At 38.3% G+C, this 288,358-nt stretch overlaps 6 protein-coding genes across 12 annotated transcripts; 5 read left to right on the forward strand and 1 right to left on the reverse strand.

Moving 5' to 3' along the window:
• Positions 1-10,429: 10,429 nt before the first annotated feature.
• isca1 (iron-sulfur cluster assembly 1) lies at positions 10,430-22,819 on the forward strand. Its single transcript, XM_034014274.3, has 4 exons — positions 10,430-10,601; positions 19,539-19,592; positions 20,575-20,680; positions 20,937-22,819. The coding sequence occupies exons 1-4, from the start codon at positions 10,521-10,523 to the stop codon at positions 21,083-21,085; spliced, it is 390 nt and encodes a 129-aa protein (XP_033870165.1). The 5' UTR covers positions 10,430-10,520; the 3' UTR covers positions 21,086-22,819.
• A 31,784-nt stretch (positions 22,820-54,603) lies between these two features.
• LOC117409153 (G-protein coupled receptor 54-like) lies at positions 54,604-63,218 on the forward strand. Its single transcript, XM_058995961.1, has 5 exons — positions 54,604-54,914; positions 55,445-55,569; positions 56,446-56,581; positions 59,524-59,762; positions 61,189-63,218. The coding sequence occupies exons 1-5, from the start codon at positions 54,611-54,613 to the stop codon at positions 61,537-61,539; spliced, it is 1,155 nt and encodes a 384-aa protein (XP_058851944.1). The 5' UTR covers positions 54,604-54,610; the 3' UTR covers positions 61,540-63,218.
• A 15,004-nt stretch (positions 63,219-78,222) lies between these two features.
• LOC117408623 (Golgi membrane protein 1-like) lies at positions 78,223-92,659 on the forward strand. Of its 2 annotated transcripts, none has more exons than XM_034013786.3 (10): positions 78,223-78,472; positions 79,936-80,081; positions 80,335-80,514; positions 83,537-83,591; positions 84,092-84,194; positions 84,919-85,039; positions 86,501-86,696; positions 88,692-89,039; positions 91,415-91,546; positions 92,151-92,659. In XM_034013786.3, exons 2-10 carry the CDS (start codon positions 79,953-79,955, stop codon positions 92,237-92,239), a joined length of 1,353 nt encoding a protein of 450 aa, XP_033869677.3. In that variant the 5' UTR covers positions 78,223-78,472; positions 79,936-79,952; the 3' UTR covers positions 92,240-92,659. The 2 variants fall into 2 exon arrangements, with proteins under 2 accessions (XP_033869677.3, XP_033869678.3); XM_034013787.3 differs by having other exon boundaries at positions 92,154-92,659.
• Positions 92,660-96,012: 3,353 nt separating this feature from the next.
• On the reverse strand, positions 96,013-123,489 carry LOC117408669 (N-alpha-acetyltransferase 35, NatC auxiliary subunit). Its single transcript, XM_034013866.3, has 23 exons — positions 123,332-123,489; positions 120,812-120,937; positions 120,368-120,401; positions 119,759-119,873; positions 118,820-118,894; positions 117,023-117,190; positions 115,867-115,933; positions 109,370-109,413; positions 108,707-108,757; positions 108,016-108,099; positions 107,364-107,478; positions 105,617-105,795; positions 101,501-101,560; positions 101,048-101,154; positions 100,897-100,963; positions 100,559-100,657; positions 99,884-100,062; positions 99,493-99,629; positions 99,299-99,366; positions 98,472-98,612; positions 97,592-97,714; positions 97,304-97,384; positions 96,013-96,637 (listed from the first exon to the last, which is right to left on the reverse strand). Exons 2-23 carry the CDS (start codon positions 120,930-120,932, stop codon positions 96,578-96,580), a joined length of 2,175 nt encoding a protein of 724 aa, XP_033869757.3. The 5' UTR covers positions 120,933-120,937; positions 123,332-123,489; the 3' UTR covers positions 96,013-96,577.
• A 45-nt stretch (positions 123,490-123,534) lies between these two features.
• On the forward strand, positions 123,535-231,929 carry LOC117409310 (cytosolic carboxypeptidase 1-like). 5 transcript variants are annotated; one of them, XM_058995972.1, is made up of 28 exons: positions 123,535-123,663; positions 124,849-124,911; positions 129,923-130,053; positions 151,955-152,022; positions 153,143-153,206; positions 158,979-159,125; positions 159,527-159,658; positions 159,762-159,855; positions 160,314-160,351; positions 160,995-161,203; positions 162,582-162,759; positions 163,412-163,512; positions 167,678-167,794; positions 168,103-168,836; positions 169,522-169,605; positions 181,573-181,659; positions 181,817-181,965; positions 184,708-184,795; positions 186,594-186,738; positions 188,003-188,153; positions 191,768-191,948; positions 199,310-199,439; positions 200,903-201,034; positions 202,276-202,452; positions 202,841-202,915; positions 204,439-204,599; positions 210,424-210,467; positions 231,281-231,417. In XM_058995972.1, exons 2-27 carry the CDS (start codon positions 124,880-124,882, stop codon positions 210,458-210,460), a joined length of 3,642 nt encoding a protein of 1,213 aa, XP_058851955.1. In that variant the 5' UTR covers positions 123,535-123,663; positions 124,849-124,879; the 3' UTR covers positions 210,461-210,467; positions 231,281-231,417. The 5 variants fall into 5 exon arrangements, with proteins under 5 accessions (XP_058851955.1, XP_058851948.1, XP_058851951.1 ...); XM_058995965.1 differs by lacking the exon at positions 210,424-210,467 and having other exon boundaries at positions 231,281-231,929; XM_058995968.1 differs by lacking the exons at positions 210,424-210,467; positions 231,281-231,417 and adding an exon at positions 218,586-218,733.
• Positions 231,930-239,490: 7,561 nt separating this feature from the next.
• Positions 239,491-244,009, forward strand: LOC131699404 (uncharacterized). 2 transcript variants are annotated; one of them, XM_058995982.1, is made up of 2 exons: positions 239,491-242,621; positions 243,842-244,009. In XM_058995982.1, the coding sequence occupies exons 1-2, from the start codon at positions 239,529-239,531 to the stop codon at positions 243,872-243,874; spliced, it is 3,126 nt and encodes a 1,041-aa protein (XP_058851965.1). In that variant the 5' UTR covers positions 239,491-239,528; the 3' UTR covers positions 243,875-244,009. The 2 variants fall into 2 exon arrangements, with proteins under 2 accessions (XP_058851965.1, XP_058851971.1); XM_058995988.1 differs by having other exon boundaries at positions 239,491-240,497.
• Positions 244,010-288,358: the final 44,349 nt, after the last annotated feature.

The following is a 288,358-nucleotide window of genomic DNA, read 5'->3' on the forward strand; positions in this document are numbered from 1 at the left end:
CGTGAAAGTGATTTACGGTATAATCGTAAATCTCGAAAAACTACTCACGTCTAAATCTTTTGTAGTCATTTTTGTATTACATTAGTATAAATACATGTTAATTTGGATTCATATGTTGTTTTTTTCTGACTTTATGTGAACGAAAAGACACAAATTTGCCTGTTTTCTCATTGGAAATAGGTAAATTTCAAAATATCACTGTCCTGGTCACAAAAGCAAAGTTTGTGGGGAATAATAGCCATTTTCTATACTTTTGAGGCATAAGCAATTAGGAAATAACACTTACTACCCAGGAACAAAAATTGTGTTACATAGTGTTATTCACAATTCATAAAAAACCAACTTGCTGGCATGTGCTGTTATTGCTGTGGACAAAAGGTTCACTTAGGCTATGCCTCTACAATCACAAAAGGAAAACAGTGCCGTTCCTCTGGTAAAGAAGGTCATTTCGCCGTAGCATGCAGAACTAAAAACAAGTTTAAAGTAAATCAAGTCACAAGTGCACCTGTCACACCCACAACCGCAGCAGATACTGACCAGTTTATCAGATGATGGGGAGATGAAGATGTTCATAAATGAGGCGCCTGTAAACATGCTCATAGACTCAGGAGACATTTGTAACATTATAGGCACTGCAGTTTGGAACGGCCTGCAAGCAAAACGCAACATGCGGTTAATTCCAACGACAAAGAGGCTCTATGTAGACGGTTCAAAACAGCCACATGCAGTTGAGGGACTTCACAGCAGCTATAAAAGCACCTGGGATCTCTCGAAGAGTCACTGCAGACATTTTAATTGTCAAAAATGCCCAAACTCCAGTGCTGGGGAAGAAAACCGCCATGGCCCTCGACATTTTGCATATAGGGCCTAAAACACAAGTGAATGCAGTTCAGGCACACAGTGTGGTGCCATACAAGGACGCCCTGTAGGACAAGTACAAGTCCTGTTTTGAAGGTCTAGGGAAGCTTAAAGACTTTCAGTTGGAAATTCACATGGACAAGAGCATCACACCTGTGGCACAATCTATTCGCCATCTGCCCTTCAGCGCCATGAAAGCAGTGGAGAAGAAACTGCACCTGCTTGAAGACATAGATGTCATTGAACAGGTTGATGGGCCTACTCCATGGGTTTCTCCATTAGTTAGTGCATAAGAAAAATGGAGAAGTTTGTATCTGCGAAGATATGCGTAAAGTCAATGAAGCTGTTGTGCGCAAACAACATCCAACTCCAACCATTGATGAGATTTTGGAAGACATGACGGGGGCTGAAGTGTTGTCAGATCGAGTTTGAGCCGGAATCACGAAGGCTCACCATGTTTGTCACTCACAAGGGTGTGTACCGGTACAAGAGGTTTAAGTTTGGAATCTCTTCAGCACCAGAAACATACCAGCACATCCTCGGCCAAGTGTTGCAGGGCATACAGGGTGTTCTCAATATATCGGACGATATAATTGTGTTTGGCAAAAAACACAGAGGAGCATGACAGCCGACTGAACCAAGTGTTTTACAAACTACAGTCCAAGCAGCTGACGTTGAACAGTGAGAAGTGCATGTTTGGAATTTTGGAGATTTTATGGGTCACGTTTTTTCCAAGAATGGTATAGGGGTGGCGAAGTCTAAGGTGGAGGCTGTGAGGAACATGCGCAGACCAGAAACTGCAGCAGAGGTCTGGAGTTTCCTGGGTCTTGTGAACTACTGTGGCCGTTTCATTCCTAATTTAGCAACAATATCAGAACTGTTGAAACGGCTCACAAAAACTTCATGCACCTGGAACTGGGGTGAACAGCAGGAAACAGCATTTGAAGAACTGAAGAACAGACAGGCAAGTTCTAGTACTGTGGTGTACTTCAGGGAAGACGCAGAAACACATGATCGTAGATGCCAGCCCTGTGGGACTAGGTGCCGTTATGAGCCAGAAACAGACGGATGGTTCATTCAGGCCAGTGTATTATGACAGACGTTGAGCGTCGGTACTCTCAGACTGAGAGAGAGAGGCACTGGCCATAGTCTGGGCATGCGACAAGTTCTATGTGTTCCTGTACGGGAAGGCTTTTGTGGTGATAATGGATCACAAGCTGCTGGAGACCATTTACTCTCCTAAGTGCCATCAGGACCTTCAAGGTATTCTCTGCTGACCAGACAGTGCCAAGTAAACCGTCAGTCAAATGACATTACATTGCCTCACTCACTTGCGTACAGTGTGCTTGCTTATACTATGAAACATACTACCTCTAATTATTATTTGTTCATTTGTCTGACACCTTTATCCAAGATGACTTACAGGGTTTACTAGAGGTTTTTTAAGAGTCTAGGGGTTTCCTGAAGGGGATGTGATCAGCCGCATAAGTCTAAAACAACGACCAGGCGCTAGAAAAAAAAACAGTTGAGGGTATTCGCCATTTCAGTTGAAGGTCTTGAGTGAATTTAACCAATAGGCGAGTCGAAGAATGTCCTTTTTTTAGACAGGTGACCAATCAGGAGTGAGCAGATGTGGGCCATAAATCTCCCAGGGTATTCTCTGCCTCACTTGAAGGCCCTGCTTTAGCAACCAATGGAAGAGTCAAAGCTCTGACAGCTGACCAATCATTAGTGAGGAACCCCAAAACATGAATATTCCTTGGTTAGCACTGCAGTTAGGAGGATAGCTGGATTTCGCACGATATTGCTTATAAATATACATCGATAAATACAAATACCTTTACAACATCTAATTATTTAAAATTTTATTTTACACTAAAATAAAAAAAATGTGAGAAAACGGATACATCATAGCCGATTTGGTTACGAATCCTTTTTCAAGGAGAACTTTCTCTGAAAAATTGGAGATTGTTAAAAAAAGGAAATATACACCACAGATCCCCGAGCTGACACAGGAAGGGAAAGGATATACTCAGCACTTTTAGAATTCAAATTACGAAAGGTATCTGTGGCTTACAGGTAGCAGCCACTTAAAAAAAGGAGGGGGTGGGGGCGGGGGGTTGCAACTCTGCTACCCCGGTCCATTTTGTCACGGCATGCCACTGGTCCAGACTAACTCTTAACCCACCTGCACCCCACAGCTTGCTGAAGATCACATCTACTTCGTAGCAAAGCATGCTGTCCCTCGCACATTCACACCAAGAGAGGTGGAACAGATGTCGACTAATGACAACCTTGGCCGTCTTACGATAATGCATCAAGGACAGCAATTGGGACTTCTGTGAATCTGGCTATAAGCGTATCAAGACAAGTTATCTGTGGTTGAACGGATCATACTGTGTGGGGGCCGCATTGTAATGCTGGTGGCGGCACGACGTCAGATCCTGTTATTGGCCCATGAAGGACATCAGGGGATTGTGAAGACTAAACAGCGTCTGCGTGAGAAGGTGTGGTGGCCAGGCATCGACAGGGACGCCAAACAGCTTGTCAGAGCATGTCAGGGATGTCAGCTGGTGGGAGAACCGTCAAAACCTGAGCCAACAATCAGAACGGAACTGCCTGCTAAACCTTGGCAAGTACTCGCTACAGACCTATGCGGCCCATTCCCTTCGGGGGAGTATCATGGTCGACTATTATTCATGGTGGATGGATGTTGGAATCTTGACATGCATTACGGCGCCCAACATCATACATAGTCTTCAGCGAACATTTTCCACGCATGATCTCCCTAAAACCATTGTTTCTGATAACGGCGCTCAGTTCATATCAAGTGAGTTTCAGGATTTCTTGAAAGAGAATGGTATTCACCATCACCAGGTCACACCTTACTGGCTACAAGCCAACGGCGAGGTGGAGAGACAGAACAGAACTCTCTCCAAGGCTATTCGGACTGCACACGCTGAAGGTAAAGACTGGCACAAAGAACTCCTTAAGTTTCTCATGGTGTATAGGAGCACACTACATTCAGTGACAGGCTGAAACCCCGTTGAACTCCTATTCAATAGGCAACTGAGAACAAAACTGCCAGAGCTTCCTGTTTCACCTGGGTCATACGTGGAGGTGCGGCCAGATCATGATGAAGGGTGTGTAAGACTTGCTGATGCCAGTGACGTGCGGTCAGGGTAGGAAAAGTAGGCACAGCCTACCTATTGAGAATCCAGCAAAAAAATAAATATATATATATATTGTAAGACAGCAGGGAGGGGGTTAAAGCCTCCCTGAAAAAAAACATGTGCGGAATGCACATTTGTGTAATTTAATTGTTTTGCTTTATTGTTTGATTGAATTTGTTAATTGTTTTAGTATTAATTATTCCCTGCACCTGGTAGCCATTGTTAAATTAGTACCAGGTGCAGGGTATTTAAGAGAGGCAGCTAGTCTGCTCATGGCTGCTAAGGAGAAGGAGACAGAAGAGGTGCTCTGTCTCAGAGTAGCCAAAGTAAATAAAAAGTAAGTGTGGTATTTAACCGGTGTTTTGGTGTAAGGACGGGGAAACAGCTTAGCTGTCCCGTGGTAGTCAGGGTGTACCTGTTTGTTTAGTTAGTGCTCGTAAAGAGCTAGGTGTTTATTTTGTGTTTGTATTTTGTTTTGGTGTATTAAAAATAGCGCACTAGCGCTTAAAAAATCCATTCCAGTGTGTTGGGTCTATTTTTAAAGGGGCAACGAACCGTGTGAGTTGCAATTCTATTACTATATATATATATATATATATATATATATATATATATATATATATATATATATATATATATATATATAATTAAATTGTGTATGACTGTTCATTACCTTTCGTTGTCACAACGCATTTCTGCATGGTGGATTTTTTTTTGGTAATATACAACATTTGATGAAAAGACGAGAGACAGCGATCCGCTCTGCCTTTCCCTACCATTAAACTTGAACGTAAGCTGCTCTACTCAGTCGCGCAAGCGCGTTCCAACCTTATAGTCTCAGCAACGAGTGAGAAAAAAGCACAGCGTGTCGCTGCCTTAACTGTGTCACCTGACTACACTAATTTCATTGCACAGTTAATATTGACGCATGCGTTCTTGCAGAGAAAATGCTGTGGTTACTACCATTGGAAAGGCAAAGACCTTCTCTGCCTTTGGGGGCGTGTCCTTGAGTTACCGCTCTTTAGCAAACCAACCAAGCTATGCTAGCAAGTCTAACATCAACCGATCCGAAAATGAAAAATGTTATATGTCAACTGAAATGGATCAAAATCCACACTCAGAATCGGACCGATCAAGGGCGGCTCTCATCCCTGGCGCTTATATCCATTGAAAAGGAGAGACTTTTAAAACTTCAGGCCAACAGAGAGCAATTCTACAATAATGTCATGGACATCTTCGTCCAGAAGAAGAGAAGGATGGACTTCATATACAATTAGATTTGTAAGTGCAGGTATTTATTTTCATTTTAATTGTCGGGTATTGGTGAGCAAATGTTTAAAGAACAGTAACAGGTTAACTGTAGATTTGGGCATTTATATAAAAACACTAACAGTACAAATTCAATCAGTGTATATGCTTTACAGTACATTCTTTTGTGGACAATAATAACCATCAATTTGACATTGAGGTCAGATAATAATAAAGTAGGTATTGAAATTCAGTGCCATCCGTTGGTTGAATCGTGTAATTACATCGGGGTTTTAATTGAGCTACGTCAATAACAGTCTCGTTCCCAACCGTGCATAATTAGAATTCTGCTCTCTATAAGCCTGCCAATCGAATCTATGTAAATTGGGGTATGAGACTGGCCCGTGCCTACCCAACCACTGACCTCACCGCACGTTACTGGCTGATGCCACCAACAAGGAAAAAGGGAGTACGCCGATAAACACCATGGAGCAGTACACAGTGTCATCTAGCCAGTCGACCAAGTTCTGCTACAGCAACCTAAGCACAACAAGCTGTCTGCTACATTTGAACCCGAACCTTACATTGTCTTTGAAAGGAAAGGGAACTGTGTCGTTCTGGGAAGACATGGAAAGCGGATTCAGCGTAGCGTGTCTCATGTCAAGCTGTGGGTTGAAGTTCCGTTATGCCAAGAAACACATGAAAAAGATGATGTCGATTTTTGGGACAGACCAAATGAGCATGGTCAGGAGGGACAAACTGCTGAGATAGCCAGCCAGCAAGAGCCTTGACTCAGCCGGGTCAGATACCCTCCAGCCCATCTAAAAGATTATGTTTGTTAGGCATGAAACATAAGGAGCAGAATAATGTCCGGTTCTGTCTAGGTTTTTTTTTTTTTAAGAAAGAACTTTAGAATTTCAGAAGACATTATTAGTTAATTAAAACAAACAGTGTTAAGCTTAAAGTTACCACACTAATCTTGTTACCACAAAAAAATCTAAGAAGAGGGGTGTAGTGTGCCAGTGTCACCTAATGGACACTTATACAAAGGACATATGCTAGCGGGAAGTGGATATGAGGTTTTGGGGGTAGGAAGTAGATTAGATAGTGAGTGAGTTATAACTATGGAAGCACTGTAGCAGAGAGTGAAAAAAAAACATGTTAAAACATTTCCCTGAGTGATTATTTTATTTTTTAAACCAGACACCTTGGTATTTCGGACAACCTGTCTGTCTCCCAACAAGTCTGATTTAGTGAGGGACTACTGCAGACATGGAGAATGATTTCCATGGCAACATCCTATAGTGCTCTACATAATGGTCTGTGACTTGCATTTATTCAGGCTTTCAATTTGGAGTGCAGAATTGAAGATAATTAGACAATTTCAGATAAAGAAAATAATTGTTTTATTATAGAGATACATATATTCAACTTACAAAAGACATGATGACCACTTTCCTTATTTAGGCACACAAAGCAGAATTCAGAGCTGTTACATCACCCTCAAATGAGCACTCTGCTGCTTTTCTTTACTGCTTCTGTCGAGGAGATGTATACAGAACCGTAACTCTCTTAATTAAACTACTGTAATAGATTTTCTTTTTGGTGCTGCTTCCATTATGCTCCTTAAGAACATTTATTTTGTTAAATGAATCATACTGAGGGCATCATTTTTTTCCATCAATCATTAATCATCAACAATCCACTAGTGCTCATGCTTGAGTCCATGTCTACATTCCAGGTTTCCTTTTGCTCCATTTTTTCTCAGTAGGATTTAAAAGAAAAAAGGTAGCATTATCAGACATGAAAGTCTGGTACTAACTTTGCACAGGATAAAGAGGTTAAAAAGTGAGGCTATACCTGTAGTTTTATAATCTGACAATTAAGTGTGATTCTTCTGATATTAATTCATACCCTACTGACTAAACGCATCTAGCAGTGTGTGTTTCTTACAGAACATTTCTATCTTGTCCATACTTACTTTAAAAGCATACACGAAAAATGTATCTATCAAGTTTGAAAAAGCCATTCTAAAGTCCAAAAGTAATAAAATATAGAACCGAAATATTCCTGGGTAACAGCCCAAGCATTCTTATCTGCACTGTCACAGAGATAATCCCATTTTAGGTAACATAACTATTTGATTGTGAGTGAGTATTTCAAGATGACAATGCCTACCATAGCCCACACAGTCCCCAGATCTGTCAGATAAGCTGGTACCTTAAATTGGACACCCCTGGCAACATGCACGTAGAGACAAATACAATGGCATTTAACTAGATGTTTATGGAATATATATTAGTTGTGTTTAATCAAAATTAAAATGGTCAGTTGCATGAATTTATATATTTTTGAAAGTTTTTCCAGTTCATAGTTAATTGAAATGGTAAGGCCCTTCTCGTTATGTTAAATGTCCTCACATTCACATCAGGCATTTAACGGATCTAGATAGGCTTTACCGCATGGTAAAGGGTTCTTCTTGGGGTTCTATTGCTTAATTTTAATATGCTAATAGATTCCTCTGACGTCATTGTGGATGACATTTCTGAGCGGCCAGGATGAAGAAACAAGTCCTGAAATGGCATACAATGATAAAGTGTTGATTTCCCCCTCCCCACTTACTGATTGCTATTATAATACAGTTTAATAACCAGTTAAAGGGTGATTGTAAACTTAATCCAGGTTATTGGAAATTAAACTGTTCTCCGCTTGATAATGAAGAATTTTCTAAACAAATTATAGCTATGATTCTGGTTCTTAATTCAGATACTTCTCTCTCTCCCTCTAACAGATGGGAACAGTTCAAATTTAATACTAGACTTATAGCTATTAAATTACGTAAACATTTAACTAATCTTTCTAAACAAAGAGAACCTCTACTTTGTAAAGAAATACATAATTTAGCACAACTAATCTCCCCTTCTGAGAACGATAAAGTTAAGTTAGCTTCTCTGCAGTGTGAACTGGATGATTTGTATATGAAAAAAGTAAAGGGAGCCTTTATTCATTCAAGAGTAAAGTGGTTGGAATATGGTGAAAAAAATTCATCATATTCTTTTCAGTTTAAAGAAATGCCAAAAGAAATTAATAAGAGCCCTAAAGATTGGGGACAGAGTTGCAACAAATAAGGAGGACATTTCAAATTTTGTTTTTCAGTTTTATAAAAGCCTTTATGGCTCTCGATTTAATCCATCTGCTTTAGATTATTTTCATATTCCAAAAATTAATGGAGATTCCATTCCAAAACTATTTGTGATAGTCCCTTTTCATTAATTGAATTGGAAAAAGCAGTTAAATAGTTGGCGAAAGGGAAAGCACCAGGCCTGGATGGGCTCCAGGTTGAGTTTTTTTTATTAAATTCTGGGATCATATTAAGGGATGTTTTTGGAAGCTCTAGATTTAGGTATTCTTCACCCCCCCCCCCCCCTCCCCCCTCCCCCCTCCCCCTTCAATGAGACAAGGTCATTACATTAATTTCTAAATCTGGCAAGGACTCCATGTTGTTGGATAACTGGAGACCGATAACCCTCCTCAACGTAGACAATAAAATTATTGCATTGACATTCGCAAATAGACTCAAAGGTTGTTTGAATGAAGTAATCTCTGATTCTCAATCTGGTTTTATGAAGGGTCGTCATATATCCAATAATATTAGACTTGTGTTGGATCTTTTAGATTATAATTCCTTAGTTGACAAAGATAGTTTAATTCTGTTTCTAGACTTTTCTAAAGCTTTTGATTCTTTTGAACACCCCTTTTTATTTAGGGCTTTGTAACTTATTGGCTTTGAAGATTTTTTCATAAATTCCATAAAATGCTATATATATATATATATATATATATATATATATATATATATATATATATAAGGGTGCTAATAGTAGTATTTCTCTTCCTTTCGGTCTTTTTGGACTGATGTTTCATTGTTTATTTTAAGGAAAACCTCTCATTTTGTTTAATTTAACATAAAGAATAGTATCTTTGGTTATGAAAAAAATGTCAGTAAGCTATCCTGTTTTGTTAACTGTATTAACATTTCATATTCATACATCAAAATTTACAAACAATAACCCCTCTTTCAGGCTTTTCAAACAAGGCCTAGACAACATTTTTATTTTTGCAATAAAACATAAAAAAAAAAAAAAAAAAGTTCTGGAATGAAAATAGCTTCCGTTCTTAATTTTCTGTATTGAATGCATGATTGAACTTTAGATAAACCGTCATCTTATCAGTTCGTTGAACAGTCAGAAGGGAGACTCTTCACAGTAACTACTGTACGTGTAATCAGAATCCTGTAACAAATTCATACGGCAGCAAGCCAAGTCAGTGAATATGTTACATTCCCGTCCAATTCAACCTCTTCAAATGGGACAGAATGTACCTCTGGACCAATGCCAAACCAAAGTGATTGGAGGGTGACATTAACAATAAAATGTAACCAAATTAGATTATTTGTTCATATTACAGTAGGTGTATTACCTGAATAAACGTCCTCTGGTAGTTTAACCCCTCATTTGTGTTTTTTGTATGACTTACGTTTGTATATAAGTGTGTCACCAGTAAAAAGCAAGCGAATCATGGTAAATACGGCCAAATTTACGAACTCGCACGAGATTTTAACGTGTGGGAAAAAATAAATAAATAAATAAACAAAATAACTGTGCAGGTGCTTTGTGCTAAAGATTTAAATGTCGTGTGTCTACAGCTCCCCTTCTTTTTAAACTTGGTTGTTTTGTATATGGAACATGCCACAAAAACAGCTTCAAGAACCGCTAAAATGTTGGTCTGATTCGAGCAATATTAACTTGTAAAACATGCAAATGCTTCATTCTAAAATGATCAAGCATTAACGTGCCGCATTCACATCGAACCGCTTAGGCTGTTATGTATGTGACAAAGTGAGACCTCCAGGCAATAATCCACACTATTAGTGATGTGACACCATAATCAAAACCGTGCACTCTTGTTTTGTGACTTACAGTCCAGCAAATTACTTGCGTATTTTAAATCGTGCGCAAACCTCTTATTATGATTTCGCAACAAAGTCTACCAATCCCACCCCCTGTTGGGATCGCTGTAAGCGCAATGTTTATAGGCTCACTCAAGTGCCTGTCACAGAATTGTCCTATTGTAGTAGAGGTTATTGAATCAGTCGCTTGTTCTAGTTCAGACGCACGGTGCGTGACTGCTTGTGTACGCCAGTGTTTATGCTGGATAGGGCAGTAAAACACAGTTGAGAAGATGTCTGCTTCCATAGCAAGAGCCACAGTTAGAGCTGTTAGCAAGAGGAAACTGCTAGCTACAAGAGCAGCGTTAACTTTGGTAAGTATTGTTATTTTACTCCTTAAATAAGAGTATGTTATGTTGCTAGAAGTTACGCGTACTGTACCCTTTGGAGACTGGCGGGGGAGGGGGAAGTTTGTCCCCGAAATATGACATTGCATGTGTCAACAAAAACATTGTGCCCCCATTTATTATTTGATAAACTACAGATTCAAGTAGTAGACAAGTAAGACAATTTAGAGCAAATGATCGGTTGTTGTTTTTTCTAATACATTACTTAAATAAGAATTTAAAAAAACAACAACAAAAATACAATTGCAGTATATATGTATGCTTGATTAAATACAATAAGAACGCCAATAAATAAGGCACCTAACTAGGACAACAATGTGAATAAATTACTTAGAAAGAATGTGGGATGTATAACACTAAAAAAACAACAACAGGAAAAAAAAGAAATAGAGAATACATTTATCTTTAACCTACACTGTTGTTCTGAGTGCTGATGATAATGTTGGGACCAGTAGATAAGATATTGTTAGTTAGTACTGTTACTAGTGAAGGGGAGTTCTGAAAGTAAAATTTGTAAAAGGGTATTACAGGATGGCAATTTGAAATGTTCTGGAAAAAAACTGATAATACAAGAGCAGTTGGCTTGAGGATCTTACAAACATTAGCTTTGTTAATTTGAAATCTGTCCCAAGGTACTGTGTGGTTGGTATACATAGGACATAAACATAAGTGCACAGTGCATTTTTAAGGATTAGGGCGTTTACAGATTGCCCTGCAGGGTTAAAAATTAACATCTGCCCTGCACCCAGTCTGGGCTCTCAGAAGTGTATTGAAATGACCAGTGCCATGAATTTCAGCAATCAGGCCTGTGCTAAACCGGTAGGTTTAAGGTGTTCATGCAACTATAGCCCCTTTCAGACTGGCACTTCTACCCGGGTTGTACTCGGGTTAACCTGGGTCCAGCGACACACCTCAGGATGTGGGTTGACACACTTTGACCCGGGTTGAGCGAGATAAAATGCATGATGGCTGTTTGTAAGCCAACGAAATAACAAACAGCCACGCCTGCGTGAAGGTTTTACTTCCGCAAAGAAAGTTTTTGTTTATTCTGTTTAGCCATATTTTTGTTGCTAGACACACCATAAGCCAGATTGCAGCAGGGATGAAGAAAAATTTGCTCTAATCAAAATTTGGGCCGATGGTTCAATCCAGAGAAGCTTGGATGGAAGCGTTTGTAACAAGCTGCTTCTGGGGCATTCTGGGACATTGTTTACTTGCATCTGTCACCCAGGTCAACCCTGCTTTATCAAAAGCAGTGTGAAATCGTGTACCCGACCCGCATAACACCGGGTCCTGACCCAGTGTCAAGAGGACGGACACTTGGTAATGAATCATGTAACAGTGACAGAATTGTTAAGATCCATCCAAGTTACGTGAAACTAGGTTTTTAGACCTTTCTTTTTAATAATAATTTGTTTGGTATTTGTGAAAAATAAATTCAAAATGTGATATTTGTGTCTGTTACTATTTACATTCTGGTGAATGAAATGTAATTAAAGTTACAAGTATGTCTTTTTTAGCCTGAAACAAGTTGTTATACTTAGTGGCGTGTTTGATACCCAGTATCATCAATAATAATATACATTGCTGCTGAGCCACTCCACTAAGGTATTTTTGCTAGAGAGGCGGTAATATTATGTGCACTCCGAGCCTGCCTCATTGACTCTGACACTGACAGTCACAGACAAATAGGACAGTCAGAAGGTGTCGCCTTCTTTTTCTGTACCACGCCTAGTGCGATGGTTGATCAGATTATGGGGGCAGGTCCTCCTAACCAACCCCTAAATAAAACGATTGAGTATTTTTCTTTTCCAAATACGATATTAAATGCCAAACAATACAGTGTAATATGACAATCCAAGGCGACTTTAAAAGAAAAAAACATTACTTCTTTGGTGCATAAACTTTTTTCTACATTTATATTAAAATTACAGCATGATTGATCATTGCATGGTTTGATTTTGTGTGTTGGGATCTATAAACCCGTTTGCCCACCCTAGTGTTGCAAATCAGTATTCGATTTCAGCTTTTTAAAGTAGGATACCTGTTAATACCAATGTTTATTAAAATAATTAATTTTTTGGAGAAGCTCATAGATATACAAGCAGCCAAAGCATTCAGTAACTACAAACCAGTTTCATCCTGATTGAGGCTCACCAGCGCAGTGTAACCTTGTGTCTTCATTTCAACTGACAGCTCCAGTTATTGCTATGTACAGGGATAGTCGTAGACATTAGGTTTAGGGGTAGATTTAGGGGTTAGTAGGCTAGTAGGTACCTACTGGCCCATTAATATGGGATGATTTTGATTAATAACGTGCCATTTAATCGACTGATTTCAATCAGATCGACTGAAGCAACAGACAAGTCTTTGATATATAATAAATGACAGACAATAAGTCTTGAATACATACTAATAAGGATATAGCACCATACAGAGTTCCTACGTATAACGATTTGGTAGTAGATTTTAATACAACTTTTGTTTAAGTAATATGCATTATACAAATCAAAAGATAGAATTTTGCATGTGAATAGGAGGCTGTGTGGTCCAGTGGTTAAAGCAAAGGGCTTATACCAGGAGGTCCCCGGTTCAAATCCCACCTCAGCCACTGACTCATTGTGTGACCCTGAGCAAGTCACTTGACCTCCTTGTGCTCCATCTTTCAGGTGAGACGTAATTGTAAGTGACTCTGCAGCTGATGCATAGTTCACACACCCTAGTCTCTGTAAGTCACCTTGGATAAAGGCGTCTGCTAAATAAACAAATAATAATAATGACATTTAATGTGTGATTTATAGTATTCACACATTATCAAATGGTTTCTGTTAACAGAGAAAAAAAGAAAAACAGAAAAAAAAACAGTGCATGAATACTGCTGACGAACCTTTGAATGTTTAGAACTAACTTTGAATTCCTGGCTAGCGAACAAACCTTTGAACACAGCCCTAAACACTAGTTTAGGTTACTTATGTTCAATGTATAAACCTTTCTCTGTATAAAGAAATAGGCTTTATCCTTTGTGTGTAATACAGTATAATAATTTACGCTTTCTCTGCAGTGGTGTAGGGATGTTTTCGTGGTAAGTCCTTTTGCATATTTTACATTTTGTTTGTATTTTTTTTTTCAATCATACTTGGAAATACAGATATGATGATAAATTATGGTAAATGTCAAACTGCCTTTGGACCCACCTGTTATAAGTTTTTGTTTACATATATCAGACAATTCTTTAAGGAACAAGTAAAAATAGGCATTTCCAAGCAGCATAGATCCTCCTTTTATTTATTTGTTCACAATGAACTTCCAATAAATCTTGTTGATGACATATATATATATATATATATATATATATATATATATATATATATAGATATATATATATATATATTATATATATATATATATATATATATATATATATTACACACACTACCGGTCAAAAGTTTTAGAACACCTCAATTTTTCCAGTTTTTATTGAAATTTACGCAGTTTAATGTCTCAATGTACTCTGAAATTAAAGCATAGAACAAACCAGCTCGATGGGGTTTAAGTCTGAAGACTGTGCTGGCCATGCCATGATTTGAAGCCTACCGTCTTGTTCTTTTATTCTAAGGTAGTTCTGACATAGCCTGGAGGTATGTTTTGGGTCATTATCTTGCTGTAGGATGAACCCCTGACCAACTAGGCGTATACCAGAGGGTATTGCATGGTGCTGCAAAATGCTGTGGTAGCAGTTTTGGTTCAGGGTGCCACTCACTCTGTGCAAGTCGCCGACTCTGGATCCAGCAAAAGAGCCCCAGACCATCACGCTTCCTCCTCCATCTTTTACAGTTGGTGTCGCACACCGAGGAACCATCCTTTCGCCTACTCGACGGCGTACAAAAACCCTGCGTGATGAACCGAAGATTTCAAATTCTGATTAATCGGTCCATAAGACCTTCTTCCAGTCTTCAGTAGTCCACTAGCAGTGCTTCATGGCCCAGGCAAGCCTCTTTTTCTTATTTTGCCATCTTAGCAATGGCTTTCTTACTGCCACTCGACCTGTCAAACCTGCAGCTCGAAGTCTTCTCTTCACAGTTGAAATTGAGACTTGCTTACTTCGACCAGTGTAAAGCTGTGCTTGAAGCTGTTGTCCTGTGAGCCGCCTATCACGCAAGCTGTTGACTCTCAGAAACTTGTCTTCTGATTCTGTTGTGGCTTTGGGTCTGCCAGACCTCTTCCTGTCAGAGTTTCCTCCAGTTTCCAAGTGCCTTTTGATGGTGTAGGAAACTGTACTCACTGACACCTTGGCTTTCTTTGCAATTTCTCTAAAGGAAAGACCTACACTTTTAAGGGTTATAATGGTCTGTCTGTCTTCCTTTGTTAATTGCCTTTTTCTCGCCATTATGAGAGCAATATACTACTTCCTGCAGTACAATACTGTCCAAATAATGCTTAAGAGGGTGTAGTAACACAGTCTGTTCCAACACTGCTTTTATACAGACAGAGGGTTTGTAAGTAATCAACAAAAGTTGGGACACCTGTAGGAATTGTTAGCATCAACTTTCAAGGCTTAATTTACTTCCATTGCTGCAGAATAGCTGTAAGTTGTTAACCCATTACTTGTTCCCTGAAAAAGGCCTTTTTGTATAACTCTGAAATGTATATTATTTTTCAGTTATGGGCAACCTCAATTTTTTTTTTTTTAACCTCTAGCAATTTACCGCTTACCTTTGTACAATTTCAGGTTATTCACTGGACTTGAACTGCTTAAATTTCAATAAAAACTGGAAAAATGGGGGTGTTCTAAAACTTTTGACCGGTACTGTGTGTGTATATGTGTATATATATATATATATATATATATATATATATATATATATATATATATATATATATATATCACACACACACACACACAGTGCTGTGAAAAAGTATTTGCCCCCTGTCTGATTTTCTGCATTTTTGCATATTTTTGACACTGAATGTTATCAGCTCTTCAACCAACACCTAATATTAGATAAAAGGTACCTTGAGTGAACAAATAACACAAATATTTGTTACATATTTAATTTATTTATTAAAGAAAGTTATGCAACACCCAATGCCCCTGTGTGAAAAAGTAATCGTCCCCTTAGACTCAATAACTGGTTACGCCACCTTTAGCAGCAATAACTGCAACCAAACACTTCCTGTAGTTATTGATTAGTCTCTCACAGTGCTGTGGAGGAATTTTGGCCCACTCCTCCATGCAGAACTGCTTCAACTCAGTGACATTTGTGAGTTTTCGAGCATGAACTGCTTATTTCAGGTCCTGCCACAACATCTCAATGGGGTTTAGGTCTGGACTTTGAATAGGCCATTCCAAAACTTTAAATTTCTTGTTCTTCAACCATTCTGATGTAGACCTGCTTGTGTGTTTCGCATCATTGTCTTGCTGCATGACCCAGCTGCGCTTCAGCTTCAGCTCACGGACGAATGGCCTGACATTCTCCTGTAGAATGCTCTGATACAGAGCAGAATTCATGGTTTCTTCAATGATGGCAAGGCGTCCAGGTCCTGATGCAGCAAAGCATCCCCAAACCATGACACTACCACCACCATGCTTGACCGTTGGTATGAGGTTCTTACTGTGGAATGCAGTGTTTGGTTTTCGCCAGACATAATGGGTCCCATGTCGGCCAAAAAGTTCCACTTTTGACTCCTCTGTCCATAGAACATTGTTCCAGAACTCTTGAGGATCATCCAGGTGCTTTTTGGCAAACTTGAGACGAGCATTCGTGTTGTTCTTAGTGAGCAATGGTTTCCGCCTTGCTACTCTGCCATGAATCCCATTTTTGCCCAGTGTCTTTCTGATGGTGGGGTCATGAACACTGACCTTAGCCGAGGCGAGAGAGGCCTGCAGATCCCTGGATGATGTTCTAGGGTTCTTTGTGACTTCCTGGATGATTTTACGCCTTGCTCTTGGAGAGATTTTGGCAGGACGGCCACTCCTGGGAAGATTCACTGCCGTCCCAAACTTTCTCCATTTGGTCAATATTTTGGTGGAGCTCCGGAGCCTTAGAAATGGCTTTGTAACCCTTTCCAGACTGATAGGCATGAACAACTTTTTTTCCGGAGGTCTTCAGGAATTTCTTTTGTTCATGGCATGTTGTGCCTCTAGAACCTGTTGCTGACAACTTCACTCTGATGGTAAGGGCCAAAGTTAGTCAGATTTATATTGGGCAGGGCTGGCCCAGATCAGGCCTGGTTGTTAACCAAAGTACTCATGCAGCTGACCCTAATTATCCCTTTAATTGGGTTGAGTTAACTAGGGGGGGCAATACCCCTTTCACACAGACGAGCTATGACGGCTCAGAAATGGCACTGATGCGGCATTTTGGTCTATGAATTGCCTATACCGTCACAGAGCCGTCGTATTTTATGCCATCTCTGAACCACCGTCTCAACTCCTGTGTGAAAGGCTATGCCGGCACTGAAGCGCTATAGTGGGCGTGGATTGAAAGTGTATATCCCACGTGACTGTATACCGGTTGTGTTGGGCATTTTTTGTCATCGGTGTTACACGCTTTCATTTATTTCAAATAAAATGCTGATCAAGAATGAGGTAGTAATTGGAGACCGGAAGAAGTTAAGGAATTGTTAACTTTACAATTCTAGGAGTAACAGCTACTAAACAGATTCAACACTTTGAACTGTGCAGTAGAATTTGGGGGCATAGACCCTGCGCAAATCCACTTAATGTGACCAGGGGACTTCTCGACTATTTTAATAGTGCGTTCCCACTTAAATATTTTTATTTCAATTTTCCACATATATACATATGTATTATTAATAGAGAGGAGAAAGCGAGCACAGGGAAATTTACAGTACACTACAGTTATCCTGCACCATTCATTAAACGATAGAAATTGATATAATTTTTATTTTTATTTTTTTTTAAAGTAGCTTACCCACGTTATTCTGCTTATTCATTTATTTGTTTTGTTGCCGTTGCCATGAAAACGATCTGTTGACTGACAGATTTGAAAGCTGTACTTGCAGGATCCCCTTGGCTATGTGAAAGGGTTATGATGGTATTATTATACTGGCATAGATTGCGCAATTTCGTGCTGTGTGAATGGGTATTTAAAATAATTTTTTTAATGCCTCTGAGATGGCTCAGTAGCGACATTTGTGTGTGAAAGTGGTAGAAGTGTGTTATTTCTTTCTGTGGCCAATAATTAGCTTTAAATATGAATCCTAAGCAAAATTACAAAGCATTCTACACTTTGGCCTTGACTGAAGTTTAGTGGGCTTGGTGCCCTCTACAAATGTATTGAACTAAAAGCCATTTTGGCCTTGCCCTTTTTGTTGCAAATTTAGAGCCCTGGTAATAGCTTGTAGTGTTTTTCTTCATTTCTAGTAGTAGCTGGAAGTAATTCATCATAATAATAGTAATGATTATGGCCTTTTATGTCGAATATAACCTTGTCAAGGTTTTTTTTTTTTTTTTTGTGCTCTAAGACAGTGTCATCCAAATACTATTGGATGGAGAAATGTTCTTAATTGATTAATGAGAAAGTTACAGAATCCTGTTTTAAAAAATAGCAAAATATTACTAATTATTTTGATTTTAAGGAAATGTTTGAAGCATTTTTTTGACAATACATTTACACATGTGTTCCCTTATTAAACAAGCTACAAATATTAATTATTTTAATAGGCACTGTGCGTCTGCACAGGTAGACAACAAATATTTAAACCTATTGCTGTTCATTTTTTATTGTAACTTTAGTAATTTTCATAATATTCATTTTTGACATTGTCTTCATGATTAGGCTTAACAAATTATTTTAAATAAAATATCGGTAGCCTAAATTAAATATGTCTGTATAATCCTGCTGTTAGCTGTTCATGCTTATATTATTCAACAGTACGAGGTTACATGCTTTTATAAAGTATAATCCAGCAGCAACCAAGTCGTCCAAATCAAATCAACCAAACTTTAATTGATCCTGAATGTTCTGGCTGGAGTTTATAACTGACTTTATTATTTTGATCTGTACATTTTCATGTGACATAATCTTATGGAGAAGACCCCCACACACAGCACTAGTGTAGGATACAATAAGTCATGCACGTTTTAATGCAAATGAAAACAATAACAGACAGATATGAATCCAGTTGCTTCCCATTCATTATCACTCTTGCATAACTGCAGCATTAAGTTGCAAATATGCTCTGGTACGTCCTGCAATGATACTGTGCATTAGGAACATGGATGACATTAATAAGGATATTATTAGCCACGTATGTCACTTGACATTGTGATGTGACCTGGGCAGAAGCCACAAATAAAATAACATTCATTTAAATGTTGGCTGTGTTTAAAAAATAAATAATAATAAAAAAAATAAAAAAAAACGTTCCTGACTTCCTGTCTAATTTTATTTTATTATTTTCTGCTGGGGGCTGTCTTCCAAAAGTATTTTCATTTTAAAATATATCTGGTACTGGACGAGGTTGCTTGCCTTGCTGTCAACCCAATAGAGGAAGAGGTTGGTATATTACAGTGAAGAAGGCTTTAAATAGGGACTATTTCATTGTCCAGGTGAAATGACTAAGGAATGGCAAGACTACCTGAAAACAAGGCTAAATGGTTTCTTTAACCTAGTGAAGTACAAGATACTGTGTTTTAAGTTAAAATATGTGTTTGCTATAACACTTGCTTCTTTGAAAACTGTATATTTGAGACCTATAAAGTGAATGGTAGTCAAGATTTATAAAATGTGTTTGCTAAAGCTACTTTAAGTTTGCACTTCTGGCTTTCAACATTTACAAACATAAATTTAACACAGTCTATTTGAATGACACTCCAATTAAAAAGGACCATGCTGTTCTGTATTGAAAAAAATATCTTGTTTCCCTTTGTGTGTTTAGACTCCTGCAGCAGTTAACAAGATAAAGCATCTTCTTCAGAACAAACCTGACTATGTAAGTATTGTTAACATATGTTTTAGTAAAAGGTGCACAAAGCAGTTTGATAACAAAAAGGGTGTAGTACAGGGGTGTCTAACTCGTTTCGTATGGCGGGCCTGATCCGATACCCTGGGGCTTGGCGGGGCCAAGTGACAGTTATAAAAATACAAAGACGAACCCAAAACCCCCAAATTCTCGTATTTAACAACAGTTGTTATACATAGCATATTAACATTCCCCGAAGTATCACATATATTTTGATTATTTCACTCACCGTCACCTCTTAGAACACGTGTGGAAACATGCCTCTGAGCAAGTTCCAAATTATAATCGCGACCATGTGGGTGAGACGGCAGTGCGTCAGCTGGTTTGAGTTACAACACCAGTGATCCCAGTAAAAGGTTTTTAGTTCTGATTTGATAACTTCTCAAGTGTCCTCATGTCTTTATCAATTAACAGAAAGGTGGACCAAGAGTGCCGTGTGTTTCAAGAGAAATGGGGAAATTCCGCATTTCTTTGTGGACATGAATGAAAAGCCAACGTGCTTAATTTGTAAGCAACAAGTGGCTGTTGTAAAATAATACAACATTAAAAGACACTGAAGCAAACCATGGGAAGAAATATGATAAATGTACAGGAAAGTTACATGAAGATAAATGAATTGGCACAGTCATTGCCCACAAAATAGGTGTTTCTTAATAATAATAATAATAATAATGTGTTTACCTTATAAATATTGCTCTACTTAGATGGATAACAAAAGACTTGTTTACTTATTCAGAAACCGGGTCAAAAATAACAGGAGGTGCTGTGCTTTCATCTCTTCTGCTTGTGTCCAATCCGCCGTCAATACCTACAACAGCTACTTCACCGATAATATTTAGGACCATATTTTCCTCCTCGGTGAGGTCCTTTGGTTTTCCCCCACTGCCTGCTGTTTCGCTTTAGTATCTATTTACAATTGTTTATTTTTTTTTATTTTTTTATAATTGAACAGATTGGAATGAAGGTCGGCGTTCGAACCAGAGGTTGTAATGGTCTTTCCTATACTTTAGAGTACACCAAGGAGAAGGGAAAAGCAGATGAAGAGGTTATTCAGGATGGTAAGCCTATTTTATAAGCTGGTTCCATTTCTGAACATGTATAATAGCCAAAAAAAAAAACAGCCGCAAGACTTAATGCTGAATATCTTACCGACTGGAACTCAATCAATACATAATTGCAAACCACTGGGTATACTTTTTTTTATTTTAAATCCAAGTCAGACCATTTTAAATGGTATAGAATTTAAAAAGAGTTTATAATGGAACATGTTGGCATGATTTTTCAATTGAATTAATTTTCTCTTTTTTAAATCAGGGGTTAAGGTTTTTATTGAGAAGAAAGCTCAGCTGACACTCTTGGGGACAGAAATGGACTATGTTGAAGACAAATTATCTAATGAGTTTGTTTTCAATAACCCAAATATCAAAGGAACCTGTGGATGTGGAGAGAGCTTTAACATCTGAAGAGTCCTGTTTGTTCTGATACGGATGTACTCTACACAGCATTGTTTCATGGTGCTTTTTGGACACCAGTCCTCATTTTAAGATCACTAATGCATCTCTCAACAACCATTTTCCCTTCATGAAGCCTGTAAAGAAAATAACACATTTACTGTTGAACATATAGTACTATGGTTCATAAAAATATATCCTGCTGAGGCTTACAAGTTACAGAAAATGTAGTGTTTTTAAAAGTGCATTTTCATATACTCCAAAAATATTTTTGATTCTCATTGAGACAGTGTGTGGTTTTGTTCCCTTTTATTGTTTTTTTTATTTGTTTGTTTGCTCAGCCCTTGTTTTCTGTGTATGGTATCCTGCATTTTCAGTGAACGATTATTTGCTTAAAACAAGCCCATGCTGTAAGCCTGTATTCCACCTGCTTGAAAAAGCATGGATGTTTTAGCAGTTTAATAAAATTACACCATAGTCAAGATGTGCTGGTGATCTTCACCTCTTCTCTAATATGGCTGCCAAGTCACAGCCATGCTTTCTTTTATGTTTATAGGTGATGCAGACCAAACACTTTGAGAGACTGGCTTTACATTAGTTACACAGCTGTGGTCTACAACATTTTTGCTCACTTTTGACTATGGGTATGAAAAAAAAAAAAAGAAAAGCTGTTGAAGCCGAATATCTGGGGGGGGACGAGTCCAGAATAAAATACAACAGTTTTATTTTATTCTTATTGCAGTAATACAATACAAATTTCTGAGCAGAGCTGCGTTGTTTGAATGAGAGATCATTCAATATCAGCAAGAGACTAATAATCACAGTTAAGTTTAAATGTGTAAAAGCCACCCAGTTAAATATAGTTACCTGAAACTCAGGTAGAATGCAGTGCCAAAACTAATTTGCTACAGCAATATTAATTAATCATTAATCAACAGCATGAAGTTTGTATTTCTTATTTAGAAATATGAACGACAATTTGACTCGGAAGAAAACGTTTTCTTATAAAAAGTTTAGTTTTCGTTCTGTAGAAAATATTTTTTACACATTCAAACAATATTATTTCATGTCTAACATTAGCTGACATCAGATCTCAGACAATTAGACATTTGCCTCAGCATTTCATTAAAATAAATATAAACGATTCAGTCAGTCTAATTAAATAAAGTTATTTGACTGACAAACTATTATTGAGAACTGCAGTAGATACCCAGAGGATGAACACTGCTGTGTTACTTTCCATTAGCCTTACATTTGTTACAACAGGGCGCACTAAAGTCTTTCTTCACCATCAGCCCAGGTGGCTGTGGGCAGTTGATGAACTGCCCGGGCAGAGGCTGAAATTACATAAAATTCTAAGCTAATTCAGCATCTGACCGCTGCAGCTGGGCACTTCGCCAACTGCCCGATTTCGGCACCGGTCCATAACATATATACTACATACAATGAGTACAACGGTCCATGCTTGTATATTATATGCACTGCAATAATATATAAGAAAATATAAACGCCTTGCTTCAATGCTGTAAAATGGTATAAGATAACAAGAATGTAATACCTCTTCAAATCAGAATGTAATAAAACTTTTTTTTTTTTTTTTTAAAGTGTAATTGATTTTAATTGTGTCAGTAGTATAGGTGGTGTTTTATATTTAGCTTGGTGTTATACCTTCAGAATTGTAACTTGTGCAATATTTATATAGATATGAATTGTCATATTAAATCAATAAAGACAGTTGTGAGTGATCATGTGCCTTTTTTTTCTTCACTGACCACTGAGTGTATAACTGCATTAGATAGAATGAGGTGTTCGCAAGGACCTTTTTAGCTTTGAAAGGCTTACTGTACATGTATGACATGGGCAAAGTGTCCACAGTGGAAGAATTGGTCCTAAATGTTTTGTATATTTTATTTTATTGTAAAAATATCAGATTTTTAACAAGTAACACTAGCTGGCAGAAGATTGTTTTAATGATAGGTGTACATGATTTGAAATGCAATCCTATAACCGTATCTTTTTCTCATAGATTGAGTGATGAACAATCTTTAACTAAAGTCAAGCAATGTTATGCAAATCGAATTGTTGATGAAGGCAAGCTTTAATGCTGGGTGATAACTACTCTAGGGAGACCTTGACTAAATAAAACTAAAATCATGTTCATGTGAAAAACACAGCTGGGTTTCTATAGAATTGTACATATAGGTTCTATATAAAGTTTACAGGAAGCTTCTTTTCTACAGTGTATAAATAATTCGGAGCATATGGTCTAATTTTAAGTAGTGACTAGAGATATAGCTTGTAAGAAAAACTATTGCCAGAAGGTTGAAAAAGTGCTTTTTAATGTTAAAGCTAACTAGAAAAAAACAGCCTTGACTGTTGAATTTATGTTCAAGTGGTCTGCAGCAAGCAGCAGTTTAAGTGCAGGATTATTTAGCAAGCTTCCATGAGAAAGTATAATCCAAACTAAAAGCATTGCAGATGGTGGCTTCACCGCAAGCTCTGGCATAATCAACCTCTCATAGTGCTTTTCACTTCAGCAAGATGAAGAAAAACATCTCATACTATTACAATTAGTATCTTTTAGTTTTCTATAAACAGCTGGGTACTTTCTCTTTTCTAATTAGTAGGCTTTATATTGATATTGTCAAGTCACTCCGTAGAGAAATTTAACTGTTTGTAGGTTCACATTGTGGATTTTTCTTTTGACTGCCCCTGCAGTCAAAAAATTATTATGATTATTATTATTATTATTAATTAGTCATTTAGCAGACGCTTTTATCCAAAGCAACTTACAGAGACTAGAGGGTGAACTACGCATCAACAACTGCTGCTACACAGTCACTTACAATTGGACCTTGGTTTTTACTCATCCGCTCGGCCTAATTTAATGAACACTGCTGCTCTTAAATTGAAATATTCTTCTCTTAAGATAAGTACGGTATGGATTTATTTCATTAGCTTGCCTTCTGTTAAAACTAAAAAATCTCCTTTCGCTGCATTGTATTGTTGAGAGTCAACAGAAATGTAAGATTAAATATATTATCACAAGCAGAAATGGATGATTTCTAGTATTTCGTAAAAAGAGACACTAATGATCCTAAACTGTACAGCAAGTAGCAACAAATATCCTTGTGGCTAGGGGTATTAGCTCAGGCAGTCATTATGTGAGTGATGTCACTATGTTGCAATGGTGTCATTCCTCCCATAGCAACATGGTAAAACCATTGTTGTAGTGTGACAACATAAACTTCATCACAATAAGTTGCAGTGGCACCACCTAGCTGGAGATTATAAATGGGTGGTATTAATTGCATTGCTGATGACAGGCTAGACAGGATGTCGTTTTAATCCCACCTGTTCACATTTTGCTCTCTGCCTGTATTATCTCCATCAACAGTCCAAGCAGCATACTGCAGTGTTTACTACTGAAGCACAATCAGGTAGGAAGCTATGTTGTATGTGTTGTTGGGAGAGGGGTGAGGGCATTGGCATCCGCAGGTAGATGCAAGAGGGGCACAAGATACTCAAGAGTGTACCTTTCTCACAAAATCAGCTGGTGTCAAATCTTTTTTTTTTCGTTATGTTGTTACGGTTATGTGGGGATCGCTATACACTTTGAGGCAGTGGTGCACAACTCAGGTCATGGAGGGCCGGTGTCCCTCCTGGTTTTTGTTCTAACCATATCCTAAATTAGTTAACGCTATAGCAACTGTTAATAAATAAGGTCCAATAAAGTACTTTTGGGTGCAGTTGGAAGGCAAGTTAAGGCAAGCTGCTTCTTCACTTCTCACTGCTGCAATAAAATAGAGTTAAAACAAGACTTTATCAAATTTTAGCACCTCAGTCAAATTTGTAGAGAGAAGCAAGTGCCATGCCAGGACTCACTGGGGGCTGTACATACGTTTACACAAACTGAAAATGCGCGCGGGGGGGGGGGGGGTCGGATATAGTATAGTAAAACAAATATTTAACCAGTGGAGCAGAATTCAGATAAATATAGCCAAAATGAGACTTCCCCTTTGTCTCCAGTCAAATCACTTTTTTTAAATTTCAGGAGTCTAAAGTTCTATTCCAACCCGATTGGTTTAGATCAGGGGTCTCCAATCCTGGTCCTGGAGTGCCGGTGTCCCTCCTGGTTTTTGTTAACAAATGTACTCTAAATTAATTGGACAAATTAAGCTTCTAATAAGCACTTAATTGGTCCAATTAAATAATTTAGGGTACAGTTGGAACAAAAAACTTGGGGGACACCGGCCCTCCAGGACCAGTATTAGAGACCCCTGGTTTAGATGATCCTTGAAGTTATTTTTTAAATTTACAGTCAGCACTTGGATATACAGCACTCAGATACATGTCAGTTGCGTTTTACCGTCCTTGTATTAAGAATAAAATCCCCATTTTATATATATATATATATATATATATATATATATATATATATATATATATATATATATATATGTCAAATTAATGCACTTACCCATCACACACGATTTCTGACTCCGTCACCAGTTTTCTGATACAAAGCCCATCTCTTCAATGTTACAATCGACTTGTTGAAGTGTCACAGCCCACATTTTCTTTTTTTTTCTGGCATGGCAAATCAGTCTGTCTTTATTGTGCACTGCAGTTACACAGCGCTTCCTCCAAAAACAAAGTGAATGAGACAAGGTACGATGTAAAAGTTAATCATTAAACAGTTTTAGATTCTGTGATGCGTTTTTTTTTTTTTAAATCTGATCTTTAGTTGCTTTGTGTATTTTCATTTGCAAGTGAACTGTGAGATTAGGGCCATATCGAGCACTATATTCTGCAATTTTGAAGACTGACTTTGGATACTGTTTTAATTCTGGAAACTGGTATTATTATTTGCATTGCATTGCCTTTTACAGTTCACGTGTCCAGTCGTCTCTTCTGTCAAGTGATATTTTCAGAATCGTATAGTTTGGTTCTGAATTAAAATACTACTTCTGTTGCAAAATATAGTACTGTACCAACAAAACCAACTACATTACGTCTAAATGGGAGCCTTCTTATTTTAAAACACAGCCCTTTCAATTATGTATTTTTGACATTGTCTTTTTTTGTGTTCCCTGAAAAAACTGACATTTTTGTCTTTTACTGCTGTGTTATTCCCCCAACTCGTGCACTAATTTCAATGAAAGAATCAACGTCTCCCTGTGCAGTTCCTCAAACACAAGTCACATTTTTTCTTTCTGTACGAAACGTGTATGTTTGTGCAGGGCAGAGGGTTGTTTGGTGGGTAGGGGGCATGTTACAACGTGTTCACCTACATACACATCAAATCAGATGAAATAATCAGACATGCGTCACACTGGTTTAACCGTCATTGAAGTCAAAATTTTATAGGGTCGGATATGTGAGTGTGACTGTACTGCTGTTTGCACCGATTTATTTTAACTGCAATTTAAAAAAAGATCTGTTCCAAATTCCCATTCATAATAAATCTCATGGCCAATTTCTGTGGCTCCATATAAAATACAAAATGTGATAAATCCCTTTTGTAGTTTTTCTCGTGTGTCTGGACCAAAATAAATGTTCTGAAGAATTCTGACATTAAATCTTTAATGAATTCCCAAGAGGTAATCTGGAGATACCCAAAAGCAATCCATGTATGTTGTACTGTGCACTTTTCATCTAATAAGTTGTTTTAAAATAGCCTGTTAACTGCTGCTGCTAATAAAATAAATCAAAACACTTAAACATATACCCAAATCTTTAGTATCACAAAAAGTATAGTTAGTATTTGTATAAAAAAAAATAAAACAAAGGTACTGAAACCATATGAAACCATACAGACACAATATACCCACAGTAAAATATGTGACAGATCTGCAGTGTTTAGCTTTTTACTAAAGTTTGTTGTGTGGGAGGCAGCAGTCTTATTCACTGTTCCTTTGCACTGGAGCCTACTAAGTGTAATTATTCCATTACATGATTTCATTTATGCAACGCTTTGGATATTAAAGGTTCCTTGTCCACGCAGTTCTAGAAAGAACAGATGTTGTGAGCTCAGTGGCAGATGGTCTAGTGCAGCACAGAGGCACAGGGTATAGAACTTTGGTAACAAAACTGAGGTGTGGTGCGTAAAAACTGAACCATGGCACATACTTCATGTCGAATTCAATTGTGATGCAAGTTTCACCTGGGTCTGTAGCTGACTGATTGGCAGTATGTTTAGCAGTCTAACTGGTCGGCTTAGGGTATATTAACATGGTTTTAGTCGGATCTGTGCTGTTGCAGCGTAATAAATGAATTGCTATCTGTGTTCCGATTGGCTGACACAACCTTAAGCATTCTGTTCCCGGTTTATGGTATATTCTCTCTACAGTCTGTGCCTTTGAGATGCATGTTCTATAAATGATCTGCACATAGAATTACTGATGCTGAAAAAATACATTATGGATTTGATACAGAGATCAGGGTCATATGGGTTGCACCCCTCCCTCTCTTGTGCATTTCTTGACAATCTGGAGAATGAAGATTAATTAGAATGACGTGGCATGTTTCTTTGTGCTCACCCACTCTGCATTCAACTCACGTAATTAGGGTATCTGTGGTGCTCATTTGTTTTGAGATTCTGAACAAGTACAATTTAGAATACCTCCTGACACACAGACAGCCTTACATGTAATCTGATTCAACCCTAGCTAGGCAATGGCTCAGTCCTGTGTCCTGGACTAGCATGTGCTTCCCTGTGTTAAATTTGCTACCAGTATAAAATGTATACTTAACAAATTGTCACTTATATGCATGTGTAAAGTGTGTTTGTGGGAATGTAAGATTGGCAGGGATGGGGTTAAATCTAGCCCTGCCAGCAATCACAGGTGTAGCCATTCTCCAATTAGGTAGTTGATGCTAATTGAAAATTTGGGCTGTGAGATTGACACAAAGTCTAGTTCTCCTGTGTTATAAAATTCCACCCCATGGATAGAAAAAACTTCTCTATAACAGGATGGGGGCTGGATGCAAACCTGTAACCCTGCACACCATAAGTGAGTGTCTTAACCACTATGCAAAAGAGCCAGGCTCGTCTTTTGTGGTTTTAGAGCTTTTAACCTCATCTCATCTCACCGATGGGACAGGACAAAATCCGTGATGGCAGTGTATCACACAACACTGCCCGTTGCACATACACAAAGGCGTTCTGCACGCAGTCTTCCACACAGCAAGGTCTGTTTAGATAGCAGCATATCTAATACAGCCTCTATTTATATTAATCCCTCTGGTTATTTACTGACCCCCTAATTAACTACATTGAAAACAATTGAATATAATGAAAATAAGTCTGATAGAGCAGGTTTATGAGCTGTAGGAGGTTTTTTTTTCATTAATGTTATTGTAACTAACACAATGATTCCCTACATTTGATCTGTTTTGCACTTACATTAGCTAGTATGTAGGTCTCAAATGTTTCATTCTGAAAGAAACACATTATTTTTTAATGTCATCATCAGAATACAAGTACGGTAGGACGGGTGCATGGTCAGAATCCGTCATGATAAGCGATCAAGGCACAAGTCAAGGAAATATGAATGAAGATACAGAGTTGTCATCATACAGCTGCAAGGTAACCCTACTGTAGAACCAATCAAGGGCAGCTGTACTGCAGTTAAGAAAGGCTTATTGACAGTAAAACCAATTAGGATTGAGTAATACAAATTGGAAAATACTTTATCAGCTACATTTTCTATGTTTCACTCTCTGCCTTTTCATTGGGATTCCACATCCTGCCTATGCTTGGATAAAGCAGTACATTCTGGATAGACAAACATCATAAATAGTTCATTAACATAGCAAAAGAACTGTCCCTGAGTCGACTGATATGGTTAAAAAAACCTAAGACCCTAAAACAAGGAAAGACCAAACACTTATATATAATATCTATAACTAGAGGTCGCATCAGGTGTACTAGGAGAGTGATGTCTCAGATTTTATCCACTGAGAACACTTTTATCTCCTATTACATAAATACACCCTTTGTTTATCGCTTGAGTATATGGGATTCTGGCTGTGCTGGTATAGTCCAGTTTGTCCATTTTAAATGATGTGTCTTCTCTACAGCTGTCAGATTTATTATCAATAATTAGTTTGAGAAGTGGGCGTCAAGAATCCATTTGTGAACAAAGCATGCCCTTGGCTTTCAACTTTTCAAGAAATGCATTTGGAGAATTCATAGCCGAAGAGGAAACAGAAAGGGAAAATAATTACAGATACGTTGATGTGTTGCCCAAACATATCCATGTTTTGTCATCATCTCAAACCAGGAAAGGCTGTGTACGACAACAAATGCACAAGAAAAAAAAAGTTTCACAAAAGGATGCTATGGATCATGAGAGGGACCATGTGGCCTTGTCTAGACTGAAACTTGGCCTTAACTTTAATTTACAAAAAGAAGGCATTTTTCTACCATATGTTGCTTCTGGGAAAAATCTTATTCAGTCAACATCATTGTTTTCAATACAAGAGATGTTTAACAAGAAAGAAATATCAAGCAAGATGCTGTATCATGGAACAAGGCGATCGAAGCCAGAAATTGAAATAGCCTCATCAAAGAAAACTAAGCAGCCCCAAAGCTCAGTTCCAACAGGTAAATTATGTACATATACAAATATATTATTATTTATTTCTTAGCAGACACCCATATCCAGGGTGACTTACAATTGTTACAAGATATCACATAATTTTTTTACATACAATTACATTATTTTTTTACACATTATTTTTACATACAATTACCCATTTATACAGTTGGGTTTTTACTGGAGCAATCTAGGTAAAGTACCTTGCTCAAGGGTACAGCAGCAGTAGCCCCCACCTAGGATTGAACCCACGACCCGCCGGTCAAGAGTCCAAAGCCCTAACCACTACTCCACACTGCTGCTGTATATTACAATACAGACAACTTTGTAATATCTTACAGCAATGGTAATTGTTGGTAATTGTTGCCTTGCTGTTATTAGTATGAAATAGCACACTGCAAATTAACGCATGTATCCCAGGAGCTGCATTTACCCAAGGACTACATGCTAATTCATGACCTGAAGGTTGGTGTCATAGGGGTCCATTTTAATGATTTGTAGTAATTCTGCTGGTGTTTCCTGCAGGATGATTTATTTATCTATTTATTAACATTACTACTAAAAGAGAGATTTATACATTGTAGTGCATCTATTAACTTTGTATCTGTTCAGATCAATGAAATAGACCCCACGGTTATGATAGGCAATGTGTTTTCTATATATTAAATATGCTCTAGGTGCTGCATACTTTGAAGATTTGAAAGATCTACAGTGGAAACTTTGTAGAGATGCTCAGAAGAAAACAAAAGCTCCAGCAGTTAAAAAAGAAGAACCAACGTTAGTGAAAAGAAATCTAGGCAGAGAATGTATTGTTCCGTTAATTAGCAAAAATAATATCTATTTTACAAACTACAATCATAAATGACATCAAATATTTAAAAATGTGTATTTGTGTGTGTGCTTTTTATTAAACTAGCAACCAGAAGAAAAATTCAGATTTTGCAGTTAAGCACCAAAAGGGCTTTTTTAAAAAAATGTTATTTTATAAAGCCATTTTTATAGATCTGTGACACAATCACATATATGAGTATATCAAAGAAGGTTTTACTCTATTAAAATTGCAAACTATTTATTTCAAAATTTTACATAAAATAACATGTAACACATGTTCACAAGTCCAGAGCAAGTGCTGTAGTGCTTGTGGTGTAATACAATTCATCCGTGTACAATGGTGCAGAGTTGCCTGGATTTAGTGCTGGCCTGTAGCGACAGCTCCGGATCGTGTTAGCCGTCTAATAATAACAAACAAGCAGATTTTAGACACGACAAAACAAACAAAACACTCAAGGTAATTTTACACTCGTCCTTCAGCGGTTCTCTCTTAACCATTACAAAGGAACAGATCACCTAGCCACATCCTCTATTTATACCTTCAGTCACGCCCCCTTGGTTAGCGAGTGCAGTGCGGTTGCCACATCGCTTTCCCTCTGGATCGATGACTTAATGTACTGCAGCTGTGCCCCCTTTCACTCTGTTCCCTTTATACCGCGTCCTCACAGGTCGGGAGGGAGATTTATCACCAAGAATCATTCTGTCTCTATCACAGAAGCACATTTAGGATATTTTGAAAGCTATAGGAGGTTGTTAAAGCTTTGTTAAACACAATTAACTCTGATTCTAGTATAACTTTGGCCAGTTCATTCAAACTGATCAACATAGGTAAGACTTGACACATAGTTGTCTCGTAATTATGAAAATGTTTATTCATTGTGCAATGTTGTTTTCCTGCTCTAATGTTTAATGAAGTCTAATAAAATATTACATGTTTTACCCATTAAAAAGACTTAAACATACAAACCCTTTTTGTTGTTTTGAAATAGACAAGAGCCGAAGTTCAGGTTTACTGTATATCTTCTCGTGTGGGTTAAGTAAAGTTGAGCAGCCTATATGGCCAAACGTTTTGCATTACTTTATATATTTAACCAATTTTTCTAAATAAAGTGAATGAAACCTGCTGAATAATGTTATGTAAACATATTGAAAAATGTGACATTTTGAAATCTAACATGAAAAACTGTACTACTGTTATGAATTCCGGTAGACTTTTGAGATATAATTTTGTAGTTTGTTTGATTACATGATGTCCAATGATAATCAGAAAATACTTTTTTTTTTGTCTCAATCCTAAAATTATAGCCTGAACACGGCTTTGATATTTCCCTGCTATGGGTGTTTACATATTGATATATTTTTATGAAGATTCTTCACCAGCAAAACTATTTTATAATATTGAGTTCCCTGAATTAGTTCAAATACAAACCTACTGGTCTGTAAGTTTGAAGGAATATATATATATATATATATATATATATATATATATATATATATATATATATATATATATATATATATATAATTATGAAATACAAGTTAGGTCAAAGTTAGGTAAAAATGAAGCAAGGTGTCAGTGGCAGATTAGTGGCAGGGCTAAACTAGGACCCTTTTTATAGAAGCAGGTACTTCCTACATTTTTCCCAAAATTCTGCTCATTTAATAGAGTGAGATGGACAATATTAGCCAGTGGCCTGTGAATACTAATTGTAAGAAATTCACAAATCATATATTATTTTGTTCTTAAGTAATTATATTTTCTGTTTTTTTTTTCTTGAACATGTTTTAAAAATGGTTAGTTTTAAGGTTACCATTGAATTGTTTACAAACAATGCATGTGCTAGACATTGTATTAAATTGTTTTTTCAAGATGAGATTGATAGATATGTGCACAGAAAATAATTTATGTATTCTGGGAATCACCAGTTATAGAATGTTGCATTTGGATTGTGATACCACAGTTTATCACTGCAGTGATAAGCTAAAACAGTGGCTTGAGAATTATTATGGTGGCCAAGTTTTATTTCTGCAAGCCCACAACAGCAATAAGACACTAATTGTTAGCAGTGCCATCAAACTAAATCGTGCCATAGATCTAGCTGATAATTTGAAACAAAAGTTGAATGAGAGCCTGTGCATGGATTTTGCAGATGTGAAACCTTGTTGTACACTCTATCATGCAGCTCAGATTATAAAATCTGATCTGCAAAGAGTTAAAGGGCTTAAGACACCCCATATTCCTTCAAGTCAGATAACAAGCGATCAAGCTGCAGACATGTTACCTGACAGTCTGTATATGTTCTTGAAGTGGCTGTTTGAAAAAGACAGTGAAAAAGAAGCAATAGTCAGGCCGTGTTAATGCCACCAGTGAATCTACACATCGCGTCATCCTTTCTGTTGGCCAGGACATCATCTTCAATTCATCTAGGGCACAAACACCAAAGCACATAGAGCTAGTTGGAGCTGTACACTCTTCTTCCTTGCTTCATTGTCTTGCTCACACTGTTTCCTATACTACATGGAAGAGGGCAGAAACTGGAATTGCTGATGTCTGATGGAAAGCCACAACCAGAGAGAAATCATTACATCTAACATTAAGCCAGGTATTTCACTACCTGCAGCTGACAATGTTGACATAAATGAAGAGACATAGATGGCAAACATACAACTCATGCCACTAGCATAGTGCTGTACCAGCATAAGGGAGAAAGTGCATCCAATGTAAGTTCTATCGCCCACCTGGCTCCTGGAAATTTCGGTTCTATGCAATGGTGTTAAAATCTCTCAATGCAAACCCAGGTGTCTATGAAGTGGCAGATTTCTCTGCTCATGGAAAGCGCACACTGTGCCCACTAAAAGGCAAAATTCACAAGGAATGTGAAATGATCTTACTGCAGTGAACATGCTTTACTTGTCGATTTAACCTGGATGCTTGTGTATTTTTCCACCTGAGATTGCCACCACTAACCTTCGACCAGATATTGTCTTGTGGTCTGGATCAGCATGCCTTGTTCACCTGGTAGAGTTAACAGTGCCATGGGAGGATGAGAGGAAGAAACTGCGGTATATGCTCAACTAGCCACTGAAGCGGAACAGCGAGGATGGAGAGTCCGGGTTTACCCAGTGGAGGTGGGTTGTCGAGGATTTGTGGCACACTCTACAACCCAGTTTCTCAGAGACGTCGGATTCAGTGCCCAAGAGTTGCATCGCATAGTGAAGAACTTACCTGAAGCAGCAGAGAGGAGCAGCAACTGGCTGTGGTTGAGACGGAAAGATTCTGGCTGGGATCTCAAGCACAATAGAAAGAAAGAAACGCTGATGTACAGGTAAGTAAGCTGGGCTGAGTTGAGTGAGGGACGGAGCGGGGTGATGCTGGGACGCCAGAATCACCGTCGAGCCCTCTTGAGGTGTCTTGGGCTAGTCGACGAAACACCGAGGATGGAAGGTGCCCACTTGAAGACCCCAGAGATGTACCCTACTTAGCTCAATCCAGACGGTTGTCATGCTGATGCGCTGGGGAGACTGCACTGTGGTTGATCGCCGGAGCCAGGATCGCAGCTGTTGTGTGTGCTGATGCGCTAGGGAGGCAGTAAGCTGATCCCTGGAGCCAGCATTATACTTCAGCCATTCACACCAGACAGAAGGATATCTATTATTATTATTATTATTATTTATTTCTTAGCAGACGCCCTTATCCAGGGCGACTTACAATTGTTACAACATATCACATTATACATTATTTCACATATCACATTATTTTTACATACAATTACCCATTTATACAGTTGTTTTTTTTTTTACTGGAGCAATCTAGGTAAAGTACCTTGCTCAGGGGTACAACAGCAGTGTCCCCCACTGAGGATTGAACCCACAACCCTCCGGTCAAGAGTCCAGAGCCCTAACCACTACTCCACACTGCTGCCCTACATCATCATATGGAAGGAAACGCAAATGGATGGAGACACATATGGATCACATTAGTTTAATGTAAAGCTAGGTCTTAGTTGGTGCTATCTTGACGAGAGCCGAGTTCAAATCAGCATGAAGTTTTAACATCTACTCTCGTGTAATGGAAATCATCTTTGTCCAGTGACGTTATTTTAAGTAGACATTTTGCCAAACTTGACCACAACTACACAAGCCATTCCTAGATGGAACAGCTATGCCAAAATATAACCGAGATAGGTTTCTACCCTATGTTGTCTGCATCTCCACTGAATACAGTATACACTGTTATGACAAACGTTCAGAAGATAACAAAGCAATTGGGTCAAAAGAATGCAGTCATCACTTTTGTTGAGGCAATCTACTGTAAAGCAAAGGAAATTCAATGGCGTCGCCTTGAAGAGTTTGCAGACTAGGAGGAAGGCACACTGCCATGACACTGCCTGCTTGTTGTTCTAATCAGAAATACAATCAAATTTGTACTGACATGGCTCTGGAACAAACCCTGAACAGGGACAGTAAAATGAGAGGTGGAATAATTGGATTCAGCTTGAAGCCAGAAGCTATAAAGTGATGGATCCTCGCAGCCCATGAACGCTCAGCAATCACAACAGCCATGAAAGCAATGTGTGACTTAAATGAAGATCCTGCTACTCATAGATACAAAGAAGCAGGTCCAATGTGTCTGATGAAGTGGCTTTGTTAAATATTGTAACAGGTGCTGTTGCATCAGAAGAGGTTGCAACTGAAAGGATTTAGAAATATCACAAAAAGACTAATTTTGTCAAAGAATGGCTGGACACTTGCACAGGGGTTTATTTGAGACATTACCCCAAACTTAAACTAAAGACATTTTAATCTATGGCAAAAACTGTTAAAATACTTTGCGGTGTAGAGAAAACAAAAGTGTTAAACGCAGACCACGAGTTATTTAACAGACTTATGATTGTAGCACAATTCAGAGTGATTGACCTGAAGGAGGTATTTAAATATGAGCTCACTGGCTGGCACAGGAATATTATTATTATTATTATTATTATTATTATTATTTATTTCTTAGCAGACGCCCTTATCCAGGGCGACTTACAATCGCAAGCAAATACAAATACATTCAAGTGTTACAATACAAGTAATACAATAAGAGCAAGAAATACAATAATTTTTGTTCAAGTGTGACAAACCACAATTCAATAATACAGCAGATAATAGTGATAGTTACATCAGGATATGATTAAATAGTGATAGTTACATCAGGATATGATTAAATACAAAGTACTACAGGTTAAACACTTGGCAGATTACAGTATTCTGAAGTACAGGATTAAATGCAGTAAAATAGGGGGCAGATAAGAGCAAAATAAAGCACATTTGAATGAAGGGTGATAGTGTCCCAGGATACAAACAGAGGAGTTCTACAGGTGCTGTTTGAAGAGGTGAGTCTTAAGGAGGCGCTGGAAAATAAGCCTCTTTTCTTGGTTGGACCCTGGACTAATAAGAGATAGACATACCCTCAGATAAAATAAACTCACTTATGACATTTTACCCCAATTCTATTACATTCTATTTTAGAGGCTGAAATCATGATTGTTTATTCAATTCATTTTATAATCAGGGTCCTTGGAATTTTCCAAAAGACTTACATTTCTAAAAGACTTACATTTGTAATTTAGTACCACAGCAATGGATGTCAGTATTGACACACCCTTGGCTATGTGATTGGCAATAATTAAACTATCATCACAAATTACTGGCTAACAGAGATGACTGAATCACATGCAACATGCTTCCCATTCCCAGCCAGATACCAAAGGTGGCCTTTTTAATAGTTAAATAGATAGAAAATGTTCTAAAAGGTTTTAATACAGTTTATAGTAAAGTGCCTTTAAAATCAAACTGGATCTTTACATTCAAATTGTGTGGGCCGTCAAGTTTACTCCTAGAAAAAATGAAAATTGAAAAATCTTCTGGTTGTTTTTCTTACACTAGTTTTAAACTACACAGCACTGCCACAAATAGCAGGAATAGATCAGAAATGTAAAAAAGGTCAAAGATGAAAAATGTACTTTCAGGCCCTGGTGTTTGATGTTCAACTGTGAATCAATAACGTTCTCCAATGAAAGGAATTGTTTTCTGGAGTGACATATAATGACCTTCCTTTTATTCTGGCTAGAACTGACAGTTACTGTAATTTGGACCTTCTATGTATCAGACACTGGGCAGGTTGAAGAGCATTCTTATGAGGGCACCCTAAATGATCCATGTGGATAGTCAATAAACACCAGAAAACACTGTAAAAACTGTGGAAATGTTTAATCTATTCACGTTGACTTTACCATTTTCACATTTAAAAAAATAAAACCTACTACAAAAATAATAATAATAAGTACATTGCCCTGTTGGGCAATGTCCCGCCTTCCTGACTTGTATCTATCATTGATTAGTTCTGAATACTTTAAACCCGCCCCAACTACTGAGTGACAGCACATTCCTACATTTCTATGGGAGACTCCGCTTGCGAGATTTAAAACAAGATTACAATCAGAATGGAGGCTTGTTAGCGGGATTTAAAGCTGTATTACAGTTAAGACACGGAGGATTTAAAAACAGAATTGTGGCGAAATGTACAAAAATGCCTACACACAAAAACACCAGAAGAATGTACCCGTGACCATAGGGATTTAGTTGTGGAAGACAGCAAAGGGAAGAAGGTACAATTTAAGTGTGCAAGTACTGTGGAGTTACTATACATATTTTAACACACACACAGAAAAAAAAAAAAACGCTCAAGCCTTTTGGAAAGTAACTGAAAACACTAAGTTCATACAGTATATCAAAAACGAAAGCCCCGAAAAAAAACGATTTACATAAAACTCAAAAATAGCTAAAAATAAGCACCGAAAAATATAATTAATAAAACCCGAAAAACAGAAGCCCTACATATATCGCACAATATGAAATAAACAGTTGTAGAAGTTTACCCCTAGTGGTGTACTGAAGGTAATATCTCCCTCAATGCTTGATCAATGCAGGTGAAGGAGGCAGATGGACACCAGGATTCTTTTGGGAAATGACTGGTTGTATTGCACACACACAGTGTGAAAGTAAATTTAACCAAATATGGGAAAACTCCCAGTTCCAAATAATAAAACAAACCTTGCCGTCAATGGCACTAAGTAAACAAAAGACTCCCTAAATATCAGAGGAGCGCTACTCCCTTTACCTCTGTAAAATAACAACGTAAATGGATCACTCATTCAGTCCAAATAATACATACAAGTTTTTGACACTCAGTCCGTAGAATGCTTCATCATCCTTAAGAACATGTGGTTTGGGTAGCAGATAAAATAGCAAAAGCACACAGCACCTATTTCCCAGGGAACTCCTTACCCAGTCCCACAGTATAAATATATAATGTATGTGAAAGCATGGTTATTAATAGACAAGCTTAAAATGTCACATAAAAAGTATTTTAAAAAATGGTAAATAGAAAGCATTGGAAAAGCTACATCCCTAATTCAGGATCTCTTAGTCTACGAGTATTGTCATTGTCAATGTACCATTTATCTTAAAAAAAAAATATTTTGTTGCAAGGGGTGGTGTCTTGAATGATGGTTATGGGACAATTGGGCCTCCAAATGTCTATCACATGACAGAACACCTTGTAAATGAAGCTATTCCTATATCCTGCTGGCATGTGGAAGAATGTCTTGTACCACAATGAAACTTTTCAAATTGATTGCAAAGGCAGTTTCATGAGCGTGGCCATCATTCTGTGATTTCTGTCTATGTTGTGATTTCTAATTGACTGAAAGTACTGTTGAAATAGTAGGGTACCGCATGGATTTGGGAAAGATTTATTGACTGAGCCAATTTACAATCAGAAATAAAGAAAACAGGTTTGTTATTGTATTAAAGCTGTGTTATTGTTTAGTTTGTATTTATTTAAAATGTATGACGGCAAAGCACCGTATGTTTTGTTTATTTAAAATGTGTTCTGGCAAAGGCAAGAGTGGGTATTTCGTCTTCTGCCAGGAATAATTAAAAAACGTCGTGCAGAAGGTAGCCATCTCCCGAATTAATTAAGTGATTAATTTGTCGCTAAATCGGTAGATGGTCACCTGCATATAAACCTGCAACACTCTCAGTTCCAGGTGGGTGTTAGGAACGAGAACGAGAATGAGAAGGAGAGAGAGAGAGAGCAATTTATTTAAAAATATTCTAGGAACAATGAAGGTGATTTGCCTAGCCTGGCCTGGAACATTTATTGTTTTGTGTTCGTGATTATTTTGTTTAAATTTTTTATTTTGCTCTGTGAGCAGTGTTTTGCGTTAAGACCTTTTATTTTATTTTTGAAATTTAAATAAACGGCGCTTAGCGTCTCTTTTTTTGACTGCAGTACTGCCTCAGTGTGTTTGTTTCTGCTTCTGGCCTGACGTCAGCACTTGACCATCCTGTCACAAGGACGAATACAGGGATTAAGAATATTTTGCTCCAAAAATTCCAGAAAGTGTCCAGGTGGATTAGCATCAACTGAGAAATCTGTTTAACTCGTATTACGCGTGATGGGGTACACCCCACCCTTTAGCTTTAATTTAGTGGACTACACTAAGATCTTGGAATGCCATAAAACTAAGAATAAAACAAGTAAGTTTTTTATTCTAACCACTAATGGGAATTTATAATCTTGAAACCGAGCACTGACTGTAGATATCAGCAATTAAACAAAGCAATTTAAACACAACAGGGCACTGCCTGACACTCTGGGTTCTCTGAACACAGGGATACAGCTTTTACTTGGAGAGATTTATGGCCCCACAAAATATTTGCAATTTATACTCAATCCGACCTGACCATGTGCAGATTAAAAAATAAATAAAGTGAACACAATTACAACAATCTGTTTGTAACGATTTTGTTCACTTCTATTGAATGTCCCCTAATGTGCAAATGCAAAATTATGATAGCAATTTAATACATGTGTGTTCTTGTTCACGCCTTTATTACTCTGTTGGCGATGCTGTTTTCTTCAGTATTAGCAATACTGATATGGGTTACAAATATACTCAAGGGACAAACAACACTCCTTTAACCACAGCATTTAATACTGCCACCCTCAAACTTGTAGTTGCAGACATCTCTCTCTTTCCTTGCTGCTGGAATAAACATGGAACAGAAACATCTGTAAAGAAATTAAAATGAAATGCTGTTGTGAATCAAACAATCTTACCTTCGCCAGTACCAGTACAGAAACATCTGCACAATAGAAACACAACATTTAGTTCAGCACTGATTACACATGGTAAAAATAACTTGTTACTAGAGCAAGAGGCAGGGGCGTAGCTAGGATTAGATTTTTACTGAGGCTAAATAAATAAATAAATAAATAAATAAAAGTTCAACAAACCTCTTGCAGATCCTGTTCATGTTACAAAGGTAAAAGTTATCATCTTATAAAGCCTGGAGACTTTTTGCAAACTGCAAAGCAATATTAAGTCCCTTGGATGATGGTGTTAATGTTAAAATATGATGACCCATATTATTTCAAAGATTAAAACTAATTGTCTCCCAGCAAAACCACAGCAACCTAAAATGACCATATTCATACTGTCAGAAATATATGATTTTAAAGGGACAAGAATATAACATCAATGTAGAAGGGTTCATACCTTTATTGACTTGCATTTGGTTCACTGCTACTTAAGTTGTCTTACACTGCTGGGACTGGTAACTGCTGCTGACTGGTAAAACTGGTGCTGATACTGCTGTGACTTGTGCTGACACTGGGACTGGTGCTGACGCTGACACTGGGACTGGTACTGACACTGCTGGGACTGGTGCTGACACTGGAACTGGTGCTGACACAGCTGGGACTGGTGCTGACACTGGGACTGGTACTGACACTGGAACTGGTGCTGACACAGCTGGGACTGGTGCTGACACTGGGACTGGTGCTGACACGGACTGGTACTGTCACTGCTGTGACTGGTGCTGACACTGCTGGGACTGGTGCTGACACTGCTGTGACTGGTGCTGACACTGCTGGGACTGGTGCTGACACTGCTGGGACTGGTGCTGTTCGCATACAATATTTGTATGACTCTATAGTACTTTGACAAGGTATTCACCAAAAATAACAACAACAACAATAATAATAATGTGATGTTCCCATCTGTGAACGCTAGCTCTCCTTTGAACGTTTACACAGTTTCTCACTCAATTCTATATTCTTTTGTCAATATAAATCGACGATAGGAAGTAGTACAGTACTTCAGGCGGGGGAAACCGGTCGCAGAGGTCCTGGTGCTGCCTAGCGCACAGGCCGGGTCAATAGATGCAAATACACAGCCACTATGCTATATAAAACGTTATGCTACGGCAGGTAGGGTGATACTTGGACGAGCTGACTGTCCAGTTAAAGTGACGAGAAAAAAAAAACACCATACAGCCAGCTATCCCGGTTTAGCTACACATTTAATGTCATCATAAAAACAGGTACTTGGATTTTTGCTGTGCTGGCGTTAAAACATTCTACATGAAAAAAAAAAAAAAAAAAAAAGTATTTATCGAAACGTATTGCAGCTAAACTTCACATTGCACAGGGGAAAAACAACAAATATAAATGACTTAACATTGATTCTTACCAAGAGTTGGCTTCTTGCGAAAGAAATGTGTAATTGGTTGTTTTTTTCTCCGTTTCATGTTAGTGCTGCACTGCAGAGTACAGAGTAACTTGGGAAACTGACTAATGAGAAACGTCTTTGTGGTGCGAATTTTATACCGCAGTGTCTGTACAGCCCGAGATCACAGTAATGTGAAGAAATTAAAAATAATATTTTATATATCTCAATTTTACACTCATAAACAATAAAGGGGGTACTTTTTTTTGTTTGTTTGTTTTTTTCGTCTTCACAATTAAGAATTGAGCCGATTTCTACCGAGGCGGCCGCTACGCGCCTGAAAGGTCTGTTGACTTGCTAGTTCTTAAAAAGTTTTTCATCAGACACCATCTGTTACACCTACATATGTCTCTGATGTGCTCTTTGTGTAGCTGATCTGAATATCTGTCCTCTCACTTGACAGCTTCCATTCCATCTAGTTCTTGCTGTGTTGCTATGGTGAGGTGAGGGGTGATCTAACTGCTGTATCTGCTGTATTATTGAATTGTGGTTTGTCAAAAATTATTGTATTTCTTGCTCTTATTGTATTACTTGTATTGTAACACTTGAATGTATTTGCTTGCGATTGTAAGTCGCCCTGGATAAGGGCGTCTGCTAAGAAATAAATAAATAAATAATAATAATAATAATAATAATAATAATAATAATAATAATAATAATATAGCAACTCTCAGATAATTATGCCCCACCTGACGATAAAATGAAATCCGTTGCGAAGGGAATATAGTGGAGGAGGTTTATGTTTGTAGTAACGCACAATATCTGGAGAACTTATTCTACAGTATAATACGTACATACTGGTGATATATGTCACCATAAATGTTAGCCTCCAGTGAAGTCATTTTAAATGTTAGCTTTTTTGGCGATATTCGAGGAGTGTGAGCCGGTGTCATGGAAAATAAGTAGCCCCCTAGTTCTTGCTGTGTTGCTATGGTGAGGTGTATCGTACACTTCTTTTCTAAAGGTTCAACTGAAAAGGGACGTACACAAATAAAGAATGTTGTACATATTATTGCAAATTGAGGTGGTGGAATACAAAGTAATGACAATGTATAATTAAGGAGGGGTGACTAATGACTCTTGCCTTCTTGCGCATGCGCGAAATTCTAAATTTAAAGGGGAAGTTTGTGTCGTGGTCTGCATTTTCTGTCTGTGAACTTTAATTGTCAAACTATTTGAAGTGTGATCACCGTCTTTCTACATAGTACACTTTTTACACTTAAATGTTCTGACAGTATTTTTAAAAGCAATATTTTAGTGGAAAAAAAATGTATAGTTTTAATAATACCATTTTGCAATATGACATACCGTTAAGTTCATTATTATAATGGATAAGGGCGTCTGCTAAGAAATAAATAATAAGACTATTTTTTCATATAATCTATCGTTATTATTATTTAATCTGAGCATTAACTTTACTTTACCACATAGTTTACAAAAACGTGGTAAACTCTCACACCAGAGTTAAAAGACAATTTGTCATTTTACATTTTTAATCCAACCCTCGGATGAGACGTTCCGAGGCCCTACTGGCTCTGGAGAAGTTGTTGATTCATAGCTCACCCCCTAGTCTCTGTAAATCGCTTTGGATAAAATCGGCTGCTAAATGACCAATTAATAATAATAATAATAATAATAATAATAATAATAATAATAATAATAATAATAATAATAATAATAATAAACCCTGGGTACTGAATTGAAGTTGTTCATGTTACAAATATTAAAGTAAAATTCATACAAATACATAAACGCATTATTTTGTGTATGGGACTAATCAATAATTAGTAAGCATTTATTTTGCAATTTATTTTTACGTGCAATTATCAGGTGAATGATTCTATTGTGAGCATGAAAAACCACGACGAAATGTGAAATTTACTTTTTTTTTTTGGAGGGTATTGCGAAAAAAAAACTATATAAAGTAATAATTAAATATTAATTGCTATAAAAGAATGCTCACTTGTTATGAAAGTTTATTTCTGGTGGGTTTCATTCTTACTACAGCTACGCTCTGGTTAAACAGAAGTTAAACACTTCAAAACAAAACAAAACAAAAAAAACCCCTGCTTTTTAAACTGCAACTCTGGCTCCCTGGCCTGGACGTGGATCAACACCCCGCATTACAGCAAAGCAACACAAAAAAGATTTTCCTTCTGGTGAGTTTCATTCATTGGATGTTATTTTTTTGTGCTTGTGTGTAGTTGTTTTACTTTGACTTTTTACAGTAATATTGTGGCAATGTGCCCCACCCGTGTGCATTTGTGTGTTATATGTTGTATGTTACGTGTGTTAACGTTGGTGTATAGATGTGGCTGCACGGGATATAAATGGGTGTGTGCAGCACGAGTTATTTAAAATGTTAATTGTATTTAGACACGAGGATTGCACTTCACTTCACCTGTATTTAAAGTATTTAATATGTGAGTACGAGGTTGCACATAATTAATTCACGTGCTGGGATTCAAGTGAATATTTAATTAATTGAATCCCGGCTCAACAGTATATATAGATGCACGTTTCACTCACTCGGGGTTGTGTGTTCGGTGAGTGGAGAACGGGTGTGGAGAGGAGAAAGGAAAATAAACAAAGATAATAATAATAAGAAGAAGTATTTCACTCACCGTGTTTGTTTGTCTGTTCGTGTCTGTTTACTGCATTATCGTTATGTTCGTCTATTTATTTTGGCTTAAAGTGCCGTGTTCTATTTTGTTCAACCTTTTTATTTACAATAAACCCGCGCAATCAATCGCCTTCATCATTTCACTGTCCCTGTGTGTGTTTCCTTTCCTGGGTCTGACATCATCACTCAGCCAGCCTTGTCACATATGGTGTCAGAGTCGGATGACACCGGCCCCAAGCGTCAGACCAGGGAAAGTGCGTTATTTGTGCTGAAGTGTCTTTTTGGGAAATAAAAAAAAAACAAAAACGATTACTGTCACACGGCTGGCTGAGTGGTGCCGTCAGATGCAGGAAATGAATACACAGAGACAGGACAGATGAGGTGAAATGATGAAAGCGCTGTTGCGCGGTTTATTATAAATAAAAGGTTTAAACAAACAGAAGACAGGACACGGCACTTTACGCCAAAATAAATAGACAAACAAAACAGACTAACACTTAACAAACGGTGCACGGACAGACACACAAACAAACACAGTGAGTTTAAATAAACAAGTATCGTGCTGGTCCTACCAGCATGCAATAGCAATTGATATCTTTTTGTTTCTCCTTCTCTCTCTCCCGTTCTCCACTCACTGAACACACAACCCCGAGTGAGTAAAACATGCATCTATATATACTGTTGTGCTGGGATTCAATTACTAATTAATTACACTATGTAACACAATTTTTGTTCCTGGGTAATAGGTAAATTTCAAAATATCACTGTCCTGGTCACAAAAGCAAAGTTTGTGGGGAATAATAGCCATTTTCTATACTTTTGAGGCATAAGCAATTAGGAAATAACACTTACTACCCAGGAACAAAAAAAAAAAAAAATAATTGTTACACGGTGTTATTCACTTGAATCCCAGCACGTGAATTAATTATGTGCAACCTTGTGCTCACATATTATATTCTTTAAATGCACGTGAAGTGATGTGCAATCCCGTGCCTAAATACAATTATACATTTTAAATAACTCGTGCTGCACACACCCATTTATATCCCGTGCAGCCATCTCTATACACCAACATTAACACACCACACGCAACATACAATACAGAAATGCACACAGGGGCAGGGCACATATAGGGCAAATATTGTTTTTGGTGAAAAAAAAAAAAGGAAATGGAAGGCTGGAGAGACGGCTGCCGGGACCAGGAGGACCTCCTCGGGGGCCTTGAGGACCAAGGCTGGTGCCTTGCCTGTGGGGTCTATGGACACACGGTGGCAATCTGCCCCTTCCAAGGTGAGGAGGAGGAACCGGCCCAGGAGAGGAAGTTAGGGAGAAGGAGTATGAAGAGAAGGGGGAAAGGAAAGCTGCAACAGCAACCGCAGCAACAGCAGGAGGAGGTCGGGGATGATGACTCAGAGGTTTTTTTAAAGAACCTCGCGGTGGAGTTATGCCCTGGCTGTGAGGCTTATGGGCACACTTTAGCCATATGCCCCACGCAGTGTGAAGAGGAGAAACTAGCGCCCAGACGGGGGGACCGCGAGCATCCAGCGCCCAGACGGGGGGACCGCGAGCGTCAAGCGCCCAGACGGGGGGACCACGGAAATCCAAAGCCCGAGAGGCAGCTGTTCCCATCTCCACCAGCAGAGAGAAAATGCCTGCTGTCCCCTTCTCCACCAGCAGAGGGAAAATGCCTGCTGTCCCCATCTCCACCAGCAGAGGGAAAATGCCTGCTGTCCCCATCTCCACCAGCAGAGGGAAAATGCCTGCTGTCCCCATCTCCACCAGCAGAGGGAAAATGCCTGCTGTCCCCATCTCCACCAGCAGAGGGAAAATGCCTGCTGTCCCCATCTCCAACAGCAGAGGGAAAATGCCTGCTGTCTCCACTTCCACCAGCAGAGGGTGAATGCCTGCTGGGTCCACTTCCACCAGCAGAGGGTGAATGCCTGCTGGGTCCACTTCCCCCACCGTCACCATCACGAGGAGAGGAGCCGGAGCTGCCTCTGCCTCCACCATCACACCCAGCAGAGGAAGAATGCCTGCTGGTTTCCCCATCACAACCAGCAGAGGAAGAATGCCTGCTGTTTTCCCCTTCCGAGACAGAGGGAGAACCGCACCCGTCCCCTGCAAGTGAGGTAGAGCTGCACCAGTCCCCAGCAAGTGATGTAGAGCTGCACCAGTCCCCTGCAACAGGGGGAGACTACACGCTGCTCCCACCTTCGTCACCAGGAGACTACACGCTGCTCCCACCTTCATCGCCAGGAGCAGAGCAGCCGGAATTACCTCTGCCTCCATCACCACCAGGGGGAGAGGTGCAGAAGCTGCCTCTCCCTTCACCAGAAGTACCAGGACGTGATGCTGGCATTCCTCAGCAACCACTGCATAGTCTGCTGAGGGGAGCACAGTGGAAAACAGCCTGGCCGCAGCGGCTACGAAGAGGGCCAACACCGCCGCAGCCACTGCCTGGTGCTCCGCATCGCCTGGGGCTGCCTGGTGCTCCGCATCACAGCAGGAAGTACTGTGGCCGGAACCCCACCAAGGGGAGCTGCCGGCCACGAAGAACGGGGGGGAGGTCCGGAGACCACCAACCCCAGCAGCAGTTTCGCTGCTGGAGATCGTGGGGGAGGTCAGGAGACCTGCTCCCACTGCAGCATTTCACTGCTGGAAGTACTGTGGCCGGAGCCCCGGAAGAGGGAGCTGCCGGCTATGAATAAGGGGGGAGGTCAGGAGACCACCCCCCAAGCAGCCTTTCCGCTGCCAGGACTACCCCTGCTGGAGGAGCCAGACTGGGGACTATTAATATCTCTGCTGACAGCATTTTCCGCTGTCAGCTGTGAAACTGCCGGAATTGCCACCAGCAGCAGAAGAGTGGCAGGAGTGTGCCACCCCGCTGTCAGCATCGCTGCTGACAGCCTTACGACCTGTGGGCTCCTTGAAGCCTCCGGTTCTGGCCCAGGACTTTGTGCTGGACTTTTGGGCTATTAAGGGGGGAGGTGGCCGTTGAGGCCATGTGTGCTGCGCACAAGGGGGTGTATATGTGGCAATGTGCCCCACCCCTGTGTGCATTTGTGTGTTATATGTTGTATGTTACGTGTGTTAATGTTGGTGTATAGATGTGGCTGCACGGGATATAAATGGGTGTGTGCAGCACGAGTTATTTAAAATGTTAATTGTATTTAGACACGAGGATTGCACTTCACTTCACATGCATTTAAAGTATTTAATATGTGTGCACGGGGTTGCACATAATTAATTCACGTGCTGGGATTCAAGTGAATAATTAATTAGTAATTGAATCCCGGCTCAACAGTATATATAGATGCACGTTTCACTCACTCGGGGTTGTGTGTTCGGTGAGTGGAGAACGGATGTGGAGAGGAGAAAGGAAAATAAACAAAGATGATAATAATAATAATAATAATAAGTATTTCACTCACCGTGTTTGCTTGTCTGTTCGTGCACTCTGTTCGTCTGTTTACTGCTTTATCGTCGTTTTGGTCGTCTATTTATTTGGGCTTAAAGTGCCGTGTTCTGTTTTGTTCAACCTTTTTATTTATTATTTGTTTATTTAGCAGACACCTTTATCCAAGGCGACTTACAGGGACCAGGGTGTGTGAACTATGCATCAGCTGCAGAGTCACTTACAACTACGTCTCACCCGAAAGACGGAGCACAAGGAGGTTAAGTGACTTGCTCAGGGTCACACAATGAGTCAATGGCTGAGGTGGGATTCGAACCGGGGACCAATATAACTGTTTTGTTTTAAAAACATAAGAAAATGTAAGTGATGCACTTTAACAACATTTCCAGGCATATACTTTCTTTAAAGGTACTTACAGGTGAAAGAGTTAATTGTATATTTTATATGTCTTGACTATTCCCCCCAGCAGACTAAAAACATCCCCACCATTTATTAGTAAGCATACAAGTCTGTGTATTAAACCAATAACCCAAGACTGTGTAAATAATATTGGTGATTGATTATTCCAAGACATGTTATGTACAAAATATAGTAACTTAAAATACAGTATAATTTTTTTTAATGTATATCTTGTCTATATAATACTTTACAACTAAGGAGCAACCAGATTATCTGATTATGACTACATACTGTAAAGTTACCAAATGTTACGCATCAAATACACAACATTTTACACATCTGATATACTAAACATACACTGTGCTGGTTTCATGCAGGTACACTTTTCCTATTAAGTGTGCTGTGTTTTGTTTTAGTCTGTATTTTTAAAGTCTAATGCTCACACACTCTATCACAAAATGACACAAAGATAAAAAAAAAAATCAAAAGCAGAAATATATTTAATCTTATTCACACTCACATGTGCAAAAAGAGTGAATAAAGTGCTCAAAAGCAAACATTTCAGCAGACCCTGCTGCTATCATCAGTGCAATCAACCTACTGTAAATAACATCAAATATCATGTTGATTCTTCACAGCCACCTCTGTCTGGATTGTTGGGCAGTTTTGTGCACTGGGGGGAGCAACGTGCCAGGAGAACACTCGGGCTGGACCTACAGCTGCCAAGCACCTCTGTCCACAGGTTCGGTTGGAGGGGAATGAGATGGCACCTTTTTTTAAAAATGTTGTTTATGATTTAAATTTTCAATTCCCCTGTTTCTGAACCCGATATCCTGGTAATCCATGCTGGAGGCAATGATTTAGGAAAATTGAAAAGCGTGGAATTAATTCAAAGAATGAAAAACGATTTAAAAAATCTTGTGCATCACCCAGAGACATCTTTGGAAAGATGTAAAAGCATCTCCAAAAATAAACAAAGCACGTAAATGGGTGAACAATGTCATTTCTGATTTTGTAAGGGGTTTAGGGGGGATTCAGTATGGTATCCTGAAATTAAATATGATCAGGTTGGGCTTTTTAGGGGAGGGGTGGTGGTGTCCATATGAGTGACACAGGTAACGATATATTCCTAGAAAACCTCCAGCATGGAATTAAACCACACCTCCTGTAAATATGTTATCCTTTCCTTCCCATAACCACCCTTACACAGTTGTTTTTCTTTTATTGCATTATTTTATATGTTTAAATAAAAGTATTTTATTACTTGAGAAATGTAAATGGGCTTAAGTATTAATTTATGATATTTTGTGATATATGATATATGATGCATGATGTCTTTATATAGGATACATGTGATATCTTTCAAATGATAAAGCAAGGTCATGAATTAAGTTATGGTACAATAAGTATTCTTAAACTGAGCTGCACTGATGTACAACATAAAAATAATAAAAAATCGAAAAACTTTCGGTGAAGAATGAGTTCTCACGCAGCTTTACATAGTAATTTTCACATTTTTCCTGAAATACCACTAATGGAGACATTTATTGTTGAAGTGAAGTTCAGTGAAATTTACAGTGATATTAACATAACTTAGTTTAAAAGGAACCTACAAAAGCTTAAATACTTCCTTAGGGTATGACAAGAACGACATTTTTGAAAGTAAACGTTTGAGAAGACGTGATTTAAACTACACACAAATATAAATTATACAAACAAAAAGACATTTTTAAGACCTGTATTTGTGTCAGCGAGTATGAGTCTATTGAACAGTTTAACAGGGTGGTCTGATTGTGATATGGGGGTGTTTTAGCAGTGCAGGGACTAGAGATTTGATTGAAAAGTGAATGAATGCAGCCATGTATCAAAACATTCTACAAAGTAATGATGCCATGTTTGTAGGCTGATTGACAGAAACCTTATCTTCCAACAATGACCTAAAGCATACAGCGAAGTCAACTCTGGAATTCTTAAAGGAGATAAAAATATTTTAAAATGACTTATGTATATGGTAGTTGTTATACTACAACATGTGATATGCTGTTTTATTTTTCCTAATATACCACGGATAGAGACTTATTGTGAAAGTGAGGATTAAAGACTTTCATGGAGGGAGAGCTATCCAAACTGTAATACTATATACAGCGAGTACGTGTCTATCATGTAACGCGGCCACCATGTTAACTGGTACAGATGCCCATAATAAATCATGGAATTACTCTAAAGCACATTTAAGCCAGTCGTTCAGTGCGTTCTTCTATTATTCACTCTGTATAAATTAAACGTTTACAGTTTTAGCCCACCTTCCCACATGTAGACTTGATTAAAAACGACAAAAACAGTATTTTGTACATGAAGAAGTGTTCGTACTTCACTCCATTCAAATTACTGGAAAAGTTCAAAATCAGAGCAAATGTACAGTGGTATTATAACTTAGTTCAAGTGAGCCTACATAAACACCTACATAACTTAAATAGCACTTAAATACACCTTAACTGTATTGTGATATTCTGCAACCTCTGTAACTCGCCCTGGATAAGGGCATCCTCTAAGCAAATAAATAACAACAACAAATACTGTACTTTGCTTTTGTATGACAGGAACTAATTTTTTTGAAAAGAAGTAATCGTTTGTTGAGTGATTTTAAATACACACAAATATAAATTATACTATCAAAAATATGTTTTTAAAACATTGATTTTTGCTAAAAACACATTGCAAACACACCTAGGGCCGGTTTTTCAAAACTTTTAATTTGGATCAAAGTGATCCGGATTTTGTAATGCTATATTTTGTGCAAGATTACTTTTATCTGGATTATTTTGATCCAGTTTTTCAAAAAATGTCACTGCTGGATTACATTTATCCAGATAACAAATAAACATGATTGCGAAATCCAGTTTTTTGAAGTAGGCTAGTTCTTAAATTTTATTTTTTTTTCAGATGCCTTTTTTTATGATATAACCTAATTTAACAAATTAAATAAGATTGTGGTAATAATGATTAATACACAACTTTATTTATATTTGTTTTATATTTTAACAGAATCTAAATCACTTTTAATGTTAGTGCACATATAACCCATGCAAATAATGGTTATTTTATTTATGCCTACTTAGCAGAAATTAAATCACTAAATCTAAATTGAATAAAAATAAAACTTTTGAAAAAAGGATATGTGTTTTTAGACATCTTCATCGTCTTCCTCGTCGGTCGGGAGTCCAGCATCTCTCAGACGATCTTAGTTTAAGGAGGTGTATGTGAAGGTGTATACATATGCTTTTTTTAAATTAAAGCTATACCACTAAATATGTGTTTTCCTGTTTGCTTGCATGGATACAGAACTTAAATAAATATGTAAATAATATATTCTAACACTCTATTTGGACATATAGCGTGTGTTTGCTATGACAATTCAAACAAAATATCGATGTTCTATGATCATTTAAAAGCTAAATCCACCTCCGCAGTAGGATCACAATAATCCTGGTATTTTGGATCAAAGTAATCCTGATCTCCTCTTTAAATTCCGAAAAACCCTACTGCAACATTTAATCGTGATTAAAAATGCGATCGGATTACCAAAACGAAATCCGGATCACAGTAATCCCGATCGCATTTCAATGTTTTGAAAAACCCAACTGCACAATATAATCCAGATCAAACGCGGAAATCCGATTACCAAAGCTTTGAAAAAAAAGCCCCTGAAGATTAAATTCAATTACATTACATTAATACATTAAACGTAAATTTACTTTACACTATGATATTTAAAACGACAAATGTCACAGTTTTTTTTTTTTTTAAAAAATCACTTTTTGTAGTAAAAAAATAAAAACTGTTTGCAGTACCTCTCGCTTCTTAAAAAAAACAAAACAATGGCGTCCTGTAAACTTCAACTCAAACGATTCAGAATTTCACGCATGTGCAAAAAGGCAAGAGGCTACTTATTTTCCATGACACAGGGTGCTCTTAATTAATTGCTGTCTATCATTACCAATTTCCTATTTAAACCCTAATCACACACACCTTCCCTGTCAAGTGTTTTTTTAGTTTTTAAACATTCAGACTGTGTCCGAATAGTGACTTACCTATTCAAACGTGCTTCAGCCTAGCATTTTGCTTTAAACAGAACAATAGCTCACCTATTGAATTCGCTCCATCAGTGTCAAAATACAGTCGCTTTGCTTCCACGTCCGATTTAGACGATTTCGAGCAACACATTTTATTTATTTATTTATTTAAGTTTAGTCGTTGCCAATGATTTTACCCCAGTTTTCTCCCCAATTTGTATTCTCGCCAATTGTATTTTTATTAATCCCGGTTCACCGTTGCAACCCCCCGGCAACTCGGGGAACGGCAGCTGACACACGCGTCCTTCGAAACGTGTCCCTGCCTAGCCGTCTTTTTTCACACTGCAGATCCACAGTGAAGCCATCAGACCTACAGTGCCGGAGGACAACTCAGATCTGAATGGCTCCACAGCAGATCCGCAGGTGCCGTATCAGCCACAGGAGTCACTGGTGTGCGGTGAACTGTGGATTGCCCTGCCGACCTAAGCCCTCCCTATCCAGGCGGAGCTCGGCCAATTGTGCACCACCCCCTGGGAACTCCCGGTCACAGTTGGCAATGACATAGCCTGGATTCGAACCCGCGATCTCCTGGCTATAGGGCGCATGCGGAGTACCTTTACTGGATGCGCCAATCAGGAGTCTCAGAACAACTAATTTTCGATCATTCCTGCGGTGAAGTTAGTTCTCGGCCGTCCGTTTCCTTCAGCAACATCTTCACCAGCCAACCCGGCAACTGTGCCATGCCGTTCAAAGTGCCGGTCTAATACTCAATCCCAACTGCAACTGCACTACAAAGATTGGCCTATCTCCAAACTTCTAAAAGCTTGGTGTAATAAAGGCATCAACATTCCCACCAGCAGTGATCGCATGGCCCTTTTCAACTCTTACTGCAAAGCCATATCCGCAGAGCCCGTCTTTCCTCCCCGCCTGCAAGCAACATTAAGCGGACATACCCTTACCCACTTCGCACACCACTCCTGACTTCGCAGAGCCTTCTCAAATTCCATCCGGAGACCCAGCTCTCCACATCCATCAGAGTATCTTTGATGATTTAAAAGTCTTCATCCAGCCTATAACAACCATCAATGATCGGGATGACAACTTAGAAAACCGAGGCTCACTACAATCATCGGTGGCCATTACCTCCTTTCCTCCATCTTCAAATCCTGCAGTAGCTTCCACTTCCTGCTCCTCAGCCTTGGTCCCGCTATCGACTTTCCAGAGTACAACCTGGCATCAGCAACGGCTTCCGGTTCCCACTCAGCAGGTAGTATTAAGCGTCATTCTCTTTCAGCCAACATTGTGAAACATATAATCAAAGGTAAAAACATAAATCTGGTCTCCATACTTATTGCAAGTTTTTGGACCACCATGTAATCAATTGCGGTGATCTTTCAGTTACCCTCAAATCCCATGACCCACGCCTGCTGAAGAACTTGACCCTGGGGGAATTCGTCCTCGCCTTTTCCATTTACTGTGACGTTCTCTGCTCAGTCTACACACACCAGCGCAATGAGCTAGATCAGTATTTATTCTACGTCATGGAACTCTGTAAGAGTGGGGTACCATGTTCCACTGGGGTACCATGTTATTTGAGTACCACAAAGTCTTTTCAGCTAAAGCCGCTTCTATTCTAACTTCAGATAACCACATCATCGACTGGTCTTCACCAGACTTAGATCTCTTTAACCGCATATTCAGCTGGCTATTAGAGAGGTGAGTTAAAAAAAACCTGACCTGCCTTAAAGTGTCCTGAGATTCTGGAGCCTGTTGACAACCCTATCTGAGAGCTATGAGGAAAACATTACCGTGATGAGTGACATAAATCTCCCTGCAAAATAAAATACACATTGATTAAAATGCTCCATGTGTGTAACATATATCAAATAGGCTACGAAATAGTTTAAAAATTATTTTAATAAAATCATTGAAGGGGGCTCTGTGCGAGTAGTGACTGGATGCTACACTGAAAATATATTTGTCATCTCTTTAAATACATGCAGACATTTTTAATTAAAAATTAATTGACACAGTGACAAATATTTGGGGTACTATAGCCCCTTTGTTGAAGGGGCCTGATTGAAAAAAATGAAGCAATAAATGTGACACCCCGATAAATGCATCACCTTTACACAAAAGTAATTATCTAGTATATAATAACATTGATATATAGCCCTATTTTATTTAAAACAGACGAGAAAAGCAATGAAATTAAACCAATGAGAAAAACATTTAACATTTTTTTTCTGCCACACCCCCTTTAAGAAAATAGTCCTGTTTTAAATCCAGTCATAGAGAACATCCCTGATTCTCTTCAGAGTAAAAGTGTGTTGAAATACTGTGAAGATAAGAAAGAACAGGATTCTTGTTTCAGATGATCTCTGCAGTGGCATTAACGGAGACCAAATTCTAGGCGTTAAATAGCTTTCAATGCATCACACTAACAGCTTGTTGTTGACCTTTGATCGCTAAAAAGTGTTAGAGCTTCACTGTATGCAAGTAATTCACTGATCTTTCTGAGATTGCAGAGGGATAGGGATTCCATTGATGAACAGTGGAAAGCTCTCCTCTGAAGATTTGAGATGAATTGAGGCTGGTATCAGAAATACCAGGTTTGTTATTTAAATGGAATAAAAAAAGTAATCTGTGCTTGCTCCTCGTGGTATTCTTTGATAACTAAAAGACACAGCTATTAAATTAATTACTTTCACATGTTGCAAGTGTTGATTTTACTTTCAAGGGACTATCTTGAGATCTGTCTTTTTTTTTTTTCTTCAAAAAAATCAATGACGACTGTGGTTCTTAAGGAGTGTCCTTGATACTACTGGAATAAACAATTGTGAGCATCATGTTTTAATAACTGCTTGTGCTACGTAAAACCTGGTTGGTGCTGATTGGCTCTACTGAAGCATATTACAGAAGCTGTGCACAGACTGAAGCTGCAAGTCAGAGGTACCAGGAGTGACTTATCATGGATCCTCTGATGGGTATAGACCAAGCTGAAATTAAATTGATAAATGACACTGGGTTGCCTGTTTGTGGAACTGATTCAAGCCTTCCTTTGGAGGGACCAGGAGCTCAACCCTATCAGAGTTCAGATTGTAATGGGTCTGCTGTCAAACTGGTGGACCAAAGCCCACCTTTGCTGGTTGATGCATGGCTGGTTCCTCTCTTTTTTGCCCTCATCATGTTGGTGGGGCTGGTGGGAAACTCTTTGGTTATTTATGTGATTACCAAACACAGGCAGATGAGGACCGTCACTAACTTTTACATAGGTAAGATCTAACAAGATTTAATTCCAAAACTGGTACAGATCCAGATCTCTGGATTGTTTTGTTCACATAGCATTTATTATATTTCCACTTGGTGTAATGGATTAACAATGTCTATACTACAGCAAAAAAGAAAAAATACCACAAACAAGACAACAACACATTATTTAATAATTCATTTGAAGTTAAGAACTCACAGTGCAGTTTTCATTACTAACATATCATTGAAGCACTGACTGGGTCATATTCACAAAGCTTCAACTCCTGCATTACATAAACATGATGAAATGTGTTATTGTTTTCATTAAACTGTTCTAGATTGTTGTTGGTTTCTGCAAGAACAGTTAGTTTATATCAAACTTAATTGAGCTAAACAGATTTACCATGATAAACTTTTACAAGGGACCAAAAACAACCCAGTGTTTTCCACCAGTCTTACCCACACATTTAAAATGTGTAGTATATCACAAGTTAATGCAAAATAATTTTCTGCTTTGTAGTTTAATTTATATATGTTTGTATTATTTCAACAGCAAACTTAGCCACCACGGACATACTTTTCCTTGTCTGCTGTGTGCCTTTCACTGCCACGCTGTACCCTCTGCCTAGCTGGGTCTTTGGGGACTTCATGTGCAGAATCGTCAACTACCTGCAACAGGTTTGTGACTGCTGGCATTGGGTTAACACTTATAAATAACAAAGCAACCGATTAATGTAACATTATTGATGTAAGCAAGGTGAGGCAGAGAAAATGCAATTACACACAGTATAAAGCAATTTATTCACACATATTCACATATTATGTTAATATGATGTTAATATGACACTTGAAAGTCATGGTACAGTAAGCTGACCGTGGAGCTGGTGCCAGTAACTTAACTTTGTAATATTGTACTGTAGACTTTAGAGGCAGTTACATTCTCTTTTTTAGATTTAAGATATATATATATATATATATATATATATATATATATTTAATTTTTTTTTTAAAATAAAAAACAGAACACCGAAGTCCCGAAGCTTCCAATAAACAACCCCCAGAGATTATTTATGATACAGCACTTAGAAGTACAAATGGTTTATGCTGACCTTTATCCTTGCTATTTATTATTACTAATAATTGCTTTCTGTTATTCTTTCATATTATAATACAGGTAACATGCATTTTTTTTAAGAAGTGTGCAATTAAGATTACAGTACATGTATTTTAGGTATTGCCTTAGCTTTTATGTATTGCTTTGGTATTTTACATTTCAAGAAAGTATTGATTCCAAAGCTTCCAATAAATATCCCCAGAGGTTAATTTAAGAGCTACATGCACCCTAGATGTGTCTTGCTAGTTCTATAATATTTGCAGATTATTTTTCCTTTAAAAAAAAAACTTTAATAAACACTTTGTAAATATATAACCCTTATAATTTAAAATTGATCATTATAGACAGATTCTTTTTTTTTTATACAGGTGATTTAACTTGGTAATCATATGTATAAGCAGTAACCATTTTGTACTACATGTCCTCTTCTAACTCTGCAGGTGACAGCACAAGCAACCTGCATCACCCTAACAGCCATGAGCATGGACCGCTGCTACGCCACTGTCTACCCACTACAGTCGCTGCGGCATCGTACTTCCAGAGTGGCTATGGCAGTCAGCGTTGGCATCTGGATAGGTATCTGTCTATTGCTATATCTAAGATCAAAAAGATTTTTTGCTTCAAGTACCATGAGGAGCATAAAATAAAATTTTAAAAATACATATATTATTTATTATAATGTATCTGCATAATTTATTTAATTGTTGGGTCTCTGTAACAGGGCGAGGTGCCCTGTACATTGTTTTGTTTATTTATTTTTAGAACTGAGGTTTGATAGAGCAAAATAGGTCAAAACAATACTTAGAAAATGTATCTGGAAGCATAAACAATCGTTTATATTTAACCTGTATTCAATGAAAGGCAGAATTATGTTTTGAACACATCAAAAATAGAGCAGATACCAAAGCTATTTACTGATGCAGGTGTAACAGGGGGAGACGTTACCTGTGTGGGTCGTCACTGATAATAAGAGCCAAGACACAGAGCATTGGTGTTTAACATGCCGCACAGGCGCACATATTTAATAAACATACAAGTGCAGACACTAGGGTACCAACAATGGTAACCCTAGTGCCAGATTTAATCAACAAAACACAGCTATCAAATAAAAGCCCACAGATGGCGAGCGCTACTCCCACTAAAAGAGAGGTCTCGCTCCAGGAACCTACTACAGTCAGCACTTGGATATACTACACTGAGATACATGTCAGAACCTACTACAGTCAGATACTGTCCTTGTATTAAGAAACAAATCAATTTCCATATATATGTAACAAATTAATGCAATTACCCGTCACATGTGATTTCCGACTCCATCACCAGTTTTCTGACACAAAGCCCATGTCTTCAATATTACCATTTATTTGTTTATCCGTAACAACCCGCATTTTCTTTCTTGCGTGCCAAATCAGTTTGTCTTTATTGTGCAGTTACACAGCTCTTCCTCCAGTTTCACATGATGAAAATGCAGCAAAAAAATAAATATTAAACGAGACAAGCTACGGTAATGTAAAACAGTTAATCATTAAACAGTTTTAGATACTGTGATGCATTAAAAAAAAAAAATCTGTGATCTTTAGTTGCTTTTGCGCATTTTCATTTGCAAGTGAACTGTGACATTAGGGCCGTATCGAGCACTATATGCAATTTTGAATACTAACTTTGGATGCTGTTTTAATTCTGAAAACTGTTTTTTTTTTAAAATATCTTTTGCTAAATTGCATTGCCTTTCCCGTTTTACTCAGTTCTGTGCTTGGTAACATTTTTTATTTAATTCTGCTGTTGGGTCGTTAATGGGGAATTTTACATACTGCTACAATACGTACCGGATTTAAAAGTATGTACTGTATTACAGTCCACCTGTCATCTCTTTTGGCAAGTGATATTTTCAGAACCATATGGTTCTGAATTAAAATACTTCTGTTGAAAATATATACCAACAAAACCAACTACAGTGCATCTAAATTGAATTATACTTATTTTAAAACACAGTCCTTTCAGTTATGTAATTTTGACATTGTATCTTTTTGTGTGCCCTGAAAAAACGGACAAGGGTGGAACGGGCCAAAATGAAATAATCAGATATGCGTCACACTCGTTTAACCGTCACTGAAGTCACAATTGTATAGTCGGATATGTGAGTGCTGATTGTACACTATGAAATCCTCACTATAGTGGTATGGGATAAACATCCCTAAACTAAACTATCTCGACTGCACCCAGAGTCCCGGCATCTGCCCTGCGACTTCCGATGATCCCGGCTGGGCAGTGTCTTCACTGAATCTGTCTGGCAGATGAAGGGTTCTGTAGTCTTTTTCCCCTGGAGCAGACACTCTCATCTTCAGTGAAACACGAAAATGTCAGTGCAGCACACGTCTGTGGGTCAGTGGCCTAGCAGCAGCCAAGATCTGGGGCGCAACTGCTTTTTGAACTGGCCGTAGGTTCCCCGTGGTACGGCCTCTAGCCAATCAGGAACTCTCGATCAGCCAAGCCCCGAACCTCCCTGCTCAATTGGTTGCCTGGCAACGCATCTCCCATTGCGTGTCCCAGCTGCTTCCACAGCGCATATGCAGAGGAGCAAGCGACAGGTCAATATTTATTCCTCTGAGACAGCATTAAACAATGCTATTATTATTTGTTTATCCAAGGCGACTTGCAGAGACTAGGGTGTGTGAACTATGCATCAGCTGCAGAGTCACTTACAACTACGTCTCACCCGAAAGACGGAGCACAAGTGACTTGCTCAGGGTCACACAATGAGTCAGTGGCTGAGGTGGGATTTGAACCAGGGACCTCCTGGTTACAAGCCCTTTTCTTTAACCACTGGACCACAAAGCCTTATGTACCATACATAGATTGTGAATGGCACAGTGATCTATAATACCTCAGATTTTAATAACATAGACCGGATCTCCAGCCCTTGCTGACAAAATAGAAGAAAAATCAAGAATGAGGTGACTGTTTTAATTTGCTTAACTGTAACAATTTAAAGCACACAATGCTCCATCTAAGGTTTTAGTGATCTGAATAATTATGTAACTTTCATTTGCCTCAGTCTGCTGCAGAGGCTGTGTGCATAATACACCACACGTAATTCATCACATGATTACAGGTGCGTTCGGTTGATTAAACAGTACTGTTGATCAAAGATCGGATAATTGACTCTCTAGCAGCTTCTGCTGCTAAAATGGCTACGAGATTTAGCTGCCAAAAAAAGGACCAGCAGACTGAGGCAAATGAAAGTTACAGAATTATTCAGACCACTAAAACTTTGTTCTTGATTTTTCTTCTAATTTGTCATTAAAGGCTGGAGATCCTGTCTATGTTATTGAGCAGCTAAGATTGTTGACTAGGATTCATTCGCGCTCTGTCACAGGGTCTCTTTGATGCCTGAATAAAAAAACAAATAATGAACTATAAACGTAATAGTATATGTCAACCTAATTCCTCTTCCAGATAGTCACAAGGCCAAAAAAGCAGAAAACAGAGTCTTCCAAGTTTTAATGTCTGTATTTCAGGTTCCTTTGTTCTGTCCGTTCCTGTTGCTGCATATCAGACGCTAGACACAGGATACTGGTATGGACCTCAGACGTACTGCATCGAGGCGTTCCCCTCAGTCTACCATCAGAAGACGTTCATTCTCTACACCTTTTTGGCAGTGTATCTTCTGCCACTTGTTACAATTTGTGTTTGCTATGCATTCATGCTGAAAAGAATGAGCAGACCAGTGGTTGAACCATCAGATAACAACTACCAGGTAAGATTTGTGCATGATAAAAATAGAACAATACATTCTTGTAACATGTCATGTGCACTTAATTAGGGCCAACCATGTTTTTTTTAAATTTTTTTTTTAATCGTGCTTTACTATGCTTATATATAATTGGTTTGCCATTTTAGTGTGATTTTCTACCGTTACAATGGTAAACTGTAGTAGGCTGTTATAAGGGTTTCACTAATTCTGAACAAAGAAGTGACACATACAGTGAAACTGTGTTAGCCCAGATGAAATGTGTCATCGGGGGTGCAGTGAAACGTGTAAAGAAAATGTGAGCATGAGGGAGAGCTTTTGTATCAACTGTCAGCATGTGAAATTACTCACACGCTTACAGAACACTTTGATACAAAATGGCACCCAACTTAAAAATTTAGAGCAACCTTCCCTTCATTATTCTAGTCTTTAAATATAGTAAACATTTGAAAGCTGCTAAATACCCATGGAAGTGTGCTGGTTTAGTTTTAGCATTTGGTTATACTGGGGTCAGTTCTAGGGTCAGGTTGTCCATATTATCCAAGGGCGTCAGCAGGTTGTCTCTCCATATGCTGATGCAAACTACGAGAGCTGAGGGTCACTGTGTATGTCTACCCCAAAGTGTTCTGCTTAGAGTTTCTGAAGACAGAATCAGAGGATGCACTAATGTCCTGACAGGTCAAGAGTCAGTGAAAGTGGTTTAGATTCAGTATACTCTAATTAAGCCTGTTATTAAGAAAACAAGCTCAAGGTAGATTAGCACATGATGCTGTGCTTCTTGAGTGCCTTATTCATTTATTATCTTGAACTTAGGCACTAGAGTGTGTGCCCATCTTAGGAATCCTATTTTGTGAAGGAAATTATTGTATATTTATCATCTTTTTGTTTCCTGGGTCCTTCCTGAATATGAGCTGAGTGTTTCATCTTAATCAGGTGTTCCTTGTGTGTGTGTAAATTAAAAAAAAACAATCATGGTTAACTATAAAGAAGTCAGGCAACCATATGCTGATGGACATTTTTTGTCACAGTAAAGACCATGAATGTATTTATTTCATGCGTATCCATTCTGATATATATGTTTCCACCCCTCTTCGAATTCATCTCAGCAACATAGGAAAAACAATGTCACAGTGATATACAAGTATATTAATACAATAAGTGAAACCTTGATGTTTAAACACTATTGATATTTTCTAGGTTCCATGAAAACATGCTTTCTCTTTCAGTAATTGGTAAGCTAGTAAAACAATCACTGGCAGAGAATGCATCAAATAATAAAATGGTTCTCTGCTACATCTAGCCAACTGAGGACTGTGCTAACTTTATGAAAAATATTGTAATTTATATAATGTACATTTATCTATTCATTTCAGTTTATTTAAGAGATGCAAATGACAATATCTACAGCATGCCTATGTCTAATATCTTGCAGGTCCAGCTTTTAGCAGAAAGATCTGAGGCTATACGCACCAAGATTTCCAAGATGGTGGTGGTGATTGTCGTGCTCTTTACAATCTGCTGGGGTCCCATTCAATTCTTCATCCTCTTTCAGGCTTTCGACTCCAACTTTCAGAAGAATTATGAGACGTACAAGATCAAAATTTGGGCCCACTGCATGTCCTACTCCAACTCATCTGTCAACCCCATCGTGTATGCTTTCATGGGGGCCAACTTCAGAAAGTCTTTTAAAAAGGCATTTCCTTTTATCTTCAAACAGAGAGTTGGCACCACAGGGGGAGCTGTTGTGAACACTGAAATGCACTTTGTTTCATCTGGAACATAAACACAAGGCCTGATGGAGGTTTCATAAATTTAGAAAAAATAATTGTATCTTAAAATTTTATTTAAAAAAAATCTTTGCATCTAAAGATTACCTCCTCCACTCATCGTAAATGTATATTGAGATTGCATAAGAGCTACCACTAATCTCAAGGAGTAGAGCATTGATTTGATTCATTATGTTGTTACTCATTCTAGACATTAATGTAAAGTTAGTTTTTTTCTGATCGATTTATTCCCTTAGAAGTCCACTCCTTGGTTGGTAATATTTGTTCATATTGAAGGAAACAATGTGATGGATAAACATGAAAAGGTGCTTATTTATAGTACAACTCTGTGTTAAGTATAGTTTGATAAATACAAATGTTCAAAATGTTTAGAACCAAAATGTTTGTTCGTTAAAACTAATTTAATTTCTAAATCCTTAATATGATCAAACAACTGGAAGCTAATAACAATAGAACCAGTATTTATAGTAGTAAAATAAAACCGACTTGTAAATTAAATCATTAGAAAAGTTGACAAACACAGTTACATAATAACATAATCCTGCTTTATTAATGTGATCAGGATTTGACAAGTGCTGTTTGAAATGAATCACTATTAAACAGCAATATGGACACACAATTACAGCAATGAGGGTAATGCAATCCTCTCAGTTAATGAGCTATTTCTGAGACTTTCTTACAGTAAATCACAGTTCGACTAGCCAATTGGATCAATACACTAACTGAAGTCACCAACTAGAAGAGAGGGCTTGAACTTGAGGTCAGCTATAAGCGAGGGATATAAATCTTCATGTATATATTTCTTAGACTATACTTTAGTAAGAACAAAGTGTCTTCTTGTGCTTTTTTCTGTATTATTCGTGTTTTAAGCAAACAATACCAGGAATTGTGTTTTATCATGCAACAACAGTGACCTCTGTAGACGCAGTTTTTTAATGAATATATAATTACATATTTTAAAAGTTTCTTAGACCAACTTGTCACTAACCTTTTAAAAAGTTCCTAACTAGGAAACTAGAGGGTATATAGAGTGAACCGTCTCCCTCACTAGCATAAAACACCTCTACCTGAAACAATCGATGAAGTCACTGCCAGAGTGCTAGCAAAGTTGTATTCAAATAAAAGACTGGCAGGCACAAGCTGCCTTATGGAAATATGTATAGTTTCTCCTTACACAATTTCTTTCTATAGCTTGGACGTGTCTATACACTGTATATTAGGAGTAACTATAAATTGAGTTTTTATAAAAGGGTTTTAAATAATCTCAATAGGTTATGTTTTGATGTTTTCTTTAAGCACCTCCAGTGTTTAAAGGAATGGGCTTGTAACCAGGAGGTCCCCGGTTCAAATCCCACCTCTGCCACTGACTCATTGTGTGACCCTGAGCAGGTCACTTAACCTCCTTGTGCTCCGTCTTTCGGGTGAGACGTAGTTGTAAGTGACTCTGCAGCTGATGCATAGTTTACACACCCTAGTCTCGTATCTTGTAAAGCGCTTTGTGATCGTGGTCCACTATGAAAGGCGCTATATAAAAATAAAGATTATGATTATTATTATTATTATTATTATTATTATTATTATTATTATTATTATTATTAATAATAATCACCTGGCTGTATTACTGATTACAGGATATAAACTGCATATTTCGCTAATATTTCTATGAATAGATGTGGAAAACACACTTGTTGTGCTTTAAAAAATAATACTTTGTAAGATAATGATTATTGCTTTTGTGCTACTGAGATATTTTAATAAAACATTTGTGGCTGAGCATGTTTCTCGTTTTGCTTTATTTTCAAAGAAATACAATAATACTATTTTTTTTCTAGTGCAGATTTGGGATAAAGGTACACAAATATAATGGCCGATGTAACTGTTAATTTGTGTAATCAAAAACTGACCCAAGCCGGGATAAAGTAAACAAATATAAAATGTAATCTGTGGTGCAATTAAATCAGCAAATTACAACTGGTTCAGTGAAATGATTTCACCTTAGAGGCAGAAAAATAAATATCTTTACAATGCGTGTTCAAAGACAGCTTCCTCAGAACTCAAACAAATCTTTTTTTTTTTTTTTCAATGCTATTTTTTTTTTTAGTTCATTGTGTTCAATGCCATTGTCTGATTTGAGATAAGAATTTGAGTGTCATCCATTTCTTCAGGAGCAACACAAAATTACTGTCTTGTCTTTGCATTTGTGCATTTCCACCTGTGAACAGGCTGGCTTGTGTGGTGACGTCAGGCCAGGAAGGAGAAGCACACACAGAGACAGCACTGGGTTATGAAGGCGCTGCGGCACGTTTTATTAATAAATAAAACGTTTAAACTAAACAAAACAAAACAAAAAAGCACATTGGCCAAAACAGACAGACAAATAGACATGGAACACACAAGTATCGCACTGGTATAAACCCAGAACGAATAGCAGTTGTAATGATTTCTTTTAGTTTCTCTTTCACTCACGTCTCCTTCTGCCTCTGAACACCCTCCCCAATCAGCCAAAGCTGTGGGTTTCTATACATGTCTCCAAATTAGTAATAAATGAATCAATCAATCATCTGGCGACGGTCACTTCTGCACGGGTTTAGCATGGATGGGGAAGTTTAAACCCATCCATGCTGCAAAAACAACAATAACAAAACATTGTGTTTTATACAAATTAAACAATACATTTTAAATAATATACAACAAATACAAAATAATACACACACACACACACAGGGGCGGGGTGTAGCCTGTCACACCACCATACAACATTGGCAGTATAACAAGGGAGTTTACATGAAGACACTATTGCTTAATCGGAATTCAATATCCTGTGGTCAGGTATACTCATCTGTTTAAAAGGTCTTATTGCGGCTGTTTAAGAACAATTATAAATGTACAACTGTGACAGGTACTGCACTGTGGCCCTTATTTTAGGTGTAAAGTTTATTGTTGAAAGATAGAAGTGGAGCTACCTCTCCGGCTAATTTGATTAATCTTCAGGTTCTCTGCTGGAACTGGGGTGGACGATCAGCGTTAGAATGCTAGATTTCTTTTTATTTCTGAATTCTCACTTTTACACTGCTAAGAATAACAGTTTATTGAGTTGTCAAGGCAACCCAACGTATAGCGTAGCCACGTAGGTGGATGGCACATATTATGCCTGTGAAAGGTAAGGCTTTTTCACAGTATTTTGTTTTGTTCTTTTTTCATGTGAAAATATATATTCTTTATTGTATGAAAAGATACTGTGCTAGGAATTATGATTGTAAATAAACCTGGGCAAAGAAAACCCTTTGTCTCTCTCGACAACATTCTTAAAAGCAGATCTGAGTAAGTAACCTTTGACATTTGGTGGCAGCGCTAGGATCCACTACTCCACAGCAAGACCGCCCTCAATGAGACAGAGAGGACAGTGCTGGCCCGAGCAACTTCAACATGGACGCTGCCATTCAATGACCCTTTTAACCCAATATGTACAGTTGCAATTGCACATAAAATATCTGAAATGCTTGCTTGCCTAAGTGTTATAGCTCATTATAGCTATAAGCATGTTATACTGGACACCACTCTTTATACTAATATTCCACATGGTGGTGGTCTTCAAGCTCTGGAACATTTCCTTAACAAGCGAGATTTGGATATTTTATCTTCTAAATTGTGTATTCTAACATTGGCTGAATTAGTATTAACTAAAAATTATTTAGCTTTTCAATCAGATTTTTATCTTCAAACTAAAGGTACAGCTATGGGTGCTTTGTTAGCCCCTAATTATGCAAATCTATATGTTGGATATTTGGAAGAATTATTCATTTTGAACCCCCAGATTAACCATTTCTTAAAACATATAGTGACTTGGAAAAGATACACTGATACATTCTGAATTTTTATAATGAACATCTCAAATTTACTATGCAATTTGATCATAAGTGCATTCACTTTCTGGATTTGTGGATTGTAAACCTACTGATCGTAACACACTGTTAAGGGCAGACAGTTGTCATTCCTTACCTTTAAAGAATAGTTTACCATACAGTCAATTTAATCTGATCTTACAATATCAAAATCATTTTTGGACCCTCCCCGTCTAACTTTGACGAAGACGTAATTTAAGAGATACCCTAGCTAGGGCAGATTTACCCCTTGCATCAAAACAGACACCTCTGGCCCCCATATCAGATGGTAATTACAAATGTGGCTCTTGTGCTCAATGTAATCGCACATTTAAGTCACACTTATTTAAACATCCACTTACTGGTAAAGCCATTCCTATAAAAGGAGTAATATCATGTAAAACGACTGGTGTAATCTATATGATATCTTGTCCATGCGGTAAAGCATATATTGGCAAAACTACGCGTTCTCTTAAATCTAGAATTGCTGAACATCGTAGTACTATTTTTTATTTATTTATTTATTTTTTAATTTAGTCGTTGCCAATTAGTTTTTATTATTTTCCCCCCAATTTGAAATGCCCAATTATTTTAGGCTCAGCTCACCGCTACCACCCCTGCGCTGACTCGGGAGGGGTGAAGATGAACACACGCTGTCCTCCGAAGCGTGTGCCGTCAGCTGCCCGCTTCTTTACACTCTGCAGACTCGCCGTGCAGCCGCCTCAGAGCTACAGCGTCGGAGGACAACGCAGCTCTGGGCAACTTACAGGCAAGCCCGCAGGCGCCCGGCCAAACTACAGGGGTCGCTGGTGCGCGGTGAGCCGAGGACACCCTGGCCAACCTTACCCTCCCTCCCGCCGGACGACGCTCGGCCAATTGAGCGCCGCCCCCTGGGAGCTCCCGTCCACGGTTGGCTGTGGAATAACCTGGACTCAAACCGGCGATGTCCAGGCTATAGAGCGCATCCTCCACTCTAGCGAGTGCTTTTACTGGATGCGCCACTCGGGAGCCCCTACATCGTAGTACCATTAGATGTCAAAATACAGTTTATCCTGGACCTCAGTTTCCCGCAGACACTTCAAATCCAGGCCGGTAATTTGGGGGGGGGTGTCTCGCCTTGTCTTTACCTGTTTTTCTAAGAGTTTTCCTGACTGACAGGAATACATTATTGCTGGTTTTAAACTCGCTGTCAGCAGAGATGTTAAAACTGCTACTGTTAAAATATGTACTTCGTGCAGCTCAGCGTTATAAAACCGGAGACTGAATACTGGTTCCCAGTTGAACTTTTTGTACTGGCATAAAATTCCCTTAATGTTGTTAAAATTTTTTGTACTTATTTCCATAAAATGAGTGTCCATATTTTTTCTTTAAGTACATTAACCAGCCCATGCTGTAGTTATTATTTTCTTTGTTTGTGTTTTTTTCAATCTTTGTTTTCTTCTGTTTAATTTAGCTGTTCCTCGCACATATTTCATTTATTTATTTTTTTCAGGTGGACTGCTGTCTTCACTCAGAAAGTTGGTGTTGTACCAGTTATGTGGAGTTTCATCCCCAAATATATTAAAGGAAATAGGTGAAATGCCACTCATTTTTGGCAGTTGTTTTGTAACTAAAAAAGATAGAGCTTTTTGGCGAAAACTCAAAGTGCTATGTGTGGCGCAAACCTAACACTGCCCATGCCTCAAGACACACCATCCCTACAGTGAAGTATGGTGGTGGCAGCATCATGCTGTGGGGATGCTTCTCATCAGCAGGGACTGGGCATCTTGTTAAAATTGAAGGAGGAATGGATGGAGCAAATTACAGGGAAATACTGCAAGAGAACCTGCTTCAGTCTGCTAAAAAACTGAAGCTTGGGAGGAAATTCACCTTTCAGCAGGACAATGATCCCAAGCACAAGGCCAAAGCAACATTGGAGTGGCTCAAGAACAAAAAGGTGAATGTCCTATAGTGGCGCAGTCAAAGTCCTGATCTCAATCCCATTGAGAATCTGTGGCACTATTTGAAAATTGCGGTCCACAAGCGTTGTCCAACCAACCTGAACAACCTGGAGCAAATCTGCCAAGAAGAATGGGCCAAAATCACTCCGACACTGTGTGCAAAGCTGGTACATACTTACCCCAAAAGACTTAAAGCTGTTATTATTATTATTATTATTTATTTCTTAGCAGACGCCCTTATCCAGGGCGACTTACAATTGTTACAAGATATCACATTATACATTATTTCACATTATACAGATATCACATTATTTTTACATACAATTACCTATTTATACAGTTGGGTTTTTACTGGAGCAATCTAGGTAAAGTACCTTGCTCAAGGGTACAACAGCAGTGTCCCCCACTGGGGATTGAACCCACAACCCCCTGGTCAAGAGTCCAGAGCCCTAACCACTACTCCACACTGCAGCGAAAGGTGGCTCTATGTGGCAATGTGCCCGCCCCTGTGTGCATGTGTGTGTTATGTGTTGTATGTTGCGTGTGTTAATGTTGGTGTATAGAGATTGGTACACGGAATATAAACGGGTCTGTGTTTCACGTGTGATTTAAATTGTATATTTGTATTTAGGCACGGGATTGCACATCACTGCACGTGCATTTAAAGTATAGTATGTGAGCACGGGGTTGCGCAGAATTAATTCAGGTGCTGGGATTCAATTACTAATTAATTATTCACTTGAATCCCAGCACGTGAATTAATTCTGTGCAACCACGATCACTAGGGTGTGTGAACTATGCATCAGCTGCAGAGTCACTTACAACTACGTCTCACCCGAAAGACGGAGCACAAGGAGGTTAAGTGACCTGCTCAGGGTCACACAATGAGTCAGTGGCAGAGGTGGGATTTGAACCGGGGACCTCCTGGTTACAAGCCCATTCCTTTAAACACTGGAGGTGCTTAAAGAAAACATCAAAACATAACCTATTGAGATTATTTAAAACCCTTTTGTGTCTTATAAGTTAAATCATAACATGCACACAGGGGCGGGCACATTGCCACACTCTACCAAATATTAATGTGTGGGGGTTGAATACTTATGCAAGCAAGATATTTCAGTTTTTTTATTTTTCTTGAAAATATTTCCCAACATAAAACCAATGTCACCTTACAATAATTGATTTTGAGTTTCAGTGTTTTAAAATAAAATATCAAACAGAATGAAATTTCAATGTACCATTTTGTAATTCAGTAATATGAGAGAATTGGTCAGGGGTCTGAATACTTTTGCAAGGCACTGTATATATATATAAACCTTAGAAATCCAGTGGTGGAGGACCTGCCTCAAAGCAGAACTTTATCAGAGAAGGGTGTCCCAAGCAATTCAATAGAGGTTGTGGATGGTATTAGAGGCTATAACATCATTGGGAGCACTCTGGGCACATCTAAACCATCAGTGTCACCAACATCTGTTTTTACTGTCCAGTGTCTGATGTTAAACTTACCTGTGACATCAGCATCCTCTGTTGGCGCTCTTGGAGCTGCACACATCTTAGAGAGAATGTTTTGAGACACATGCATTTATTTTTTGATACAGATTCAATAATGAAAAAATATATATTTTTGAATATTTAGCAATGCGGTATCTATTTGTTTTCTTTTTTCTTTGAATTCTCGCACCACTCTGAACAGCTACAGGTTTTTTATGTTGTTAAAACATTGCATATTCCAGCACGATATTTTCACTTTCTTTTTTCTTGTTGCTGTTGTTCAGTCAGCTTTCGAAAATACACATTTTGAACTGCCATCTTGACCAATTATAAACAAAATCTTGACAAAATTCACACACTCAATCACACTTTAAATAGTATTTTGGCTTGTTTGCGAATCAGTTAAGTGAAGTCAAATACATGCAACAAATTTGTCTGCAACACTGGGATTTGTGGAAAACATTTTTTAAAATGTTGTACTTGAAGGTGTGTGAGTGGTAGGGGCAGCACCAGCAGCTGAATAAAACAATTTTCAAAACAATGTTTTTGGTGTCAATATTTACACACGTGTACAGGTATTTACAAGTTGGAAAAAAATGAATAAACAATATAAAACAGTGCAGGGAGATAGCCGTCTTCCAATAGGTAGGGGTCACGGGTCGAAAGGGAATGAGCTGGCACCGCCAATATTCACTATCCACCAGTCAGGATAACACTCCTTGGTCACAATGCTCCCTGAATCACCATTCCTGGTCACACAGACAGTGTCGAATAGTTGAGTTAACAAAACAAGAAGCTCTGGCTGTCCGACCCTTCTGTATCTCTCCCCCAGTAGCACTAACTCCTCTGGCTTAACACAGTTCCCCATATGCTCCAGGGGACTTTAGTGACAAAGAGATTTGCCAGTAACCCTTCGTCAGGTCTAGAGCTGTTAAAAAGCAAGCAGCCCCCAGTCGCTCCAAGAGGTCGGTCAGCCGGGGAATAGGGTATGCGTCAACCTTAGAAATGGAGCTGACTTTCGGAAAGTCAGCTCCATTTCTAAACCAGTCATATGATTGAATCCAGGTGTAATTTTTTTCCCACTCCGTTAAGTCTTTTTTGCTTTTTATTGACAGGATTGTCAACAACACCAGCCATCATAAGACTTTGCCAGTAAACCATGTGGCATGCAACAAAAACACATGACACAGTTTGCAGCCCGCATCATATGACTGCAGGTTAATGTGATTGGGTAGCTGCATAGATGCAAACAAGTCACAAAAAACAACACGCCCTAAACTAGTAGAGTATGCTGTTGCACCGCGAGACAGTATAGCAGCCACTTTTATGAAATTTCCTGATGAGAAAATAAAAATGTTATATTTTATGCCTGGGTTTTCGTTTACTCTAAAAATCGGGACAAATGGCATCCCGACAGTACCTCGATTGGGATGCGGGACAAAGCCCCTAATATCATGATGATTCTGATTTTATCGGGACGTCTAGTCACCCTAATTGGGGGTGGGCACAACTGCGAGCTGTCTGCGAAAACAGCACAAGAACTCTACGCATGGCTAATTTGCATACCAACCTCCTCCTTTCCCCTTCATTTGCATGACTTCAGGTGGAAAGAGGGTCTTCACGAGTAAAATAAACTGAGCCAATATAAACCTGAAATGTATAGGTTAATTTTTCATTTGGCTCAAGCACAATGTCTCGAGAAAAATTAGAACTTGGAAACTCCCCCATTGTTAAGTATCTCGACAAAAACTCATTTTTAAAATTTTTTTTTATTTTTTATTATTTATTATGTTTTTTTTTGTAGTTTCCTGAGCTATGTCACTCTACAATTGAGATGTAGTTATCATTTTCTCTACAGCTATCTTAAAGAACTTCCTTGCTTTTGTGACTTTTGTGCTGCAATGATTATTTGATTTTATGCTGGGCCTTTTGGAATCCAAAATATTATTGAGCTGGATTAAAACAATGATTTATTTGGGGGGGGGGGGGGGGGGGTTGAAGGTAGTGATGGAGCACAAGGAGATTAAATGACTTGCTCAGGGTCACACAGTGAGTCAGTCAGTGGCAGAGTTGGGTTTTGAACCAGTGATCTTCTGGTTACAAGCCCAGGACTTTAACCACTGGACCACACTGCCTCCTCAGCTCACTTACCTTCCTTTCCATCAACATTGCTTTCTTTCTATTGTACTTGAGATCCCCAACCAAAATCTTTTCATTTCAGCCAGAGTTTGTTGCTGCTCCTCTCTGCTGCTTCAGATAAGTTCTTACCATGCGTCGCAACTCTTGACCACTGAATCCGATGTTTCTGAGAAACCGGGTTGTGGAGTGTGCCACAAATCCTCGACATCCCACCTCCACTGGGTAAACCTGGACTCTCCATCCAGGCTGTTCTGCTTCATCAACTAGTTGAGCGTACCGAAGTTTCTTCCTTTCATACAATCATTATTGAATTCCAAGAGCATATAAAAGTGGTTTTCTCCTGGAGATACTGTATGCTTATGTCGTATTATTGTTCACTTATATAAGATATATTTCTGCTACTGTAATAACTGCTCCACAGGGTATGAATTTAAAACTCTGATGATTTTTTTAGGTGTGCCAAATATGTTCCCTGAAACAACTTTGATCTAACAAACGTGACAGTCCAAAATCTCGACACATGCACTATACCCGTATGTTCTTACCTGATTAGGGTGTGCAGTGCCATCTTGTGGTTAGTTTAGATATTTATTTTTTCTTGCCTCTTCAATAACAATTTGCAATGCCTGCCAGGGTGCAGGTGAAGCCACCATTGGCCACAAGGACAACACTGACAAATATTGCAGATGGAAGGCCAGAGGACCATCAAACATTCAAAACATTCAAAGAAGATCATGCTGAAGTGAGTGGATAAATGTGTGTGGCTGTACAGTAAAGAGGTGGTTACTTGAGGAACAGAAATACCAGGAACAAATTGATTACATATTTTAGTAATTCACAGGGTGCTCATGTGTAATAGAACACCCTGCAGTGTTTACAATAAACTCATGATGTGTCCTATGTTTATGTACTATTGCAATATATCTTCAACACAATCCAGACGTGATAATAATCCAAACAACACAGTATTTCTCCCAAAAATAACGTCCTTGTTTTATTAAACAATGACAAAAACAAGCCACCCCTATACCATTAATGGTATAGGGGAGTCTGTAAGCATGGCAGGTTTCAGTCCCAAACAAAAAGAACACTCCGATAGCTGCAATCCTCCATGCATGAAACTGTGCTCTGTGCTTCAGGGAAAATGATCAGGGTGTCCGTGTGCTGTTTGTGCTGTAAAGTGCTGGTGAGTCGTTCCAATGAGCTGGTTCTGTGGCTGCAGCTCCGCTTTCCGCGCTACTCCTTTGTGAACACACAAAAACAAAACAAATGCATGCTCCAGCTGAATGTGTAATCTTAGCGTGAGGGACAGTATTCACGTAGCAGCGTCCCCTTTGTACTACCCAACTCCTCCCTGCAATCAGCCTGGCGACATCCTTTGTCCATTCGCTGCCTGCCCCGTAGCCGATCGCAAAGGATTTATTTAGTGTATGTGCCGCTATGTGCTTCCACCTTACACGGCGCCCTTTCTGATCCGGAGAGAGATTTCCAGCTTAGGCTCTTTCTCTTTGTCACAGTATCATTTTCCATTCCTGATATTGGTTGAGAGAAAGAGAGCATATTGAGCAGCCTACGCCAGTGAAAGTAATTCAAGGTCATCTTTCAAATTAATTTCTGAAAATAAATATATGATTTCAAATTGTGTATTGTAGGAATTACTTCTGAATAGTATATACATTTTCTAATTCGTTTTTAATACAGATGTATAGCTTCACCTCCTGACACCAGCTGAGCATGTCCAGACATACCGTAGTATTTTTTTGCCAGTGACCTTCACTTTGTAACAGTCCTTAATACCATACTGGACATTACATTCCATTTCTTAATTATACCCATACATAAACAAGCTATATTGATGTATTCTAGGCTACTCATCCTTCAAACTAACCAATCAACAACATATTCAATGGCCAACAGAGTGAATAAACTGTTACTCATTTTTAATAATGTCCTTAAAGATAAAAAGGTTATTAACTCGTAAAATAACCCTATTCCTGTTTTTTATTGTCATTGTTCTTATTTATTTATTTTAGTTTACAAGAAAGGATCAAAAGTTACACATTTTCACTTGCTTTGTGTAAAAAGGAACTTGCTCATTAACAAAATAAGTGCTATAAAATCATTCAGTCCTACACAGGGCAGACTGGCTGGTCTCTTATCCTCTGTGGCCTACAGACACTACATAAAGTGTGGGCATCCAAAAGTTACTTCTGGAGGATGGAGGATTGCTGAAGTGGTTAACAGACAGCTTAAACTATGTTAGAAATAAGCCATTCTACGACCCAAAAGATAGCTATTGCCAAGCATTGGCACATTGTACAAATAACACATGTTTTTCTTTTTGTTATACCACTTTAAATTCCAAGCTCTATTTTAATTTGTGCAATTAATATTGGCTTTCTTTGTTGACCTCACATGTATATTTCCAGGGGAAAGCATCAATATATTTCTTTCAGGGAGCATCTTCTGGACTTCGACTTTTTAAGATTAGGGCCTCATTTACTAAGCGGTAGTAATTTGGCCAGAATTGCAGAAGGACAATTGAGATGACTGTGCATGGTATTTCCCAAAGTGTCACACCCTAACTGCGAACTAATTAGAAGCAAAAATACCAGTCGGAAAATTATAATTAGCAAACAAATTGTCATGGAAACAAGTCTGAATTTGCGCACGCTATTTATTCTGCTGACAGCAGGTGAAGGAGCTTACTTACTGGTGGCGGCAGGGATAAAAAAAAATATGAGAGAAAGAGAGAAAGAATGTAACCTCCCAACTTTGTTAAAGCCAGAAAGAACCTACAGAAAAATGTACATTGTAACTTAGCAACAATGTTTAATTACAACAGTGAAGGATCTTGTAACATTGTGTCAAACAGTTGAAATTTGCCTCTGTGACAGAAATACAATGAGTTCTGGTGATAAATCTTCCTCCCGACCTGTGAGGGCGCTAAAGAACGGGAGGAGAAGTATCTGGAAGGGCTGGCCTGACAGTTCGTTTCCGGGACCGGAAAGTGGGTCAGCCTGGAAGGAAGCGAGACTCTGTTGTAAGACCGTATTGATTTGACAGGTAAACGAGGGGCAGCTGCAAGTAATAAGGCAGCTGCAACCGTTTACCTAGATATCATGCGGGATTACATATAGGGGCCAGGGTAACGCTGTTCTTTTCCTTCGTTTGGGTTAAACAGGAGGAGAGAAGGACTGAGAGAGGAGCTCTCAGAAATATAAAGAGAATAAGTGTTACGTGTTGTGTGTTATTTCTGTCTGTCTATAATTGTCTGTCCTTTTTTCGCACTACTAGACAGTTAAAGCACACCTCCGGAGCTGTCGCCACAAAAGCACTATCCGGAGCACCACTGCACAGAGCACCTGCACGACTGAGTTCACCCAGGACTGGTGACCGTGCATTTGTTTTCTGTTCAGGACTGTGTGGGATTATTCACGCTCCCCGTGCTTTACACATTGTTGTGTACTGCCGGGGATTTATTATTTGACGGTCGCCAGACCTGGAAACAGCACAATAAACACTTGTTCACCAAATTATCGTTGTCTGTCTGTCACTCCTGCATCGCATCACCGCTACACCTGTTCCCCTTACCATCCACTTGATCAAGAAATATATTTAAAGGTCGGTTGGGTAGGTTTTTTCAGTAGTATTATGTTATACTTAGTTTTATTATGTGCATCATTTTCATCCCAAATGGAACTTCAGAACCGAGTGTTCCAGGCGGTTTTATGAATAAAGGTAGGTATTTATCATAAGGTATGTGAATTAAAGGTAGGTTCGGGCAGGTTTTTCATCAGAACTATGGTGCTCTTGCCGATTTATATTATAATAATCTTATATACCCCCATCTTATCCCATCTTACATCCTGTCAAAATGTGTCTTAATGTAGCTGGCGATGAGCACAAAGCACACCACGGATCCTCTCCTACCCATAGATTAAGGTTCTGTGGTGATGGGAGAACATCATATGTTGACCTGATGAAGAAACTGATTCTGCTCTGTTCCATTGTCCATAGATCTTGCCAACCGATTCTGCATTGTTCCACACTCTCTCATCTCATCCATTCTCCCTGCTTGGCCTGGGAAACAGCCTTTACGCACCTCATCCTCTCCTCCTGCTTTTGCACCTCATTGACTACCAGCTTCCTCCAATGAGGTGGGGCTGGTTTGTGCCATGTAGGAGGAGCTGAACTGAGACCAAGGCCTCCTCTTCCATGCTGTACTTGCCCCATGATATCACTGATACGAAGGACAGCCTTTGCATCTTCCACAGCTTCCTTTGCCGCCCACTTTCTTCCAGTTCAACACAGGTGCTCCCTCCCTCACACATTCATCATGTGACTCTACTAATTTCATTTCCAATTGAACCTTGGCACACTTAACAATCCTCAGTTAGAGCTGAGACTGGCAGCTGCAGTATCCCTTTACCATACAGTCCCACTCTGCTGAGGCAGTGTGGAACTCCTAACTATTTCCTGACGTATGAACTGATTAATGCTTTCAGCTTCTCTACAATGCCTTCCATGTTTAACAGGGAAATAGGGCGAAACTGACCAATACTCATAGAATTTTTTTCTTAGGGTATAAAGACCTCACCTGCTCAGCGCCATGCTCTTTGTACAACCTGTTTTTCCCATGCTACTTTCATCAATTTCCACAGGATTCGTAGAACAGCGGGGGCACTCTTGTACTCTCTGTACGGAACTCCATTAGGCCCAGCTACTTGCACTAATTCTTTCCACTTAGGTGCGCAGTCCTCCATTTGGTATGCTGGTGGATTGATAGGTGGGATGTCTGAAGGAATGGACATAGGCTCCTGCCTTTTTGAATCTGTGTGTGTTTCCTCGAGATACCTCTCCAGCTCAGACTTAGTTGCTTTTAGTGTGCCATTTTTCTCCCTGGTGAATAACTTTGCAAATCTGAATGGGTCTTTACAAAACTTAGCTCTCACTCGTCTAGACTTTACAGGAATAGTTTGTACTTTCTCCTTTCTTTTTTCAACTCCAAACCTCTCGCTTCCATATGCATAGATGGTATCCCCAAATTAATCCAGCTTTTTTTTTACTGTTCCACCTAACCTTTCCAGCGCAAAACAGAGATCTGTGTTTACTGTGTCCCACGCTGTTTTCTCAGAAGCTCTTCACCTTAACTCCAGGCTTGTGCCCGTTGAGGTTCTTTTCTCTCTTATGCTGGTTCATCTGACTGGTTTCACAAGGATCATTAGGTTTATCACTAGTTGTGTTTAGACCTCCTCTCATCTATGACAGAAGTATTGATATCCTGCAAACCGTGGTTTGATTCCTGTCACTGGATTTCATTCGACTGACTTGACTGACTTTGTAAAAAGTACTGATAAATGCCAGGCCCTGGTCCCGTCTCCCTCAAGCAATTCTTTCTCCCTTGATGAATCTTCAAACTGCTAACAGTTGTCACTTTGCTCCAGCCACAGACACAAACCTGGAGCTCCATGTCTTTGCTAACTTAAAGTACTATATAAGTATTTGTATATTTGTTTCAATCAATTTATGTTTGTTTAGTAAAATAATATATATATATATATATATATATATATATATATATATATATATATATATATATAATTTTACTAAACAAACATAAATTGATTGAAACAAATATACAAATTTTGTATATACTGTATATATATATATATATATATATATATATATATATATATATATATATATATTCTGGAAATTGAAGAAAACAACTACATTTGCAGATTTTTGTTTTTTCCCATTTTGTAGCCATGGTGTGCCAACATAATATTACTGTAGGTTTAAGGTTTAAGAATTATACAAGTACAGTGCATTCCAATGAATTGCATAGATGATAATTGTTAACTTTAAAAAACAAAACAAAATGAAGCACATTTCCTATGAAAATGAACATGAATTTTATGCATTTAACTAGAATAAGGAACATACATTTTCAAAAGAAGTGTACTTCAATTGTAGCAGTTATCAAGTAAACAGTTAAATGTATTACACTGCATATGTTACTGATAATTGAATATTCTGGTAGTTGCATAAAACAGTTGCAGTAGGCACATAGGTTATGCAATTAACAAGAATCTACTGTAATATGACTTAACTTGATGTTCTTCTGGAATTATTTAAAGTTGGATTTCAGTGTCTCCTACTAAATTCAGCATATATTGAACACTTTACCAGCCTAACTGTTTGTGTTTACAATTAGAAATACAAGAACGAGCCCCCATACAAAATGTTTTTCCGAGTGGTAATAGGGGCAATAGAAGTCGGTTGTTGAAGAAAGATCGGTAAGTGATAAATGTTTAAATAACAAACAAAATATATGTATATTTGACCATCGCTATTGTTTTGCTTTAAATTATACACGTATTTAGCTATCAAAACGTATTTTATTTCCAATGCTCTTTTGGCTACAGTAACCGATTTATAAATATAATACATTTACTGTTAATCTATGGGCGAATTGTACTTTGATTAAAATGGTAAACATCACTTTTATCTATTTAAATCCATCAATAGGAATAATCTTTAGTTTAATTAAGTTTTATGCACACCGGTAGTATTCAAATATATTCATTGTATGGTTAAAATGCTGATATATTATGCACAGTTTGTACAGATGCAATGTTTATATTTTCTATTGGAAAAATAAACTTTCCCCCATAACATTATAAGTATGAGTGTAACGATTTACTATTTTTATGTTGTACATATAATTTTAAAGAGCAAGAACTTGAGCAAGTGCAAGTGAGGGTCAGTAGATGAAGGAAGGAATAGTGACTTTTTTTTCTATTTTTTTTACTGTTTTTGTGGTGTGGTCTTGGCCCAAATAGGGGCTGTGTTATTATAATTAATAAACTGATTATTAATTGTACCTGGTAACGCACTCAGTTGCTGATTCATCATCAAAGGACACCCATGATTACATTATTTTTGCATTAAAAAGTGATTATTCAATTAATAAAATACATTAATACAACAGACATTTAGATATATAATTTTTGTATTGCTGTTAGTTACTGTTTGAAAAAAAATACAGTGCAGTTAATTTACTTCAGATTTGTAAAGGGCTAATTCCAAAAATTGCAAAGGCAGATTTGACTTTTATTTATTTATCGCAAACGTATGTTTAGTTTACCACGAGACAACATCAATCAGACAATTTCCAAAATTAAATAAAGTCGGTAACATCCAAAAGAGGTGGGATTAAATCCCCACATTTTGTACCGTGGCAGTCATCTGTAATGTCTTCATAGAAGTAACTTGGTTTACGTTTCTCAAACAGAAACTTCCGTATTTGTCACTGACTTCCTGGCTTTTTTTTTTCTTTTTTTTTACAGCTGGTCTTTGGGACATCCACGATTTTGCATTTTAATTTTTTTATCATAACACGTTAGTTGCAGCAAAAAACTCGACAAAAAAAGAAAAGATAATCTATCAATTGTTGGATGTCCAAACCTAAAGTAAGTGACGTGTATCCGTTCTGTAGTTTATTCTCGTTATCTTGATAGTTGTTTACATACACTATTATAAATGTCTTTGTTTGAGAGTGACCTAGTATTTTTTTTAAAATTGGTATAATTAAACAACTATGGTTTAATTTAGTTTGATAGCTTTAATTTCAATTTATGGATATGTTATCTATTTTGTACTCGAGTTTGAAAACTCGTGCCAGCAAACTATTTATCTCAAGCCTGGGGGGCTGTTAAAATAACGCCTAGTAATACATCGAAACGCATTTTGGAATTTATATATATATATATATATATATATATATATATATATATATATATATATATATATATATATATATATAGTGAGGGTGCAAGTTCTTGTTTTTCTAATTGCAAAAAAAATCAATTCAGTATCTACTGAATTTATTGAGACAATTCATGCAAGTAGAAATCCAGCTTTAATTCAGTAGTTCGGGACAAACACCAATCACAAAATGTTTTAGTACAAATATTTATTGTGGAGAATGCGGAGTATGCGATTTTACAGAGAAGTATGTTGTACATACACAGTCATTTGGCATCAAACCTAACTTGGTTTGAGGGTTCGCTGCCTGGCCGACTGGACGAGCCTGAGACCCCCATTGATAAAACATAGAAATTGTTATTAAGAAAGGTGGAGATGGGGAGGTGGTGGGTTACGATGAAATCAAAACGCAACTGAGAGATAAGTGAAGAGGGTATTTATAGTGCTAACAATTTAATTAGCTAATGTGTAAATTGAATGATTCAATTTGGTGATGCAGAGATTGGTGTCTGACCCTCCTCCCGAACTTTAATTATAAATTTCATTAATACTAAGCACATCCAGTTCTCATATTACAGTATATTCATGCTAATTACATAGCCCATGTGCCTAAAAGTTTTATGCAATTATTAGTAACATATACAGTGTATACCAGGTACATTTAATTGTATACCTGATAATTGCACACAATTGTTCATATAATGTTCCATATAATTGCATATTCTGATTAAATGCATACAACTGCTTGTGTATTTTCATAAGAAATGTGCTTCTCTTGTTTTAAGTTAACAGGAATATGCAATTATCCGGTATGCAATCAAGAAAAACACTGTGCTTTTTTTTTTTTTCAGAAATGGAAAACCTCTGGTCTGGGGTGCATTATGTCTGTATGCCCCAGCCCCCTAGACATGAAAGACAAATACAACAAAATTAATACTGTATAAAGTTTGTATAATATCCTGTACAGTAGACCCTTAAATTAATGTGATACAGCAATCTGAAATTTCTTTCTATCAGATGGTTTGTATCAGAGATGTTTATTATTATTATTATTATTATTATTATTATTATTATTATTATTTCCCTCGCATTGAAACCATTGGTCCCCTCTATCTTTTAACAGTTCCTTCAGATAAAGACAAGTAAACCACTTTTCTTTTTTTTCCAGGTTAATATTTATTTGGGATGGTTGGCCTTGGAAATAGTCGTCGAGGGGGGCGTTCTCCTCCAATCCTAATTGGTGCTTTAATCGCTAGTCTAGTTGTTCTGGGTTTTAACTACTGGATTTCTAACTCTCGAAACATTGAACTTCAGGTAACATTTACGTTTTATGACATTCCCTGTTTGTTACAATTCATTATCCGTTAATATTTGGGGGCGCTTGTGGGAAGATCTGCTCATTAAAATCTTTTGCCTTTTACAGTTAAAATGTATTGGTTATATTTAATGTTTTGTTTTTTGCCTTTCCCTTCTGTGTTTTAAATACAGTTTTAGGGTTCTCAGTAACTGTGTAACACAAAAGGCAATTTATTTAACAGTCATGTCTCTGCCATTTTTTTTTTTTCAGACTCGGGTATATGAACTGGAATCAAAGGTGCGTCGAGCAGCAGCAGAGAGAAGTGCTGTTGAACTGAAGAAGAATGAGTTCCACGGGCAGCTGGAGAAGCAGAAAGAGCAGATCAATAGAATAGAGTCTCTGCATGAAGAGCAGCTGGAGAAAGCTCACAAATCCTGGAAGGATGACAAGGTATGGCACAGGACCTAAAATTAACTTTTTGATGAACCAGCTACTTTGACTAGTGGATGGAAAAATTCACCAGCCACTCAGACTTTTTACCAGCCAAAATAATTTTTGACCATTCACTGAAAACACCTTTACATGCGTTGCGGCGTCTGTTTGACATATTCAATAATGGAACAAAAAAATGTTTAAAGCAAGCAACATTCATTAGAACAATATCAGTAATGTAACTGTGCAAATAACTTCTGAAAATCTAATTCAGAAATAAAAAAATGTCTTACAACTATTGGGTGCACCAACAACTTCAGCAAATCTAATTCAGGAAAAAAAAAAGTCTTCTGGCGGTACACCATGTACAGGGCTGTGTTTCTTTATTATTGTTTGTTTTTGTAATTTGTAGCTTTGAAGTTTAATTAGTAAATGATATTTACATTATAGTCATTCACAAGAAGTATAATAACTAAAATAAATATTAAGTAAAAGTAGAAACAATAATTCATAATCAACCAAAATACACCATGTTTCCACTGTAGGACTAATATCTAATATATAATGCCCCCTAAACTGTAATATTGCCATTTGCTACACTAAATCACTCAATCTCCTCTTCAGACTCATCTCCAAGACAGACAATCTCCTCTTGTTTGTTTTGTGTTTCCATGCTGATTTCATCACTACACTTTCTGCCATCCATACATTCTGGTCTCCTGCACCAAAGGCTAGCAACATGCCACAGCTCAATTGCTGGGTTTGGGTCAAACTCCTATCTTTATACAAGCTGAACCATGAGCAAGTCTGAGAGAGTATCACACTTCAGACTCAACCGCCAATCACTTTTCACTTGCTTCATTATATTGAAGCCTCGTTCGCATTCAGCTGTGGAGGCTGGCAGGCACAGGACGAGATCCACCAGGTCAAGGAGGGAGGAGCACTGGTGATCTCTGTGCATCCTGTGCACAGGCCAGGAGAGCTTCTCCAGAGCCTCTGGTGTTAATGTCGCTTGCTGGTAGATCCTGGACTTCAGAACAGTCTGTTGATCAGGGATCTCATCTACATTGACACCAGAGGAGGTCAATATTGGCCTGAAGTTCTTTTCTTCACAAATGGACAGATTTTGATTTATTTTTCAGGACTGAGAGTGTCTACTTGCATTTAATGACAACCTGGATTTTTTTTTAGCATGGTGTGATTGTACCACATCGCAGTGTGAGTTTTCAGTTTCCAAAAATGTGTGTGTGTTTTTTTTTTTTTTAATTATTATTTATCCAAGCCAACTTACAGAGACAAGGGTGTGTGAACTATGCATCAGCTGCAGAGTCACAACAACTTTTCACCTGAAAGACGGAGCACAAGTTAAGTGACTTGCTCAGGGTCACAAGGTGAATCAGCCGGAATTCCGGGGACCCGGGACCTACTGGTTACAAGTCATTTTCTTTAACCACTGGACCATTGTATTACTTGTATTGTAACACTTGAAATGTATTTGCTTACGATTGTAAGTCGCCCTGGATAAGGGCGTCTGCTAAGAAATAAATAATAATAATAATAATAAAAGAAGGGAAATATAATTAAAAAAAAATTTAAAGGTTGAGTGGTTTATTAAATGTTTAACCAGAGAGTCCCTGTTTTAATAGTATCCTGCATTGATTTTAAAGTTTACTTTATTTTAAACATACTGGAATTCATAAATGTACTAAGAATTAATCCATGCCAGACATAGTTTGAGAAGACATATGTTTTAATTGATTTGCTCTTTTTCTAAATTAAATCATTCAAACTGCAGTAGCAGTTGGAGTGGGAAATAAACACAAAACGTTGCCCTCTACTTTAAGTTTATTGTCGGCTCTCTTTAATTGTGTATGTTGCAATGCCAAACTGGCTGGAACATCTGACCATTTTGAGTGGGTAAATTACAGAACAGCTCAGTGAAAGAAAAATACTTGAATCTTTTATGATACATCAATTCTTAGAATAGGTAAACTGCACTCCCTTTTTGATTGTGGGTTACACAGCAGTTTAACACAAGGGATTTTGCTGTAAACCTTCTGTGAACCTTTGCTAGTTTTGTTAGATCAGATTTTTTAGTCGTCTTTTACTTCTTGTATGTATCAATAAGGGGGCTGTTTTTTCATTGGCTGACTATCCGAACAATCCTTTTTATAGTCATTATCAGCTAAAGTGTAGTAACAATGCGAGGCACATGGCTTGCCCATCAACAGTTCCTGGAATCAGGAAAAGATAATACAGTAGAACCCCAGAGTTACGAACACCAAAGTTATGAACTGACCGGTCTACCGAACACCCCACATTCAACCGGAAGTACGCAATCACTCACCCATGAGTGCAGTGCAACCACATAGGCGCTCCTATAAGTGGCATGCTAGGCATGGAGAAGGCAAAATTACTGAACCAACAAATGTATCCAGAAAGGTGAGGCTGATTTAAAGCAAGTACTGGACAGGCACTTTTACTAGGAACATTTTAGTTTTAAACAAAGCACAGCTTTTTTTTCAAGCCAAAGGAGGCAAGCTGCACGAATGCATTTTGCTTAAAACAAACACAACGTTAACCCAGGTTTTCATGAACGTTTAAATCTGTTTATGCTACAGTTACGATTTCAATGGTCATTTTAAATGTAGCCTTTTTTCTGTGTGTAGAACTGTTTTAAAGACTTTAGAATCATAACGATATGAGTATTGTATTACTGTGCTGTATCTTTCTATTATTCGCCAGATTTAGGGTGTGGGTAGCAGGTGTGCACATTTAATAAAACCATTGAAAATTCAGATTTCAGAGTTACGAACATTTTAGACTTCCGAACAACCTCCATTCCCAAGGGGTTCGTAACTGAGGTTCTACTGTAGTACCGCATTTAAATGAGAGATAAGTTACCTATCCAAAATGGTGACAGAACCAGGATCCTTGGCACTTAAGATTAAATGATATTGCTTATTAATCTCTTACAAAAAGGTTGGAATGAATGAAAAATGTCTTTTTTTTAATGTTCTGTGTAATCTTTTTAATTTAGGCATTACTGCAACTCAACATCTCTTTAAGTACAGCTTCTCTTCAAAAAATGAAAGGTAAGATCAGAAATGAAACTTAGTACAGTAAATTTGAAAAAATAAGTAGTGTTTGTTACATTACATATTGGAAAGCAGACAAATTAAACTGAATGACTAACCATAACCTAAGATGTATTATTATTATTATGTTATTTTTATTTTAGTTTAGTATATGCAGGGTAAAAACACTCAAGGGTTTGGGCTTGTGAATACTGCTGTAAAACACTAATTTAAATGAGCATTTAGGACCTGATTGGATAAAAACAAAGTGTTAAGAGGACTGGACAGCACTGACACATACAGGCAGCTGGTGTCTCCACACTGTATGGTCATCTGTCAAAGTGTGTCTGTCTGAAACACACATTTAGGGCACTTCCAGCAGTTGGCTGTAGTGTAAGGCATTTAATACAAATCTGTAACCTCATCTCCTAATGTTTTGTATACCTACCTATGGAAGACATGTCTATGGTGTAAGAGGAATGCAGGTATTTACTATAAACTGTTGCTCCTCTCAACAGATGAATATAATAAAATGCTGAAGGACAATGGGAAGTTACAGAAGGAGCTTCAGGAATGTCAAAGAAACCAGAGCAGCCTTCATAAAAAGTTGACATATGATATGTAAGTTTCTACAGCTGATGCAGTTATTATTGCTCAACAGCAACGTAGATCACAGGGATGTTTTCATAACCCACGCTGAAGGCGAATCACAGTAGTGTGTAGTTGCCTGTCTGATTATTTAGTAGTAAACTATTTAGCACTGGTTTTTGTGCACACTGTTAATGTGTCTGATGAAAACATTTTTCTGTGAACCCGCTGTAATTCATGTATATCATGTATATGCCAGCAGCACTATGGACTTCATTGTAAAACTGCACTCAGTGGGTTCATTCAGAGCTTGGATTACTGCACAGCAAAATTAAAACACCACTGTAGTTCACAGAGAAAGATATGACCTACAGTATTGCCTACTTTTGCAACACTGTGTATGTAACAATTAATAGGTGCATGTCTTGGATATATGTCTATTAAATTGTTCTTTCTTTCTTTGGCCTGGAAATCCATCTTCCATAACGTTATCTGGTCAGCATTCGTTTTTAGCACAAAGTAATTTAGTAAACTTTACATTGAATGCTGTATTCACTACACTTATTGTTTATTATGAGAGTAATATGTTTTAGCAATTATTTTTTATAGCTTGTCCTATGATTTTCTCTGATTTCCTGGTCACTAGGGAGACACATTGACATGTGGCTCAGACACAGTCGCTGAGTCACGTGTTAATAAAGTTTGTAATTCAGTGGGTTTTGCACACCTGCCTAAATATGTTACTGTTTGTTTTTAGGACCCAGTGCAATGCTCAGATTACAGAACTGAAGGAACAATATGAAGAAAGGTTTTTAGCACTCTCAGAAGGGATGCAGCAAAAGGCAGATACTGCAGACAGTAAAACAGAAACTACAATGGTAATAAAACCAGTCAATTAAGAAGGGGGGGGGGGGGGGGCAATTGCAGTGAAACTTTATCAAGGAAATAACAGCTACTGCATATCCTACAGAAATATGCAGACGTTTCAGTGGCATTAATGGTGTACAGACTGTTCTTGTAAGTGTGGTGCACTCTTTTGTAGTGAACTTTTTTTTTTTTAGTGACCCTTCATTACCAGTGTTTTTTTCGAAGCCCTACATTTTACCCTTTATAATTTATAAAGACTGAATGGGAGTTTATTCAGGTTCAGGAAACGACCATAATGCCTTTTTAATTCAGCTTAAGAATGTGATGATTAAATACTGCAATAGGGATGTGTGGCAGGAATGGCTGAGACGTGACGTCAGGCAGAAGCAGGAAGGTAAACAAACCAGTACTGCAGATTAAAGTAAGTGACGCGGCGCGCCGTTTTTATTAACAAAAATAAATAAAATATTCAAACAAAAACATTGTGCTCACCGAGCAAAATAAAAGGTGTAAACAAAACAAATCACGCACACAAAATAAACAATAAATGATCCAGGTCAGGCTGGGCAGTAGCCTTCACTGATCCTGGAATTATGTTACAGTCTTGTTTTCACTCTCTCGTTCCTCTCGCTCTCTCCGCTCCTAAAACACCCCACCACGAGCTGGAGAGCTGCAGGCTTTTTATATTCAAGTAACCATCTCCCGATTAGCAACAAAATTAATCACTTAATTAATTCTGGAGATGGCCACCTTCTGCACGAGTTTACTAAAATACTGTGTGGATGGGGCTTCCCATCCACGCTACTAAATAATAACAAACAAAACGGCTATGCCGTCCTAAATACATAAACAAAACAATAACTAAATACAGAAATAATAACAGAACACACGGCACCTCGCCGTCATGAAAATAATAAATCATAATAAACAAACACAAAACAATAATCTGCACAGGGGCGGAGGGGAACCCCGTTCTAAAATAAAATAAACAAATAAATACGTACAGGGCTCTCTACCGCCCTGCTACAGGATGCTATTGCAGTATTTAAGTCCTCGTTGTCTCCCATAATGTGGTTCTGTTCATGTAACCTTTATCTCTGCAACACACACTGTCGCCTGCACATATGCAGACATATGCAAAGCTGTATCATTTAATTTATTTGAAACCTTTTTAATAAGATCAGCAGAATATGTATACATATTAATGTCATCTATGATTTCAATTCAGGCAGCTTTTAATTTAATTGCTAAACAATTTGCAGTTAAAATTGCTCAATTAAGTCCTCTTGTAAAATGAATTTCTCAAGTATAATTTATAATTTAACTTATATTTTATTAAATGCTGTTGCTAAGGAAACCCCTTGAATCTTTAGTTTGCTTCTGTACTACCAGAGGAAAATTAAGTCGCTTAAGGTTGTATGTACTTGAGTTCATGTCAATGCCCTAACTTAATATTTTCATTTTTTGTCAAGGCAAAACTATTGGTTCCTACTACAGAAAAAGGAAAAGTGGAAGTAAATGAAAATAAAGACCCAGTAAAAAATGAACTGGTACTAGCAACCAGCAATCAAGGTCCCAGCCAGTCTGCTAATGACCAAAAAAAAGAAACAGCAACTCAAAAAGCAAAAAACACTGAACTGGAAACCAATGAGATTCCAAAAGACACGGGTAAGACGATTATTGTGACCACTACACTATGATTATTTTTTAACTTTATTTTACATTTGGTTTGTTTTCAAAACCTCTTTTCTTCTGTTAGAAACTAATATACGATTATCTATTTAAATGGCTTTTCAAATCTATTTAAAGGCTCATATTAAATGTATGCATTTTTAAACAAGGAATTGCAAGTTATTTTGTGGCCCGAATAATAAAAAGCATGAATAAGGCTACATTCACACTGAGTCCGTTTCAAACTGACTCTGTCTGGTTCGTTTAGTTTGCTTGCTGTTCACACTTATCTGTGAGCAAAGGGACCGAGTTTGTTTGGATGTGAACTAAAGTTAGTTTTTTTTGGTCCTTTTCCCTTTTTTTTTCAGGACCGAATATGTTTGTGTTCACAATGCAGTTTTCAAGTGAACTTGGTTTGTTTATATGGCTTGTGAACCGGATGTTTTACAATATCTGCAAGGTATATTGAAAGGTTGCAGATGAATTGCTCCGGTTTTAATATAGCTAATTAATGCATGTATGGAATGCCTACATTAGGAGAATAATGCAGTTTACGCAATTCTGCATGGTCCTCCTAATGTCGGCATTTTAAGAGAAGATTGAATATATTTGACTATTTTTGTGAGTTTATCCAGTTCAGCTTGAATTTTTCTGTCAGGGCTTCAGACTGTTTCTCCCACTATCTAGATTTCACAGTGAAAAACTGGGCCTTTTTTTTTTTCAATTCACAACTCTGAAGCCATTAAAATAACTATGTAATAACACAATAATAGTTTAAAAATTAAACATCGGGTGATTTTATTGCAGATCATAGCAACTTATTGTTTTCTTTTATATTGTCATATAGTCAACACATGTTAAATGTACAAAAAGCCAGATTTAAAAAATAGATCAGCTATTACCATTTAAATATATATTGTACACATAATCAGAATGATCTACACAAATAATGCATATAATTTTTTTTTTTTTTTTTTTGAATGGTGCTAACAAAATCTAATGCATTACTCTGCTATTAACTTGTAGAGAACACTGATGCAGTTTTGTACTTCATGAAAAAAATTAAAAAATACAATCGCAAAACCAGGACGATCAGCAATTTTACTGTTTCTGACTGGAATAACAAATTAAGGCTGAAACTGTGACAATCCCAGTTTTCATTATTTTTATTATTTATTTATTAGCAGACGCCCTTACCCAGGGCGACTTACAATTGTTACAAGATATCACATTAGTTTTATATACAATTGCCCATTTTTACAGTTGTGTTTTTACTGGAGCAATCTAGGTAAAGTACCTTGCTCAAGGGTATAGCAGTAGTGTTCCCCATCTGGGATTGAACCCACGACCCTCTGGTCAAGAGTCCAGAGCCCTAACCACTACTCCACACTGCTGCTCTGTCTTATAAATCTAATGTAGTTCCCAAAGACATTTTAGTTTTTTTGCTCTACTTTTTTTCCTCAGAATATGCTAAACTACGTGCAAAATGTTTACTTCAGAGTCAGGTTACCTTGTTTAGTTTGTTTCCTATGTTAAAGGACAGAGTCCAGCAATTGTTCACATTGATGTTTAGCAAGCGAACCTGTCTCGGGGGACTCGTTGTGGTTCGTTTCCTAAGCGGACTTTGTTGTTCACACTTCACGCCAAAGGTACCGAACCGTATGGAGTGTGGACAAATGGACCCAGTGTGAACGTACCCTAAGATACAATTGCCCCTAGAGGTGTTATCTGAATTGATTGAATAACAGTAATAGTTAATATTGTAATGGACGATAGAACAGTATGATGGTACTTCTACAAATAAGCAATGATACCCAACACAGCAGGCATTACCTGCTAGATAGTGGACTGCTTCCCAAGCAGTCAGACAGTAATTAGTATTTTTAGGACTGTCAGTATTTAACCCCCAACAAGTCATTCCCTTTCACCTTAAACGACTGTAGCAGAGAGTACACTATTAACTGCATAGATTTCCTGGTTTAACTGTTTAAGGTGAAGCTCAGCCACTGGTGATGCATGAAAAAGCTCAAATTGAGGAAGACCAGTCAAAGCTGAAAGGCTCTGAGACTCCAGCGGTGAAGGATGTGGTGCTGCGAGAGGCTGAAGAAGAAAAGAAGGGAGGCGAGCTGAAGGATGTAGTGCTGCAGGACGCTGAAGAAGAAAAGAATGGAGACAAGCTGGAGTCGGAGGTGCCGACAAAGAGCGTGATCAAGAATGAGGCCCAAGACCTTGAGAAAGGCGTTGATGTCAATGTCTCAGAAGAGAAGGAGGAAGAAGAACTTAATCACAATGGAATGGAGGTCTTTGATGACTCACCGAACCGAGACAACCATGATGAAGGTCAGTTAATGAAAGTCTTTTAGTCTTTTTGTCCTTTTGTGTGTGTGTTGGTTTACATGCATCAGTGTGTACAATGTGTGTTTTAGTTTCTTTAGAATACACTATTATAGGTAATAATAAGATTTCAAGGTTTATAAAAGTGAACTACATTTTTATTTTATTGTCAAATGTTGCTTTGAAGCTTTGTTCTATTTTGGTGTTTATTTGTATGTAACTTGACTGTAACAGGCTGCTGAAGTTGTTTTCTGGCTCCCCTGGCAAGGTGAAGATGTGGAACACTCATATATAGGGTTTGGGTAACATTCCATGAAGAAAATATTTACATGTAAAAGTATGATTTTGTCTGAAAACATAATTTGTTAATATGGGGTTAAAAAATCTGCACAGCATCAAGAAAAATATAAAGATAGGCTAAGGTATATATATTTATTTATTTGTAAAATTCACTCCACTTACAAAATGATTCCCATAAAATGTTGTCTATGAACGCTATTACACCATTCTGTAACATTTTGTGTTAGGATGTTTGGAAGGCAAGTAAGGTCAGATCCCCAGGTCACTTACAAAGATAGTGAGAAACCTCTGACCTCACACAATACGAGACTGTCCCTCTTTTATTGTGTTTTCAAGAAAGAAGGCGATTCAGTGATCTTCAATATTAGTGCTGGGACGAACATGGAATTCTCATGTTCGGATATCAGTTCAAAATTGAGACAAGTATTCCAATAATCGTTCTTTTGCAAATTTTAATCTCTGCCATTGTAAGCAACACTGTATTAAAGTTTGTTGTTTTTTGTGTTTTTTTTTTTTAAAATCCCAGAAGTAATAATAGCTTGTGGCCTTACTTTAACCTAGTGAATTAACTACAAAAACAAGATACCATGCAGTAGTTTACAGTTAAATAATGAAAAAAAATCTTGTATTTCAGGTAAAAACAGTATATAAAGTAGACAGTATAATGCCTGCCGTTGTTGTGTCTTTGCAATAAACAAAGTGGTCACACATTTTCATAAAGTAATAAACAACTACAAATAAGATAAAATGGAAAACGTGGCGTTGTACAAAGAAAGAAACAACAATATTTACTCAGTTTTACTTCTCTTTTATTACATTACACGTAACAAAAAATACATGACATAAAAGAAAAACAAACGCTTGGGGTACGTACCTGATCTGTATCATATGGCAGTGTAATTAATGTCTGGCGGACACAGACACTAATTCTTTGCCTTTTGAATAGATGTAAAAAATGTATAAAATATTCTGATATTTGATCCAGCAATACAAAATACACATTTTGGTCTAGTACGTTTGTTAGAGTAGCTGGTTGCCAAGGAGCTTCTGCATGATTAATTGAATAAGGAGAGTGGGGGAAGGCACAGACTCCGCTTCTCTGCCCACAATTGTAATTTCAAGGAGAATTGCTAATTTAGTCCTATTTGCAATGTTAATTTTGGTTGCAAGGAAATTTGGAGGACGGAGTGTCTCAATTGGTAAAACCAAACAATATGTATTTTTTTTTTTTTTTTAGGACTCATCTGTGACACTAGTAGGAAAAAACAATAGGAGCCTGTTAATTTTCAAGTCTTGAAGTCTAATGGAAGTCCTGCATTATAACACCTTTAGAACAAAACCCTCTTTTGTGATTTACTTTCTGTAACATAGACCAATACAGTAGTCCCCCGTTAATCTGTGCATATTGGGACCGATTTGAGCCAGATTTAGTGAAAAACATGGATTAGCCAAAATTGAATTTACTGTTTGGGAAATCCCTGAGCTATTAATTGAAAACTCGAAAAATACAATAATACAAATAAAATATAACGTCCCAACAACGGTCAAAATATACTGTACATAATCAGCATTGTTCAGAGGCAGAGAGAGCTGGTTAAAAAAAAAAAGAGTCACTGATCTTGCTCTGTCTTTAATTGTCATAACTGCTCTATATTCAGACTGCCAGGCTAATTGGTCATAAATCTGCTTTCTGCTCGTTTGTCACTGGTTTCAGTAACTATAATGCATTGGCTTGCACTATACTGTACTCAATTTAATGGAATTAAGTTCAATTTTGACCTTCAGTTTCCGCACAGATACGCCGATTTCCACACTAATAAAGCGTGTGAACACCTGCTTCCGCATAGATCAGATGATTTCGGCACTAATAGATTTTGATGATGTACTGTGTTAAACTGCACAGGTTATCGAAACACGGATTAACAGGAGTCTACTGTAGTTTACTACATAGTTTCTTCTCCAATGTAACAAGCTGGGAAATAGAAACATTACCCATTACCTGTAGGGCAATTTGCAGCTGGTTCCACATTCCCAAAATAAGCATTGCAAAAGCACTTTTGTCTTCTTTGAATCTGTTATAGGTAACAAAAACAACGAAGGTAACCTTAGACTTGAGCTGGAGAAGTACAGTGAAGGAGCTGATTACAATGGAGATGATGACAACGTGGGGGAATTTGAGGCAGACAAACAGGCAGAGCTTGCAGAGAACACAGGTAATTTAAAAGAAAAAAAAGCTTTGAGCTATTTTTTTTTGTATCCCTTACCCAGAATGCATTTACTATACTGCATCCTGTTTTAACTTTTAGATTGATTTTTATGAGTTCAGGAACTTGTTTAAGCACTACAAGACGCTATTATAAGAGATCAACCAAGACATGCCATTATTCACAATCATGCATACCCTGTTAGGGTTTTTTAATCCTTTCAGTGATCCTGTGTATTTTTCCCCACATCACTGGGGACTGCATTAAACAACAGAAAACAAGTAAGGGATCAGCTTATTTTAGCATCAATTTCAACACTTCTAAAATATTTATCTGTAATTGAAATGACACACATAAAAAATGACCTTCCAAAAAAAAAAAAAAGGATTATAACTTTGCAATTGCATGGCTTTTCAAACATGCAAGTTGAATTGCGTTGGCTACATTTGTCGTCTTTAATAATTAGATTGTCAGTGGAATTGTAGAATTATTCAACAGGAAGATGATATCACAAATGTCATAAAATATAGATTTAAAAGAATGTCGGAATATTTAAATAATAAAAATGGCCAACCACAATACTTTTCTAACCTATGTTGTGTTTTAATTTAAGCAGACACAGATCAGAAAAACATGGTGGATTTAGACCAAGGGCAGTATGAGGATGAAGAGATGGAGACTGAAGGCTATCAAATGCATTAAAAATGTTTGGTTGCAGTGTCCATGCAAATGGTTGTGGTAGGCTTTATACAAACATGGATTTGCGAGGGCTTTTTTATAATAACATTTAAAGAAAGTGTAAACAAAAAAGTTGCAAAGGTTAAAACTAAATGAATTTTCTGAAGAACAATGTAAATTGGACAGGGTTATGAAGTAAACTGGAGATTTTGTTTATTTGTTTTGCACTTTGTACACAGCAATATGTATATACATTTTGATATGTAAGCCACACTACAAAAGTACTATTGCCATGAATTGTTGGTCCCAAGGGAAGGCATACAGTGGTGAAATCGGATCAAATAATGTTTCCCAGTTGGTTTGTTACAAATGTCTAATTCAGTTTCATTGCAGAATGTATGTTCCACGTGCTTTAAAAAAAAAAAAAAAAAAAAACATTTTAAAGAGCTTTTCTGTATACGTTAAGGAATGTACAGAAACATTTTTTAAATTATGTACTTAGTTTGGAATGCTTCAATAATGCGAATACATTGATTAAGCCTTCTACTTGTGACTTCTGTGTAAGAATGTTTCATTTTTCTACGTATCTTATGCATTACTGTTTCATAGTTATAGGTGAATGCTTAAATGTGACCTTGGAATCAGTAAATAACGCTATTAATATGAAGACCGTAATAATTATGTTTTAATTCTTGCCTTTTCAGCGTATCAGACTCTTCCAATGTGTTAGATCTGCATATAGGTCCAGGAAAGATAACTCCACTCAAGACAGATCAGTAAATCATTTTCATACAGTCTTTAATTACTTACCTAAGGTTTATTTTATTTTTTTAATCTATAGTTAATCTGTGTTGAAAAGGTTGATTGTTTCATTTGTCTTTGCCATATTTCTTACAAATAAAATCTACCATTTAAAAAATATATAAATATTTTTTGTGATTTGTGTACATTATACAATGATGTACAAATTGGAATTGCATATAAGTGAGTTATATTTGGCTTAATATCATATACAACCAGTTAAAATGGTTAAATATAAAATGAAACTCTCCAAGTAATAACATTCCAAATTAGGTGGGTGTTTACAACATCAGAAAGGTACTGAACAGTACAAACAAAATGCCCGCGGCTAGGTGGCTCACTAGGTTAATTCACTACCCTCTCTTGCCTGCCACCATATGGACACTGACAGTCTTAGCTTGAGTGTTGCAGGACTGAATAGCAGGGGGTGTTCAGTCCAGGACTGGGTTGTGCTCAGAGCTTTGAGGTGAAGCTCTCATGACACCAGCTGGCACAGTGCAAGACAGTAGTCCTTCCATGACAACTAAAGTATGAGAATCTGAAAAAAACAAACATTCTTCCACATAAATCAATATCCTATGTACACATTATGGTTGTGGATTATGGTGATGTAGATTTGTTTTATTTTGGTATTAGTGAATTAAAGTTGCATGTGCAAATTAAACACTCCAAGGAAATCCAGCTTTTATTTTATAAAAAAAAAAAAAAAAAGTTATACTGCAGTTGTCCACACAGTACACAACACATGATTAAACATGCCTTTTGTATCTGAAGAAACACCAGTACCATTCACCCTTGAAACGGTGTACTGTTAATACTTTGCCCAGTGAAGTTGTGTTATTAAGGATATGCCTAAACCCACCAACAAACACCAAACAGTAAAATACAGAATTTTGACAAAAACAAAATACAGGTACACTCCACTTATAATGGATCCTGTTAGAACAGAGTTCCGTTTACAACGTATTGAGGAGGCATGTCCCTGCCAAACAACATGGGTTTTAATGGGGAATTACTCTGGTTAAAACAGACTAGTTTATAACGTATATACTGTTTTGTAACGGTCACCCTACACAGTTGATAGGCAACTGTACTGTCCTCCCTTAGGAGATACTACTGGCCAAATAATTAAAACTAAATAAGTCAGTAAGGGTGACTGACAGTAAAACAGGGTCGTCACAATGCGTCAATTTAACTACACAACACTGGTTTATTCCAAGGAACACAAAGCTTGACAAAAAGAATAAGACTAAACAATGACAGAAGAAAACAACTCAATTAGGGACAGAGTGACAAGGAAGAGAATAAAGTGCAAACAAACCCAGGAAAACAGATTATAAATGAAGATACACAGCAGAGCTTAAGAATATAACCACAACAATTTAACAATTACTGACACGGAGGATGATTAATATACGGAATGAATAAACAATGCAACACAAAATATAAATCAACAAAATAGTAATGAAGTCCCAAAAAGTAACAAAAGAAAAAAAACAAACACGATGACACAGTCAATGGAAAGAGCTCACCAAACCGGTATGGAAGTCCAGTTAATTAATTGGGATGAATGTGAACGATGATGTAGAGGTCTTCAGGAGATGAAAAACATTGAGAGCGATGAAATGGATGTTTGATGAAAACTGAGGTTGCAAACAGTCCAGAACAGATGCACAAAAACATACAACCACACACTCCAGCAAAAAACACAAAAGAAACTACCCCACCTAATTAAGCAAAAAACAGTAACTAGACAATAAACTAAAGCAGCAGACAAAAAGAAAAACAAAGGCTAAAGAATAATATCTAGCTAACAGTATAAAGATTAGGTTTTCAAAAGGTAGACAGACTCTCACACCAAGGTGCTAGCTACAGGAAAAAAACACACTCTCAACCCCCCACAATTAGAGAAATAAGAGACAGGTGAAGATTGACTGTGTGAGAGGATTGGTGGATGAAATTTTGAATGGACCAATGGGGTGAAAGAAAGAAAGAAATGGATACTGGGAAATGTAGTTTTTTTAGGTTGGCCTGACCAGGCTACTGCCTTTACTTAAAGAGACAGGTGAGTGAAAATTACACCCACATATGTAGCAACAGTGCTACATAATCCCCCCCCCAGTTACCACCGGCTTCCTCTGCAGTCAGAGCCCTCCACTCATCCGCCTCTTCGAAGTGACCAGGCTCCCCAGCCCCCTCATAGTTCTCAGTGTCACTGTGCTCTGGCACCTTGGAATAAACCAGTGTTGTGTAGTTAAATTGACGCATTGTGACGACCCTGTTTTACTGTCAGTCACCCTTACTGACTTATTTAGTTTTAATTATTTGGCCAGTAGTATCTCCTAAGGGAGGACAGTACAGTTGCCTATCAACTGTGTAGGGTGACCGTTACAGTTTAATCCGTACGGTTTTCCTGTTCCACAGGCAGATATTTTGCACAAGTAAGGTAAATCCTGGACAGTAAATACCGTCACAGCGGCATTTGTGATGTCAGGCAGGAAAACTATTTACTTTTATTCTTCTATGTTATTGTTGGCACAGCCATTGTACAGCTTGAAGGTATAACATATACAACTTTAATTACATTTAGCGAAAATATAAATCCATACATTGGTACTACTTATTACACTGAACGGCACGGGCATGTTTTGTAAAAAAAATAATAAACTCCCGTTCTTTGGCAGTTAAGCTTTTTTGTATTGTTGATATTTACCGGTATTTATGTATAAAATTTACATTTTTTTAACATTTATGTCTACAGAGAGTAAAATATTTAAGGTACTTATGTTCGCAGTTACATACAGCATTTTAAATTGCGTTTACTACGTACTTTGTTTATAAAGTACTGATTTCCATTGTCCCTTGGAGTCCTTTATAAGTGGAGTGCACCTGTATTTATTTTCAATTATTATTATTTATTTTTTGGAATTGCTGGTGACAGCATTCCATTCAATTGAAAGGTGCTCTGAATCTTATTAAAAAATGACAAAAGTCTGTTTTGGAATTTTTACATTTTATTGTAAAACAATGTATAGAACAATGCTTTCTAAACACTGATCAACCCACATGTTACATTTCATAAGTTAAAAAAAAATCACACATGGTGGGTGTTTTTCCTTTTATAATACAAAAGTTTAATTTAAATTACAATGTTAAATACAACAAATGCCAATATCCATCTGTTTCAATTCATTTCTGTCTTTAGACAAGCAAAGAGAACAGTCCAGAGAATGCAAATACTGTACACTGCTGCTTATAGACCACCACTGGTTGGACTTGTGACAGTAAGAATGATCGTAATAAAACCAAGTTGTATTTCCTTTTACAATCCAAAAGTCTACTTTAATTATGGTGTTAAAAATAGGTGAGAAATGGAGGTAAAATAAATCATATATCAAACATTTTAATTGCTTTTGAAATAACTAAACAACACATTAACTGCAAATCTGCATCTTTTATCTTATTTTTGTATTGTGAAGACACTGCAGCAAGATAAACATTGACAAAAGTCCCATCCCAGTTCTGCTGTCTGTTACTTAAAGGAAAATTTCATCAATCCTCTTAGATTATTTTGACCACTGGAAAGTATTTATGCGCTGAAAAATTGAACTCTGGCAGAACCTGAAAACATAAAGCATGACTGAATAAGATTATTTTTTTTCCTACAGAACTGAAAGCGAGACAAAGCTGAAGTTACAGTACAAGGGTTTGATTTCACTGCCCTTTTCATGACACTGCTAAGAGTAGTATGTGGGTTGATAAACAGAATCAATATATTTTAGTCCAATTTAATTAATCTTTTTATAAAACAAAACTCGTTGTAAGAAGATAAATGGCGGTTTCTTTGGAACAGCTTCAGTCTGGCATTGTGTGTTTAAATTATAACATTTTTAAAAAAACGATGTCTGAAGCCTCTCTCTAAATTGAGCTCTCATCTGGGCTGTGCACAGGCTTAAGGCATCATACAAGTGGTTACATCAGTTTACACAGATGAATAAAACAGGCTCAAAACTTAAAGCATTTCCACTCTAACCAAGTGGACGCACCCCACACACAAATAATCAAATTTATGAAATGCTTATACAATGGCTTGCACAAACTGAGCACTACTCAAAACAAATGCCATATTATCAAAAAAAGACAATTTTATGCACTAGCTTTATGAATGCATGTGAAAACAAAAAGTTCAGCTTACACTTTAATTTTGTATAAAATTAATAGGAACTGATACTTTGATCTGCACTATCAATACTCATGTAATCATACTAAATGTAGATTTACACTCACCCTCGTCTCCTTTTTGTGCCCTCCTGCAAGCAGCTTCATCACCACGATGTTGGGTTTTGCCACTTTCAGTATTCGATTCACCTACACAAACAAATCATTCGGTGTAAATGAGCAAAAAAAAAATAAATAAATAAAACTTTCCCTGGTTAACTGCTGCTTGAGATCCTGGATATCCCCACACATCACACACTTTTTTTCTCCCCCATTCAAAATAAAATAGGGTGGAACTGTGGGTCCACTGGGACCCTTTGAAAACCAGCCTGCTGAAGTTTAGTATCAAGATCTCACCTCTGGATCTGGATTTGGGACGTTTTCCAAGATCATCTTGGCCTGCTGGAAGTGTTTACTGGCTGCCATGTAGAGGTCCGAGGACTGAGGAGGAGGGCTATACTTATTGAGGTCAGACATTTCCTGGACAACAGAATTGTGTCTGATTAGTGGAGTATGCATTAATTAATGAAGATTTCATCAGTTTAAAAATAAAGCTAAAATTGAGAATGACAAATCTATTTTAAGATTAAATTCATAGAATGCTTGACCAACTTGCAAACAAAAAAGGTATATTCTTCATTTTGTGTAATAACCCTTTGCGGTCCTATGTAGGGCCAGGTCAGACATTACAATTTTCCCTTTCCGGTCCAATGTCGGACCTTGTCCGACAGGTCTCTAGTCGTTTTTTCTCCGGAAAAGGCCGAGAAAACCATTCAATGGCCGAGTGAGACCGATAGGAGCCGAGAGAAGCCGAAGGGAAAAAGAAAAAAAAAAAAAATGGGGCGGGCGTATCTGAGCAATACACATAGCCCCAGCACCACAGAGGTAACACGCTCAAAGAATATCACGGACATTTGCAGAGCTTTTTGAGATGTTATAGTAATAAAATAATGACTTGGATCGCATATTGAGGAGGTATGTGAAAAATACAGTGAACAAGGGGTGGGGCAGGGCTGGAGATGCAGTACTGAGTGTCCGGTTGATATGCAGTGCCTTTTAAACCTGTTTTACTGTGACAAAAAATACTTTTCAACAGTGCATTTAAAATAAACTGCGTGTGTGAAAATAAATTGGACCTGACGCGCCTGAGACGCGCTGAATAAATGGACCGCAAAGGGTTAAAGTAGATACAAAGACAAAGGTCTTTTGTGAACCCACTCTATTCCTTTCTACTTACCTTGAACTGTATGTAATGCACAGGTGGGGGTGTTACAACGCTGTTAAATGGGGCAAATCGGTGCTCGTATCGCACTTGCTCACTATCCAGCTCAAACTTTGGTTTTCTAACTTTTCCATCCATTTCAAAAGCAATCATGGTCTGGAAGAAAAGGATTTGCTCTTATTAGTGGTTTAAGAGTGCCTTCCATATGATTCCAGGCCAGCACCAGAATACACTTAAGAGGCAAACCGCCTATTTACTGAGTGGACAATCTCTTCAAACTCTCAATTGGTAAACCTCAGAAAGGAAGTTAAGCTTTTCCTTATAATGTCAATCCTGTATACTACCATTTATTTGTTATTTACATATGCAATGATAAAAGGGAGCATTAACCAAAGCTGCTTTTGGAAGAAGGATGTCTCTCTGTCTTACATTGGTTACTTTTGGTAAACATTTTATTGTGAACCATATTGCTGTCCCTAAAACTAGGCAAACAATACCCAAGACAGTTGTGAACTGAAGGCAGTAATCACATTTAGTGCTTTCTAGTATCTGAGAAAACAGAACAAAACATGAAATAACCTTATTCACTTTTGTCTAATTCTTGTATATGCTGCCACCTAGGAGGCACGATGTGGTACAGAATCTACCATTTATGTGGCTGATCTGTCCTGTGATTCTATCTAAATGCCTTTGAACTGCATTATTAGACCAGTAAATCGTGCAAGACATATTCAGTTTCTAAATCGCAAGTAGTCTATAGCGTACAGCTCTGTTCAAACACCTTCATTACACCACTATCCCCTGCTACTGTTAAAATTAGAAGAAAGCATCGTAACCTTCACCTTGTACATTCCAGCACACATATTCTGGTAGGCCTGACTCATTGTGATTTCTCTGCTCAGGGGCCTGGCTGTGGAGAAATGATATTTCCATTATTAAATCTTTCCCCATGGCAGGTTAAAAAACTGAAATGCACTCATGTTAAAGTGAACTAGGCTGCAAGATAGTTCAAACAACTATCAGATTTCCTCTTTACCCTTTTTCTTTTTCTTTGACTTCTTGTTGCTGCGGCCCTTCTGTTGCTCCTCTGTGATCCTCTCCTCAGCCATTTGGGAGCTGTCAGCTCGACTCAGTGTTGACATCAGCCATGCATAGAGAAATTCAGATAGGTACCTGAACACAAGGGGGAATTGAACAATTATTTAAAAATGGCTTTTGCACCATGGATGAATTATTTATTATAGAGATATCTGAATCAGTACAGCCATGTGACATGCATCACCTCATTAAATGGGGGACTAATACATGCATACGATAATCCTCTCGAGGTACAGCAGATAGTCGACAGCAACCTAAGCTACATTAATCATTTTAACCAATTTCAAATGTAACAAATCTATGTGTTTTTAAACAGGGTAAGAGCATACCAATAAATGTAGTAATATTCATGCATGCTGTAGAGTTCCAGTTCAAAACCACTCAGAAGGTACTGGATCATAACCCTTAGGCTATGGTAAAGGACCCAGGTTCCCAAACATGCTAGATGCTGCCTCTGGGGTTCCTGTTTCATGAGCATGCTGTGGAGAGCTGCATCCACTTTCTCTGCCTGTAGAGAAACACAGAAAGGCTCCAATGTGATGAAGATCAACATTTAATTTGCAAATAGTAAGCAAATATGGATATGGGAATTACTGTTTGGACAAGGCTGAAGAACCCTTGCTGTAAACAGTACTTTTATATCCTTTCACATCTTTTGTCTTGAGGTCTGTAAATCCCTTAGGCTTTTAGATTTTGTATACAGTTCATATTGGTAGACAAGTAATACTTTTACATTGGGGAGGCGGGGTCACACTTTTCATCTCAATAAAAGTAAAAGATTTAGTCAATTTATGCAGAAAAAACTTATATTTCATCAGGAAATACTGGTGTTATGAATGATATATAATTAGAATCTCCCTGCCGCATGGTACAGCATATTACTACGACTACTGATCTCTTTGTCTTAAGAAAACCAACATTATTTTAGACAGAATCCTGTATTTGACTTTTACTTTGCATTGCATGAGAACATTGGCAATACAAACCATTTCTAGAAACCTTACCTCATCCTGTAGGGTGGCAAACTCCTCCAGAATGTGCCCCAGCTTGTCTCTCTGTCGAGCCCGGTTGTGGCCATGGATCTGGATCAGACTGCAGAATGGCTTCAGAAGCAGAAGAGACCAATTACTATTACTGGATTAGCAAAATCTGGGACTATAAACCTGTTCTGTAGATCATTATCTGACACATGGAATATTACAATCAAGATTAGAAATTACAATTAATAACTGTGAGTGGGGCTGTCAAATCATGGATTCTATACTGTCTCTCTGCTGCTACACAGTGCCACAATGCCCAGTCAAAATAATACATTTTCATATAATTGTTGTCCATAGCTTACCCGTGCACAGTGTGTAACAAATGAGTCAATGTAATCCTTGGCCTGATGGTTGTTATATAAGCAGCACCTAAAAAAAAAAAAGTTCAGTTTTGGGTCATTTTATACCAAGAAAAAGTGTATGGAGATTTCACAACAAATATTTGTTACTTACTTTGCTGAAAGAACAGGAGGGCTCACAAAGTACCTTAAAGCCTCCTTTATCATGTCTTGCATTAGATGCGTCCCAAAGACTTTTCTGTTATCGATCAAGAAAGTTGTCTGTAAGAAAGAGCTTACAGTAAGTCAATGGCTTTGTTTTAATACAGAAACAACTACACAGCAAAGATCACTTGGGGCAGATTGAACTCGTGACTCACAGTGCCTAACAAATGTGTCCCCTACAGTATATGGATTTGAAAAAAAATGACAAAAAAACTAAACATAGTAAATGTGGGAGGTATTGCTTCATAGTACAGATGAAAAGTTAAAAAGAATACACACAATACTTTAAAATCCCTTAAAACCAGTTACTGTTATTAACGATTAATAATAACTGTTATTAACGGGTGCAACATTTTTAGGATTCTCCAGCAATAAGTACAAAATTTAATAAAAAAGCTCTTACTTGTAACAAAGACCTAGAGAGCACACAAGGGGACTGTTCACTGAACTCACAGAAAAATTCCTGAAAAAAATGAATTTCAAATCAAAGACCTAGAAAATTAAGCCAATAGACAGAAACAGCACAGCTCAATGCCATGAAATATGAAGACAGTTTGTAGAACCTTGGCAAAGAATATACTGTAGAACACTACAATATTTAAAATAGTCATTCAGCTTTGCATATCTTAAAGATATTGCTAAATAAATGTGTCAATTATTTTAAAACAGATTAAGGTTCTTTGGTTCTCTACAACTCAAAAAACGTAACTAACAAGTTACCAACAAGGTCTGCTTTCAGATTAAGTCAGGGGTGGCCAAACTTCCTGATCCTACGAGCCACATACCAAAATGTTCATATGGTCGAGAGCCGCAAGACACGCACTGTGAACATGAAATGTGTGCGAGCAAGACATTTTAAATACTAGCATTGTTGTGCAGTGCAGTAGTTCTCTTGATGGCAGCAAAATATACAAGAACAAGGGATAGATCATTGCCTACACAGTTAGTGTAATTTGTATTGTACTGTAGATCTACAGTGTAACTTTAAATGTAACACTGGTGTTTTTCCATTATTTTTGTTTATACTGTATGTATTACACACTTTATATAAAATATATTCAGTTATTATGAAGCAAAATACAATAACTGACCTGATTTCACCAAAAACAACACATAAAAACACACATTTCTGTAAGGATTCTTTTTGACAAGCTTTTCCCTTGAAGATCTGAATGCTGGGTTTAAAAAAAAAAAGACGCTTTTTTATTTTTTATGACTACTGCGTGTATTAAACTGTTGAACTTTGTGGATGACAAATGCACTGTATTTATTTTGAAAGGGATTACAGTGCTGATGATAAGACACAATATATAAATAGAATCATTTTAGACCTGCAATATAACATTTAAACATTCTTTTTTAAGTCTAGTGCCAACACTCCAATTGTACAAAAAGATTCATTCATCTGAATAAGGACGTTTGCCACGAGCGATATTCCATGCTTGCCATACAAAACTCGCTTGGGTCGTTAAATCAGCTTCTTTATTCCACGCCGAAAGCAGCATCTGCCTTAAGTCTGATACAGGAGGATATTCAGATGAAAATCTGTTTTGATTTGTTTCATAATGACGTTTGAGGTTGCTCGCCTTGTAGTACAGGCTATAGTGTGTAAGCGATTTGTTGAAGATGAGACACAGGTTTAACACTGTTTTCAGTGAAAGCAAACTCTTCCTCCCAGTCTGATTTAAAGCCTCATACTTTCGTTTATTCCTCGTGGAGGGTTTGCCCAATGCCATTGTCTCCACGAAACGAACGAGCACTTAATTCAAAATTATGAAATTTACTTACAACTGCACATCCGGCTTCAAAATACACATACGCCAGCGAGCTGTGTCAAAAGTCAACAAGTGACAAATCCTTGCAGTGAGAACGAGAGAGAATAATAATCAACACAAATGAATACAGAGAACACAAATTATAAATGTTGTGTTTATTTTTACTTTCTCTCTTTTTATTTTTGTTTATTATTCTTTCTTCAGTTCATTCGACCGCAAAGTGTGTGTCACCCAGAGTTTCACCGGGAGCCGGTAAAAAAAAATGCAAAAAAGAGCTGTGAAACACCTGCTAGTGTTTAAGGTAATTGCATTGGGGTAGTTGTGCTAATTGCAGCACCTGGGCTGGATTAAGGAACTGGATAAAAGAGGGCAGGGGAGCATGAGAAGAGAGGCTAGAGAGAAGATTACTAGAGAGAAAGGAAGGTTTTTTTTTTCAGAGCACCAATAAGGGGGACAGGACAAATACAAAGGAGACTGAACACTGAGTAAAGTATGGTTTGGAAATTGGAAGAGAGAAGATTCTGATAAACATTTGATTGAACTGGGAAGTATACTTTTTTTTTTGCTGGTTGGTTGCGCCTCTGGTGCTCCAGTACAGAGAGAGAACATTTTTTTGGTTGTTTTGTGAAGAGCTAAGGAGCAAAATAACCCTAGTGTGGTGTAACCCTCTGTGCTTGTGTCTTTGTTTTGATTTCAGCTCCGACTCAGTTGTGCCGTAGGGGGAGAGAAAGGACCTAGCCCTGGAAGCAAGTAGCGAACTGGGATCCAGAGTCAGCAGCTGCTTCATTCCTAAGGCCAGGCTAACTGCCCTGCAAAGACAAGTACCAGTTGCTGGCCGGAAGGCATTGGGTTATCTGGGGGGATTTGCCAACTAGGAGTTAAGCAGTAATAAAAGGAGATTGCTGCTGTGGGGTACGGAGTGGAATATTAAGGGCTGTGGGTTATTTTTCCTCTCCCGTAGGAGTGGCACAGCCGAGGAGGAGCGAAATCGGCGTGGAGGGATAGCCGGGCACCGGAGTGAAGCAACCTGACCGGAGGAACTGCAGCACCACACCAAACCAGAAGAGGAACCCAGCTTTTCCAAATGGCAACGCAGAGTAAAGGACTTTGTAACTGGGACAACCAGAGGAGACTGGCCTTTAAAGCTGGCCATGCAGGAATTAAAAACGGAATTCGGGACTGAGTTTGAGATTCGGCGGGCAGACCAATTCGTGCTGTACTAGTCAGGAAAGTAGTTGGTTCGGGGCTGAGTGGGACAGTGTTTTGTGTATGCAAGTTAGTGAGTTTAAATATCATTACTGTGTTATGGTGAGCACTGTGGGAGCATGTTTTGAGATTTTTTTTTTTAGGTAAATCACTGATTCTTGTAAACATGCGGGACACAATGAATAAAAGGGTTTTAGAATAAGTATTGTAATATTTATAGTTTTAATTAGAATAATTAATATTTAGCACCACCCTAAAATCATGGGGGTATGTAGCTCAGGGTTTGGGTTCCCGGTTCGTCGTTGTTATTTCTAGTTTCCTGGTGAGACCGCTACTACTGCAACTCCCTCCTGGCTGGCCTCCCTGCGTCCGCCACACGTCCGCTCCAGCCCATCCAGAACTCCACTGCTCGCCTGGTGTTCTCTCTGCCTCGCTTCTCCCACGCAACTCCACTGCTCCGCTCACTCCACTGGCTCCCGATCACCGCTCCCATCCAGTTCAAGACTCTTGTACTTGCCTACAGATGCCTTGACCAGACTGCACCCAGCTACCTCCAGACCCTCATCTCTCCCTACACCCCCACTCGACCTCTCCGCTCCTCCTGCACTAGAAGACTGGCTCTACCTCCTTTACGCTCCCCTGCTTCCAGAGCCCGCTCCTTCTCCACCCTCGCTCCGCAGTGGTGGAATGACCTTCCTATAGATGTCAGGACTGCCCAGTCCCTGACCATCTTCTGGCGCCTCCTCAAGACTCACCTCTTCAGACAGCACCTGTAGAAACTCCTCTTTTCCATCTGGACACTTATCACCCTTCTTTTAAATTCACTTTACTTGCGCTTATCTGCTCCCTATTTTACTGCATTTAATCCTGTACTATAATCTGTCAAGTGTCATTTAGTCTGTAGTATTTTGTATTTAATTATATCCTAACTATCACTGACACTTATCTGCTCCGTTATTGAATTGTATTTTGTCATACCTGTACTTGCTAGAACTGAAGTGATTGTATTTTATCTTGCTCTTAATTGTATTAATACTTATACTGTGATTCTTGAAATGTATTTTTGATTACGACTGTAAGTCGCCCTGGATAAGGGTGTCTGCTAAGAAATAAATAATAATAATAATACTAGGCCAAGGGCTGGGAGATTATAATAGGCTGGACTTAATATTTTGTACTGTCAATATTTGAATTGTGTATTTTTACCAAGTATTGCACTGTGTGTGTGTGGTTGTGTATGGTGGGTTGGTGCTGGGTTACATTGGGATCCTTGGAGCAGTGGTTGGGTGGGCATCCCGACGTTGTGGGCCACGGGGCCACTGTTCTAAAGGTAGGAGAATCTGGGTCAGGTTACAGCTGCATGCGACTCGGAAGCCACAGTTTGGCAACCTCTGGATTAAGTCAACAGAAGGCGAAATAACAAAATAATGTACAGCAGTAAACCAACACTTAGAAATTATACTTCTGTGGGACTCCTTAACTTATGTAATGTAACAAACACTTTATTAAGATTGTATAATCATATAAACACTTCTTACCAGTATGGAGTGCAGATTTGCAGTGTTGACAACCTCACAGACAGTTTTTATTCTCTCTATTAGTTTGGTGAAGTAGTTGACCATTTCTTCCCTTTTAATGATTTTGGCATAGCGAGGAAAGGTTGGAGGTAACAACCTCTGATTAACCAGAGGTTCAAATCCCATCATTATTGGATGATCTAAATAAGAGGCAAATGGATATGAAAACACAAATGTTAATGAAAATAAGTACTGATGGGCATCAATATTGATATTTTGATATGATCGTGATATTGTGGAATTAAAAAGAAAAAGAAAATAATGTACGTTTGCAGAAACATACTTTTTATTGCTAAAAATACAAATGCAGTATAATCAAGTTTATTTTATATTAAGATACAAGCCCTATACATACCAATCACTGTCAGTCTCGTAGGCAAACACCACACACTGAAGTATTATTTAACATTTTACTCCATTGATTGGCATTTAGGTACCAAACGCTATTTGCATGCTGCATTAAGCACCATTGGCCATCCGTTTTGTTTCATTTTGAGATATGCGCATGCGTCAGTGGTTCATTGCATTTTGTCCGTGTGATTACTTACGCTATTATTAATGTATTTTTAAAATGTGAACTTTCAGTACTATAAATGTGTTTATGACGTTTTAAAAGTACATCTCAAAATAACGCAAAATGCGACATTACACCGTACTTAATACTTTTAGAGGTGTCGTGAGGCAGCATTTACAAGCAGAGCAGCTGAAGATTTAATTACTTCCCGATTGTCTAGAAAGTCTGTGCGCAGTAAAGTATAGAAATATTTCGGTTTTGACGTGGCTGATGATGGAATAGTCAAACAATATAATAAACCTTGTTTTTCTCCATGGATATTGTGAAGCAAAGCACCACTAAATTCAAATAAGTTATTGCTTTTCATAAAATATCTGTTAACATCTCTATATGTTTGATATTGCAATTGTGTTATTATATATTTCTGTGTTTTGGAAGACTTCGATATCGAAATACGTCCAAGCTATTGATATACAATTTTCATATCGTTGCCCATCACTAAAAATACGTTTTTAAAAATGCAACACATATTTAAAAATAGATAAGCAAGGTAAATGGCATACTAAAAAAAGGAAAACAAAGAAACCTCTGGTGTCACTACAAAAATAAGTGAAATAAAATGTTCACTTAGAAAAAAAAACTGGTAATCTGAGTTTTTGCCGCAGTGGTAATTTAGAAAGACTTCTCAAGTGAGCAAACAAAACTTCTAGAAAGGAGTGAAACAAGTAAGTAGCTCCAAGACAGATGCAATCTTTAGCAACATGAAACAATAGTCTTTTGGTAAGAAAAACAAAACAAAAACAAGCAGCAGCTTTTGGGTCTATTTCACAAATACAAAATTAACCTTTCAGGAACCAGATGTATGCTTAATCACTTCCTAATCAAAAAAATATGCAACAACTGCATGAATGTAAACTGATTTTTTTTTTTTTTTTTAGATTCAGCCTCTTTAGTCTTAAATTAGTGGTCATATTATTAATTAGCTATGCATAGTTATTAGTTATCTACAAGATTGAATGGGTTGCAGATATAGGACGTAGACAATAAAATTATTTATTACTAAATAAAAGACCTACAAGCCTTTCCTTGGTTTCCCCATTTTATTTGATACACATACAGCTATTAGCTGAGCATTTCATAGCTATTTATCTACATTACTGGTAATTAAAAGCAATGTTAGAAATTGCTCTTTACCCCCTTTCGTAGTATCGTTTTGTGCCTGGACACCATGATGGATAGAAGTGTGGAGAGCTGAAAGTAGGTCTGCTGCTTGTATCATCAACTTCTGAGCTTCAGTAACCGAGCTAGTCTGGGAAAAGGAAATGAGCAGACACAATTATAGTTTTCCTCACAGCAAACTAAGAAATATAATTCAAGGTCTCGAATAAGCAAAAGTTATTTGTTTTACACTAAAATGGATTAAATAAATAAATAAAAAGTAGTTAATGCAGGTTATGTTTTTAAAATATTTCCCATGGTGTCATTCCAGCCCAAGGGGGGGTTGTTTGACCCCTTTCGAAAAGATTTAAACCTATGCATGTTATTTTGTCTTGGTCACCCCTACATTAGGTCAAAAGTAATAAAAGAAAAAAGTAACCAGACACATTTTCATGAGTTACACAGCTCTTCTTTTGAAGGCACATGCTTTTTCTCCCTCACATTTGGTTAATTTATCATCAACTACAAAAGGAGGAAACCATTTTTTCACTTGCACTGGAATGAGCCCACAGTCTTTCAATTGAAATATCATCAGACAGAACAACTACTTTTTTGTAACTGTTTTAAAACAAGCTTAGCTATGTAGCTATATTACACATTTATGTTAATGTGCAGAAAGGAGTCTCACCTCTTTTTTCGTGAATGCTAATAAAGCTGTCAGCAGTAAGCGTGTAAACTTAATTCTGCTAAAAAGCGCTGAGCACTGTTGATGCTATAAAAACATTAACAAAAAAACAAACACATTATTGGTTAGCTCCTCCACTTAAACTGTTGTAAAATTACAATACTCTCAAATCTGAATGAATCCGTTTCATGTTGCCCTCACCAGATTGCCAAATGAAATAAGAGGTCTAAACTTAACATTCAAAACAATAACTAGATACAATGTATAACTCATACTGCCAAAAAAAGAACTGTTGGGAAACTGGTGACCTCAGGTTTGAAAAAAAGCAATTCATCCCAATTCCAGTGGTGCACTGGACCTGATTAAAAACTGCCCTTATTCTGCAGTCTAGAGATGCACAAATCTCTAGAAATTTATATTTTAAAAATCCAGAGTTGCTTTTACATCTATCACTGTTGTATTACTGTAACTTGTAGAACGTCATGCTCCATTGGAGAGCACAATAGCATCAACTGACAAGAGTTCTGTAACTTGTTCCTTGTGGATACCTAGTTTTAGCAACAGCCTACTAACAAATTTAGCAAGCCTTCTATTTCAACACATTCCACAACATCTTCAAGGCTCAAGTTAGTAGTTTCCCATAGCTTTTAAAATAGAAATAGTCATTAGAAGGGCGAAAAGGGTCTATTTTTACTTCAAGTTCAACATCTGGGTTCCTTTCTTCTCCCTGGCGACTTCTTGTGCTCTGCCAGAAAAAAATAAAAATAATAATAATAAAACATAACATTTATTTTAGAATCCAACACACACGCAACAAACAAAAGCAAAAAGAAGATGACTTGTTTAATAAAAAGTTTAGGTGTAAAAAACAGGATTTGTCTCATGAGAGATAGGACCTTTCCTTTTATGTTAAAGTGGAGGAAGATGACAAAATGCTGAAGATAGATTGTTTAGTTTGCATATGGTCATAAGTTATTTTCTATACAAATTTCTGAACATGAAATCAACATGACGAGCAGACAAAGTTGTACCAGGCATTTACAAGCATTAAGTGTTACAGAACACCCACCGATATTTACAAGAAATACATTACTTTACGTTTGCTGTATCCTGTGTTCAGTTTTGCAATTATATATTTTTAAAACACAAAATATCAAAACAATCATGATTACTTAAATACATTGCTGCAATACTGACATCATGGGATAAAGGACAATGCTTTTCTTGTAGGCTGTTCTGTAACACGAAGATGGCTATGATTGTACAACGGACTGTGCAAAACTTTAATATAGCTATGGATCACAAACCACTGTTTCTCACCAAAAACAAAGTGAATACTGGTAGTGAAAAACAATACCTTTACTCTTCTTTGTAAGTCATCTTCAACATCTTTCAGCATGCCTTGACGTTGGAAGCAGAAAGACAGAACATTGAATTGTATTTTAAGGTTAATTTTTAATATTTTATGGTTTCAAAGACCCCAACTAGCACTAGGGTTAGAGGACACATACATTTTCAGTTCTAGATTATTGGCTAAATATCATGATTTAACTAACTTTATTTGTGACTTTCTATCTCATACATGCATCTTTTTTCCTGATTTTATTTATTTATTTATTTATTTTAAATAACACCATACCACTGTTCTCTCCCTTTAACACCCACCTCCCTCCCCCAGCAACTCTTTTTGAACAAATCAGTGGTCTACAGGATAACAAAAATATGGCTTCCTTTCAATTCGAAGATGACCACCAAGAATAGTTTTGGGATATGCCTGCCACAGGTCAGGTATTCACTGACCATTTTATATCACTGCTGCCGCTAGGCCCCTCCTATATGAGCAACCCCGCTGGTTTCTATAGAAGGCGAGGGGGCGCTGGGCTTGGCGGAATTCACACCAGTGGACTTGACCATCGCAGCCCTGGTGCAAGCCCCTCCAGTAGGGGGTTTACCTAAGGACCTGGCCTGCCCCAGCAGTCAAATCAGGATAACAGAGGCCAATTTAAAAAAGGCCTTGGTGGCGGAAGCGCAAGTCATGCGCCTGGCAAACACTGCAGGCCTCCTTAAGGCTTACCTGGATGGCATACTGCAGTCGGTGCAGGGTTTCCCCTGGGTTCTAAATTTTTGTAGTCACTAGTGACTAATCCTTTCTAAAAACATTAGTCACTCCAGATATTCAGTAGTCACTACTGGCGCACAGCTCAAGTCTTCAAAGGTGTTATGAATCCTGTTTTTATTTTATACCTTAAATCACTGTATTGATCAAAATAATTATTTAATTAAACCAGTTTAAATAAATTGGTCATTTACAGCTGTAAACTTTTAGAACTTTAAAACTGAAGAACCAGATTTATTTGCCCTGAAAAGCTACAGACACAGAAAGCATTATGAAGTACTTATACCAGGATTTATTTACTTTTTGCAATTATTTTGCAACATTTCATATGGCAATGGTACACAAATAAGTTTGTTGGTTATGAAATATTGACTTTTCTATATTCATTTCAGGTTTCCTAAATTAAAAGTACAGTATTTCAGAATTTTGTTAAAGCTTCAGCTAAAATCTACCAGTCTATGGTATACAATAACATTAAAAATGTAATTGTTTACTGAGCGTTTGTGCACTTATGTCTTTTACAATAAAAAGAAAACAAAAAAAACAAAAAAACATTGTTAGAATATTATATACAACCCATGGAAACAGAGTTTTCCAATAAGGCTGAAACTTTGCTGCTTGTTTTCTTTTTCTTTTATCTGACTTTTGTGAACTTTGTTTGTTCTTGTTTGTCTGGTGTTCCGAACCCAAGTCTTCATCTTCTACAACTTCTTGTTCTGTTTGTTCTGTTTCACTCTTGCTGTGGCTGCGCTGAAAAAACGAGTGGATTTTCTTCCGTGACATTTTACAGTATTGGCTAACAGTTCTGTTTTTTAATTCGCACGCACAAGCTTACCGCTTTCACTGCGGATGCAAAGGTTTGAGCAGAACTCTCTGTAGTCGTGAAAGCGCAGCAGCAGAAGCTGTCAGATTGCAAAGAATAAAGAAAGTTACAGCAGCACCTAGTACAGCCTCATAAAGCGGTCTGGGTTACCATGGTAACTGACACGCAACATGAAACCGAGGGGCTTTACACTGTTGGAAAGGCTGACTGCATTGACGTCGCCTACCACGCCATGAGAACGTTGCAGACTCATTGAATCGAGAGGCTGGGGAGCTGATCTGATCAGCAGCGACTATGGTTTAGCAATTCCAATTTTGAAGAAAGAGACGTTGTGTGTGAGTAACAAAAGGAATTTTTTTTTTATAGTACAAACAGAAATGATTGTCACTAGTGACGATTCCACATTTTTTTTGTCGTCACTTTCAAAAAACATTCGCAAATTATGAGAGTGATGAACGACAGCGAAACCCCTGAGTCGGTGCCCCTCCCTGAACCGATGGCTTCGGAGCTGCACCTAGTTCCAGACACGCTGCTCCTGGGCTAGAGCCTGGCAAGCCTTGTGGTAGCTCGCAGCCAGTTTGGGTCGGCCTTGATAGACGCACCGATCTCTCCTGACTATACCTTCAGGCCAGCCGTGGAGGAGACATTACAATGTTCCCAACGAGAACGTGAGGCGTTCCGGTGCAAGATAGAGCGAGACACTGGCGTCCACCCATGACACACACAGTGACTCAAACGGTCCTGATCCTCACTGCCCCACGTGGCGACCTGAGGCATCGCCTTCAGGCTTCCACGACAGCTAACAGCTGGGCCCTCCCGCAAGGATGGGAGAGCGCCGGACAAGGGGCCCCAATGCAACAACGCTCCCAGAAGCAGTTCCACCACCGGCCCAGGCAGCCCCCGCAGCAGGCTCCACCACAGCCTCAGTAGCCCAAGCTGGGCCCCTGAAGGCTTGCAGCTTCAGACCCACCCTTTCACACAACACAAGCTGCAATACTGGCGCAATTGCACCTCGGACACTTGGATGCTTGCCACCGTAAACACCGGTTACATGCTTCAGTTTCGCGTGGGTCCTCCTAAGCAAGAAGGAGCCGCATTACTTCTTAAACAAGCCATTCGCCTCGTTGAACCCACCTCCCAAGAGGATGGGTTCTACTCGAGGTATTTTCTGGTGCCGAAGAAGGATGGCGGCCTTCGCCCCATCCTGGACCTGAGACACCTCAAGGGGTTCTTGAGGGAGAGGAGATTCCAGATGGTCACACACCATCACATTCTACAGTCTGTGCATCCGGGCGACTGGTTTACCACTGTGGACTTAAAGGAAGCGTATTTCCATATTCCTATTCAGCCCGCGCACAGGAAGTACAGTACTGTGCAAAAGTTTTAGGCAGGTGTGAAAAAATGCTGTAAAGTAAGAATGCTTTCAAAAATAGACATGTTAATAGTTTATATTTATCAATTAACAAAATGCAAAGTGAGTGAACAGAAGAAAAATCTGCATCAAATCAATATTTGGTGTGACCACCCTTTGCCTTCAAAACAGCATCAATTCTTCTAGGTACACTTGCACACAGTTTTTGAAGGAACTCGGCAGGTAGGTTGGCCCAAACATCTTGGAGAACTAACCACAGTTCTTCTGTGGATTTAGGCAGCCTCAGTTGCTTCTCTCTCTTCATGTAATCCCAGACAGACTCGATGATGTTGAGATCAGGGCTCTGTGGGGGCCATACCATCACTTCCAGGACTCCTTGTTCTTCTTTACGCTGAAGATAGTTCTTAATGACTTTCGCTGTATGTTTGGGGTCGTTGTCATGCTGCAGAATAAATTTGGGGCCAATCAGATGCCTCCCTGATGGTATTGCATGATGGATAAGTATCTGCCTGTACTTCTCAGCACTGAGGAGACCATTAATTCTGACCAAATCCCCAACTCCATTTGCAGAAATGCAGCCCCAAACTTGCAAGGAACCTCCACCATGCTTCACTGTTGCCTGCAGACACTCATTTGTGTACTGCTCTCCAGCCCTTCGGCGAACAAACTGCCTTCTGCTACAGCCAAATATTTCAAATTTTGACTCATCAGTCCAGAGCATCTGCTGCCATTTTTCTGCACCCCAGTTCCTGTGTTTTCGTGCATAGTTGAGTCGCTTGGCCTTGTTTCCACGTCGGAGGTATGGCTTTTTGGCCGCAAGTCTTCCATGAAGGCCACTTCTGACCAGACTTCTCCGGACAGTAGATGGGTGTACCAGGGTCCCACTGTTTTCTGCCAATTCTGAGCTGATGGCACTGCTGGACATCTTCCGATTGCGAAGGGAAGTAAGCATGATGTGTCTTTCATCTGCTGCAGTAAGTTTCCTTGGCCGACCACTGAGTCTACGGTCCTCAACGTTGCCCGTTTCTTTGTGCTTCTTCAAAAGAGCTTGGACAGCACATCTGGAAACCCCTGTCTGCCTTGAAATTTCTGCCTGGGAGAGACCTTGCTGATGCAGTATAAATACCTTGTGTCTTGTTGCTGTGCTCAGTCTTGCCATGGTGTATGACTTTTGACAGTAAACTGTCTTCAGCAACTTCACCTTGTTAGCTGAGTTTGGCTGTTCCTCACCCAGTTTTATTCCTCCTACACAGCTGTTTCTGTTTCAGTTAATGATTGTGTTTCAACCTACATATTGAATTGATGATCATTAGCACCTGTTTGGTATAATTGTTTAATCATACACCTGACTATATGCCTACAAAATCCCTGACTTTGTGCAAGTGTACCTAGAAGAATTGATGCTGTTTTGAAGGCAAAGGGTGGTCACACCAAATATGGATTTTAGATTTTTCTTCTGTTCACTCACTTTGCATTTAGTTAATTGATAAATATAATCTATTAACATGTCTATTTTTGAAAGCATTCTTACTTTACAGCATTTTTTCACACCTGCCTAAAACTTTTGCACAGTACTGTATATCCACTTTGCCTTTTAGGGAAGCGTATTTGAGTTTTCTGTGCTGACATTCGGCCTCTCCTTAGCTCCCCGCATGTTCTCAAAGTGCGTGGATGCCATCCTGGCCCCCTTGCGGCTGCTGTGTTGAACTACCTGGATGACTGGTTGATCTGTTCCCAGTCAGAGGAAGGAGTAGTGGCCCACACGGCGATCGTGATGGAGCATCTGTTGAGGCTGGGTCTCGCCCTCAACGATGCCAAGAACCAATTAGGACCGGTGCAAAGTACGGTTTACCTGGGACTTCGGCTGGACTCCTTTGCAATGCGCGCCTACCTGTCAGACGACTGAGTGGCCGCCATAAAGAATTGTCTATCCCTGTTTCAACAGTGATCGATCGATGGTGTTGTGTCAGAAATTGCTGGGTCTGATGTCTGCAGCTTCATCAGCCCTCCAGCTGGGATTACTCCATATGCGCCAGCTTCAGGCGTGGCTCAATGCCTTCCAGCTACATCCCAAACGCAATACACACCGTCGGTTGACCGTGTCTCGGGTATGCTGGGAAGCCCTGTGCTGGTGGAGGCAAGCCTCTCACCTGCACAAAGGTGTAAGGATGAGGGTGATCCACAGCCGTCAGGTGGTGACGACAGACGCATCCAACTTACAGTAGGTTGGAGAGCAGTCTGGGACAGCAGAGGAGTCCGCGGGTCCTGGTCGGGCCTCTGGACATCCCTGCATATAAATACGCTGCAACTGCAAGCAGTTCACTTTGCTTTCCAGCATTTTCTCCCAGTGCTCCGGACAGACAACATGACGGTAGTGGAGTATGTCACCCGTCAGGGAGTACTTCAGTCCCCGGGGTTACATCGCATAACCTGACTATTGACGTGGGCAAAACAGAACCTGCTATCGCTCCAGCCTGTTCATCTTCCCAGAGTAGTGAATCGGGCGGCGGACCTCCTCTCGACGGAGGGTCCTCACCCGTCAGAATGGCAGCTCCACCCTCAGGTAGTGGAGTGCATTTGGGAGCATTTTGGGAAAGGCCAAGTCGATCGCCACGGCAGAAACAGCTTGCTTCGGCGGTTAACCAGGTGTCAACCCCCTAGCCTACAAGTGGCCAAGGACACTCTTGTACGCATTCCCGCCAATACTGTTGCTCCCGGCCTTCCTAGAGAAGGTCCGGAGAGAGAAAACCACAGTTCTCCTGGTGGCCCCCGATGGCCCAGGAGAATCTGGTTTCAACCCTCTCCGAGCTACTGAAATGCCAGCCCTGGGAGATCCCACTACGCCTGGATCTCCTCAGTCAGGCAAGAGGCACTCTCTGACATCTAGAAATGGGCAGACTCCAATTATGGGTCGTCTTCGAATTGAAAGGGAGCGTAATGGTTACGGATGTAACCCTGGCTCCCTGAAAGAGAAGACGACCACCAACCTGCAAGGTCGCATCGGTTGCCTTCGCGAGTTCGATTTAATAGAGGAAGTGAGCTCCGTGGAATGAGTATTTGTTCCCTCGGAAGGCGGGACTGAGGACGTCACTCCCCAGAGGGGCCTATCGGCAGCTCTGATATAAAATGCTCAGTGAATACCTGACCTGTGGCAGGCATATCCCAAAAGTATTGTTGGTGGTCGTCTTCTTCTATTTCAGGGAACCAGGGTTACATCCGTAACCGAACGTTATCATCAGCAATGATCATCGCTAATCACTTTTCAGTACAATAAAAAAAATATTCTGGATAATATCACAACCCAAATTAGTGCTAATCTTGGACTACCTTACCCAAGGTAATATTAGGTAGTCTAAGATTAGAGCTAGGTCTCTGAAACTAGCTGTTCAGGTTCTTATGCTTATTGCCTAAGATAAGAATATCATGTGACCGAAAGACATCTTATAAAACACTTGCATGCCCTATATGATTGGTAGTCCTGAGATCTAAATTTATTATAAAATATATATTTTGGGTATCCCACCTCCATTTTAAAAATCATACCTGTAACTCTCAAATCTGTCACATTGTTTGCCATTTTGAAACCATATGTCATTGCCTGGAAATCCTCCTAAAACAAAAATACATTTTGCTCAAAGTCAGAAAAACATACTTGTTCTCTAGCTTCAGACTCAACTATTTTAGTTGGCCCGTTCCATTAAATGGTACAATGAGAACTCATTGACATCATGCAAACATTTGTGTAGTGATGGAGCTAATGAAATGGCCCACTCGTCTTTTTAGTTAACTCAACATATTTCTTAATTCTCTAATCTCTATTGAAATTAGAATGTGTGATTTCAGATCAAGGTGACCCTGACAATGATACAATACCAATGACCTTTTATGGGATACATACTTTAACTAAATGACTGGTCACAGGTTGGTTGGCACAATTCAATTGGACTGCTTATTTTTGCATGGTTTTCATCCGATTAATCCATAGAGTATGCTAGTAAAACAACCCTTAGAATGCATGTTTGGAATTTTAAAACAGCAGTAGTTCAGGAACTATAAAGTAGCTGTGTGGAACAGTAACAGTTTTCAAGAAGAAAAAATGCTCACTGGGGTAACCAGATTGACAAAGGAGATGTTTAGCAAGTCAAAGCCTTAACAGTTGCGTGCCCTTGCTCTTGATGAGCAAGTTCTCTTCATTTAGTATTCAATTTCCAAAATGGAACTAGGAGGAAAAAAAAAGCTTCTACATCTGCGAGCAGAAATGAAACAGCATTTTTTGTACTCTTCTGATTAATATAACAGAGATATTCCTTTGTGAAATAAACTCCCCTGGGAAAAGCTGATGGCTACACTTTGTTTTTTTAAAGAGAATTTCTAAACTCTACTATTTTCCATTTACCTTGGAGGGGGAAAAAAGCCAGATAAATTCAGATTCACATCACATTAAATGACGTTTGAATGGAAAATGTGTGCATATTATTGATGGGGATGTTTTTTCTTACTCCGAGCTTTATGTTAAAAGTTTCCACTGAGTCTAAGCAGACTTGTTCTTGCACAAGCAAAAACAAACATCATCTTCTCATAAATGGTTGGCTCATGTTTAGCAAATGCCAGGGAAATTAAAACAAATGCATGGGTTAACCTTAGAAGGAAATCTAGAGAAAGAAACACAGCTTCAACCAAATCCCAAGTAAGGGCTTACCTCCTCAAAGACAGCAGCTTTATTGACTTTCTCTCTAGCAATATCACAGATTTTCAGAATGCCCAACGCAAAGGCCTTCATGGCAGGGTCCTCAATCAAGTCAGGGTTATGAACGTACAGGCAGGTGAAAACCGTCTGGGCTAAAGAATGGCCTTCAAGCCAGGTTATCTGTAAGAATATTTACATTTTACATTTAGAAAAAAGAAAAAAATGTTTATCAATTTGTTTCTTACTATAGCTAGGGGGCTCAGAATATTTTTTAATCTTTTCATCTTAAATACAATAACAAAAAGTACAGTGAGCTTCTTGAAGTTAAGGTTGCATTTAAAGTGAGTTTAAAGATTGTAAAGTTAGGGTATCTACCTTAGGATAATGACTGCTCTACATGGAACCTGATTGGTTGAGACAATCCATGAGTTTTACAATCACATTCTGTTTACTCATTAATATCAAACTTGATTTAAATAATCAAAACGCATGTTATTTAAAAGGACTGCTGGACTGTTCTTATGTATAAAATAACGTTTGATGGTAACAAAACAAACAAACAGTCCAGAACAGGGCTGTCCAAGCCACATACTATATTAAGCTTTACAATATGTCTCATTTGAAGAATCCTATTTAATAACTGCAGGGCCAACCTGTGGTATTACTGTAGGTAGATGTAAGTACAGTCAAAATACAGCAAATTTGTTTAAAAATGCATTTTCAATGAGCAAAACACTACAGTACTTAAGTCGTGTCTGAGAGAAGTTGCTGCTACAGTCACCTTAGTAGTTAACTAAGCTTCTTGTGATATTTCTTATTTGTATGGCTCTTTAAGAACTAACCAAAAAGGCTGGAGAGCTCTGGTCTATAACTGGTTCATGAATTGTATTTTGATGTACGTCAGGGGCCAGTTTAAAAAGCACAACTAGCATTAGTAGTGAAATCCACTTGTTCTTTTATTTTCTTCTATGAAATAACCAGGATTTAACAGACTGCTATGTTTTCTGAAACTGGCACTAGGTTATTTACTTTTTTGGCAGCATTTGCATCACATTAAGCATACAAAATTACAAAGCTTTACAAATCATTAAATTAATGCAATTCAGTAAAACTTTAACACCTACAGTTAAGGTAATGCAATACTGTAATTACATGTACCATATAGCCTACCAAACTTTGAAAACCATCAAAGAATACAATACAATGTAATGACATGCAATTGAAATGAATAAAATAAAAGCTGCTCAATAACATAGACAGGATCGCCAGCATTTACAAGAACGAGGTGAGTGTTTTAATTGACTGCAACAATTTAAAAGCACACAATGCTCCATCTAAGGTTTTGGTGGTGTGAATAATTCTGTAACTTTCATTTTCCTCAGGTCTACTGGTCCTTTTTTTGGCAGCTAAATCTCGTAGCCGTTTCAGCAGCAGAAGCTGTGTGCGTAATACACCACACGTAATGTTACGGTTACGTACATGAGAAAAGAACAACATATCAGCACTGCAGATTACATTAAGAAGTGCCTAAACTGTGAATTATATCTTATGAAATAAAAAAGGATTAACTCCATTTGAGCATTCAGTCTTTGTAATATCATAAGTGCACAACGCCTACGTTCAAGCAACTCTATACTGCAATAATTCCTGGACTAACTCCCCAAACTTCATAGAGATCCACTTTTTCGTGTAACTGAAAGCTTGAATTTAGAATTTATAGTCATGGCAGGGGATGAATGTCACCGGCATGTTTGTTGTTTGTCGATTCTGTATGCAGGTGGAACTAGGTTGGGTTATTGTAACGCTTACCAAGCAACAAAAGCAAGTGTCCATTATCCCAATCAGATCTGGCAAGGTCAAGTCCTTGACTTTGATGGCTCCACTCTTAACAGAGAGAACACAACAAAAACATTAAAACGGGGACAATTACAAACTTCGCAAGTGAAAATACTACAAATTGTTTTCTCACAGTGATAAGTGGTTTTATACAGTTTACATCTCATGAGCATTTATTAGTCTCAAGTTCAAGGACTTTTTAGCACTGAGCAAGTAAACTTTTCTTCTATGACACACTACAATATCAGTTACTGCTAAACATGTCATCAGCAAGACAATAAATGCAACTATCAGAATTCAATTGAGAATTGTTTTGATTGCATGTATAGTATATTTCACAATACATGCATGAAGGACAAACAGGACACTGGTTTACTCAATTTTCTCCTAAAAAAAATGGGGCTTTAAATGTGGTTCAGATGTTAATAAACATAAGCACTGGTATTTATAGGTAGTTGAATTGGACTTTTCTTACTGTGCTTCAGTGTAATCCAGCTGTACTAATAGAAACAGTACATTAAGGATGCCCAGTGGCTCACCTAGTAAAAGCACGACAGGAGACTTTCCTGCTTCTGTAACCTCTCAGGTGCCCAACAAGTCCAGGAGAAGACTAGCCAGGCTTGAACTTGTCTTCAGGGTTAAGCAGCTTGGCAACATTTGTTGCTTAGGTTCGGTGGGTAAAACGTGGTGATCGGCTTGGCAACAGGAACGGTGGTTGCCCGTTGATCAACAAAAACTTGGCTCACTGAATCCCAAAAGCTCAATTTGTTTACCCAGTCTATCTGTATATTTAGTACATTATTGAAAGGGTTTTTTTTTTATTGTATCAATAATGCCATTTTATAGTTACCTTCATATTAATAAATAAATCAATAAATAAATCCAATATTAAAAGATATTTAAAAGTGCAACCTTCACTGCCTGTTCAAAGTTGAGCACCTTCCTGTTGACCTGGTTTCCAATCATTCCAGCATCCATCTTTGGGTCCATCATTTCAATAGCAGACATGGCTTCAAACAGGCCAAAGCTGGAGATGAGAAATCCTTTTACTGGAGTTTTTTATGCATATGATTTTATATAATATTATGTGGTGTTTTAACAAAATCAGGATATATTGTACAATTTGTAAACTTTGGCATTCAGTACTATACATACAGGAGAGAGGGTGAGTTTAGCAAAAAGGCTCTGCTAACATTTTAAATCTACTTTTACCTGATGAAAGCCTGTACACGTGTACATAGAAAACACACTGTTATTAAGTCCAGTCTACCCAAGTGACCCGTCTCCTAGCTCTAAAGCTCAACAGTATCAGACTTAACCTGCTTCAGCCCAAGAGCTTAAAGCTGCTATTCAATCACAGTGTTAGCAAACAAGACTGTTGAATCGATTACAGGATAAAAGCTCTTTTTGGACTCTTCTGCCAGCTCTCCATTCATCCCTACACACAGCTTTTTGCCATGTTAAATCCAGCAAGCAGTTACAGTGCAGCAATTATTGGTATCTACCAGAGTTCATACTCACAGCTTGTCATGAAGCAGCTCCCCAAGCTTCAGTTCTGAAACAAACATAAAATGGAAATTACCACTTGACGCTCGAAACAGACCGTGCAACAGTAAAACACAATTGTTACATATTAATGTATCTTAATATTTAATTTTCCAATTAAAAGTCATATTAGTGTGTTCTGTATAATTCTCTATTGTTGGTCATTATTTATCTACTATTCTACACCTGAAATAGTACACAATGCATAAACAACAATAGGTAAATAAATATGCAAAACACACATGAAAGGATTTTAAATAGGTAATTAAAAAGTATTAGGAAAAAAAATGAACGTGGGGAATTTTCCAGGGACCACCTAATATTAAAGCATTCAGATTCCAGCTTGGGAATCTAGAATTTTAAGACCTACTCATAAGACAATGCTGTCAGTCGCCCATTCATACTGTTGTGTTCCTTTACCTCTACAGGCCCCCTTGAAGTCCTGTGTGATATCCACCCAGTTTGCATTATTCTTCATCTTGTCTGGGATTCCTAGTCCCCAGCCAGCATCATCCTCTTCCACTGATGCCTTCATCACCATGATAGCTGTTAAAAAAGGGCAAACACATTAGATGTCTTCACTGGTCCAAATTAATCAACCCAACCCGACAATTATTACGTGACCCGACCAGATGTAAATTTTTTGTTATTAGACTCGGATTGAAAAAACAATGGAACGCTTTTCCTTTCCCCAGCTTAATATATGCACTGACTATACTAAGCTGTGTTTTTTCCATTTAACCTGGAAATCTGGCTGAACACAGACAGTGTTTATTCCATCATGGACCTACACAGAGGACTAAAATTAAATATATAATATTTACAATATGTTTGTGTAAAAGATACAAAGATAAATACAATATCTGAAAAAAGATTATCTGTAAATGCATGAATTTATTACAAACTTAATACAAGAGCAAATGGAATTGAGATGTAAAATTTGTGTTTTGCAAAACCTTCTTTGTCCACAATAACAACAAATGATTCCCACACCGCAAATGTGCACTTTTCTGTGAGCTTTTGTTCATGGAATTTGTTTTTCTTAAGTTTTTCTTTCACGTCCTTCATAAACAAATCCATTACTCCGACTTAAGAGCTGTCCTTACAAAGGTACCACCAAATGTTCCTGTCAGGACACTGCACTCTGATTGGTTATTGTGTTATTGTTAATAAAACAATGAATAATCCTCTCCCAACACCGGAACCCTAAACCTAAGGTCAGTATCCTATACTGCAGTCATTACACATCTAAAGTAGTTCATGTTTGGCAGTGAATAAGCGTTTTTGTTACTTTAAAAAGTGACCGGAGGTGCTGACTTCCTCAGTTGTCCTGACAGGAACATTTCGTGGTACCTTTGTAGGCACTTCGACTTAAGAATGATCTAAGAAACACCTTCGATATGGGTCAAGTGTCTGCTGCTGCGCTCTGCAAGCCATGTCATGTGCTACTGGGGGAAGCCAATCCATGCAACAGGAATTATAAACAATGATTTTTATTATCAAAGAGAGACTCTTTAATAGTAATGGGCAGTTTGTGTATTACTGAGTAAACAAAATCGGACCCAACCTGAGTGTTGTGTGACAATTTTGCACCCGAAAACCCGTTCGGTACGGGTCGGGTCTCGGGTCTGGGTAGACCCGTGAAGATCTCTAAAAAACACATACAATTAAGAGGTACAGTAGATACAAAGAATACCAGAACCTGGCCCTGATCTCATTTTAGTAGCTGGAGATATAAACACCTGTATGTATATGCATATTATACACATATATTTTTTTCTGTTTAGTCAACTATGCCATGGTCATCTTTCAGCCTTTAAGTTTTCAAAAAAGATGCAGTGAAAGCAGAAATAAACATAACAAATCTTGAGAGCTAGCATGCTTCCTTTTTACATAATTAATTTAATGCTAGGATGAGGCAAGTTTGAAATGACAAGAAACATAATCTGAGTATATTAGCAATCATTTTAGTATAATATTGAAAGTAGTTTTGGACACTGCAGTTTAAGTCTACATGTATATATTGGTACATTACTGGCAGTGAATAATTCTAGAACATAAATTACATCTCTTGCAATTCATCCTAGATCTACTTTACTATCTACACTTTTTTTTCCATCATTCAGTACCTACAAACTAAATTACCAGTTATTACATAGGCAACTAGTTTCAGGATATTTTTGACAGTGCTATGTCCAATTCACCAAATTATAATACATATTTTGGTTGTTAAATGTGCCCTTTCATAATCAACCACCACAGATGCCACTTTCTCTACAATGAGCAATAGACAAAGCTACTGGATTTTTTTTTTTTTTTTTTTTTGTCAACAATGTATTCATATCTACCAGTTGCCCGGTGCGTCTTGTGCTGTTCGGAGCTTTATGGTATCTAACTAATGGCAAATTATGCTTCTTTAAGAGCAAAACTGTTGGTTAAGTAATGCAGAAAGATTTGGGGATGATTAATAATAATAATAATAATAATAATAATAATAATAATAATAATAATAATAATAATAATAATAAAACTCGTGGTGCTTCAGCCTAGTGCTTGTTCATACATCAAGCACTCAATATGTCACAATGCGAATAACTATACGATGTAATCAGAAAAACAAATAAATAATAATACTTAAACAAACGGTATGAGTTAAGTTAGTGAGACACTGTTGATTAGCACTGCATACAGTTATTATGTATTAAATAATGTTTTGTATATGCCATACATAACTGCTAAATGCAACCATATGTTGCAGACTTAACCAAATTCAATGTATTTGGGTTTAAACCCTGTTCATTCAAACATGCTAAGAGAGGCCTGGAACGATCAAGCTAATCGTGAGTGAAAAAGCTAGCAACACAATTCAGCTACACCTCTAAACTATGCACAGCATATAATAACACAAGTATAAAGCCATTCATTCGCGTCAGAACATACCTATTTAAATGTTGATTTAAAACGTCGCCGGTGTGGTTTTTAAATGAAAGGCCATATACACTTCTAGCACTGCCTGAAAAAAACGTGTTGAATCCTGGGAACTGTAGTGCCAGCGTCGCTCACTGAAGTTACTGACAGCGTAAACTACAACCAAAGCATATTTGAACTACAACTCCTATAATCCTAAACTTGGCTTGTCTGACTACTCGCGAGATACACCGTGTTGCCAAATTACTGACAGCTATGGTTCTGAATACCGAGGCGTCTCACTTGTGAGGGCTCGTCCAGAAACATTCACTTCCCACGCATGACGGATCGTCCGTCAGTTGCCGGTGTGTATACACTTTTATATTGACATTAAATATTTTAAATTGCATAGTAGTTTTTGAGCAGGTGAAACGGGATGCGTGCTACTAAGGAGAAAGCTGACAGTCATTGCAGGTGTCAAGGCCCGTGTGTAAGTCCTAACTAGATACAGTCATGCTATTGTAACTGGGTTTTGGTGGGGATGGGTCTGAATTGGTACCTTGGTTATCAGACTATGGCATTTACTGTATGTATTACCCTGCAGTACAAAATGACATAAACGAATTGGTTACAGTCCTGGTGATGTACCTTATAAAATATTTACCAGAAATGCAGTTTACTGTAATATGCACTGTAAATGCACAGATGATATCCAGCTCTTTTTAAAATGAGTCGTTGTATTGCGGCTGATTATGAAGTGCTGCAATTTTGCCTTCAATGTGTGGACTTTTTTTTTGTTTTTATTCACACATATTTAGTGTGATGTTTTGCAGTCAGAATGTGTTACCCATGTTGCCATGACACAAAGTAGGCTGGATATGAAGGGGAATTTACAGCATCAGCTACAGACTTATCAACAAGACAATTTAATTGATGTTTCTACAGACAACAGTGAAAAAGTGTTTGCAGTTACTGCTTACGATTAACATAAAGTCTCGTTTGACACAAAATGATAACCATCATTTCCATAATCATATTTTCTGGTATTTTTTAAGGCCAATACATTTGTAGCGTTACTGTAATAAGAAACCTCAAAAAAACGTTTCTGCTGGTTTTAGTCACTGCAATACGTACAGTACTGTAGTATGTAAACATGGATCAGTAAAAAGGGAGTTTAACCCGTGTTAAACTTAGAATGTTCTTGTTGTATTTTTTTGTTGTAAACATTTCTGGGAGAAATGTGTGTGTGTAATATATATATATATATATATATATATATATATATATATATATATATATATATAAAACGTAGTTATTGTAATACTGTTTTAGGTTTTCTTTGCGTTTTCTTACTGTCATTTTTTAAATGTGACTTGGTAAAAAAAAAAAAAAATTAAGCAAGCTTTTGGTTGTCTAAAGTGACACCACAAGTCTTCCCTGGTGTGCCATGAGTGGCCTGAAACTTAGTGTCCTAAAACCAAGTAACAAGCCACAAGATGGCTTCCTGTGCAAGGGCTTAAGAGTAACATTTTGTTTGTTTTTTATTTTAGATTCTTTGAAATGGTCAAGTGAATAATCAAAATGAACAAGGCAAAAATGACAACAGATAAAGGGTAAGTACTGTATAGGACTTTCCATATCCTTTGAGTTGTGGAATTTGTTCTTGAGGAAATGGTTGTTTGTGTACTGACAGAGCCCATGGTCTTTTATAAAAGTTCCAAAGATAATGTTCACTAGCTGGACATATGTTTTTATTCCAGTAATAAAATATTAAACAAGTTACATTGTGATTTATATTTTGTTATTGTTATTATTGTTAAATTACTTATTTAAATTATAATTTTGAAGTCCTAAGACACGGCAGTTTTGCCCAGAAGTAGTGTGGTGCTGGGTCTTTCAGGGGAGCAATATTCCGGCATCCATCCAGAACAGATTCACGTTTCTCCTAAAACTGTTCCTAATATTATTATAGGCCTATACTAGAACAAAGGACTGTTTGAGTCTGATGTAGTGACCATGCAGTTGAATTGAGAGAGCAGCAGGTTGTGCTCTCTGTTGATGCACCGACATAGCCAACGCTTGGGTGCTGTTTATTTTGAAGTATTTGTTTAAACCTTGTGTTTTATTTATTTGTGTTAAGTAAAAGCTCTCAAAAGCCACAGTTCAATCCACAGTTGCTGCCTCTACATTCTGTTACTATAACTTGGAGTTGACTAGAATTACAAAAGATTACTTATAGATTACTTTTTAAAAGTCAGAAGTGTAAAGCAGCCATGCAACCTCAACAGTGCTCTAAGAATCATGTATAAACTCTTAAGTACATACCCAAGTGTAGCATTCACCTTTTGCCCTGCAATGTTCTGCCCTTGGTGGATGTCAGAAATATCACATGTGCTTTGAGCACCATGTAAAAGAGCTGGGCTTTGTCATTATCTGCATCATTACCCAGTACTACCACAGGACTTAATTTTTACAAATGCTAACAATTTCTGTATCATGAATCATACAACGGTATAACTGATGTATTGCTGCAACCCTATTTCACACCCTTACCAAGTTGCTCTTTAATACACTTATACAGTGGAAACCTGTGGCAATGTAATAAATCACAATAAAACAATCTCGCTTCATAAGGAGCTGTCATGTTGGAAAGTAAAACAATAATATTAACCTTAAGTTCTCACACCACTTAGGAATGATCCCTGCTTTATTCGTAAGAGGCAATAAAAAGAAAAATGCCATACTGTTTATATCATGTGCAGTGCCCATTACTTGACAAAAGTTGTTTTTAAATGCCACAATGAAGTATCCACTTAATACAGTCTAGATTGTGTTTGAGTCTGAGATTGCCCTCTACTCCAGTTTCTATAGAATTTAAAGCTGTTAACTGTGACTGTTCAAGCTGGCAATCAGTTTACAGAATAATGCAGGTCAAAACCAAGAGCATGCAATCAAAAAAAAAATGATAGTGCAATAAAATGGGAAAAATGAATTAGATTTACTTTCAGTAGAGTTTGAATGGATGTGTTGGCACATCAATCGGGGTAAACCTGATCCCCAATGCTGTGCCACTGTGCAATACTGATTTAGTAGTACAGGAACTAGGCCTATGTCATTTCCACTGCCTGACACAACAGGCTTTGGCTGCCCATGGCTAGCCACCAAAATCAAAAGAGCATTTCAGTGCCTTTTTTGAAACCTGGCCAACCTCAGAAATTCTTGCTGTGCATCAAAGGTCACTGGGAGATTCTGGGATCTTATTGTGTTTTTTTTTTTTTTTTTTTTTTTAAAAGAAACCGACGGTAACAAATAAATTTAACCATTACAATAAAAATAAATCTGGTTAAGGAGAGCGCAGACAAACAGACAGATTTTGTCATTGTATTTATCATAAATAAGGCCTTGTGAAAATCGCAGAAATTTTCTTTAAAAATCACGGCAGTGTCAGTATCGTATCGTATTTTGTGGAATGTGCACAGAACTATTTTATAAATTGTGTACAGATTATTATATATTTTTTTTAAAACTTCAAATATAGAGAGAAATGCACTGACGCCACCAAAGTGAACATCAAAGTTATTCAAGCACTTTACAATAGCTTGTGAAACAGTGCTATAATTAACAGCATGTAGGTAAAGTGTATCTGCAAGGACAGCTTTCAGTTCTAGTATGTCAAATGCATGTTCACCATTTAGGTCTTTACAATGTGTAAACCATACTTATCTTGGGCATCAGTTGACTCGTCAGTGACCACAAGCCTTCTTGTACAGAGCCTGTCTGATACCAGACTAGTGTACTTTTTGTTGCATGCCAGGCTCAAGTCTTTGTGCTCCACTAGAAGTATGAGCAAAACAGTTACTTGTTTTTTTTTTATATCAGAAAATAGAAGAATAGGTCCAATTTGGCATGCAACAGATCATTTAACAATTCTGGAGTGAAAATACGCTTTGTAATTAAGAAGGTTATTTTATGTTTTAATTTAGAATCCTAGTCAACATAAAAATGAGCTGTTAAAACTTAAATGAGAGGAGAACATTCCCAGCCTTTTTACTCATTGCTACTCCATTTAGAAATGAAGATTGTGAGTTTGTGTGGGAGCTGCATGTAGGCAGAGTGGAATTCGATTGAGTGTCCTGGATAGAGGTTGGTATCCAGAGTAAAATCTTGTACACTACCCCAGATTTCAGAATACCTCTAACGAGGATTTGAATGTTAATCTGAAAGTTGTATTCTGGTTACCAATTGAGCACATTATTAGTATTATAAATGTTCATGTTCACCTGTTGCTTCATTGTAAGTGGTACACTATCTACATCTTATTTGTCAAATGAAAAGTGTAATGTTCCACTCAATGGATATTACTAAATATCTGCTGACTGGAACAGCAATAGACAGTATGTAATACCTAAAAATAAATAAATAAATTTAATAAATACAAAATAATAACAAGTAAAGCCATTCTGAGGTCTAAAATTTTCTCACAACAGGCCCTTGGGTAAGTCTGTTCTTGTACCTCAGTCCCACAGGTATATAAATCATGGGCAGGAAGATTAATTTCTAGAATACAAAAAGTGATTTATGACCAGGGGTATGTTACTAAAAATATCAAAACAATCACAATTATGCAGAAAGGTAGGGGAAGTAATGTGTTGGGTTTTAAACCCTGCAACCTGTTTAGTAACCCTTTAAAATCTGTGTATCAATGTAGCAAAGCTGTCCTGTGTATGACTGTGCTTTGCCAAATACTGAATATAAAGTAAAACAGGATTGTGTTGCCTAAATTGCATTCAGAGGGGAAGATTTGAGTGAGAAAGATTACTTATGTGTTTAGAAGCTGATCTTTTATTTCAAATGGTAATAGTGCCCTCTAGCGCCTAAGTATTCTTCATGCTGGGTTGCCCAAATACTGAAGCTTTAAGGAAATGTTGTTGTTCCAACCTTTTAAATCACTTAGATAGATACCCACTTGCCAAAAATAACCAACCAACCTTTTGTTTGCATGAGTTAATATTCTGTAAAAATCATGGTAATTATTTGAATATTCTTTTGTTTTTAATAAGCTTAGCTCTATATTGCAGTCAATAAATAACCCAGGAGTGAAATCATACTCTCTACCACACCAAAGTACGTTACCAAACAAAGGAGGAGTATGGTACAAGATGTTTATTGCTGTGACAGTGGGACTTTTTTTCACATAGGTTGAAGATTATTGTTGTTTATGATAGTAGCTTTTTGGTACACTTATTTTAATTTTTTTTTATACTTATGACTAAATTTCAAGGAGTTTCAGTTAGAGATTAATTGATTAATCACACAAAATGGGGTTAAAATAAAAAATACAAGTAGTTTACTCAGTACTCCAGTTCTATATTATATGGAATAGGATACTGTATGGCCTATGTGTTGTTTTAATACATTTCTGCTCTGCTCACTTTAAAAGAAAACATCAAGGTTAATTATGCAACTGCATGGTTGGAGGGAGCACTCTGATTGGCTCATGACATTCCAGAAGGGATGGCTTAATCTCTAGTGGACCACTGACTGCTGCCACATCACTCCGCACAAACATTCTATGAACATATTTTAAAACAAAAGTATGGAATTGTAAGTTTAAAATTTTGGCACTGCATACCATGGTTTTGTGATTTTCCGAAATATTTACAAATAAAATTAATATTGAAAATAACATTTGCTTTGGTAGGGGCCAATTTAACACCAGAGTGTTTGTCACCTGGAAGGATGTGTTGTGTGTGACTGTGAGTCAGATCACTACTCATGAAGGACCTTGGTCACATGTTCAAGGGCAATGTTAAAACTGACTGTCACCTCTGGCCTCAACAGATGGTTTGGAGGTGGGTTAGGGCTGCCGAACTGACCTATACATTGACTCAATATTTGCACAAGCAACTGGTGTGTGACTCTTATGTCTGGAATGGCTTGAAAGGAAGGAATTTGACATCCATTCATGATGGTGGCGAGGCTTGGATGAAAAGAACATGCATGCATTCACAACATATGTCCACTTTAATAACAATAATAATAATAAATGAATACTATTTTAACAGAAGTCATTTTGATCTGAAATATGCTTATTAACATTACTATTAACATTTTGTCAAAAACATTTACCATCTACACAAAATCCAGTAAACTGCCTAGCAGCGCTATTCCATCCTCCCTTTCCTTTACCCCAAGAATTATCAATCTGTGTGTCAGATTCTGCCTTTTTAAAATAAAATAATTGTGTAGATTATATTTTTAAAGTAGGAAAATGTAAATACATTTTTAACTGATGTGACTTGTCCAATGTGAATCCAGAGGCCGAAAAGTTTGTATCCTAGCAACGCACTACCTACCATACTAGCACCAATATAAGCACATAACTACATAATAAATGTTTTACTGCAAACTGGCAATGGGACACTTCAAACTAGGCTGTAATTTGATGCATTTATTTACCAATATGTAATCAAAGCTCTTGAAATTTTAGGACAGATGGTCAATAACCGATGTGTTGATTAATTGTTGCCTCTATTCTATTTTATGTTCCTCTTGCCATTATTCCCTCTTGTCATTGTTTTTTGCTTACAGTTGTGGTTTCATTGATAATTTTTCCCCCCCCAGAGTCCCCAGTAATTCTCGGGTCCTTACTCTCCTGTCCCAGCTTGAGAAGATTAATGCAGAGTCTGCAGTATTGGATGCAGACAATGCCAGACATATCACGTCAAAGATCCTTCATCTGATACAAACTCAAGGTACAGTGTCCTCATTTTTTATAGTAGTTTGCAAAACATAATTTTTTCTGTTGCAGAAAGTTGAGCATTATAATTTTTTTGATTTAGAGATGTTATTCAGGATTCAAATGTCAGTTTTTCAGAAATGTCCTGATTCAATTCTTAATTAAAAACATGTATGTTAGTGTTTCAAAGTGGTTTGCAGTGTACAGGTATAGAGGTGATGCAGTGCTCAGAAATAGCAGACATACCAGCTCTTTTATTTGGCTGGTTGCTTGAAAGCAAAATAATAAATAACTGGCCCTACACAAATATGTGTATGGCACAGTTAAAACCACGGGGTTCAGTCATGAAATAATAATACCACACATTATACACACTATCACGATATCCAACAGTGAGTGCTCCTAGTGCAAGTGGTGAATTATACAGCAATTAGTGAAACAGTAGTGCAGTGTAGTCTGGGGCTGGTGCTGGCTGATAGCAACAGCTCCCAGATTTTAGTTGTCTGTAAATTACAAATGTGACAATTAATAGACAGACAGAGATTACACAAATCACTCAGTCATTTTTCACTCGCACGTCCTTTTTCACAACCATAACAAAGGAACAGATTGCTTGGCCACATCCCCTGATATATCCTCAGTCACGCCCCCTTCGGTAGCGAGTGCAATTGCTTTTCCTCCAATCCGCGATTGCCACATCGCCTACTGCATTAAGGCCATGACACCTGGTATTGTGACTCTGCTCCCTTTCTGGATGGCCAACTTTCCCTGGAATGAACTGCCAACCGATCCAGTCTGGGGCACACTATTCCTGTTATACAGCGCTCTCACAGATCAGGAATGAGATTTATGACTTGGATTCACTCGCTCTCTGTCACAGTTAGTTACGGCTTTAAAAGGAAAAAGTATAAGATGGTGACGTGTTTACAGAATAGTTTGAAATGAGAAATGGCAAGGAATAATTTAATGAAAATTGAATAAATGGTATTTAACCCCACAGCCAAGCTTTTTATAACCGTTTTTACCACGCTGCCTTTCATGTGCTATAAAAAAGTTATTTGAGGCAGCAGAGTGAAAAGAAAAATGTACTGCAATGAAAATGTATTTTACCCTGTTAATGTTTTTTATGCGCGCTGCCTAGTCTTATTATAAAAGTAGCAGAGCTGCCCTCCAGATTCCTCAGCATCAGTTATGCACAGCACATATGGCCACCTCCCCCCTAAAACACCACCGCCCTCCCCTCATGTCCACCCTTCCCCACATGGACTCTCGTGGGTGGGTTGGTGCTCGGGGCTGTGTGGAGGTCTCCTCACCTCCTCCTTCTGCCGGGGTGTCCCCAACACTGACAGCGGTGCGGGGCACTCCGGCAGCGGAAATGCTGCTAGTGGCAACGCTGGCAGTGGCAATGCTGACAAGAAAAATACTGGCTCCTCTGGATGTCATGCAGCCAGCAGTGGCAACACTGGCAGCCACAATGCCAATAGCGATGTGAGGCACTCCTGCAGTGCCGGCGGTGCCGGCCAATCCAGCAGTGGTGTTGCTGGCAGCAGCAATGCTGATAGCAGCGCAGGGCACTTTGACAGTGGTGGTGGCGCTGGCCACTCCAGCAGTGGCGATGGTGGTGCTGGAGACAGCGGGGCACTCTGGCAGTGTTGCTGCTGGCAGCGACAGTGCTGACCTCAGTGCTCTGGCAGTGGCAGTGGCGCTGCGCACTTTGGCAGTGGTGGCGTTGGCAGGGGTGCTAGGTCTTCCGGTAGTGGCGACGGTGGCTCTTCCCTCTGTTCCTCCTCCTTTGACCATGACATGCCCCACTCCCCAACTGGAGGCCTCGAGAGCGATGAGGAATGAGGGGGAAGGAAACACTGGGAAGGTGGGGGAATCCGCATTCATTGGTTGGAGAGCCTTGAGGCAGAGCCGTACTTCACATGACCACCTGTTGGCCAAAGTAGGCCTCCTTGAAGATGGGGTCTGCCCATGAGCACTCCCCATAGACCTGACCAAAGTCCACACACTCCTCACACCGGAGCCCCTTTTGCCTCCAACCGGCGCTGCTGCTACTCCACGCTCTCGTCCTGCCCCCTTTTCTTTCTCTCCATCTTCCTCTTTGGGGCAGGTGGCTCCTCCTTTCCACCCTGAAAGGGGCAGCACCCGGTACATGGAAGTGCGTCCTCCTTCCAGCTCTTTTGGGCAGGTGGCTGGGGTTTGATTTTCCCAGAGGAGCCATTCCTCTGCCGTGTTCACCTCACCCCAATAGTAGACTTCACCCTGCCAGAGGGGGTCTTCGTATTCGCCCACGTCCTGCCAGTGCCCAAACTCCTTGCATGCTCCGCACCACAGAGCTCTTTCCGCCTTTAGCCGGTGCTGCTGCTCCCGTTGGCTGTCCTTCTGCTCCATTTTCTCTTCTCTTTTCTTTTAACCTGCAGTCCCTGGCCTGAGTCTCTAGGAGCGCAATCCCACTACTATCACCATATGTGGCACTGTAGCCTCCTAGCCCAGATGGTATTGCAGGGACAGAGACTCAGACACAGAATGCTGCAAGTTAAATTGTGCTAATGCACTTTTTAATAAACAAGTACACAGAAACAAAACTGACAAAACATTTAACAAAAACACAATTAACAAAATAAAAGCACAAGGTCCAGAATAAAACGTCTTTCAAAAACTAACGATAGTAAACAAACAGCACAGCTCGGAACACAGAACATCGAACACACCCCTCCACTTCTGTCACCAACATCAACTCTAACCCTTTCAAATTACCACCCATGAATACCTATTTTATACACCCGTGGCTAGAGCCTAATTAATCACTTAATAATTTATTAACTTGTCGGCTCCAGCCACATTCCCACGTGTTTTGACAGAGAGAAATTTAACCCTCTTCCTGCCAACCCAATATTCCCCACACAACACACACACATGCACCGGCAGGGCTTTCACCCTGCCACAGTGTTTTATTTATAAGTAAAGTGCTTTTTGATCTGAAGCTAGTGCTTCTACATATATTCGCATCTAGGTTTACCAGATTTCCAAAGTGAAAAACTGGGATGCTTTTTTTTTCTTCAATTCACTGACAGCATTAAAATAACAGTATATAATAACAGAATCCTAATTTTAAAAATAAACTTTGGGTGTATTTATTGTAGATCATAACATCTTGTTTTCATTCTGTTGTCAACTGATCAAGACAATTATTTTGCGTATCGGTCTATTTAGCGGCCACGCTTGCAGAGTTAGGAGTACAGAGAGCAGCAGTGGAGCATGAAAATGCAAAGCAAAAACAGTATGTCAGATGAAGGGCAGCAAGCCCTTCTGGTTCACGGAACAGCCAACATCAGTTATATGAGTATCCTTAGGAAATGATATGTATTGGCCAGCCTTTTTTCAGCATGACATCCAGAAATTTGCCTAGGACTCTGGAAAAGGTGGATTGAGTGATCTCTCTATATATTCTAACTGTGGTCTGAAAGGAACCAGAGGCTAAGGAATGCAGAGAACACAGCACTTTCACATGTGCAGGGATAGCTGTCCCTAGATTGACACGGAGGTCTAGCTCATCCCTCAATTCAGCTATTAGGTCTACTAGGATGACCTGCGGAGTGAGAAGATAACGCTTTAGCACTGCATCCTCCGACATCCCAAACAAAGTGACCCTGGGATTGAATATGCAGGGTCTTCCTAGGATCCCTGGTAATTAAGCACATAAAACACAAAAAAACTTACAATTGCAAATGGTGTAGTTTCTATTTGTTACAATGGGGAACAACTTACGCTCTTGATTGGGTGGGTTCTCAGGAAGAAAAAATAGTTGGCAACCCTGCTTGTAGCTCACGTGACAAATTAGTTTGGTACTGCTCTTCCCACCCGTTCCCCCAGCCTTCAGTTCAAACTCTTTATTCCTAGTCCCACCTGTTCCCGCCAGTTTGATGTCCGTTTCCATCCATTCCTGCAAACATAAAGAGAAGTGTATTCCCATACCGCGGGAGTCCAGTCCTAATGTCACTCTCTACTCTGAAGTTGCTGCTGCATGAGCAGACCCAATTGTTGCTGATGGTCTCTTACTAGACACAAATAAAATACATAACAATTCATAATCAATAACAGAGCACCATACGCTTTCATAGTAATGCTCAATCTATTAAAGGGGAATTCAGAACAGAAAATAGGAGGCACTTTTTTACACAGAGAATTGTGAGGGTCTGGAACCAACTCCCCAGTAATGTTGTTGAAGCTGACACCCTGGGATCCTTCAAGAAGCTGCTTGATGAGATTCTGGGATCAATAAGCTACTAACAACCAAACGAGCAAGATGGGCTGAATGGCCTCCTCTCATTTGTAAACTTTCTTATGTTCTTATGTTCTTAAAAGTAATATCCTTCTTAGATAGCCGATATCCTTACCCCTCTGTTTAATCTGATACTTTTGGTAACAGAACATAAAGAGAGTGACCATCAGTGTGAGAACTGACAGATATATTACATTGAATACCTAATGCCGATAGGTGTTGACTGCCTATCTTTATATCAGATCCATCCAGGTAGTTTTCAACTTCATGAATAATTATATATTTTTTTTATCTTGCCCGTAAATGACCTGGAAGTCAGTCCTAATGCCAACTATCTTAATTGGTTTCTTAAAATCCTCAATTTCAGGCAGATTTGCCAAAATCGTATTTAATCTTGTCATTAGTAACCTATTTATTTAACGGGTGCTGTGGCGGGGTACACCCCGCCCCTGTTGGTGTTTTATTTATTTAGTATTTGTGTGGTAGTATTATTATTTAAATGTACTGTTTTGTGTGTGTTTTGTTGTCATAGTTTGGTGTAGTTTGGCAGCGACAATGTTTGCTTTTTGTCTCTGTCAGACTACCTCTCGTGAGAATGTGTGGTCGGCAGCTGATGATTTATTGACAAATTGGCTGTCGGCCACGCATATGAGAACCCGTGCAGAATGTGGTCGAGGGATAAACTAGGTAATTGATGGCCAGTTAATCCCTCGACCACATTATAAAAACCAACAGCTGCTGACCAGGGTTGGGTGTTCAGGGAGTAAGAACGAGAAAGAGACGTGAGTGAAAATATAAATATAAACAATTGCTACTCGTGCTGGATTTGGACCAGCACGATACTTGTTTGTTTACTGTGTTTTGTGTCTGTCTTTATTTTGGCCACTGTGCCGTTTTGTTTTGTGTGAAGTGTTTTGTGTTTAAGCCTTTTATTTATAATAAACGCGCATCAGCGTTTCAACCCGCAGTATCAGTGTCTGTCTCTTCCTAGTCTGACATCGCCACCAAGCCATCCTGGTCACAGGTACTAAAATATTGAGTGCATGCTTAACCATCTATCTGTAACAAATTGGGTGGCAGCAGTTCCTATTCTCCTTATACAGTTACACAAACCTCAATTATATCTTGTGATATTCTCTTATGCAATACCCACAGATGTATTCCTTTTGTATAACACACTTCTGTTGCTAGCCCATTGTTAAAAGTCCTTCACTCCTTGACATTTCTTTTCTTATCTGGGAATGCATACTCTCAGGATGCAGTTTGTAACAGAAAAATAATACACCCAGACTTGAAAAATACTTCAAGTTTACCCCCCCCCCCCCCCACACACTTTGGTTGTGGACACAATATAAAATATATACTTCTGCAACCACTATGTGGTACACATAATTGTATTACAATTGTTTGCTAATAAATGTAACTCAATGAAACCTAGACAGGCTCTCCTGTCCTTGAAGATTCAGTACAATTATCAATTTAAAACATAAAAAAGGACTAAACTCCTTATCTTTTCTTTTTTGGCAAGACGCCCAGAGCACATACAAATGAAAGCCAAGAAAGTTTAAAAGAAAGATTATTAAATGTATGTGAACTTTATGCAGTTTATTTTAGACGCGCTGTTTAAAAGTATTTTTTTTCACAGTAAAACAGGTTTAAAAGGCACTGCATATCAACAGGACACTCAGTACTAAAAAAAGCTCTGCAAATGTCTGTGATATTCTTTGAGCGCTAGATGCAGAAGCAGCTATCTTGTTTGTTTATGTCCATGTTATCTCTGTGGTGTCGGGGCTATCTGTATTCATGAGAGATGCCCCTTTTTTTTGGCTTCTCTCGGCTCCTATCGGTCTCACTTGGCCATTGAATGGTTTTGGAGAAAAAACGACTAGAGACCTGTTTTTTACGTCTTTTTGATGATGTCGGACAGGGTCCGACATTGGACCAGAAAGGGAAAATTGCAGTGCTGGACCAGGTCCGACATAAGACCGCTAAGGGTTAATTAAAAAACAAAAACATTGCTGGCACTGTATATCTATTCTTCAGCTGCTATGGTCGAGCTTTTCTCCTATATCAGCACACCCTGCACTTAAAGCACAGATTACTCTTTCAAATAAACTTGACAATCAAATGTTTCAGCCATAACTACAATTTTCCTTCCCTGTTACAGTATGGTACCTGGTATCATTGCAAAGTAATAGGCAAGTGTTTTGTTCATGACAGCTGGTTTTGCTAATAAATCTATTGTCATATAGAAACTTAACCATTAAAATAACCACATTTGCAGTATAAAAATCCTTGCTTTTGTTACTGTTCCAATTAGATTACAAATTTGTAATTTAAAGCTTACTATCCAATTCCTGTAACAAAAAATAAAATAAAACCGCGTTTGGCTTCACTTACAATCATGGTAGAATTACCAGTACACTTCAATAACAGTTTTCCTTAAATTGTTTTTAACAGAATAACATTTATGTATAATTATACTCTAGTTTACATAGTGTAATGTGCACTCTCTTTCTCTGAAAGCAGTATTGCTTCTGTGCAGACAAGGTAAAGATTAACAGTAGCGAAAACATTGTGGCAGTCCCTTTTGTTGCTTTCCACAGTGTCCTTTTAGCTAAAATAATATACCCTCTATTTTTCATGTAATCTGTAATCCAAATATGTATTCATGATTCATAGGTGATTCTTAAACTTGAACACAAACAAACGCTTAACACTCATTCATGAAAATATTATTAAAATATTCCCAGGTATATATTTAAGTTTGTTACAGATTTCTATAGATTTGTAAGACGTTTTTTTTCTCTCTGTAAAAGTTTCTTATGAGTAGTACAGACACTCTAACAAACAGTGATCTTTTTCACTTCCTCTGTGCAGCAGCTGTGTGCTGGATCCACCCATCTCTGTCTGTAACAGTATATTCAGCTAAGCATTGTTCTTTTAACAGAAAATAGCTTTTTATCTGTATTTTTCCGTAGCCTGTAACATATTTTAAACCTTCTATCAGAAAGACACAATGTTCCCCCATACTTATCAATGTACTCCTGAACAAAACTCTCCATAACTATCACCCAACTTTTTTTTAATTCAACAAATGATATGTTTAATTCAGGGTATGCAGTCCCTTTCACAACAATTTCTATACTTTATACAAAAGCGACTAAGTCTCTCTTTTAGGATCACCACATAATATGAAAACTGACCGACTTCCCTTTTTAAGCCAGACTGTAATTACACATCAAAGACTAATGTAGTATCCGTTACTCACACTTTATTTTTTCCGAAGCTATTTATTCAGTCGGGAAGTGTCAGTCTCCTTTGTTCTCCACATTTAATTTTCACTACGCTGGTCTGTGTAGTTCGCAGGGGTCCGCACTGTTTCAAGTGGTGACAGACATTTAAAAAAACAAAAAAAAACAAAAAAAAAAACACATCTTGGCCACGTAAAAACAAAACGGAAGTTACCTATCAGTACAAACTGTAACCATTACCTAATGGGTATTTATCTCCTAAAGACCCTGAAACCTGAATAAATATATCAAAGCTGCTCGTCAGATCCTGTGACGCAGTCAAGCCCACCCCCGAGGGCATATATGAACACACAGATCTCATCATCATTTTCCTTTCATCTGAACCTGACGGTAGAGTCACGGACAGGTAAGTAAGACGTTACTTCTATCTGCTTATTTACTTTAAGTAATTACACTTAAATGCAGTATTATTATTAATGTGATATTTGTAATTGCTATTTACACGTAATTTGTGCACTCAGCCTGTCCCTGTGTTTTTTGTTTATTTTATAATTAATAAAAGTGCTCAAAAGTGCTAAGACTGCAGTTACTGCCTCTGTGTTTGCTATTCTTGTCATTGACCGTCCTTGACTGCCCACCATGTTACCACTATATATAATATAGTAACAACCTTCCCTGCTAAAAAAATTTAAACAAAAAGAAAGTTCAGAATCTTTGAAGAACCCGATTTTGAAGAACTTTGTTGCAACCCCCACTACTACTACACACACAAATACAATCACAAACACACTGATTTAGTATTATTTATGTCCATATCGGCGCAAAGCACACAATATCTCGGTCCCATGAACAGTTCAGCAATATGTTAAAGTAAGATTTTCGGTCACGGATCGATCTTACCCAGTCCCGAACATTAGATCCACAAACAGAGATGAAGAAAAACTGTATCCATTGTAGAAAGGCATCAGGTGAAAAGATAAAAAAACAAAACGTGACAATAAGCGGGTTTGTGAGTTGATATTAAGAGAGGTAATTTCTCAAAGAACCTATGGCAAGTGGTTTTAAAAAATCGTGATAATAAACGGGGTATGATATTAAGCGAGGTGATATAAAACGTGTTCACCTGTGTTTTGTATTAGTATGCTAATTCTTTGTTTTATTTCAAGTGGTTCAAACTTTGCACTGGAGTAAATGCTGTTTTGGTTTTGAATGGATTAGAATGAATGAATCTGCTTTGCTTAGTGTTTAAATACTGAAAAACCCCAAGCTTGTTGTTTACTGCTTCAGTGCAATGGGGTTGAAATACAAATCCTATCAGGTTTTTTTAATGGGTAGATTGCTGTATGTGCAATTATTATTATTATTTATTTCTTAGCAGACGCCCTTATCCAGGGCGACTTACAATTGTTAGAAGATATCACATTATTTTTACATACAATTACATTATTTTTTACACATTATTTGTACATACAATTGCCCATTTATACAGTTGGGTTTTTACTGGAGCAATCTAGGTAAAGTACCTTGCTCAAGGGTACAGCAGCAGTGTCCCTTACCTGGGATTGAACCCACAATCCTCCGATCAAGAGTCCAGAGCTCTAACCACTACTCCACACTGCTGCCCAAATACTCACGATAATTAATTACTTGTTTTTCCTTAACAGGTTCTTTCAGTAACCACATCAAAAGGAACAGATTATGGCGTAACGTCCCCTAAAATACCCTTAGTCACGCCCCCTCCGATAGCTAGTTCAATCACATCTCCTCCGATCCATGACTGACACATCGCTTACCGTACTAGAGCGATGACTTCTGGTACCATGACTCCGCCCCTTTCCTGGATGGCCATCTTCCGACTGACCCAGGAATGAACTGCCCAACTGTCCAGTACGAGGCACACTGTTCCTGTTACACAGCGCCCTCACAGGTCGGGAGGGAGAACAGGATTTATTTACATATTGTAGCGCTGAGCTGCAGGGTTTCCAGGATCTAATGAGACAGACAACAGTTGCGGTTCAAAGCAGTAGGAAACCGCTGTATTTTTTTTTTTTGCTTTTACGGGAAAGTGGTTCTCATTCCTCTCCTCTCACCTGCAAACTCAACCTCTCTTAACTCTCTCTCTCAATTCTCCTGCCCCCAGGTCCTGCTTCTCTCTTTCTCTGTATCAAGGGCGGAGCAAGAGCGGAACTTCATTGTAATATTGCCACAAGAGGGCTGTCATGAGGAATTCCCCATATGATCTTCATTATAGTAGCGGCGGGGCAAACACAACAAACTGTATACTGTACACGTAATGTTTCCTGTGTTGTCCGCTGATGTGAGTGGGTGTGTGATATGAGTCTGTTTCGCCGGCTAATCTCTCTCCCTAGCAGCCTGCCTGCATGCCCGTTTTGCGTGTGTGTTTGTATGAATGCGAGTGGATATTGATGGGCCAATGGTTGATGAGTGGGCGGAGTCAGCATTTATAAAAGGGCATGCTGCGTGCCAATTGAAGGAATTGAGTAGAGCAGGGAATAGAGAGAGAGAGAGCCCTTTGAATAAAACTGCGCAAAAACAATTTGGTGCTTGTATACCAGGTTTTGCATACAATGACATATTGTATTACATTTATGCCTCTCTATGGTATTGGAATCCTCATACACAGGAATGAAGAATAACATTATAACAAATTCAAAAGTAGCACATTTTTTTAATTTAAATGCTTCATTGCGTTACATTTATGCCTCGCTATGGTATTGGAATCCTCATACACAGGAACGAAGAATAACATTATAACAAATTCAAAAGTAGCACACATTTTTAATTTAAATGCTTCATTGCGTTACATTTATGCCTCGCTATGGTATTGGAATCCTCATACACAGGAATTCAGAATAACTTTTTTTTTTTTTTGTATATGCTTCATTGTGTTATAACAAATTCAATGAGAACAATTGCACTTTCCTTTTGCTTTAAAACATCAGGTGTGAGTGTGACAGACTTGACAGCGATAATAGGTAGTCTTCCAAAAATGTACGCGCTCCTCCATTGTTTTATTGAAATACCAAATCACACAATATGTCGCTCAAAACCACTTGACAAATGTGGGGGGCACCGGCTGAACAGCTGACATTTTGAGTTACGTTTCACTTTCAATATATCAGAATGTTAAAGTAAACTTATTTGTCTCTTAATAGGTGCAACACAGATGCTATATTATTTTTACTGATATGTATTTGGAGTTTACAAGGACACACGATCACAATTGTTACATTGTTCCTTTTCGATTTGTTTTCAAACGGCCGCAGCTTTTTCTTTTTATTGATGAGCTGGTTGCCGGTGAAACAATTTAGTCTGCCGTTTTTTTCCCATCATGGAACAGATATCGATACATTGGGTCGTATATGCAGGGTAAAGATTATTGATGCAGCATTGCCACCGGGAATGCTGTTAAAGCTCATGTAGTCCATGGTGCATGGCACATCTTAATGTATGCGCATCAAAAATACAGCAGCAGCCATACATAGGTCATTAAATGTGCTGTGTGCCCTGTGCTGTGTTTAAGTGGCCCGCTCTGCGGCTGCCTGCAGGTCATTTGGCCCACCATGAAATTGAATTGCCGACCCCTGGTCTACTGTGTGCACTACTGTTTGTACTGACACTGCTTACTGTTACTAGTTTGTGTACTACTACGTAGTACAGGGTACAGTCTTTCTGCCATGCCTGGGTTTCATGCATGTGTTTCTTGCAAGGCCAGTTTGCCTCCAGAGGAAGTGCATTGTCTTTCTGGGTCCTAAGCACACTCAGGAGGCTCTGATTGATTCGCACTTCGTGTGACTTTTGTGCCCTCTTCACCAAGTGTCGGTGGCTCGTTATTCCAGGGAACGCTCCCTCACGCCGGCTCAGCGCTCGGCATCGCCACGCTTGGTCAGTGAGACTGGACCCTCCTCCCGTGGCTCTGTGTCAAGGGAGGATAGAGGTCACAAAGGGGTAGGGATGGCGCCCTCAGACCGGTCCTCGATCCCAGACAGGTAAACCTGTATCTGAGTCGGAGACGGTGCAAGCTGCTGACATCGCAACGGCTGTTGCAGCTCATCAGGTCAGGCATCTGGTTTACCACGGTGGACCTAAGTCTATTTTCACATCCCCATAAAACCAGTGTACAGGAAGTACCTGAGGTTAACCTTTCAGGGAGCAATATAACAGTTCTGTGTTCTGCCGTTCACCCTCTCTCTAGCGTACTTGCAAAATGCATGGAGGCTGTACTGGCCCCGTTGAGACTCAGAGGCATCAGGGTCCTCAAACCTGGGCGATTGGCTAATTTGCGCCAAGTCTCAAACACAGGCACACGAACACACAGAGCTTGTTACCAACCACCCTACATTGGTTGGGCCTGAAGGTGAATTATGCAAAGAGCCAGTTAATACCCACCCAGATAATTACCTTTCTAGGGGTGCGCCTGGACTCAGGGCTCATGTTGGCCACCCTGTCCGACGACAGAGTGGAGAGAATAACCGCCTGCCTAGAGCTGTTTCAACTTGGCAGAGCACTGCCAGTAGTGGCTTTCCACAGGCTTATGGGCCTGATGGCTACAGCATCCAACACCCTTCCACTGGGTCTCCTGCATTTCCGCCCCCTGTAGGCTTGGTTCAACCACACGGCTTGTCAACCCACGTTGAATCGCAACCTCCTGTTGACAGTGTCTCGACACTGTCTACAGGCACTGTCTTGGTGGAGACAGCTGGCCCATCTACGCCTAGGCGTGGCACTGGGCAGTAGGGCTGTCAGTTAAGCCTCAAAATAGCAATTGATTAATTGGGCACATTTTGCTTCATTCCTCCCCCTGACATGATTATTTTAATATCATTGCAGTTAAGTAAAAGCTTATGCACAACAATTGAATGCGAGGGTTAAGTACACCTTGGTAGCGTCAGGAGAAAAAAAAAAAAACACAACATTCGCAACAAGCCTAAAGCATGTTTAACATACTACAGGGGTGTTACTAAAATATTTATTCCAAACAGATTACAGAATTTTGGAATGTAGACTAGACACGAGTTTATGAAAAATGTTTTTTTTTTTTTTTTTTTATTTAATGACAGCTGCAGCATCACGCATTGCATTTTGTTAATACTGAACACACAATGTGGAAATCCCTGCCTATAATAATAATAATAATAATAATAATAATAATAATAATAATAATAATAATAATAATAAAAAATTGATTTACTTACCACAACATGCAGACCCGCTATAGGTCAAGCTGATTGTTACTCCAAAATTATTTAACCGATTATTCAGTATTTATGTTGATGAGGAATGGAATTGATCAAAAAATGTATTTTCGATTTAATCGTAGAAGCCCTACTGGGCAGCGTCACCAATAGGGAGGTCGTCGCCACAGACACGTCCAACTCGGGCTGGGGTGGCGTTTGGAATGGATGAGCAGTGCAAGGGGTGTGGCAGCCACCATGGAAGGGTCACCACATAAATGTTTTAGAACTGCAGGCAGTGTACCTGTCATGCAGAAGTTTTTGGAGCAGGTTCGGGGGAGACATGTGCACCTTCATAGGGAAAACACATCTATGGTGTCTTACATCAACCACTAGGGTGGTTTGCGGTCACCCAGTTCACCTGCCTGGGGTGATCAATTGGACTGCGGACCTCCTCTCGAGGGGGGTCCCCAGCGGTGCAGAATAGAGACTCCATCATAAGATCGTGAGCCTCATTTGGGAGAGCAGAGGTAGATGAACCTGGGACATGAAAATCCGCCAGACCAAGACAATGATGAAACTTACTCTGATCACAATGAGGTTACTGATAGTGACAGTGAAAGTGATAAAGAAGTTGAAGAAATTTTGGGATGGTGATCAACAGAGCCACAGCTGTGGGAAGTGCACTGCACATGTACAGAAGCGTGTTTATTGCATAAACTAGACTTAACACGTTTTTTTTTTTTTTTTTTTTTTTTTTTTTTTTACATTTCACATTTTGAACAGTTATACGTTTCCATCTTTTGAACAGCTGTACTTTCCATCTTTTGAACATTTAAGAACATCAAAAGAACATAAGAAAGTTTACAAACTTTTGGTTGTTAGTAGCTTATTGATCCCAGAATCTCATCAAGCAGGTTCTTGAAGGATCCCAGGGTGTCAGCACAACATTACTGGGGTGTTGGTTCCAGACCCTCTCAATTCTCTGTGTAAAAAAGTGCCTCCTATTTTCTGTCCTAATCTCCATTTGTGACCCCTGATCCTTGTTTCTTTTTTCAGGTCCAAAAATTCCCCTGGGTCAACATTGTCAATACCTTTTAGGATTTTGAATGCTTGAATCAGATCACCGCGAATAATCCACATTTATATCAGTTTTACGTTTACATCTATTGAACAGTTGAACAGTGCTTGTTTTGAACAGTTTCATCCTTTGAGCTTTTGTTAATAAACCACTTTTTTAATTTAGTCCTGTTATTGAAAAACAAGTTAAGGAATAATAGTGTAGCAAACCAGCTATTGCAAGACTGGAGATGGAAATTACCGTTGAATAGCCAACAGAGTCGAACTCGGGCACAAAATAGAAAACACTTGTATAAAACAAAACAGTCAAACAAACAAATCTCCGGCACTGTAATTTTCTACTGCTTCACAGAGTGTCAGAAACTCCCGCTGCATCCCAAAAGTTGGCTCTCAGCTGCTAAAACCACCCCATTTTATAGCCCAGTATTTGTATAAACTCGCAACATTTTAAACAATGCAACCAATCATAACTCCCCTAACACCACCCCCAAGTCTCATGCTGTAACAGGTGTCCCTCACGTGTACCAAGCCAGCTGCAAAAACAGCATCAGAAACATAATCCTGAAGGAAAACAAACAATAACACAACAGAACAGTTTTGAAGCGTTTAAAAAGCATTACTTTTTCTTTCTCTTTTTAATGCTCATTATTAAAAGGTGGTAAACAACCTTTTATTTATTGATTATCAATATCGGCCAGAACTTTCATTTTCATTTACATTCATTAGTGTAAAATAATGTCTTGCCATTACTTGTAAACTACAAGAGATGTGATTGAATTTACAAGTTGTACATTTTGAAAAAGAAAGAAATACAATTACAAATGCACTGCATGTGTTTGATAGCTAGAATTACCTCTAATAAATGCAAAATAATAATGTTATTCTCTTTATTTTGGTATTTTAATAAATTACCTTGTTTAGGCAAAGACATTTAGAATTAAATTGTCCCTGATATCATGACCACTGGGAAGATTTTGATCCAACAGTTGTTCATCTTCATCACCACAATCATCATCGTTAGGTGCAGAATTTGTTTCAATAACATTACCTTCATCATTATAAACTGGCAAACTTCTAGCAATTGCAGTATTATGTAGCATACAGCACAGTACTATTAGCCGACATACTCCTTGTGGACTATATTGTAGTGTACCACCTGTAAGGTCGAGGCACCTAAATCGAACTTTTAAAATGCCAAAGGCCCTTTCAATAGTTGAGCGAGTAGAGCAGTGTATTTTGTTGTACTTTCTTTGTTGTGGTGTTGCAGGGTTTGCAATTGGGGTCATTAGCATTGGCTTCAATCCATAGCCACTGTCACCTAAAAATAGGAAAATAAATTAGACTTTTTTGCAAAAAAGTAAAGAAATAATTAAACAGTTATATTGTCTTTTTTTACAGAATATGTAAATGTACTCACCCAAGAGCCAACCTTTAAGAGTGTGAGCCGACTCAAAAAGGCTTAAAATAAATGAATCATGGCATGACCCTGGGAAATTCGCCAAATCATGTCTAATGTTCAAATCAGCATCACGTACAACTTATGCGTTAATGGAATGTGTTAGTAATTCTGTTCCGGAACACAGCTTCTGTTAGATGTGGTCGTAACTGAACATGTGTACAGTCAATTGCACCCAAGACATTGGGGAAACCAGCAATGTTATAAAATTGCCGCTTAATGTGCTGCAATTGGTCCTCAGTGGGAAACGTTATGTAGTGGTTAGCTTTATTAGCCAAAGCAGCAGTGACTTGAGCTGTAAGCCTCGACATCGATGATTAACTGATACCTGACATTTCTCCCATGGTGATCTGAGAAGTCCCAGATGCATAGAGCTTCAGTGCATAAGTAACTTTTGCCACCAAAGGCAATGCATGGCTTCTTGAGGTAGTACATTCTACATCCTCTCTTCTCAAATCACAGAGTTCTAGGAATGCTTGCCTATCCAGTCTGAATCTCTGTGTTAGAAATTGGTCAGAAAATCCCAAATAATCTTTACACGGATTAAAACCCCCCAAGAGGTGGGGTTCTTCTAGAATTTTTTTGTCTCCTTTCTCTGAGGTAGTGAACAAGAGCCATGTTTGAAAACCACAAAAGCAATTGCTAATGAGTATTTTATTGCCAATAATATGAATTAATGTGTTTGAAGCAAACCAACACCTTTCATCAACACCAATTAATTACTTTCCAATCATAACCATGGACAGGGTGGAATTCACAAATACAATTGTAGTTCAAATCAAACAAAAGATGAGTAAGAAAAGCAGTAAGATGAGTAGGAAAGCAGTAAGACTACCTTTTTTCATAATAAAAAGTGAGCTAATGGGTCATTCGTGTTAAAAATGTGTTTAGTGAATACTTTGTGCAATTAGAAGGGAACTCCCACATCTTTAAAAAATGGGCAAATGATTGCTCATATCATTTACAAATGTGCTAATAACATTAGTGAATAAAAGTCGGTAAAAGTTGTGCACTAATGACACAATTCTTATTAACACCTGGGCTAATGCTTAGTGAATTATGCCCAATGCGTTTTACATATATAAAATGTTAACGTGCCTTACAAATATAAAACACTGTAGTACAGTATCCACCACTTACACCATACAGGGTTATTTCGGGCAGCCATTTATTTTGGACAAATAGCATTTGCTGTTTTCCATTACCATTGATTTCAATAACAAAGGCATTGTTTATACCGTGTTAAGCACACTATATTTTTGGATCTCGTTATGTACTATTCACATAGATTTAAATAACAAACACACTGCTTATTACTGTAGTATTCGCTCTTACTAGTCCACCAATCAGCTGTTTTCACCTTGTTACCTTGCCATTCACATAGATTTCAATACAAAAGGCACCTCGTTACTGCATGATTACCCCTGTACTCTCCCTCTGCTGGTGGAGGCGGGAGCGACACCCAGTCCTCCCACGGTGGTGGAGATGGAACCAGCAGGAACTCTCCCTCTGCTGGCGGAGGTGGGAGCGACACACAGTCCTCCCAGGGCGGTGGAGGTGGCACCAGCAGGTATTCTCCCTCTGCTGGTGGAGGTGGGACCAGCAGGTACTCTCCCTCTGCTGGCGGAGGTGGGAGCGACACACAGTCCTCCCACGACGGTGGAGGCGGAACCAGCAGGAACTCTCCCTCTGCTGGTGGAGGTGGGAGCAACACACAGTCCTCTCACGGAGGTGGAGGTGGAACCAGCAGATACTCTCCTTCTGTGGTGGAGACGTGGGTTGTAGACGTTCGGCCTTCCCCCTCTTGGGTTGTGGACCACCGACTCCCCCCTCTTGGGCTGTGGACGCACCGACTCCCCCCTCTTGGGCTGTGGACGCACCGACTCCCCCCTCTTGGGCTGTGGACGCACCGACTCCCCCCTCTTGGGTTGTGGATGCACCGACTCCCCCCCCTCTTGGGCTGTGGACGCAACGACTCCCCCCTCTTGGGCTGTGGATGTTCAGGCTCCTCCCTTTCAGGCGCAGGACGTTCGGGCTCCTCCCACTTGTCTCCTCTCCTGCAGCTGTAATCCCAATCTTCAGGGAGGGGGCAATTAACTGGGAAATGCCCCCGCTCCCCACAGATGCAGCAACAGTACACCTGGCTTAAGATGTGGAGGAGGACTTCCCAGCTGATCTCCTCCTGTGCCTGCTGTTGCTGCAGTTGCAGCTGCTGCTGTCTGCAGCTCTTCCTCTTTCTTCCTCCCATCCTCCTCCCTCCTCACTCTCAAAGTAATAGAAAAAAAACAAAAAAAACAAAAAAAACTGCAGTACCCTACTCTGACCTGAGTCCAGGAGGCGCTGGTGATCCCACGCTGGACACCACGTGTGAAAGGGTGGCTGGGCGGTGACGTCGGGACAGAAGCAGGAACTAAACAAACTGACAACAATACTGCAGTCTAAAATAAAGAGACGCGGCGGCGCCGTTTTATTCAAATAATACAAAAATAAAAATATTTAAACACAAAAACACTGTGCTCACAGAGCAAAATAAAAGTTCAAACAAAACAAATCTCAAACACAAAATATTAAATAACACAGGTCAGGCTGGGCAACTGATGTCACTGTTCCTGTATTTAATTTTTAAATTTAGTTTTCTCTCTCCTCACTCTCTCCACTCTCGCTCCTCATACACCTCACCACAAGTGCAGTGAGCTGCAGGCTTTTATATCGTGGCCAAGGGGTTTAACTGGCTAGTAATTATTCTATTACCCCTCGGCCACAATCTGCACGAGTCTATTAATTAAACTGTTGTGGATGGGGCTTCCCATCCACGCGACTAAACAAACTAAAAACACACAGCTACACTGTCATAAATAAATCATAATACAAAGCAAACACAAAACAGTAATCTGCACAGGGGCGGAGGGGGAGACCCCGTTCTAAAAATAAATACATAAATACCTACAGGGCTCCTCGCCCTGTTACAGCCCGTTTCAAAGAAACGTAATGTGAGGAAATGGCAAAACACTTGAGCTATTTTGTGTTTTGACATTTTTATACTGTTTTGATGTCTAAAAAGTAAATTTAGTTTATAATACAGATAGTTTACATTTAAACCACAGCGATGAATAAACAAAACAAAAAAGACGATTAGTTGCAAACAACACAAGGAATATGGCAGAGAAAAGAGGCAGCTCACTTTTCTGTTTTCACAATTTGACTGTCTACAGTAAGTCTAGACCTTCAGAAAATAAGATGTACTGCAATGTTTGTGTCCAGTATGACAAAAGCCAGAATGGCACATTTGTGACTGAGTCATCTACCTTGAAGATAATCCATTTTAAAGCACATGAAAGTAAAGACTGACAAACAAGGCATATCAAAAGCGTAACAATTAAAACACACCATAATGTGATTTTAAAGCTATACGTGCTTTTTAGAACAGCTCACACCCTTGCACGACCGTATACTGATTCTGAATGGTTGTGACCAGGATGAGGCAAAAGGATTAAATGTGGGGAAAACCCACAGAAATTCTAAACAGGCATAGGAGTGTATACACGCTATTGCGAGGACCCAGCGTCCAGCCCAGTTAACCAGAATGGCAACTGCTAAGTATGTGTCGGTCATCCCAGAGGGTTCTTTAGATAGTTCCATTACTGAAGCAGTGATATGCTACGTGAAGTATGCTGTCAACAGTGTTTTCCACACAGACTTTATTGGTGTTCGGAATGTGGGGAAGGCAGATGCAGCAACCCAATCAATGTATCTGGGAATGAGCATTAATGTTTATTATATTTTTTTTTAGGAAAATAAAATGTAATATTTTAGGGACGCCAACAGCTGTTATTGATTCCGACTCAGAAACTTCACATAAGGACGAGCCAGGTTCAAAATGTACTCGTCCGTTCTGTTTACCAACAGAAGTATCAGCTTATACTCTAGACAGTCAAGGTTACTCATTTGCACAAAACTGCTGCAGTAATAAAGAGGTTTTTTTAATAGTCTGTGGAGTAGTTTCCCTGGTAGGCTGTGTGGTCCGGTGGTTAAATAAAAGGGCTTGTAACCAGGAGGTCCCCGGGGACCTCACTGACTCAGTGTGTGACCTTGAGCAAGTCATTTAACCTCCTTGTGCTCCGTCTTTTGGGTGAGACTTTGTTGTAAGTGACTCTGCAGCTGATGCATAGTTCACACAGCCTAGTCTCTGTAAGTAGCCTTGGATGAAGACATCTGCTAAATAAACAAAATAATAATATATGTTTTGGTCAGGTGTAGGAATGCAATTTTTGCTGGTTAGTGTTGAGATTGGATGTGGAAGCTTTCTGGCAGTGGAATTAGAATATGTTGCATACCTACTGCCATGTACAGTGATTCACACTTACTGCTAATTTATGACTGGTATCCTAGTAACCGCATCCATTGCTCCTGAATACAGTCATCTAGTTCCTACAAGCCGTTTCACAGCTCTGTTGTGCATTCCTATCAAATTATAGGTTCAGACTGATGAAGTGTTTGCTCATAGACGGATTGCTGATGTTGAGCCAATCCCTGGCCATGGTCTATGGTTACCTATTTTTAAAAAGCCCTAACTGCTGATAATAACTGAGAAGAGGTTACCTCTTTGTGTTTCGTCCCATTCTCATAACTCGTGGGTGATGCTTGAGACTTTCTGTTTTCTGTTTAAAATGACAAGTGCAGAGGGTTCAAAAACCATTATTACTGTACCAGGTCTGTTAAGAAGATTGGCTCAAACGTTACAGTAGACAAACCTAGGAATCCAGGTTAACAGGATTCAGCATTTATGTCTGGAGGCAGCTGGCCTAGTCTGTATGGCAACCAGAAAGATAAGGCGTGTAGCCTTTTGATCTTTGTGTTTTAAACGTATTTATATGGATTCTGCAAAATTATAATAAAAGATGTAAAGGGAGTAGTTTAGCTCGGTACACTGATAAGCAAGGCCCACTGGACAACCAAGTTTGACTCCCTAGAATTGCCAGGTGTTGCAGCTAATTCAGTATAATTATTGTGAGCAATGAGAGATAAGGTAAGTTTGAAAAACCTTCAAGGGCTACCAAGAGGCTGTCTTTGTTTTTAGTGTGAGTTTGTACAGTCAGTCAGGGAAAAGGGAGCTTGCTTTCAACAACTAGCAAACAACATGAATGAATAATTCAACATGAATGAATAAGAAAGAGCAGGCATTAACATGTGGCCTACAATGCTGCTAATAATATCCAGCAAATACCCATACATTTAATATGTCAGAGAAAATGGAAGATTTTAAACTGCAAGCTCTGAATAACAACTAGAAAACACTCTAATTAAATCTTAATGGACTGAATTGACTTACCAAGAATGGTCAATTTTACTAGTAGAATGAATGTTTTGTTAAACAAATCCTGAAAGGGGGCTCTACGTCACGGATTGTCAGCACTGCATCACCTCGGTGACACAAATAGTCTATTCCCAATTAAACTAAAATTATAGAAGTTACAGAAACCGTACTTGGGGAATTAAATAAATGTATATTTGGAGAAAGGTTGATAGTGGTGTGTGTTATATAAAGGGTGTGTGTTATATTTTGTTTTCTTACAAAAAGAAAGGCTAGTTCCATGAAAGTGAATTACTGTTAATAGCTAGAATAATTGCAAGGCGATCTGTGAACTTGAATAAGGGGTGCTGAATCTTATTTTGCTTAAAGAACAGATGAATGGGTGTTAAAATATTTTTGTGCCATGATGCTAATTAAAGGATATATTTTGAACAACATATTGATAAATAATGAATTACAATTTTGTAATATCCTATTAATAGAATTCACTGCATTTGTATTCATTTATTTACTGACTCATACCTACTCAAACAATGATCCTGTTTGCATAGTCATATTATTATATTTACTGACTTAAGAATATAATTTGTTCTTAAAGAATAGACAAATTATAGACCATGAATGTATTTCTTTCACATGTAATTGACATTTACACTGAACTGAGGTTTTGCATGACCATTATTGCTTACTGAGATTAATGTGCTGTTTAATATTATTTTGAAATTAACCTTCTTTCCTACTTTTGTACCATATTTTAATTACAAACTGTGATGAAATGTATAAAAGGTATAATGGCCTGCATGTTTTTTTTATGTGCAATTGTTTCCTCGCGATCTTGAGCTTGTTTGGGAGAAATGTGTAACAAAGAGTGCAACTGAATTACACCGAATTCCACACATTAATTATCTTAATTGGTTCAATTTTAAATATTTGTGTTTCTCATTAAGTTAAGGCTGCACATTACTTTAAAACAAATATTTGTTTTGCCTGTTAACCTTGTTTACAGAAAAGACTGTTCTAAGTATTCTCAGGGGCTAATTTGATCAACCTATCCTGCAGGGTTAAGTCACGGCTGAATTTTATTAGAGCACTGGAGAATCCTTCTCTGCTGCATCGACCACCTATTTATGGTTATCCCAGGGCTACCTCTAAAAGTAGGTGGTACAATCCAGGGGGATTCCCTGTTGCTATAAAACGACTTCTCCCTTTGGGCTATATGTTGATCCAATTAACACTAAAGCTATAACAATGTGTGTGTGTGCGTGCGTGCGTGCGTGTCAGGTTATCACTAAGCATTTAAATAGTTATTTTTTTCTTTTGCAACTTTACCTTCTAGAGAAAACAAAGAAAGAAATGACAGCCAAGGGCTCCACTGGCATGGAAGTCATCCTGTCCACGTTGGAGGTAAAGAGCTTTGTGCTTTCATGTTGTTTTCTTTGGCCTAGCCAGTGTTGTTTGACTGCAGAAATTAAAACCAGATTTCAGTACAGCAAAAATATATTGTTCAACTGTTTGTACCGTGTTATGGATAAAGAATTGTGGGATGAGTGCAATAAAGAAAACGGTCTCATCTGTCTGGATAAGAAAAAACAAAACAGGAAAAGACTATGATCCATTACGTACAATGAAAAGGAAACAGAAGAATACAGATACATAGCTGCAATTGCAAAATATAACACAACTGCAAATGCATATACTTATGTTTAGATCTGCAAAATGTAATGTCTTAGGTTTAGTTCCTAAATACCCAGTTTTACTATACTTGCATGGAAATGCATGGAAACACTTAGTAATAAATGAATGTCTCCATACTTATGTTGCTGCAAAAAATACTAATAAGAAGCCACTAGGTGGGGCTGCTGCATAATCTACTTTGTTTCAGAAAAGAGTAGAGGAAGGGAAGCAGTGGTTTATAAGGATACCTGTGAAAAACGTACACTACATTAAACTTGCAATCTAGCATCTTTGTGCAAGTATGATTAACCTACTTATGTCAGTTAAGCAGGCTGTAATTTAGTATTCATGACACATTATCAGTATGATCTGGCGTGTGAAACCTGGGCAGGCTCATGTAACAGACAACCTTTTAACTCCTGGGTTCTGCTTCACATGGTCCCATGAAAAATGTGTACTACAGCTTGCTAACTGTCCTACCCTACCTACTTTGGAATCTCTTTTTATAAGCAAAAGTATTACATTTTTGTGAATTTAGTGATTATTATTATTATTATTATTATTATTATTATTATTATTATTATTATTATTATTATTTAAACAAACTTTCGATGATTTCGATGATGTCAGTATTTTATATTCTGTATAAGGAATTGTGATTTCTCTGCATGGTTCCCCACAGCGGTACTCAAACGCCATGGTTTGGTTATATTCTGCATTGAACTATATATATTTTTAAGCAGCCATAGCAGCATGTTGCATAACCTTTACAAGTTATATACACCTGTATAATATACAAAAGATATGTATTACAAATCTAATACACAGACATGTTTTTTGTCTTTAATAGAGTACTCGAGACCTTCAGACTACTCTGAATACCCTATACATTCTAAACGAACTGGTCTCAGTTGGTAAGTATGGACATTTAGAACAGTTAGGGCAGAAGAAGAAACCTGAATTTAAACTGAATTAATCTAATCTTTGTCATGAAAACGGCTTATCAATATTAAAATACATACTGTTGTAAAATATGCACAGAAACATAATGTTGAACAAAAACTAGGTTATTGATCTACATTCCTTTTAATCCCTTATTGGCACACTAACTGAGACATTTATGAGACTCAAAGATTGTTTAAAGGACTTTAAAATACAAATAACTTCTTAGCAATTGAGCAATTTCCAAAGTGACGGATAAGCAGGACTAAACTGATGTAAGCTTATTTTCATTTGCTTGCACTTTTAAATAATGGGTTCTGAAGGGAATTACAGCGGAATTTTGGTACAAATGCCAGTGCAATCAAAATAAGAACATTCGTTTTGTGGCTTTATCAGATATTCATAAAATCTGTATTTTTTAAAAAAAATTGCTTAAGGTCCTGTACTATTCAATGGAAAGGTTCTTGTTTATTATTATAAGCAACATGTGTTTGATATAATAGGTTCACTTTCTTTTTATGGGATTTTAAATTAATTTCCATTTTGTGGTTTTTCAATTGTTGTTTTTATTTATTATTTTTGTACATGGCAACATCAATGTCAGTCTATTTATTAGGTGAAGCAGGTTCTGCTCAATATACAAAGAATATATTGCCAAGACTAGGCGAGAAGCAGGCTGTTCACTTCCTAGCCTTGCTGTTTACCTCTGTTTTAAATTTACAGATATCACCTACCATATAACTTCAAATACTTGCCAGGTCTCAAATAATCACCTGTCTGTAATACGCGCCGGGTCTGCTGGCAAGTATTGTAAATAAATGCCGGGTCTCTATTAAACGCGAGGTCTCTGTCATTGCCATTGAAGCTAAGGAAGATGAGGAGGAGCTTGAGGGTAATGAACTGCTAATAAGTGACAGCGATGAAAGTGACTCTCAGGATTAATAAATTATAATAATAGAAAACGTAATTTAAGGTAGGCCTACATGTAATGCATATTTGTTTAATGCAGTTATTACGTTTTTGAAAATTAAGCGTGCTGAAAGTAGGCCAGATACAAACCTCTTGGTGTATTTTAACATGTTTTTGTTGTATTAACGATGTAAAAGTTTGAGATTAAACAATAAATTATTTTTGATAATGATACTTATTGCTTTTATTGTTCATTTAAAAAAAAACATTTTAGAAGTTTGTAGTAGTATTATTATTATTATTATTATTATTATTATTATTATTATTATTATTATTAACAATGGTAGATCTAATTCCGTTTTTAAATACAAATCCGTACTTCTACTTGTTCATTTTCCAACTTTTTGCACACCGTATCCTTGTTAACCAGTCCATATAAAAAGACTGTATACTTTCGCTTTATACTTCAGGGTGTACAAGACCATGTCATTTTGTTATAAAACAAAACTGTTCCCACTGAAACACAACCTGGTAACACAGTTGCTGGAATGTTTAAATTGAGTTACGATGTTGCTACAAGGTTGTGTGTTAGCGGAGTCTCAATGACCACATGAAGCATGTGAAGCTAGTGATCTAATATGAACGTCGGTCTCAAATAATCACCGGTCTCCAATACGCTCCAGGTCTGCTGTCAAATATTGTAAATAAACGCTGGAGGCATTTAATTGAAGTTTTACGGTATATATTACGTTTTGTACCCATAGGCTTATTTTAATTTACACATTTTGTCGAGTACTATTTAATGTTTGGTCGTCAAGATCTTTAATTTGTTATTTGAGCATGGAATTGCGTGATTTTAAATCTTTGCAATTTTTCTTAATTGTTCAAGATGTTTTGACGAAGTCCCTAAACATTTACTGTAAATTAATTTCCGGCAATTTTTTTTAGTAGCTTGGTATGTAGAAATAATTCCTCCATTTTGCCTTAACTAGCGGTTTCTTTTAACTGAACCTCGGTACACCATTTAAAATATATAATAATAATGTAAATAGTTACATTACTTGAACTGTTCTAGCGGCAACCATGTATTAATATATTACCACATCGGATGAACACTATTTTATGATACTAAACATATACAGGACTCACACAGTCCTTCCCTAATTATGTATTTGTATTATTACCTCTGTTGGACAGTCTTGGGTTGCCAAAATGGTCGAGCAGTGATTTCCGAATAACTCATTACTGTCCCATCTGGGGTGCCATTATGTAAGGATTGTGGAAGCAACTATAATCATTTTATAATCATTAATCCATGTTATACTTGACAACAGTGAGTAAAATCAAACATATTTATTAAAGTGTACATTCTTCAAAGATTAGCATTCAAAGATTATTAGTAATACAGAAATACACAGTTATTGCAATTATACCTCTAACCTTTTGCAGTCCATTTATTAATTGCGCGTCAGGCACGTCAGGTCTAATTTATTTTCACACGCGCAGTTAATTTTAGACGCGCTGTTTAAAAGTATTTTTTTCCACAGTCAAACCAGGTTTAAATGGCCCTGCATATCAACAAAGCACTCACTAGGCATCTCCAGCCCCGCCCCACCCTTTCGTTTGCTATCGCTTTCACCTATGTAAGAAATAAATAATAATAAAAATAATAGTCGTACATACCGATCATCTCCTGATCACTCGTTTTATCATCAAACTCCTCAATAATGCGATCCAAGTCATTATTTTATTACTATAACATCTGAAAAAAGCTCTGCAAATGTCTGTGATAGTCTCTGTGCGCTGACGCACTCAGCCAGCTTCTTTACTATGACCGCCCCGTTATCTGATACCACGGCCATGTATGACTATTCATGAGATACGCCTTTTTTTATTGTTTTTTTTTCCCCGACTTGTCTCGGCTCCTGTCGCTCCCACTCGGCAATTGAATGGTTTTCTCGGCTTTTTCCGGAGAAAAAACGACTAGAAACCCGTTTTTTGCGTTGCTATAATGATGTCGGACCCAGTCCGACAAAGGACCTGAGAGGAATAATTGCAATGTCGGACCCAGTCCGACAATGGACCGCAAAGGGCTAGATGAGATATAATTAGGCTTGCTACTATTCGATTTTAATTTTTTTGCCAAATCGACGATTAATATCAACATTTATTTTTGAAAGAATTTACCGGTTGTTTTCAATCTTTGTTTTTCATTTCAAGCAGAGCGTGGGTGAAAATCGACCTTTATGCTTAAACCCCCCAGACTTTTTATGCCACTGAAAAACAAGGTGTAGGAGGGGAGAACACTGAACATAGTGATTACCCTGTGAGAATGAATTGGTAATCCACGGCCAATACCCCATGAACCTTAGGTTTAGAGTTAGGTTATTGTTATGAAATAAACTTTTAATACCCTTATCATGTGATCGGGCTGTAACATATAATGATGATGTCTGTTACGAGTTGCACACGCACCACTACCCTGTGTAAACTACCTGTGAGAGCTAACTAGTAACGGTCACTGTATATACCTATAATAGCAAAACCTACCTACACCTTAACCCGCTAATTTCAAAGTAGCCACTTTGAATGACAGGCGCTGTAGCTGGCAAATGAAAGTGCACAGTAGGTCTTGATGACTGACAGTCATTTAAACGAATGAGAGCATTCTAGCGCTGCTTCAGCCAACGAGATCTGTCAGAACAGGATGAAATGACTGGCGGTGAAACTACACTAGCCTATTAAGTGACCACTGAGTTGACTGACAGCGACCCCTAGCCATTCAGAGCGGAACGGAGACGGGACAGACAGCAAGTATAAAAACTGCACAAACTAGAGATGATTTCTAAATTATTATTTTTGGCAAGAAAATAAAAATAGCGAGTGGTTTTACCGACGTTTATCCTATGTAAATTTATTTCAGTCAAACTCATATTTTTTTGGGAATTCAACGTTTAACAAGCTTTACCGATTTAAAATCGAAAAGTAGCAAACCTAGACATAATGGTCATCTAGTTTAAATACAGTTACAGAAAATAGGTGCTCAAACTACCTGAACTGGAGGCCATTCTATCAGGAACACGAGTGAAGGATGTCATCGTGAGTCTCCCGAATAGCCCAATGACTATATCTCAATTGAGTGTATTTATATGCTACAGCTAACCGGTTGTGGCAGAGTGAAAGCCCTTAATGTATATAGTGTGTGTGGGGGAATGTGAACTTGGCAGGGAAGGGGTTAAATATCTCCCTGCCATGATACATGTGGCCACTCCCTAATTAGCACCAATTACTTAATTGGGGAATGGTGACACATGTGATTGCTGGCAGGGATAGATTTAACCCCATCCCCGCCAACCTTACATTCCCACACACGCACTATATAGATTAAAGGCTTTCGCCCTGCTACACAGGTATTATGCCAAGTCATCTGTATCACCCCATGCACTTCAAGGTTTGTTCTGTTCACTCTGCCATGTACACAATCTTTGTTTTGTTCACTCTGCCATATACACAATCTTGATAAGACCAGTTTTAGCCAGACCAGTGGCTTGTTATTGTGAACCTTCATAACCCAATTTGACCCTTCACCTTTGCCAGTGGTTGATATTGTACCTTCTCTGCTGCCATACAGCAATTCCTATTAATCATGATCCTACTGCTTGAGTAGACGGAAGTAAATTCTCATACTACATAAAGGAACTCTTTATACACACCTACTAAAAGTATATTTATATGCTGCTTATGAAGCCAATTATTATTATTATTATTATTATTATTATTATTATTATTATTATTATTATTTATTTATTAGCAGACACCCTTATCCAGGGCGACTTACAATTGTTACAAGATATCACTATTTTTTTTTTTTTTTTTTTACATTCTATTACATTATTTTTTACACTTTTTTTTTTTACATGCAATTACCCATTTATACAGTTGGGTTTTTACTGGAGCAATCTAGGTAAAGTACCTTGCTCAAGGGTACAGCAGCAGTGTCCCCCACCTGGGATCGAACCCACGACCCTCCGGTCAAGAGTCCAGAGCCCTAACCACTACTCCACACTGCTCCCCAATTATGTGTGTGGTAGCTGTGTAGGACAAGGATTAATGGCAGCCACTATTCCAAATTACTAGCAAGCCTAGCTACATTTTCAGAATGTTGTTTCGGTGTATTTTCTGAGTTTAATGTGTGGGGCCCAGAAAACCCTCAGAGTGCAAAATATAATAAGAAGAAGTGGTCTGATTTGAATCTTGGGTTCTGTTACCCAGCAAACCCCACAGTATATCCATGCTTTTCTTCAACTCCTCTCTGAGAACTTTTGGGAACTTTAAAAAAATAAAGTGAAGCCATATAGCGTGTAAAACAAAATAAAAGGCAGATGGAAGGTAAATTAAGTGAAACATGCAGGAAATTGAAGGAAAAGTTGAAGAAAGCTAACTGAATATTATAGAATGTACTGTATATTGTTATGACTTACTGTAATTTGAATAATATGTTGCAGATATTTTAAAAATAAAATAGGTAATTTAAAAAATACGTTCCAAATTTACTTTAGCCTTTATACCGCAATGCAATTTTAATGTGTTTTTGTTTTTGTAAAAAAACAATACAATGCTAATATTTCATACATACTAACAGAGTTGTGTAGTTTGTAAGATAAAACATTTTATATTACTTGGAAAATTGAGAATATTGTTTTTATTGACATAAAGACCTGGATGCATTAGGCCCTAGCTGTACGGTATAGTTAATGTCTTGTGTTTAGTCTTGTCTTAATTAACATGTAAGACACTAGCTTTATTACCAAACTAAAATCCATTATTTTTGGTAGGCGGTGGACGGAGAATCTGCATTCTGGTGTCAAAGGGAGGGACCCAGATCCTCCTGCAGCTGCTAATGAGTGCCATTAAAGAGTCCCCACCCTGTGAGGAGCTTATGGTGCAGCTTCATTGCATTCTAGCAAAAGTTGGTCCAAAAGGTACATTTAAAAAAAAAAGAAATAAATAAAATTACACTCTTTTTTATTTTTATTTATTTTTTACAAATACTTGCCTGTTAATTTATCTGTATGGTCACAAAAAGAACTAAAGAGATATTTATATATTTATCCTTAATTTTACTTTTTACTTTTTTTTTTTTTTTTTTTTAATCTGGCGGGTAGGTTTATTGAGTTACCTGTATAAATCACTGTTTGAGTTGAGGGCACTTTATTTTATTTTTCCCTCAATCCTTCACTTTTGTTTTGTTAGGTGTGCTGCGTCTGGAACGTTCCACTGATTTATTATTATTATTATTATTATTATTATTATCATTATTATTATTATTATTTAAAATAAACCTTGTCGTGTTCATATGTTTTTTTTTTTCTACTTTCCACAGACAAAAAATTTGGTATCAAAGCCAGACTTAATGGAGCCTTAAATATTACTCTTAATTTGGTGAAACAGAACTTGCAGAACTATAAACTTATTCTACCTTGTCTGCAAGTTTTACGAGTATATTCCAGCAACTGTAAGTATATTCAATTCAGTCTGATTTATTGGGGAAACCAGAAACCAGAAAAAATTGGACATAACCCCCCACCCCACCCCTCTCCCCATGTTTTTTTCTTCAGCTGTAAATGCTGTGTCCTTGGGCAAAAATGGTGTTGTGGAGCTCATGTTTAAAATAATAGGTCCTTTCAACAAAAAGAATACCAGCCTTCTAAAGTAAGTACAGTTAAAGAAAATACAGATTCAAATACAGATGTTTTGATTTAAAAACATTTTGAAGGAGTAGCTTAGTGTTAATGGTTAAATCTATTTAACTAATGTGTTGAAAGTGGATTAAGTAAAATTACATATCCAGTATTCTTTTTTTATATAGAATATTAGAAACCAATAACAGTAAACAGTTTCAGGAATATCAAACTATGTAGTCAATCAAATCCTTAAAAAACATTTTTAATACACTATCTCAATATGACTTTTGCTTCAAATCACTTTCTAAAATGAATGAAGACCTATAAAATGAATACTTTGTCATCCGAATTTGGATAATATTGTTTTAAGAAATATTATTTATGTAAGAAATGTTCTTCTTATCCATGTGAGAATAAATGAGAGATTCAGATTAGGGATTCCAAATGAACGTGTTCAACATTTCATTGAAAAGGAATGTTTTACAGGGTTACTCTGGATACACTGGCAGCTTTACTGAAGTCAAGTAAGTAATTCTAGGTTATATTTGATTTTGAGTGTGGAAAAAGTCCAGATTAATTAACATCACGGTTACATTTTTTAGAATAGATTAATCTGTTTGCTATATTAATATAGGAATTGGTTAGTGTATTGGGTATGTTACTATTTTCACATTTTGGGTACCATAAAGTGACTTTCAACTGTACTGAAAACAAATTACACAAAAGAAGTCCACATTCTACCTCATGTAAACAGTTATCAACCTGTTTTGTAATACAGTATTTTCTACTTAGACTAACAATCATTGCATTTTTTGGTTGACACAGTCTTGTTCCATAGAGACATTGGGTTATTAGGTTGGATTGAATGTCTTTTATCTAATTTTCATTCACAGAATTAATGCAGTTGCTTTAACATCTATTCTGTTTGTTATTGTGTTTTGTAACTATATATTTCTATAAAGATAATACTCGATGAATATTTATAGGGTATGGATTTCAGATCAATCTTTTCTCCCCACTCACCTATTATACAGTCTGTTCTATCAGAGACGACCCTTAAGGTGTGCCCACAGGGATGATTTACTTTACTTTTTAATGGGTAACAACTATTCTGATCAGTAGTACCATTTACGATATTGCACATTTTTTGTTTTTGTTTTATTGCAGAAACCAATGCTCGAAGGGCAGTAGACCGAGGATGTGTCCCTACACTGCTAGCAATTTACCAGGACTGGCATCGGGCTGACACCCGTCATAGGCACATGCTCATTCGAAAAGGAATTCTAGGTTGCATCAAAAATATTACAAACATCAAGCTGGGCAGAAAAGCATTCATAGATTCAGATGGCATGAGAACATTGTATAACATCTCTCAAGTAAGTTAATTTTGAACCTGAAGTTTCGAAGAGAATAAAAAAGCAAATCTCTGTGTTTTGGCACTGCTGTGAATTACTAAAACGTCAAACCATTTTCATGAAGCCAAGCAAGAAGTTTCATACCTTTGCAAAATAACAAACCATAACTGTTACAAATGTGCTGTCTTATAGACTGGCAACTTTTTTTCTTTTCTTCAGAAGTATATCTGTGGTCACAAAATGTGTTCGTGTCTTTCTAGGTCTTTACACAAAAATGCAATTTGCACCATTTTTGAGAGAGTAAAAATTGAATTAATTTTACAAAACTAAAAACAGACAATTCAGAAGTTTGGAAGACTGAGTATTAGTTATGGATTAAGAACAGTTTGATTTTCCTTGATAAACCTGTACAATAGTATCTTAATGTTTTATTCTTGTTTAAAATCACTTTGTTCATTATTTTATATTTCATCCATCACATCCTTGTTAAGAAAACAACAGTGATATTAAAGCCCACGCACACCAAATTGTATTCTACTAACAGGGTGATATGGTACCACAATATAGGCAACTTTAAGACCTGTGTAATGCAAACATTTTATAACAAGTAGAATTAGCTAAACCTAAAATGTGCCATCCCTCCTTAAATCATTGTAGAAAAAATGGTAGATATTTTTTTTATAATGTAGGTTTTAAAAGATTTGGGCTTCAAGGTACAGAAATCTGTCACGACAGCAGTGGGACCAGAGTAAGGGCGGATATGTAAAAAGTCAGATGAATGAATCATGTTTTAAATACCGTTATACACAGCTGTAACAATTACTATATTCACACAATTATTGTTTTGAGATTCAGCTTTTATTAGGGAGCTCCCCTAAATCCCTTGAAAGATACAGTGTATTAATACTTGTGATGAGGAGCCGTCAGCCGTGTGGGTGCGTGCATTCACTGCTGAGTGACAGACAGGAGATGGAGAAAGAAGTTTATATGCCACGCAGGCAAACAGGATTTATTTACATATCAACACACTGAACAGCTCATGTGACATTACCAGCAATGGCAGCGCACGGAGCACATACAACACCGTGTACGAAAACGTTGGTAGGATCTAAAATATCTGAACTAATCTTCTCTGTTCAATAACAAACTCATGTTGCTGAAGAGGTTGATCATGGCGGATAAACGGTCAGGGCGGATATGTGACAGATTACTGTGTATGTTTTCCTTTTTTATAATGTGCCAAATAACCCAAGTGATTTTAAATGTGATTTAGGTTTTTTATTTAAAATTAGAAAAACACAGAACAGTTTACAGCACTTGCTTCTTTAAGATGTTATTATTATTATTATTATTATTATTTTTTTTTTTTTTTTTTTTTTTATAATTTTGTATTCATTAGGACTGCCTGCCAGTAAGGGCCTTGGATCCACTGATTAACACTTCTACTCTTATCATGAGAAAATGTTTCCCCAAGAATCGCCTTCCTGTTCCAACAATAAAAAGTGTTTTCCATTTCCAACTACCTGTTGTTCCAGCAAACGGCCCTGTAGCACAGATCTACAGTTTACCACCAGGGGGTATGAATTCACATTCTAAATAACTGAACTATCCCTTTGCATTCCCTAGCTCTACCTTTTAGAAGTCTTGTATGCCATTGCTCTCTTTTTGTTGGCTGCTTTAAAAGCCTTCACAGGCAGCTGATGAGTAATTAAAACCAACAATGACCTATATAATATTAAAAAATTTAAAATCAGCATGGGTTTTAACAATATTTAAAAATGTGACTAGTGAATCTTAGCTGTTTGCTATTTTTTGTACCATGCTAAGCAAATTGTCCAAATAAGTTTCTGAGAAAAGTGTATGCTTAAATATAGCATTGAATATTTTTGATTGCTTTAATTTGACAAACGGGTTGATCTGATCAACCTATCCCCTGCCTAGATAACCCATAAATGGATTTTAACAAGCAATTTATGTGGTAAAGTGTTCTAATCCAATCCAGAGGTGACTTATTCCAAGAGAGATACATTTATCAATTTAACCCTTTGGTCTATTCTTGCACACTAAATGATCTACCATAGTGCAATTTTTGTAAAACCTGTGTTAGAAAATGTCTTTTCTGTAAATACTTGTAAAAATGCTGTCAATGCTGTACTATTCCCTCCTTTAAATGAAACCCCTTGAATACCGTTGAGTGCAGATTACAATGTTGGTGTGTTTTATTGATAGTGGATGATGTAGTGGATGAAAGCGATGATAATGATGACACTGATGCTGAAACTGAGAATGAAACTGAGAATGAAGATGATGAGAAGGACCAGAAGTTAAAGGTGCTGTGAGTGTGTCCAGTGGCAGGACCAAAAAAAAAAAACAACTATTTTTTTTGTGTGTATCAATAATAATAATAGTATACATCATTTTTTAACTACATACATATTTTTTATTAAACATTATCCACTTTTTAAAAAAAAAAACCATTTTAACATAAACAGACTTCGCACAGAAAAATGATTTAGTTACCATAATTTCTCATTAGCAGCAGTAACGGTAACGTAGTCCCCCACTCTTTAATTAACTGCCTTTTTAGTGTAAATACTGCCCATACCCTTTATAAAAATACAATAAGGTAAACTTTAAAAAGAAAATGCATTTACAGTGCCCTACTATTGTGGGGCTGTCATAATAATTGCACCCATTTAAAAAAAAAAAAAAAAAAAAAAAAAAAATATAAGCTTTGTATTTTAATCCCATAGCACAGAAGCAGTATACAACAAGCTTGGGGTTTCTCAGTATTTAAACACTAAGCAAAGCAGATTCATTCATTCAAATCCATTCAAAACCAAAACAGCATTTGTAACCACTTGAAATGAAACAAAGAATTAGCATACTAATACAAAATACAGATGAACCACTCACCATGCACCATAGGTTCTATGAGAAATGACCTCTCCTAATATCATCTCACAAACCTGCTTACTTTCACGTTTTGTGCAGCCTGTCAAATGCTGTGTGGCCGGGCTTTATTAAGTAAACACATGATATAATTAATTTCCAACACAACTAACAACCAATAATCATCTTGGCTGATAAACTGACATTTTGTGCAGCCTGTCCAATGCTTAACGGGATACAGTTCAGTTACAAAACACCAACGTCACCAAATTTTAAGTCAAGTCAGTTGCAAAATCTGCACATCATTATTTTGTCACCGTCAGCTGCATACATCCCCTCATGCTCAAATTCTTTGCAGCATTGTTTAATTTTATTCACTATTTAGATATTTTAGAAACTGGAGACAAGATTAATACACTTTAAATATGTCAGTATTAAGACATGTTAGTTATTTTAGATAATAAAAAATGACAGGACAGCATCACTGGCCAGGCTGTTTCGACCAGGAAGGAGACTCGAACACAAGAAAGATGCAGGTTTAAAGGCGCTTTTGTGCACAAAATAAAACAAATAGGCACAATGGCCAAAACAAACAGTTAAAACTAAACTATAAACTCGGCTCATAAACTCCCCTACACCCCAAAGATAATTATATATATACATATATTTACACAGCACCTCAAAACACATACCTTCACCAACACCAACATTATTCTCTCCTCTCATTCTCAATCACCACCCCTGAACACCTATTTTATACACCTGTGACAGGAGCCTAATTAATCATTTAATTACTTGTTAAATGGTCTGCTCCAGCCACATTCCCACATGTTATTTTTGGCAGGGAAGATAATTGTCTGCTTCCCTGCCAACCCAAAACCACACTAACAATAATACAAAATACATTTAAATAATAACAATAGTAATACAAAAATGCAATTAAACATAGGGGCGGCCGTACCCTGTCACAAGGCCCCAAGGTAATTTTTCAGGTTTTTAGAACATGTGTTTTGGGGAAATTATTTTGGCATACAGTTCAAACACACACTATTCAAAGGGGAATTTAAGGTACTGTACACAACACGTTTCTGTGTACAAGGGATAGGAAAAATACCAAAGGTTCAAAGTGAAAATCACATCAGTGACCAGGAGTATTACATTCACTAACACATTTTTGATTAATTCTGATAAATTCCAGACTTCACTACACACACAGAAACGCTGTCTGCTGATCTAGCCATGTCAAATTTTGTCACTGTTTCCCATTTATTTCCACTCTCTTTCTGCACCGTATTTAGTCACTTTGCCTTAAACCTTGCTTCACAGTTTTGCTATTTCAAGTTTGAAAGGCTTCATAATTCCTGTGGTACTGGTATGTGAACTGCCAAAAAAACCATTTCCTTTATGCAGTAGGCACAAAGTACTATACAGTAATACGGCTGTTCATACATGTATATGTATTTGCATTACATATTGTTGAGAATTTAGAACCATTTTACAATAATCATATGAGATTTTGTATTGATTGATTAAATTAACCAGTGATTCTATTTTGCGTATTTGCTGTACATCCCAAAAGAAAAAGAAAATAAAACTGTCAATATTAGGTGTATGGTAAATTACATTTAAAATGAACCATATGGTTTTCTCTGCATTTTTGAAAATCACATCTTGTTTGTCACACATTATTCTGGGACATAGCGGCAGCAAAGTTCAGTTTCTTATTCAAATCACACTCAACAACATCATTTAAACCTGTTTATTGTGTGATACAATCATTCTGGTTATTCTTAATTCATTTCTTAGACGTCATGCATGGTTACATTTTAGTGAGAAGGAAACTATGTATCCAGGACATTTTCAGTAATTATGCTAAAGTAATGATTTTCATAATGAAAATTGTTATCATAAAAAAAAAGTTTCTGCGAGTCCAGTGAACCCTTTCATGAGCTTGAGTGTGATTTCTGCAGTTACATTATTTGTAGGTTTAATTAACTTTTTTTTTTTCTCCTGCAAACTCCGATTTTAATATACATGATTGTTGTGATGTGCATCATGCTGTTTGTCTGAAACTCATTTTAAAAAGAATCGGCATGCCTCAAACGTAAATCTTTGGGGCAAGGCTTAAAAACCTGATAAATGTCATTTATGTGTCAACTATCATATTATTTCATATTAAATTTCATATACACTGAGTGTACAAAATATTAGGAACTCCTTCCTAATATTGAGTTGCACCCCCTTTTGCCCTCAGAACAGCCTCAATTCGTCGAGGCATGGACTCTACAAGGTGTTGAAAGCGTTCCACAGGGATGCTGGCCCATGGTGACTCCAATGCTTCCCACAGTTGTGTCAAATTGGCTGGTAGTGGATCTCTACTCCAAATAGCTCGTTCCATCTCATCCCACAGATGCTCAATTGGATTGAGATCTGGTGACTGGGCAGGCCACTGCAGTAAGCTGAATTCACTGTCATGTTCGTGGAACCATTCCTGGACAATCCTAGCCTTGTGGCATGGGGCATTATCCTGCTGAAAAAATCCATTAGCAGATGGATACACTGCTGCCATGAAGGGATGCATCTGATTGGCAATGATGTTCAGATATCCTGTGGCATTCAAACGTTGCTCCACTTTTATCAAGGGGCCCAATGTGTGCCATGAAAACACACCCCACACCATCACACCACCACCACCAGCCTGCAATGTTGACACGCGGCATGATGGATGCATGTACTCATGGTTTTCTCCTTACCCTAGTCCTCCCATCAGCGTGAAACAGCAGGAACCGAGATTCATCAGACCAGACAATGTTTTTCCAATCCTCCAGTGTTTTCGTTCCTTAGCCCACTGCAACTGCAGTTTCTTGTGTTTTGCTGAAAGAAGTGGAACTCTGTTAGGTCGTCGGCTGCCATACCCCATTTGTGTCAAGGTACGACGAGTTGTGCATTCATTTATGGGTCTTTCGGCATCAATGTTGTACTGGACTGTCAGTTGACTAACTGTAGCCCATCTGTTGCTCTGCACAATTCGTGTCAGCCTCCTTTGGCCTCTTTCATCAATGAGCCGTTTTTGACCACTGGCCTGCCGTTGGCTGGATGTCCTTTGGGTGGTGGACCATCCTTGATACACATGGGAAACTGTTGAGCGTGAAAAACCCAGCAGCGTTGCAGTTCTTGACATACTCAAACCGGCGCGCATGGCACCTACTACCATACCCTGTTCAAAGGCACTTACTGTAAATCTTTTGTCTTGCCCATTTACCCTCTGAATGGCACACATACACAATCCATGTCTCAATTGTGTCAAGGCTTAAAAATCTTTCTTTAACCTGTCTCCCCTTCATCTACACTGATTGAAGTGGATTTAACAGGTTACATCAATGAGGGATCATAGCTTTCACCTGGATTCACCTCGTCAGTCTATTTCATGGAAAGAGCAGGTGTTCATAATGTTTTGTACACTCAGTGTATAATGTAAATATCAATTGATTAATTCAGTTACTTTAATGTGTGAAAATAGTGGACTAGCCACCACCTATGTAGGTTTACAGAGAATTTTGGATATTGTTTTTGAAGCAGTTCACTTTTTGTTTTTCCTTCTAGAATGATGATATTGAAACTGATATCAACAACCTGCGACCAAAGCAGGACCTTAGCCGACCATTTGAAGAATTAAAAATATATGAGCGTTTTTTCCCAGAACTTACTGAAAACTTCCAGGTAGAGCTGTATTTTTTTCCTTTCTGATTTTGTTCCATGTTTGTGTTCTGTATAGTTCTCTAAGGTACGTACCTAGTTTAGGTCCAGAATTATTATCACTGACACTTCAATTTCAGGAGTATATTAGATTTGTTGTTCACTAATATATTCACATATCCTATTACATAGCCTAAATTAAATAATTATAACATGTCAGCTTTTATTTAAATAATCAATGGTTTCCATTTCCATTTTGTTTTAGCAATTTATTGTTCAAACTTAGCCTAACCATGTGTTTTTTTTTTGTTTGTTTGTTTTTCATTTTGTAGGGATATGACTTTGGTGCAGAGTGGTCCAGTAAAAGCATGCCAGTAATGAAACCAAAAGATCCAGTCCCCATAGTTGTACCCACAGCAGGGGAAGAACAGTCTGCAGACCTCTGTAGCACAAAGAAAGAAAAAAAACTATTGAGAAACGAAGAGCAGACAAAACAGACCGCTTCCCGGGCAGGGGACTTTGAAAACCCACCGGCACCCTTGGGCATTAACAGCTTAAAAATCACAAAGAATGATGCTGACGTGCAGGCAAATAAACTGCTCCCTTCCCAGTACCTAAAGCATGAGCTACACAGGGAGATGGAACGATTGAATCTAGAAGGAGAAAGTGTTTCAAAAAATCTTAAAAACTGTAATTATGCCTGCGTGAATGGACAGAAAAACAAAGGTGGACACCAGTGCTCTGCCAGCAGTAAAGGCTGCCAGCAGTTCTCTGGAAGCAGTGAGCCTTTACCACATTACGGGTCCTCTCTGCTGTGCTCCCCCGGGGTGGAGGTAGATCATGACGATGACTCTAGTTCCTCTCATTCCTCTGGAGAGCAAGGCGTTCTGGAAGTACCAGACACAGCAGCTGTCCTACCTTTACATGACCCAGAGCTCTACATTGAAACTGTTAAACACACCAAATCAGTTCCTGAATACACTGAAGTAGCCTACCCTGATTATTTTGGTCATATTGCACCAACTTTTAAAGAGCATACCTTAGAACGACTGTATGGAGTACAGAGGTAAGTTGATATGAAATGTTGCAACATTAAAGAATTTGCTCCAAGTAAAGGTACCGTGAAAACTGGTGTATAAGTGCCCCCCCCCCTTTTTGAGACAGCAATTTCAGGAAAAAACCTATAGGTCACACTGGTGTATAAGTCGCTCCCCCCTTTTTAGGACCCCCTAAAAATACCCAGAAAATAGAATTATACAAAGGTTTTTATAGTAATTAAGGAATAAGTGCCTTAATCGTTTGGTTGTTAGTAGCTTATTGATTCCAGAATCTCATCAAGCAGCTTCTTGAAGTTTTTACCAATTCTTACCAACATGAAGTCCAATATAATGTATAACATTTGTTGCTTTTAAAATGTTTAATCTAATTATGAATTGGTTTAACTGCATATGAGAGTGTCTACCAATATTGTTGTGGTGCATCCTTCAGAAAGAGCCCTAATTTGTAGCCTTTTGCTTGAGAAAGTTGGACAGGGACCAAAATATTAAAAAATGTGTTATTTCGAAAAAAACATGATTTACTGTTCTTGACTTTAATGCAGAGCAGAATCTATCTCAGATTGTTTAATCATTTCTTCATTACCTTTACTGGGAATGCTAGGTTTTATATTGGATACCAACTGATAGTCATTGTAGCTTAAGAATGTACTAGGGAAAAAATGTGCTCCTCTCATACTGTAATTTATGTTGCAGAACCAAAATCTTCCAGGATATTGAGAGACTAATCCATTCCAATGACATCCTTGATAAAGTTGTGTATGATCTTGACTTATCTAGGTAAGAATTTGTATTTGTGTTCACATAAAGGCATTTCAAATTAACATTAACAAGCTACAGGAAAAGATTCTTGACCTTTGTGATCACATATTATTTGTAAAAATGTAAATGTTCATTCTTCTTGAGCCGTCACATTTTTGTTCAAACTAGGTTTTAAATATGCATATAGACCTTGCAGCCCCTGAAGTTACAGGAAGTCTCAAGATTGCAAACATTGTAAATTAAATTCTATTGAAAATATGTATTCATCTGAAATGTAATCACCCCCTGAACAAAAGCTAGTTCCTGTAACAGAGAAGGTGTTTAGCATAATTGCTTGTCATGTGATGACAGATACAATACAGGACACATAGCGGGACTTGTATCAAGCATTTGCGACAGTGTTAAGGCCATAGCGCCGAGTTCATGCCAACCTTAAAATTGCCCTGTACGTATTAATCAGGCCGTGTTAGCATAGCCAAAATGTGCTCCACTGCGGAATGCGGTCCGCCGCTCATTAGCCATGCATTTTAAGGCATGTCAAGCCCTAATTATATTGTAGCGATCTCGGTTAACGCAGGCAGGTGCATCACACAGGGCGAGGCAATCCACACACAGGCGGAGGGGTGGCGCGAACCCGGGACCTCTTGCACTAAAGCATAGCGCCGATACTGATGTACCAAAGAGCCGGCTCCTTTGCAAGGAGCGTATATCAGGTCTTTGTGTGTGATTACGTCACCTACCAGCCCTGCTGCTGCCTTACCCCGTGGACGCTGCACTATTCATGTGCAAATTGTAGGTGGGGCTCATTTGTAAATTAAGTCTGATATTAAAATGAGATTTATGAAGCGGCAGAACAGCAGCGCTGGCCCTTATGTGGGTACAAAGAAAAACTCAGAAAGCAGTTGATAAGAAAGAGCATTATGGCAGCAGTCATATAGGGGCCCGGAAAATGCACTGTATTTTTAAAAGAAATTCACGAATGACAATAAAAAAAACAACAAATTTCACGGAATGTCACAAAACTGACAAATCGATATATATATATATATATATATATATATGTGGAAGGGTGGTGGGTGATTCACTGACACACAGGAGACAGAAGGTGTACTTGAAGCACTGTACAGGTGCCCAGTTTTATTGTGCCGGGTGTATTTTTTTCTTTTAGCCCGCAGAGGGCGCTCTTCACCGTGGTCTGCTTACCAACGATGGTAAAAACAGAACCACGAAATACCAGATGCGGTACAGAACAAGTGCTCAAACAATAATTCAAAAACCAAAGGCGAAAGTAAAAAGGAAAATAAAACACAGTAACAAAACTACAAATAAAAGGTGCTGCACTTCGGCAGCGTTACCCCAGCCGTCGCTAGCCGCACGGCCCGGGTCTCCGTCCTACTCAGTTTCTTTTCTTTATCTTTTTCGTTTTCTTTTTGGTCCCAGTTTTCTCTCGGTCCCGGCTGTTCTCAGCTCTCAACCCGAGCTCCCGTACTTCCCGGTACGTCTTTTAAAAGGGCAGATCTGAAGAAACAGCAGATTATTATTTTATAGGGTAAACAATCCCATTAAAGCCCGCCTCCCAGCCACTCAGAGAGGGGGAAAGCGCACACACCCTCTTCCCCACCTCTCCATGTCACCGCCATGACTGGCAGGCCGACCCCACGGGACTGCCACCCCCTTCCTGTATATAATAATGATTTCCATTACATGAGAGTAGATGTTAAAACTTCATGCTGATTTGAACTCGACTCTCGTCAAGATAAGCACCAACTAAGACGTAGCTTCACAGTAAGCTAATGTGATCCATCTGCGTCTCCATTCATTTGCGTTTCCTTCCATCTGATGATGTAGCTGTCCTGCCTGGTGTTGATGGCTGAAGTGTAATGCTGGCTCCTGGAATCAGCTTATTGTGCCTTATACAGTGGTTTGCAGAAATATTCACCACCCTGCAAAGTTTTCAAATTTTGTTGGCACCTGAGCGTACTCCACAATGCTTTCAAATTAGACTTTACATGTAGAATTGACACAAACTACTCCACATTGATAAAGTTAAAAAACATGCATATTGTATATATAAATAAGTAAAATTTACAGGGAAAAACAGATTAATCTCAGTTGCATACGTATTCAACCTCTTTGCTACTGCAGCCCTAAATCAGCTCAGGTGCAAATTATTTGTTTGAAAGGTCGCAAAATTAGTGAAATGGTTTCAGCCTGTGTGTACTGAAGGTGGTTTAACTTGTAGATAATTTTCTCTCAGGTATATAAAGACTTTCAAGCTGCAGCTCATGTAGTGATCCAACAAAGCAACCATGATGACCAAGGAGCTTTCGAAACAAGTCAGGCATAAAGTGGTAGAGAGACACAGAGCAGGAGAAGGGTACAAGAAAATTTCAAAGGTGCTGATTATCCCTCTCAGCACAGTGAAGTCCATCATTAAGAAGTGGAAGATGCATCATACCACCCAGACACTACCCAGATCAGGTCACCCTCCCAAACTGAGCAGCCGGGCAAGCAGGAAACTGGTTTGGGATGTCACTCTGAAGCCAACAATGATCTTGAAAGATCTGCAAAGTTCTGTGTCTGAGGTGGGAGTCAGTGTTCACACATCAACAATAAGCCAGTCCCTACACAAAGCTGGCTTGTATGGACGGGTGGCAAGAAAGAAGCCATTACTCAAAAAGCCTCATCTTAAAGCACGTATGGAGTTTGCGAAAAAGAATGTAGATGATACTGCAGACATGTGGAAACAGGTTTTGTGGTCAGACGAGAAAAAAATTGAACTTTTCGGTCTAAATTCCAAGCACAACCCTGCACATCACCCAGTCAACATTCCAACTGTCCAGCATGGTGTTGGCAGCATCATGTTATGGGGATGCTTCTGTTCAGCAGGGACTGGGAAGCTTGTCAGGGTAGAGGGGAGAATGGATGGTGCAAAGTACAGGCGAATCCTTGAGGAAAACCTGTTGGAGTCAGCCAAGACAAACTGGGGAGGAAATTCACATTCCAGCAGGACAATGACTCGAAGCACAAAGCCAAAGCCACACTGGAGTGGTTGAACAAGAAGAGAATTAATGTTCTTGAGTGGCCCAGTCAAAGTCCTGAAAATTTATGGCGAGACTTGAAGATTGCAGTCCATCGACGATCCCCAACAAACTTATCAGAACTGGAGCAATTTTCCTGTGAAGAATGGGCAAAAGTTTCACCATCCTACTGTGCAAAGCTAGTAGAGACCTATTCAATAAGACTCATAGCAGTAATTGCTGCAAAAGATGCTTCTACCAAGTACTGACTTAAGGGGCTGAATACTTATGCAACCAGTAAATTTCATTTTGCACATTTTCTTTGCAAGTTTTGCTGACATTTAACCTCCTCCTCATATAACAGTGTTCAGTTTAACCACTACAGCTTTGAATAAAAAAAAGGTTGGTTTGAAAAACTGTCCATAAATTATTTGTAATTCAACAGAATGTGACATTATTGGTAGGGGGTGAATACTTCTGCAAACCACTGTATATATAAAAAACACATTTTCTATTTACATTATAGTCTACTGATGCAAGTTGCCTAAAATGTGTTATCACTGATAGTTCATCAAGAACATCACCCAAAAACCAAGGCTGAAACATTTTAACATTTAGCATAGCTACCGAGTCAACTCTTTAAAAATGTACATTGCAATATTGGAACTTGAGTCGCTATTGAAACAATCTTTAAAAATGTAACTACTGCTGGAAACAAGACGTTTAAAATGGTCTGTGTTGGCTGCAAAAAAAAGTAACATGCAGACAAAGTAGATTTTTTAAAAACCTTGAATGACAAATTCAGCAACATTCTTGAGTTTTGTAGACCTTGCAAACTTATGTCGACACATCAATTAAAATGATTGTGTAATTTATAGCCTATTGTGCTTCCTTTAATCCCAAAATATTAAACAGGGAGAAACGTTAACTGCGAACCTGAAAAACACAAAAGCTTTTGTGTTTTTCTTTATAGACACTGTACATTAGTATTATGTAGAAATGTCATTGTAAAGTATGAGGAGTTCTCCAATCATGAAGCCGGTATTGGCTTGACCCGGTTGCCCTAGTAACCAAATGCATTGAGCCGGACCGTCTACGGCTACTGTAGCACTGCTTCTACTTGATAAAAGTATGACATCAACAACAGTAATGTAAAATACTGTAAGGGAAATAAAATGCATATTTTTCACGGTAGGCAGTCAAATACACTATTTCTGTGAAATTAGTGATATCGTGAATGTTCAGAGGCATTTCTTACGACAGAGAGTGCAGGCTCCTGACCTTCCTGAAAAAGCCAGGAACAGAGGGAAAGTACTGAGAAGAAGGGAGAGTATTTATTTAGGATATGCATTACCTTTTTTGATCTCCCTGAGGATGAAATTATAGCTTGATACCGCCTATTTCATTATGTACAATTCTTTGTATTGGTCGTATAATAAACAATTCATAATCATTATATTTACAGTACTGTGCAAAAGTTTTAGGCAGGTGTGAAAAAATGCTGTAAAGTAAGAATGCTTTCAAAAATAGACATGTTAATAGATTATATTTATCAATTAACTAAATGCAAAGTGAGTGAACAGAAGAAAAATCTAAAATCCATATTTGGTGTGACCACCCTTTGTCTTCAAAACAGCATCAATTCTTCTAGGTACACTTGCACAAAGTCAGGGATTTTGTAGGCATATAGTCAGGTGTATGATTAAACAATTATACCAAACAGGTGCTAATGATCATCAATTCAATATGTAGGTTGAAACACAATCATTAACTGAAACAGAAACAGCTGTGTAGGAGGAATAAAACTGGGTGAGGAACAGCCAAACTCAGCTAACAAGGTGAGGTTGCTGAAGACAGTTTACTGTCAAAAGTCATACACCATGGCAAGACTGAGCACAGCAACAAGACACAAGGTAGTTATACTGCATCAGCAAGGTCTCTCCCAGGCAGAAATTTCAAGGCAGACAGGGGTTTCCAGATGTGCTGTCCAAGCTCTTTTGAAGAAGCACAAAGAAACGGGCAACGTTGAGGACCGTAGACTCGGTGGTCGGCCAAGGAAACTTACTGCAGCAGATGAAAGACACATCATGCTTACTTCCCTTCGCAATCGGAAGATGTCCAGCAGTGCCATCAGCTCAGAATTGGCAGAAAACAGTGGGACCCTGATACACCCATCTACTGTCCGGAGAAGTCTGGTCAGAAGTGGCCTTCATGGAAGACTTGCGGCCAAAAAGCCATACCTCCGACGTGGAAACAAGGCCAAGCGACTCAACTATGCACGAAAACACAGAAACTGGGGTGCAGAAAAATGGCAGCAGATGCTCTGGACTGATGAGTCAAAATTTGAAATATTTGGCTGTAGCAGAAGGCAGTTTGTTCGCCGAAGGGCTGGAGAGCAGTACACGAATGAGTGTCTGCAGGCAACAGTGAAGCATGGTGGAGGTTCCTTGCAAGTTTGGGGCTGCATTTCTGCAAATGGAGTTGGGGATTTGGTCAGAATGAATGGTCTCCTCAATGCTGAGAAGTACAGGCAGATACTTATCCATCATGCAATACCATCAGGGAGGCATCTGATTGGCCCCAAATTTATTCTGCAGCATGACAACGACCCCAAACATACAGCGAAAGTCATTAAGAACTATCATCAGCGTAAAGAAGAACAAGGAGTCCTGGAAGTGATGGTATGGCCCCCACAGAGCCCTGATCTCAACATCATCGAGTCTGTCTGGGATTACATGAAGAGAGAGAAGCAACCGAGGCTGCCTAAATCCACAGAAGAACTGTGGTTAGTTCTCCAAGATGTTTGGGCCAACCTACCTGCCGAGTTCCTTCAAAAACTGTGTGCAAGTGTACCTAGAAGAATTGATGCTGTTTTGAAGGCAAAGGGTGGTCACACCAAATATTGATTTGATGTAGATTTTTCTTCTGTTCAGTTCACTCACTTTGCGTTTTGTTAATTGATAAATATAAACTATTAACATGTCTATTTTTGAAAGCATTCTTACTTTATAGCATTTTTTCATACCTGCCTAAAACTTTTGCACAGTACTGTATATTTGGTTTTATCCGTCGTATAATAATAATATCATATAAAGTCAAGACACTTTCAAATAACCTACCTATTGTTCAATTGAGGTAGCCCATTTGGAGAGGAGGCACTGTTTTTCAGATCAGCTTGTTAGTCTGTGCTACCATAGCCCGTTCTTAGGGTTTCAAAACGCCGGCGCAGCGGAATTTTGGCATTTAATTGTGGCAGCTTACGCTGTGCCTCATTAATTTTGGGCCAGTCCATACATTCGGGTTGGGGTAAAATTTGAGCACTACTTTACACTCCGCCAGTTCAGAGCTGCGTCGGTTAATCTTGGTATATGTCCCCCATAGGGTTGAATTTTTTAAAGTAATTTCCAGCAAAGGTAAGACTAAATAATTCTATCCTGTCTGTAATACACACAAATATAAGTAATTTAATAATTTAAATCAAGTACTTTTTCTTGGTAACTTTTTTGTTTTTTGATTATATTTTTGCTTTTAAATGTTGCTTTTATATTTTTACCTGGCCTAAAACCTAAAACAGGGCCTGATTTTGAGGAAACGCTGTAAAACATAACTGTAAGGCAAAGTGCTTTATGTTTGTGCTGGATTGAGTCGTCCCTTTCATGATGTGGTTTTGAAGGGAGTTTGTTAATAGTTAACCTTTACAAAATTTTACATTTAGAATTCTGTTTGGAGTTCTACTATATATATATATATATATATATATATATATATATATATATATATATATATATATATATATATATATATATATATAAAAATGTATAATATTTGTATACATTTTCATATACATCTGTTTTTTAGAGCAGCCCTACCGTTAAAGAGTAAGTAGCAGGATTCCGAAAAGTATAGCATTACACGTCCCCACGTGTTGCTACAACTGTTTAAATAACGTACCTGTAATTGTTAACATCCTGACCACTTTTTACATGTATACCTTTAAAATCTATTTCAATGCTCTTTTCAAAAGGACTGCTGTAGTGCAGTAATAGTGTAAGGATTATTGCCCACATTGTTAGACAGGTAATACAACAATAACGATCCATGCTGTAATATGGAAAAGAATAGCCAGAGCACTTGTTAAGTTTTTTAAAGTTTTGTTATCTCTCTTCATGCAGTGGTGCGCAAAACTTTTTATATGCCGCCCCCCCTTACTTAGCATACATTTTGTTGCCCCCCCCCCCCAGTGTTCCGGATTTAGTGTAAGTCACGTTAACCACAAAAAGTCCAGATTTAGCTAAATACATACATCTTAATAAACAAGTTTAGAAAATTGTACTTTCAGATGTATTGTATGAATGTTGAAAACACGTATTGTAAATTCAACATTTAAAATCGGTCAATAAATCTTTTTTTAAACTTGGTGAGTCAACATTTAGCTGACATGTTAAATCCAGGTTTCTAACAAATAATACATGTTACTTACTTTTTTTTTTTAACACCTGGTGATTCAACATTTACCTAACAGATAAATCTGAAAAACATTATCGTTCAGCAATTAAATCTAAAAAATTAAATCTGGTTTTTCACAAAGTATTTTGCCAGTTAAATGCTGCAGATTACACTCTGACAGCCAATGTCTCTGCTTCCCCGCCTCCTCTGCATACTACAATGCCAAAAAAATGTACACATATCAACACTTTTAAGAATGTGTTTGTTAACATTTACATATTAAGCTAAATCAGAACTATTTTGGGTTAAATCTAGGAAGAAATACACGATTTACATTAAATCTGGGAAAAACACATAAAATATTATGCTTTTTTTACACTTCTCGTCCAATACATGGAAGCCACATTTCGGGTCTGTTCACTTCAGTTTCCCTGACACTCGCCACGTCAAACATAATTTTTCCGGTTCTACAAGCCCTAGAGTGATCATCAACAGCTCATTTGAAAGGTAATAACTTGGACTAATTACCTGTCATTTATGTATTTATTAAAAAATTTCTATCCTTTTAAAAAATTGTATTTATTTTTTTACAGAACTGAGCACTTTGTGCACCACTGATTTAGAGGACAGATCTCAAACCCCAGTGCACGAGAGCGGACATTTTGAAATAGCTTTGAAACAGACTTTTAAAGTTTAAAGTGTAAAAAGTTGTCAGGATGTTAACAATGACAAGAAAAATTCTAGCAACTCTTTAACAAGACACATTTCACACCACAGTTTGCACAGCTATATCATTTATTGTTTATTTTAAAATGTAAGAAATATATAACATTTAACTTTGTTTGGGAAAAAGTGTGTGTTGCTCTCCCGCTTGCTCACTCCTCTTTCACCACTTGCTGTACCCTGTTCAAAATGAGACCAGCTGTGCATGTGTTTCAAATAAACCTCCTCTTTCCAGTTTAGCTTGAGATGCAGTCATTCCTGTCTGTGCTGTCATCGAAATCGCTCAAAGCCCACATGCAAATGAGGGCACACCCTGAAAGTTATGCCATCCACTGGCACTTACACAGACTGGCCAAATCATGTCACTAAAATCGCATTACAGGGCAAAGGCAGTTTGTTACCATTTGTGCCAGGTTTCTTTTGTCAAAATTAGGGGCAAATGCATTTTGTGTTAGAGGTTTACTCCATCATAAAAGTCAAGCCCATAGTGTTTCAATTCCACCAAGGAAAATAGTTGTCAGCATAGAGTTTGTTTTGTCTTTGAAAAAATGTTTTTAAATTCTTAACATCCAGACTCAATTCTTAACATCTGCACATCTAGACACAATGGGGTTTAAATACTGTTGCATGCTCCTGGTACTGCTTGCAACTTACTGTTTGTCCCCTTTTTCTAAATACTATCATTCTTATACAAAAAAAATAGAAGGAAAACCTGTACGCTGACTTTTCAACAAGGGCTTAAAAATGAACAACCTACATACAATTTTTAATATTGTTTTAAAACTATATGGGACACTACATCTTTAACTTGTGTACTTAATTTACAACAAGGTGCATGTAGGGGCTGATTATTAATCCTGCAAGTCAAAAAGAACAAATAAAGATCAAAAGCATTTACATTAAAACAGCTATAGTAATTACATTAAAAACAAGTATATATAACATCTATGTATCTTTTGAGAATAGTCCACTGTGTGGCGCCATTTGATCTATTCCATAACTGTTTCAATGAAAATGCTGGTGCACAAGTGCACACACTGCTTGCAATAGGACATGTTCTCATCCTTGTAACAGTGTCACCCTCATAATAGGACATGTCCTCATTTCTAAAAGTGTCATTCTTGTAGTATGGCAATACTGAGTTATATAAAAATATTATATTATCAACAGTATGACAATGTCAACAATAACAATTGTCAATCAGCCTGTGCTTTTCTCCCTTCACTTAAACAATTGAGAATATAGCACGTGTGTGTGTGTGTATGTGTGTGTATATATATATATATATGTATGTATATATATATACATATACATGGATGAAGGCTATATTTGCATCCTGAGCCATTCTAAAAAAAATAAAAGGCATAATAATACCACAGTAGTGATGTCAAAACGTGAAAATTCCTCTAGAGGAAAATATACTTGAATTTTGACCCATTCGAGTCCTCAAGACCATCACTTTCAATTCAAACACAAAATGTCTCGTTTTCAATCACTCGATAACACCCACAGTACAGAAATGTTCATTAATGATCAACAAAATGAGAACACGTTAAAAAAAGAAAAAAATGTGTAAAGCTGGTACGTTCGTATCTCAGAAACGGATAATGTCATAGAACGTTTGTACAGCACTGAAACCCTACATTTAAAAAAAAAATCAAACTGTACTGCTGAACCTCGTCTTCTTTAATATTAGCATCACAAGGGTATCCATGTATTATAAAACATAATAGATGGGCCTCTTCAGTGAGTTACAGGAAAACAATTCCATCTCAGGTTCCTGTGACCTTTGGTCTCATAATTTATGACGTCATAGAAACCCTAGATGAAATTATTTTCCTGTAACTCACTCATTTTATATATTTATTTATATATATATATATATATATATATATATATATATATATATATATATATATATATATATATATATATATATATATATATATAGTGACGTAGTAAGGGGAGGATGTGTGCAGAGCAGAGGCTCTGCACATGGGTGCACATGTGTGGGGATGGAAATTGTGTTTAATTGTTTAATTGAGTGATTGAGGTGTGGTTGGAAAAGAGAACAAAGGATGAATGTTTGGTGTGGGTTGTGTAGGTGAGTGTTTGGAAGGAGAATGAGAGGAGAACTATGTAAAGCGTGTGTTAGGAAAGCGATTCAATAATAAAAAGGTATTCCGGTAAATTGACACTGTGGTTCTGTGTTATTGTGATTTAGTCACAGTTGTTTGTTTTTTACAGGAGAACAAGCTTAGCCTGCCCTATTGCTAGAGAGAGGGGAAAAGGTTACGTCCCCAGAAAGGAATATTAGGAGTTTGTTTTGTTTGTAAATAATCACATTCTACAGCGTTTTCATTTCATTCATTTCGGTTTGGTTTGATTATTTCAAGCAACACTTCTTCACTAATATATATATATATATATATATATATATATATATATATATATATATATATATATTAATATAATAAAATAAAATAATTCCATCTTGGGTTTATGTGACGTCATAAACTACGAGACAGTTAGGTCGATTAGTTTATAAACTGTCACAGAAACACGAGATGGAATTATTTTCCTTTAATTCACTGAAGCCCATCTATAATTTTTTATAATACATGGATATTAGTGTCTGTAATAAAAAATACAATAAACGGGTGTTAAGGTTCAAATTGTAAGTGAATTTAATGAACAATAATAACATACATTAAGTCAGTATTAAAGAATCTTAAATATAATTTTCTTTTTGATAATTCAGGAATGGTGAATTAAGATAGGTAGATAATGACTGCAAAAAAGAATGTATTTTTAAGGAAAAGGTATTTCAATGGGGTATGCTTTTTTTTTTTGTTAATAATTGGTCACTGTCAGATTATAAGATTATTTGTTTTGCTTGCTTGTTTGGTGCTCCCATTGGTGGAGGATGATTGTAAATCTTCACAGAGACAGATTTGTTAAGTGCCTAAAAACCACGAATTGTGGGTGTTGTCAAGTGATTGAAAGTGGACTCGGGTGCACAGGAGTCAAATATGGGTCAAAGGTCAAGTATGATCTTCTAGACGAATATTCAATTTTAACGTCACTACTGTGGTATTATGCCTTTTTTTCCCCCGAATGGCTCAGGATGCAAATATAGCCTTCATCGAGATATACAGTGTACTTAACTTCCTTGTGCTCCGTCTTTCGGGTGAGATGTAATTGTAAGTGACTTTGCAGCTGATGCATAGTTCACACACCCTAGTCTCTGTAAGTCGCCTTGGATAAAGGCGTCTGCTAAATAAACTAATAATAATAATAATAATAATAATCTCTCTCTCTCTCTCCTCTCTCTCTCTCTCTCTCTCTCTCCTCTCTCTCTCTCTCTCTCTCTCTCATATATTTATATATAAAATATAAAAAAGCACAGTTAACTGAAAGAAGTACTATTCAAACCCCAACTAAAAATGTATAGAAACAGTTTTCCAAAAAACTGGAATGTCACCAGGAAAGGTTAAAGCAATACTATACATACTCCTAACTAGAGAAATCAGGCCTTGAGTAGCTCATACCTAAGCCGACTGATCTATTAAACTGAATAAGAACATTGCATCTGACAAGCAACATCATTTTTTTTTCCATATGATCATTTTAATATTACAAATATGATTTGGGAACAAGACGTTTCTTCATTTTGTGGAATTTGTTACAGTATTTATTGTGGTTACATGACATTCGCTTACTGTAATGCATTAATATTTTATTTTTCAGTGCGTCGCCTGAAGCATACCTGTCTTTTGCTTTGTTTTTTTCTTAGCTGCCCTATTATTGATGATGGAGAGTCCTTGAAATTTAATTCACAGTTTGAATCTGGGAATGTACGTAAAGCAATTCAAGTTAGAAAGTAAGATATGCTGCTTTTTTTTACTTTTGTTTTTCCTTTAAAAAAAGAATACGAACAATTAAATTGATCCCCCTGCTGTTGATTTAAGAAATAGATTTTTTATTTCAACGACATTTTACATGTTTTTATTTTATACATAATTTCTTTCCTTTTTCAGGTTTGAGTATGATCTTATACTGAACTCTGATATTAATAGCAACCATTACCACCAGTGGTTTTACTTTGAGGTAAGCGGAATGCGGAGTGGTGTTCCCTACCGCTTCAACATCATCAACTGTGAGAAGTCCAACAGCCAGTTTAACTACGGTAGGCATCTCTATCATAAGTGAAAACAAAGTAAAATGTTCACATGAAGCCAAGCCAATATGACTTACAAGCAGATACAATGGGAGAGGTAATGAATCGTGCCAATATATACTAAAACTCCAGCTCTGATTGCTATAAATTAAAGTTACATTTTGTGAGAATGGGGTGGTGGATGAGTTCTCAAGCCACTGCTCATCGAGAGCTGGTTTTGCTGGTTCAACAGAATAGTGTTTGTAGTGACATTTTATAATTTGATCCTGATTGAGGCCTCGGGTATGGGCACAATAGATATCTAACTATCTTATTTTTTTGTATACCATCAGTGTTTGTTTGATTTGATTTTATTGTTGGAACAATAGAAGGGGGAGCAGTGTCTAAAGGTAGTAGTGACACTCGGCGCTCTTGCTATGTTGATTGTCGTTTGGATGAGTGTTAATTGAATATGTTGTTTTACCAAAGAAAAAATTTAAATAAAACACATTTAGAAGTAATGTATGGTTGGAAAAATCTGGCTAATTTTATGCAGTCTTTTTGCGTGCAAGCTCATATGTTGTATTTTACTACAGTTGTAATTTGTGGTAACAACGCTGCAAAAATGTGTTAAAGGATAATCTATATATTGTGCCAAGGCTTGTATATGTTTTTTTGTTTGGAAAGACCATGATTATTGTTACATTTAGTCTTTTTATTATTGCAATTAAATATTGTATTGCCAATTACAGTAAAATAATGGTTCATTGCATGCACGGATACATGAGGAAAGGTAATTCATTAATACTCTTCCATTCATTACTAAAACATTCTACTACACTAAAGAGCTGTTTGTATAGAAATTAGGTTAACACAAATGCCTCAGTTTTCATGTGGTTACAACTTTTACCTTCTGATTGTTTAAACAAACAATGTGGCATTTCAGGGTCTAATACAGTAGACTAAAAATGATTAATTTAGTTACTCTAAAGAATATGAAATTGCTATCTTTGGAGACCAGTAATTACATATAGCTGGAAATGCCTTTTGTAAATTAAATAAAAGTGAAATTTGTGTAGTTTCTTGACAGGCCACAAAAGGGTAGATGTGCTTTTAGCTGTTACTGACAGCTTGTATCCATGGCATCTTCAAGAATGATTAGGCTCTTATGATAGTGTAAGAGCTTCTTCACTGAGATGGATGCTTCTCAAGGTGAAAAAGGTTAATGCCATTCCCTACTGTCAGACACTTGACACCAACAGTTATAGTATTACACAGACTGATAGCTTTCATGACTGTTTTTGGAGATTTGAGAAAGCACTCAGTAATGTATTTTTTGTAGACATATTTTAAAAGGAAACTGCTTGTGTAATTCTTTTACACAAGTGTAATACTGGGTGTATCCATGAAGTGGTCCAATCACAGCTGTTTTAAGTATACAGTACTTCCCAATGTACATATCAGGTATTCTGAAAACTGATTGTGACGTGCAAAGAAAAGTAAATGAATGATTCTCTGAATAATGTGCTAGCCATGTTGGTTGGTTGGTTTTAAGTAGCATATGGTGAAATACTACAGTACATACAGTGCATTTCCCTTTCAAGTGCAAAATGTAACCATTACCGAATGGGTATTTACCTCCTAAAGACCAGAATCCTGAATAGTGCATACCAAAGTTGCTCACCGAGCCTGTGACGCAGTCATGACAGCCCCTGAGGTATCAAAAGGTCTCAGCTCACAGATCTTAGCGTCATTTTCCTTCCAAGACTGACCTGACCTAACCTTGTTCAGATAAGTATTTTGTTGCTTTTATCTGTATATAGTTTGCCTGTTTTGTGTGTTACACAAATTATATGCGATATTTAAACGAATTGCTGTAATCATTGTCTATTACGCATATTTCTGTGCACTGCAGCCCTATGCCCCACATGAAGCCACATGAAGCCAGTGGCTCGAGTCGCTCCTTCCCAGGGATCCAGCAACATAAGTCGGCTGATTTTTGTGCTCTTCCCCCAGGCTGCATAGCTCAGGCTGGAGCTTATTTTCTTTCTCATTTTTGCTATTTAGCACTATACAAGATGTTTTATTTATGTAATTGTTAAATTTCAGTTTTTTTGTTGAAAAAGTCTTTTCTAATTTGTTTTTTTTCTGTTTTTCTCTCAAGTTTTTCAGCCTAGGTAATTACTGGGGTTCCAAATGTAACACACAGAGCAGCCTCTTGGCTTAGCCTTGTAGCATTCCTGTCGTTCGGCAATCTTGCCCTTGCGATTGCTTATGTATACTGGGTCATTTAATAATGGTTACATTTCGTTCTTGAAAGGGAACGTTAGGTTATTATCATAACCCTGGTTCTTTGAAATTATAAATGTAACCATCAACCTTCAAGGTCGCTGCATCCATGATTGCAGCAGGCTTGAAGGAAAAATGACGCTGAGAATTGTGAGCGCAGTACTTGATACCTCGGTGGCGGACTCATGACTGCGTCACAGGCTCAGTGAACAGCTTTGGTATACAATATTCAGGATCAGCTTCTTTAGGAAGTCAATACCCATTCGGTAAGAGTTACATTTCTATTTCAGGGAACCAGGGTTATGATAATAACCTAAAGTTATGGCAAGATAGAGCCTGTAGTTGGACAGGTTTAACAAAAGTTTGATTTAAGCTCTATACCAGCGTGTTCAACATGAGGGTTCAATACCCACAAACAATGCAAGAACAGGAACATTTTTAATTACAGTATACAGAATATTCTTGTTCCTTCCTCTCCCAAAGGAATGCAAGCTTTAATGTATTCGGTCCAGGAAGCATTAAGCGGTAGACCACGGTGGATTCGCACAGGAACGGATATCTGTTACTACAAGTATGTATACTCATTCAAAAGCCCCTGTACCATCGTGGACCACAGCAATCTTCTAGCAGATCTTTAGTTAGTGCTCCCCCTGTGCAGACTGTTTCAAAATCTGATTAATCAAATGTGACAAGAAGCTGAAGAATAAGAAAACAGAGTCCTGAGATGTAACGATCATATATAAACTCATCAGAGTGGTTGATAGCTCAGATTATGGGCCAGTAAAGGATGATATAGATGCTGAGTTCATATAACAAACAGAACACACACAAACTGTATATAAAGTGCATGACAAATGTCAGTTTCATTAGGATTGGAACAGTAGGCGTTTGCAGTGCGCTCTGGGTATATTACTAAATTTAAAAGCCATTAAGATAAATTAGAAGACTTTTAATTGTAATTAGAGTTCAATTATATACAATTAAATATTGATCTGTGCAAAGTAAACATCATGAAGAGTTCTAGTTTTTTTTTTTTTTTAAGTTTTATAGTACTAATGCTTAAAATATTCATCTGCTTCATGCATAGCTTGTTGCACCTAATCTAGTGTGACAGATAGGAGAATGTAGACTGAAGTTGTACAGACTTGGTAAAATTAAAACAATTACCATTAGATTAATGTTCTCATTTAACAATGTTAAACCCAATAGAATAGTGAGTGATAAAGCAGCGTACTTTCACAACAGATTGATTGCGAAAACTGGACTCAAAGGAGCTGGAATGCAACCAGATGTAAAGCAAGCCTGGGAGATTAAAAGCTTGTACATGAATACAGTACTTTTTAAAGCCTCTGATTCAGTTCTTTCATTATATATTTGTAATATTTTCTACTGGTTTATCCTGTTGATAAGATTAGTTCCACATAATAAAGACCACTAGCCCATAAATAATTAAAACTAACCTGCTGTTCAAAAGAAATGCAATTCAACAGCTATTGGTCAGCCATGTTGATCTTTAAAGCAAATACATTCTTGTACAACAGCTAGTAGGTATTTCAGTAGTTCAGGACAAACATGATAGTTTAACATTAGTTACCTCAACTCCACTTGATTCACATAACTGATTAGATAGATCAAGGGGTACTTAAAAGGGTGGAGATGGGGGAGGCGGAGGGATGAGATGAATCAAATTTATATTCTCTGATTGGTGCAAATTAGATTACAATGTGTATGGGGTGCAATCCTTCACCCTTCAAAACTTAATTTAGTCTAATCCTGACTGTACTTTGTCAGTAGACTGGTGCCATGCCACTAAATATTCCTACTTTTTATTGACAATTGAAGGCATCCACACAAGTGCATATTATTTCCAGTTATCTTGATTTCTAAGAAAGCCTCACAACGCACCCATGTCATGCAGTCATTTTATAACTACTGCACATGTAGTGTGTTACTGCTTACATACAGAACACAGTTAACAGTAAAATGTTTAATCACATTTTGATAAGCAATTCTCCAGATTAATGCAACAATGTAAGTGTAACAAACCGATGGACAGACGTGTGGATAGACAGACACCTCCAGGATCTGATATTCTCAATAATTTATGCTACATAATGTTAATACCAAGTTTCATGAACATTGGATAAGTGGTTCTCCATATATATGCAGAAAGTGTGAAGTGTGACGTAGAATGTACAACCATCTCTACTATGTCCCCTTCGGATAATAATGTTAGGATCTTCAAAAACTTTTCTCTGTTTCACATAAGTGGGGCTTATCAAGTACTTGCAATTGTGACTTTAGTTGTTGCATGTTGTCATGAGCTTTACTAAATGTGCTTTTTGTTTTCATTATGTTTCATCATCAAGAAACCACTTTTCGAGGAGTTCCATTGCGGCTGGAGGTCAGAAAGGAAAGTCTTACTATACAATCACATTTACGGTGACCTTCCAGCATAAGGATGATGTCTGTTACTTTGCATACCACTACCCATATACCTATTCTACTTTAAAGGTAAAAAAAAAAAAAAAAAAAAAAAATCATAGAAACTTTGTTAACATCTATCTGACTGTTCAATTATCCCATGAACATAGTACAGACAGTATTATGTTCATGGGCAGCAGTGTGGAGTAGTGGTTAGGGCTCTGAACTCTTGACCGGAGGGTCATGGGTTCAATCCCCGATGGGGGACACTGCTACTGTACCCTTGAGCAAGGTACTTTACCTAGATTGCTCCAGTAAAAACCCAACTGTAAAAATGGGTAATTATATGTAAAAAATAATGTGATATCTTGCAACAATTGTAAGTCACCCTGGATAAGGGCGTCTGCTAAGAAATAAATAAGAATAATAATAATACAGACATTTTTCTGAAGTACCTGGGTATCATTAAGCAGGGCTGATTGGACTACAACTTTTATTATTCCACAAAGTAACAAGCTACATGTGCAAAAAAGCACTACAAGATTCTAATTCGAGAAGAGATTTTGGCAGACAAAAGCTAATAGCATATTTCTCTTGCAGGCTAGCCGTTCTGTAAACTTCCAATGAGAACACTTATTTACATGTAGTTCTATGTATGCCTAAATTCAGTTCTCTGTTTTATTAGACTGTGTGACCTACAGCACAGCAACCAGCTTCCCTAAATCTCCCTTCCATGTGCTACATATACAGTCAGCACTCACAAATCCATTTTGGCCCGTTCCAACTCTTGTCTGTTTTCCAGGGAACACAAAATGTACTGGATGTACTGTATTGGTTTTGTTGGTACAGTACTATATTTTCAACAGAATAAGTATTTTAATTCAGAACGATATGATTCTGAAAATATCCCTTGCCAAATTTAAAAAGGAGGCACATTATCTGCAATACAGTACATACTTTTAAATCTGGTACTTATTGTAGCAGTATTTAAAATTTCCTAGCTTGTCTCGTTCTCTTTGTTTTGGCTGCATTTTCGTGAAACTGGAGGAAGTGCTACGTAACTATACAATATAAGACAGACTAATTTGGCATTAGAACGATTTTTATTTTTTTTAAACACGGGTTGTGACGGATATTCAGTTAAAAATTGTAACATTGACGAGATGGGCTTTGTATCAGAAAACTGATGACCGAGTCGGAAATCGAGTGTGATGGATAAGTGCATTAATTTGTTACATATATATAATGGGGATTGATTTTTTCTAATACAAGGACGGTAAAACGCGATTGACGTGTATCTGGGTAATGGATATCCAAGTGCTGACTGTATACTTGTATTTATTTTTCTGCAAAGATGCATCTTCAGAAGCTGGGGTCCATGCACAGCCCTCAGATTTACTACCGACAAGATGTGCTCTGTGAGACCCTGGGTGGGAACAGCTGTCATGTCTTGACTATAACAGCGATGCCAGAGTCTAAGTGTTATGAACAGATCTGTCACTTCAGTAAGTACTAAACCTGTGTTGCTTTAATTAATACTTTTTTATTTTTAAAACAGCCAAGCACTAATTGCACTGATTGGCACTCAACAGTTTTCACATTAAAACCATACAAAACAGGACTTCTGACCGATACATGTCTCTAATGCCTGGTTCCCTTTCAAGTATGAAATGTAACCATTAACAAATGGGTATTTACCTCTTAAAGACCCGAAACCTGAATAAGATATAACAAAGCTGCTCAGCCAAACCCGTGATGCAGTCATGTCTGCCCCCAGATAAATGACTGCGCGCACAGGAGAGCCTCTTCAGGTAAGTATGTGTTACTTTTTCTGCTATAGATTTTTGCATTTTTTGTGTTTTTACACAAATTATATGTCCTTATTAAAAATAATTGCTGTATTAGTTTTACTAATTACGTGCATTTGTGCACTACAGCATGTTTGTTACATCCCGCTGCTGCCTTGTGCCTCATGTGAAGCCAGCAACTTGAGTCGCTGCCTCCCAGGGATCAAGCAGTGTAAGTCGGCTGACTTTGTGCTCCCCCTCCCCCCCACCTCAGGCTGCAATAGCCAAAAACACGTGTAGTGACAACTGCAAGGCTTAGCAGCGCTGCGCCGGACCAAGACGCTGCTTCGGTTGTGATTGCTTGCAATCTCTACCAAAGCATGTTGATGCTGTTTTGGAGACAGCTTTTGCATCACCATTATGTTATTGTTATTTAATTATAACAAGCAGGCTTCCCTCAGTCTCGTGTGAGTACTGAGTGGTTTTGCCAGTAGCTTGCACAGGTGGGCATCCCTGTACAGTGCTACCCGCAGTAACTGCGAACCGGTGGACCCATACCCTACCGAAACTGAGGTCACCGACCTGCTCCGTTCCCAACCCGGTACCGTACCGAACTGGGGCCGAGGTTACTGCACCGGAACCGTACTGACCTGGTGCTAAAAGGCACAAACCGGTACCAAACTGACCTGGTTTCGACCCAATACTGACCTGTGCTTACATCCCCGGTCCGGTACCAAGCCGGTCTTGTTCGGGTCTTGAACAGCCCTGTTGCTATCTTTAAGCAGATTGAGACAGCACCTGTACACCTCTACTTGCATAGTACCTTTATCTACTACTTGCATTTATCCCTGCAACACATGCAAGGCCAGTCTGCCTGTTGAGGACAAGCACGGCAGATGCTCTTCCTGCCTGGGACCAGAGCACGCAAAGGAGGCACAGGTAACCGCAGTTTCTGCAAGTTTTGTGGACATATCTCTAACCGCACGCTGGAGAAACGTCTCTCTTCCGCAGCTCTACAGAGCACTGTGCATCCATCACTCCTGCACAGCGCTCTTCCCAATCACCCTCTGATAGAGAGGTGGTTGTGTCCTCACCCCATGGCTGTGCCAAGGGAGAGCAGACAACGCATCCAGGAAAGTAGTCCAAGCAGGAAGCCGTCTTCACAGTCTTCCTCATCCTTCTCTGCAAGCGATCAGCGGACTCGGAGCAGATAGAGCTCTGGGCAGCAGTTTCCCACAAGGGAACGGTGCTCAGAGTTACAGCATGAACGTTTGGTGTCGCTTGTTCCCTGCCCGGGGTGACAAACTGGGCGGCGGACCTCCTCTTAAAGGGAGTTTAGAATGGAGGCCTCACCCTGAGGTGGTGAGCCTCATTTGGGAGAGCAGGGATAGATGTCTTTGCCTCCCAGGAATCGATCCACTGTCCCCTCTGGTCCTCCATAAAAGGAGGCGAGGATCCGCTGGCGATAGATGCCTTGGCACACCAATGGCCGAGGCAACTATTATATGCCTTCCCACCACTCGCCGTGCTTCAACTGTGTTTGGAGAAAATCAGGCAGGACCGTGCCAAGGTGCTCTTATTGACCTGGGATGCTCTGGTTTTCTATAGGGTTATCGACACCCTGCAAAATGCCAGAGCGGCGTCCACGTGTACCCAGTATGGATACAAGTGGGGTGTATTTTAGACATGGTGCCTGCCTCGGGGGTTCGACCCCATAATCTGTCCCATGACAGTTACACTGCAATTTTTGCAGGCTGTTTGACGAGGTGAAATCCCTGTCTACATTAACCCTTTGTGGTCCTATGGCAGACCAGGTCTGACATAAAAATGTTTCATTTCTGGTCCGATGCCGGACCCTGTCCCACATCAAAAAGGCATCAATCACAGGTCCATAGTCGTTTTTTCTCCGGAAAAAGCAGAGAAAAGCTTTCAATGGCTGAGGGAGGCCGTGAGAAGCCAAGAGAAGCCGGAAAAAACAAGAAATGGAGGCGGAACTGAGCAATATGCATAGTCCATTCATCACAGACATTACACGGACATAAACAAACAAGATAGCTGCTTCCGCATCCAGCGCTCAAAGAATATCGTGGACATTTTCCAAGCTTTTTTGAAATGTTATAGTAATAAAATAATGACTTGGATAGCATTGTTGAGGAGATTGGTGATAAATCGAGTGATCAGGAGATGATTTATCAGTATGCACGACTATGAAGAAGTATGTGAAGAATACAGTGAACAAGGGGTGGGGCAGGGCTGGAGATGCAGTACTGAGTGTCATGTTGATATGCAGCGCCTTTTAAACCTGTTTTACTTTGAATAAAATTACTTTTAAACAGCGCGAGTAAAATAAACAGCTTGTGTGAAAATAAATTAGACCTGATGTGCCTGACAGGCACTGAATAAATGGACCTGTGGCAGGATTGGCAGAGGGTGAGGCTCAGAGACAGTTTGAAGTTCAAAATAAAGCTTTTTAATAAACAAAAAATACAAAATAAACAGGCACAAGGGCCAAACAAAAAGGTTTCAAAACACAAAATAGACACAAAACAAAGCTTACAAATAAAGCTTCCAGGCTGGGCAACGCCTTCACTGGATTCAAAACGAAAAACAGCACACACAGAAAAACACTGGCTCCTTCTCCTTCCAGAACTCTCCCTCTAGCCAGGGCCTCTCCCCTGGCTTTTATCCCCTGTGGCTGGAGCCCAATTAATCAATAATTGCTGATTCAATTAGGGCTCCAGCCACATTCTGACATGTTTTCCTGGCAGGGAGGAGTTTAACCCCCTCCCTGCCAGTCCCAACCATGTTCATAAAGACGGGGCAGTCCCCCATCACAGGACCGCAAAGGGTAAAAGGTCTATCTGGCAGCTATTTCAGCTTGTCGTGTCAAAATTGACTCGATCTCCCCAGGAGCCCACTTCCTGGCGGGACAATTTTTGAAAGGAGCTCAGCGGCTTCGGCCGTCTATGAAGGATATTACAGAGGCTGTCCATATGGTCTGGCATATGGTCTGGCACTACTGATGGTTACATGACTATAAGACACTTGGTAAACTTCTTTGACAGTCGTTTTGCCTAGAAGTCTGAATCAATGTCAGAATCAATTAATTGAAGACATTGAGAAGACCTAGTCAAATTGAAGACCTTGAGTTAGACTTCTAGTCGAAAAAAATGTGTCAAATAATTGTATTAAGTTTCTTTTTCTTTTAGTACTACTACATGTTCAACCATTGAGAGGTTTTAGTTTTGCATGACCCTTGAGATCTACATAGGTTTGCCGTTCTGTGTTATTTGCATAGAATTTTAATTAACCATGTTTCCTTCACTTTCCAGGAAACCGGCCCTACATTTTTCTCAGTGCTCGTGTACATCCTGGGGAGACTAATGCAAGCTGGGTGATGAAAGGAACTCTGGAGTTCTTGATGAGCAACAGCCCTATGGCTCAGAGCCTAAGAGAATCGTACATTTTCAAAATCGTTCCCATGCTAAATCCAGATGGAGTCATCAATGGAAAGTGAGTTTTTTTTATTTTATTTTTGTTGAGAGTTAGAAGGCGATTTATTCATAGAGCACTGAGTTTAAGTTTTTCCTCTTGTGTGTTTTCTGTTTTTTTTTACAGAGACTATGTTCAGGCCTGTCTGCAGTGTGATGCTATAGCACACATGCAGCAAAGAGCAGCTGCTGGGAACAGCAGTGCTGTGTAGGACCAAGATATTTGCTTCGGTTGGAATTGTTTACAATCTCTTCCACAGTATCTTGCTGCCGTTTTGGTGATAGCTTTAACATCACCATTACGAAGGCTGTTAGTACCGTTCTAACAAGCAGGCGTCCCTCAGTCTTGTGTGTGGTACTGACCGAGTGGTTTTGCACTGGTGGGCATCCCTGTATGTTGCCACCAGCGGTGACTGCGAACCGGTGGACCCGTACCGTACCCGTACCAAGATCACCAACCTGCTATGCTCTCGACCCGGTACCGGCACTGGGACTGAGGTTACCGCATCGGTCCAGAAACTGTCCCAGTGCCGTCCAGGACCATACCCATACCGACTCGGTGCTAAAGTCACCAAACCGGTACCATACCAACCTGGTGCTAAAGTCGCCTAACCAACCTGGTACCGAACCAGTTGAGACCCGATACCTACAATACGCAGTTATGTTTTGACCCAGGGATAAAGTCACCGAACCAGTACCGTCCCGGTTCCTACTCAATACCGTCCTGGTGCTACAGCCACCGAACTGGTACTGACCCGGTCCTACACGGTGGTCCGCTGCCGACCGGTGCTCAAGTCATGAGAGCCGGCAATTTCGGACAGCACTTTGGCGATAAAGAGCTCTTGTCAGGCCAAGTGAATACATCGATCGTAGAAATAATATCATGTATGTATCAAGGAGGGGTGTCTCTAAACAAATCCAATTGAATCTTGCTAAAAAAATGCAATCATTTTCAAAAGAGAAAGCTTTGAATATTAAATGAAGCAGACTTTACATTATAGACATAGGAGAAAAGTCGCCACCAGAACTCTTTGGATTCCCATGATGCACCACATCGGCAGGGACGGAAAAAAAGGGGGAGTTGACTATCTTGTGTGTATGTAGAAGATCTTTGCTGAGACTGAGACTGTCCATCTGTTAGGCGACTTTCTACCATATTCCCGCTTTGAAAATTCACCAACATGCAGCCACTCCTTCCCTTCTATCAGCAATGCAAGGTGCTGGACGCATGCGCTGATACATACTCATTGACTGTTCCCTGTGACAGGAATACAGTGATTCTTGGTGGTAAATCTCCCTCCCAACCTGTGAGGGCGCTAAGTATCGAGAACAGAATACCTTGGACACGTTGGCCCGACAGTTCTTTCCCAGGGTTCAAGGGAAGTCGGCCAGCTAGAAAGGGGGTGGAACTCCAGTGCATTAACTCATCGACCTGGAAGGGAAACGATGTGGCAGTCGCGGATTGGAGGGGCGGCTGTACTCATTTACCAAGGGGTCATGTGTGACGGCATAAAAGGGGACAGAGAGACGCAATCTGTTCCTTCGTTTATGGTTATGGATACGACCCGGAAGGAGCATTGTTGTGGTATCATACGTGAGTGTTTTGTTTGTTCTCGTCTCTTATTGTTGATTATTGTTATTAGTAGACAGCTAACACGTTCCGGAGATGTCGCTAGAGGCCAGCAAGAACCCTAACATCACTACACCTGTGTCACGATAATTATTGTATTTGCACCACAAGCACTACAGCACTCACTCAGGACTGGTGACCGTGTTTGTGTATTGTGCGTGTACTATTGGCTGTGTTTATTATTTGGGACTGCAACCTGTTTATTTATTTCAGTGCATTACACATTGCTGTGTTTTGCCTGAAATTAGTGTTTGGTCACCAGACCTGGATTATAATTAAAAACCTGTTCATTGTGGATAATTCCATTGTCTGTCTCCTGATTATGCACCACATCACTCCTGCACCTGTTCAGTGCAGCCACTTTGCCACATTCCCCCAATCAACAGCCTGTCCTGTGACCTCTGTGACGTATTTTTGACAGTGATTTCACGCTCTATCCAACTCGTAATTTTGTGAGTTGTACGCCTATCTTTTTGAGTCGTAGTCGTAACTTTGTAATTTGTAACCGTAGCTTTACTTTTGTCATACTCGTATTTTTTTTTGCACTTCTATTTCTACCTGCAAATTCTTTCTACGCATACGAATATTTTTGACAGTGATCTCCCTCCATCAGCAGTGGCTATAGATATCAGTGGGACTTGGGAATTAATGTATGCACATGAGGGTTGAAATGCATTTTATTTTGCTGCAAAACAACTAAACAATGTGTAAAAGAGCCTAAATAAATAATTATTGGTATGATTTTATCCGAGGCCCGTGCCTCAGGTGCCTCATAGCTGACTACAAGCTTTTGTATTGAAGCCACACGATTATATGGGATTATGTTATCACTGACATAAACCCAACAGGATGTTATGTTGTTTTCAATCTGATTTTGTTCCTGAGAAGAATAGTTGCTGCTGTTGTTATTATTGAGGCTTAATACAAAGCTTGTTTTGTTAACGTTGTATTTATTACACTGGCCATAGACCTGTGCTTACAACTGCATTGTCATATTTTCTACATTTTCTTTAACCCTTTGCGGTCCAATTATTCAGAGTGTCTCAGGTGCGTCAGGTCCAATTTATTTTCAATTTAGTCTCCACCCCCCTGAGTTAATACTTGGTGGAAGCACCTTTGGCAGCAATTACAGCTGTGAGTCTGTTGGGACAGGTTTCTACCAACTTTGCACACATAGATTTGGCAATATTTTACCATTCTTCTTTACAAAACTGTTCAAGCTCTGTCAAGTTCCTTGGGGAGCGTTGATGGACAGCAATCTTCAAGTCATGCCACACATTTTCGATTGGATTTAGGTCTGGGCTCTGACTGTGCCAATCAAGGACATTTACATTTTTGTTCCTTAGCCATTCAAGTGTAGCTTTGGCTGTGTGCTTTGGGTCGTTGTCATGCTGAAAGGTGAACTTCCCTCCCAGTTTCAGCTTTCTTGCAAAGGGCAGCAGGTTTTCCTCAAGGACTTCTCTCTACTTTTCTCCATTCATTTTCCCTTCTATCCTGAGCCCCAGTCCCTGCCGATGAGTAACATCCCCATAATATGATGCTGCCACCACCATGCTTCACAGTAGGGATGGTGTTCTTTGGGTGATGCACTATGTTGGGTTTGCGCCAAACATAACGCTTTGCATTTAGGCCAAAAAGTTCCATTTTAGTTTCGTCAGATCACAAAACTTTTTGCCACATGGCTACAGAATCTCCTGAGTGTTTTTTTTAGCATACTTCAAATGGGATTCAAGGTGGGCTTTCTTGAGTAATGGCTTCCTTCTTGCCACCCTACCATACAGGCCAGATTTGTGGAGTGCTTGGGATATTGTTGTCACATGCACACTTTGACCAGTCTTGGCCATAAAAGAGGCTGTGTTGTCCAGTGGTTAAAGAAAAGGGCTTGTAACCAGGAGATCCCTGGTTCAAATCCCACCTCAGCCACTGACTCATTGTGTGACCTTGAGCAAATCACTTAGTCCTAGTCTCTGTAAGTCACCTTGGATAAAGGCGTCTGCTAAATAAACAAATAATAATAATAATAATAATAAAAGCCTGTAGCTCTTGCAAACTTGCCATTAGCCTCTTGGTAGCCTCTGTGATCAGTGTCCTTCTTGCTCGGTCATCCAGTTTGGAGGGACGGCCTGATCTAGGCAGGGTCTTGGTGGTGCCATACACCTTCCTCTTCTTAATAATCGTCTTGACCGTGCTCCAAGGGATGTTCAAGGCCTTTGATATTTTTTTATACCCATCCCCTGATCTGTGCCTTTCAACAACTGTGTCCCGGAGTTCTTTTGAAAGCGCCTTGGTGCTCATGGTTGAGTCTTGGCTTTGAAAAGCACTACCCAGCAGAAGGAACCTACAGGAACTGCTTAATTTATCCTGAAATCATATGAATTACTACAATTTAACACAGGTGGAGGCCACTTAACTTGGTGTGCAATTTTGAAGGCGATTGGTTACACCTGAGCTAATTTAGGATTGCTATTACAAGGGGGGTGGACACTTATTATTTATTATTATTATTATTTATTTATTAGCAGACTTATCCAACCAAGCTATTTCAGCTTTTATTTTTAATTAATTTTCTACAAATTTCTAGAATATTTTTTTCACATGGAAGTTGTGGGGTAGGATGTGCAGATAAATGAAAAAAAACTATTTTAATGCATTTTAATTCCAGGCTATAAGGCAACAAAAGGTGAAAATTTTGAAAGGGGTTGTAAACTGTAGACTGTGTCTATAGGCACTGTGTGTGTGTATTTTATATATATATATATATATATATATATATATATATATATATATATATATATATATATATATATATATACATGCATACAGTTGTAGTTAAAAGTTTACATACCCGAATGGAAATGTATAATTTCTAGAAATTTCTCGAAAACAAAGAATATTGGAAAAAATCTTATACAAAATATTTGTTTTTGTGGATGAGGTAAAAAAGTTACAAGAAATAGATGTCTACAATTATTTATTTCAGCAATTTTTTTTGCAAAACTCCAAAAATGCTAATTCAGAAGTATGCATACCCTTTGATGCTATGATAGTATTGTCTACAAGGTGCTACACATTTCAGTATGATAATACATAACCTAATTCTAGAAAAGTCTAGAAAATGCTGGATTGTAGGTGAACATTCTTGTTAGAGAGTATGAAAGGGTAAGGCATAGGATGATTACTGTCATTACCGATAAGTCAATATGGGAAAAAGTAAAGAGCTATCTAAAGACCTTAGGCAGAAAAGTATTTATTATCATAAAGCTGGAGAAGGATACAAGATTTCCAAGCATTTGAGTATCCCAATTTCAACTATTGTTTCTATTATCAAGAAGTACAAGACTCATGGTACTGTCACAACGCTCCTTCAGTCTGGAAGAAATAAGGTTCTTTCACCAAGAACAAGTAGAAGACTTGTGAGGAATGTTAATTACAATCTAAGATTGACTGCCAAAGATATTCAAAGTGAATTGGCTACAAGTGGGACTGGGGTTTCCATTTCAACCATACAGAGATGAAAAATCACCGCTGATTGGCGGTTTTGTGCTTTTACTCAGTCCCCCGGGGCTACAGTATTGATGTGATCAATGTAGATCTGGGGGGAATAATGTTCCCAATGTGTGTTTTTTTTTTTTTTTTTAATATTTCATTTTTTTAAGCTTTAACACATTTATGACAGTTGGCGAGGTTCGTATTTTTTTTTTTTTTCATTAAACTGAAAAAATAAGGCACAATTTCATTAAGGCGGTTGATTTTACATTACGTACCCCATTGGCGCTGGCAGACGGCTATTTCATTGGTCCACAAACAGGTACTGTGAATTAAACAGTTGTGGTGCAGTTCTACAGTTCACATTGCAGAAAATTGAGAAAATAATGGAACGAAAGGAAGGTGCTGCCTGCTGGCGAGAAATTAAGATACATATATATTTATTTTCTGTTTCACTTGTGCAGCGAGCGAGCTAACGGGGGGGGAGGGGGGGTATGATTGCGGACATTGTTGACAAAGCCTGTAGACCCCCACTCTCTTGGAATAATCCATAAATTAGGCATGTATAGCTCACCTTCAAACCGCCTTTATTATAAGTGCTTTCCTGTTAAAAATATACTGACGTTGCACTTGCGGCTTGTACAACAATAAGTGCATTTTTTTTTTGATTGGTCTACATGCGTACCTGAGGTGAACCCATGATTATGGATCAAGAGGGTACAATGCGTTGGAAAGCCATATTCTCTGCAGAAAACATGTAGGCATAATAAATACTTGTCGCATTAACTTCAGCCTGTCGTCTGCAAGTTGTACACGGACCCTTTTTAAGTTTAAACATTTTTTTTCTTTTATTAAACTTACATGACATAAGAAATGAGTGTTTGTTTTTATTATCACTATATTTTCTTACATTTTTTTCCTATGGTAACATAAAATGAAGCAGAAAATGTCAACTTTGTGCTTAAAATAAACATTTACAATATTAGATGCTTAGTATTGCAAATAAGCCCAAACGAGTGGATGATTAGCTCAAGTTCAAGAGCTCTTGCCTTGTGTGTGAAGAATAAAATCAAGCTTCTGGAATGGCCAAGTCAAAGTCCTGATCCAAATCTAATTGCGCATCTTTGGTATGAGTTGAAGAAGGCTGTGCACAAGAGAAGTCCTCGGGATTTGAATAAACTAGAACAATTTTGCATTGAAGAATGGTCAAACATCACTAAAGAATCATGCCAAAAGCTCATTGACAAATATTCGGATTGTTTAAAAGAGGTTATTATTGCTAAAGGTGCCTCAACTAGCTATTAATTTCATTTTCCTTGTCAGGGTATGATTACTTTTGCAAAAAAAATCTGAAATAAATAATTATAGGAATCTATTTCTTGTAACTTTTTTTCGTCATCCACAAAAGCAAAACTTTTGCTACAAAAGATTTTTCCTGTAATTATTTGTTTTCGAGAAATTTCCATGGGGGTATGTAAACTAACTGTTTATATGTATGTACATATGTATGTATGTATATGTATAATCTCAAGAAACTTATCACTATTATAACACATTTATTTAAAAAAAAATATATATATATAAAAATAAGGTATGTAAATGATGGACATTGACAAAATGTTTTTGGTTTCTTTTTATTCATTTGATCATGATCATTCATCCTTGACCATGACACGCTTGAGTGACTATGACTGACTCATATGCACTTAATCACCTAATTAGTGAGACAGTTGATTGGACATTGGATATGAGTGATTTCAGCTGTTAAATTGCAAGCATAAAAGCAATAAAGAAATTCACAGAAAAAAAAAACAATATGCCATGTCTGTCAAGAGAGCAGCGCCTTCGTGCAATCGGCATGTTGGAGGCTGGACTAGGGCAGCGTACTGTGGCTCGTTGTCTTGGGTGCTCACAGCCAGCAATTTCAAACCTGGCGAGACGATATAACCAGACACACTCTGTCAATGACAGGCCACGAACTGGGAGACCAGGAGTCACAACACCTGGCAAAGATCGACAGATCATTTTGCAGCATCTTTGTGATGTCAGTTGTTAATCAGCACAATAAAAAGTCACTGCACCTGCTCTAAAACAGAGTTTGTCATTTTTTCAATCACATCTAGTGAATTTTATCCAAATATACAGTAAGTGATACGTTTCTTTTGATGCTCAAATATAAGTGATAAATTTATTTTGATGCTCAGTGTGTGTGTATATATATATATAGATGTACATATAATCTTGGGTGTTTTTTTTTTTTTCTAAAGCCACCGTTGCTCCTTAAGTGGTGAAGATCTCAACAGGCAGTGGCAGAGCCCAAACCCTGATCTTCATCCCACCATCTATCACACCAAAAGCCTGTTGCAGTACCTAGCTGCAATACAGCGGACACCACTAGTAAGGACAAAACAACTGGATTACTGTGTTATTTGTATTCATGGGTCTAACAACAACTATTGCTACTGAAGATCAATAAATTAATCTTCAGCTGATGAACCAGACCTTAGTTTAGCTCATTTTGCTCAAGAAAGAATGTTCAGTGTGATCTTGATATCCTCAGACCATGGCTGAAAAAAATTACACGAATCTATGACCTGGATTGTTAAGACATCAACGATCGAATACAAGTATGCTTCATATATATATATAAAATATAAAACAATCACTGGGATGCTGAATAATCTGCACTGAGTGAATTAAGTGCCATGAGTTCACAAGCTTGAGCTACATATCTGGTTTCACTTGAAATGCCATTATCGATCAGATAGCAATCCTTTGTACAGAGGTGTTTAATACCAATTGTGATTTATGATGTGTCATAGCATTATTGTTGCTCTTCATATCATCATGGTGTTGATTCTTCTGATATTCATCATTTGGAAGGAAAATCTTATGGACATTACCTTCTCATGCAAAGGTGTTTTTGATTTTGCAAGTGTATTTAAGATTATGATAGAATGCCATACAAATCAAGTATCCACATACAGTTCAGGAGATGATAATCAGTTCAGTTCACATTTACACTTTCATTTATTTTTCTGACAAATGAATGCAAGTTTCTGTCATCTTTATCCTGGCTCTTGTTTCTCTTTTTATTACACATCATAATAAAGGCTTTATTTTTTTCACGGTTATTACAGATTTCACGATTCCTGTGAAATGTACCCATTGCCGTGTAGTGTGTAGTTCCCTGTGAAAATTTCAATTTCTGAAAGAATAGTGTAAATACACACATTTGGTATCACTTTAAAATAAATACAGCAATCGTTTGCCTTATTGGTGCATTACCTGTTACACTACATTTAGCAATCCTGGCAGCCGGTTTAGTTTGATTCCATTAAATGATTGAACACACTGCATAGACTGAAAGACACCAGCTGCATCAAAGATCTGAAATATTTCTGCTAAAGATCACTCTGTCAAGTACAAGAAGGGACATTTCACATGTCTGTTGTTCTTTTAGTATTTATTTATGTTTTTTTATTTTTATTTTTTTTATTTTGTTTGATAAATCCATCATGGTGAACAGTTGGACATAAAAAACGAAATATTCTACAATGTAGCATTTACTTTTTTTTCAGGAAAGCATTTAAATATTTAGGAACATTTGTTGCATGATCATTCTAGAGAAAATTATCAATTTTGAATGTGACAGTGCTATTTTTTTTTTGCTTTAATCAATATTATGTTTAATCTTGAAATATCTATTTTTAGACCGTGAAATGCCATTTCTTACCGCGAATAAAAAATGCAGTCCTTATCATAATTGTGCTGTCATTCCAGAGGAATCTTGTTTTTTTTTTTTTTTTTTTTTAAAGAATAACGAAAGTAGTAGTTCTTTCTATCTGCCCTATTTCTAGGTATATTGTGATTATCACGGTCATTCTCGCAAAAAGAATGTATTTATGTATGGCTGCAGTATCAAAGAAACTGTATGGCAGACTAATGTGAGTGCTGCCTCAAGTGAACTTCAAGAAGACCTGGGATACAGGGTAAGCAAGACCCTTTTTATATATGTATTACTAATACCAAGATGTCCTATTGCATCAGTATTCCAGAAACGCTATTCTGTGAATAAACTTTGCAAATTTAAAGAAAAAGAAAACAGCTTAACAACACTTGCTGATATACTGGTCACTGAAAGAGGTTAGAGATTACAGTGAGAGGTGCCATGAGGTGTGGGCTATTTATTTACCCTGGCTTTCTTCATTGATTGGATTGCTGATTGTCCTGCGTGGCCAGATATATGGCTGTAGACAGGGGTTCTATAAAGTACTGGTCAGTAGAGTCTACGTAATCCCCCACCCCTGCATCTCTATGTGGAAGCAAGTCATTTCTTTAGAAGCAAACCTGTGATAGTTGTTGTTAACATGGTAACATGGATATTGTTAGCATATATGAGAGAAACATTTGAGTCCACTAACATATTTTAATAAACTATTTAGAATGATACTCTGCCTATAGCCAGTTGTTAATGTGTTAAGTTCACAGCTGACTGTCAGTTCCTTGTCTTTCAGCACATTCAGCTTATCTGAACACTTTATCACTGATGTAATTATTTTAACCCTGACAAGAGGGCAGACATTCTGTTTTTTTTTCTGTCCACCTTTTCCTTCCCCTAGTTCCAGTCTAACATTTTGTTTGGCACACAATGACCAAGTTGATGGAATGTAAAGTTTCAGGCTGTAGACGCCTGTTGGCTTTGGGGGAGATAACCCCAGGGGTCAGGTCAAGACGGCATAAAGTTACACTATTTGCTATCATTATTACAGATCCTATGGCACAGTAGGTCAGTATGTGCCCTTATAAACGTTTATCATAGTAAAAACATAATAAAGTGTAATAAAGCATAGTGAAAAGGTAGGTAAGCAGTGTAAAAAAATAAACAAGGTATGATAAAGCATATTAATTTACATGGTAAACCAGGGTAAACTGGTAAAAGCACAGTAAAATAGCAAAATGCCTCAGCCCTCTACTCTCTCGCACCATGGCAGGATGAAAACTATCTGCAGTTTAGAGCAATCTGGAAGCTTGATAGAATGTGAAGGTTTCTAGTTAATCTTGATTTAATAGGGACCCCATTTATAAACTCAAAACAGGCAAACAGTGGCACTGTATCTCCTTGTACTAGCAGGGCTCTTCTGTACAGTATATGTAAGATGTGGCTTTGTGGTGAACCTGCATTCAAATGCAAAACATTGGATAAACAATGCCATTTCTCTTTGTTTCCTAGACTCTTCCCAAGATTTTAAGTCAGATAGCCCCAGCATTCTGCATGAGTAGCTGCAGTTTTGTAGTTGAAAAATCCAAGGAGTCCACTGCACGTGTGGTGGTATGGCGTGAGATTGGAGTGCAGAAGAGCTATACCATGGAAAGCACTTTATGTGGTTGCGATCAAGGGAAATATAAGGTAAGTATATGTGCAAGCGTATGGCTTATATCCCTGAGACTAAAGAATGCAGGTATAATATAAACCACTGATGAATGTGTCCTTGTATGTTAATAAATAGGCATTTTGTATGTTTGTTTTATATTTTAAATTCAGTTTTCCTCCTGGTTTACAATGTTTTGAAAGTAGCTCGAATTTTCTTTCCATTTTAAAATGCTCTGCAAGTGGCTGCAGTCTGTATAATGTTGATATGTGTTTCAGGTATATACCATAGTGGTCATTGTAGAAACCAATTTTTGGGGGCAAATTGAACACACAACTAATATTTCTGCATGTGGTAGTGAATGGATACCATTTGGGTTATGATGGCACTTGTGAGATGTTTTGCTTATTTAAATGTACTTGGCAGAGAAAGAGAATACCCTGGCAGATGTTCGGAACCACCCAGGCCTTAGATCCCCACAAGTGGTCTCTTTACCAAGAGGTGACTGGGGATTAATATTAACGGATATTCACTAAGAAAAGGGTTTTGGGATGATGCTCTTTTCCTCAGTGAAGCACTACTCAAATTATTATTTTTTGTTTTTAGTTAATCAGTGCTGGGTTCTACTTTTTATGGTTCATGTATGCAACTTAAAAATAAAAATAATTCTGTCACTGCTAAGTGCACTGCACATGGGGAAGCATGGGTCTGAAGTTTGTTGGTGTACTTACCTTTTTTTATACAATATTTAATATATAAACTTATACAAAATCATGTGATCAAAGTTTGGTCTTGGTGGTCCGGTGGTTAAAGGAAGGGGCTTGTTACCAGGATGTTCCAGGTTAAATCATAGCCACTGCCTCACTGTGTGTGACCCTGAGCAAGTCACTTAACCTCCTTGTGCTCCGTCCTTTGGATGAGACGTAAAACCGAGGTCCTATTGTAAGTGACTCTGCAGCAGCTCTTGTGATGCATAGTTCACCCCCCAAGTCTCTGTAAGTCTCTTTGGATAGAAGTGTCTGCTAAATTACTAAATAATAACATAAATGCAGTGTAATTTTCTTTAATATGGCATTGATTTACATAATTGCATGTTATTAAATAATTTTGTAGGCAACGCATCCAGGAACTACCCTAAACCTGATTTCAGAACTCGTCTGTTTTACTATCAAAATGTTTGTTGCACATGCAGTAAGATTCATACATCGTCTATGAAGACAAAGAAGCCTACATTTTCAAAACAAAGGGGGAACAATAATCTTGTCGTCTTCCTATTTTCATAAATATAGGAAGTATTTTGAAAATGGAGGTAGTTATTTTCTGGTGAAACAGCAAATAAAAACAGTGAAAAAGCTACCCCTTGCCAAAATAAATTTATTTTTGGCTTAGTACTTTCTAGGAAATTATCATTAGTCATATGTTTCACCCCTTTCTTTAATTGGCCATATGCTGATCTTCAGGATCCTGGAGAATGGATTTAGTAGATGGCCTAAATAATGTTTGTACAGATGTGAATTAAGTTGTTTCTGTATTCAACATAGACTGCTTTTATAGGTTTTTATTGCAGTTAGGGTCCCAAGACCTAATACTTCCCATTTTTAACTTCCTGTTTCAAAATGATGTCTAAACTTACTAGATCAGTTATGAAACAAAAAAACTCAGTAACATGGAACTTTAAGCAGGTTGAGTATGTACACCCAATTCACTTTTTTGTTATTGTTTTGCTTATGTGTGTTCTTTATTTGGGACCCATGGCATGAATTTCGTTAAAATGTACTATTGATCGCTAATGACACTTTCCCACCTCCACTACATTTGTGATGGGACACAGTACACACTGTGGATGTAGGTAATGTTGATAGTTTTTCATGGTACTGTTCACTCAATTTTTAAAATTACATTAATGATGGTGGGTATATTTCTAATACACTGTACTGTACTGTAATTGTTTTTTGTTCATTGTGCAATACAATTGAGATTACATGATTGCCAGCCCCTTCTGATACTATCTGTTATTTTAACAGGGTCTTCAAATAGGCACAAAGGAACTGGAGGAGATGGGAGCCAAGTTCTGTGTTGGATTGCTGCGTTTAAAAAGATTGACCTCTCCGGTGGAGTACAAGCATCCATCCCACTTCCTGGACTTGGAGAATGATTTGATTGAGTCCAGCTGTAAAGTCACAAGGTAGGCCAATTTCTGTTTCCTAAGCTTTCCTTTTAAGAAACAAGCTGTCTTACAAAAATATTGAATGGACATTTTTTGCATACTCGTATATAAATAATAATTCTAATAAAAAATACGGAATGCCTGATATTAGCCTCTTATCCCTCACATATCGTATCAGACGTGTTGCAAAGCTGATTAGCCCATAACAAGCTAAGCCTAATGAAAAAGTTTCACTTCAGATTAACGAAAATGCATAATAGTAATTAATGGCGTCCTAGAACCATTTTGTATTATTATTATTTTATTTTGGGAACTCTGGTTGGGAACTCTTTTTCCAAGCTTAATACAAGTACCAGTAAAAAAAAAAATGGGATGACACAAAACAGGTGAATCTTGAGTTATATAGTTCTTGTATACTGTAGTTCTTGTTTTTGTTAGTTTGTTTGTAATTTCTCCACACAACACAATACTGATTGCATACTTGCTCAGTTTTATTTTGTTGAATATTTCTGTACAAAATATATAAAGAGCGGGTGGTTATTAAATCCTCCAGAGGCCACTTTTGAAACTGCAGTCCTAGGATCTTGTTTAATGCCATTTGATGGTTTAGCCTGCCAGGTTTCATTGCTCTGCGACTAGTTATGTAGAAATTGTACATCACCACAAATCAGGTTGTATTGTGCTTGTGATAATCATTTTATAATGCATCTGTTAAAAACATTTACCTTGTTTTTAATGCATTTTGGCAATGTAATATTTAAGGGTCACAGTAATGAATGGAAATAAATTAAATACATGCTCTTTAAAGAGTCTAGATATACATAACTAAGCACATAGATATCACTTAAGCATTTAATGCAGAACAACTTGGTATGTTCTGAATGACAGATAGCTGGAGGTCAGAGCTTCCGCTGCTTATCTGGACAGTCACTTATCTTGAAGAGCTAAAATTGAATAAATTAATTGGAAGACAGATAAGGTCATGTCGACAGAAGTCCCTTGCCATATGCCACAAATGCATTTTTAATAACCATCTTCCTTCATATTAAAACATGTTGTTGCTTGTTCATTGCATTAATAAAATGCTACTGTAGCCAACAAGACTAGAAATGTGTATTTCTGTTTTGAGCGATCTAACATGACGCAGAACATACTCTAGATGGGTCTGTAACTATACATTATAGTACTTAATACAATACTTAATATGATACTGGATACTATTTGATAAGTTCCTTTTCAAGTACGAAATGTAACCATTACCGAATCCTGAATATTGTATACCAAAGCTGCTCTTTGAGTCTGTGACGCAGTCATGGCCTGCCCTCCGCGCCATTTTCCCATTGCAATCTTGCAAGTGGGAAACAAGGCAGTCGATTTTCGACGATGAGCCTACCACGTCTCGCATATCCACATCAGTTCATCTGGATTTTCTCTTTGATATCCAGTCTTCTTGGGACCATCTGGCAACAACTCCTGCTGTTTCCCGGTCGATTGACCCCCTACATAGGGTGCATGATGCGGAGAAGCTGGGCCTGGCCCATTTTCCGCTGGTTGAGGCTTCTATTGCCGCCTTGGTCCAGGAGCCTTATTTAGCGCTCCTATCCATGGACACTGCTTGCCCTAACAAGCATGTTGGGTCTCTGAGGTGATCCTCAAGAGAGCCTATTTAACCAGTGTGTTCGCCGCACGACTAGGGAACTATGCATCCTGGTAGCCTACCAGTTGCATTTACTGTGGTCCCTCTCAGAGAACCACAGGCTCTCGCCACAACAGCTGGATGGCGTGCGCCTGGTTAAAAAAACCTGCTTGGTGTGTCCAAGCTCAATGGACAGTCTGTAGATAGGAACCTGGCTGCACTGGTAACTGCCTGAGGGCAGCTTTGGCATCCTGACGGGGACAAAGCACTGCTGTTGGATGCCCCAATCACTCCAGGACATACGTTTGGTCCCGCGGTAGACGAGATACTGCAGCGCGCTCACTGTGTGTGGGAATCCACTAAGGAGCTGGTTCGCCTGCTTCCCAAGTGACCACCTCCAGTACGTAAAACAGCAGCAAACTGGCAACCTAGACCCCCTTGCGCAGGCCAAGACACATGCTAAGCAGCAGCCCCAGACAGGTCAACCTATATCTGAGCCGAAGGAGGTTCAAAATGTTGACAATGCAATAGCTGTTGCAGTCAATCAGGCCAGGTGACTGGTTTACCACAGTGGACCTCAAAGACGCCTATTTCCACATCCCCATAAAACCAGTGCACAGGAAGTACCTGCGGTTCACCTTTCAGGGAACCGCGTACGAGTTCCGCGTCTTGCCATTTGGCCTCTCCCTAGCTCCCTGTGCCTTCTCGAAGTGTACAGAAGCTGTCTTGGCCCTATTGAGACTCAAAGGCATCAGAGTACTCAATTATCTGGATAACTGGCTCATTTGTGACCAGTCCAGTACAGACATAGGCCCACACGGAGCTGGTCATTGGCCACCTTCAACAGTTGGGCCTTACGGTGAAACATGTGAACATCCAGCTCACGCCTTCCCAGACAGAGTTTGCTTGGACTACGGTGCCATGCTGGCCACTGTCAGACAGCAGAGTGCATAGAATAGCTGCCTGTTTGGAGCTTTTTCAGCTTAACAGAGCGCTCACAGTAGTAACGTACCAGAAACTTCTGGGCCTGATGGCAGCAGCTTCCCAGACCCTTCCATTGGGACTCCTGTGCATGCACCCTCTACAGGCGTCGTTCAACATCAGGGTTTTTCAGCCAACGTTGAACCATGATCGCCTATTAACTCTGGTTTTCAACCCTGATGCAGCTCCTGAGTGGCCAGCGCAGCGACCTGCTCAGTCATGCACGGGGGGACCTTATGGCATCCCGACCCATCGAACCTGCAGCTCTCTGCCTGGTCCCTGAACGGCTGCATCAGCCGCCTGGGTCTGTCCAACAGGGTTATTGACACACAACAAATTGTCAGAGCAGCGTCCATGCATTCCCAATATGGGTACAAGTGGGGTGTCTTTCAGATGTGTTGTTTGCCTCGTGGGTTTGTCCCATGGCAGTAATACTGCAATTTTTGTAGGACCTGTTTGACGAGGAGACATCCCCCTCTACATTAAAGGTCTATCTGGCAGCTATTTCAGCTTGCCATGTCAAGATTGATTCGGTCTCCCCAGGAGCTCACTTCCTGGCTGGGCAATTTTTGAAAGGGGCTCTGCAGCTTTGGCTCCCTACGAAAGATATTGTTCCTTGCTGGAGGCTAAACGTGGTGCTTTATACACTCATGACGCCTCCGTTTGAGCTCCTGTTTCAGCTGAGCTGAAATTTATATAATTGAAGCTTTCTTGCTCGCTATCACCTACGTAAAGTGGGTGAGACTGCTTAATTTTTACAGAGGCCAGGACAAAGGTCATGCTCCGTACCAATCCTGCCTTCTTGCAGAAGACTATCTCTGCTTTCCATGTAAACCAGTCTGTGAGATTGGAGGCTTTCCACTCTCCTTTTCAGTCTGACAGAAAGCAGCTGCTCCATACGCTCTGTCCAGTGCGAGCCCTGGCATACTTTGTTGACAGGATGAAAAGTTGGAGTCAGTCCGAAAGTCCCATGGTCAAGCCCTGTCTAAGCAGCAGCTGTCCAAGTGGATAGCAGACATGGTCAAGACTGCCTGTGAGCTGGTCAACTTGCCCCCTCCAGAAAAGCTCACTGCCCATTCCACCAGGGGCATGGCAACTTCATCTCCCTAGCTACTTGTTACTGGGGTTCCAAATGGTAACGCACAGGGCAGCCTTCGGCTTAGCCTTGTAGCATTACAGTCGTCTGCAATCTTGCCCTTGTGACAGCTTTGGTTTGGTACACACCCATTCAGTAATGGTTACATTTTCGTACTTGAAAGGGAAAGATAGCTTATTATTATAACCCTGGTTCCCTGAAATAGAAATGTAACCATTAACCTTCAAGGTCATTGCGTCTGTGATTGCAGCAGGCTTGAAGGAAAAATGACACTGAGATCTGTGAGCACAGTCCTTTTCTGCCCTCGGGGGCAGGCCATGACTGCGTCATAGGCATGGAAAGAGCAGCTTTGGTATACGATATTCAGGATTCGGGCCTTTAGCGGGTAAATAGCCTTTTGGTAATGGTTACATTTCTCTTTCAGGGAACCAGGGTTATGATAATAACCTAACGTATTTTTTTTTTGCTGTTGACAGTGCTTCCTGTCTGATTTAACCCCTTAACTATTTTATGTTTTACAGAAGACCAGGGTTTTCTTTAAAGCTTTTTTAATGTTACAGTTGTATCTTATACCTGTTACAACCAGCCCTAAATATATAGCAATTATCTAACAAATGTTTTGAAAATACTTGTAAAAAGTCAATTTTAACACATTAAAACAGAGTATATTATTAACACAATAAAGTCATTTTGATGGTTTGATGTATTTTTAAAAAGAAAGACAAAGTGTTTATTTTCAGCATGCAAAAACAATTTAATTTTGTGTGTTCTGTGTTGCGTGTGGAGTGTTAATGTTGGTGTATAGATATTGCTGCATGGGATATAAATGGGTCTGTGTATCACAAGTGATTTAAAATATGTAGTTGTATTTAGGCACAGGGATTGCACAAACACTTCACGTGCATTTAATGTATGTAATAGTATGTGAGCACGGGATTGCACAAATTAGTTCACGTGCCGAGATTCAAGTGAATAATTAATTAGTAATTGAATCCTGGCACAACAGTATATATAGATGCACGTTTCACTCACTTGGGTTGTGTGTTCGGTGAATGGAGAACGGGTGTGGAGAGGAGAGTAATTTAAATTAAAGAAAAGAAAAGAAACAGCAATTGCTACGTCATGCTGGAGGACAAGCACGGTACTTGTTTGTTTGTGTCTGTCTGTTTATTTTGGCTTCAATTGCTGTGCGCTGTTTTTGTTTAAAACCTTTTATTTTGTTCATTATTAAACCGCGCAACTCACATTTCACCTCGCAGTACTGTGTGTTTCTTCCGGGTCTGACGTCACCACTACAGCCTGCTTGTCACAGCATCCCACCTAGAAATGTGTAACTTTTGGGGTTAGCGTTTGAGACAGATATTTGAAGAGGGGATGATTATCTATTCAGGGATACAAGACATTTACTAAAAGTGGTCCCAGGAGGAGGCTTTATATTCTAGTTCTATGAACAAACTTTGGAGACGCAAGCTGTATGTATTTTAAACTACAGACGTTAAAACAAGATTGTTTTTATGTATTTAAAATTATTTCTGGGAGATGTGTTACATGTCAAACCTTTCCACCGCCGAAAAGTAAGGAAGCCACTGTCATCATGCAAAATGGGTGGTAGGGCAGTGCAGTAATACTGTACATTAATAAATCTGAAGCTGTATAGTGGAATGATTACATCTTTATAGACTAATGTTATTTAGCATTAATCTCTCAAGAATGTTGGGTCTTGGGTTTTTAAATTTAGTGTGAGGCTCAAGCACACAGACTCTTGAATTTCTTGCTTCTGAAGCTGTCTGGATAATGTCTGTTACAGTAGGATCAAAAACTGTACAGAATGAACAAGCCATTGTATACTGTAATGAATGGCATAATTTGAAGGTGCAAACAGAAAAACTCAATTTTGCAGTTTAACAAGGTTACATGTATAAGCATGATAAGGTATTGGGGTATAAAGGGAACTGTATTGCATAATTAAACAATTATGAAGATGGATGAACACAGCTAAAAAGCATTTTAGGTTTAGAGGTCAACAGAAAGGTCATGGAGCGTGGGACTTGTAATATATCATTTCCTAATTGCTGGTTAGCACATTTTAATACAATGTACTGAACAAATATTTTTTGTTTTATTCCCAGCTGCTATGAAACCAGCCATCAAATCATGAATTACTGAACTCTAGGTAATGCATGATTTAGTATATTATCTTAAAAGAAAATACAGCTGAATGAGTACTGTATGTTTTATAGGTATCTTTTTGTTTTACTAATGCTAGACACAACTTTACATTAAAATTGACAGTAATTGTCAATAAAATTTCAAAGCTTTATAATGTAACTGAAATTTAAGAACAATGATCTCATATCCATATACCACACTTCAGGTTTCTGATGGGTTTTCAGCACTGAGAAACTGAGTGACAGTTTAAAAGGTGATTTGTGGAGTATACCTGTTTGCCTCGCCAATTCCTTGCTATAAAAGAGAACACATTAATCTAAAGGGCTTTACGTGGAGGACAAATATATAATGCAAAGTCTGCTTCTGATGTATTACTATTATTATATTGTCGTTTTTAAATATGTGTTCCCTTTCAAGTATGAAATGTAAACATTACCGAATGAGTGTTTACCTCCTAAAGACCCAGAAACCTGACAGATATATCAAAGCTTCTCACTGAGCCTGTGACGCAGTCATGGCCTCCCTCCGAGGGCATAAAGGGATCTCAGTGCCAGATCTCAGTGCTATTTTTCCTTTCAAGACAGACCTGACAGGAGAGCCTGGTATCAGATAAGTACTTGTTGATTATGACTGTATAATTTTTTCTAATTATTGTGTTTTACACTTAATTTATGCACTATTACATTAATGCTGTAATAGTTTTTCTAGTTACCCCTATATTGTGCACTACAGTCTGTTATTTGTTACGTCCTGCAGTGGCCTTGTGTACTGTGTGAAGCCAGCAGCTTGAGTTGCACCTTCCCAGCTGCATAGCTCCGGATGGAGTTAAATTTAATTCTTGTGGGGGCTCCCTAGTGGCGCATCCAGTAAAAGCACTCGCTAGACCGTGGACAGGAGCTCCCAGGGGGCGGCGCTCAATTGGCGGAGCGTCGCCTGGGGGGAGGGAGGGTTAGGTCGGCCAGGGTGTCCTCGGCTCACCGCGCACCAGCGACCCCTGTATTCTGGCTGGGTGCCTGCGGGCTTGCCTGTAAGTTGCCCAGAGCTGCGTTGTCCTCCAACGCTGTAGCTCTGAGGCGGCTGGACGGTGAGTCTGCAGAGTGTAAAGAAGCGGACGGCTGACGGCACACGCTTCGGAGGACAGCGTGTGTTCATCTTCGCCCCTCCCGAGTCAGCGTAGGGGTGGTAGCGGTGAGCTGAGCCTAAAAAAAATAATTGGCCATTTCAAATTGGGGAGAAAATAATAAAAACTAATTGGCAACGACTAAATTATTAAAAAAATAAATAAATAAATAATAATAATTAATTCTTGTTTTTAATTATGAGACGTATATTTTGTGAACTGTAATTGTGTTATTAACGTTTTCTGTGGAGAAATAATTTTCTCCTGTAGGATTGTCTGTGTGTTTTTCTATAGAAATACTCGCACAGCTGGTGGGCTTAGCAAAGCTGCGCTGGACCAAGATACGTGCTTTGGTTGAGATTTCTTGCAGTCTCATTCACAGTATCTTGCTGCTGTTTTGGTGACTGCTTTTTCATCACCATTTCGAAGGCTGTTAGTACCTCAAACAAACCGACTTTCCTCAGTCTCGTGTTGGTACTGACTCAGTGATTTTACCAGTGGCTTGTGCAGGTGGACATTCCTGTACATTACAACCTGCAGTAAATGCGAACTGGTGGACCCGTACCGTACCGTTACCGAGGTCACCGACCCACTCCATTCCTGACCCTGTACTATACCATACCGAACTGGGACTGAGGTTACTGCACCAGTGCCATTCTTGTACTGACCCGTTACTAAAGTCACCTCATGGGTACTGAACGGTTCTGACCCGGTACTATACTGACCCAGTGCTACAGTCACTGAACCAAACCAGTATCGTACTGGTTCTGACCCTGCGAGACATGAAAGGCCAGTCTGCCTGTTGAGGACAAGCACGGCAGATGCTGTTCCTGCCTGGGGCCAGAGCATGCCACGGAGGCACAGACGAACAGCAGTTTCTGTGAGTTTTGTGCATCTTTCTCCAAGCTCACACTGGATAAATGTCTCTTCCGCAGCTCTACAGAGAGCTCTGCATCCCTCGCTCCTGCACAGCACTCTTCCCCATCACCTTCTGGTAGAGCGGTGGCTGCGTCCTCTCTACCAGATGGCTCTGTGCCAAGGGAGACTGGACGACACACCCGGTAGAAAGTCTTCTTCAACTTCCTCTGCCTCTCCTTCTTCCCCGATGAATAAGAAAAAGAGTTGCCGTTCCAAGCGACTATAATAGTATTCTGGTAGCCTACCAGTCCTATTTGCTGAGGTCCCTCTCTGACAGTCACAGGACCTCACCAGAACAGATGGATGAGCTGAGCCTGGTTAACAAGAACCTGCTCCGTGTATCAAAAACTGAATGGGCAGGCTGTAGGCAGGAATCTGGCTGTGCCGATAGCTGCACGTAGGCAACTTTGGCTTTCCCAGGCACACGTGCCTGACAAAACCAGCAAACCAGCGGCAAACTGGCACCCAAGGCCCCAGCAGCCTTAAAGACGACACAGCAGGCTGCACCTGCTGCCAGAGGTGGTGTTCAGAACCGGCCCATGGCTAATTTTGTGGAGGCTTTATTAGGTTTCGCCGCCTGACACAGAGACAGAATCCTCAGGCCAAGCCACAAGCTGAGCAACAGCCCGAGGAGTTTTCTGCCACAGGCCCAGGGCCCCTTCTCAGGGAGCCATCTGGATATTGGCGTCAGTGCACCAGAGACATCTGGGTGTTTACTACGTTCAGACTGGCTACTCTCTGCAGTTCAAGCATGGTCCCCCTCCCTTTTGGGGCGTGACTCCAACCCACAAGACACTGAGGTGGTGTCTCAGGAGGTAGCAGCTTTGCTGCAAAAATGGGCTATTCGCATGATAGACCCCCTCCAGTTGGAGGAAGGGTTCTACTCCAGGTACTTCTTAGTGCCTAAGCGGGATGGTAGCCTCAGACCAATCCTCGACCTCATATAGGTTAACCTGTCTCTGAGCCGAAGGAGGTTTAAAATGTTGATGTTGCATCAGCTGTTGCAGTCCATCAGGCCAGGTGACCACCAAGGTGGACCTCAAAGACGTCTATTTCCACATCCCCATAACACCAGTGCACAAGAAGTACCTGCGGTTTGCCTTTCAGGGAACAGTGCACGAGTTCTGCGTCTTGCTATTTGGCCTCTGTTTAGCTCCCCGTGCCTTCTCAATGTGCATGAGCAATTGCTATCCTGGCCCCATTGAGACTCAAAGGAATCAGAGTGCTCAATTATCGGGACGACTCGCTCATTTGTGCCCAGTCTCCAGCACAGGCAGAGGCCCACATGGAACTTGTCACCGGCCACCTCCAACGGTTGGGCCTTACGGTGAATCATGCAAAGAGCCAGCTCACGCCTTCCCAGATAGCCTTCTATAGGAGTGTGCTTGGACTACAGGTCTGTCCACTCTGTTGGGCGGCAGAGTGCAGTGAATAACTGCCCGTTTAGAGCTCTTTCAGCTCTACAGAGCGCTTATGATAGTGATGTTCCAGAGACTTCTGGGCTTGTTGACAGCAGCTTCACAGACCCTTCCATTGGGTCTCCTGCCCGTGCGCCCTCTGCAGGCCTGGTTCAACAGCAGGGATTTTCACGCTGAACTGCGACCGCCTGTTGAGTGTCTCATCACTGTCTGAAGGCACTCTCTTGGTGGAAACAGCCTGCCCATCTAAGCCTTGGCATAGCACTGGGCAGTATCACCAGAAGGGAGGTCGTCACCACGCATGCGTCCAACCAGGGTTGGGGCACTGTATGGAATGGCAGAGGGGCGCAAGGAGTGTGAAACCCCCCTTGGCAGGGTCTCCACTGTGTTTTGGAGTTGCAGGCATTTTACCGGGCCTTGCAGAATTTTTTGCAGGAGGTTCGAGGGAGAAGACCTGTGCTTGTCCGTACAGACCACACAAAATTGGTGGCTTACATCAACCACCAGGGCAGCTTCCGCTCGCCCAGTCTCCATCATGTGGCCCGCAAGCTTTTGCTCTGGGCACACAAGAACCACCTCCTCTCACTACGGGCAGTACACTTGCCTGGGGTGACAAACTGGCTTCCCAGCACCTCAGAGTGGAGGTTTGGGAGACAGATCTCTGAACCAGGAATCAACCCACTGTCCCCTCTGTTCTCCATAATAGGAGGCGGGGACCCACTGGCGATTAGATGTCTTGGCACACCAGTGGCCGAGGCAACTGTTATATGCTTTACCCACCTTATGCCATGGTCTGGCCCCTGATCGGCTGCATTTGAGCCATCTGGGGCTTTCTAATATGGTCACTGACACCCTGCAGAATGCCAGAGCACCGTCCACACGTTCCCAGTACGGGTATAGCCTTGTAGCATTCGGTCGTTCGGTGATGGCTTGGGTATACTAACCATTAACTTTCAAGGTCGCTGCGTCGATGATTGCAGCAGGCTTGAAGGAAAAATGAAGCAGACGGAGGCGGGCCATGACTGTGTCACAGGCTTGGTGAGCAGCTTTGATATATCTTATTCATGTTTCTGTGTCTTTTAGGAGGTAAATACCCATTCGGTAAGGGTTACATTTCTATTTCAGGGAACCAGGGTTATGATAATAACCTAATGTTTTTCTACTTTTTAGGGCAATCAAATGTATTCATAAACTTTATATAACCTGTAAACTTATTTTAAAAGCTTTTATGAAATCAGGCTGATTACGATGTGTTTTAATTGCCATATTAAGTGTTGTCTTGTGCACAACAAACAATGGGCTGACAAATATAAACATGTAAATCTCAAAAGAGTTTTGATTCATTGTAACATGAATGTTCTTCTGGTGAATGAGATCAAAGCAGATTTCTGAGTTGTTATGAAAGGGTAGAACTATTTACAACACGTTTGTTTGTTTGTTTGTTTATTAAAATATCTGCTTTATACTTTTTGGTACCATGATTAGTTTGGAGATAATCATTTTTTAGATAATGATAAAAAAATATTTGTGGCTCAGTAGTTTATAATGTTACTATAAAAGTGATGCATATCTATCCTTGACAAAAAAATAAATAAATGGAAATATATCCAGCATTATAATCAAGGTGAAGAATTTTTGCTTTTAAAGTGTTTTTAAATGCTCAGGGTGTGTTTTTTGGAAAAATGGTCTAATTGTCCACCAACATAAACACACAGCATACCTCTACAGGGCCATTGTGTGTATTTTGTATGTGTTTGGAGTTCTTCAAACTGTGCAAACTGTAATATAATTATGAGGGAGTGAGATATGCGTTTTAACTTTGTAAGGGACAGGTTGTTTGCCTCATTCTTTAAAAAAAAAAAAATGAACTGTCAAATTGTATATTTCTGTTTAAAGAGGTAAGATTAATTACAACAAATGATTAGGCAGTTTACTTTTTGTGAAATCTACGTTGTCTTTCTCATGAAACACCAGGCAACATTTTGGCACTGTTTTCTGGCAACCTAAGTAGCCTCTTATTGTAAGGGACATTTTAATAACTCCATGTCAATAGTTCAAACCACAATTTGATCTACTTACTGAAAATTGCTTTAAAATGTCTCCTACAAGTTGCTTGAAAAGTTAAAAGAAAGTTGACATCCATAATAACTGAATGTTTAAAAATGAAAGAATTCTGAACATTTATTCGATTTAAAGCAAATGTATTTTTGTTCTTTGTGTATTTTGATCCAAAAGTCATTTTCTGAATAAACCTCTTGTCTGTGCGTTAATTTGGACAGACATTGGGTAACTCGTTTGGTACCCGTATGGCTTAGAATGACCCATAGATGCCCAATTTCACTTCTTGTGTGTGTATGTATGTATATATATATATATATATATATATATATATATATATATATATATATATATATATATATATATATATATATATATTTCCATAAGATTAAAAACACATTTTCTAAATAGGTCTTTATGTTTTGTTTTTTTTCATTTGTTATCTGTTAAAACCAAAAACTACAAGCCCTAATTTTTTGACTATTGTATGTATCGGGTCATAATGGATATATAACATTCCAAACCAGTTTTCCTGAATGATGTTTCCTTGCTGCTTGTATGAAAAAATATCAGCTCTTCTAGGTTGAAGAGCAATACAATATTTACTGTTTTGTGGGTTGTGATGAAGGCCTTTGTCCATGACATGCCCAGACCCACTGAGGGCTTTAATGAATTAGAAACAGAATTATTTGCAGACCAGTGCTTGTAGTACCATTTATAAAACAATAGAGCAAATATTGAAATCAATAGCTGATCTGGGTTATTAACACTGACTGCACTATAAGAGAACCGCTGTAACTTTTATATTATCACCTGGTTTAACCTGTGCTTGACATGGTGATGACAGATCTGTCTCTGACAAGACTCAAACGGGTTTCAGGAGAAAAGCTTGTTTTTTTTAAATTCTTTCAAAAATTAGGAAAGCTTATGTTACTAAAAGGTTAGATTGTATAAACAGTTGTCTGAATAGGATTTAAAACAGCTTAGGACTGACAAAGTTGTTTTGTTAAATTTTACAAATGCTTTTTTTTTTTACTGAAATGCTGTATATTTCTATAACTTATTATTTAGAGAACAACCAGAATAGTTGTTTTACCAAATTAAATTATTGGGAGAAAGCACTCACACATGCACAGTTTTGGGGAATAAATACATTTTGAGTTGAAAATAAAATGGAATAAAGATGAAAATGAGAGTTATGAGACAAGCCAGTGGTAAGATGCCAGGTCATGTGACTGTCCCTTTCATGATCATGAGCGCCTACATGTATTTATTTATCATCCTTTCCGTTTCATTAACATGTCTACAACCAGTTGTTCGATATTTTCTCGATGTCCAGCACTACAATCAACCTTTACCAATATAACACTGCAAATGATATATGGTGATTGGTCATTTCAGAATTTACCGGACACTGTGCATTTTAAGGTTCTTTCTTCTGTCAGACTACTGTGTCTTCTAATGTCCGACTCAAACCAGAGAATGATGTAGCCATGCCCAATCATTACCATTATATCCTATGACTCAAGGTCAGGTAATTCTAAAAAAAAAAAAAAAAAGACTTGCCTGTGTGGCAGTACAACAGAAGCGAGAGCAGCAGCTCAGCAGCACTCTTAAATGTGTTAAGTGTGTGTGCTCTGTTCTCCCGGTCTCCCAAAATGTAAGTCTGGGTTGTTTGTTAACAGGCTGTCTGCTCTGCTACTGAACCACACATCAACAATGCCGATTAAGAAATGTTTGCCTACGTTAATACGTTTTTTGTGGGGCGGGACCCAGGGGGATACTTCCTTAAAGCGACAGTAGCCTATTGTACATACACAACTTTCACAGGGCTGCGGTGCGAACGAGAATCCAAATTCAAGATCAAGGGAAGCAATATGCAGGGCCCTTTTGTCAAAAAGTGAGTGGACATGGCCCCTACCACTTTTAAAAGTAAGGGGGCCATGACCCCTCTTGACCCCCCGGGTCCAGCGCCCCTGCCTAATATATCAACAGTCGCAACAGCTTGTGAATTCCAAAACAGCCTTTGTTTGGCTGAATTCACTTTTCTTTTGTATTTAAATTTTTGTTGTTTTTATGTGCAGTAAAAAAAATATTATTTTAAATGTTTAAAATTACCCTGTTATCAGTAGGATCATTTGTTAACACTTTGTATTGCCTGGGTTATAACCCCTGACCAGGGTTCATTAACCCCTGATCAGGTCTTAGTCTGAAATTAATACTGTGGGTTTGTCTGACTGGCTGCCTGTCCAAAGTGCATTTTTAGAAAAATAAAAAATTTTCTCTACTACATTGTAGCTGTCAGTAAGCCGTTAGCAATCATTGCTTATACAAAGCTTACTGTATGTGGACAAAACAGAACAAGAAGAAACTAGGGCTGTCAGTCGATTCATGTTTTTGATCTGTTAATTTATGGGCATTAGCTGATTAATCAGTAGATTAATCTGTACACATTTGTAATAAAGGTAACGATATTATAGCAGCTGTCCTGCATAGTAATACTAAAAAATCAGTAGAATAATAAAAAATAAGCCCAATGGGAATTTTGGTCTTTTTAAAAGTATTTTATTATTATTTTTATTTTAGTAAATGTAAAATATTTTCACAGGACAACCGTTCTTTCAGGCCACTGTCAGTCACATACCTGCAAACACAAGACAGCTGAGCTGCGTTTCCAACATCACTTGGCTTCCTTCTGTACTTCTGCATCCAGCAGAACCTGAGGCACCGAAGAGATTAAGCCGTTCGGAATCTTGTTACAGGTACCCGAGAATACTGTGGCTATTGACAAGTGATTGCTTAACATGATGTCATAGTCAGAAATCAGAGAAAGTAATTCCACACAATTACCTATATTTGAGGAATTGGTGCCTTCATTGTGCTCTCTGAGTGCCAGTTCTTGCTTGCCAAGTGTTTAAGAACCTCACAATTATTTCTTACTTGCTCATTGTGAAGTATTGTATCCCTACGCTAGTTTTGAGTGTAACAGTGTAAAATACAGCAACAGCCATACATAGGTTATTAAAAGTGTAACAGTGGCTCGCAAGTGACTTTGGGAACGTTTATGTTTTTGTGATGACTTTGTGAGACATCCCAGATTGCTGTAGTCAGTGCTGCTTCATATCGCCTTTTCTGTACTGAACAAAATCCAGTTCCAACAGTATTCCTTTTTTTCAAGCCACAGATACCTTTCATAATTTCAGTTTGGGAAAAGTGTCGAGTATATCCCTTGTGCCAGTTCAGGTATTTAGTGTGCCTCCATTTTTTCTGAGAAAGTTGATTCATAACCAAATACCAAATATCTCAGTTTGTATGTGTGTGTGTATATATATATATATATATATATACAGACGTGCTCAAATTTGTTGGTACCCCTCCACAAAAAACGAAGAATGCACAATTTTCTCTGAAATAACTTGAAACTGACAAAAGTAATTGGCATCCACCATTGTTTATTCCATATTTAATAGAAATCAGACTTTGCTTTTGATTTTTTATTCAACATAATATTGTAAATAATAAAACAAATGAAAATGGCATGGACAAAAATGATGGGACCGCTAACCTAATATTTTGTTGCACAACCTTTAGAGGCAATCACTGCAATCAAACGTTTCCTGTAGCTCTCAATGAGACTTCTGCACCTGTTAACAGGTAGTTTGGCCCACTCTTCCTGAGCAAACTGCTCCAGCTGTCTCAGGTTTGATGGGTGCCTTCTCCAGACTGCAAGTTTCAGCTCTTTCCATAGATGTTCGATAGGATTCAGATCAGGACTCACAGAAGGCCACTTCAGAATAGTCCAATGTTTTGTTCTTATCCATTCTTGGGTGCTTTTAGCTGTGTGTTTTGGGTCATTATCCTGTTGGAGGACCCATGACCTGCGACTGAGACAGAGCTTTCTGACACTGGGTAGTACGTTTCGCTCCAGAATGCCATGATAGTCTTGAGATTTCATTGTGCCCTGCACAGCAAAGCAGCCCCAAAACATAACCGAGCCTCCTCCATGTTTCACTGTAGGTATGGTGTTCTTTTCTTTGAAAGCTTAATTTTTTTCATCTGTGAACATAGAGCTGATGTGACTTGCCAAAAGCTCCAGTTTTGACTCATCTGTCCAAAGGACATTCTCCCAGAAGGATTGTGGCTTATCAATATGCATTTTAGCAAATTCCAGTATGGCTTTTTTATGTTTTTCTTTCAAAAGTGGAGTCCTCCTGGGTCTTCTTCCATGGAGCCCACTTTCGCTCAAAAAGCGACGGATGGTGCGATCAGAAACTGACGTACCTTCACCTTGGAGTTCAGCTTGTATCTCTTTGGCAGTTATCCTTGGTTCTTTTTCTACCATTCGCACTATCCTTCTGTTCAATCTGGGGTCGATTTTCCTCTTGCGGCCGCGCCCAAGGAGGTTGGCTACAGTTCCATGGACCTTAAACTTCTTAATAATATTTGCAACTGTTGTCACAGGAACATCAAGCTGCTTGGAGATGGTCTTGTAGCCTTTACCTTTACCATGCTTGTCTATTATTTTCTTTCTGATCTCCTCAGACAACTCTCTCCTTTGCTTTCTCTGGTCCATGTTCAGTGTGGTGCACACAATGATACCAAACAGCACAGTGACTACTTTTCTCCATTTAAATAGGCTGAATGACTGATTACAAGATTGGAGACATGTGTGATACTAATTAAAGAAACTAATTAGTTTGAAATATCACTATAATCCAATAATTTATTATCTTTTCTAAGGGGTACCAACAAATGTGTCCAGGCCATTTTAGAATATCTTTGTAGAATAAGCAATAATTCATCTCTTTTCACAGCTTCTTTGCTTTATTCTATGACATACCAAAGACATGCAAGTATACATGATAAAATAGCTTTTAATTTCATCACTTTTCAGGAGGAATGAAGCATTATTTCAATGAGCTGTAAGGGTACCAACAAATTTGAGCACGTCTGTATATATATATTCATTTGTAAAAAGCATTTTAAAAATATTACTTAGAAGTTCTCAATATAATTCTCAATAACAGTCTCTACAATAAGCAATATCATGCAAAATCCAGCAATTTCATTCATGCCTGGCTATGGTATGGAACCCTCATACACAGGAACGCAGAATAACTTTTTCTTTTTTTTAAGTAGCATACATTTGTATTTTAAATTTTTTATTGCATTATAACAAATTCAGTGAGAACAATTGCACTTTCCTTTTGCGATCAGTTTTAAAACATCAGATGTGAGTGTGACAGACTTGACAGCGATAATAGGTAGTCCTCCAAAAATGTACGCGCCCCTCATTTATTTTATTGAAATACCAAATCACACAATATGTCACTCAAAACCACTTGACAAATGTGGGGGGCACTGGCTGAACAGCTGACATTTTGAGTTACGTTTCACTTTCAATATATCAGAATGTTAAAGTAAACTTATATGTCTCTTAGTAGATGCAACACAGATGCTATATTATTTTTACTGATATGTATTTGGAGTTTACAAGGACACACTATCACAATTGTTACATTGTTCCTTTTCGATTTGTTTTCAAACGGCCGCAGCTTTTTCTTTTTATTGATGAGTCGGTTTTCGGTGAAACAATTTAGTCTGCCGGGTTTTTTTCCATCATGGAACAGATATTGATACATTGGGTCGTATATACAGGTAAAGATTATTGATGCAGCATTGCCACCGGGAATGCAGTTAAAGCTCATGTAGTCCAGGGTGCATGGCACATCTTAATGTACTCGCATCAAAAATACAGCAGCAGCCATACATAGGTTATTAAAATGTGCCCTGAGCCCTGGACTATGATGTCAATGATAGGTCGAAATACATTGAAATTATTCAATATGTGTTCTCTATGCCATGTGCCATATAGCAACACATTTGTAGAGCTAATTTTTGTTTGGGGGGTTGGGGGGGATTGGGTTGGTCATGTAAGTGGCCCGCAGGTCATTTGGCCCACCATGTAATTTAATTGCTGACCCTTGCCCTAGCATATTTATGTCTTGCCTCTGCTCACTAATGATTGGACAGCTTAAAACCAGGGCAGATCTTTGACTTTCCCATTGCTTAAACTCCCAATGATGACCCGCCTCTGCTCACTCATGATTGGACACCTGTATAACAAGGGGCACATCTTTGGCTCTCCCATTGGTTAAACCTACGAAAGACCTTCTACTGTTTGTCCCGCCGATTGGACTGCCACAGAGAAAATGCAGATCTTCTATTGGTTGATTTTATTTTATATACGAAAATAAAATTCTGCACGATAAAATTGTAAAAACTAAAATAACCTTTGATCAACTCTTTAGTTGATTAATAAGTCTGATTAATCTATTAATCGCAGTAGCCCTAGAAGAAACCCATCTTTTTCACTGCTGATGCGCTGGGGAGGCAAAATAAGCTGATCCCTGGAGCCAGCATTACACTTCAGCCATCAACACCAGGCAGAAGGTTATCTACATCATCAGATGGAAAGAAACGCAAATGGATGGAGATGCAGATGGATCACATTAGTTTACTGTAAAGCTACGTCTTAGTTGGCATCTGCTTAATAAACAAATAATAATAATAAATCAGCATGAAGTTTTAACATCTAATCTCATGTAATGGAAATCATAATCTTAATCGGAGCAGCCCTAGAAGAAACCCATCTTTTTCACAGCTACTGTTGTAGTTAAATAGATTTTTTTTTTCTGATAAAATGCCTCTTTGTGTATTGTATAATCATATATACATTTTGTGTGTGTGAATATTAATATGACTAAAGTAAAGTGGGAAAACCAAACCAATAGGCACTCAAAATCTTAAAAAACTGTTTTATGGATATACTTTGAGACTGGAGAGGGTCATTGCTGTGTTCCTTAAAAGATTCATTTGTATCCATCCACCTCCCCCAATTCCACCCTCGTAGCTGTCCCTTGGTGCTATCTGTTATGGGGAGTCTACTGCCTTGTCCAGCAGGCCAGGTGGCAATTGTCATTTATGTACACCACATAATCATCAATAAAATATCATTCAGTTGCTTCTGTGTTGTGGGGGTTTGTCCTGATCTACTGAAATATAGATTTCTTTCCATATTCCTAGTGCTCTCAGATTTGGAAGAGTCATCAATCATGTGCTTTAAATAGAGTGGGGGGGGGGGGGGGGGGAGAACTGTAAATAATAAGTCCTTGAGGAGACAACATCAGAGGTCTGTGTATGCAGTATGAGCAGTAAATTGATCCTTTTGCAGGCTGGATGTGCAGCAGATGTATGAACATTTGTCTATGTAGCTTTCAGTTAGGACCAGCATTGTGCCAGTTTTCAGCCCAGGCAGAAACAGTCAAGGCAGCATATCTGTTTATGCCAAATCCATGTTTGATATGGCTTTACTACATTCAGGAACCAGAGTATGGTGATTATATTACACTAGAAATAACCTGGATATGTACCAGCCAATATCCCGGTCTTTTGGTGGATGAATTGTGTAGTTAGGGTATGCCAAATGTCAGAATGTTATTTTCCAGCTGGGTTATTTATACAGATTAATAAAAATTTCCCAAAATTTCATATAATAATTCCAAGAAAACAAGTACACACATTAATACAGTACCTGAGTCTAGAAAGTATATCCATGAAGCAATGGATATACTTTGAGTGGAGACTGGAGAGGCTTTGTGCTGTACTCTTAAAGGGTACTGTGGCGGAGTGTCCTGCCCCTATTTATTATTATTTGTATTTTTGTTTGCGGCGCGGATAAAAGCGCAGCGTCTTTTGTTATTTATAATTTAAAACCCTGTGAGGATGCATGGCTGATCAGCTACTGATTATTTAACTAGCATGTAACACAATAAAATAAAAAGGTCCTTATGTACCCTTTAAGTAAAAATGGTGGATATGTCTGAGACATTTGATATGGTCAAAAAATCTATGTATTCTTCTATAACAGCTTACAAAGGTAAATCCATTACACTTCAGTTTTCATAAAGATTCGATTTACTTCCAACATAAATGAAGTATGTGGCTGCTACAGTCAAGTTAATTTCCACCTCTGATGCACTTTGGGATTAGTATAATTGTATAACTGCATAATTATAACAAATGTGTTTTTAGGAAAGAGTGAACCCTAATTGACATTTATCCAGGTGTTGGCATTGTTAGAGTAGTTAGAATGTCTACAATATTATGAAATCTCCAAAGCCGGTTTGACAAGGCTTTTTCTGTCTGTTTTTTGTTTTATGTGGTAAGATACAAACAATTGTAAATGGTGAATCTGTGGAATAATCCACTGTTTTCCTAATTCAGAGGCATTGCAAATGCCATTGTAACTGTCATTGTAAATGCCATTGATTGTCTACCGCTTCTTACAAAATAATTGACTTTCAGAAAGGAAAATAAGCAATTGACTACTGTGGATTCGTTGACTGGTTTCTTTGACAAATGTCTATCTATGTATTCTTCTGTAACAGAATGCTGTATTGACAGTGTCGTGGTAGGTATTTCAATGGTTTTGTCCATTCTGCTGTTAGCAAACTTGCTGCTCCTGCACCTTCTCTGTCTCCTTAATAAATGCTGTTTAAGTTACAAACTTCATATTTTAAGGGTTATATAAATGCCTCAGGATGAGATTTTTATGTTGATGTAACATGGCAATCATAGGTCAGATTTCTGGATGATGGGACCCAAATTCTTTCTGATACAAATTTGAAAACAGTTGTATTTTTTTATTCTCTTGGAGACATTTAAATGTGTTCTAAAAACTAATATAGTATTTATCTTGTTCTCGGAATGTTGCATCTCTAACTTTCTTCAGAGGCAAAAAAAAAATTGCTATAATTCCCACACTAATCTGCAAACTGATACATAGATGAAAATGGTTTTATCTCTTTTTTGTAGATTTAATTTTGTAATTCTTGCCAGAACTATTTCTTGAAATGGTAGCAGAATTATTTAGTAGAATTGATATTATGAACTATGCTTGTTTCTTGTGACCCAGCTGCAAGTTGTAAGACTTGGTTGGTTTTTAACAGGAACAAATGATTGTTGAACTGTTAGTGTCATAATAATCCATTTGTGGTTCAGCAATTTACACCTCCACTATTTTATTTTGAACTTCAAGATGCTTTTTGCATCCATCTTGGACCTCAATTCAATAGACTTGAAACTCGACCTTCACTTTACACTCCCTGTGTAACAATCCCTGTTGGCCCTGCTCCTGTGTCCGTGCAAGAAGCAAGATCGGAGTTCATGGTATAAAAATGTACTGTTAAGAATGAACAGTTAATAGTCTCTTCATTCATTCATTCCAGCACGGTTCATGTGCTCCTTACTGACCACTGCAGAAAACCACAAGTCTGCAGTACCCATGATAAAACACGACTCTCTTTGCTCATTGGTGCTTGTGGGGATTTGTTGTTGTTGGTCATTCAGACATTAAAACATTTGAAAGTGAGGCCAAGTCGAATACATGCTCAATCACAGAGCTGCTGTTTAGGATCAAAACTATAATCCTGTTGAAACCTGGCATGTAAATGTTGATTCACCTTGAAGATCCTATTACACCTGGCTGTCACTCTTCCAGAATGCCCAGCGCCTGTGTGATACTTATGATAAGCAATGCTATGCCTATTGACTCTTTCAAAATGACTACAAAAGAAAAGGTATAAAAACACAAATGGGTATTCTAGGGTCTTAATGGGTAGAGATGTGCACTAGGTAGATAATTAAAATCATTTACAACAGTAACCTTTTACAGAATGTCAGAGATCCAAAAAGATAACACCATTGTTCATTAAAAGGTAAAAATTTCCATGCTATACTTGCCTTTGGGCTTTTCAGAGCTGTGACTTCATTGATACTGTAGTTTCTTGGTTTTTAGTCTTAGATGCCAGGTACTAGATTAGCACAGCCTGTTTGTTTAGAATATCGGCTGCCAGAGTGAATTTGATATTCTGACAATGACTTCATTGAAAAGCACAACCCAGAAGTGACAGGCAGTGTCCTAATCTTCTAAATCTTAGTTCCCCTTGTCAAAATAATTTCAGATTGACAAGGAGTACTTTGTATACCAGAAAAGTTCAATGCATGATTTAAGGGTGAGTGACATGTTTCCACCAATATGAACAAGACCAAGAATTAATTGAAGAAATAAATACATATACAGTACTGTTAGTACAATATGTTGGTTCAATTGTTTTTCTTTAGGCCTCAAGTCTAAAATTACTTTGTCCCTTGTTCCCTGTATAGATAGATGGATGGTATGCTTGTTTGTGGGTGAGCAATCAGTTATTTATTCAACGTCATCTTTTTGTAAGATTGACCTGTTGGAGGAAACAGTATAAGTTACAACTGCATCATTAAGCCTTAAGAATAACCACACCAGTGCTTGTATAACCAGCCCGTATATGTTTGTGGGACATAAAGCCAATGTTTGGAAGGCAAAAGTCAGTTTAGAAATCTGTTCCATGCTTCATAGCATTACTGTGCATCAAGGTGTGCCTGGTATTAATACACTAGACAAGGACAGTATAAGGCTATCAGGAGCAGAAAAGGACACCTGTCATATACAGTACACGGTAATGGTGGTTATTGTGTTCTTATAATATAGTTTGTGTAGTAGCTTTTACGTGACATCACAAACATGTATGACTTATGTCGGTATAATTAACAATATTCAGTGTTAAAAACTCACACTAGCCCTGCACCCAGTCCTGGGTTTCCAAACTACCATCAATTAAGTATATAATTTAAATGATTCAGTTGCCAGGAATTTGAGCAACCCTTACAGCTGTATGAACAGCTCCAATAGTCAACCTACAGATACAGGTGAGGCTTGTTCACGTAATCAGTTCAGAGCAGATTTAGCAGGGGCAAGGGCTGTGGATTTCAATAATATACCTAAACAAGGGAAGTTATGAATCCCAGGACTGGGTGCCGGGCTAGTGGAAGTTTCTAACCCTGCAATATGTAATGTAACCATATACCTTCCCTGTCAATAAACAAGATCATGTTTGGATCTACTTAAGAGAGCCATTATGGATCATGGATTTGGATAAATTTACTATCTACTAATCCACACTGCTGCATGCATACACACAGACATGACATGAGCAGTTGGCAACTTAGTCAAGTTATTTTATTTTATTTGTAACTAGGCAGCCAGTTAATATGAGAGCATTTCACAGTATATACCCTGTTTGTTTCTATACAGTTTTATTTTCAAGGCAGTTCTGTTTTCCTTTTCATGGTACACACCAATCTATATCCCTCAGCGGTGTTGCTGTATGGAGTTGCTTCCATTCCCTCCAGAAGGCATCTTTACAAAATAAATGGGTAACTGGATGATTTGATAAAAAAAAAAAAAAAAAAAAAAATAGAGGTTGCAGACCTTAATAGCGGACCTCATCTGAATTTTGAAGTACTTATCTAATGAAATATTAAGAAGCACTTAGAGCTTCTGAACAAATATCTTTATCCATCCCCTGGAGAGAGTAATGAAACTGAGCATGTGCTACTTACGAACCCCCCACACCCCCCACTGCTGCCAGTCTTTATGTGACTCCTCCTGTTCAGCATTTTGCTTTTTCCCTCTAATGGCCGATAACCACTTTAGTCCTTTCAAATAAGTGTTTTAACACATTACCCAAGAAGCCAATTAGATGCATCTCATGGTCATTGTAAAAGCCAGAAATTACCTGATGCCTCAGAAATAAATTGAGTTTGTTCACTAAAAGAAGTCTGGGTCTCCTTCTCGAAGCTCCAGTGATTACTTATGTGCCCTTGACTCAATTGCCAAAATTATATTTCTGAATTTGCTGTGGTTTAATATGAGAGTCATTGTGTGAATCACTAGTAATTTTATTTAAAATAAAAAAAATACATTACCAATATTTAGAGCCCCATGAAATTATTTATATTTTTTTTATAATTTTTGGTTTTATTTATCACAAATTTCATTTTATTTAGTTTTATTACAGATACACATTAATAAAACAACTCACAACACCTCTAAAAGTATTAAGTACGTTGTAATGCCAAATTTTATATTATTTTGAGATGTGTTTTGAAATTTTAAAAATACATTAATAGAAGTGTAAGTAATCACACGGACATGATGCAGTGAACCGATGACGCATGTGCATATCTCAAAATAATGCAGCATGGAATAAAATGGTTCAATAATACTTTAGTGTGTGGTGTTTGCCTACGAGACTGACAATGATTGGTGTGTACAGGGCTTGTTGTATATTAATATAAAATAAACTTGATTATACTGCCTTTGTATTTTTAGTAGTATTAGGAATAAAACATGTCTGCTAGCGTATGTGATTTTTTTAATCCCACAATATCTCGATATTGAAATTGATATCGATATCATATCAAATTATCGATATTGGTGCCCATCACTTCAGGTTTTTGTTGTAATGTCATACAGTACAATGTTCACTTGTTCACATCTAACCATTTTGTAATTAATAACAAATTATCAGCCAATAGGAGTACTGCTATTTGATTTCAAGATGATGACGAGCAATCAATGTTAAAATGAACTCCCACAGGTTTGAGAGATAACGTAAAAGCAATGAAAGAAATGTTTAACATAGAACAGTTTTGCAAAATTACTTTATGTAGTGTTGGAAAACAGTGAATGTAACAATACAGACGTGCTCAAATTTGTTGGTACCCCTCCACAAAAAACGAAGAATGCACAATTTTCTCTGAAATAACTTGAAACTGACAAAAGTAATTGGCATCCACCATTGTTTATTTCATATTTAATAGAAATCAGACTTTGCTTTGGATTTTTTATTCAACATAATATTGTAAATAATAAAACAAATGAAAATGGCATGGACAAAAATGATGGGACCGCTAACCTAATATTTTGTTGCACAACCTTTAGAGGCAATCACTGCAATCAAACGTTTTCTGTAGCTCTCAATGAGACTTCTGCACCTGTTAACAGGTAGTTTGGCCCACTCTTCCTGAGCAAACTGCTCTAGCTGTCTCAGGTTTGATGGGTGCCTTCTCCAGACTGCAAGTTTCAGCTCTTTCCATAGATGTTCGATAGGATTCAGATCAGGACTCATAGAAGGCCACTTCAGAATAGTCCAATGTTTTGTTCTTATCCATTCTTGGGTGCTTTTAGCTGTGTGTTTTGGGTCATTATCCTGTTGGAGGACCCATGACCTGCGACTGAGACAGAGCTTTCTGACACTAGGCAGTACGTTTCGCTCCAGAATGCCTTGATAGTCTTGAGATTTCATTGTGCCCTGCACAGATTCAAGGCACCCTGTGCCAGGCTCAGCAAAGCAGCCCCAAAACATAACCGAGCCTCCTCCATGTTTCACTGTAGGTATGGTGTTCTTTTCTTTGAAAGCTTCATTTTTTCGTCTGTGAACATACAGCTGATGTGACTTGCCAAAAAGCTCTAGTTTTGACTCATCTGTCCAAAGGACATTCTCCCAGAAGGATTGTGGCTTGTCAATATGCATTTTAGCAAATTCCAGTCTGGCTTTTTTATGTTTTTCTGTCAAAAGTGGAGTCCTCCTGGGTCTTCTTCCGTGGAGCCCACTTTCGCTCAAAAAGCAACGGATGGTGTGATCAGAAACTGACGTACCTTCACCTTGGAGTTCAGCTTGTATCTCTCTGGCAGTTATCCTTGGTTCTTTTTCTACCATTCGCACTATCCTTCTGTTCAGTCTGGGGTTGATTTTCCTCTTGCGGCCGCGCCCAGGGAGGTTGGCTACAGTTCCATGGACCTTAAACTTCTTAATAATATTTGCAACTGTTGTCACAGGAACATCAAGCTGCTTGGAGATGGTCTTGTAGCCTTTACCTTTACCATGCTTGTCTATTATTTTCTTTCTGATCTCATCAGACAACTCTCTCCTTTGCTTTCTCTGGTCCATGTTCAGTGTGGTGCACACAATTATTATTATTATTATTATTCATTTCTTAGCAGACGCCCTTATCCAGGGCGACTTACAATTGTTACAAGATATCACATTATTTCACCTTATACAGTTATCACTTTTTTTTTTTTTTTTTTTTTTTTTTTTTTTTTTAAACATACAATTGCCCATTTATACAGTTGGGTTTTTACTGGAGCAATCTAGGTAAAGTACCTTGCTCAAGGGTACAACAGCAGTGTCCCCCACTGGGGATTGAACCCACAACCCTCCGGTCAAGAGTCCAGTGTCCTAACCACTACTCCACAATGCTGCCCAATGATACCAAACAGCACAGTGACTACTTTTCTCCATTTAAATAGGCTGAATGACTGATTTCAAGATTGGAGACATGTGTGATACTAATTAAAGAAACTAATTAGTTTGAAATATCACTATAATCCAATTATTTATTATCTTTTCTAAGGGGTACCAACAAATGTGTCCAGGCCATTTTAGAATATCTTTGTAGAATAAGCAATAATTCATCTCTTTTCACAGTTTCTTTGCTTTATTCTATGACATACCAAAGGTATGCAAGTATACATGATAAAATAGCTTTTAATTTCATCACTTTTCAGGAGGAATGAAGCATTATTTCAATGAGCTGTAAGGGTACCAACAAATTTGAGCACGTCTGTATAATGCAAGTGTATAGAATTAAAAAAAAAAGAATATAATCCACATATATTTCCATATTACAATGAAACTACCACCAGCACATGAAAATGTTTATTATATGTAGAAATGTATACAGTATAAGACAAGATCATATTTTCACAAAATGTGAAAACATTATGTCTGACTGTTAGTGTTCAAGATTATATACAGCCTACCTGTTTGAACTGAGATGAACTGAAACAAATATTGATTTCAAGAACAAACCTGTACTGGAGTTTAATTGATGGAAAGAAAATCAAGTTTCTATTCAATTAGTCGGTGGAAGACTGTGTTTTACAACTTTAAAACTCTTTTTTATCCATCACCTGTTAGCGTGTCCATTGAAACCTTGTATATATATATATATATATATATATATATATATATATATATATATATATATATATATAAAGGGACAATGCTCAGTTTGACACACTCCCAAAGTGCATGCGCACACAGTGAAAATATGATGTGTTATTATACAATATTATCCATGCAGTAACGTTAAAAATCACTGAAGTTCATGCCTCCCTGTTGTGGTTGCTAAAAAAGTTGCATAATTTAAAAATCACAAATAATTATGGATTACAATAGATACACAAGCTCTAGCTCCACTTTTCTTTTACTGCAGCCGTGCATCATCTCTGGTAACTGCAACTTGTTTTTTGTGTAATTAGTGCACTAATGAGATCCTTTTCATTGTATTCCATAGCCCCACCACCTATGTGCTTGATGAAGATGAGCCCCCGTTTCTGGAGGAGGTTGATTACAGTGCTGAGAGCAATGAGGATGCTGATGTGAACGAGAATGCTGCTGACAATGATCCTTCTACCCAGGAAGACGTGCTGTCGGACTCTGAGGCAACCAGAGTCTACCTACACTGAGCATTACATTTAAAGAGAGAGCCATATTTAAGCTGACAGTAACAAGAAAGCAAATGTTAGTGCTTAAGGAATTTGGATTTATCGGTAGCTTTTACATTTTTAGCATTACGTTTTGATTGTATTTGTTTAACTTAATATTGCTGCATGGCTATCTTAATTTATCTTGTATGAGTTTTATATGTTTCTGTGTTTGTCAAACCTCCGCACTAGCTCATTGTGCTGTTGTGCATGTGTTTTTGTGAAGAGTGCAGAGTTGTACAGCTTTTTGCTGTAGTATTTAATTCAATGATGTACTGTATGTATTTCTTGAAACATTGAGTATCTTTATGTGATTGTGCTGAAAATCATATGAAGCTTGCTCTAAAATTATGTAACACAAATTAAAATGAGGTAATTCGTTTGGATAACGATACTACCTTTACAAGAATCAAAAACTTAAAATAAACATCAAAAGAATTGGCCTTCAGGGCACATAAATGGTTTGATGCTGTTTTTTTTTACTTCTATGAAAAACAAGACTGAATTGAGATTTAAAATTGACATTGTTATTGCCACAGACCTAGACTGAGAAAATCAAGAGAGGTATGGCTACAAAGCTAGCAGGGTCGTGTTCAAAACAAGGTGGCACGTTCTTGCATGCCTCCCTCAGCAGCTGAACTATAGTGCTCTACAAGGTCTATGTACAGTGTACAAGATAAACCTGCCAGTAAATCTACTTTAATCATGGAACGTGATAAAGCTAACCAACATTATAGTAATACTTTGGCCTGTCTGTTACAAAGGGTGTCTTATTAATATGCATTAAGGACGGGGGGGGGAGAAGAATGTTATGTCGAGATCACATGATCGTTTATCTTGACATAACACATGTTTAATTTTTTTTCCATGTCCTCAGTGAGCCACCATACTTACATGATAATGACAACCACACTTCTTTAAACAGGTCTTACAACCACTTCTAACTGCATTCTTCTAACTGTTCTTATACACTTAATATTTGTTCTGATATGGCTTGAATGAATGCCCTGTCATTCCTTTGTAGTCTGTATGTCATTTTTAGAATTTAAAAACTTTCTACATGATTATCATGCAGGAAAATCAAATAATCAATAAAACATTTAACCATGTTCTACCATGCGCTATACAGTATGCCTGATGATACACACTTTGAAAAGCATGCTGTTCCCATAAGTACAATGTTCTCTTTTTCCAGTTACGGCTCATTAGAAATGAGTGCTTCTATGAAAAACAGCTGTGCCATACCCCTGCATATGAAGGTGTTGGCAGCATTGTCCTTCTATATCTGATGGTCATTTCAAAGGGGTATTTGCATCCAGTGTAATGTTACTGCCAAGAGATTATCAATGCAACTGTAGCCTATCGGAACTCTGGATACATACATTATATGATTTGCAATGCGTCCCTGGCTTTTAACACCTGTATCTAATCCACACATGAACAAAGAACAGGCATACAATAGGGCACACAGGTCCACTAGGGTGTGACCAAGAAATGCTCGATGCTCAAAGACCTCATCTTGAACCACTGGAGCTACCTTTGAATATTCCTTCTGGATAAGCCGCCAGGGCTGTCAGGCAACAGATCATTGACATGTATTTTGCCTAAACTTAATTTGTAAGTATACATGTTGTCAGACTCCAACCCCCACCTCCCCCCCTTCCCCCCCACACTTACTGTATGTACAATATACATTTCCATCTTCACACGTTTGTATGCATATAAAATGTTCTTAGAATATGGCAAATGTTCGGTGGCTACTTCTAATCATGTTGAGTTTATTTATCATGGAGACGAGCAAAGAGTGCCGGAGAAAATACATTCAACATGATTAGAGGAATTCACCAAACAATTGTAAAACCTGTATTGGGTTAGGGAGTTCTGTTGTAATTTTAAAAGCTTAATAAATATATAATGAAATGTTACATAAATGTTATACATGTATAGTAACTAACAACTACAAACACAAATGGCAACGTATTAATTTATAGCCTACAATCATACTTACCGTATTCCTTCAAATTTAAGACACAGCCCAAATTTAGCACCCTCAATTTGAGGAAAAAATAAAATATCAAATAAATATGCATTTACAAAGATACAACTTCAATTACGCTGTTGTATCATACAAAACTGACATGAAACAGTGTTGTTGTAGATTAACCACGGAGCTCATTTATTGTGCTGCGTACTGTATAGTACTTAAGATGGCGTCTCTGTCGTACACACACACCCCTCACTCACTTACGCGTCACGCATCACGCATCCCAGCAACAGCAAGCATGACACAAAACACTCCACAACATCAGGCAACATGTAACCCAGCAACCACAACAGCATTGATCGCATTGCAAACACAACGATACCAACTAACAGAACATAACATATGCAGATGGAGATTACTCACACCTGTTTTTCTCCCAATGGCATTGCTTGGCATGTCGAAAAATATGGGGGTCTGATCAGCATTTCCGATCTGTCCAAGATGGTACTGTTTGTTAGAAACACTGAAATTGTAAAAAATGATCTTCGAATTGCTCAGGAAGCCAATGACTCTTCTTTGACAATGGCTGCCTGTATGTCATGGATGATTCGAGAGGGGGCAGTAACGTCTTTGTTGTCTTTTCTCAGCAGTCAGTCACGTTGCTGCTTGTGTATTTGGGCAGACGTCTTGTTGTCTTTTCTCAGCAGTCAGTCACGTTGCTGCTTGTGTATTTGGGCAGATGTCTTGTTGTCTTTTCTCAGCAGTCGTCACGTTGCTGTTTGTGTACTCACACGTCTTTTGTTGGTGACACCATGCTCTCTTTATGTGACAGAACGGCTTGTCTTCTGCATGTCACAACAATAATGTGCAAGGAACTATTCTCAAAATGATTTACATGATTGGAGGGAGGGAGGGTGTGTCCTTGTTTTTCTCTCTGTACCTTCAATGGCCACATACTTACAGAGGATTAGGAGGTGGCCACTAAACACTGTCCCTATTGTTTTTATTATTCCCCTATATTCTGTCTATGATGTTTTGCCCTCTACTTGTGTTTAAGTATGACTGCATAGGACTAAGAAGAAGTCCCTGGAAGAAAATTTGAACTATGTTCCAGTTTTGTTGTATACAGGTCAGAGCTGGTGGTTTGCTGGTTTTCAGCTGCTGTGCTTGCTCAGGAGACATGGTGTTGGTTGAGGAGCTGGTTAAGTAGGGGAAATAGGTCAATTAAAATCCATCTGCTGTCTACTCTCCTAAATGAATCTGCTTAACCCTTGTCTGGGATTGTACACAGTATACCTGCTAGAGCCCAGTAAGAGGCAAGTACATTTTTAAACAGTGTTTTGTCTATAAGGTCTGAGGGAAAAGTTCAACTGTTGAGGTGGGCACAACCAGCATCAAATGACCAAACACTGAGCAAATATTTATGTCACCCTATTAGTACACTGAGCTATGAGGGTAAGGTATAATGACCCTGATTTTTATATTAAGACTGCTGTTAATGATAACTTACTAATAACTGGCTCCTTACAGACTGGAGACAAGAACAGGGTGATTTATCACTGTCTGAATGCCAAAGCAGCAGACACGTCAGTGATTTTGTAGCCATCATAATGCCAAAGTAATAGAAATGGTGCACTGATTGTTATCTGTCATGCTCAAAAGGACGTGTCCTGTCGATTAGAGGTGAAAACTGGGTGATAACGGTTGCAAAATTAATCTATCTTAATGAATAATCAATGTAATGTTTTAAAAATTGACAAACATTTGTTACAGTGAATAAATAGTGAACAAATACCTATACGTATAGAGGGGACAATAAACCCACTGTTACATACCTTTCACTCTGCTGCTGCTTTTTCTTCTATTCTTCTATTTTTCTCAATACTGTAGCAGACTGAAAGTTGTATTAATTAAGCACTATAAGTATTACAAAATGTAATAAACATACTATTTTAGTAAATGCTTCCTGCATTAGCATGTGCCTACTAAGTACTAGAGTTCTAGTTATTGTTATTATTTATTTCTTAGCAGACGCCCTTATCCAGGGCGACTTACAATTGTTATAAGATATCACATTATTTTTACATACAATTACCCATTTATACAGTTGGGTTTTTGCTGGAGCAATCTAGGTAAAGTACCTTGCTCAAGGGTACAGCTGCAGTGTCCCCCACCTGGGATTGAACCCACAACCCTCTAGTCAAGAGTCCAGAGCCCTAACCACTACTCCACACTGCTGACCATGTCTTTAATTAACTCCTATTTTCTTAAACTCAATTGGCAGGATTATCCTTTTTTTTACTTTTCATGACCTATGCAATAAGTGAAACAAGCAAATAATGGTTTGCATCAGCAAGCTCATCGTCTCTCTACAGAACTATTTTGCGCTTTCAACTCTTCCTTTAAAGGTCATTTGATAGGTTTTAGGCTATTCATAATGTTAGGGCAGAGAGACGTTAACAGGACAATAACAAGGGTAATGTGATGGCTAACTCTCTGAACCTGACAATAAATATCAATAAACCTGACAGGCGGGAAATTCCCACAAAACCATCAGTGGAAATAGAAGCAAAGATTGAGCCTGGCAGGGTGTACCTGTCAACCATCAACCATCTATTAGCCAATGTGCACTAACCTCAAAGTCAGGTAAAATAAAACTTGCTTGCTATCGTCATGTTGTCTGTGCCATGCTCTTGCGTACACCTCCTCCCTAAGACGTATATTTGGGTTACTAAAACAATATCTTGGGTAGTCCATATCTCTGACATGTTTTTCTTTATGAGTAGGTAATAGCAATATCCTTGTTCAATGAGTGGTTGTAATTGAATTTCTTTGGGATGTGGTATTACCCTTTTCAGGGATGAATCCAGTTCATGTAAGTCTTCAGTTACAGCTACTTCAATTCATGCGAAACATACCATATTTCTATATTTCTATCAATAAGGCTGCTTCACTGTAATGATCTGACTGTGGTTCCCTTGAACTGAAATTCATCCAAGAGAATGACAAACATAGCCTTAATGTACAACTGACAACCTGTGAGTAAATTATGTCTAAAATACACTGAAATATGCATTAAAATTCTAGGTACATATCATTTGTGGTATTTTGATTAGGTATGTGTGATAGTTACACAAATTATTATTTACATTACCAGATACCAGGCAGAGTATGATATGAAATACATAATTAATACTAACAGCTCAAGTTTTTTTTTGTTTTTTTTTAACTCACAGGATAGTTTTGACATAAAATAATCCAGTGTTCAGTGGCAGCCGGCCAGCACACTTTTGTAAAGATAAATTCACAGAATACTATACTTGTGTTTTGAATTAATTATTAAAATGTATCTTGTTTCAGAAAACTTTCAGCAGGAAAATACTGTAATTTAAACTTTGCTGAGGGACAGTCCTCTCCCCCATCTTAACACATAAACACACTGTGACAGGGTAAAGGGCCTTGTCCCCCAACTTGCGCCATGTAAATACCATTCATATGTATAAAACTGTGTAATGCTGATCTCTGTTGCTTTTCTGTATGTCGAGAGAGAGAGAGGGACAAAGGGGAAGAGTTCCATAGACACTTCTGGAATGATACAGGAGTTGGTCAAGCTGTTTGATTGAAATGGACCCTGCTTACTGGGTTTGAGTGTTATTATCTTCATTTGTGTTTCCCCTGTTCTGCCACTAAGACCCATTCACACTTGCGATTTAAGGCAGCCCAGGGCTGTCTCAGGGCCACCTTTTCTCATATGTGAACATTCCAAAAAAGAAAATACAGCACAGGGTCGGCCTAGATTTAGGCCACCGTTTCGATGGGGCCTGCAATCCTTGACCAGGGCTGGCCTTTGCATATATATGAACACAAAGCAGACTTAGGTTGCCTTTTTCGTATCTCATTAGCAATTAGATTTTCTATGATAACATGGAAAAATGCAGATTTTCTATGATGTCGGAGATTTTCACATCGCTGGTAATGTGCTGTTTTGCACTTCATGCAGCAAGGCTGTAGATTACACTCGTAGGCAGACCATTGTATGACACATGGAAAGCGCTAAACATACATTGAATGGAAGGAAAACATAAACAACAGCAAACTTGGGATTTTTTTCTGTGCTCAATGCCAGCGTCTCATGATAACCTGGGAACTATTTGTAATATTTGAAGTAAAAAAAAAAAAAAAAAAGTTTGTTTGTTTTATTGATGAATGGCACTGGTAAGTTTGTAACTTGCTTAGAATATGAAAGTGTAACAATTTGTATTTTCTATGTAATATTTCAATTCCTGTTATTGTGCTTATTATTATTAATGGTATTAATAATAATATTGCTGTATTTAGATTAGGGTACTTTCCTTAATGAAGGTTTTGTTATGATGAGGGTCTTGTATAGCCATATGTTTGGTAATCTTCCAACAGAAGGGGTAATGCTAGTGTTCAGTCTTTACTGGTAATGGTTAGGGACTAGAGAATAATAATAATGACAATGATAATAATAAGAAAAAAAATAGAATAGTTTAACAATCATATTTGTAAACAAAGACGGTATTCATGCAGGTTAAATAAATACATATACATGAGAAGAAACATTTGTAATGTAAAATTGTGATAAAGAGAGAAAGAATCAGAGCTGTAAATCTCCCTCCCGACCAGAAAGGGCGCTGTGTAAGGCTGGTGATACACTTCCCCATAGACGGGTCGACTCGACGGTGGGTGGAAACAGGAAGTCGGCCATCTTGGAGGAAGCATGTAGCTGCATGTACGCGAAACGATTGCCATGATGCGATCAGCACAGTGGCGTCGGGCTGATTGCAGGGAGGAGTTGGGCAGTACAAAGGGGACGCAGCTGTGTGAGTACAGCCCCTTGTGCTGAGAATGTAACCTACGGCCAGAGTGTTGTTTGTTTGGTTTGTTACGTGTTTGTTTGTTTCTTACAGATAAGGGTCCAGGAGTTGACGCTACTGAGCCAGCACACACCCCTTAGCACTTCCTTCACTGCACAGCAAAGACACTCACCACCATTCCCAGGATTTGAAGAGCACTATTTCGTGCACTGTGGACGTGGATTGGGGATTATTTGTGTGTATTTTTGTTTGGGTTTTCAAGCCCGTCATGTACCACTGCTAGTAGAGGGGCGGCTCTTTTTGTTTCTGTTTAATAAACACAGAGAAATACTGTCTGGACAGTCACTTTATACACCACACCACTCACATCGGGATCACAAAAATCTATTTGTCTTGTGAATGTCAGACACTGTATGTACAACCTGTTAGTCATTTGCAATCTGAGTGAAGCATCCATTACGAAAATAAATAAATATTTACCTGTCAACACTAGCAAGTTGCTGTTTCCTGCGTTCTAAATACCTCTGTGTTCTTGAGAGAACAATATGATTGTGGGTGGGGGTAAGCTCGGACCGTCAACCCGTTTTTGTAGCAGATGTTTCTTATATATATATATATATATATATATATATATATATATATATATATATATATATATTGTGAGCCATCTCACAGGCCAACCCGCAGGGGGTGCATATGGTGGGCCGGAGAGAGGCTGACCGGACCCAGCAAACAGCACAGGAGGGATCACTGGCAGCTCTGGAACCAGCCTGCAATGATCAGGAGGAGATAAGTGGGCTATGGGCTACAGGTGCTCATATTTAGGGACGTTAATTAAAATGAATAGATTAGTGATTGCCTCAATTGGCCAGCACCTGTAGCCGATGCAGTTAACAAGCATCTCCTCCAGCCCAGTGATATAAAAAGGCTGAGCAGTCACTAGACAGGGGATCGTGACTGAGGAGAGAAGGACTGAGCCGTGTTGGAACTTGTTGTTTTGAAAATAGTTTTTTTTTTTAAACTACTCCTGTGCAAGATATAGGTTTGTTTTTTTTGTTTGTTTCCCGTTTTTGATGCCCTTCAAGACCCAAAATAAAAGCACACGGATCCACCAAACCTGTGTTCGCCTGTGATTAATTCCACATTAAAAAGTGGTGCCTGCATTCAGCAAGCCACAAGTGGTACCAGAAGTGGGGCCCCTCTGACGGCAACAGCTAAACTTATTGTGTGGATATGGAGGTGGACAAGCTGATACGGTGGATGCAAGAGCAGGAGGGGAAACGAGAAGCCAGAGAGGTGCAGAGACAGGAACAACTGGCTCAGTTTTTCGGCACACTGGTGACTAAGATGATGGCACCAGGGAGTACGGAGGCCACGGTGGCCAGGATGTTTGCAGTCCAGCCCAAGCTCCTGAAAATGACGACTGAAGATGACCCTGAAGCGTTTTTAGTAACGTTTGAAAGAATGGCGGAGGCAGCAGCTTGGCCAAAAGAGCTGTGGGCATTGAAACTGGCCCCATGTCTCTCCGGAGAAGCTCAAGCCGCTTACAGAGCACTGGACACGGCAGACGCGCAAGATTACCAGAAAGTAAAAACCGCTATCCTGCAACGCTTGGGCATCACAGAGGAAAGCTATAGACTGCGCTTCAGGGGATATACCATCCCCTTGGGGACTAAACCCCGTGTGGCAGCTCAAACCCTCCGCCACTTCTGCAAACGGTGGCTGAAAACAGAGAGCAGGAATGTTGAGCAAATCACAGACTGTCTGGTGGTCGAGCAGCTGTTACAAGTAATACCAGCTGGAGTGGCAGCCTGGGTCCGAAGAAATCAACCACAGAGCTTGGAGGAAGCTGTTTGCCTGGCAGAGGCCTACCAGGATGCTGAAGCGGCTGCAGCCCCATCGGAAGGAAGCTCAGGAAAGAGGACAAATACATCTCCTAAGGACATACAAAAAAAGGTAAACCCCAAAGAGGGTAACCGGAAACCCCCTTTATGGGTTCCACGGTTAGCTCCTCGGTGGGTAACAGAAAAAACTAGCCCACCAGAGGAATTCTGGCGGGACAAACCACGGACATCCCCAGGCCCCATCATTTGTTTCAGGTGCGGAGAACCCGGGCACATCGCGAGGCAATGTCAGCAGGAGGAGATTGAACGTATGGAAGTCGGGGTGGCGCGCAGCATTGCGTATGGTCATGCCGGCCCGGTGAGTGCAGATCCCTTTGTCATACCAGTGAGGGTTGAGGGTCAGGAAACCATCGCTCTGATAGATTCAGGTAGCACAGAGACTCTGGTTAGCCGGGATCTCGTACCAGGAAGCAAATACAAAAAGGGGCAAGCAGACATAAATTTACTGTGTGTACATGGTGATATAAAAACCTATCCCACTGTAATAATCAATATAGAAATTGGGGGTAAATCCTTTAAGGTTAAGGTGGGAGTGATTCCAGCTCCCCCCTTCCCTGTAATCTTAGGGAAGAACTGTGAAAGGTTCCATCAACTGTTAAAAGCCGGAACCACACTGGTTGGAGAAAGGGGGGGACCACTGCACTCCACTTCTAATTTTGAGGGGGAAAATATGGACGAAGGGTTATTTCCATTTAGGGAGGAAGTAATCAAGCCCCCTCAGGGAGAAAGGAAAACCCGCTCTCAAAAGAAGCGGGAAGGTAGGAAATTTCTGGAGAAAACTAAAAACCTTGGCAGAATTGGGGAAAGCCCTATAAATCTTCCCTCATTACAGGCGGTAGAGTCTGAAGACAATGAAGATTTTTTGAACCGAGCGATTGAACTTGATCGTCCGGTTTTTAAGCAAGCTCAGTTAGAGGATCCTAACTTACGGTATGCATTTGAACAGGCCATGGAAGCTAGTGAAGAATATTGGAAAATATGCGACACAAAACCTACCCCACACTTTCTGTTAAACAACGGCCTGTTATACAGGGTTATTCGGGGTACTCTCCAAGGAGAGCATACCCACCAGTTGCTAGTACCGCACTCACAGAGGAACACCATTATGCGTTTAGCGCATACACATTTGTTGGGGGGACATCTAGGCACTGACAAGACACGAGATAGAATCCTTCTCCGTTTTTTCTGGCCTGGGGTGTGGCGTGAGGTGGCAGATTTCTGTGAGTCTTGTCCCGAGTGCCAGAAAGTGGCAAGTAAAAAACCGCCTCGAGCTCCCTTGATACCGCTACCTATTATTGAGGTGCCCTTTGATAGGGTAGGGATAGATATAGTTGGCCCTTTGCCAAAAACCAAGTCAGGGTGCGAATATATATTAGTGCTAGTTGATTATGCCAGCCGATACCCTGAGGTGGTCCCCTTAAGGAACATGGCTACCAAAACTATAGCCAGAGAACTAATGAATATTTTTTGTAGAGTGGGTCTCCCAAAGGAAGTGCTTACTGACCAGGGAACCCCCTTTATGTCCCGGGTCTTTAAAGAGTTATGCCGCCTCCTGAAAGTAAAAACAATTCGAACCTCTGTGTACCACCCACAGACGGATGGTTTGGTAGAGAGGTTCAACCGAACCCTAAAAGGTATGCTTAAAAGGGTAGCACAAGAAGATTTGTGTAACTGGGATACTGCTTTGCCTTTTCTGATGTTTGCTTTCAGGGAAGTTCCCCAAGCATCAACCGGGTTCTCCCCATTTGAATTACTGTTTGGCAGACAGCCCCGAGGGTTACTAGACGTCTTGCGGGAAGCATGGGAGGCAGAACCAGCTAGAGGGGACAGTGTTGCAGAGTATGTAACTCAACTCCGTGACAGGTTGGGAAAAATGTCCCAACTAGTGCAGGAACATTTAAGAAAAGAGCAGTCCCAACAGGAGCGACAGTACAATCAGGGGGCGAGGGCCCGGGAGTTTAAAGAGGGGGACCGGGTATTGGTGCTGGTCCCATCTGACCCCCATAAGTTTGTAGCAAAATGGCAGGGGCCAGTGGAAATAGTGGAGAAGGTAGGACCCGTGAATTATAAAGTTCATCAACCAGGTAAAAGAAAAACCCACCAGATATACCACGTTAACTTACTAAAGCCTTGGAAAGAACGAGAGTGCTTGTTTTTTAGAAATGCTGAGTTAGAGGGGGAGGATGAAACCCAAGGGGAGCCCAAAGTACCACAAAGACATAGCATATGCAAAGGGGAACACTTGAATAACCAGCAACAAAAAGAACTTAATAAATTGTTGTCCGATAACTCTGATGTATTTTCTGAGGAACCTGGGATCACACACCTGGGGCAGCACCAAATCACAACGGAGCCAGGAGTGAAAGTGTGTCAGCGGCATACACGGGTCCCGGCAGCCAAACGGGTGACCATGAAGGAGGAGGTGAGAAAAATGCTGGAGTTGGGTGTTATTAGAGAATCGTTTAGTGATTGGTGCAGCCCGGTGGTAATGGTTACCAAGCCTGATGGTTCAATACGGTTTTGTATTGATTTCAGAAAATTAAATGCAGTTTCCAAGTTTGATGCATACCCGATGCCTAGAGTGGATGAACTGCTGGAGCGTGTGGGAAATGCCCGGTATATCTCCACTCTAGATCTAACCAAAGGTTACTGGCAGGTACCCTTATCACCGGACTCCTGCGAAAAAACTGCCTTCTCCACTCCTCAGGGTCTCTTTGAATTTGTGGTTCTCCCCTTTGGCTTGCACGGAGCGCCTGCTACTTTTCAACGGTTGATGGATCGGGTCCTCCGTCCTCATGCTGAGTATGCTGGAGCCTACTTAGATGATGTGGTAGTCTTTAGCCATGACTGGCCGACACATCTACAAAGGCTACAGGCGGTATTAAATTCCATTAGGCAGGCAGGGCTCACAGCAAATCCAAAAAAATGCAAATTAGCCTTTTCGGAAACCCAATATTTAGGGTACACAATGGGGCAGGGGTTGGTAAAACCTCAAGAAACTAAAGTTAATGCCCTGAGGAATTATCCTCGTCCCACTACCCAAAGGCAGGTTCGGGCTTTCTTGGGGCTAGCCGGTTATTACCGGAGATTTATTTCGCACTTCGCCACTAGAGCTACACCCCTTACAGATTTGACCAAAGGCCATAAAAATCGGCCCATCCAGTGGTCCAAAGAGTGTGAGGCGGCGTTTCAGGACTTGAGACATGCCTTGTTGTCCAGACCAGTCTTAAAGAACCCTGATTTTAGAAAAGATTTTATCTTGCAGACAGATGCCTCAGGGGTGGGCTTAGGGGCAGTATTAGCTCAGGACTTTGATGGGGAAGAACATCCCATCATGTTTCTAAGCCGAAAACTGTTACCTCGAGAACAACGGTATGCAACGATAGAAAAGGAATGTCTAGCAATCAAGTGGGCTGTAGAAAGCTTAAAATATTATTTGTGGGGACGCCGCTTCACCCTTTATACAGATCATGCCCCGCTGCGCTGGATGTATAAGGAGAAGGATTCAAACCCTCGTCTCACTCGATGGTTTCTGGCTCTACAGCCCTACTGTTTTGAGGTTAAGCACCGGGCAGGTAAGGATCATATGAATGCTGACGTGTTGTCAAGAATCCCTGAATTGACTTCTTCTTCCTGCTCTAGGATTATGCCGAAGCAAAGGGGGAAGGTATGTGAGCCATCTCACAGGCCAACCCGCAGGGGGTGCATATGGTGGGCCGGAGAGAGGCTGACCGGACCCAGCAAACAGCACAGGAGGGATCACTGGCAGCTCTGGAACCAGCCTGCAATGATCAGGAGGAGATAAGTGGGCTATGGGCTACAGGTGCTCATATTTAGGGACGTTAATTAAAATGAATAGATTAGTGATTGCCTCAATTGGCCAGCACCTGTAGCCGATGCAGTTAACAAGCATCTCCTCCAGCCCAGTGATATAAAAAGGCTGAGCAGTCACTAGACAGGGGATCGTGACTGAGGAGAGAAGGACTGAGCCGTGTTGGAACTTGTTGTTTTGAAAATAGTTTTTTTTTTTAAACTACTCCTGTGCAAGATATAGGTTTGTTTTTTTTGTTTGTTTCCCGTTTTTGATGCCCTTCAAGACCCAAAATAAAAGCACACGGATCCACCAAACCTGTGTTCGCCTGTGATTAATTCCACATTAAAAAGTGGTGCCTGCATTCAGCAAGCCACAATATATATATATAAGAAACATCTGCTGCAAAACAAGGATTACTGCATATCCCATCTGCTCTTCCATCCTGAGTACAGGCTATCAATCCATTGCAGGGTTGCAGAACTAAATATGCGGCGGTCCATTTTTTTTTAAAATGTAGTACTAGAGGCGCAAAACAATACATCCCAAACGTAGACAAATCTAAATCTAAAACAAAATGGCCAAAATGGTTTAATAGATCAATTAAAAAAAATATTCAGTGAAAAAAGGTACTTTACAGAGCATTTAAAAGGGACCAAAAATAAAGTACACAGAACGAGCACTTGGAACTGCAAACGCAAGTCAAAAAGGAAGTTAGAAAGGGAGAGATAGAGATAGAAAGAGATAGAAATGAACATTGCTAAGGGGGCTAAAACCAATTCCAAAATGTATTTCCAATATTATAACAGCAAGAGAACATTCAAAGCGGAGGTAAAATGTCTAAGAGATACAAATGGCAAAATCATAGACGAAGAAAAAAAATAGCAAATATATTAAATGATTATTTTTCACAAGTTTTTACAAAGGAGGATACGACAACATGCCCCACATGTTGATCTGTTCCTATCCAGTTTTAAATAACTTTAGCATAACAGAGGCAGAACTGTTAAAGGGACTAGGAGCTCTTCAAATAAACAAATCCCCTGGGCCGGATGAGATCCTCCCAATAGTACTCAAAGAAGTGAAAGAAGTTATTTACAAACCGCTAACCAAGATCATGCAACAGTCTCTTGACACAGGGGTTGTACGGACAGACTGGAAAATTGCAGACGTAATACCGATCCACAAAAAGGAAGACAAAACCCAACTGGGTAACTACAGACCAATAAGCATGACTTCTATTATATGGAAACTTATGGAAACTATAATAAGATCCAAAATGGAAAATTACCTATATGGTAACAGTATCCTGGGAGACAGTCAGCATGGTTTTAGAAATGGGAGATCGTGTCTAACTAACCTGCTTGATTTTTTTGAGGATGCAACATCGACAGGGGATAATTGCAAAGCATACGACATGGTTTATTTAGATTTCCAGAAAGCTTTTGACAAAGTCCCGCATAAAAGATTAATTCTCAAACTGAACGCAGTAGGGATACAAGGAAATGCATGCACATGGATTAGGGAGTGGTTAACATGTACAAAACAGAAAGTACTGATTAGAGGAGAAACCTCAAAATGGAGCGACGTAACCAGTGGTGTACCACAGGGATCAGTATTAGGTCCTCTGCTATTCCTAATCTACATTAATAATTTAGATTCTGGTATAGTAAGCAAACTTGTTAAATTTGCACACAACACAAAAATAAGAGGAGTGGCAAACACTGTTGCAGCAGCAAAGGTCATTAAAAATAGGAGTTTATGTTGACTCAGAAATGTCTTCATCTAGACAATGTGGGGAAGCTATAAAAAAGGCCAACAAGATGCCTGGATATATTGTGAAAAGTGTTTAATTTAAATCAAGGGAAGTAATGTTAAAACTTTACAATGCATTAGTAAGACCTCATCTAGAATATTGTGTTCAGTTCTGGTCACCTCGTTACAAAAAGGATATTGCTGCTCTAGAAAGAGTGCAATGAAGAGCGACCAGAATTATCCTGGGTTTAAAAGGCATGTCGTATGCAGACAGGCTCAAAAAATTGAATCTATTCAGTCTTGAACAAAGACGACTACATGGTGATCTGATTCAAGCATTCAAAATTCTAAAAGGTATTGACAATGTCGACCCAGGGGACTTTTTCAACATGAAAAAAGAAACAAGGACCAGGGGTCACAAATGGAGATTAGATAAAGGGGCATTCAGAACAGAAAATAGGAGGCACTTTTTTACACAGAGATTTGTGAGGGTCTGGAACCAACTCACCCAGTAATGTTGTTGAAGCTGACACCCAGGGATCCTTCAAGAAGCTGCTTGATGAGATTCTGGGATCAATAAGCTACTAACAACCAAACGAGCAAGAAGGGCCGAAAGGCCTCCTCTCGTTTGTAAACCTTCTTATGTTCTTATGTTCTTATGAGGCGGCACTGGGCCAGCTCAGTAGTGTGAACGGGGTTTAAGAAGCAGGGACAGTGCACTTTCTGTATTTTTTTGTTTGTTTATTTGTGTTTCCCTTACCCTGACCATAAAGGTGCAAGGAAGATAGCCCTTATTCCTACAAATAAAAGGACATTATTTATTTTTGAAACTGGCAGAACCCTGTTCTTTTTTTACACTTCCACACATGGCCTAAAATGAACCAATTTACACACACACACACACACACACTTCACATGAGCAACTTTGCGTCAGTATGCTAAACATGAAATATCAGGCTGTGATCACAAAGTTTTGATTCTGAGTTATTTAAAGAAAGTCTGTTTTATGAATAAAATCAAGTTTGAAATCCCTGATACTGGACCTGGACTATCGATGGTTTCAATAACAACAGTAAAGAACAGTTTCATAAATATTTACCGTATTACTTCGAATTAACGCCACCCTCGAATTAACGCCTCACTCAGATGTCAGCTTTTTAATAGACTCCGCCCTCGAATAAACGCTGCTGTCAATAAAGAAATATAAAGGTATTTTCTTTCTACCCCTGCTCAAAAAATAAAGAAAGAAACGCACAACTCTGCCTATGTACATGACACCACCAAAGAGACTGCAACCTCAATCCAGCATGTAATACATACTAATGTACACCCACCTTAGTAAGCAAATGTTATTTTATAGTACAGTCCCGATAGACAACCCAAGATGAACTACTTACAGCACAGCAGTCCTTCAGGTCCCTTTTTTTCCAGCAGAGTTCAGTACCAACACAGCAGGGGATAAAACAAGGGCTATCTGTTTACCTCATCCCCAGCTTGGATGGTGAAAACTTAAACTCAGAGGAACTAAGAGCTTTGCCAGTCACTGTAAGCGCTATCCGAAAGCTGGTTGAAGATATCTTCTTGTAGAGGGTTTAATTGTTTTGTTTTTTATTCAATTGGAATTTTACTCAGTTCTGTACAATTATATTGAAAAAAAAACTTGCTAACTATCTATGAGAAGATTTAGTTTTGGTTTCTCTTACAGAGAAATTACAAACAAGCAGGTAAATTACAGTGAGAAAAAAAAAGGAGTAGGATATATTTTAGTTTTAACAGAAATCAAACCGATATTTAGAGGTAATATTTTTCTTTAAGAAAAACAACTGCATCACACTCAAATACCCTGCAAATATGATTTAATTAATCAAAATGGCCTTTTAAAGAACAGTCCTCAACTAAACATTCTAAAACAGGCCTTAAAGTTTTGTGATTCCATAATTTTCCAGATAATCCTTAATTGAATGCTTAAAATCAATGAATCCTTAAAATACAAAAGCACTTAAGTGATGATATCATCAGTAGAATGTCTTCTGTATTAAGATGTGCTATCTATTAGATTCAGCACTATTCCCAATCTGTTTTGTTCTTTGACTTATTTAAGTCAACATCCTGACATAAAGCATGGTACATATTTAAATAATTTATTTTTATTTAGCCTGACCTTCAAGTTGATTTACTGTTGTGCCCTCAGACAATATTTGTGCTGATATTTTAGGATGGCAGTGGTCTAAAATGCAAATATGGTTGAAAGAGTGTACCAAGCTATTTAAAGCACTGAGAACATTACAACAACTGGTATTGGCAAATCCTGTGTCATTTACAAATGACTATTAACTGCTCTATCTTTCCCTTGGTTGCTTCCACAGAATCTTTTTGGCAATTACGTGATTCCAGGGAGAATTATCCCTTAAACTTATAACTGCTAATTTAATTGGATTATGACAATTGTTAAACTAGGTCACAAAACCAACATGAAACGAATAGCATGTTTTGTTTTTACTGGTAGATTCATTTATTACGTTGGTGTGAAGCAAGCTGTTCCCACACTGTTGTGATAGGATGTGGCCACAGGTGAAAACTCCAATAAGAGAGTCATCAATAGGGTGTTTGTTTTAAAACAATGACAAATATTACTGTACATGCTGTTGACAGAGAAGAGATCCAACAGAGGGAGCCACATTACATCCTATTTCAGTATCACCATATTCAATTTCTAAAATATATGGAGAAATGATGGTTCTTATTCATACATGAATAAACTCAAATTAACTTTGCAACATTACAAAGAATAAAATTGACATAATTATATAGGGTGATGCAGTATAGCTGTATAACAAATACTCCAGATTTGTTACACAAACTACTGTAACTTTTACATCATTCTTATACTGCACACAGTGCAACATTACCTGTTTCTTTGTTGGATTTTTCTTTTATTAAAAGCTCTGTTGATTTTTGTATTTCAATAACAGTGGATAGGGAGGGGCTTTTTTCAGAATCACACAGCATTATGACATTCAGATAGAAAACTGCAGATGTTCTCTGATTGAAGGAAATTCCAGTGGTAGGGGAATGAAAAGACCTCAAGAGCAATCACCCCAGTTGTTAAGTACCCAGGGCAGGCAAAGGAAACTATTAAAATAACCACAAGGTGTTTAAAAGAGAATTTGCAACAATACAATACGTAGCAAACAGGAGTCGGAATATAGAAATAGTCAAATTGTAAAAATGTTTAAATTCAGTGAATTTGTTTTCAACAAAATCAATTGTTAGACAAGAAACACTTCAGATATGTCCCCCTTTTTTCTCTGAAGTTCCTGTTTTGCCTAGGTTACAGATGGCCTAACACGCTGAAGGCAATAAAGCACTTAATGTAGTAAGTTATGAAAACACAAACAAATATGCATATAATCAGTGATTACTGAGGAATATCAATGTTACATAGAAAAGTGTGTATTATATTAAGGACATGAATAAAGGCTAATGTAGTAAGTATAAGTATAAATTAATAAAGGCTGTATGTACACTACAAACAGTATGTTGCACTTGTATCAGAATATGGTACCACTTTAAAATAATGACTGTAAATTCATATGAAATTTATATGAAATTCATACAAGCAACATATGAATAATTCATATTTTGTAGTTATCATGTAGTTAACTTTCAACAGTAGTTCAGAAGAGAACTTTAACAAATGGCCACCAATTCTTAATTAATTCAAATGGAACACCTAATGGATTATTATTATTATTATTATTTACTTCTTAGCAGACGCCCTTATCCAGGGCGACTTACAATCGTAAGCAAATACATTTCAAGTGTTACAATACAAGTAATACAATAAGAGCAAGAAATACAATAACTTTTGTTCAAGCAAAGTACAAGTGTGACAAACCACAATTCAATAATACAGCAGATAATAGTGATAGTTACATCAGGATATGATTAAATACAAAGTACTACAGGTTAAACACTTGGCAGATTACAGTATTCTGAAGTACAGGATTAAATGCAGTAAAATAGGGGGCAGATAAGAGCACAATAAAGCACATTTAAATGAAGGGTGATAGTGTCCCAGGATACAAACAGAGGAGTTCTACAGGTGCTGTTTGAAGAGGTGAGTCTTAAGGAGGCGCCGGAATGTGGTCATGGACTGGGCAGTCCTGACATCTGTAGGAAGGTCATTCCACCACTGCGGAGCAAGGGTGGAGAAGGAGCGGGCTCTGGAGGCAGGGGAGCGTAGCGGAGGTAGAGCTAGTCTTCTAGTGCAGGCGGAGCAGAGAGGTCGAGAGGTCGAGTGGGGGCCATTTAAAAAAAAAAAAGTGTAACCAAAATAAGTTTCCTCCCTAAGAACTGAATTTTCTGACAAGCTGTAACTGTCAACAAATGATGCACCCCTGTCTGCTTTGTAGGGGGGCTGATCCACTATGGCACTCACCTTTAGACCTTTGACTCATGGGTTTGAATCTCGTCTACCTTAAATCCTGATGATTTGTTCATTTGAGTGGCTGCCTGCACTATGGTAATTATTTCCTTTATAACTCTGGTGCTGTTGCTGACAGGGAGGCCCTGTAAATCAAATGTTGAATCTCAGAAGACAAGCCTATATCAATGACTCCCATAAAGTATTATTATTACTATTTGTATTTGTATTGGATGGAACTGCATTCCCATTGTTCAGGTAGTTGGGAGTTAGCATGCATATTAATTGCAAATGTGTTTTCAATTACAAATACAATCGAGATAAAGGATGTGTACCCTTAGTAACAGGCGCATACTGTGGTACTTTTCTATCAATATTTCTTTAATCAAACACACTAAAAACAGACTTTTAGCCTCAGTTCAAATATGAATGAGCTGTTTCTGAAGTACAGTGTTTAACATGACCAAAATCTTCAATGAATTTCCACGACAATATAAATGAACTAAATGAACAGCTTGCAGTGATGGCTTAATTTGGTGTAAAGATAAATAGCAACTATGATATTCATATGCTGCGTTACTGTATGTGTAGTTGTTTTGTAGCAGAGTAACAGTTTGAGTGTGTGAAAATAAGGAGGTGTAGTAAAAAAAAAAAGACTACCCTTTACTAAAGGACAACAGGTTATAAACCTCTGCACTAGAAATTCACCTCTAGATTCCTGGCTTCAAAAACTTTTTTTGAACATAAATAACGTCAAGCTTCATGTATTGTCTGGACTCTCCATACACTCTTGGAATTTCCACTGTACTCAGGAGTGGGCTGGGTTAGTGCTGAGAGGTGTGTGAGCCCACAGTACAAAAACTGTAGGATTTAACTGGTCAGCCCATAATCCACATCACAAATCTAGCACACATTAACCAATCTATCGATCAGGCATTCTCTGCAAGAGGCTAAAGAGTGGGGAGGCAATTTAGTTCCTGATTGGCTGAGCTTTCTATATTGCTGGTTCTGTAACTCCGCCAGGGATCAATACATCCTGACCAGCCTAAAGGGAGTGGCTTAAACAACATTTTCTCTCCTCAATTTATATAACCCTAACATAAAATGGAAAGCTCTTAAGATGTCACCCACCACACCAATCCATCAGCATTTGGTCATTTCAATCCTATTTAGTAACTGTGGGTAGGACTCCAATGACATGCATACCTTTGTTCTATTGACTCGACAGAAAGATACAGTGACGAAAGGGAGAATATGACCTTTAACCTGAAACAAATGGTGAGAAGACAAATCTTTCTTTTCTTGTATTTCTAAACAAGATATAGTTTGTAATTGAATAAAGACACTTTTGGGATGAAAGCGATCTTTAAAACTTCTGTGCAAAAGATTAAACATTTTTGAGAACATGTTAACCCTATCTTTGAAATTTACAGTAGCAGACACCAGTAGCTCAACAAACATGAAGCGAAGGGGAGTGACTTTGGCAAGAAGGTATCAAGTTGTGAAAGGGGAGTTCCTAATTACTGCAATGTATTATTTGCTCGTTTTTATTTACCCCAAATAAAAAGTAATTGTCCTTTTAAGGGTCCTCTTAAAAATGTGAACCCTTAGGATCTAATGTTGTCTGTCTGTCTTTTTGTCTGTCTGTCTCAATGGTTACCATAATAACCGATTTACAAATCTTCTAAAAACTTGTATTACATACTCCTATACTTACTCGATTATGAGTACCCTTTGTGTGTGCTTGCACCAGTTTATACAGTATATTGGTTTGATAAGTATTGATGCCTTGTTGTTTCAGATAGTCAATCAACCAATGTACTGCTACACGTTAATTAAAACTTAATTTAATTTTAAATGGCATAACCTTCCATTTGCATATTTTGTTTTTTCATTACTCCAAACTACAACTGAAACATTCAGTGTATCTCACTGCTTAATACAGAGATCTTGTCATAGCATGTACAAGCATTTTGAAAAAGTCAAAGTAGCATTGAAGTAGAATGAAAACATGGTGGACATAGAAACACAAAATAAAAAGTTCTTGGCTTTCTAAAGTATCAAAAACAACATCACAGCATACATCATCTCCTTCCCAGGTCTGTTTAGAACACAACTACTATACTTGTCTGTCTCGTCGAGCAAGCACATTTACTTTTTAACTCTACAAGAGATGAAAATAGAAGTTACATTCTTTCTATGACCTGCTGTGAAAACCTGGCAGAACATTTCATCCCTGTAATATGTTACCTGATACACCTTAGAGACTACAGTATCAGCAGCAGTGACTAATGCAGTCATGAGAGCAGACCACACTGAGAGCAGCAGCACTCTTTAAACTTCCCTGCATTATTTAATCCTTACTCCAATATAATGTTTTATGTACATGCTGATGTAAAGCATTCAGAAAAGCAAAGCACAATTTCCTGAGCACTGGATTCTAATGTTCTGATATCCCTACATCCTAAAGAAGCTTCAGCTTATCGGTCCTAGAAGAAACCTTTCCTTATCGATCCCCAAATTTAAAACAAAAGTCCAATGTCCTGCACTTTATATAATGGTAGTGATCATAGGATGGAATAGTGCTTTTTTAAAATTCTACAGTAAAATGGAACAATCAATAAACCATCCCTAAATTCTGATACAGTACAGAGGAAACTGTTCAGTTTCAAAGTCAGTGCGATGGTTACACCTTATTGGCTTGTAAAGGTTGTCATTCCAACGGCGTACTTCAGTTGGTAAATAAATATTAAGATTCTAATCATAGCCGCACAGCTTTCCGACAAAAAAAAAAACAACTCAAACCACAGCTGCCGATGCTTTTGAACAGATGGGATTTAATAATAGTCTTTGTTCTGGAGGGTCTTCTATCTGCAGCTACGAAATACAATAAAACCTGTTTTCGACAAATCTCACACAATTATGTAGAAGGTGCGGAGCTGACTTCTTGCACACGTTGCCATGGGAACAGTGGACTATTATTTTCTAAAGGCCAAGGAAATCTTGCTTTAAAAAAAAGTCAAAGCTAATTTTATTTTACTGCTTATTCATAGAAAAAAAGAAAGATGTGAAACGTACAGTATAGTGTGTAATTACCAATGAGAAATGGGGGGAAATGTATTTGTAGCTGCATTAAAAAATAGGCCTAAAAAATATAATATAGTATAATGTATGATAACTTATTTTGTACTATACATTAATGTTGATGTTTCAAGTTTCAAATGCAGAGGTGGTAACTGTAAAAGCTCATATGTGCGCCTTAGGTGTTTCTTGATAGATTTTTAACATTAGCAGTTTGTTTTTTATTTTACAAAAAAATGATGCAAACTTGGGCCAAATGCTTTGTGAATATGGCCCCAGTGATTTTGCTGCATACATAGGTAAAGTGCTGCAGACTATAGTATGGTACAATACAGTACAAACAACAATCATTTGCATATGCAAAATATTTCAATGTATTTCACCAATAGCAACTTCACATTTAGGCTAATTTAAAAAGACATATGGAGGAAAGGCGCCAGACATACCCATTGGCAGTTCCCATACATTAATAGAGTCTTTAATAGAGTAATAATCATTTAGTTCTGTTGCTCATATAAATCACAATTAGTCATATATGTTTGTGTGTATGGATATTATTTTAAATCATATACATTATTTGTGTACCTTAGAAGCCTATTTGGATAGAATATCTTGACTATGCATCACAAAATACCAAGAACTCTCTTTAAAGTCATTAAAAAGCCTGTACTTGGGTACGTTTTTCATTCGTTGCCATGACACACTTGACGTTGGAGCTAAAGCAAGAAAGCAAGTAGGCAGGTCTATGTTTTGTTGTTTTGAATAAAAGTGGCAGGGAGCAGCTATCAGGCAGTGGGCAGAGACCGGAGATTTTTATTTTCTATTTTGGACCTTTCACTAGCACTGACTAACACATCTATTTATTGTTTGTGTCAAACTGTTGAAGCAGGAACATGATTTATGTTTCATGAAACTATCACAGAAAAAAAATAATTAACTCTGTTCTTGTTTCAGGATTTGTGCTGTACATCCAGAAATACAGACATCAGACACCTGTAAGGGTTGAATATCACCTAAATATCTGCACATAAAGATTTTGTCTAATGAACTATCAAAACAATTACCATTGTGATAAAAAAATGTATTTCTATAAATTATGTTGTATACAAGAGACAGCCAGAGGATGGCCTGGTTGCTTTAAGTGATATTTAGGTCAGAAAAGCACTTCAGTGCAAGTTAATAGAGGTTGCAGTTAGGGTGTCATCTACACAGTATATGTTTTAAAATGTACTGGAATTGTGACAAATCTGTATTGGTTATTGGTTGATTTCCTATATATAGTTTATAAAATCTGAGAACATGCACTATTCCCAAAGAGTAATCATTATAAATAAAAAGTGTACTACATTCCTGGTAGTTCCAGCATTTGGTATATTTATGTTTTTACATCTGTACAGGAGTGTGACAGGATGGACGTGTGACCAGACTGTGGCCAGACTGCAGGAAGAAAAAACACTGACAGGGAGGTACTGCAGGCAAAAGGCAATTAATCAAATAAAAGGTTTTAACAAAAAGACCCTGCTCACAGAGGAAAATAAATATTTAAAGGAAACAAAGTCACAAACACAAAATAATAACCAAACCTAGGTCAGGCTGGGCAATTACCTTTATTGATCCTATACATTCTCGTTTTAAATTTCTCTCCTTGCTCCTTCTCGCTCCTCCTCTCAAACACCCACCACCCGGAGTGCAGAGAGCTGCAGGTTTTTATACAGATGACCATCTCCCGATTTAGCAATAAAATTAATTCAGGAGATGGCCACCTTCTGCACCAGGTTTTTAATTATTCCTGGCAGAGGACAAGCACCAACCTCGCCTCTGCCAGAACATGTCCAAACAAACAAAACAATAACAAAACAACGCACGGCTCTCGTCGTCATAAACACCATAAATAAATCATAATACACAAATAAAATAATAATAATAATAATAATAATAATAATAATAATAATAATAATAATAATAATAATAATAATAATAATAATAATAATAATACAACAATAAAACAAATGCAAAACAATAAACTGCACATGGGGCAGAGGGATATGCCGTTCTATAAATAAATAAATAAACAAATACATGTACGGAACTCCTCGTCCTGTTACAAGGAGCAATATTAAATACACAGCCTTTACTGAACAGATACCTAAGTGGAAAAAAATACAATTGTGTATATGGGTGAAGGTGTGTAAAAGGGGTGAAGTTTGGACTCCCGACAGATAGGGAGGCTAACAAGACTCATTTATGTACCCTTACCAAGATGGAACTGACAATAGGTCTAAAGTCGGGTGGTGGTGGTCATCTTGATAGGGGCAGCTACACAGGTGCTCTGGGTTTTCTCCTCATCAAGCCAGTGGTTATGCTATTAACCAATTTGTTAATGAGTGGCTTAGAATGGATTGATGGGGTGGAGCCTGGAGTATATAGGAAGCTGTGATAGCTGTAGATGTTGTGCTGTAGACGAGCCACCAAGAGATGCTGTCTTATGCACTTTTTAAATCATTACTTTTTTTTTCATGTGATCAGGAGAACTGAAACCAACACACCGGCCAGGAAGTGGACGGGAGTTATTGGAGAGAGAAAAACAGTGCATGATCTAAGGGACTGAGGGAGAATTAAGTGCACAGCTGTCAGCTCTTGTTGTCAAAGAAATACCTGTCCTTTTGTGTTTTTACCATTTGTTTTGGAACACCCCTTGTACACTACCCAAGCAAAAACACCAAAGTATGCAATATAGAATACTATAGTATATATAACACATATATACTGCATAAAGCATATACCACACAATTTGTAATACATGAAAATGTCAAAAATGTGTACACATATAATCCTCTTGGTTGTGTAGGCACTAATCAACAAGAATTCCTGCTCATGCATCAGTTTTAAAATAAAACCACCAGTGCAGGTACTCTCGGATAGCAACCCCCTGAAAGTTAAATGATTTAGGCTTTAGTGACCTTTTAACTCACTTAACTCTCCAATGTACTAATGGCTATCAACCACAGTTGCTTGGGAAACCCCTACTTTGAGAACAGCTAATGTTTATTTATGTTTTAGTCAAAGTTGGCTGCAGCTAAAAAAAATGCATTCATAAAGCTTACGTGTCGTGCACTTTCATTCACTTTAACCTAGCATACTAGCAGATCTCATAATGCACAGTTGAGATCTATATAGTGAATAGCTGTTCATGGAACATTTATGACCTATCTTATTCACTTGGCAAATCTTGATATAGTCTATAATGTATAGCCAAAACATTAATCTGCTAAACTATCTTCCTCTATACATGTGTTGTATCCGTTACATGGGTTAGCAAATAATGTAAGTTTAGCTCCAATCTGAAAAAGGGAACCTGTTTTTCTTCCATGCAAAGACTAGACTAGGATAGTGTGTTGTAACTCCATGTTGTAAGTCAAGGGACCTTCCAAAGTAAATTTGGATGCTGAAGGAAACTATGATACAAGGCAGATCATAATCAGGATTTAGTTCAAGAACAGGCTGGCAGCACAGAAAGATTGATAAGTTGTGGTAAGGCTGTGAAGACACTTGCTTACAAAGGGTTTGCTCACCAGTTACAGCTGCACAATTGGCGACACAACAATACAACCCCTACATGTGTGAGATACAGAAAACACACCACAGACTGATTCCGACTGCTCTAGCACAGCCAGAAAGACGAGGATGTACCCTTAGACAACATTGAATCCCTGCAAGAGTACAAAAGGCAAAACAATGACAGATGGAAATTTAACAGTAGGTAGAATGCAAGAAATGCTGGGCCAGCTCATACACCAAGCTCAGGCCAAGAAATATAGAAAAAATCACAACAGTCCATAAGGCTTGATATAGTCAAAACAAAATCCATGAGCAATACACCACTGTCATACTTCTATAGCCCTTCAAGTGAATAGCTTCCCATACTCAGTTACCATATTAAGCAGAGGAGAACACTATATGCCAGCTGCTGTCTTTGAATTCACTTAAAGTGGCTTGTTAATAAGGTCAATGGATATTCATGGTTTGTGATGTCATAGCATGCATTTCAAGCTTGGAGCTATTGCATTCAAAGATTGTGTCATTTCCAACAATATCCACTTGTTAGGATTATGCATAATTACTTCCATCTGGATGTTTTTGGACTACATTTAATCAAATCAGTTTTCATTGGTATTTGGCTCCCAAGAAACTGAATGTCAAAGAAAACTGTTTTTTGTTTTTTTTTGGTTTATATTTTATTTCATTTAGCTTTACCAAAGTGGATGTCGTATCAAATGAAAAACTTGTTTTGTGAACAAAAACAAGATCGGTCTTTCTGTTTTCAACCTATGATATCACAGTAGTCACGGCAACTGAAAAATATATCTGTTCCTATATGGTCTATCCTGTTAAATAAAGAGCCTAGTGGCAGAATATGCAGACTGAAGAAAATGGGTCCCAGAATGGAGCCCTGGTGAACACCACAAGCTTCAGAATAAGGTACCACAGATACAAACTGGTATCGCTAGGTGAACTGAGTGTACTCGGAATACAGTCCAGCATGGGCCTATAGGCACTCCATGAAGGGTTGAAGGCTGTCAAGAAATTAAGAAGGACAGAAATCTAAGGCTAAAACAAGATTATTACAATGCAGGTCTGTGTTGTTGCCCAGGTCTGAAACAAGACTGCAATTTTGAAAAAAGGTCACTCTCTGAGGTCTGTGCTTGTAATGTTAGACTTGTAGCCAGATCCTGTTGTCAATGAGTCAATGTTTGATGAGTGCAGAATGGAGGGTAATGTGATATTTTTTATGTGAGCGGAAATCTTTCTTATTTTTTTTTTTTGTTTCGCAGATAACTTCCCTTATAAAAGTTTCCTATAGTAAAAGCATAGCAAAGTGTAATAAATTGTAGTGAAAGCAAGGTAAAGCATAGTTAAGCATTGTAAAGAACAGCAAGGTATGGTAAAGCATATTAATAAAAATGGCAAACCAGGATAAACTATGGTAAATGCTTACTATAAACATGGGAAAACTGCAAAAATACCATTTAAAAATAATGTGGTAAACTTTTAGAAGGGATCTGAGTGCTCTTACAATTTATGCTGCTGTGAACTATTGTTTTTTTATTGCAGTATTTCTTTAAGCGGTAAATGGTTATACACAAATCTTTCAGTTCGAAAATAAAAAGTGAAAAAATATTTTGGACTGCAAGAGCTTTTAACCCAGTTAACTGACAGAAACATCAAGGTGTCAGCCACTTAATAAATGCTGCTGTACCTTTGGCAAAGTTTTTCTGGGCACTTTAAGAAACCGATGGGTTGTTCATCCCGACATCCTTCAAAATTAGCCATACAGCTGGTCAAGTACATTCTGATCACCTTAATTAGGAGCTTTTAAGGCTGTACCCCTCCCCTCCCCTTTCATTCCAGGCACTGCTGCTACAGGTTTGAGCACTGAGCTGGAAAAAACATTTTTTCTGATGCACTCTATTGATTGATCCCTTATTTCCCTCGATGCACAGCTGTGCTTGCAGCACAACCTGGTTTCTATTCAAGGGCAGCTAGAGACAAAAAGTCTGAAGGTAGCTATTTAGGTGTCAGGTCAGCAGGTTCAACGATGATGGACCTTGTTTATTGTTTCTGCTCTTCAGCTGTTAAAATTGTGATTGTGATGGTCAAAGCTAGGGGTTGCTGCTAAGGTAATATAATTTATCATTATTGTTATGTTAGCCTTTAGGCGTAATTCGGGGGATGCCGTAGAGAGCACCTCTCACTGTGTTTCCCTGTTTACCTCATTTCTCTATGCCGTCCACTCTAGCTTTCATCAGCCTCACTCTGCCTGGGGGAAGTGATCAGCCAGCTTAATCACATCTGGGTGGGGGGGGTCTCATTCTCCTTGTCGCCCATCAGCCAGAGGATGCTGCCTGACCCAACCTGGACTTGAGAGCATCTTTCATGTTTGTCTTCTCATTCTCCTTGTCGCCCAACAACCAGAGGATGCTGTCTCACCCGGCCTGGACTTGAGAGCTTCGTCTTTCGTATGTTCTGTCTCTCATCCTCCTCGGTGAGAGTTCAGAGTCTCTTGTTTTTATGTCTTGTCCTGGCCCTTACTCGTCTCAAGCCACCCAGCAGCCAGAGGATGCTGCCTGACCCGGTCCTTTCAGTACAGGGTCCTGTCCAGCCTGTCCTATGTCTAACACCATTGTAACTCAAGCACTCACATGCTTCAAGCTTGCTGCCCCTCATGCCTTTACTCTTGTAGGTGCCCAATGAAATATTTAATTTACCCACAGTGGAGATTTTAAGTGGGAAATGGAGGTCCCAGTTTTGAAAAATCTAAATCATGTAAAAATATATTTTTTAATTCCATTAAATCTCCCTTCAGGGCCTAAACTAGTAAATTATGAAATCCCGCCTTAAAACAGCCCCTGAGACCAGGGATATACAACCCAGTCAAATTTAACCAGAAAAATAAACCTAATAAAATCCATGTAGTTCTCAATTGTCTAAAGAATATTACCAAACAAAATGATAATTTATATATGACTTATACTCTACCGTCTGTGTCCATAAAATACGATATTGCTTCACCTAGCACATTGACAACCAAAAGATATTTCCTAGATTTACAATGTTCAAATAAGAGGCAGCTGCAAAATAATTACCTTGCCTTCCAATATCTTCTCATGTTTCTGAGTTTCAAGAGCAACTTGGTATATTTATGAAATATCTGTCCATAGTTATCTTAACTAATATTCCTGTTGCTTTTGAGATTCACTTTGTATCACTTGCAATCATTAACCTGTTCCCCTCCAACACTCTGCTCCTAGTGGATGTAAGAAATATCACATTTGTTTTTACACTGGAGGGTTGCATTGAGTATTAGTGGGATTTCATACAGCACAGTATGAAAGTTCTGGGTTTGTAATCAAAATAAGACACATCCAATTACATTCAATTTCAACTAATGTTTCTCATGATGCCCAGTTTGGGGAGCATCCAAAAACAATGCTCAGATTACTTTCTGGTTTCATTTATGTCCTGTGAAAATGTCTCAAACAATACCAGTGACTGAAATTGTGTTTTCAATTAACCCTGCCTTGTTTTACATTATTGCACTAATTAGGATGATCTTTAACCAACAGGAGAGCAAGTGTCAATCTATTATTCTGCTCTTTTAATGAAGGACTTATTTCAAAGAACCTTGGGGTTTCCAAAAAAACAGGAGTGCTAAGAGGTCTTTTATGGATTTTTGAATTATTAAGATGTCTTAAGAAATATTGATAGAATATCAATAGAATTCATTATTCAGTTGCATAAAGTGGAGAGGGGAGGGAGCATGAGTCCATTTGCTAGTCATTCATCAGCTGAGACCTTGAAAAAATGCACTGTAAGGGTTCATGCAGTTACGCTAATAAGCATGATAATAGCTTTCCTGGGAACTGACCTGAAGGCAGACAGAAGGGTCTGGAGAGTGGACACTGTTATCCATTTTTAACATTAGGCTTTAATAACTAATTGACAGATGTAAGTCACAAGGAAGTTATCAGTTGATCTTTAAAAAAAATCACAATTTGCCAGTTATTTAAAGAATGTAAAGTATGCTTCTGTATGAAAGCTGTTGTTGTCTGCTTTGACATCACTCTATGAAAGTTTCATTATTATCAAACAAATGTTATTAATAAAAAAATAATAATTTTAAAAAGGAACAAATAAAATACCCTTGGCACAGTAGGTCAGTAAGTGCAATTATAAAAATCTATAAGTATAGCAAACTGTAATAAAACACAATGAACATATGGTAAAGACCAGCGAGGTATGGTAAAGCATATTAAAAACATGGCAAACCAGGGTAAACTGTATAGTATAACCAGTTAAAACACATGGGAAAACTGCAAAAGTACAGTGAAAAAAAACACCATGGTAAACAAGGCTAAATACTGTATAGGGTTGAGTACTTCCTAAAATAACTTCCTCAAACCATAATGAAAGATTAATTTAAATTCCTATGTAACTTTGTGGATACAACTATATGAAGATTATATTTACCTCTGACCTACAGTATGTATTGTCAGTAGGAATTTTGAATAACTTGGTTGTGTTTTACTGGAATCAATGAAACAATACAATAGGCCACACGTTGACTTCTATCCTTTCTTTATTTATACAGCTCATTACAGTAGGGGTCTGTGCTGCATATAAATTGGGGTATAACAGATGTTACGTGATGTTACAGTTATGTGACATTTTTTAAACAGTCATGTTTAAGAAGTTTGAGAACTATTTATTTATTTGATTCAGTAGTGGTACTATTTGTGTGTTTAAACAAGAAAGGCATGACTCCTTCACTTTAAATGGTCCTGCAAGGACTTGTAAACCATTGTGGTTGTAAGGAGCCTAATTCAATCCAGGTGTAGCCATTCACATTTCGACTGCTGCCAAAGTCTTCAATGTGCTTTATTAAGTTACAACATGTAATTTACCAAATAAGCAAATCTTGTCATATTTAAATGTTGTTATTTGATCACTTGTAACACATGTTTAAAGCATTGAGTTCATATACTTATTTATGCAGTAGTTAAGAAAAAGATGTATAGTCAAAAGTTAAATCACTTATTTCATGTTTTAAAATGGATGGACAGACATATCATTACATATATTAACAGTATGCGTTTTTTTTTAAATTTGCCTAATATATTGCATGGCAGAACTCATACATAAACATACATACATAAGCATGCCACTATGACCTAGATTCTGATAAATAATTTGTACTAGACCAGATTCTATATACACCTCAACAGCCTCATACTGTACAACAACTGGAAACAACATTATCATTTATGAATATTGCATTTTCCGTTACTGTCAATTAATTTGCCAATCCATATTTCTGAGCAGACATATTGGTATATTGATAATGGTGTAATAAACCATGCTTAGTCTGCTCTTCCCAATATAAATCAAATGAAAGAATCAATGATTTTGACGTCTAATAAAATCGAAGCATGCCCTCTTGTAAGAAAAAGCAGTGAAAGGTTTTGGTAGCAAACCAGAACTCTTACAGTGCATTTCATTCACTTAATATATAAGTATATACTGTGGATATTCGCAATTCAATTACCTTTATCAAAACATGGGGGGGGGGGGGGGGGGGGGGGAATGTGGAACAATATTCATTTGGATTTATCAAATAAGACAAATACTCTTCCCCCCAGTTACTTGCATACATTTATATTTGTACCAAAAACTTCACAGTCTAACATTTAATGAATTGGGCCTTTATTACATATGAGTTTCTGCTGTATTTGAGGTTTTTCCTAAGATTTAACAACTGTTGTAATTTTCATCATAAAAGGTTAACCACAAACCAAACAAAGTTATTTCCAGATGATGTGAATTCTGATTTGCATTTGAATTGCATACTGTTTAACTGAATGTTTAAGACACTGTTTAGTACAACATTTTCCCAGCCAATCAAATGAAAAAGGTTAATTACATTAATTAAGGTTCATCAAAGTGTAAACTTCAGCCTACTTTATTTTAACCTCCTATTTTTTCCAAGATATATTTTTTGAGCATCAAGTGACTGAAGTATTGGATCTTTAATAGTGAAGGGCTGGTATATTTGGAATATTTGTGGTCTGAATGATCCTGAATGTTTGCCATTAAAATAAATCCTCAGTCTTCCTGTACCACAGCCTCATCTGTCACATTAAAGTGATCTAGCTGACCACAGAATTACTGAATGGAAGAGCGTGGTCCTTATTAAGTGTTTAAAACCTCATTCAAAAACCAGAGTGCTTGAATAACTAACTAGGTTCGCTTTGATTTACATTTACATTTACAGGCTGGCTTGAGTAGATGCTAATGTAATTTGTTATTGTTATTTTAACGCTGTACAGCTATGATCAAAAATTTTGCATCACCCTATAGAATTAACTAATTGTGCCTCATAAGTTGAATGAAACCTGCAGAATAATGTTACATTTATATATATATTCAACGGAAAACTGACAAAAATTGAAAAATGTGACATTTCGAAATCTAACATGAAATACTGTGCTACTGTTATGGCTTATGGTAGACTTTTGCAATATCATTTTGTTAAAAAATCTAAATTATGATTTACATATATATATGTATATATATATATATATATATATATATATATATATATATATATATATATATATATATATATATATCTTTTTTTTAATGGTCTCAGTCTTAAAATGAGGTGATGGAAAACTTTTGGCACAGCTGTATACTGTATTATACTGTAGTTTATTCTAGCTATTTTTAAAATTTAAAATTATGACTATCCACACTAGAAAGAATAGGAGCCATCCCATATCTAAAGTACTGCACATTAGCATCAAAAACAGTTTTCCTCTTCGGAGCAGGCACTATTGCTGTTGGACCATTATGACCTTTTTAGTATTGTGGAAAGCTTCCTTGACTTCCTTGACATAATAAAATTCCAAAATGATATTGCTTAATATAGAGTATGTTGACTTTGTGGCCAGTTGTCAGTGCCTGTTTCAGGAAATCCATATTCAGTAACAGTAAAAACCAAAATAGGTTTTGAAAAAATAAGGTTTGCAATACCATGTCAGTTAAATTAAGTTCAATAAAGGAGTTCTTCAATGTGACAACTGTTTTATGATTTTACTGAAAGGAGTATCATTAAGACTGAGACTTGTGAAGTAAAACAGAGGTAGGTACCATTTGGGTGAATTACAGTTGCTTCTATGGTGGCTTGTTAAGGACTATATAAAGAGAGCCCAACATAAATGAAATTCCAAACAGCTATGTCAAGAACAAAAGATACAATTATCTATAGATCTTGACAATAGGTGGTTGATACAATTGGATGGCTCTTCCTGCTAGGGTAGGACTTGATCAAACAGCCCCATAGTAAAGTTGACAAATGTTATAAAGTTTAAAATCTTCTTGTCTACTAATATATAAATCTTTCACTACTGTTCTGTATATCCAACACAATATTTATTTTTCTCTTCCTAATTCTGTAGCATGTAATCTATAAATATATATAATCTATATATATATATATATACATTTAAACAGAAAGCAGCACTGTTCTTTTTTATTTCCTTAAAATGGGGAAAAAAAATATGAAATCTTCTTGTACAAAGAATGGGTTACCCCCTTTCCCATTGCCTGTTTGAGGCTGGGTTATCAAAGGCACTGTTTTAGATAACAATGACATGTTATAAATATGATAATCTTTCTCTCTCTCTCTCTCTCTCTCTCTCTCTCTCTCTCTCTCTCTCTCTCTCTCTCTCTCTCTCTCTCTCTCTATATATATATATATATATATATATATATATATATTACACCTTGTTTATCTATTGCTGTACAGCAAATAAACAGGCTGCAGTTTGGCTTCAGTTTTTTTTCCATGTAACATGATCATGTTTGGTTTGGTTTACCATAGCAACTGCATTCCTTTTTCTGATGAAGAGTGTTCCATAAAGATCGGACGATGTCATTCTAATCCCCATCTGTGACATTTTTTTTGTGTGTATTTAAAATAATGTCTGGAAATCCAATCATAGGAAGATCATTAGGCTTAGTATCAGAACTTAAATAGATACTTATTGCTACTACTACTTGGCCTTGATTAACGACTGAGCATTAAATTGGGTGCATTTATTTTGGCTCTGTCCTGCACCTTTCAATTTAATTTACAGTCATTTCAAACCATACATACTTGTACTTACTTCTTGACTACAGAGCTTGCTCTTAGTCGAATGGTAAGACAATCTTCTTTGAACCACGTGGTTCAATTCAAAGGGCTGAGATTCCAAGCCATTACACTAAGTGGATTTTTTTAGTAGTCTCCATACAGACTTGTAAATAGGAAAACTATGACTACTACTGTTACTACTGCTCATACTACTACGACTACTGCTATCACTACTGTTTGGGGGGAGGGGCCCCCCAAATGGCAGTTTCTGTGAGAAGTTAAAAAGCTTAAAGGAAAATGTTCCTGCTTCAGGACATCGACAGTGCAACGACTAGCCTGACCATGTAATGTTGTTGAATGAAACATTCTCTTTTTTCTTCCCAAAAGCTGCATTGCTACTATATTTTAAAATGGTTCTGCCTAAAAAAAAAACACCATAGCAACAGCCTCTCCAAGTTATTGCGATAATTTGCATTTGTTGAAATTCAAAATGAATTATAGCAGCTGTTGTGTACCTTGTGTTACAAAAAGCAAAATAGAAAAGTACGTTTTACTAATAATTCTGTTCAAGTGTTTATTTACGATGTGTTTTGCGAACTTGCTTAGCTTAGCTTATAAGATCTACCACGTCACAACAATTGAGCTGATTTCAAATAGCAAAATAATAGCCAGTGCCATTGAAACGAATTAAGAAGTTACTGAGTCTAGAGGGGAACAAAAAGCTAAACTCGCGCCACCAGTAGTTTTTATTCTCTTTTTGAGCTGGTACAACTCTAAAATGATACTTGCTATTTTACTGATGTAAAGAGTAAGCATGTAGTGTTCTGTGTAAAATAAATTATTAACTTTAATGTTATTGTTGATTAAATATCCCCTGCAGCAAACACACAACGCAGTGTTTTGATTATTTCAATAATTCCATTTTCAGGGGTACAACAATTGCCTACATACAGCGTTTATGTAAACGAAGTGTAGCATTTATCTATTTAAATGAACACGATTTTATTTTGACTCCTGACCTATTTTAAAGGTAAAGACTGCATTTCGTGATATTTCTAGTCATGCTCTGCTTGAATGTCCAATTACGTTTTTTCTTTTTCATTCATAAAACGAATGCACGTTTCGGAAATGTTATTTAATACTGTGTTGAACTGCTAAAACTCGGTTTGCAAAAATGTAGACTAAGCTGTTATTTTGTTGCAGGGTTTTATTATGATGGAGAGGGGGCCTCTAAATGACTTCTTTGCCGCCAGCAAAGAAGTCATGGACTGAGGCAACTGCTGGTACTATGAATACTACTGCTGATACTACTACAGCTAATAATAATAATAACAACACCTACATTGTTGTTATTAAGTTGTTAACATTTACATTGTTTTGCTGGTCATGCTTTCAATAATTATTATTCCTCTATGTTTTATATTTTTATTTTTCTGTTGTATTTTCTGTTAAACTTAAATACAAAGGAGTTAATAAAACAATCCAATGGCCACCATCAATATGGTTTCTTCCTTACCAAATATTTTGGTATCCTTGAATAGATAATCATCTCCTTTTAAAATACACCCTCCTTTTAAAATATTTTAACAATTAAGTTGTCTCACAAGTCTAGTGGTACAACACAATGTTATGTAGGGGGCACACATTTGTACCTATTTTACTGCCTTTTATACCCCTTGGTACTGCAAAATAGGCTAATGTGCAAGTTCACTGGTATACCCGAAAATAATCTAATAGGCTATATATACAGTATCCACTCTACATCTGTTTAGAATGGCGTCCTTTGCTTTCAACAAGTGCTGCTGTTAAGATAAAATACATACAGTAGTTTCAGTACCTACAGACAGATGCAGTGTTTTAGGGGAAGAAAATTCTTACGTCTATCACTTGAACTATTGATTTAACCACATCAAAAGGAAAGGGGGTGTCGAGAAATAAGTCTGTGAAACAAGGACATAAAATAAATGTCAGACACACTGTGCCTCTATGCACTCTACCTGGGTTATGGCGGTCCATTTCCTCCTGCATAGCTGTGTTCATTCTGCTGTTTAAAATGCAGTTACTGCATTATTGATTTCTCAGATATGTTTTAAAAAGCATTTAGAATCGGGCCATTAGGTACTGCTTAATGCAGAATGTCAAAACAGATATCACGGCATTAATTGATCAATTGATTCTTTTTTTTTTCCTCATGCGTGGCTTGATGCAGACTTAAATGGCAAGGAGTAAAGTGAAGCGGTACAGTAAAGACAGTGATGTTTTGTTTTTCCAGTAGTAGAGAAGTTTTGGAGACGGAAGAATTCATGAAACTGATGTAGCGTGAAGTTTTGTCACTTTAAATAGGGACGCTTGACTTCTTGTTGTAAAGTGTCAAAAGGGTAGGTAAAATGATAAACAAACACAGATAAGACATGTTTGTGCTACACTATAAGCTTCTGTACTGTATATATATATACATATATTTATATTCAGTAAAGTAAGCATAGTAAACTAATTAAATAATTCCTATACCTTACCTGCTGTATAGGTCTCACATACAGTTTTTAAAGAAACATGTGTTATAACAAAGATGTAGTTTGATTTAATAAAAAAAGGATGCTTGGTTCCTACTTTAATTTAAAATCTCATCTCATTAACTTACTCCAACAGTTTATTATTCATTTTGATTGTCCTTTCGCTATAATGAACCCCTCGATATACAGAACAAAAGGCACAATGTGGACCCCAACAGATTCGTTATAACGATGGTGTACTGTATAGGGGTGGCTAAGCGTTGTATCATATGTGACGCAGAAATGGAAATTACAGGGTTAAGGGGCAGTTTGACAACTTACTTAGTTATTATTTGTTTATTTAGCAGACGTCTTTATCCAAGGCGACTTACAGAGACTCGGGTGTGTGAACTATGCATCAGCTGCAGAGTCACTTACAATTACGTCTCACCCGAAAGACGGAGCACAAGGAGGTTAAGTGACTTGCTCAGGGTCACACAATGAGTCAGTGGCTGAGCTGGGATTTGAACCGGGGACCTTCTGGTTACAAGCCCTTTTCTTTAACCACTGGACCACACAGCCTCTTAGTAAAATACTACTGTACTTGTCCTATTTCTTAACCAATGTCTGCTTTAAACCAAATTAGAATAACAGCGCTGGGATTTTTTGTTTTGCAATATTTTTCACTTGCAATATCTGTGAAGGCTTTATTCACTAAATTAATATTGAATTGTTCTATCTATCAATCAATCAATCAATCAATAATTAATTTGTATATATTGCCTTTCGCGATGAATCACCTCAAAGCGCTTTACAGATAAAAAGAACAAAAAATGAATACGGTACTATACAAAACCATTTTGAGAAATAATAAGAGATGATCATAGATAACATACATTACAATTATAAGAATGTGTTTTTAAAGAGTAAGTAGCGAGGTTTCTAAAAATATGGCGTTATGTGTCCCCACATGTTGCTACAACTGTTTAAATAACGTACCTGTAATTTTTCTTTTCAGTGTTAACATTGTGACAACTTTTTACACATAAAACTTTAAAGTCTGTTTTAAAGCTCTTTTCAAAATGTCCGCTGTAGTGCACTGGGGTTTGAGATCGGTCCTCTAAATCAGTTCAGGAAGAGAAAAACCAAAAACATAACAAGTGCTCTGGCTTTTCTGTTCTGTACCATATCATGGATCGTTATTGCTGTGTTACATGTTTGACAATGTGGGCAATAATCCTTACACTATAAATGCACTTGAGCGGACATTTTGAAAAGAGCTTTGAAACAGACTTTAAATTTATAAGTGTAAAAAGTTGTCAGGATGTTAACAATGAATAGAAACATTACAGGTACATTATTTAAACAGTTGTAACAACAAGTTGTAGCGACTTGTAATGCTATATTTTTCGGAACCCCACTACTTACTCTTTAATATTACTTTAAAAAGTATTGACAAAGGGTATATCATTTCTAAAAAATAAATACAGTAACCCCCCCCCAACCGTTTATCCGCCATGATCAACCTCTTCAGCAACATTAGTTTATTATTGAAGAGAGAACATTAGATATTGTAAATCCTACCAAAGTTTTTGTACACTGTGTTGTATGTGCTCTGTGAGCTGCCATTGCTGGTAATGTCACGTGAGCTGTTCAGTGTGTTGATATGCAAATAAATCCTGTCACCTGTGGGGCGTACCAACTTCAACCGCCATCTCGCTCTCCTGCCTGTCACTCATCAGTGAATACACACACCCACACGGCAGATGGCTACTCTGTCACAAGCATGAATAACCTTTATCTTTCTAAACAAGGGATTCAGGGGAGCTCCCTAAAAAGCTGAATCTCAAAACAATAATTGTGTGAATATAGTAATTGTTACAGCTGTGTATAATGGTATTTAAAAACAGGATTCATTCATCCGACTTTTTACATATCCGCCCTTACTCTGGTCCTACCGTAGTCGGATATGTGATGGTTTACTGCAGTATAAAATAGGGTGATACATTGTCCCTTGTGTTTTTAATCTTACTTTAAAAGCAGCAGGATATGGTGCCTCCCTTAAAAATTGTGACTGATCATTCCACAACTAAGGGGCCCTAAAGCTGAACGCTCTGCCACCTGCCTTCGTTCTGTGTATCCATGGAAAACTGAGCAAACCTTCATCTGTTTAAAGCTTTCTAAGTTAGAAGCAGGACATTAAAATCAATCCTGAACCATATAGGAAGCCAATGTCAGCCTGCTAACACAGGGGTCATGTGTTCATGTTTCTTTGTTCTTGTTAAAACTCTAGCAGCAGCATTTTGCACATGCTGCAATTGAGATATTGCATGACTTGAAATACCAGAGACAAGATCATTGCTAATTAATCCTAGATATTATAAAAGCATGCTGCAGTCTCTCAGCATCTGGCAGAGAAAGTTTGGCAATATTTCTAAATGAAAAAAGAGACTTTAGTAGCATTCCTAATTTGTGGTTTGAATGAAAGAGCTGCATAAAAAATTACACCCACATTCCTCATTTCAGAGAGAAACTACCATGTTTGAAATCAAACTGATGTATATTATTTAGTTGATTCTATGATACCAAAATCATCATCTCTGTTTTTTAACGTTAAAAAGTTTTTTGACATCCACTGCCTAATGTCAGTAACACAGGTTGTCAGAATATTTTCAGATGAGGAGATAAGGTTATTGAAGGTGATAATATGAAGCTTGTGATGTTTTCAGGAAGGAAATCTACAGTACAAGTGCCTGGTCCATTCGTTGGTTAATCTACAAGCCTATTACCAGCAAGTTTCAATTAACCTATAGGTATATAAACCTATTCCGCACACTCAGTCTTGCCATGCTTTTGAATTACCACCTCCTCCAACCACCACCACCTCACTCCCAGCCTCATCCGGGGGGGGAGGGGGGGGGGCAGGGGGGAGTATATGATGCTCCTCTGCCTAATATTTTTTGTTCACCGGGATGAACACGTTGCATGGATTTATTATTTTATTTTATTTTTAGCAGGTGGCACCGGGATGCTCTGAAAGATGAAGCTATGCTCCAACTATTATTTTTTATTTTTCTTCACCCATTGTTTGGGTTCAATGTTTTTTGAAATCAGTAAGATTTTGTATTATAATAAAGATATTATGTTATTTAATGCAAGATTATCCTGACTGAAATAACTATCAAAAAAGTTTATTGAAAACGCTTGAGGATATAGCTTTGCAAAGTATCCTTGGTATGACGCAGAGCTAATTTAGCATTCTGAATACCCTTCATGCAATAAAGATTATTGTTCTTTGATGAGCTTTATGACTCTGGACATCAAGTAGCCAAAAAAATGTAAAAGTAATTGAAGTCTCTCAAATATTCATACTATAATTAGTATTTTGTTGCTTTGAGTGCAACAAGTACGCTTTCTTCAAACAAATATGGTACCAGATGTATTTACAAGAAATTGAAAGTGCATTGTTTGCTATAACATGTGTTTCTTTGAAAAATGCACATTTGAAACCTACATGGTAAAGGGAAGTGCACAAGAGACATGATATATGAAAGGTTTTTTTTAAAAATGACTTTACACTTACTTCAAAGATGCAACGTGTTTCAGTAAAATCAAACGGCCAACAAACTTTGCATCCCGCGCAGCGGAAAACACAAACGTAAAACGCCATTAAGTGGGGTTGGCATTGCAGGGGAGATGAAGGGAGGTTTCAGTTCTGAGTGACAGTTTTGTAAGCAGTATGAATGCTTTCCTGCATTTTTTTAACACAAGACCATGAACATGAGTAGATCTGTACATTTTCTGTAGAATCCTCTGAAGTGCTCCCAATTTGAAAAATATAAAAACAGTGCTGGTTTGAAAGCTATTTAAAATTCTCTAAAAACATTGATTTTAAAATGTATAATATTTTTATTTTCATTTTATAATAAACATGTTTTTTCAAGGTCAGTGCAAAGACCCAGGGTTTGGAATAAATGACTGCCCTTGCTTTCAATATTTAATATATATTACTGTCACAAAGCGAGGGAGGGGGGTAGCAGAAGAACCAGCCCCACTAATCTCTCGCCAAGAATAAATACAGAAAGACTAAAAGTAGCCGACTATGTCAGCATGGAATTTCACTGTGCAAAAAAAAAAAAGAAAGAAATTTTAAATTAAAAGCTTGCTGTATAAGACTTAAATAACAGGTTCATAAAATACTCTGTAGGGGAGCCACACCACTTTCAAACCTCTACCCAACCCAGACAGCAACACAACCACCAATTTATCTTTCTTCAGAAGCCACACACTTTAATAAAAAAAAGTCTCCTAGGGGGCACAAACTAAAAATATCTATACCTGGGAGATACAAACTTAAGGCCTTATTTACTGTCTCATAGGTATAGGCATCCTACTCACCACCTTGCCATTCCCACAATTTAATTGGAACTTACAAACAGGACCAATTAGATTAATTTCTCACCCATCCCCCGTACAAGGTGTGACCAGACCAAAACCTATAACCTTTCAGCACGAATACCACAAAATGGCCTTCCCTACTATATTTTACTGAGGCAGTGTCATACAATAGGACAAAAAGATTGTAAAGTGTAAAAAAAAAATCCACACACATATACAATCACCTCCAAAATTATTGGCACTCTTGATAAAGATGAGCAAAAAAGGCTGTATAAAATAAACAACACAGATAATGAGCTATATTTTATGCTCAAATATACGGGAAAACCATATTCTTTTATTCTAATACAATTGCTCAGAGAAAAAGTTTTTCATTAACAAGTAATACAATTTTTTCTCAAAAAGATAGGTGTCAGAATTATTGGCACCCCTAAGGATTCTTATAAATAAAATCAAACAAAATGAAATCTGCATTAACATTCTACTTCTTTAAGTTCATCTCGGTCTTAAGGAACTGTATTGTGGCCTTCCATGGCTTCCTGTTTCACTGGGGTATAAAAATGAGGTAACACGCATATGGCAGCAGTGTGGAGTAGTGGTTAGGGCTCTGGACTCTTGACCGGAGGGTTGTGGGTTCAATCCCAGGTGGGGGACACTGCTGCTGTACCCTTGAGCAAGGTACTTTACCTAGATTGCTCCAGTAAAAACCCAACTGTATAAATGGATAATTGTATGTAAAAAATAATGTATGTATGTAAAAATAATTTGATATATTGTAACAATTGTAAGTCACCCTGGATAAGGGCGTCTGCTAAGAAATTAATAAAATATGAAATCCATTTGTCATCCATCACAATGGGGAAAGGCAAAGAACTCACACATGAAAAGAGACAAATGATTGTTGACCTTCATAAATCAGGCAATGGGTACAAAACAATAGCTAAAAAACTAAATATACCACTTACCACTATTAGGGTAATAATTAAGAAGCTCAAAACCACTGGAACAGTGTTAAACTTGCCAGGTAGAGGACGCAAGTGTATCTTGCCCCCACGCACAGTGAGGCAGATGGTTCGGGAGGCAAAGGGAAATCCAAGGGCCACAGCTGGAGAATTACAGAACTTGGTTGCATCTTGGGGTCACCAAGTCTCCAAATCTACAATTAGACACCATCTCCATGCCAATAGGCTATTTGGAAGGGTTGCCAGAAAAAAGCCTTTATTGAGAGCAACCAACAAAAGTAAGTGCCTGGAGTTTGCTAAACTGTATTGGCACTTCGATTGGAACCGGATGCTATGGTCAGATGAGATGAAAATAGAGCTCTTTGGCCACGCACACCAGCGGTGAGTTTGGCGTCGAAAGAAGGATGCGTGTGCAGAAAAGAACCTCATACCTACTGTAAAATATGGTGGTGGATCTTTGATGTTATGGGGCTGTTTTGCTTCCACTGGTCCTGGGGCCCTTGTTAAGGTCAACGGCATCATGAACTCTACCCAGTACCAGGACATTTTAGCCAAAAACCTGGTTGCATCTGCCAGGAGGCTAAAACTTTGCCACAAGTGGATCTTCCAGCAAGACAATGACCCCAAGCACACATCAAAATCCACATAGAAATGGTTAATTGACCACAAAATCAACATTTTGCAATGGCCATCTCAGTCTCCGGACTTGAACCCCATTGAAAACCTGTGGTTTCAATTGAAGAGGGCAGTCCATAAGCGCAGACCGAAGGATATCAATGATCTGGAAAGATTCTGTATGGAGGAATGGTCTAAGATCCCTCCCAATGTGTTCTCCAATCTCATTAAACATTATAGAAAAAGACTCAGTGCCATTATCCTTGCAAGGGGAGGGTGCACAAAGTACTGAAAACAAGGGTGACACTTCATTTGTTTTGGAAATTTATAATTTGAGAAATGTGTAATTTTGGTTGATTCATTTGAATCATTAATAAAGTCAATTATATTCTACATGTTGGAAAATTACAATATAGCTCAGTACTGGTATTATTTATTTTATACAGTCTTTTTTGCTCATCTTTATCAAGGGTGCCAATCATTTTGGAGGTGACTGTATATATAAGATATCAATAGTAAAATGCAGTTTTATAAAAAGGCCTATACAAGTTAAAAAGGGTCAACAATAATACGTTACAACAATCAGACAGGTAAAAGCATAAGACTGTGTTTAAGGAAAAAATAAAAACAAAAAAAACAACTATACATACGATAGTTGCAGCAAGGAGAAAACACAAAGATACTGTCAGTCGAGCTGGAGCTTGCAATAAGCCGGGCACACTATGGAGAGGATCCAGGTACACTGCAGCTTGTTCACTGGGTAGATTACTTCTCTACTGTATAAAAGGTTAACCAAATAGAAGGGGAAATAGTTATTGGACAACGTCTTCATAAACAAACACAATTGTGAAACAAATGAAAAAAACAACAAAATAATATAATAACTATTTCACTCGACATGTGATTAAACGACCAAACACTCTCAAACTAAGCCACAATTCACTACAATCCCTGCAAAGCAGAGTACTATTAACCACTCTGTAGTCTCCTATAGTAGGTATTTAATCCATTAAAAAAACTGCATTTAACTGTAAAGCACATATGTTTCTACTTTAAGCAGATACTTAGTTTCCAAAGTCAATAGTAGTATCTTTCTCTGGTCCACCCACACTTCTCACTGATCTCTGCTCTCTCTTTTTTTCTCGCTGTATCTTCAGCGTCTCTCTCTCTCCCTTGAATCCCGATCTCTCTCTGTTTGCTCTCGCTCGCTCTCGAAACTGTTTGCTCTTGGTTTTCCATTGCTGTTTTTCTTCTTCTTCTTGTTCCTTTTCCTTTTTGTTTCTGCTTTTTCGTTTCTCTCCCCCTTCCAGTCTGGCTTGCAGTCTATTTAAACAGTCAACTAATCACCGGTGTGTTGTCTTCCAATCCAGCTGGTCTCCCTGTGGAAGGGCGACAATCAAAAAAAAAAAATTTAAAAAAAAATACGCATTCCAAATCACTCCATTATAACATGCAAAAAAAAAAGTTAAATATAAAACACTTAAACCGAACATAATAAAATCACAACGTGCAGCACAAATAATACACAATTCAATAAATATGTGTGGTCACCCTGTGACATTACAAACGTATAAATAAGTGCTACACATTTATTTAAAATAAAATAAAAATACTAGTAAGTAATGTTATAAACTATTTATTTATGTATCCGCTTTGCTTGTTTTTTTCCCCACAACTTACAGTACCAGAAGATGAGATCAAGGCCTATATTCATCATTCATCATCATTTTCCGCAAATTCGCTGTTTCCGACACTTTTTCTAAATGAAATAAAATACAAACAAAAGTTAAAATACAATAAGTCACAGCGCATATGGTTTATTTTATAGATGCTGCGTATGAGCAAATCGTTCTTGATACATTTTACGTCTTATGTGGACGTTTGTAGTCTTCAGAAAAAATAATGCTAACACCGAATTTGCGGAAAACGTTTGATGAATATATGTCCAAATGCGATAGAGCCAGGGAAAAAAAAGATATTCAGAATATAGTGTAAAATTACATTGTCTAGAACTGTAAGCAGATAGTCTTTAAAAATAAATATAAAAAATATACTGAGCTCCAAATAAAAGATGGGGGGAGGACGTGATATACTATACAGGGCATCTTGGTGACTGAAGTTCTGTGCTGGAGATGACCCCATAATCGAAAGCAATAGAAAAAAAAAAAATGCTTGATCAAAATAATCAAACCACCAAAGACAACATTGATGCTTTCAAAACAAGCCAAATTTGGCTGGAAAACTATCACTCTGTATATCTATATCGGTATTACTGTGCACCCCTCTACTTGGTAGCAACCTACATCATGCAATTTCATAAAGACTGAACGTTTTAATGGAATGAAAGCTCTCAATGAAGTAAAGCCAATTGATTCCCAATGCACATGAACAGTAAAAGCAACATGCAGGCTTGTTCAATAATGAAGCAAGATAAGGAAAGGATTTGCAATTATGAAGCTATCAAGATGTCGAATTCGGCAGTTTCTAGGATTTCACGCAAGTTTGTTGCAATGGAGAAGGTATCGATAGAAGAGAACACGTCACAAATTATATATAAAATGAGAGCGCAATCCATGTCTGATTGATCGTCCAGCCAGCAAGCCCTTTCTTTGTACAGCAGCTGTGTGTTTTAGGTTTCAACAACATTTACCAAGGATTGTCTTCCAGTAAACCTTCACAAGAAATGCATTTGTTAAAGATGCTACTCAATTGGATTTCTATATATATTGAACACTGTGTATTATCAGTTTCACCTGATGGTTACAGATTTCTTTTGAAAGAAATGTGTCACAAAAAAATAGTCCTGTTGAAAAGAATAAGGATTCCTCTTGTATTCAAGCAATAATCTGTAATGGATCTGCCTTTTAGCAGATGTTAATGACCAGCTGTAAATTGTATGGCTGTGAGTGCATTTAAAGGGTTTTAAATCTGGAGCTATACAGTAAAATGTAGAAGTGAAATGTGTGTACAACAATGTAGAGCACATTGGTACTTAATTGTAAAGGTGAATGTTAGCTTTTCTTGTTTTGAAAACAACACATTAGTGAATTAATTTATTTAATTAATTTATCTGCTGACAAACATAGAATGGAGTTTGTCTTTCATAAAGCAGAAAAGAGGTAAATTACAAAAAATAATATTTATGTACAGTAGAGAGTCAATTATCCAAACTAATTGGGACCGATACTAGTTGCATAATCGATTTGTATGGATAATAAAATTAATAACAATTACTGTACCTTTAATAATGTATAGAATACAGTTAACATACACAAGTACCAACTGATGATATATAGCTAGTAACCTATTCTATCACATTAAGAATACAAAATGACAAAGCTTTACAAATCAGTAAATGAATGCAATTCAGTAAAACGTTAACACCTGCAGTTAAGGTAATGAAATACTGTAATTAAACGTACCATATACCAAACTTTGAAAATCATCAAAGAATACAATTCAGTACAGCTTTGACACATTACAGAACTTTAGGAATCATTAAACTTCAAAAATTCAGTAAAATGTTTCTGTACTTTGATACTTGCTGTTAAGGCATTATAATAACGTACAATTGAAATGAATAAAATAAAACTTAAGGATCTCCAGGAGGTGACTGTTTTAATTTGCTTAACTGCGACAATTTAAAGCACACAATGCTCCATCCAAGGTTTTGGTGGAGTGAATAATTCTGTAACTTTCATTTTCCTCAGGTCTACTGGTTCTTTTTTGGCAGCTAACTCTCGTAGCCATTTTAGCAGCAGAAGATGAAAACTGCATCGCAACAGAAAATAAGTAAGCCACAGATGGCTAAATGCAGTGGTAGTCCTGACAGTAAAATACTGTACTGCAATGTCATTTTAATTCAAAACCCATTATACGTAACACCGCACGGCAGTTAAACTAGGCACCCTCACGAGACGATCGCTTCTCAAGTATACTGTAGTAAAATAGGACTCTGCAGCCTTGAGTAAACATAATCGTGATCATATACGAAGCTGCTTACCCACGAGGACTTGTTTTGATGTATTGTCCTCAGTGACTGAGCACCATTGACATTTGTATACTGTATTTAAACTGCTGATGCACAGAGGTGCTTTTGCTAATTGTAATATGACATGGCCGAGGGCAGTGTAACTATAAATGATCAGGCTGGAGTCTTGATTTACAATTTAAAACCGGTGCTGTTTTTATTTTTCTAGCAGTGTGGTGGGGAAACAGCCGCTAATAAAAACAAAACAAACAAAATAAACCTAGCTCTCAGTTGGACTTGGAACATTAACTAAACAATACTTCATGTGGTCCCTGTCTGACGTCAGGACGGATAAGCTGTTTACGCAACTAAACAAATGCAAATCAAAACAGTTAATACGCTCCACCCGGGTTTACACATATACTGTGAAGACTTTATTTATTTGGATTATTTGGACAGTATAGTACCGGAATAAACAGATATCTTCCTTTTTTTCTTTCTTTCTTTTACTTCTGCTTCTGCTTCCTTACTCCTCTATACCCCTCATCACAAAGCTATCGGCTAAGCCATTTTTATTGAGGTGACACTAACTTTAACAAGCAGTTAACAAATTGACCATTGTCCTTAATTCATTAAAGAAACAACTATGGATTTTCCGGAGGCGTGCATACATGCGGGAACTCATGACATCTACTGCAGGGAACAAAGATCTTATTCTCTATCTAGCATACTAATTCTGCAGCACTTCACCACAGTAATCATATTGTCCGCTTTTAAGAATCAACCGCTTATTAGAATCAAATCTTCTGGGATGGATGTGATTCTTATAAACGGAGTGCACTGTTTCTTGAATTTCAGCTAGTTTTTAATATTTTTGCAGTGTGTCAGGAGGCTACCTCCTATAGTTTACAGTGCTGACCAGTCTTTTCTCAAGGACAGACATGTGCAAGTATAGGTGTTGGAACCTAAACTGGTTTGTGCTTTTTGTTAGCGCAGGCTTGTGCTGTCAGTACACTTGACCCTTATTGTAAAGGCTGTCTGTTGCAATTCTGCCTTGTATAAATCTATTGTCATTACGCATTGCTGCCTAACTACATGGAAGCCTATAATTACTACTTTGGAAAGTAAGAGTTGGCTGTCAACTGTTATGAAATTGAATTTTTACATCTGTGATAAATACTAAATTATAATAACATATTGAACCCAGGTGCTCCTCGTACTGAACTGGTGTTCTACCAGATAAGCTATGAAGGTTGGTTGTCTTGAGTCACCTATGGCTTCCAGCATTTTGAGCTCATGACTGTTTTAAATGATGCAATGAATTAGTGTACTAAGATGGGTCTTTACAAACTTAAATACTATGTATGTGTGCAAGAAATATAAAACTGGCATGTGAAGCCAGTATTTTATCTGAAATAGTGAGTATATAATGTTTTTTTCTTTATTGGATGAAAGGTAGGGTATTTTACCTACAGAGAGACATTATTTAATGGATATAATATCCAGTAATTTATTTTAATTTACAGAATGACTGTTTATTAACTTTTTATTACCAGTAACCATGTACAAAAATGACTTTTTAGTAAATTACACAATAAAGTGCATGGAATATATGAGGCTGTTAAATGGTCAGGGAAATTCCAACAATGATCAGCTTTAGTGAATGCAAGTTAAACCTGGTTGTTTGCTAGTTTTCAATTGGTCATGCTGTTGAAGCTCGTCCAAGAAAAATAAGCCCACTAAGGCCTCGTACACACACGCTGCGGTTAGCACGACAGCCACATTAACAAACTGCACACTCTGTGGTTGTTTGTTGTACACACAAGCCTTTCATTACTGAAGTGAGTGACTACCTGTTTAAACAAACCACTGAACTCGGGCCATCATTACACGACATTTGTTAGGTTTGTGTGGCGGCAGCATGGAGGCTGTGTTTTTGGAAGAAAGTACAGTATGTAATTAATTGAGAGCTCGTCAAGCACAGTTATGCTCTTTTCTGCAAAGCCAGCGGAGACGCCATTTTGCTTTTTCTGCACTGCTAAATACAGTGCTTATGATCTGCAGTACCATGAGGGTAGATCGAAACATTTGGGTGATCTTCCGACCAGAAGGCTGGTGGGAACGACTTAAGTGGTCTCCAAATGACTGGATTAAAAATGGATGCATGTCTATATGCATCTTTGTCATTCACTGAGACATTTCCTGGTGTGCCAAAACATACAGATGAGACGTTCGGTATCGGTGGAAAAACGATCTGCAGTCGCACTGAGGCGTTTGGGGACACAAATTGTGCCATATTGTCTGTTGTCTATAAGCCTGTTGTCTACTTTCCAAAAGTAATCTATTTGCTGTAAAACGCCTGGGAGTTTTTATATATCAGCAATTGCTGGGATTTTCAGTTGGCACAACACCAAGTCTTGTCCTCCACCAAGTCTTCTAAAGTATTTGATATGACAGCCCTGTCACTGTCATATCAAAAACACTCACAACATGCAGGGAAGTGTGCACATTTAATTGAGTTCCTTTACCAGTGTGGTACCAGTGCACTAACAGTTAAGAAAAAGACCTAAGAAATGGAATTTCCATCATGTTGATGTTTCATGTCTTCTTGGTCACACCACTCCTGACAGAAGGAAGGTCTTGAAAGTGGTTAGGTCAGACTTAACCTGAAGGCAAAAACCCTGCTTGTATAAACACAAGTCATGATCATTTATGCTGATTAAAGACAAAAAGCAGGTACAGATGTTTATTTTACATTCCGGTTCCTTGTTCGGTAGAACTTTAAGGTTGTGGCTGATATTTCATGTGAATTCCAATGAGACAGTTGCTATTACTGCAGTGTTCCATCTTAATTCATATTGAATCTGGGGACATTTGTTTGCAAGGTATCTGCATATAGTTAGAAAATGATTTGTGTGTAGTTACTTTTGTATAGTTTGATGGATTACTTTATGATGGGCATTCATTTTTTAAAGTTTTGCACAACCATTTAATCTTTCTTTAAAAGAGTAAAACACTTAAAGGATGTGCTTCTCCTTTAATAAAGACCCCCCCCCCCCTTTTCTCCAGTAGACCTCAGCTGTTTCTGCAGTCCATCACAGTGTATGGTAAGAACAGTGTGTGAGATTTAGTTACCCCCCAGGTGACTTGCAGGACTGTAGAGAGAATCTGACACCACTGCCGATTGCATTTGTATCTGTTTACAGGCTCAAAACATAGCACTCTTCTGAGTCAGAATGATAACATCACAAATGAAGATTAAATATTGTGACAATAATAATTGCAGTTGGTATAATGAAAAATAATCAATCCCAGCAGCTATTTGTGCTGTAATACTAATTTACTGTTACAATAATGATGATCTTTTTCTTGCAATATATTGAGCAAAAAAAAAAAAAAGAAAGAAAAAAGTGGCATGGGAGTTTATGGTCGTTTCAAGCTACTCAAATATATATATATATATACTCATGTGTTCTCTATTTTCTTTTCAAATATTACTTAAATTGTGCAATGGAAACGTTTTTCTTGTTTTGCATTTCATCACTTTTAAAATGTTATTTCTGCATGTTTAATAGACTGTGTTTTACTATTTAGTGTGCTTTTCACAGTACAGTCATATTGCACAGATGTTGCTGGTATAGATGTTGAATAAGGCCGGTTCCAGGACAGACCCTTGTGGAAGCCCATTATTCAACCTCTGCGTGTGTCTGTTTCGTTCACCAAGGTGCACGCTGAAAGGCGGATTGTGGGGTGGTATCGGATGACATTTGTCAGCTTTAGCAGGAGTCCCTTCCACCACACGATATCATAGGAGGACAAAAGGTCGATGAACGCTGCCGCTATTTTTTATTTCTTCTGGTATCTGGCCTCAATGTGGCTGGTCAAAACCAGCACCTGGATGTAACAGTTTGGATCGGCTCGGAACCCTGCCTGCTCCCTGAGGAGCGGAATTGGCCAGTAGCTCTTTGGGTTGGTGACATCTTTTCCCGGCTTCAGGATGCCGATGATCTTGGTGGCCTTCCACTCTTTCGGGAAGATGGCAGATGCATGGATGTTTGTGAAAAGTTCTGTCAGCCATCCAAGCGCCTTCTGGCCCAGGTTCTTAAGGAACTGGGCAAACACCATCCAGGCCTGCTGCTTTGCCCAGACTTGTGTACCTCATCCACGGAGAACAGTCACCGACAAGGGGGAGGAGGGCTGGTTCTCTGATAGGGCGTGGTACAATTCTTTATGAACCTGCCACCTGATGTGTTTGTCCGTCACCACTTTGGAATTACCAACCAGTTGGGTTGCGACAGCATCTGGGCTTATGTGCGGTGGTTTGTAAGCCACCGATGCGGCACCACCGAGATGAAGGAGCCTCCATGCTTTGCAATTTGACCTTCAGAAATCAAGCCCCTCAACTGTTTTGCACCACCTCTTCCTTCTTTGAGAGTTCAAAGACTCCAGAAGTGCCACAGCTGCGTCTGGGTTTTTATCAGCTTTGTAAAGCCGAAAGAGCGCCTCGCTGACTAAAGACCAGCAAGGGGTGAACGCTCTACAGAAGCCTCGCGCGATATTGTCCACTGCTGCCTTCTTGACAAGGCCCACAAACCACCTGAAATTGGCCATTGATGGGATTGATTGATGGTTTGCTCGACTGTAGCCGAATAACCCAACCAAACAGCGAACCAAAAATTCCAGCACGGTTTTGGTACCGATCGAATGACCGGTACTTGCAGGCCAATTTGGATCATGAAGGACGAGACTGGCTGTTCAGGAAGCCGTCTTCAACTGACCTGAATGATGCCAGTGGTGGGCCGTGTTCTGTGATACGAAGGAGAGGTCTGGGGTGTAGCACTTTCTCCATCGGGCTGACCTGAACGTACCGGGATCTTTGGCATCATAGAGCAGGTTTCGGTCTTCGGCTGATGCCCAAAATGTCAGTTGCTCTCCTGCTGCATCATTTTTTCATAGTCCCACGAGGTGTGGTGGCTATTGAAATCACCTACGTTTATTGTAGGGTGTCTTGTTGGTGGTAGCGCTGATCTTGATGGCGAATGGATTGGTAATATGCAACACTTGGATGGTGTCCTTCAGGTCATCTTTGACGAAGGAGGCAAGTCCGTGTTTCGGATGATGGCTTGCTGTCACAAGGCAGTATCTGTTGATCTTCGAGCGGGAGCCTTCACTCACGCGGTCCTCAGGATCTTTGCGAGATCCACATTGAGCTGCATGATGCGCAGCGAAAGGACCCATTGGAAAGTTGGTTTGTCCCTGAAAAGGGCCGTTTGCATGTTGCCGTTACATTTCTTACTGGGTGGTTGTTTTAAGACATTCGGTTGCTGAAATGATGACATTTGTTGTATTTCACCACATACCAGGGAAGCCAGCATGAAGGTTGTTATCTTCTTCCCCCACCAATGCAGTAAATTACAATTTTGTAGTCCATTTGAGGTAAATCGAGGAATGTTTTAAAACCTGTTAATGATTGTTTAGATAGGAAATGTATTCATTAGAACTACTTGTTTGTAACTTATCATTAAATGCAGCTGTTTTGTATTGCTGTACTTAATTGAATACTTGTATTGTCTGGGTGTAAATATCACTGGGATTGCGCAATATATTAAACACCTGAGGACTTCCGTTTCAGATGAAAACATGTTTGCTTTTTACTTTTAATCTCCATAGTCAATAAATAAAGAATACAAAATAAAGAGTTGAAAAAATTCTGAAATAATGTTTGAGGCTTTGTTCATGAGTGCAGACATCCAAAATACTACAGTAAGGATATAGAAACAAAGAAGCTTAAAGGCTCATATTATCCCCCCATCTTGTAGATAGATAAAGACAAGGGGGGGAATATTCCCCATTGTCAAATGTTTTATAATTTAGGTAGCTGGAGAAGATACCAGAAAAATCAATAAGTGAAATGCATTTAACATAGGCAAAGTCTAGGCATAAATAATTAAACACCAGTATTATTATTATTTATATCTTAGCAGACGCTCTTATCCAGGGCGACTTACAATTGTTACAAGATATCACATTAATTTTACATACAATTACATTTTTTTTTTTTTTTTTTTTTTACACATTATTTTTACATACAATTACCCATTTATACAGTTGGGTTTTTACTGGAGCAATCTAGGTAAAGTACCTTGCTCAAGGGTACAGCAGCAGTGTCCCCTACCAGGGATTGAACCCACAACCCTCCGTTCAAGAGTCCAGACCCCTAACCACTACTCCACACAGTATGCTCTAATAATCTCAGATTTTCTTTACCTTGTTGATAATATGCAAAGTATGGGCCAGTACAGTATTGTAACGGAACGTGCAGTCCAAGATGTTCGGGCTGCGTCGTTGTGGTCCAACCTCGCCAGCAGCAACATCAGCCCTGCAGGTGCAGGGAGGTGGTGCAAGATGTCAGGACTGCCCAGTCCCTGACCACATTCCGACGCCTCCTTAAGACTCACCTCTTCAAACAGCACCTGTAGAACTCCTCTGTTGTATCCTGGGACACTATCACCCTTCATTTAAGTGTGCTTTATTTTGCTCTTATCTGCCCCCTATTTTACTGCATTTAATCTTGTACTTCAGAATACTGTAATCTGCCAAGTGTTTAACCTGTAGTATTTTGTATTTAATCATATCCTGATGTAACTATCACTATTTAATCATATCCTGATGCAACTATCACTATTATCTGCTGTATTATTGAATTGTGTTTTGTCACTTGTACTTTGCTTGAACAAAAGTTATTGTATTACTTGTATTGTACACTTGAAATGTATTTGCTTATGATTGTAAGTCGCCCTGGATAAGGGCGTCTGCTAATAAATAAATAATAATAACAACAAGGTGGCTGCTTGGGAATCGCTCCCTGGTGGCTCGCACAGGAGCTCAATAGATGCCTTGTCAGGGGATACAAGGGTTTCAGGGGACGGAGAGGTGCACCTGGACTGAAACAAGGGACGGGGGCCATGAGTGGGTAAATGTATTACATTGTTGCAATGTTGTTGGTGGCCTAAGGGCTACTTAAGGGTAGCCTGCGAGCTCCTCGAGGCAGTGGGTAGCAGCGGGTAGCAGTGTGTATGCAGTTGGCAGAAGTGTGTAAGCAGTGTGATTTATTGAACAGCTGTCAAGAGTTATGTCTACCGAATAAAATAATTGCCATTCTGGACCTGAATCATCTCGTCTCATCTCGTCTTGTCTTGTCTCTTTTCATCTGTTCTATTCCTTCTTCTTCCTGAGTAGCTGGTACACTACAGTGTATTACACACACCAGGGGTGACATTTTCAACAAAAAAGTGCAGCTACTCATATGCGCAGCTGGGCTGAGAAGACCAGAAACCGGTGAACAGTTTTTTCTACATGTAAACATAAGTCATGTACTGCAATGTATAACACTTAAAGAGTAAGTAGTGGGGTTCCAAAAAATATAGCATTGTACGTCCCTACGTGTTGCTACAACTATTTAAATTACGTACCTGTAATTTTCCTTTTCATTGTTAACATCTGACAACTTGTTACACTTCTAATTTTAAATTCTGTTGCAAAACTTTTTTCAAAATGGCAGCTCTAGTGCACTGATAGTGAAAGGATTATTGCCCACATTGTCAAACAAATAACAGCAATAACGATCCATGATGTGGTATGGAACAGAAATGCCAGAGCTTGTGTTATGTTGTTTATCACTTCCTAAAGTGATTTAAAGGACAGATCTCAAACCCCAGTGCACTAGAGCAGCGAGGAGGGCAATAATACGATTCTTCTGCCGCTGGGGGCTTAAGGGGACCCCTGCTTTTGTTCTGCTTCGCCATTTTTTTTTGGTCACCAGCCGACACTGCTGAACTCATCCCAATACTTTCCAGACCCTGGGTACTCACCTACACCAGGATCTGGCAATGCTATATTGATAGATAGCCTTGGATTAGAACATATATCCCTGTTATTTTTTTCTTGTTTGTTTTACTAGTCAGGACAGCAAATATTTAAAATATTTATAAAACTGAAAGTTCCAGTTTTTATAATGCTATTTTCAGATTTTCCCAATCTAATCAAATATTATTTTAATATAGCTATAGAAAATGATAGATAGTATAGTATTACATCAAGTTATGACTAAGAGTATTTCAAAAGGCATTTCTTTTGAAATGTTATCTTGCGTAGTTCAGGGAGCATGGAGCTGGGGGCTTCTAATTTCCTGTTAATTAGTATCTATTTTCTATTTAAGCCCTGATCACTTCCACCTTTCATACATGCCTTTGCATCGGTCGTCTCTGGGGGGCAAGTGAGTCTCACTTCCCCGACCTCAGGGCTCGGCATCCGCCTCCCTTACCTTCAGGGGGGTTCTCACCATGTGAGCCAGAGCAGACCCCCGGCCACACTCTGTCCTGTCACAGCTCCTGCGCTTATCTGACCTCACTCGAGGCTCTGTTCTATGTTCTGCCTTTCTTTCAGGACGTGGCCACTCGTGCTCGTGTCGGCATCGTCGCCCTCAGTCAGCGACCACTTTTCTTTCCTGTTTTGGTTGCTGGGTCCTTTGCCCCTGAGATGTGTTGACATCGTCGCCCTCAGTCAGCGACCACTTTTCTTTCCTGTTTTGGTTGCTGGTTCCTCTGCCCCTGGGATGTGTCGGCATTGTCACCCTCAGTCAGTGACCACTTTCTATCCTACTAACTGCTCTGTGCTGTTTCTTCTGCCCTATCCTTACACTCCCCAGCTCACGCCCCGTGAAAGACAAGTAAACATGTCTCCCTTCCCTAGTGCATGAGTGCAGAAATGGTAACACTCTACCACTCTACATTATGAATCAGCATAAATGCAACATGTTTATCATCAGCTTTCGGTTAGAGAAGTAAAATATTACGATTTACCATAATCGAATGCTTTCAGATATAAAAATTTACATTGAGAGCAGCAATAGTGATTACCAATAGTAACTGCAGCTCAGCTACTCGTAATTCTAAAAATATTTCACACTTGTAAAGAAAAAGTTCCAGCTAGACTTTTAATGTATAATTAATGACTATGACTGACATTTTTTCTCTCGCTGACTGGATTAATCAACTTCTGAATCAGGGCTGCACATTTGGCGCTATGAATCTATAGATTCTATAGATTCTCATATAGCGCCAGCGACATTAAAAAGACCCATAGCAACCATAGATGATGATAGTTTCTCATTGCGTCTGGACTGCTCAAATGACCCACCCACACTCATCCACATACACAGGAGAGAAAGTTTATGTTGTGTGGGAAGTTGTGAGGGGGACTTGACAATTTAGCACCATTCGGCTCTTTGGTGCTAAACTTTAAAAAACAGTTTAGCACCAATTTTCTAAACAATTTGCACCCCTGTGAATAATTAACCAATTGGATTTAATTTAACACAAGAAAACATTACGTAGCTAGCGTAGACAAAGCATGTTAGAATTTTTACCAGTAACTTTGTTTTTAAATTCATCGTGTACATTAAGAAAATTGTTAATAGAAAATAGTAATATGATTTTTCTCTGTAGAGCATTTCCCAGAATACATTGATACACATAGTTTACTTTTAAATGGATTTTATTTCACATGCACCAGAAAATGGCTATATTTTACAAATTCCATCATATTCATTGTTTTTTCATAATAGTGAACTTATTTCAGCTGTCATTCATTATATGAACAACTGCCTTTTGCTTTCCATTCCTTCAATAGAAAATGAGTCATCGCTATCGGGATGTTACCGATCACAGGACATCAAAACCATTAAATGCGTGATTTTGATAATGCTGTTGACCAATCATATAAATCCATAGGCGGATGAGACTGACTATTGATTTTATAATGATTGGCACCAAAGCTGCCAAATAACTTATCCTTTATGATCTTGCTGACAAGAACTATGGTCAATATTTAATCAATTTGTTCATTTCGAGAATATTTTAATGATTGTTTAGTTTCTGTGACAAGAGTACATTCTAACTGAACGCTAGTGGACTGTGTAAGAGTGGATGGAATACATGGCCTTTGGATGAAAAGTAGATAAATAAGTCCTGGTACCGGAAGAATTTCACCCGACACACACACACACACGCACACGCACACACTGAAGAAAGATAATGTCATTTGTAATAATTGCAGAAATGGTAAATGTAACAATGAACTATGTTACACTATTGTCTTTTATCATCTCAATTAATACTAATGTGAAGTTAGTCCTGTTTATTTCCATCAGGACTAATATAAAACAAACTGATTGTCAGTTTGTCAGAAACGGTACAAATAACTGTCATGTTGAATAAGTATGGAGAACAATAACAGCAAGATAAGATGTTCTACAATGCCCAGGTATTCAACTTTGACCTATAGGAAACCCCTTAGGTAATGCTTTTTTATGATCCACACAGGCCCACACACAAGCCCCAGAAAGCCAAACATATGGAGTCTCTGAATTGAGTGTATCCTATGACATCACTGTGTTTATTAACCTCTTGCTTGTGATATTGTGCAGTGTTTCTCCTTTAACCCTTGTGCTGTGTGTTTTGCATCACCCTATTGAATTAACACATTTAGCTAGTCGAATGAAGCCTGTTGAATAATGTTCCGTTAACATATGGAATTACATACACTTTGTATTTTTTTATATACTTTATGAAAAACTAAAAAAAATGTGACATTTTGAAATACTGTATTACTATCAGGGCCGGATTAACCTAAATGCAAATTACGCTATAGCATAGGGCAGCAGAATTGGGGCCTGCGAGGTCACAGAGGTCGGACATTTTACAAAGACTGCATGCAGGCAGACGGGCCCACACACACAGGAAGAGAGGTGCACAGAAGCCTGCTTTCGGTTAATTTTGTTTTTTTATGATGGCTAGGCATTTCCTTCTCTATTACAGCATACCTGGTCTCTGAATCTTTCACACAAGCAGCTTCCTGTAATGTACAAACAATACCAAAGCCCCAGGCCCACTACCTC

Source organism: Acipenser ruthenus, chromosome 2 (assembly GCF_902713425.1).
Source record: "Acipenser ruthenus chromosome 2, fAciRut3.2 maternal haplotype, whole genome shotgun sequence".
NCBI classification, from domain to species: Eukaryota; Metazoa; Chordata; class Actinopteri; order Acipenseriformes; family Acipenseridae; genus Acipenser; species Acipenser ruthenus.

Excerpts from the sequence above, each read along its gene's own strand:
- isca1 (XM_034014274.3), top strand. The coding sequence starts at position 10,521 with ATGTCTGCTTCCATAGCAAGAGCCACAGTTAGAGCTGTTAGCAAGAGG. Across the intron at positions 19,593-20,574 it reads TTCAGAACAAACCTGACTAT|ATTGGAATGAAGGTCGGCGT; the intron begins GTAAGTATTGTT and ends ATAATTGAACAG. Across the intron at positions 20,681-20,936 it reads TGAAGAGGTTATTCAGGATG|GGGTTAAGGTTTTTATTGAG; the intron begins GTAAGCCTATTT and ends TTTTTAAATCAG.
- LOC117409153 (XM_058995961.1), top strand. The coding sequence starts at position 54,611 with ATGGATCCTCTGATGGGTATAGACCAAGCTGAAATTAAATTGATAAAT. Across the intron at positions 54,915-55,444 it reads CGTCACTAACTTTTACATAG|CAAACTTAGCCACCACGGAC; the intron begins GTAAGATCTAAC and ends TTATTTCAACAG. Across the intron at positions 59,763-61,188 it reads CATCAGATAACAACTACCAG|GTCCAGCTTTTAGCAGAAAG; the intron begins GTAAGATTTGTG and ends AATATCTTGCAG.
- LOC117408623 (XM_034013786.3), top strand. The coding sequence starts at position 79,953 with ATGGTTGGCCTTGGAAATAGTCGTCGAGGGGGGCGTTCTCCTCCAATC. Across the intron at positions 89,040-91,414 it reads CCGAGACAACCATGATGAAG|GTAACAAAAACAACGAAGGT; the intron begins GTCAGTTAATGA and ends AATCTGTTATAG. Across the intron at positions 91,547-92,150 it reads AGAGCTTGCAGAGAACACAG|CAGACACAGATCAGAAAAAC; the intron begins GTAATTTAAAAG and ends TTTTAATTTAAG.
- LOC117408669 (XM_034013866.3), bottom strand. The coding sequence starts at position 120,932 with ATGGTGATGAAGGCATCAGTGGAAGAGGATGATGCTGGCTGGGGACTA. Across the intron at positions 117,191-118,819 it reads ACACTTGCTTTTGTTGCTTG|ATAACCTGGCTTGAAGGCCA; the intron begins GTAAGCGTTACA and ends ATATTCTTACAG. Across the intron at positions 101,155-101,500 it reads TCTCTAGGTCTTTGTTACAA|ACAACTTTCTTGATCGATAA; the intron begins GTAAGAGCTTTT and ends TCTTTCTTACAG.
- LOC117409310 (XM_058995965.1), top strand. The coding sequence starts at position 124,880 with ATGAACAAGGCAAAAATGACAACAGATAAAGG. Across the intron at positions 160,352-160,994 it reads GGCAGCTTTACTGAAGTCAA|AAACCAATGCTCGAAGGGCA; the intron begins GTAAGTAATTCT and ends GTTTTATTGCAG. Across the intron at positions 191,949-199,309 it reads GATGGAGTCATCAATGGAAA|CCACCGTTGCTCCTTAAGTG; the intron begins GTGAGTTTTTTT and ends TTTTTTCTAAAG.
- LOC131699404 (XM_058995982.1), top strand. The coding sequence starts at position 239,529 with ATGGAGGTGGACAAGCTGATACGGTGGATGCAAGAGCAGGAGGGGAAA. Across the intron at positions 242,622-243,841 it reads GGGTGACCATGAAGGAGGAG|GATTATGCCGAAGCAAAGGG; the intron begins GTGAGAAAAATG and ends TTCCTGCTCTAG.